The sequence below is a fragment of the Coregonus lavaretus genome (assembly GCF_964263955.1).
Source record: "Coregonus lavaretus genome assembly, chromosome: 28".
Taxonomy (NCBI): Eukaryota; Metazoa; Chordata; class Actinopteri; order Salmoniformes; family Salmonidae; genus Coregonus; species Coregonus lavaretus.
In genome coordinates, this window is record NC_140015.1 from 30,165,846 (window position 1) to 30,409,718 (window position 243,873).

The following is a 243,873-nucleotide window of genomic DNA, read 5'->3' on the forward strand; positions in this document are numbered from 1 at the left end:
TGGTCCGAATATAAGACGACCCTGATTATAAGACGACCCCCCGTTTTTCAACACAAACATTTAGAAAAACAGATTTGCAGACTAGATTTGCCGAACAAAGAACTTCATTTTATTTTAAAATAACAATATTAAAAACACAGTGAATTAAACACAAAGGCAAACTATGTACAGTATGATTCAAAATTAATATCAAGCAATAATAAAGCAACATTTTTAAATAACAGAGAAAATACAGGCCACACATTTAACTAAACTTAACAAAAATTCGCCAAACTTCTCCTCCGATGTCTCTCTATCCCTCACACACGTCCTCTGCCCCGCTGTGTTCGCTCTCGCTGTCATCGCTCCCCAGCTGCTCCGCTTCCACCGGCTCCTCCCAAAGCACGTCGTCCTCGCTGCCGTCCAATGCATTTGAGATGCAACATTTTTTAAAGCCATCGATGATGCTCTGTGAGGGAATAGCATCCCATGCATGCAGGATCCATTCACACAGTAGACGGACTGACGGCTTCTGTATTTTCCCGGTCGGTGTGAGTGCGTGGTTGCCAGACAGGAGCCACTCTGTGTATTTTTTTCGCAGGTTATCCTTGAAAGGCTTGTTCACAACTACGTCCAACACCTGTAGCTGGCTTGTCATTCCCCCTGGTATGATCACAAGATCCCCGTTCATTGCTCGCACCTGACTTTTCACGGGCTCAGTCAGATGTCCGCGGAACGCATCCAGAACGAGCATGTTCCTCCTCTTCCTCAGTCCCCCGTAGCGTGCGCCCCACACAACCTTTAGCCAGTCCACTACAAGCCCCGACTCCATCCAGCCCTTCTCCTGGGCGCGCACAATAATGCCAGCTGGCATTGGGTCCTTTGGCACAGTCTTACGCTTAAGAATGACATACGGGGGGAGTTTGCTGCCACCAGCGAGACATGTCAACATGACAGTGACGCGGCTCTTCTCGTTGCCCGTTGATTTCACCAACACAGACGTTTCTCCCTTTCTATTGACAGTCACCGATGTTGGCATGTCGAAATAAACGGGTGTCTGATCAGCATTGCCGATCTGATCCAGCGGGTAGGAGTGCTTCTTCCTCAGGTTGATAACAAAGCGCTGAAACGAAAGCAGCTTCTCTCCGAAGTCTGACGGCAGGCGTTGGGCCAAACTCGTTCTCCGTCTAAGTGACAGTCCATTACGCCGCATCATCCTACGACACCAGCCGAGGCTGGCTTTAAATCCAGTGATGTTGAGCTCTCTGGCGATTTCCAGGGCCTTAACCTGGATGACAGCTCTGGTAATGGGCATTCCCTCACTTCTTTTTTCCCTGACATATTCAAAAACCCTCCGGTCAACCTCAATGAAACGACCACTTTGAGGACCACGGAAGGATTTTCGCTGACTGTTAGCATCTTTTAGACGTTGTTTTTCTGCTCGCCATCTTCTTACATTACACTCAGTGACCCCGAATGTCTTGGCAGCTTGGCAGTTGTTAGATGACTCTGCCTTATTGACAACCATTATTTTGAAATTGGCATCATAGCTCCTCCGCTGTTGTTTATTGACCTGGCCCACTTTTGAGCCACTTGTCTCTAAATGGTCAGCCTGTCTTTCCATCTTTAAACACCGGTAACGGGCTGGTTGTTAAGGACGCCTCTTCCCTCCGTCCGGAACGAATTTTTGGCGCCATCTGTGCCCGCGAATGTGTATTGACATTTAAAGGGAGCGCCGAAGAAGAGAAACTGCGCTCTGAATACTAGACCCTGAATATAAGACGACCCGACTTTTTTGGACCTATTTCGAGGGGAAAAAAGGCCGTCTTATATTCGGACCAATACGGTATTATTATTATTATATTATTAATAAAATTTTCAGTCACCTCCTTGTCTTAAGGACAAATGGATAAACAGGTTAATATTAAGCCCTGCATGTTTTTTTTCAAAAGTCTCATGGAATGTAGGCCTACATTGAACACCACACATTGGCTGCTGCTGTAGGCTGAATGATAGAACAGCTATTTCAAAGTTTAAATGTTATGGATGGATTTTCTCCATTGTTTTTGATGGTAGGTCACTCTGGTAGGCCTACATTATGATCAAATAGTCACAGTAGCCTACTTGGCCACTGTTAAAACTGTAACTTAAAGCGGGTACAGCCTCAGTGTTCACAGTAAATGTGAGCTGGAAGTTGCACAGATTTTTCCCAACATTAAAGTTTGCGTACAGCAGACCTGAAATTTGCTCACCACCTTAGAAAATTAGAGGTTACATTGGTTAGGCCTATGTCACACTGAGGGACTAGCTATGTAGTCAGTCAGATAATTGTTTGAGGGGGAATGAATACTGAGAGGGGTGAAGGGGTTGATTGCCAAGAAAGCTGTGTTTACTGAGGAAGTCTTTAGGTGAGCTGTCAACAAAACGCCAAACGTGAAAAGAGAAATGTGGCATTTTCTGTGGCATTGAGGCATTCTTATAAACTAACTAGATAATTTGGTCGGATGATTGTAAACGGAGAGTCATTGTCGATAAGGCTGAATTCAGAGCCATTTCTATAGCCAGCTAGCAACATTATAAATAACGTTCGGCTATGGCTGAATCCATTAGCTTAACGTTACATGGCATGCCATCATTTAGAAAAAGTCTACTAGAATAGACTACTCGGCTATATAACCTAGCTGTTCATCATACTGTATAATGACATGTTGTTGCTGCGGTCTCGCCAACGTTAGCTAGCTACAGTAGTACATTCCTGGCAGTCAGTACACCCACCCATATAATCCAGACTCAGTCTAGGACACAAAAGGTCTGAACTGTGCAGATCATATGCTGGCTGCTAAAATCTAATTTACTCTGTAGAGGCAAATATATTTTCTGAGTAGTGTACTGGTAACGTCCTGACACATTCTGAGGTGCACAACCAAAACATCTAGCTACAGTTGCTAACTCATCCACACATCATTGCATCAGCCGAGATTGGTAGGATTGAAGCTAGGCTAACGTTAGCTAACTAGCTGCTGATAGTTGTTGTTGTGGGGGTGGGGCTATGTAGCTAGCTCATTTTTGACGACAAAATGTCACATTTATTAGCTGGCTAGTTAATTTATGACATTAGTGAGATTAGCTTGTCCGTTTATGGACGGAATGAAATTAGTTACCTGAAGCGCATGTTCGGAGCAGCCACTTGCACTTCCCTGCGCGTGGATATTCTGTAACTTGTACATGCAGGTTGGCAAATTAATCTTTACGTCAACCCCAAAGACGGGCTTTACCTGGTACATGGGCATATTGTCGGGTGGTTAGTGCCCTCCAAAATAAAAATTACAACCAATAATCCAGCAACAGCTGACTTCTGAAGACGTTATGTTGTCAGACCGCCGCAGCTACGTGCAGCCTGGGACCAAAAGGAAGGATGCCCGACTCGGTGTCCTTACGTCACATCCGGTGATTTGCTCACAGAGGAGTAGCTGCCACCGAAATCTTTGATTTGGTCAGGTCCATCCAGACCAGGTACGATTTTGTGTGTATAAAGCTAAATTTCTCCATATGCAGCTAATGACTAGTCCTGGTCTAATACACTGTAGCTACTGCAGTTATTGCTTAATATCAGCAGCAGCGGCGACGCGTTATTCAGGGCAGGTGGGGCAGAGCAAGTAAAAGTGAATGTCACCCAGTAAAATACTACTTGAGTAAAAGTCTAAAAGTATTTGGTTTTAAAAAATACTTAAGTATCAAAAGTAAATGTAAGTGCAAAGATATACTTAAGTATAAATCATTTCAAATTGCTTATATTAAGCAAACCAGATGGCACAGTTTTATTTATTTTTTATTTATGGATAGCCAAGGGCACACTCCAACACTCAAAACAACTGGAAACTCGGAACTGGGAAATCTCAGACTTCAGTTAGTTCAAGACAACTGGGAACTCGGATAAAACTAGCTCCGACTGGGAAAATATGGAAAATAATTTTGAACTCGGAATTCCATATAGAGATTTTGGGCCTCTTTCTAGAGCCCAGAAGAAGGACCGCCGTGCCACCTTCTGTTCAAGTGAGCACAGCACAACAAGGTGAGTCCAAAAATGTATTGTATGCTGCTACATAAATGATGAAATATGCCAGGGAGATATGTATACTGTAGTCAAGAAAGTAATACTAAGTGTATGTTGTGTAGTAAACTGTTAGTAGCCCATGTGCCTCACACTAATAATTTGGTCCCTTTCACCCTCATAACTTAGCCTACTGTTCTGACTTGGTGGTGCACATGTAGCCTATAGCAGTGGCGGCTCCTGAAAAAATTCTCAGGAGGGGCAATTTTTCTGATGATTTAGGTGACCTACACACATTTTAAAAAAGATATGTCCAGCAACAACATGAAGACAGGGGCAGCATATAAGTCAATACCAGAAGCATTTATTGACTGATCTGGGGAGATGGATTCCAGTTTCTGTGACAGATTATAAATAAACTCTGATGCCTTTGTTATATTAGCTTTTGGTTGAATGTACTGTCGTAGTAAATATATAATGTTATAGCTTGGTCTGACTAAAATCTTGTGCATGACCCATTTTGTGTTGGGCGTTTGTTTCTGTTCCTATCCTATAACAATGGACAAAAGAGTCCTATCTTGTCAGCCTTGTCAGCAGGTGGCCAAGGAGTGGTGATCCTAGCTGACCTAAGACAGGACACTTTTACTTTACTCGCGTGCACGAACGAGTCCGTGCACGCGATTCCAGATATCTTTACCTCTGAATAAACTGCCTTTATTATACCATATCCACCCTGTCCAAAGTCTCTACTTGGTCTCAGTTCTCCAGTAAACTTGTGATTATCAACAGTACACAACGGTAACAAACAATTGGGGGAACTCACGGGGCAGATAGTAACCACTTAAAAGGAAGCGATTCCCAAACCTTCCATAACAAAGCCATCACCTACAGAGAGATGAACTTGGAGAAGAGTCCCCTAAGTAAGCTTGTCCTGGGCCTCTGTTCACAAACACAAACAGACCCCACACAGCCCCAGGACAACAACAACAACAACAACAACACAATTAGACCCAACCAAATCATGAGAAAACAAAAAGAGAATTACTTGACACATTGGAAAGAACAAACAAAAAAACAGAGCAAACTAGAATGCTATTTGGCCCTAAACAGAGAGTACACAGTGGCAGAATACCTGACCACTGTGACTGACCCAAACTTAAGGAAAGCTTTGACTATGTACAGACTCAGTGACCATAGCCTTGCTATTGAGAAAGGCCGCCGTAGGCAGACCTGGCTCTCAAGAGAAGACAGGCTATGTGCACACTGCCCACAAAATGAGGTGGAAACTGAGCTGCACTTCCTAACCTCCTGCCAAATGTATGACCATATTAGAGACACATATTTCCCTCAGATTACAGCGATCCACAAAGAATTCGAAAACAAACCCAATTTTGATAAACTCCCTTATCTACTGGGTGAAAAACCACAGTGTGCCATCACAGCTGCAAGATTTGTGACCTGTTGCCACAAGAAAAGGGCAACCAGTGAAGAACAAACACCATTGTAAATACAACCCATATTTATGTTTATTTATTTTCCCATTTGTACTTTAACTATTTGCACATTGTAACAACACTGTATATATACATAATATGACATTTGAAATGTCTTTATTCTTTTGAAACTTCTGAGTGTAATGTTTACTGTTAATATTTATTGTTTATTTCACTTTTGTTTACTATCTACTTCCCTTGCTTTGGCAATGTTAACACACGTTTCCCATGCCAATAAAGCCCTTAAATTGAATTGAATTGATAGTAAGGTCGCAATGACACAGAAAGCAGTTCAATGTCGGGGTACAGAGTCGCTCTCTTACCAGGATCGCGGTCCGCTCTGACCAGGGTGAAGGTGGCCGGCTCCACTTCTCTGTCCGGGACTCTGTCATCCAGCCAAGTCTCCCAGCTGTATTGGGATTACAGCTGCCTGCAGCGTTTTCATTATTTAGTCCGTTCGTAGCGGGTATGTACACGATCAACAAGATCAGTCCAAAACCGAAAGATCAGTTCAAAGCAGAATGTTTGCAGAATGTTTGTAAACTAAGTCTACAAATTAAAAACATAAAATAACGCCACACTGCAGGTCACAACAGAGACGCTGCTAGCCGCCATTGTCTTAGTTACGTTCATGGTTACGTCACGTATGACGAAAGCGCGTAAGTGCATGCCCACAGACACCCATAGAGAATGTATTGAAAGCTTTGAAATTTGAAAAAAATAGATTTTACATGACAGGCTATGAGAGACTTCTGGGCGATTTTCAACTTGACTGAAATCGCCCCAAAAACGGGCGGGGCCATTTGAAGCACGACTTTAGCCTGATTTGATATTTAGTGGCTGGCAGATCAGACGTGAACACTGATAACTACTGTTGCCGTGATATAATTGATTAGAAAAAAATTCCCTTCCTTTTCCCGTTTGGCAGTGCGTCGCCCATATCGCCCTATTGAACACACCGCCCATGGCCTATAGCCTGTTTTAGAGAAATGTTATCATCAAATATTGTAAGAGCTTTCATTGTCCGCTTATATCCCCCTTTATTTATCCTACGGTTCTAACTTGGTGTACAGGGAGAATACTGTAAGAACGGCCCATGTTCTGAATTCTGACGCTGTACATTTCAAAAGTGCTGAACAAATAGTTATATTGACTACATCCATCCTAGCTCGCTCATTAGCGCCCTCACTTTCCTGTGTTCCCTTGCTCTGTTTTCTCTGCTAGTTCTCGATGCCAAACAGTACTAATCAGTGTCCGATCACGAGACATATGTACAGGTACTTGAGAAGTGTTCTCCCTGTTTCATTGTTGTTTTCAGTCATAGTTAGTATTTCGAATGTTTGCTGTCAGCCTGTTTTTGGAGACCAATTTGCTCCTCCTTAATTTTTTCGTGACAAGTCCATTCTTTTGTATCCTGGTTTTGGGACCACCAGTAAAGATCCTTGTTTCACCATCTCTGCCTACTGCCTACTGTCTATCCTGCACCGCGCCTGGGTCACACCTCACCCCAACCCTTACACAAGCACACCAAGACAGTCGTGAAGAGGGCACGATAAAACCTCTTCCCCCTAAGGAGACTGAAAAGATTTGGCATGGGTCATCAGATCCTCAAAAGGTTCTACAGCTGCACAATCGAGAGCATCCTGACTGGTTGCATCACTGTCTGGTATGGTAACTGCTCGGCCTCCGACCGCAAGGCACTACAGAGGGTAGTGCGTACAGCCCAGTACATCACTGGGGCCAAGCTTCCTGCCATCCTGGACCGCTATACGAGGCGGTGTCAGAGGAAGGCCCTAAAGATTGTCAAAGACTCCAGCCACCCTAGTCATAGACTGTTCTCTCTGCTACTGCACGGCAAGCAGTACCGGAGCGCCAAGTCTAGGTCCAAGAGGCTTCTAAACAGCTTCTATCCCCCCCCCCCCCCTCACTCAACTAACCGGTGCCCCCGCACATTGACTCGGTTCTTTTTTACTTTTATTTTGTATTATTTTATATTGTATATTTGTTTGTGAATTTTTTTTTTGGGGGGGGGTATTCTTTCTTAAAGCTGCATTGTTGGTTAAGGGCTTGTAAGTAAGCATTTCACTGGAAGGTCTGCTCCTGTTGTATTCGGCGCATGTGACAAATACAATTTGATTTGATTTGAATCCTGAAATACTGTTCTGCTGCACTCCATCATACATCCACTAGAGGGCCTCCTACTACCATGATGACGTCTGGAGAAGCTGGGAAAGGGAAAGATGTCAGCACACCACATAGAGATAGATAGAGGACTCATCTTTATATCTGTGCTATTATAGCGTCTGTGACAGCATGGGCAGTTCGATTGAGGCTACAACCCATTGCAATCCCTGCCCAGTTGACTACTTTGACTACTTTAAAATGGCGGAAGCATGGTGGAAGCACTCAATGGCAATGTCCATGCTGAAACGGGTTATATCCATGATGAGTCATCAATCTCTATGACACAGCAGCACATCTCTGATAGACTCATAGACCTCTCATCATTAGAGCCCACTAGCCAAGTCCCCCTGACTAGGTGACCGGACCAGGAAAAACTCTAGGCCCTAGCTAAATATATGTTTCTGGTCATGTGGAATTCAGCAGAGCCTGGAATCATCCAACCCATTTGTTATTTCTTTGGGTATAATTTGTATCTCGCAGTAGGCTAAACATAGAGGTAGAAAGATAAGAGGTGTGTGTGTGTGCGTGTGTGTGTATTTGAGACCTGAAACCAAAGGACAGCGTCACCTGTCTTCAATGACAAGATAGTCTGCATTTATAATTGCTGAGACCACAGGGCCAAATCCTATGTTGCAGTAACGTTAACCTTATAGGTGCAGACAGGACAGGTGTATAGTGTGAGTTTCTAAGTGTAAAGGGTGAATGTGTGTCTGTCTCTCTTCCTTTTTCCAGTTTGTTTTCCTGTATACTGTATTGGCTCATTCCAGCTGTCTACCATAGTAATAATGACATAGGCATTTAGCAGTTGTTTTATCCAATGTGACTTACAGAACTGTTGACATTGACAGAGTCATACAGCATTCCCAAACACACACACGGACGCACGCACGCACACACACACACACACACACACACACACACACACACACACACACACACACACACAGGGACTTGTATGAGTTTATGTGTATGTGCGCGTTCACGGTAAAGGTTGAATGTGTGACTGTCTCTTTCACTGTTTCTAGTCTGTGTGTGTGCATATACAGCAGGGGTGTCAAACTCATTTTAGCTCAGGGGCCACATGGAGGAAAATCTATTCCCAAGTGGGCCGGACCGGAAAAATCATGGTATATATAACTTAAAAACAACAACTTCAGATTGTTTTCTTTGTTTTAATACGATCAACATACAACATAAAGCTGGAGTCTGAGGACAGTGTGTCCAAAATAGTACAAGCACAACATCACTATTAATCATAAAACACGTCAAGTTTATTTGAAAATTCTAAAGAAAAAGAACACACAAACACACAATGCCTCAGTGATTAACAGAACTGTTTCACAGATCACAGAACTATATCAGGGTGTCATTTCTCAGGCAGAAATGTAGATAAAAATAATGAAATCCTGTTCCCCAAACAAGTGCAAGAACCACAGAGTCAAGAATAGGTTAAATATACAAATAAAATAAAATCAATTAAAAACAATAGCACATCAACATAAAAACATATAAACATAAAGCTGGAGCCTGAGGACAGTGTCCAAAAGCACAACATCACTATTAATCATAAAACACCTCAAGTTATTTGAAAGTTCTGAGGACAAAGAACACACAAACACACAATGTCTCAGTGATTCACAGAAGTATATCACAGAACTATATCAGGGTGTAATTTCTCAGGCAGAAATGTAGATAAAAATAATGAAATCCTGTTCCCCAAACAAGTGCAAGAACCACAGAGTCAAGAATAGGTTAAATATACAAATAAAATAAAAACAATAGCACATCAACATAAAAACATATAAACATAAAGCTGAAAGCATTGCTCAAACTCCCGTAACAGTCCTGTTATTTTATTTTTGAACCGCTTCATGTCTGCCACATGTTGGGTCGCGCACACATTTTTCAGACAGGGGAAGTGAGCTGCATCACCACCGGCAAGTTGCGTATCCCACAATGACAGCTTCAACTTGAAAGAACTTATGCTGTCATAATACTACGTGACAACTTTGTTGCGCCCTTGCAGCTGTTTGTTCAAGTTATTCAGGTGCTCTGTAACATCCACCATAAATGCAAGGTCCTGCATCCATTCTGCGGAATGAAATTCTAACACTGGTTTGCCCTTTTCTTCCATGAACTGTTCAATTTCTTCTCGTAAATCAAAGAAACGCCTCAGCACAGCACCTCGGCTTAACCATCTTACCTCAGTGTGGTATGGCAGGCCATAGATGTGGTCTTTCTCTCTGAGAAGGCTGTCAAACTGACGGTGATTCAGGCTTCTGGATCGGATGAAATTAACAGTTTGGATGACCACCTTCATGACGTTATCCATCTTTAATGACTTGCAACACAAAGCCTCCTGGTGCAAAATACAGTGAAAAGTCAAAAAATCACGTCCTCCATTTGCAGATTGCACTTTCTCTCTGAACTTTGTCACAACGCCTGCTTTTTTCCCGATCATTGAGGGCGCACCATCTGTAGCCAGGCTGACAGCGCGGGACCAGTCCACTCCGACCCTGTCCAGCGCGCCGACAAGTGCGGTAAAAATATCAGCTGCTGTCGTTGTATCTGTCATCGGCACCAACTCCACGAACTCCTCGGTGACGGTCAATGTGTCATCAACTCCGCGGATGAAAATGGCCAGTTGTGCAACATCTGTAATGTCCGTGCTTTCATCAATTGCAACCGAAAACGCAATAAATGACTTTACTTTTTGCTTCACCTGGCTGTCCAAATCCACTGAAAGATCGGAAATCCTGTCTGCAACTGTGTTTCTTGTCAGGCTGATATTTGCAAAAGCCTGCCGCTTTTCAGGGCACACAATCTCCGCTGCCTTCATCATGCATGTTTTTACAAATTCACCCTCACTAAATGGTTTTGAAGCCACGGCGATTTCATTAGCAATGAGGTAGCTAGCTTTCACTGCAGCGTCACTGATGTCTCGGCTGTGAGTAAACACAGACTGCTGTTTCTTCAGACCCGCCAACAGTTCATTCACCTTCTCTCATCTCCGCTGTCCTTGAAAGTTGTCATATTTGTCGGCATGAAGACTCACATAGTGGCGACGAAGGTTATATTCTTTCAGCATAAATAGGATGACCATTTTTCTTGGAACATTCTGCACTCTGCGTCCACTTTTCTCTTTTTTGACAGAGACATATTGGGGCAATGAGGGTGCCAAAACACATAATGTTAAAAGTAGAAGCCGTAATAAATATTGCGGGCAAAACAAAGTAGCTCATTGGCTGCACGTGCTTGACCTACTTGCTCTGCCCCGGTATAAACAGTTTGCTTGCTTAACACAATTGCTATTGCGCCATCCAGTAGACGCAATTGGAACAGCAGTTTATTTTATTGAAAAATTGCAGCGCATTTTTATACTTTATAAAATTATAATATATATATATATATATATATTTTTTTTTTTATCATCTCGCGGGCCGGATTAAACCCGTTTGCGGGCCGGACGTTTGACACCCCTGATATACAGCATGTCACATTTATTCACTATATGTGGCCCATGTGGGAATCAAACCCTGGTGTTGCCAGCACCATGCTCTACCCACTGAGCCATTGGAACTACATGTTTATGGCTATGGGATGGTTTCTAGTGGCAGAACCAAATAGAAAAAAACTGAGTGGTTATATTTGAATAGCTATGTAAATGTCAACGTACCAGAGTCTGGTCTTGTGGTAGTGCTGCTGCCGGACCACACATACCCGCTGGCGACGGTGTTACGAATCCTACCTTGGCCCTTACTCTGTCTCCCTCTGTTCAATTAGCCTTTTCTTACTTCCACAAAGCATTCCAGGATGTACAGTGATTCGGAAAGTATTCAGACCCCTTAACTTTATCCACATTTTGTTAAGTTACAGCCTTATTCTAAAATTGATTAAATACTTTTTTTCCCTCATCAATCTACACACAATACCCCATAATGACAAAGTGAAAACAGGTTTTTAGAAATGTTTGCTAATTTATAAAAATAAAAATAAAAAAAGTATTCAGACCCTTTGCTTTGAGACTCGAAATTGAGCTCAGGTGCATCCTGTTTCTATTGATCATCCTTGAGAGGTTTCTAAATTTTGATTGGAGTCCACCTGTCATAAATTGAATTGACTGGACATGATTTGGAAAGGCACACACCTGTCTATATATTATGTCTCACAGTTGACAGTGCATGTCAGAGCAAAGACCAAGCCATGAGGTCGAAGGAATTGTCCGTAGAGCTCCAAGACAGGATTGTGTCAAGACACAGATCTGGGGAAAGGTACTGAAAAATGTCTGCAGAATTGAAGGTCCCCAAGAACACAGTGGCCTCCATCATTCTTAAATGGAAGAAGTTTGGAACCACCAAGACTCTTCCTAGAGCCGGCCGCCTGGCCAAACTGAGCAATCGGGGAAGGGCCTTGGTCAGGGAGGTTTCCAAGAACCCAATGGTCACTCTGACAGAGCTCCAGAGTTCCTCTGTGAAGATGGGAGAATCTTCCAGAAGGACAACCATCTCTGCAGCACTCCACCAATCAGGCCTTTATGGTAGGGTGGCCAGACGGAAGCCACTCCTCAGTAAAAGGCACATGACAGCCTGCTTGGAGTTTGCCAAAAGGCACCTAAAGGACTCTCAGATCATGAAAAACCAGATTCTCTGGTTTGATGAAACCAACTATTTGGCCTGAATGCCGAGCATCACGTCTGGAGGACACCTGGCACCATCCCTACGGTGAAGCATGGTGGTGGCAGCATCATGCTGTGGGGATGTTTTTCAGCGGCAGGGACTGGGAGACTAGTCAGGATTGAAGGAAAGATGAACGGAGTAAAGTACAGCAAGATCCTTGATGAAAACCTGCTCCAGAGCGCTCAGGACCTCAGACTGGGGGCGAAGGTTGACCTTACAACAGGACAATGACCCTAAGCACAAAGCCAGGACAACGCAGGAGTGGCTTCGGGACAAGTCTCTGAATTTCCTTGAATGGTCCAGCCAGAGCCCGGACTTGAACCCAATCGAACATCTTTGGAGAGACCTGAAAATAGCTGTGCAGCGACGCTCCCCATCCAACCTGACAGAGCTTAAGAGGATCTGCAGAGAAGAATGGGAGAAACTTCCCAAATACAGGTGTGCCAAGCTTGTAGCGTCATATCCAAGAAGAATCTAGGCCAGGGGTGTCAAACGTCCGGCCCGCGGGCCGGATCAGGCCCGCAAACGGGTTTAATCCGGCCCGCGAGTTGATAAAAAAAAAATTAAAACAAATGTATTATAATTTTGTAAAGTATAAAAATGCGCTGCAATTTTTCAATAAAATAAACTGCTGTTCCAATTGCGTCCACTGGATGGCGCAATAGCAATTGTGTTAAGCAAGCAAACTGTTTATACCGGGGCAGAGCAAGTAGGTCAAGCACGTGCAGCCAATGAGCTACTTTGTTTTGCCCGCAATATTTATTACGGCTTCTACTTTTAACATTATGTGTTTTGGCACCCTCATTGCCCCAATATGTCTCTGTCAAAAAAGAGAAAAGTGGACGCAGAGTGCAGAATGTTCCAAGAAAAATGGTCATCCTATTTATGCTGAAAGAATATAACCTTCGTCGCCACTATGTGAGTCTTCATGCCGACAAATATGACAACTTTCAAGGACAGCGGAGATGAGAGAAGGTGAATGAACTGTTGGCGGGTCTGAAGAAACAGCAGTCTGTGTTTACTCACAGCCGAGACATCAGTGACGCTGCAGTGAAAGCTAGCTACCTCATTGCTAATGAAATCGCAGTGGCTTCAAAACCATTTAGTGAGGGTGAATTTGTAATAACATGCATGATGAAGGCAGCGGAGATTGTGTGCCCTGAAAAGCGGCAGGCTTTTGCAAATATCAGCCTGACAAGAAACACAGTTGCAGACAGGATTTCCGATCTTTCATTGGATTTGGACAGCCAGTTGAAGCAAAAAGTAAAGTCATTTATTGCGTTTTCGGTTGCAATTGATGAAAGCACGGACATTACAGATGTTGCACAACTGGCCATTTTCATCCGCGGAGTTGATGACACATTGACCGTCACCGAGGAGTTCGTGGAGTTGGTGCCGATGACAGATACAACGACAGCAGCTGATATTTTTACCGCACTTGTCGGCGCGCTGGACAGGGTCGGAGTGGACTGGTCCCGCGCTGTCAGCCTGGCTACAGATGGTGCGCCCTCAATGATCGGGAAAAAACCAGGCGTTGTGACAAAGTTCAGAGAGAAAGTGCAATCTGCAAATGGAGGACGTGATTTTTTGACTTTTCACTGTATTTTGCACCAGGAGGCTTTGTGTTGCAAGTCATTAAAGATGGATAACGTCATGAAGGTGGTCATCCAAACTGTTAATTTCATCCGATCCAGAAGCCTGAATCACCGTCAGTTTGACAGCCTTCTCAGAGAGAAAGACCACATCTATGGCCTGCCATACCACACTGAGGTAAGATGGTTAAGCCGAGGTGCTGTGCTGAGGCGTTTCTTTGATTTACGAGAAGAAATTGAACAGTTCATGGAAGAAAAGGGCAAACCAGTGTTAGAATTTCATTCCGCAGAATGGATGCAGGACCTTGCATTTATGGTGGATGTTACAGAGCACCTGAATAACTTGAACAAACAGCTGCAAGGGCGCAACAAAGTTGTCACGCAGTATTATGACAGCATAAGTTCTTTCAAGTTGAAGCTGTCATTGTGGGATACGCAACTTGCCGGTGGTGATGCAGCTCACTTCCCCTGTCTGAAAAATGTGTGCGCGACCCAACATGTGGCAGACATGAAGCGGTTCAAAAATAAAATAACAGGACTGTTACGGGAGTTTGAGCAATGCTTTCAGCTTTATGTTTATATGTTTTTATGTTGATGTGCTATTGTTTTTAATTGATTTTTATTTTATTTGTATATTTAACCTATTCTTGACTCTGTGGTTCTTGCACTTGTTTGGGGAACAGGATTTCATTATTTTTATCTACATTTCTGCCTGAGAAATGACACCCTGATATAGTTCTGTGATATACTTCTGTGAATCACTGAGACATTGTGTGTTTGTGTGTTCTTTGTCCTCAGAACTTTCAAATAACTTGAGGTGTTTTATGATTAATAGTGATGTTGTGCTTTTGGACACTGTCCTCAGGCTCCAGCTTTATGTTTATATGTTTTTATGTTGATGTGCTATTGTTTTTAATTGATTTTATTTTATTTGTATATTTAACCTATTCTTGACTCTGTGGTTCTTGCACTTGTTTGGGGAACAGGATTTCATTATTTTTATCTACATTTCTGCCTGAGAAATGACACCCTGATATAGTTCTGTGATCTGTGAAACAGTTCTGTTAATCACTGAGGCATTGTGTGTTTGTGTGTTCTTTTTCTTTAGAATTTTCAAATAAACTTGACGTGTTTTATGATTAATAGTGATGTTGTGCTTGTACTATTTTGGACACACTGTCCTCAGACTCCAGCTTTATGTTGTATGTTGATCGTATTAAAACAAAGAAAACAATCTGAAGTTGTTGTTTTTAAGTTATATATACCATGATTTTTCCGGTCCGGCCCACTTGGGAATAGATTTTCCTCCATGTGGCCCCTGAGCTAAAATGAGTTTGACACCCCTGATCTAGGCTGTAATCACTGCCAAAGGTGATTCAACAAAGTACTGAGTAAAGGATCTGAATACTTAAGTAAATGTGATATTTCAGTCTTTTATTTTTAATAAATTAGCAAACATTTCTAAAAACCTGTTTTTGCTTTGTCATTACAGGGTATTGTGTGTAGATTGGGAGAAACAGTGTAGTGAAAAAGGCGCAACAGAGCCTCTTCAACCTCAGGAGGCTGAAGAAATTTGGCTTGGCACCTAAAACCCTCACAAACTTTTACAGATGCCCAATTGAGAGCATCCTGTCGGGCTGTATCACCGCCTGGTACGGCAACTGCACCGCCGCAACCACAGGGCTCTCCAAAGGGTGTTGCGGTCTGCCGAACGCATTACCGGGGGCAAACTACCCATCCTCCAAGACACCTACGGCACCCGATGTCATAGGAAGGCCAAAAAGATAATCAAGGACATCAACCACCCGAGCCACTGCCTGTTCACCCCGCTATCATCCAGAAGGCGAGGTCAGTACAGGTGCATCAAAGCTGGGACCGAGAGAATGAAAAACAGCTTCTATCTCAAGGCCATCAGACTGTTAAATAGCCATCACTAGCCCATTAGAGGCTGCTGCAGCCTATTGAAATCACTGGCCACTTTAAGAAATGGAACACTAGTCACTTTAATAATGTTTACATATCTTGCACTACTCATCTCATATGTATATACTGCATTCTATTCTATAATATTATATTGTATCTTAGTCCATGCCGCTCTGTCATTGCTTGTCCATATATGTATATATTCTTAAATTCCATTCCTTACTAGATGTGTGTGTATTGGGTATATGCTGTGAAATTGTTAGATATTACTTGTTAGATATGACTGCACTGTCGGAGCTAGAAGCACAAGCATTTCGCTACACCCGCAATAACATCTGCTAAAAACGTGTATGTGACAAATAAAATTTGATTTGATTTGAGATTGATGAGAAAAACCCTGATTTAATCAAAACATTTATTTTTTCACCTTTATTTAACCAGGTAAGCCAGTTGAGAACAAGTTCTCATTTACAACTGCGACCTGGCCAAGATAAAACAAAGCAGTGCGATAAAAACAACAACACAGAGTTACATATGGAGTAAAACAAAACATAAAGTCAAAAATACCACAGAAAATATATATACAGTGTGTGCAAATGTAGCAAGTTATGGAGGTAAGGCAATAAATAGACTATAGTGTAAAAAATAATTACAATTAGTATTAACACTGGAATGATAGATGTGCAAAAGATGATGTGCAAATAGAGATACTGGGGTGCAAATGAGCAAAATAAATAACAATATTTATTTATTTATTTTATTTTATAGAATAAGGCTGTAACGTAACAAAATTTGGAAAAAATCAATACTTTCCGAATGCACTGTATGCAACAACCATGCCCCTTCAAACAATACAGAATTAAGGGCAGAGACAACCCTTGGTTCTCAGGTGAACTAGCTGAAATCATAAGGAAACAGAATGCTGTGTGGGCTAAAGCAAGAAGGTCTGATACGGCTGATGATTGGATGGCTTTTGTCCAACCTGTTTTGAAAGGTGGTGATTCCACTCTATTGACCCATATCTAAATTGTCTGTTTTGGCAAAAGTATTGGAGTTCCTAGTCAATAAGCAGCTTAAGGCCTACCTTCAGGAAAACAATATTTTGAGTGGTATGCAATCAGGTTTCAGGTCAAGCCACAGCACTGTTACAACAACATTTAAGGTTTTGGATGATATTCACTGTGCTCTGGATAAGAAGTTGCATTGTGTATCTGTGTTCATAGATTTGTCAAAGGCATTTGACACTGTGGAATATACTGTATTGGTGCAGAGACTGAAATGTATTGGGATTACTGGTCATGCTCTAGAGTGGTTTGTGAACTACCTGTCAAATAGAACCCAGTTTGATAAGGCAGATGGTTGTAAGTCTGACATCATAGAGCTGCACTCAAGTGTTCCTCAAATATCAATTTTAGGTCCCCTGTTGTTTATTATCTAGATCAACAACATTGGGAGACATATTGAGACAGCTGATGTAAAAATGTAGTGCGGATGACACTGATTTCTATTGAAAAAGCTCAAACAGCTTTTAACATCATTCCTCTAAAACAAAATACATGGTATTTTCCAATACTAAACACTCTGAAAACCATGCCATTACTACCTTGGAAGGAAATTCCATAGAGCAAGTCAAGACGTACAGATATCTGGGAGTTTGGATGGGTGAGAAGCTGAGCTTCACTAATCATGTTGAGAACCTGGTAAAGAAGCTCAAATTGAGAATAGGTTTTTATTACCGGCATAAGGCTTCATTTCTTTGGAGGCCAGAAAAGAGCTGGTACGGTGTACATTCCTGTCTGTCTTGGACTACAGTGATGTCATTTATATGCAGACCTCAAGCACTACCCTGAAGGCGCTTGATTCTGTGTATCATGCAACTCTTAGGTTTATTACCAACCAAAAGCATCTGACACATCACTGTGATCTCCATAGTGCTGCTGGCTGGTCTTTGTTGACTCTACGTAGGCTTAAACATTGGTATACTATGATCTGTAAGGCCATTTTGGGAAAACTGCCACTTTATCTCTGTTCTTCTTTGATAAGGTCAGAAAATAAATACCAGTTACGGTCTCACTCCTACTTACTTTTAGCGGTTCCTAAAATCAGAACGGATCATGGCAAAAAGTGTTTTTTATCTATGATGCTTGTATGTTTCTGTAATTGAAAACTTTTTTATGGTGTGTTTATGTCTGTACGTTGTTACAGTATGTCTGATATTTGTCTCAAACATTGTTTGCCCATGCTGCTGTCTTGGTTGAAATCCATCTCACTTTCTACTGTCACTTGAACAAATCAAATATTTAAAAATACATACAAAAACAAAAAACAAAGTACTGTCCCGATTATTTAAATAATGAACTGTATGTACTGTAAGTTGCTTAAATAAAGTATTTCAATAACAGGAGATAATTTGATTAAATTATTTGGAAACACAATCATTCCCCCACTCCAGGAATGACCTGAAAGCAAGCAGTAGAGACAAGAGAGCTGGCACAGCATTAGACCCCACAGCACCTCCTCTAACATGTTACACCTGTTTTGGTTCACCTTCCACCTTCCTCCCCTCACTCCCCTGTCAAGGGACCTCTCTGTCTTAGTGGACTGAGTCCTGTTACACCGTACATCATGACATCATCACTCCACATATCATACCATACGATATACATGGAAATTCATTTTGTGAAGCCAGCATACAAATACACAATACAATACACTATAATACATTCAATATGGAAAACACTGGAAAGATGAATTAATGTACAACATCATTATTCCGTCTCTGCAGTCTACTGCCCGACCATGTATTGGTCTACATCTGTCCTATGTCCCACTGTTCAGCAGCCTGATGGCCATCGGAATGAAACTTGCCTTGCTCCTATTCAAGATTGTGTGTAGGGTCCTCTATGATGCGTTTGGCCTTGTCCCTTACCCGTCTATCATAGAGGCCCTGAAGCCATCGGCAATGCAGCCCACAGAGCTTGGACCCCAGGTTTACAGTTCTCCTGAGGATGCCCTTGTTGGCTGCTGACAGCCCAGTGAACCAGGCCAGGACACAGAAAGTCAGCACACTCTCTATATGACAGCTGTAGTAGTTGGAGAGTATCCGGGTGTTGACATTCAGTTCTCAGTCTGTGCAGGCATTGTTGAACATTTTTATAGATTTTTATTGAGTGTTGGCATTAACACTTCTTCCTCAAAGCAAAGAACAAGAGAGAGATTTAATTAAAATGCGCAATTGAGTTTGGTGTTCCCACAGCTTGTTAGGCTTGAATAATTGACGTGGCTGCTGAGTTCCTGGAGGAGAGGGAGAGAAAGAGAGCGAGAGAGAGACTGAGACCAGGGAGCCCATGTGCTTAGGTAATGGTGGGATCTAGTTATACTGGGGCTAGAACCTGAGACTAGCAGTTTGAAACCTGACAGGGCGCTGTAAATCATGTAGGAACAAGGGCGGAGAGGGAAACAGAGCCCAGGAGGCGGCCAGTAGAACTAGAGGCTAATGTGTCAGTTAGCTATCTGCTACTCACACTTACCGGCACTGGCTCCTCGCTGCCTAGCCAGCACAGCAGGTACTAACACTACTGTATCATCCTCTTACTGGGTCACACAGACTTGAAAATATAACTTGAAAAACTTGAAAAAAAAATAGACAGAATAGAGTGGACAACGGATACATCTTTGCTTGAGATTTACTAGGCTAGAGCTAGTTGCGTTGTCAGTGGGACCAGGGGTTGAATTGTGTAAAAACGAGTTCGAAATTGACTTTCACAGTCTCATAGCGAGGTAGAAGTTTAGTCATGATGACGAAACTCTCATCTGAAAATCATCTTGTAGAGTATGGTACCCATATTAAGGCAGCCTCAGTCTCAGCAGGTTGTCCTACTATAGACACCATAATGCCTAGAGCTACATTTTGAGGGAATTTGCACCACTTATAATCAATTGAATCACTTAATTGTAATAGAGCATTTAAGTCCCAGTCCTTCATCAAACATATAGTAAAAGGAAATGGTTTAATCAGACATATACTGTTGTTGATCATCAATGTTGGACAACTGCTGTAATTTTGCTTTCTGCAACCTCTTACAGGTTGACACATACAGTGGGGGAAAAAAGTATTTAGTCAGCCACCAATTGTGCAAGTTCTTCCACTTAAAAAGATGAGAGAGGCCTGTAATTTTCATCATAGGTACACGTCAACTATGACTGACAAATTGAGAAAAATAAATCCAGAAAATCACATTGTAGGATTTTTAATGAATTGATTTGCAAATTATGGTGGAAAATAAGTATTTGGTCAATAACAAAAGTTTCTCAATACTTTGTTATATACCCTTTGTTGGCAATGACACAGGTCAAACGTTTTCTGTAAGTCTTCACAAGGTTTTCACACACTGTTGCTGGTATTTTGGCCCATTCCTCCATGCAGATCTCCTCTAGAGCAGTGATGTTTTGGGGCTGTCGCTGGGCAACACGGACTTTCAACTCCCTCCAAAGATTTTCTATGGGGTTGAGATCTGGAGACTGGCTAGGCCACTCCGGGACCTTGAAATGCTTCTTACGAAGCCACTCCTTCGTTGCCCGGGTGGTGTGTTTGGGATCATTGTCATGCTGAAAGACCCAGCCACGTTTCATCTTCAATGCCCTTGCTGATGGAAGGAGGTTTTCACTCAAAATCTCACGATACATGGCCCCATTCATTCTTTCCTTTACACGGATCAGTCGTCCTGGTCCCTTTGCAGAAAAACAGCCCCAACGCATGATGTTTCCACCCCCATGCTTAACAGTAGGTATGGTGTTCTTTGGATGCAACTCAGCATTCTTTGTCCTCCAAACACAACGATTTGAGTTTTTACCAAAAAGTTATATTTTGGTTTCATCTGACCATATGACATTCTCCCAATCCTCTTCTGGATCATCCAAATGCACTCTAGCAAACTTCAGACGGGCCTGGACATGTACTGGCTTAAGCAGGGGGACACGTCTGGCACTGCAGGATTTGAGTCCCTGGCGGCGTAGTGTGTTACTGATGGTAGGCTTTGTTACTTTGGTCCCAGCTCTCTGCAGGTCATTCACTAGGTCCCCCGTGTGGTTCTGGGATTTTTGCTCACCGTTCTTGTGATCATTTTGACCCCACGGGGTGAGATCTTGCGTGGAGCCCCAGATCGAGGGAGATTATCAGTGGTCTTGTATGTCTTCCATTTCCTAATAATTGCTCCCACAGTTGATTTCTTCAAACCAAGCTGCTTACCTATTGCAGATTCAATCTTCCCAGCCTGGTGCAGGTCTACAATTTTGTTTCTGGTGTCATTTGACAGCTCTTTGGTCTTGGCCATAGTGTAGTATGGAGTGTGACTGTTTGAGGTTGTGGACAGGTGTCTTTTATACTGATAACAAGTTCAAACAGGTGCCATTAATAGAGGTAACAAGTGGAGGACATAGGAGCCTCTTAAAGAAGAAGTTACAGGTCTGTGAGAGCCAGAAATCTTGCTTGTTTGTAGGTGACCAAATACTTATTTTCCACCATAATTTGCAAATAAATTCATTAAAAATCCTACAATGTGATTTTCAGGAAAAACATTTCTCAATTTGTCTGTCATAGTTGACGTGTACCTATGATGAAAATTACAGGCCTCTCTCATCTTTTTAAGTGGGAGAACTTGCACAATTGGTGGCTGACTAAATACTTTTTTTCCCCCACTGTACAAGTGAGTAAGTCTATGATGTCCTTGAAGGGTCAGAGGGACTAAATGACTGTCACGTTGCTGTGGATTGGTGTGGTGTAGAATCAGGCGCAGGAAGCAGAGGATAAGTCCAACAAGACTTTACTAGAGCACACAAAAATAATCCAAACAGCCCGGAGGCAACAGGACGCACACAGGCGTAAATAAGCGAGCGCACACACAGGTGCGAAAATACTCTCCTAAACACAAGGAGGAAGCTATGTAAATAGCGTACCGACACGGGTAGCGCAACAACACGACACGAACAATTACACACAACACTAAACTAACAACAAGGAAACTAAATAGGGTGCTAAATGAGACATAACACAAAACAGGTGTGACTAACAGACAAAACCAATCAAACAAGAAACATAGAGCGGTGGCAGCTAGTACTCCGGAGACGACGACCGGCGAAACCCGTCCGAACAAGGAGGAGGAGGCGCCTCGGCCGAAACCGTGACAGTACCCCCCCCCTTGACGCGCGGCCCCAGCCGCGCGCCGCCTCCGGCCTCGGGGACGACCAGGAGGACGCGGAGCAGGGCGCGTAGGATGACCACGATGGAATTCGGTCATCAGGGACGGATCCAGAATGTCCCTCCTCGGCACCCAGCACCGCTCCTCCGGACCGTACCCCTCCCACTCCACGAGATATTGGAGACCCCCCATCCGGCGTCTCGAATCCAGGATGGTCCGAACAGTGTACGCCGGAGCCCCCTCGATGTCCAACGGGGGCGGAGGAGTCTCCTCAATCTCAAAGTCCTGGAGTGGACCAGCTACCACCGGCCTGAGGAGAGACACATGGAACGAGGGATTAATATTATTGTAATCAATAGGTAGTTCTAACCTGTAACACACCTCGTTCAATCTCCTCAGGACTTTAAAAGGCCCCACAAACCACCGACCCAGCTTCCGGCAGGGCAGGCGGAGGGGCAGGTTTCTGGTTGAGAGCCAGACTCGATCTCTAGGTGCGTACACTGGCCCCTCACTGCGGTGTAGGTCGGCGCTCGTCTTCTGTCGACGTATGGCACGCTGCAGATGGACGTGTGCAGCGTTCCACGTCTCCTCCGAGCGCCGCACCCACTCATCCACAGCGGGGGCCTCGATCTGGCTCTCATGCCACGGTGCCAGAACCGGCTGGTACCCTAACACACACTGGAAAGGGGTTAGTCTCGTGGAGGAGTGGCGGAGAGAGTTCTGTGCCATCTCGGCCCAGGGCACATATCTCGCCCACTCCTCCGGCCGGCCCTGACAATATGACCTCAGAAACCTACCCACATCCTGGTTGACTCGTTCGACCTGCCCATTACTCTCCGGGTGGTAACCCGAGGTAAGGCTCACCGAGACTCCCAAACGTTCCATAAATGCTCTCCAGACTCTGGAGGTAAACTGGGGGCCTCGATCGGACACTATATCCTCGGGCACCCCGTAATGCCGGAAGACGTGAGTAAATAGAGCCTCAGCGGTCTGTAGGGCAGTAGGAAGACCCGGCATGGGAAGGAGACGACAGGCCTTCGAGAACCGATCCACAACAACCAGGATGGTGGTATTCCCCTGTGAGGAGGGAAGATCGGTAACAAAATCCACCGAGAGGTGAGACCAGGGTCGTTGTGGAACGGGCAGGGGCTGTAATTTACCCCTGGGCAAGTGTCTGGGCGCCTTACACTGGGCACACACTGAGCAGGAGGAGACATAAACCCTCACATCCCTGGCTAACGTTGGCCACCAGTACTTCGTACTAAGGCAGTGCACTGTCCGGCCAATACCTGAATGTCCAGAGGAGGGGGACGTGTGAGCCCAATAAATCAGCCGATCCCGGACCTCGAGCGGGACGTACGCCCGACCCACCGGACACTGTGGAGGACTAGGGTCGGTGCGTAATGCCCGCTCGATCTCCGCATCGACCTCCCACACCACCGGTGCCACCAGACAAGACTCCGGTAGTATGGGAATGGACTCCACGCACCTCTCCTCCGTGTCATACCGACGGGACAGAGCATCTGCCTTCCCGTTCTGGGACCCAGGGATGTAAGTGATCTTGAACACAAACCGGGCGAGAAACATAGTCCATCGAGCCTGGCGAGGATTCAGTCTCCTAGCTGCCCGAATGTACTCCAGGTTACGATGGTCGGTCAGAATGAGGAAAGGGTGCTGAGCCCCCTCAAGCCAATGCCTCCACACCTTTAGGGCCTGTACTACGGCTAACAGCTCCCTGTCCCCTACGTCATAATTCCGCTCCACCGGACTGAGCTTCTTAGAATAAAAAGCACAGGGGCGGAGCTTAGGTGGTGTACCGGATCGTTGAGAAAGAACCGCCCCGATACCGGCCTCAGACGCGTCCACCTCAACTTGGAAGGGTAAAGTGGGATCCGGGTGCGCCAACACCGGAGCCGAGGTAAACAGGTCCTTCAGTCTCCCAAAGGCCCTGTCCGCCTCAGCCGACCACTGCAAGCGCACCGGACCCCCCTTCAGAAGAGACGTTATGGGAGCTGCCACCTGTCCAAAACCCCGGATAAACCTCCGGTAGTAATTCGCAAAACCCAAGAACCGCTGCACCTCTTTAACCGTAGTTGGGGTTTGCCAATTACGCACGGCGGACACTCGGTCCACCTCCATCCTCACCCCTGACGCAGACAACTGGTAACCCAAAAAGGAAACTGACTCCTGAAAGAACAGACATTTCTCAGCTTTGACATACAGGTCATGCTCCAACAGTCTCCTCAATACCCTGCGCACCAGGGCTACATGCTCGGCCCGAGTAGAACTGTACACAAGAATATCATCTATGTACACCACTACTCCCTGCGCCTGCATGTCCCGGAAAATTTCATCTACAAACGATTGGAAGACTGATGGAGCATTCATTAACCCATATGGCATGACGAGATACTCGTAATGGCCGGAGGTAGTACTAAATGCTGTCTTCCACTCATCGCCCTCCCTAATGCGCACCAAGTTATATGCGCTCCTGAGGTCCAATTTTGTGAAGAACCGTGCCCCGTGTAATGACTCCGTCATGGTCCCAATCAGCGGGAGTGGATAACTATATTTCACAGTCACCTGATTGAGACCGCGGTAATCAATACACGGACGCAAACCTCCATCCTTTTTCTTCACAAAAAAGAAGCTAGAGGACGCGGGAGAAGTGGAGGGCCGTATGTATCCCTGTCTCAGAGACTCGGCAATATAAGTTTCCATTGCCCTTTTCTCCTCCTGTGACAAAGGATACACATGGCTCCGCGGAAGCGCGGCTCCTGTCTGGAGGTCTATCGCACAATCCCCCTGTCTATGAGGTGGCAACCGTGCCGCTCTGGTCTTACTAAACACGAGCGCCAAATCCTCATACTCAGGAGGAATGTGCAGTGCTGGCATCTGGTTCGGACTCTCCACCGAGGTCGCTCTACGGAAACACCCAGACATAACCCCTCACACTGAGCAGACCACCCTTTAAGAGCCTTCTCTCGCCACGAAATAGTAGGATCATGGGTAATCAACCAGGGAAGCCCCAGTACCACCGGATACGCAGGAGAGTCGATCAGATAGAGTTGAATCGTCTCCTCGTGACCCCCCTGTGTCATCATCCTAAGTGGCGCTGTGACCTCCCCAATCAACCCAGATCCTAACGGACGACTATCTAAGGCATGTACAGGAAAGGGCTTTTCGACTGGAAGGAGGGGAATCCCTAACTTAACACAGAATCTCCGATCTACAAAATTCCCAGCTGCGCCTGAATCGACTAGCGCCTTATGCTGGGAACGAGGTGCAACCTGTGGGAAACAAACAGGTAATGTAATGTGTACGACAGAAAGCTCTGGGTAAGTAGGGCGCCTACTCACCTGGGAGGACTCCCCACTGTATGACCTGCCATCTCCCTCACCAGGGGACCCTCCCCAGCACCTAGCCGCAGTGTGCCCTCCGCAGCCACACTTGGTGCAGGAGACTGCCCCCCTCGGGCTCCTACCTCTTCTCCCTCTAGCGCCAGCACCTCCAAGCTCCATCGGACTCTGCTCGGAGGCAATGGAGGGTGGAATGGGAGGCCCCCACCTGGGACGTCCGCGGGTCGCAAGCAGGGTGTCCAGTCGAATGGCCATGTCCACCAGCTGGTCAAATGTTAGTGTAGTGTCCCTGCATGCTAACTCCCTGCGGACGTCCTCCCGAAGGCTACATCTAAAGTGGTCTATGAGGGCCCTCTCATTCCACCCAGCATCAGCCGCTAGAGTCCGGAACTCCAGCGCAAACTCTTGAGCGCTCCTCATCCCCTGTCGGAGGTGGAATAGACGCTCCCCCGCCGCCTTCCCCTCTGGTGGATGGTCGAAGACAGCACGGTAGCGGCGGGAGAACTCCGCATAGGTGACTGTGGCGGCGTCTATTCCCCTCCATTCGGCGTTGGCCCACTCCAACGCCTTGCCGGTGAGACAGGAGATGAGGGCGGAAACGCTCTCGTATCCCGAGGGCGCCGGGTGTATGGTGGCAAGGTAGAGCTCCACTTGTAATAGGAACCCCTGACACCCGGCAGCGGTGCCGTCGTACGCCCTCGGGAGCGAGAGCCGAATCCCACTGGGTTCCGGTCGATGGACGGGCTTGCTGTCCGGTGATGATGGTGCGATAGGTGGGGCTGTGGGAACCCCGCTGGTTTCCCATCGACGGAGGGTGTCCATGACGCCCTCCAAGGCGTGCCCGATCTGGTTGATTCGGTGCTCTTGACCAAGGAGACGCTCCTCCATGATGTCGACGGGTGCTCCTGCTGATTCCATGTGTAGGTGTGTAATTCTGTCACGTTGCTGTGGATTGGTGTGGTGTAGAATCAGGCGCAGGAAGCAGAGGATAAGTCCAACAAGACTTTACTAGAGCACACAAAAATAATCCAAACAGCCCGGAGGCAACAGGACGCACACAGGCGTAAATAAGCGAGCGCACACACAGGTGCGAAAATACTCTCCTAAACACAAGGAGGAAGCTATGAAAATAGCGTACCGACACGGGTAGCGCAACAACACGACACAAACAATTACACACAACACTAAACTAACAACAAGGAAACTAAATAGGGTGCTAAATGAGACATAACACAAAACAGGTGTGACTAACAGACAAAACCAATCAAACAAGAAACATAGAGCGGTGGCAGCTAGTACTCCGGAGACGACGACCGGCGAAACCCGCCCGAACAAGGAGGAGGAGCCGCCTCCGCCGGAACCGTGACAATGACGAAACACACCGTGCCAACGAACAGTTAAATGCAGTGGGTGGTCGTGCTATTGCCTGTAACCAGAACATCGGCCATCATTTTCTGTTCATTTACCAACGACTCTACGTGTTGAGTGGCACCCAGCAGGTGGACACTCATTTCTTTTAACCATTCGTGTGTTTTGTCCTTTACAGAGAGTCATCCAGCCACCTGTAATCAGACCCTCAAACTTAACTGACACTCAAATTGTTACCTATACACTCATAATGATTAGGTGCACGTTAGGACACGTCTGCCAACACCTCTTGTAGTTATACCCAGACAGCACGGGCCTCCTAAAATGGCCTCCATTAACTAACGACTAACCAGTCAAATAGTGGACTGTCTCTTATTATCTGATGCATTTGGAAAAGTTCACAAAGTGCCAGTCTTACTGTGCACAGCAATACCATTAAGTAATTGTCAGGGTGGGCCTTTACAGCACCTTTCAGATTGAGGTGTAGTCTCGTCTATAGTACAACCATGCATTATCACTAATGCAATTTGGCCTTGGTCTACTTACTGTAGTCTAGCCTCCTATTACAACCAATCACCTGTTCTCACTATTCTTGATGACTGATCAAGATTTCTAACACTGGCGAGTGGAGGCTGGTGGAGGGAGAAATTGGGAGGATGTGCTCCCTAATTTTCCCCTCCATCAGCCTCCACTGGAGTAGGAATGGTACCACACTTTTGTATTTTATTTATTAAAGGTGCAATATGCAGAAATCGATCCGCCATGTCCTGGTAGCTAAAATTCTAATAGTTTGCCTAACTAAGTTTATGTGACAAAACAAGCAGTCATCATGTAGAGAATCATTGTACCATCTAAACCACTGTGAAATATATTTTCCATAAGAAAAAATATTGTTTTTTGAGCTGTTTGAAGCCGGTGTACAAAACCAAAAGTAAAAGACACAAAAATGAAACTTAAGAACGGAAAGCATAGAAATAGAACAGATCTACCACTTCTTAGACTTGCTTTCAATGAGAAAGACAGATCTATAACTAACATTTCTATATGAAATTGGTCAGGTCGCCCAAAAAGTTACATATTGCAGCTTTAAACATTTATTTAACCAGGAAGTCCCATTGAGGTCAGAGGGCAGCAGGTAGCCTAGCGGTTATAGCGTTGGGCCAGTAACCGAAAGGTTGCTAATTCGAATCCCCGAGCTGACAAGGTGAAAAATCTGTTGATCTGCCCTTGAGGAAGGCACTTAACCCTAATTGCTTCAGGATCGCTGATGCCGTGAACCCACTCTCCAAGGGTGTCTCAGGGGGAGTTGGGATATGCACAAAAAAAACATTTACATTTCACATCTCACACTCGTACAGATTACCCACTTGTACATGCAGTAAAGCAGGACAAATATAAGGACCCCCTATTTGACCGTTGAGGTCACAAGCGAGACCAGGCCAAAATGGGTAGCTCAATAAAAAACACATAGAACATTCAACAGTAAATGCATACATAGCATAAATATCCACATTTCGCAACCCCTTTCAACTGAACCAAAGGCACTGACTTATGCTATGTCATCAAACTATTGAGCAAGCTGACTAAACCATAGAAATCCATCTAAATGGAATCCATATAGACAATTCCCTCAACCCAGACACCGTACATCTATCAATATGGATGATCCATGATGTGTGTCATTCAATGAAAAAGAGGGTGCTATTTCTCACTGTCTGACGAATGTCTTAACAAAGCAGGACTAAAGCCTTGTGATAAAAAAGAGGCAGTGCTGTCGTCAGTTGCATTATACATGGGATCCTACACGGAGCTCACTGAGCCCATTGAGTCATTCTAACACGCGGCTGAAACTTTTATGGCATTCATCCCTGTATAGACAAGTATCAGGTGACTTCCACAGACTAGATTGGTTCCCAATAGAGACAAAGAGGAACAGCAAGGGAACAAGAGAGAACAAAGAAAATTGATGTTTTTCTAAATGTTGCACGCACTGACCGAGTAACCAGCGACTAGGGAATTTGCACAGTGCAGGGGGACTCTAACGTCCACCTTCATCCGTGGGTACTGCCTGTTTCGTTCCCACCGGCCACCGCATCAATTTGTTATTGGCGGTGGAGGATGGGGTGCACATTAAAGTTTCAGATACTCTTAATCAGTAAGGTGAGGTATGACCTTTTTGTTAACAATGAAGCGAATGCATAAATTATTGAACCATTGCCTGTGAGGCAAGCAAGGACTGTATAGGTTGTGTCAGAGTCAGACCAAGCCTCTTCAGACCTACGTACAGGCCTAATGCATGGTGTCAAGTCCAGGGCCTGTGTGTGCTCGGTAGACCAATTTATCCCATCTCGTAAATGTATTTTGGTCAACATTAGCCTACACTTACAAGCATCATTGGAGGACCCAGTCAAATCTCCCTGGAGGCCAGGCTTGAGTTTCAACCTACTAACCCTAGACAGGGAATCGGGCCCATAGATCGTAGGGGTCAGGACAAATAAATGTTATTTTGTTGTGTTGGGTTTTCAGATTCAGAACTTTCAGGTAGAAATTATATAGTTTGATTTTCTGCCTCTAACCCTACAATATAGATATAGATCTCATCACAATATTAAATGATCGATTTTCGTTAAAGTTCCCCTTTAACTTGAAGCACATAGAAATCTGTAACTTCAAATCAGTAACTTAAACCAATTAAAACGTGGCTGTTTTCAAAAGATTCAGTCTCTGCGAATTGATAGCATCTTTCAGCCTATAAAGACACATCAAACTCAAGACTTCATTCCCCTTTATTAACCATATTACTTGGATCTTCACAGAAATCCCCTCAGTGCTTCTATATGATCCAAGGGCCTTCAAAAGGGGGGCCGTCGCCAGTTGCCCATCCCTGGCGTAGATTTAGCCTAAATTACATTATCTAAGAAACAAACAAGAATCTAGTTGCTGTTTTAATACTGTGCAACTGAACACATAGAGGATATGCTGCAACTACATGTGTAGATTACCCTTTTTTGTAATTTGTCTCCGCAATATATTGTAGGAAATACCCCGTGTAAACTGAATACACTAAAGTCCAAATAACATTTAATGCCATGCTTTTGAATCTAAAGTCAAACAAACATCGTTCAGTGAGCCACATCCATTCACCTTTGTATCAGCAAAGGATCTTGTTTGCTGACTGACATTTCCCCCACATTTGCACTGTCTGTGTCTACGTATCCCTGGGCATTATCTCACCATCACAGTTGCCTCTCTCTCTCGCTCTCTCTCCCGCTGCCCTTGAGCCATGATAATCGGCAGAGGATGGGGTGCACATTAAAGTTTCAGACAGACTTAATCAGTAAGGTGAGCCTGACACTCTTTTCTTGGTATGAAATTTTGGTGACAATGAAGCGAAGGCATCAATTATTGAACCGTTGCCTGTGAGGCAAGCAAGGACTGTATAGGCTGCGTCAGAGACGGACCAAGCCTCTTCAGTCCTAGGTCCAGGCCTACTGCATGGTGTCAAGTCCCCGGGACTATGTGTGTCCTCCCAGTAGACCCACTTATCTCATCTTCTAAATGTCTTTTGGGCAACAACATTAACCTACATTTCCCAGCATCATTGGAGGAGCCAGTCACATCTCCCTGGAGGGCATGCTCGAGTTTCAACCTACTAACCCTAGACAGGGGGCTTGTTCGACATTGCGTCCGACAGTGCAGTTGACTGCCGACTGACTGATCCACAACTACCCTTGCATCATAAATAACTGCTCATTATTATTTGTAGATCAGTCAGTCACCATTTACCCACAATGCATCATGGATTTGATGCTCTCGAACATGGCCACTGTCTTTTGGTGAACATTAACCTACATTTCCCAGCATCATTGGAGGACCCAGTCAAATCTCCCTGGAGGGCAGGCTCCAGTTTTAACCTACTAACCCTAGACAGGGAATCAGTCCCATAATTCGTAGGTGTCAGGACAGACAAAAATGCTATTTGGTTGTGTTGAGTTTTCAGATTCAGAACTTTCAGGTAGAAATTATATAATTTGATATTGTGCCTCTAACCCTACAATAATATAGATCTCATCACAATATCAAATTATCAATTTACGTTAAAGTTCACCTTTAACACATAGAAATCAGTAACTTCAAATCAATAACTTGAACCAATTCAACTTTTCAGCTGTGAAAGCGGCATGTGCAGCAAACACAATTCAAACTGGCCGTTTTCAAAATGATAGCATGTTTCACAGCCTATAAAGACACATCAAACTCAAGGCTTCATACCCCTTTGTTAACCATATCAATCAATCAATCAATTTTATTTTATATAGCCCTTCTTACATCAGCTAATATCTCGAAGTGCTGTACAGAAACCCAGCCTAAAACCCCAAACAGCTAGTAATGCAGGTGTAGAAGCACGGTGGCTAGGAAAAACTCCCTAGAAAGGCAAAACCTAGGAAGAAACCTAGAGAGGAACCAGGCTATGAGGGGTGGCCAGTCCTCTTCTGGCTGTGCCGGGTGGAGATTATAACAGAACCATGCCAAGATGTTCAAAAATGTTCATAAGTGACAAGCATGGTCAAATAATAATCAGGAATAAATCTCAGTTGGCTTTTCATAGCCGATCATTAGAGATCTTCACAGAAATCTAACCATATTGCTTAGATCTTCACAGAAATCTCCTCAGTGATGCTATAAGTGACTGATACCTATTGGCCTTTTGGGGAGTTGTATTGAATACTTAAAGGGATACTTCAGGATTTTGGCAATGAGGCCCTTTGTCTACTTCCACAGAGTCAGATTAACTTGTGGATACCATTTTTATGTCTCTGCGTGCAGTTTGAAGGAAGTTGCTAGCAGATACTCATAGACTTCCAGTCATTGCACTTGCACTAGTTAGCATTGGCTCGCGAAACTACCTCTAACATCCTTCATACTTGACACAAAGACATACAAATGGTATCCACGAGTTCATCTGACTCTGGGGAAGTATATAAAGGGCCTCATTGCCAAAATCTCGAAGTATCCCTTTAAATCTGTCCTTACAGTGTGTGCACACACACAAAACCCCTCTTTAGCCTGTTATAATCACAGATTACTGACCAAAATGTGTACCTGGAATAAAAACATGAATGAATCGTAGCTCAGTGTTTTACAGAGAGTAACAACAACATTGTTGGCCTCGGCCAGGGTGAGAGTCTATAGTCTTCTGTAGTGTAGGACAGAGGGCTATGTACTTTTATTGAAGATATTTAAGAATGAATAGCCTAGATTTAGCCAAAATGACATTATCTGAGACAAACAATAATCGAATTGCTGCGTTAATACAATTGAAGATGTGTAGGACATGCTGCAAATACATGTGTGGATTACCCTTTTTGTCATTTGTCTCCGCAATATATTGTAGGAAAATATATTTCATGTCATGCTTTTGAATGTAAAGTCAAACAAATATTATTCAATGAGCCACATCGATCCACCTTTGTATCAGCAAAGGATCTTGTTTGCTGACTGACATTTTCCCCACATTTGCACTGTCTGTGTCTACGTAGCCCTGAGCATTATTTCATCATCACAGTTGCCTCTCTCTCTCCCGCTGCCCTTGAGCCATGATAATCTGCTTGATCTTGTTCCCCTGTCCCCACGCAGCAGGCAGAGCAGTCCTGGGTCATGTTCATTGGGCGTGCAATGAAAAACATTTTTGCAACGGAAAACTAAACTAAGCATTTCCCATTGGACAGGTTCAGTCTGTTTCAGTCTGTTTTCTTGTGTTTGGTGCTTAATGACCATGACCCTGTTGTGTTCCATTTCCTTTCTGTTTATCAGTCATGGCTGCTGACCCCACAGGGGTCATCGCTCGGTTTTGTTGTGTTCCCCGCCCGGCAGCTTGTGTTACCCACTGGCTTCCCCAACCTTGTCCCCCTCCCCCTGACCCGCACTTCCCCGAACACTTACTCTATAGGGTCACAGATTGAAAGGCAAGTCACAGAAGATGACTCTATTGCTGTGTGTCTCTGTCTTTCTCTCTTTCTTTCACATTGCACGCATGTATGCACACACACACACCATTATTTTCTTCTCTGTGTGTGTCTCTCTCTCCTGTGGTCCTGGAGAGCAGATACCGGGGAGATTCCCTCTGATAAGGTAGTGTGATCCTTTGAACTAAATAGCCTAGCCCACTGTCCTGCTGCTAGTGATGTACTGTATGTTTGGCCTGATTGACATGTATCTGATTTATATACTGTAGTTGTAGTAGTGACTTCCTGGTCAAATCTAGCGTACAACTACAAATATCTGGCTTGGTCCCATTGCTGCACTCTAATTACAGTACAGTGTAGTGGCATGCCGGTAATTTCATTAGAGATTAAATACTGTTTGGGAGGGCAGCAGCTGGCGAATGAGTAGCCAGGTGTGATGTAGGGTGTGGTGTTATGGTGCTCCTGTGTCCTTAGAAGCCCATCTAAACAGACTGTTGGGAACAGGTCAGGAATGGGATGGGCAGAGAACACAGAGACAGACTGTTGGGAACAGGTCAGGAATGGGATGGGCAGAGAACACAGAGACCGACTGTTGGGAACTGGTCAGGAATGGGATGGGCAGAGACAGACTGTTGGGAACAGGTCAGGAATGGGATGGGCAGAGAACACGTGTGTGTTTTAACATGGTGTGTTAGTCCTCTCTTTTCCTGATGGTGCATTATTCTTTTACTGTACAAATTATTATTATTTTTATATATTTTTTCATGCCATTCTACAGTGTACCTGAACATTATCAGTTGTTTTAATATTACTGTATTTGAGATAAGAACCAGAAATTAGCCATTATTACCACATGCTTTTGTATATATCAGGCAAATTACAGGACTGAAAAAGCATTAACCATGTCTTCTTGATGTTTTGTGTCTGTGAATTTGTTATATGCACAGTCACAGGGTCTAACAGATACTCCCCATATAAAGCAGGTCCCCAGCAGGTAATGGGGGCGTGGTTGAAATGCCAAGGCAAATTGCCAGCAGGAATTAAGTCTGATGAAGCATGGTGCCCACGCCAGTGTCTATTGTAGCCTACATATAGTATAGCAGAGTGTGTCTGGCGCTGGGTCTCTAATGGTCTGGTACACTGGTTGTCTCAATACAAGGGTGTGAACTATGTTCTGCCAACGGCTGCTCTCTATAATGGCTAGGTTCTTGCCTCAATGTTTAGGTTTCTGAGCAAAAACATGCCATTTAATGGCGAGGCTCTAATATTTTGGGTGTCTGCTTTACTGTAATACAGGGTGTTGTTTCTTGGTGGTTACTAGTTCTAATCCAATGAGCATCTTAAATGCAGAGATTAAGTTAAATGCATGCAGGTGCACAGAGCAGTGACATGTTCTCACAAGTAATAATTTATCTTTGAGTGTCAACACTGCTTGTAGGTGCAAACCTAATCAAAGAGCGTCTCACGCCTACTGTATCTGTCAAGCAAATGATACACAATAACATACAAATGAACTGTCTCACACCTTGTCAATACAATTGTGGGCCAAATCCTAACAATCAACACCAATCATGTATTGAGTTCAGGGGGAGATTGATGTGAATCCTGTGCACATGTCTCAAGGATTCGGTCCTGTGTCCTTCTCTGGCCAGAGAAGCACCAAGGTTCAGACAGCTTTATTACAAAGGTGTCACACGATCCTGCCATGGTGACACTCGGGTGTCTATCAAGGTCACCTCCTCAGGTTTCCCTCCTAATCACACACACTGTCCCACTTCTCCTCACATCCGATACCACCTTGTCTGTCAATCAACCCACTGCTGATAGTTGCTGAATTAGATAAGGTGAAGTGAAGCCTAAATGAGATGTTTTAGACAGGTAAGGACGCTACTCAGATTGCTTACCGAGAGGAATGATTTGCTGTGTGCAAGATTCAAATCAGTATGTGAATTTAAATGTCAAAATGTTCCCACTGAGGTTTTCACTTGGGAACACCCTTCCTATCAATTCCCCCCAATTCTAGCGCCAGTCTGTTTGTGCTATCATACCAACTCCCTGTCACCTGCTGTGATGCCAAAACGTTTGGCTTGACAATGACATAAATGGAGTAGGCTACAACACAAACAGATCTGGGACCAGGCTACCACAATTCCACCTCTGATTATACTGTCATTGGCTATTGTTACACTTTCTCACTGAGACCCAATTCAATCTGATCTTTCAAGAGAGTCATTTAGGCAGGAATTATGTTTTGTATAGATGTAATGAAATGCTTTGAGACTGTGATCTTAAATACAATTATTAATAATTATGATATTTTATTTAAGTTCACAGTCTCAAGGCATTTTATTACATCTGTACAAAACAAGAGACACTGAGACTGAAACAACACCTGCTGAGACTGTCCTAATATGGACACTGTACTGTACAATACTGTGCACACTATCCAATAGTGTTTTGACATTGTATAGCAACATTGTGTGGCATTATTTCAGGACAATTCATATTTGAGTAAAAAGTCAATAACCAAGGAGGAGATTTTAGAATGTATTTTATTCTTTTATTTTCTCAGTAATTTAGTAAGTGATACATTTTGGGGGATAATATAATGACCTGTCTAAACGTATGCAAAAAGCAAAAATAAAAATCGGGTGAGAGTTGTAGATAGTCTGAACCAGAGGCTTGCAAAAAATAATCAATGTTTCTAAATACATGGACAGATGGAAAACTAAAGTGTTAAATCCTAGCGCTGGAGTGGGGCGAGGAGAAAGAGGTATGGAGGGTGTTATCCGGGTATTCAGGATAGGACCATGGCCTGGAACTCTGTGGGGAGAAAGTTAAGACAGGAAGATAAATAATTAGCTATTCATGAAGAAAATATGTTATTTGGGACATAGTGACATCTCAACCAACTCAATTAATGAATCTGGGACATAGTGACATCTCAACCAACTCAATTAATGAATCTGGGACATAGTGACATCTCAACCAACTCAATTAATGAATTTGGGACATAGTGACATCTCAACTAACTCAATGAATGAATTTGGGACATAGTGACTTCTCAACCAACTCAAGGAATCATTGCAAGGAGACACATTTGAGAAAATTTTACCAAGATACTACACTGTATACTGTAATTGAGAGTGCAATTGACAGAGGAGGTTCAATGTAGAACTGTAAAAACTATTTATATTACCCATTGGCAATTACCATTCTGTAACCTGCTTACTATCATATTGCAATCGTTGCCAGATTCACAACCAGATTCAGACCTGTACAATCTCAACTGATTTGGTATCGAATGAGATCATTCCTTCAAATTGCCATCGACATAATCAAACAACACTCTCATCCACCTCTTCATCGCCGTCATCATCAACGACGACAACAACAACAACATCATTGTGATTATCATCATGATAATCGTTATTATCTTCTTCATCATCATCATCATCACCAAACTAGTGTAAGATACACACCATCTGCTCCAATCATGCCGTCGCTGTCGTCATCAGCAGCAGACATGAAGGCCTTGGTCTCTTTTTCAGTCAGGACACGGGCCCCGGGGTTGAACCTCTGGAGGAAGAACCTGAGACGCACACACACACACCATGAGACCCCTAATATACCATGTTTACTTTGACTGGGCTATTCTACACAGTTGCCATGACAATACACCGCTCTGCAGCAGAACCCTTCAGATATTGAGGAGGTAGTATTGTCTGGGTTACAAAGCAAACCGATCGGACATTAATGATGAATAGATGAATGGATATTGTTTTAGCCATATATCTCAGACAAACTATGGCGGTCACCCTTTTAAAAGAGGATTTTAACCTCAAGGATCTGTCCTAAAAGAAATTTTAAAAAGTTTCATGAAAAAAAAAGTGTAGGAGTTGTAGAGGACATGCTTACTGAAAGCAGGCCTAATATGCCATCATTATGACAATTGACTATCTCTTGATGGGGGTGCACTAGTAAAGATGTGCAAGTTTACAAAGCCTATCTTCAAGAAGTAGCCTATTTCGAGCAAAGTTAGGTTGACGTTTATTGGGATGAGTGTTGTCCTTGAGGCCGAACTGAGCGATTTCCACTAGATGGGCCAGCTGCAAAGTCAAAATTGTCTAGATTGTAAAAATGCATGAAAACAAATATTTGCTTTTTGGTCTTGATTTAAGGTTAGGGTTAGGCATTAGGGTTAGCAGTGTGGTAGGGTAAAGGTTGGGGTTAGGTTTAAAATCAGATTTGATGACTTTGTGGCTGTGCCAGCTAGTGACCACTGCAGAGCTGTCTCCAGAACAAGATTGATGATCAAAAATGATAACCTTTGCAAAATTACAGGTAGCCTAACACGTTTAGGGCCTACAGAGGATGATATAGGCCTATGCTGCTTCAAGAAGAATATATGGGCTATTTTCTTTAGGCCTAAATATTGTAGTAGAAAGAACACAAAGATTGTAGTTCATCACTAACTAAAAGTCCAACAATTGTAGCCGACTCACTTCAGTTCCTCCTCCTCAATGAAGCCACTGGCGTCGTTGTCCAGGATCCCGAAGACTTTCTTCACGTCCGCGGGACTCTTCTTGGTCAGACCACACTGCTGGAAGAACTTCTTACAGTTGAAGGAGTCCGGTGCTGATGGGGTAAGGATGACATGAGAAAATTAACAGGCGTGTTCGGCCTTAGCTCTGGTATAGGTCGTTAACGAGGAAGTGGGGGTAGGAAGTGGAGATAGGCTTAGTGGAAGAATGCAAACTAACGCAGACCCTAACCCTAACCCTTTTAGCCACCTAGCTAGAATTCATAACATATCATAAGTTTTGCGAATTCGTAACGTATTGTACATTTTGCAAGTTCGTAGCATATTGTAGGTTTTGCAAATTTGTAACATATAATACGAATTGTAATTCATAACATATCATACTAAAAGGAGGGTCTCAGATTTACGTACAGAATAATACGAAATGCTCTGAGACCAGGTTGCGGCTGATTCAAATAACCAACTCATCTGTTTAGTCTAGTTTAGTTCACTCATAGGCACATCACATTTTCATTCATTCAAAAACTCAGTCTAAATGAAGACAATTGTTTGCATTATAATTCCTCCTGATACATTTAGGGACAAAAAAGCTGACTGAGACACCTGCCATCTGTTCTGTCCTAAATGCTTTTGTGGGGTTTGGTGTGTGAGTCTACTGTAGCCTAAATGTTGTTTTCTCTAAAATAGGCCTCATTTTATACCACCTAAGTAGGCCTATACTTCTGTTTTTTGTTTGACATCAACAATGGACGACCTTATTTTATTTTATTTAGTATAGTGAATCTGCCCATTGCCTAGGCTACCACTAATGTGGTGAAGGAATCTAATGAAGAAAGCAATAATGATATTAGTGGAAGATGATACCTTGGCAGTCCTTCATAGCTGCGTCGATGGCATCAGCCGAAAGGACAGATGAGAGCGACATTTTAATCCTGTTGAAGAAACAACAGTGGTGAATTATTAACACAATTAGTCAGGTCGGCTAAACAGCAATGCATGCTGCTTCTTCTTTGAAGACACAAGACGTTGGTTTGGCTGGTGCAGAATATTATAATTATTTGGATAGCATATCTTAAGTACAGTTTCACATGCCTATAAAACATAGCCAATAACTGACACGCATATAGCCTAAGGTCTATTGATTCAGCTCATGCACATAACAGTTGTGTTGACATAATTTCTCAGTAATTCCCCTGAGCCTGTTGCTTGATCTGATTCGTTGACAAAAGCTAGGTAGGCCTACTCCAAATACCACTACTGGCAAATGATTTTTAGTCTGCCCTGAATACGTTCAGGACACTGTCTCTGTCACCCTGCGCGTACCAAAGCGTCCCAAGGCGCACAGATAATGCACAGATGCATGGGAACTCTCTTCAGTGTCTGAAGTTAAATATCCCAGTCAAATTGACCCAAGGCTAACAAATGGTTATACGCCAGTTTATCAACTACCATTTAAATAAGTATTTGCTCAAACGGATAGCAAAGAATGAATTAGATACTTCCTAAAAAGAAAATATGGCACAACTTTGTCTAATACGCTGCTAAACATCGTTTGTCTAAACATTAAAGCCAAGTAAACTACTCATTATAAACACAAACGAAGTGAATAAGAAAAAAAGAACAATTTCTATCACTCAAAGTGGCAGAGAATGACTCCCCTGAGTCCAGTTCAGAGCGCAAAGTCAACTTACCGCGTTGAGGTTCTTGCCCGGTCGTTGATCCAAAAGAGAGGAGTAAGGAAGGCTATGTGGTGACTGGTGTCCGTCAGAGACGATTTATATAGGTCTGATTGCGGTGACAATAGGGAATGCTTGAATTACCTGTCTGAGTATCAAATTTTAACTGCCCGTCCCTGATCAAATTTCTTCCCTAACTAATTCACCTTTACCCTTTTATAACGCCCATGGGCAGGACCATAGACTGACTACTTTGGACATCAGTAACGCCCTTGTAAATGGCAAATTAAGTCATCAGTGCATTATTCTATATCCCCTCCTCCCACCCACACCTAATCCAGTCCTCCTCCCCCTCTCCCTCCCTTCTCGAATTATAATACAGTACTATGGTACAAAAATGTGCAGTCTCTCTAGCCCTGTTTATACCTGGTGCTAACATGCGCCCGTTGTCCTGATCTTGTCCACATTCCGATTATGCCCAAATTTCTACACAGGAAGATTAAAAGACAGGCAGGCATTGTGTCTGGATATCAATCAAGTATAAACAGATCTGCATGGTCAAATCATTTAAATCAGCATTGTACTGGCCTCTAAAATCATTGACAGGTAGCACCATTGACTTATTGCATCAGTAAATAAATCCATATTATTTAGAATATCTGTCAAATAATTTGCATACAGGGAGGTACCAGCTAATCTGTTCACAATGCGGACACAGTGGAGGGTAAGCTGGGTAAGGGAGAAGGGATAAGAGACATATTTTAATACAATGTGTAGATGTGACAAACCTTGATCAGATAGTTATTGGATCATATTGATCATATCACGAAACTCACATGTTAGCGCAAGGTATAAACAAGGCTAATCTCTGTCTGTCTGTCTGTCTGTCTCTGTCTCTCTCTTGCTTACCCCCCCCCCCCCCCCCCCCCCTACAAGCAGTCCCAGAGCTGGTATTTGTGTCACACATACAGTATATTGTCCTCAGTGAAAAAGGTCATTCAGTGAGAAAGAAAGCTGCATTCAGGGAGAAGTCAAGCTCCAATAAACCACATTCAATTATAAAGTGTATAACTGGATATGTGGATATTGGATGTTGAACAATTTGTGGGGAGATAAAGTGCGGCCATTGTGTGGTGTAGTAGCCCACAGCCCCCTGAGAACGAACGCTCTGGTCCAAATCTCCTGCAAATCTGTCAAAAAATGTGCCCTCATTTGGATTTAAACAGCCCACATTTTTCAAACCCTGCTACTCTGTTGGACCCACCAGATGGGGTTAGATTATCCTCTGCAAATCTAATACTACTAAACTCCACAGATACACACACAACAGGGGTTGCCTATCACGGAATGTCATCATGACGATATATTTAACCTTCTCTCGCACTACAGACCAGACGGGGGTAAATATTGAGCTATCATTTTGTCCAGTGTGCTGATTAAAGGACACAAGGTTACCCTGTTTTTCAATGTCCCACTTGATTGTGCATGATGATGTAATGTCAATTAGGGTCCATACACACATGCACACACGCATAAACACACATACACACACATTTGCCTATGGCGTCTGTGTTGGAATAGAGTTTGGGAAATGGGGGGAGAGAGAGAGCGAGAGAGAGATTGCATCTTGTCTATTGAGGTCACTCAGGCCATCCCTCAGATATAAATGGCCACACTAGATATGGCCGCAGGGGCGACCCTGGGCGTTAGCAGATCTAACAGAGTGATCCATTTAGAACAATGCTTATCTTTGCAATTCCTCACAGTGTTATTGAAGCAGTGAAATGTAATACTGTATTTGGGCAGTATGTAAAATGTGACCATTGGCAGAATTCCTATACCTTCAGAGGACAACCCTAAAACAATGTCGCTGTATGTAGAAGTGAATGGAGAGGTCTGCGGCGAGTTCATTAACCATATCCCTTGGAGTATACCCTGCTTCTGGACTGTGGAGAACAGCTATTATTCATAATTGGACAAGGGGAAAGTTGAAGGTGTGCAATGTGCATGTGTGCTCACTTCTCACTGTAAAGGTGTGCATGTGTTCGTATTGGGGTGACAGTGCACTGCACAGGATGTCATCAATAATACAGATAGCATCTGATTTGTGTCCTTTTAAATATAAAATCGACATAAATTATATTATTTATCCAATTATTATTAAAAAAAAGATGTATCTAATTATTTATCAAATTCAAATCCTGTTATGATTCTCATCATTAAAGTTTTGAAACAAAGTCTGACATTTAGCCTTGACAATTCTCTCGGCAAGTTTAATAACAAGTGGCACCACTCAACAAGAAATGGACACCCTTTGAGGTAGGGATTTCGCTGAATATCCCCTATAGCCGGGGGCAGACAACAATCATAGACCAGCTTGCAAGCTGTTCAATTCAATGAGAAACCGCGGCGCGCGCGGGGGGGGGATTTATAGACTACAGTACTTGGCACCTGCCCAACACAGCTGCAGCAGCGGAAGCAGGCAGCGGTCGAGCGCGTCAGCTGGCGACCGCGCGAGCCCTCCCAGACCGCAGGCGTTATAGTGTGTCGTGCAAAGTAGATGGGTAAAGGTCGCTCAAGGACAGGTCAAGTGAACCTTATTTAAACGTACCTTGCATATGTAGGCTGAAATTCCAAGTAAAATGAACCTTTAGACTGATATTACAGTGTTCTAGCCCCACGGTTATTACATTTATTGTACTTTTATGCATAAATTAATTGCATGACTGCTGAAATGATCGAGTGGGCACGTGCGCTTAAAAGAACAGTAGGCTAGATCACTAATCCTTTAGGACATATTAGGCTTGTATTTTCACTGCTTAATATTGTTGTTTTATTCTGGTGCATATTTTGGTGGGAGAGTTGGTGTGGATAGTGTGTAGGCTATACGCTGCGTTTCCACTAACTCTCCAAACATGTACGCATGAGGAGAAAACATTTCCCTTGGGACCACTTTATGGTTATTTTTATATAAATGTAGTTCATTAATGCAAGGTTTGTAATTAAAATAATTAAAACTACTCCTGCAGCTCGCTCAGTCACAGCCTGACCTTTTAAATCACATTTTGTGACTGGGCGCACGAACGAGCAATAGTGCGACTAGCGTCTCCATGTCCAATGTCCGAAACCTCTTTCTAGGATTTGGGGCTCCAGCGGCAGATGCATGAGTGGAAACTCAATAGGCTCTCCCTGTCCCTGGTCCTATGTGAAAGAGAGACTGAGGAGGACATCGGATCGAGCGGTGCCCCTTACCAACATGCGGTGATGTTGTGCGCCATTCTGATACCTCGTCGCCTATACGGTTACTGGGCGGTAATTTATTCATTTGCTAATTTTCTTTACAAGCGTACATGGGCAGGATAGTCGTCATTTGTCCTGGCTCATCCGGTGTCGAACAGAAACGGATTAGAGATGCTCCGTTACCGTTGCCACGGAAGAAACGGGTGTGTTTTGCTTGTTCGGTTAAATCAAATTGAAAAATGTGTAGACATAACATATGCAGTTCTAGATAATAGGCTAACTGCATAAGTTATCTGACTTCAGTGTATTATGATTACATTACATTATGAACATGGTCCTGAAACATCTGATCGCAGGGGGTTCCGATTGCCGCTGTCCCGTGGTGCTAAATCATATTCGAATGTTATTAGCGCTGTTTTCTGTTTGTTTGCATCGACTTTTTCCTCTTGACAGTGTAGCTATAGCGCCAAATGCCCTACCAAAAGGCAATGACTAAACCAGACAGCTCTGCCTGACATGGTTATAGTTGCCTAAATCAATGGCTGTTAGTGTTCCAGTTTTGTGGGCGTATGGTTTCAAAAGCTGCACGAGATGTTGTTTCATGGTTCGTCCTCCGTTTTAACGTGACTCTTCAAACACACATCAGGGGCCATTGTTATATGATAGGCCTACTGATGGTTTGTCGTGACTGATGGTTTCTACGGTTGTGGCTAGATGGAGTACAGCTCCATCTAGTTGTAGCGTCGGGGATAAATGTTTTGACAACTAGCAGTTTAGCCAAGCCAAACCCTAACCCTTTAATTACGTTAATTATCCTGACCTGCTGCGTTAATTCTGTTAACCTGCTGCGTTAGTTCTAACCTGCTACGTGAAGTCACTTCTTTCCGTAGTTGGGTTAGGTTTAGCTAAAATGTTACAGTTGTCAATTAACCATCAGTCCCGACAAACCATCAGTATCACTGTACCTGTTCAGGAGAGTGTAATTAACGTTAACGTTCAGAAAGCAATGTAACCTATCGAGGGAATCGTATCATATCTATTCATTATATTTCTATTTGTAACGTTCAGAGCGTTTAACTTCCCTGAATACACCCCAATACGCACCGCTGTCTCTATTTAGGGGAAACGCTGCCTTGGGAAGACTACTCACTGTCTTTGGGTTTGCCACCATCTAGTGGACTCATAACGCCGACGCATAGACTATACTCCCATGTGGGGCTCCTTAGTAATGTCGTTAGGCCCACTGGACACCGGACATCAAATCATAGAGACGCATTTGATGAGATCAGCAGGAACACTTGTTGACAATCAATCAATCAACTGCTGATGTAAAAAGGGCTTTATACATACATTTGATTGACTAAAAACATTATAAAACATATTGAAGCATGTGTTTTGTCCATATATGTATGCAGTCTCTTAAGGCACTGGTTCCCAACCTTTTTCATTATAAAACATATTGAAGCATGTGTTTTGTCCATATATGTATGCAGACTCTTAAGGCACTGGTTCCCAACCTTTTTCGTTTAATGTACCACCAACTGAATTTTGCTCTGCCCGGAGTACCCCTGGAGTACCCCCACATGTGTATTTTACCAGTAGGCCTATGGTCTTATGAGTATTCTCAAGTACCCCCTGTGGATAGGCCAAGGACCCCCAGGGGTCCTAGTACCCCTGGTTGGGAACCACTGCTCTAAGGTACTGTATAAAACATAATTGGAATCACTTGAACCCTCAATCCTTGTCTCTACTCTGGGATAGGATGTAAATTATGGATGTATCTATTGTTTAAGTAGAACATTTCTGTTACCTATTTTCATATGAGGGCGGCAAAACTAAGTTGGTGCCATGCTGGTATTTCTCTCTCTCTCTCTCTCTCTCTCTCTCTCTCTCTCTCTCTCTGTCTCTCTCTCTCTCTCCTTCGGTTTGTGTGTGCCTGTGCACCCTCGTGCGTAAAGTGTGCGTTCATTTGTACTTGCACAATGATTGTTCTGTTTTTTTATGAGCAAAACATGACAAATAGACTATGTGTCATGAATTATTATGTATAATTTATAGCAAATAAAATGGCAGTCGTTTACTCAATTACAGTTAATATAAACCGGTTCCTTTTATGGATGTGAAGTTAAATTAATGGCATCTGAACTCAGATAAACACATTTGATTAATTAAATAGGAAATAATACAAAGACCTTTTATTCCAAAAGAATATTGATTCTTTTTTATCTATCGTCCTTTCCTGAAAAGTGCATCATAGATTTTACAGTAAGCAAAATTCATATAAGACATGAATACATCCGCGCTACATTCACAATCATAATTTTGGACAGTGTGCCGCACAGGAGGAAACTTCTTGCAAGAAAATGTATAAAAATTATTTATATTCAGATGAAAAGGGGAGGTCTTGGCCAATATTGTTCCTTCAGGTGAGTTCTTGGTCAGTTGCTCTTTATTGCTTAACCAATACAGCGAACTCTGCAAAAGAAAAGAAAAAACATTAACCCTTTCCAGTGTCTTATAACATTAGTTTACTTTCCTAGCTTAGGCCTTAAAATAGATTGAAACCAGGTCCTAAACATCGTTATTAATATGCAAGTAACATTGATTAACGCATTGATTAACCCATGTATGCTATGTTTCGTACCATCAATTCCAATCATGCCATCACCATCCGCATCACCAGCCTTGAGGAAAGCCTTTGTCTCGGCGTCGGTAAGTACCCTGGCTTTGGGGCAAAAGTTCTGAAGGAACAGCCTGGAGACACAGACACCAATATTGGTTTAGTTTCATTTGAATGTATGCTGGCCAATGCACTAATGCACACTTACATTTAGAATGCATGCGCACCGATACAGTGACAGTCTCCTGCATTGATTTAATCTATTGTCTGTTATTTGTCCTGTAATGGTGCATGGCTCTTACTTCAGCTCCTCCACCTCAATAAAGCCACTTGCATCCTGGTCAATGATCTTGAAAGCCTTCTTGACGTCGTCGGCGGACTTCGCAGCAAAGCCAATCGTATGGAAGAAGGTCTTGAAGTTGAAGGATTCGGCGGCTGTAACGCAAATATAAAGGATATATGCCTACTGTATAACCTGCAAGTAAACACATAATGCAACTACAGACTAGAGAGGTAATCGTGTGTTCATATAGCTAATTTGACGTTTATCATACCACATAGTTGGGTTAAAAAGGCTTTTTAGGTGGGGGAAAAGTAAACAAACTAGGCTCTACCTTTGCAAGCTTCCAATGCGGTTTTGATGTCAGCCTCCTTGCACAGATGGGCACAGGCCATTTTGAGCTGAATGTTGAAAAAGGGGAGAAATTGTTACTTGAATTCAACTTTGATTTAGCGTGTCAACGTTCAGTATTGAGCACTGCATTGACTCTACGTCATGTTTTGAGAGGTTATTACCAGGTAAGTACTAAGTTATTATTCTATTGTGCAATACCAGGGCACAAACATAATGCTAAAAAAGATGAACAAATCACCAAACACTCCGACTTTCTACCAGCCAAAATGTCAGCACGACTCAACCCATCTTATTACATTTATAATAGATTATCCACTGCATTACGCAGGATGTCAAACAAATATTTAAAATCGACCAGCCACTGTTTACTAGCATTTGGCTGGTGGTCTTTTGATAATAGCGGAGCCCCCTGTGCCATCCATGTGATTATAATGCAATTGGACAGATCAAATCGAATGTGTCAAGCTGCCCTCAAATGTTTCTGTCTCAACCAATGGGTGTAATTTGGGAATTCATATCAAATCCAATTGAAACGTTTTTAGTGGTTCCCAAAAGGAAAGACCCGATAGGCCATGGTTAAGGCAGCCCACGGCACATGTGGGTTTTTGATAAGGATGTTGATGTTGCATTCCAAACGTTCCATCTGAGAAACTGAATTGCAATTGTCGAAATCCATCTGGCTCCGGTGTGCGTCCAAATAAAGCCAAAAAGTACAGAATCAAAATCTCAGTCTTTGGGTGTTTTGAATGACACAACGGCTTGCTGTCCCACGTTTAAGGTAAATTGTACAGTGCGCATAGGATAAAATGTACAGCAAAAGCCTGGATGTTGTTGCAACCTTTCTGGATCCTGGGTTACTGTACGTCCTTAGCACCGCACGGAAACTCACCTCTGATGTCTTTGGTGAACGGTTGATAGAGAAGACTTCAGGCGACTGCAGCGAGTGGTGTTCCCATCGATACTGCTGACCTTATATACTTTCAGTCAACCGATATTCGAGGCATAATGTAACCGACACCGGTCGGGGAGGGGGGGGGGGTCTAATTGTCCACTGGCAAGAGACCCGATCTATTTAAAGTTTCATAAATGAAGATGCTTAAAAGGTGCGTTTGAAAAAAGTCCATAATATCCCCCATTGCTAAGAATATATTCTGTTGAGTGATAGGGATGGAATCGACGGTTGCTAAAAAGATATTGAGAGGTTCATGTAGCCTATGGATATCAACGCGGTCATTGACGAGATTTATAAGGAGGATTGTAGTTTTCATGTAATATGCACACATATGCTGGACTTGAGAGGTCTGTTTAAAACTATTTTGTGTTACTCTGAATATATTTGTTAGAGTTTCCAGTCATCCGTTGCATTAAGGTGAAGTATTGGATGTGCGTAAACCGTGTGTAAATATAATGGTTTTCTAAATGATTTAGAGAAGGTATGATGCTTTTATGATTAAATATTTTGATATAATAAGATGAGGCTACACTAAACTTGTAATATTTTACATGAAAGTAATTTACTTGCAACATGCTTATGATTGCCTAGATTTTATCATGCAATGTCTCGTGAAAGCAAATTTGATCCTAATAATCTTCCACATCCGTTGGTGTATACCGGACTAATTGTGCATAGCCAAAAAGTGTCTGCGGCTTCTGTAAATCTATACAGTTAATGTGATCATGGGGATTAGCCTACAGTAAACTGTACTATACTTCATATCTAGCCTATACTGCACGCTCAAGTCCTTTGTATTTGTATATTTTTGTTGCCCTTTATATCGCTCAGAGTACTTGGGAAATAAACGAAGTTATGACGTCGAAGTACTGATAATTGCTTTCACATGGTTTGGCTATTGGGTAGAAAACAATGCACCATTCCACCATAATGTTTAACTGTTCGTTAAGCAATTTTACAGCAAACGTTGTTTTTTTTCACTTGTGGTCAAATACATGCTAAAGTTTATAGCGAACATAGTATTTTTTTCCTGCAGGTGGCATCACTGTCCTATCTCTGACGGGGGGTGGGGGGCGGGGGTATACTATCACAACATATTTTTCTGTTTGGAAAATTAATTGATTGCGGCATGCTTATGTCGCAAAAGTGTTGCGTGTTGTATTACGGATACATTGCTTAGTTGGGTAGTTACTATGTCGCACCAATGGGGTCAGTGATACACTGATTCGCTGAACACAGTCTGTGTACATGTTTTGACTGTTAAATTAGAAGATGTGGAATTATCTCAGATAAGCTATAATAGGATAATTGTTAGTTAGCTATTGTAAATTATTTAGTGTAAGTAACTTTTAAGTATATGTAAAATAAAGAGCCTACAAATACATTGCAAGATGTGCCACAAGTTTTCACAAATGATACAGATAAACACAATCTTACATGACTGAAAATACCACAATCTCCTTAAGTATTTATAAAGGAACCATACACACTCTGGTTGCACTGTATTTAACATGTATTTAAAATGTCCTGCTGACTCAACATAATGTCACAAGGCTATTCTTGGCCATTCTGCTGCAGTGTCAGTTTGCTCCAGCACTTTGTCTCGTTGACCAAAGAGGAAGTGCCATCCAGAGAGTGAGAATCCATGAGGGGGCAGCAGGCGGGCAGACCTGCAAGGCTCTATTAGAGTAATGTGAAATATATCCTCTTCAAATCCCTTAGGAAGTATCCCAGTGATGCCCAAGGACTTCCCCCACACTACAAGCATGCCAGGACCTGGCCCAAATCCTACAGGACTCCCATCTGGGCATTATTAAAACAGGTGCACGCTCTCTCTCTCTCTCTCTCTCTCTCTCTCTCTCTCTCTCTCTGTCTCTCTCTGTCTCTCTCTGTCTCTCTCTCTCAATCTCTCTCTCTCTCTCTCTCTCTCTCTCTCTCTCTCTCTCTCTCTCTCTCTCTCTCTCTCTCTCTCTCTCTCTCTCTCTCTCTCTCTCTCTCTCTCTCTCTCTCTCTCTCTCTCTCTCTCTCTCTCTCTCTCTCTCTCCTCATAACCCCTCACACTAGCAATGACCTCATAGATAAACACACAGGATACATTTGAACTCTCCTAAAATTTTCCCCTATAGCCTGAGTCCCAGATCTGTCTTGGTGTGATAGTGACATAGGAGTTTGCAAGACAGCACATGCAGTATACATCTGGAACTCAGGCTTATTTCTCCCCACATTGGTTTCCAAAGCATCGAGAGGCTAAGCTGGAAAGACAACATTTACACCAAAATAGTTATTATTACTGGGTTTTCACTATTCCTCGGAAGTGCAGATACGATTGTACAATTTGCACAAGCCATTTTCAGATCATTATAACATATCCAAATAACATTAACAATACACTATAAGGACATTGTGCTCCGTGTTGAGAAATATAGTCCGCAGGCAGTTGATAAATAAGTTAGTGAGTCTTGATAGGAGTTCTGGTTCTGTGAAAAACGGTGGATCTTGGTCAATGGACAATTATGCCTTTATAAGGGCAAGAAACTCTGCGAAAAGTAGTACTGTGAAAAATATGCCCAACCAAGAACATTGACCTTATTGTTCATGTTTGAATAATATGATTTAGTCAACAAATCAAAAAATCAATGTACACCTTCTGCAGTAGTATGAAAATAAAATAAAACCTCTTGCTCTTATACACACAAGGCAGTCAATGTAGCAAATCTCCTCTAGTGTCAGTTTTCCTTGTGGTCAGGAAAAACTCTGGGTCCCAGCTATATGTCCAATTTATTTGTTACCAGTACACCGACATATCATCCCTGCAATGTCCCTCAAACATGATGAGCTGGGTTAAGGTTATCTTACCGTCAACTCCAATATTGCCATCACCTTCCTCGTCCCCGGCTACCAGGAAAACCTTGGTCTCTTTGTCTGTGAGTACTCTGGCGCTGGCAGAGAAGTTCTGCAGGAACAGCCTGAGAGAGAGAGAGGATGAAGGGAGAGATGTTGGATTAGTGTAGCTTTTAAAACTTAGACTAATCAGACCATTATTACTGTTCCAGCTGGCTGATAGCCATTGTTACTTAGTGTAATGCATTGCACAGAGAATTTTCAACCAACCTTTACTTGGCGATACTTCCTCAATTCCAGACTTGGAATAATAATAATATGCCATTTAGCAGACACTTTTATCCAAAGCGACTTACAGTCATGCGTGCATACAATTTTGTGTATGGGTGGTCCCGGGGATCGAACCCACTACCTTGGCGTTACAAGCGCCATGCTCTACCAGCTGAGCTACAGAAGACAACACATGTCTTCTAAACTTCCATGTCTAGTTGCAGGTGGTTCGTTTGAATTAAGAAAATGCTCCATTATTAAATTAAATAAATGTTTTGCTCCATAAAGTAGTCCAACAAGACGCCATCTTGTCTATTTGAAATCTTCTCTCAGGTGCCGCATGTCGTGAGTGCGACTCAGAAATCAAGCATTGTGTTGAATGACACTCCCCTGTCTTGATCAAGGAGAAGATTTGAAATAGACAAGATGGCGGCGCACACATTGTTGGATTACTTCATGGGAGAATTGTATTTATTTATTTTTATTTAAGAACGGATCCAAATTTCTGGGACGCGTACAGAGCCATCCCCTGGCCCCACTTCGGCCAATCAGACCACGTCTCCCTGTTTCTACTCCCTGCATACAAAAACCTACTGAAGAGGGACCCACCAACAGACAGAATAGTGAAACAAAAGATGGACGGAGCTGACTCAATACTCCAGGACTGTTTTGAAAACAGCTGCAGGACCAGACGGCATCCCCGGCCACATCCTCAGAGCATGCGCTGACCAACTGGCAGGCGTCTTCACAGACATCTTCAACATGTCCCTGTCTCAGGCTGTAGTCACCACATGCTTCAAGTCAACCACCATCGTTCCAGTGCCCCAAAAAACTTAAGGTGACATGCCTAAATGACTACCATCCTGTTGCACTCACCCCATCATGATGAAGTGTATCGAGAGGTTGGTCATGGCCCACATAAAGGCCAGCATGCCCGGCACACTGGACCCTGTCCAATTTGCCCACTGATCCAATAGATCCATGGAAGATGACATTGCTATCCATACGGCCCTATCACACCTGGACAAAAGGAACACCTACAGTATGTGAGAATGCTGTTCATTGACTACAGTTCAGCATTCAACACCATTGTTCCCTCCAAGCTCAGGGCCCTGGGTCTGGAAACCATCCTCTGCAACTGGATCCTGGAAGGTCTGGTATGGAAACTGCCCCGCTCTCGACTGCAATGCCCTCCAGCGGGTGGTGAAGACGGCCCAGTACATCACAGGTACCGTGCTCCCACCCATACAGGACATCTACTCCAAGCGATACCTGAGGAAGGCCCGCAACATCATCAAGGACCCCTCACACTCCAGCCATAGACTATTAACTCCGTTACTGTCTGGCAGACAGTATCAGAGCATCGAGTCTCGATCCACCAGGCTCAGAGACAGTTTCTACCCACAAGCCATCAGACCTCTGAACTCTTGAACTCTGACTTTATACACCTTACCACATATGCACTCACTCACACACACCTACACATAGACCCAAACACACACACACGCACACACACGCACACACACACACACACTCCCACTCACACGCTCACACACACATCCACGCTACAAACACACTCCACGACTGCTGCTACTGGACTCCTATTTATTATACTGAACAATGTCTGCTATTATTGCACATTCTATTGCACACTTCCACGGCACATGTTGTAAATATCTGTCTTAATTCATTGAGTGCCTTGTTGTATTATATTCTGATTTATAAACTGGGTGGTTTGAGCCCTGAATTCTGATTGGCTGAAAGCCGTAGTATATCAGAGTGTATACCACGGTATGACAAAACAGTCATTTTTACTGCTCTAATTACGTTGGTAACCAGTTTATAATAGCAATAATTCACCTCTGGGGTTTGTGGTATATTTCCAATATACCACAGCTAAGTGCTGTATCCAGGCACTCCACATTGCATCGTGCATAAGAACAGCCCTTAGCCATGGTATATAGGGCCATATACCACACCCCCTTGGGCCTTATTGCTTAATTAAATTATTACTAAATTACTATTCTATTTTTACAGCATAGAGTTTTGTAAATATTTCTATGACTGTTTCTTCAGCCATCTACTTTCTTCTATGTTTGCTGCACTGTCGAGAGGTGAACCTGCAAGTAAGCATTTCATTGCACTGTGTACTCCATATGATGATGAATAAACAAACAAACTTGAACTTGGCTATAGCGCCTCAAATGTGTACCGCATATACAAATGTGTTATTGGACAATGATAAAGTGCCTTACTTGAACTCCTCCTCAATGAAGCCGCTGTTGTCCTGGTCGATTATGAAAAATGCCTTCTTGATCTCGTCGGCGGACTTGGCGGCCAGGCCAACCTTGGAAGCGAAGCTCTTGATATCGAATGAATCGGCCGCTATTTGATGGACAGTGTCTGTCAATGCATGGTGCCACTTGTGACTGTCATCAACATTGACGGCATTGATGGCATTTCATTGACATTTACTTGAGTTTCAAGTGAGAGTTTACTGATCACACGGACATCCTCATCAAGCTTGTAGCATAAGTGATATGGGACTCTGTTTCTTATAGGGGTTTCTCAGAATGGCAGTAGCCTAACTTTGACTGCGTTTCCAATATGAGCTAATTATTCACAATAATATTGGCCACAGATTAATTGATTGTCCTTCCTTCTGTATCTTATTGAGTACTATTTCCATATCTGCCTATGCTGGTGATATATTGAAGATATGCAAATGTACATATTTTCTGGCTCTATTATGCACTGTAGAATGTAGTATACTATACAACGAGTACTTTGTGAAACACACAAGTAAAACACAATCTGACGTAGTAGGTCTGAAGTGGAGAAAAATTGGACCTGCTGATTTCCGTTGACAAACTGGTATAGTCTTCTTCCCTGAGTAAGCAGCCAGAGCTGCGGTCACATCAGCCGCAGCGAGAAGTGCACCGACGGCCACTGTTTCTTTCTGAAAAAAGGAATAGATAGAATATCAAATACAGTGATTTGCAAATTTATGGAGAGATCTTGTATTCGCTGTCAAATTATAATGTTCTTACATTTAGGTGTTAACACTGTTAACACTATAGGGATCACATTTATGTTATTTTCAAGAGTGAATAACCCACGAGGTTACAATAAGGTTAAAATTAAGATGAATAGAAAGACAAGATACTGAATTTTAACGTTTTAAATTAGTTTTTATTATATTTTATTTGCCACTGGGGAGAAGAAACAGGTGCCAACTCTGTAAATCGATCCGAACGTGTGCGTTATGCGCACAACTCCAACTTGGCGCAAACCATGCAGTGCTAGTTACCCTCACTTCACAGTCAATTCGGCCACAGATTTGGTTTGACTAAACACCAATTTCTCAATCTTTTCAGCGTGTAGAAGCACTTATAATGTAAACGTATAAAAAAAAATTCATCATCACTTTGCCAAATTAGTGACGTGGGAAATAACGTGTTTAAAGATACATTGTAGCCCTTTACACTCATACCTATATTGGTTGAAAATGGCAGATTTGGTCACTGATAAACGCCTAAATTGGAAAGCAGTGGCTGTACAACATGCTATACATGACGTCAAAGCTCTGGCTCTGCGCTTCACAGCACTGTATGTTATTTATATTTTTTTACTGAGAGCTGTTCTGAACTTGAGCACCTCATGCGACAAGAAGTTGCCGCCTGGCCCCATCCCTCCTGCTAATTGGGCAACTTTTTCAAAGATGTTGTTATCTAAGTGAGGAAGATGCTGTAATTAAGAAGACTCTATGTATTTTTGAAAGATGAGATGTTGAGGATTATAATAAATACCTATTTGATGTCATACAAGCAAGCCAAACACCCATGAGTCCAAATGTGCACTTCACATTTCCATATCATAAAACCCATGTCATATACAGTGTCAACGTTTATGATTACTATGTTTGATGATGAGATGCCGTCTTACTCTGGGTTGTTCTGAACAGAATCAGCCTATGTTTGTCTTTTGTGAAGAAAATTAGCTGCGGCAAACGCACCTGAATGCACTCATGACTCCTTTCTATGCGCACCAAAATGATGATCTGTTTCCCTGAATTGCCTTGTGAAAGCCTAACTCTGAAAGACCGTATTTTATAACTTAGTCATGTCGGTAACAGAACAGGCTTTTAAATTATGCCCACCTGACCCAGATTGCGATGTATAATGGACCGTTTTTGGATTCCATAAACAACAACAGTAATTGTGTGATGGCAGTGATGCAGGGTTGTGTTCCTAACAAAATAACTATAAGTGTACTTGTTCTAGGAGAGCTCAAAAAAGCACCTTATAGTTGAAGATTCTTCTTTGAGTCATAAAAGTTAATTGAAATGACTTAGGAACTGTGCACACTTTGGAGAGGTGTGTGGCCGCTAAGAGACACTAGTTAGTCCTCTCACTCAAACCCTTGTCATTTATTTGTCTTATTTTGTACCTACCCCGCATTTTCCAGGAATTGTCGTGTCATGTTACTGAATGTATCCAGAGTATTTTCAGATTTCGTTATCAACAAATGCGGCGAGAAGTACATTAAATGTAAAATGCACATAAAATCAACAATGTAATGTTTGGATTCAGTCTTGTGTTAGGTGAACCGTTGTGTCCTCACCTTTGGTCTAATAATTTTCCCATAATTTCCAAACTGTTCCCTTTCAATTGCTACCATTGTTATGCATATGTTTTTCATATTTCTTCTGTAAGAAACATTTCAATTTAGCCCAGAAACATTTCAATTTATCCCTATCCATATCAGCCAATTTCCACGACTGTAAAGAGTTGAATACACAATTTAAAACAATTATAGGCCTACTGTTTATGTGGTAAATATAGGCTACTGTTTTCGTTTTTTGTTTGTAATACGAGTGTATGATAGGATTCAGTAAATGTATATTCATTGCATCTGTAACAGAATCACCCTGTCTTTCACGCCAATCAGAGGCAACTAGACAATAACCCCCATCTCAGGAAACCCAACCTTTCGAGGCATTGCTTTTGGTGATGCTCTCTTTTGCATAACTTTTGGCATTTGGCAAAATTAAAATATGAGTTATTCCATTACTCTTTATTTGTTTCTATTTGAAAGGAGGTGCTTTACAAGCCCATTAGTAAAAAATAAAAATAAAAATAAACTCTCCATGCAAGCTGTACGTCTACTTTTATTTTGTCTTCTAATTATCATCATCGTATTGTTTTGCAAATAAAGACAATAAAATAAAGAAGAGAACAAATCAGTGACTGTATTCTAATTTCTCTTTTCTAATTGTTATCCACATTCACAACTGCTGTCCATAAAAAAAAAGATAATTCATGATCAAGTTTGCCTCTGCTGAAAATTGTCCCTAAAATGTTTTACATCCATTTTCACTGAGAGGTCCGGTGCTCCATGTAAGATTTTGGTTCCATATTCACTATTCTGATGTATTCCAATTCAATGCCCCCACCTGAGATCCCTTTGCACATTGAAGTTCCTCTGGAGAAGAGTGAAAAACTGTATATAACTCGAGTTGGCTGACCCTAAACCCTTTCCTTCTGTTTTATTTACCCGTGACCCGGTGACCCACACCATTTATAGGTGTTTGAGTCCCAGTTACTATCTCAGCAAAGGTTTTGCAAAAAAATTGCAGAAGTAATCGTGTGCTATTTTTAAGGTAACAAATGAGGATGCTCAGGGGCCCTGAGTCAGGGCCATGTGTGTGAGGGCCTAAAGACGTGACAAGGTCATAAGCGCCTTGAAACCAAAGTAGGCTAGGGAGTGACTTTATTTACCAACTATTCAAGCATCTGGGCAGATAAAAGAAAATCAGTTGTTTGGGATATCAATTCTCAGTCTCAGGCCAACCCTATTGATACCAATGTACAAATATTTTAAGCACATAGGTCACTGACCTCATAAAGTTACAAAATATTAGGTTTCTGTTTCCAGGGTAGAATGTCAATATCATTATAGCCTATATATGTAAGATATGTTGCTAAGGGTAGACCCAAAGCTATAAATGGTGGAAAGGAATACTTCATCTCTTCATGACTTCATGCTTTTTCGTGATTGATCTGATTGATTTATTAATTGACACAAACACAGCTATGCATATTACACACTAAATCTTTGATATACTGTAATACGTATTCTGACCCTTCTGCGACTCCCCTGCATAGAGGACCCCTAACAATTCCATGCGAGTTAACTGTCCACAGGTTCAGTCAAATTCAGTCAAATTAAGCCTCTTATCACCCAGTCATTCTTCTTTATAGACAATGAGTTTAAATAACGGCGGCAACCTTTACGTCCATGTGTGTGAACTAGGCCTGGCTACATAGGTTGAATGCTATGCTCCTACACCAGCTATATAGCCCACTCCAATATGGGGGCTTGCGCTGCACTGCTTTGCGCAATGTTCGCACAACAGGAGCAGTTTATTAGCTCTCAAACAACTTCACCATGACATTGTGTTTACACCTGGATGGAATGGTAGAAAGAACGCCTTCCTTTCTCAATGCGACACTGCACTAATGGGAATAGCATGTCACCTGTGTGGTGTTGGATATAGAGTGTCGGCCAGTCAGTCGGTTGGGAGACGGAGACGGATAGAGAGGGTATGAATGGAATTCGAAGTCAGTGTCCTCTGTCACCTTTTACCGCCTGGGAATGAAAAGCCTTAGATCAATACAACTATTTACGAAACTGGGATGCCATGCAGAGCCATCCCACAGGACACAGACATCAGTTAAACGTCTAGTTTTTATTTATATTTGGTTGAGTTGTCAACTAACGTGAATTGAACGTGAAATCAACAGCAAATGTCACCATGTCATTGGATTTAGGTTAACAGTAGAATGAAAAAAATACGAAATTCCGTTACCTTGATGACTTTTATCAAATCCAATCAGTTTTCCAAGTGACTCAATATCATCACATTGCATTTTATTTTGTTGAAATTATGTGGACACAACGTTGATTCAACCAGTTTTTGCCTAGTGAGATGTGGCTGCAGGGTCAGGGATAGGCCTATAGCGACGCAGTGGCTTACGCTTTTAATCTACGCATACGTTTCAGGCATGTTTAGCCTATAGGTCAGGGATCATCAATTATATAGATTCTTCCGCCTGGCCGATTTTTTCTTGAATGGATGGTCAGGGGTCCTGAGCATAATTACAAATAATTTGTAGACTGCAAATTGACCGCAATAAGCCCAAACATATATAATATTTGACTAAAACATAATAATTTAAAACCTTGCTTACATTTGTATACGATCACATTTATCTCTCGATTATGTGTGGGAATACTTTGGAACAGATTTCGGCCCGTGGGACGCCAGTTGGGGAACACTGCTATAGGCTATAGCCTACCCAAATTACTTTATGTAGGCTATAAGTGTAGCCTATATAGCCTACCCAAACATTACGCATAATTGTATGCATATATCAAAATGAATGCTCTCGGCTTTTTTGTTTAAAATAAATAATGAAATGTTATATTTTATTCACATGATTCTTCATGGGCAAAGGCAATCCCACCACACATGTTAACCAATCTATCAAAATAGTCATTTTTAGGTCTGAAAATTATTAATTTGAATTCACTCCAGAAGAAGGCGGTGTTAGCCCTGATATGGACATGCACATTTTTCAGAAATATTTTGTTTTGCCCACATCTAACCATATTTAATCTGTCTGGCCTCATTTCAGACTGGCGTGTCGCTGTCAGTACAGTATAAGTAAATTAAGATGGATTTAATTGATGCTTACAATAGGCTATTCATCTCACTGTCTTGATGAATGATCGCTCTCGTCGTCAGCTACTCAAGAGGTTACCGTCACTCTGTGATGTACTGCAGTTGGCACCCTCCGGGCTCCGGGTCTTGTCCATTGCGTGCTGAACTGTAGGCACGCAGCCTCTCGTTTGCCTGTTACTGCATCGGAAATGCAGCCTGTACAAGCCGTGGGCACTTTGCTTATATCATCACATTTAGAGCTGCGTTGTCTCTTGTAGGCCCATGCAGAGCACACAACTAAAATGCACTGGGGAAATCAGGCTAATAGCTTACGCTTTGAACAAACCGACTGTGTCTTGCGATTTGGTACACCAGAAGTAAGTTCATTTCCAATGGAACGCTGCGTTTGCCTTGCAGCATTGCGTTACAGAGGTAGTTGCAGTGCGTTCTGTGTGGTGCATACGTTGAATTTATCGAACGTATGCGTCAAACTGTACGCGTTAACGGGTTGACAGCAATGGTAGCAGAAGGTGAATGTTGAACTTTTGTTGCACACATATCTAGATGATGCTGCATACTATTTTGCGCAATGAGACAGTTGGTGTGTTCAAAGCGTTAGACCCAAAACACGCACTGAAACGCCAACATAACCTGTGGGACTGTAGTAAGACAAACGGACATCATATCTACGTTTTAGATCCTTTATTAAACCATACCAGTTACCCAATGGATAGACAGACACTCACTTATACATCTAATATCCACGTTTATCTGGATGTCCGGCTACGAACTTATGTGCCAAGATGCACCATCAACCCGGGAGAGTGGCAGCAGGCATATACATAGAGTCGCTGAGGTGGGCATTTCCCTCCAGACATGCTGAAGTTGGGCGTTTTGGATTCCAGACGTTGTAAAAAGTACCAAGAGAAAGCAAAAAAAGAGACAGCCCTTATGAGGAGTGAAAGCTTCATTTCAGCAAAGCGCAGAACTCTGCAAGAGAAGAGAGAAACAGAGCAATGAGAAAGAGATATAGTGATCACCTGATGTGTGACCTCACAGCCAAGTCACAGTGAATATTACATAAGTTGAAAAAGCTTGCATTTATTTACTGTTTCTTCCACTTTGCCTTTGCAGCATTCCTTCCTTCCCTTCCCTTCCTCCCTTCCTCCCTTCCTCCCTTCCTTCCTTCCTTCCTTCCTTCCTTCAGATTCAATATCCCCTATCATCTGGAATAATATAAAATATAATGATATAAAACTGATGAAGATGAAACTATGATCAAGATGATATTTAGGCCTAGATGATGTCAGCATTGGACAGTCCCTCTCTTGCTCTCCTGTCAGGTGTGTGTAGTGCTGATGTGAGTGTACTGTAACCTGTACCTTCCATCCCTATCTTGCCATCTCCGTCTCTGTCTCCTGCCGCCAGGAGAGTTCTGGTCTCAGCATCAGTCAGGTCCCTGGCCCCCGAGGAGAAATTCTGCAGGAATAGTCTGGGCATAGACAAACAAAGAGAGGAGAGATGAGTGAAGAACTACATGTACATCTCATGTGTCAATGCTGCTTTATTGTATTGATATGTAATGTATAGTTTGTTTCAGCTTGAATACATCAGGCTCTTTCTATGTGCATGACAAACACACACACACACACACACACACACACACACACACACACACACACACACACACACACACACACACAAATACACTGAACAAAAATATAAACGCAACATGCAACAATTTCAGTTATTATAAGGAAATCAGTCAACTGAAATTAATTCATTAAGCCTTAATCTATGGATTTCACATGACTGGGAATACAGATATGCATCTGTTGGTCAAAGATACCTTAAAAATAAAGGTAGGGGTGTGGATCAGAAAACCCCTCCCGAGTGGTACAGCGGTCTAAGGCACTGCATCTCAGTGCTTGAAGCGTCACTACAAACCCCCTGGTTCGATTCCAGGCTGTATCACAACCGGCCGTGATTGGGAGTCCCATAGGGCGGCGCACAATTGGCCCAGCGTCGTCCGGGTTTGGCCGGTGTAGGCCTTCATTGTAAATAAGAATTAGTTCTTGCTAGTTAAATAAAGGTTAAATAAAAATATAATAAAATCTGGTATGACCACCATTTGCCTCATGCAGCACGACACATCTCCTTCACATAGAGGTGATCAGGCTGTTGATTGTGGCCTGTGGAATGTTGTCCCACTCCTCTTCAATGGCTGTGCGAAGTTGCTGGATATTGGCAAGAACTGGAACACGCTGTCATACACGTTGATCCAGAGCATCCCAAACATGCTCAATGGGTGACATATCTGGTGAGTATGTAGGCTATTGAAGAACTGGGACATTTTCAGCTTCCAGGAATTGTGTACAGATCCTTGCAACATGGGGCCATGCATTATCATGCTGAAACATGAGGTGATGGCGGTGGATGAATGGCATGACAATGGGCATCAGGATCTCGTCACGGTATCTCTGTGCATTCAAATTGCCATTGATAAAATGCAATTGTGTTCATTGTCCATAGCTTATGCCTGCCCATACCATAACCCCACCGCCACCATGGGGCATTAAATTCTCTGGCAACAGCTCTGGTGGACATTCCTGCAGTCAGCATGCCAATTGCACGCTCCCTCAAAATTTGAGACATCTGTGGTATTGTGTTGTGTGACAAAACTGCACATTTTAGAGTGGCCTTTTATTGTCCCCAGCACGAGGTGCACCTGTCTAATGATACTGCTGTTTAATCAGCTTCTTGATATGCCACACCTGTCAGATGGATGGATTATCTTGGCAACGAAGAAATGCTCACTAACAGGGATGTAAACATATTTGTGCACAAATTTGATCTAAATAAGCTTTTTGTGCGTATGGAACATTTCTGGGACCATTAGTGTACATACTATGGGGCAACCCCTTCACGTGCACCTCCCTCCCTCCCTCCCTCCCTCCACACACAGCCACCCTCCCCAACTCATATCATACTTCAGCTCCTCCTCCTCTATGTATCCACTCTGGTCTTGGTCCAGGACTCTGAACACCCGTTGGCCCTCTGCCTCTGGCTTGCCGGTCAGTCTCACTTGTGCAAAGAACAACTTGAAGTTGAATGTGCCTGGAGCTAATGGAGAGATGGGGGAAGCGATCAAGAGAAATGCGGAGAGATGTCGAGAGGAAGTGAGAGAGTGTGAGGAAAGAGAGATCCGACAGCATGACAAGGAGAGAGAATGGAGAGGGGGATGAATAGAGAGATGTAACATTCTCTCATGTGCTCAAATTACTTTCATTTGACTACTGCTGACATTCACAATCACAAACACAGACCCTCTAGCATTTTAATGCCACTGAACCCTGACAATAATACGCTAGTTAAGGACATTATACAATCTAAACACACAGATTCACAGAACACCTCAGGGAACCCATTGTAATGTGAGCGTGTGACTATATGCTACAGATCAAATGTTTAAATCAATACATTTTTATTCACAGTTTATGCAATTACAGAGAGTCAGTTAGGTCATTATGAAAACCAAATGACTTATAAAGAACAGAGAAAGAGAATGATGAATCAAGTCTGTTTTGAATAATATATTATATACCACAAACAGTTCTGCTGATGATATACTGAAAAGTGAGTATACAAGCATTTACATGTGGGTGTATTCTGGAAGGTGTGCTTTTGTCTGCCATCTGAAGCAGATGTAATGTGTAGCTAAATAATTAAATGCTGGTGGGCTGCGAATGAAGCCTGCATGACTGCCATGATTTAGTCTTCTCTTCAATGCTCAGCATAAACACTCTGGTATCTGGGTGGTAACTGCTCTGCTTCTCCCCAGCCCCCTGGCTGCCTGGTTACCTGGATCCACCCTCCAACCTTCCCCCAATATAGGACCACCCTTGGGAGAGTAGCCTATTGGGCGTGTGTGTGCGCGCAATTGTGTGTTCATATGTGTGTGTTCACATATGTGTGTTCACATGTGTTTGTGTGTGTGTGTGTGTGTGTGTGTGTGTGTTTGACTCACCTTGACAAGCCTTGACGGCAGCCCTGATGTCCTCCTCTTGCAGCAACCCTGTAAACGCCATGGTTCTCTGTGCCTGAGGGATACGTGCTCTCAAGAGGGAAACACATCACAATAAATGAAAGTGGCACAGTGTGTTTTGCTGGCACAAACAGTCAGGGTGTGTTTTTTAAAAGCATCAGACAAATCCCTCATCAGCCTATTCACCTTTAGCTTCAAGGTACTATCTAGCTACTGTTTCTATGGAATTTATTCAATGACAATTGCTTGACTTTTCAAGCTGTGGCTCTATGAATAAAACAATAAATACATTTTGCTAAACATTTACAAATTTGTCCAAAGTCTTGACAATGCAACTTTAAGGACAATTTTTTGTCTCCAAGCGAGACCTTGAGAGGTCTGCTTCTTCACATGTCCTATTTTTTGTTGCATTATACCAAACTACATTTGATCACCTTAATACTTTGTCAAAAACCCTGAGATGCACAAAAACACAAATTAATACACAGAAAGATACATCAATCTCTACAGAACTGCATAAAAAACTATCAATGCATGGTATATCTCTAAAGCCTGGCTGGTACTAACCGTTATCTGGGTGAGGTGGTGTCCGCTCTGTGAGCCAGTGATGTGCAGCTCTCTGCCTCTCTTGATTTTTGCCTATTACCCAACACCACTCTCCTCCTACAGCTTTGTGTTCCAGAGAGAAAACATGATGTCTCTCTGTCCTCAAACCCTGGGAGATAACATCGCAACGGAACTCCCCCTCCCCCCTCATTAGTTAATCAGAGCAGAACATTTGTCACAACTATTGTCAGCTAACTTGCAGGGGGTAGAGCTTACAACCCAGCCTGTTAATTGGCTTGATAGGAATAAACAATGCCAAACTATCCCATATTCCATTATTGCATAATTTTCCATGTAGAAATATTAAGGGTTGACAATGATGCACAATGATGAGCAAAGATGGCAGGATATATTCGGCTCTTTGGGGAGATAAAAGTCCCAGTCAGAATTTCAAATTTTCTACAGATGTGAATGGACAGAACCTGGGTGACTGCAGAGTACAGTCCTCTGCAGAGTCAACATCTACTCTATGTTATGCATTTTGTGTGGATTATAAATTACCACAAATGGTACATCTGAGAGAGCGTAAAGTAACAGACATGACATGGAATGAAAACACAGCAATACTATTAGGCTCTTCAAATACGTACTTAATGTGTACAGTCCATAAACCAACCTGTACACTGAATACTGTCAACACAGCATGTGTCATTAATAACTGATTTAAACTCACACCACACCCTCTTACTATAGGCTATATAAGCAGAGTTTCTAAGGTACAGTCAAAAGTAATCAATGTTATCCCTTTGCTTGGGTAAGAAGGATGTGTCCAACTCCTTACCTGGCTCCCCCTGCCATATTTGACATAGATGCAAAACAAATTGATGTGAAAACATAATGGAGGCCTATAGGTCTACTTAGCTATATCGTGGCCTATGTGCCATCTTATCTCATGTGAATTGGTTTCAGTTAAAATTGTTGGTATTGGGACTATTTACATTGACCCCCTTTATGATTTATTGATTTATCGTTTTAAAAAAATTGCACTGGCTCTATGCACACTCACTTGACTCTACCCATGCACTCACACATACTACACTGACACTCCAACACACATACTACATAAACTCACACACAAAAAAACACACACACGCATAATGATGACATACACTCACACATAGGACACGCTGTTACGCTGTTTATTATATATCCTGATTGCCTTGTCACTTTTATCACTACATACTGTATTACCTAAATTACCTAAATTACCTCGTACCCCTGCACATTGACTCAGTACTGGTATTCCTTGTATATAGCCTCGTTATTGTTTTTATTGTGTTACTATCTACTTTTTTATTTAGCATATATTTTTCTTACTTTTAAAATCTGCATTGTTAGGTACAGGCTCGTAAGTAAGCATTTCACTGTAAAGTCCACACCTGTTGTATTCGGCGCATGTGAGCAATAACATTTGATTTGATAGGCATACCTTTCCAAGACCTTTGAACCCCCACCCCTAAGAAATAACAATTCTAGGGGGAACACTGGACGTATAGCCTACAAGTCCATTAAATCAGACAGGTTGAGTAGTTCATCTTTCACAAAGCACTGGAACATTGCTTGCATACCTCAAATGTCAAATTACAGGTCTAAAAACACATCTAGCTTTACGTTTGACACAAAGCAATGGATGTGGATAGGGAATACGAAGAAGGATAGTGATTGGTCGTATCTGTTCGTTAATACAGATTAATGGGTTGTGATTCGCTATTGTATATGTAAATCTATCGTGTCAATATACACGCCCCCATGCTATGACGTTGTAGGAACATGGCGCCTCGGAGAAGAGGTGGTGCCTGACAGTTTGGACTATTGATAAAATATTACGTTTGAATAAATGTAGAGCATTGCCGTTGAAGCGTATTTATCTAAACATGATTGTTCAAGAAAGGTAATAGACCTTTTCTATTTTTCATGGATAATGAAACGGCATTGTTTGAGGCATTGATAGCTCACGTTAGCTTGTCGTTGCTATCGACGCTAGCTAGACCTGAGAGCATTTTTATTTAGCCTGTAGATATAGCTATATATTTAACTTATTATCAATGAATTAAAATTTGTGTTTGGTTTATTAGTATTTAGTTGTAATTTTGGACGACGATTCTCATTAGCTAGTTAGCTAGCTAAGCTAAAAAGGATGGGGAACCGTCATGGATTTGTGTTGTTGCTGGCGACTGGAATTCTTCTGTCGGCATTATTTCTGGCCGAAGGTGCTCCGCTTCCGTATTCTGACACAACAGGTAAGATTACTTTAAATATCTCTTGTTTACCATGTCACTGAATGAACTGTTACCACCAGTTATTTCCAATTAGTTTCAGGCCAATGCCATTATGCTAGCAAGTTAGTTAGCAAGAGGAATAGCGTAACAACGAGCTAGCTAACTAGTAAGCCATTTCAGCTAGTTGGCTAGCCCGGCTATATCAGGCTACAACAGGCTCAACAAGCCAGGGCCAGCAAGAAAGGCAGCTATTTACATAACTAGCTAGTTAGCTTGCCAATGCTAACTAACATACAACATAGCCCAACAGCTGAGGGAAGAGCCACACGAAGGGGGTATTTTGTTGCTTGTTATAGATTTGAGACGCATTGAACTAACGTTAGTATGTCAATGCAATGTAGATGGGCTATTTAATCTGACTTGGTAGATTTGAAGAGTAGTACACTCAGCACTGACCATACACCTGGCCAGTCCATTTACAACAACAGTTAGTTTTATCCAGTGCAGTTGTGCGTTGTAGTAGTATCAGTTCTTAACGCTATTTGCCTTAAACAGTTCACTCCTTGCTTTGATAATTTGACAAAAGTAACACTTGTTCTGATGAAGTGATTCACGTAATGTCAATGTGTGTTGACAACCATAACATCTGAAGTTTTCCTGGAACACCATTTAAAGTTGTTATGTCTGATGAACCAAACTAGCCTAATCAAAGAAATACAGTGCATTCGGAAAGTATTCAGACCCCTTGACTTTTTCCATATTTTGTTACATTACAGCCTTATTCTAAAATGGATTAAATAAATGTTTTCCCCATCAATCTACACACAATACCCCATAATGACAAAGCGAAAACAGGTTTTTAGAAATTGTTGCACATTTATTACAAATAAAAAACAAATACCTTATTTACATAAGTATTCAGAGACTTTGCTATGAGACTCGAAATTGAACTCGGATGCATCCGGTTTCCATCCTTGAGATGTTTCTACAACTTGATTGGAGTCATGACCTCAGACTGGGGCGAAGGTTCACCTTCCAACAGGACAACGACCCTAAGCACACAGCCAAGACAATGCAGGAGTGGCTTCGGGACAAGTCTCTGAATGTCCTTGAGTGGCCCAGCCAGAGCCCGGACTTGAACCCGATCAAACATCTCTGGAGAGACCTGAAAAAAGCTGTGCAGCAATGCTCCCCATCCAACCTGACAGAGCTTGAGAACATCTGCAGCGAAGAATGGGAGAAACTCCCCAAATACAGGCGTGCCAAGCTTGTAGCATCATACCCAAGAAGACTCAATGCCAAAGGTGTTTCAACAAAGTACTGAGTATGTAAATGTGATATTTCTGTTTTTTTATTTTTAATACATTTGCAAAAAATTCTAAAAACCTGTTTTTGCTTTGTCATTATGGGGTACTGTGTAGATTGTTTAGGGAAAAATACAATTTAATCAATTTTAGAATAAGGCTGTAACGTAACAAAATGTGGAAAAAGTCAAGGGGTCTGAATACTTTCCGAATGCACTGTAAGGCTGGGGTCATTGTTTTGGGACATATTGACTGATGAACATCAGTGTCATTACCAGTGTTTGACTTGGGCAGGAGCTCACCGGAGCTGAGTACCAGCACCTCAAATGTTCTACTGCTTGAGCTCCTATTCCTCTTATAGAATATTAGCTCAAAAGTATGGTGGAGCTCTTGCACTTAAATGTAAACCCTCTACCCCCAGTGGACCCTGGGTCGTGTTCATTAGGGCACATGGTTGAAAAACGTACTTAGTTATTTCAGTCCAAGTCAAGCACTGGTCATTACCATCTGATACAGGCCTTTATCATTCACACACATACACTCCCAATAGCCTACACCCCAAACACAGGTTTCAGTAGGTGAGGCTTTGATAGGAATCACTATGTTCTCTATCTATCCACGTTTTCATTGACTAGGCCTAACTGAAAATAGAGTTTAATATTGATAGAGGTTTTGTTGTTTTGTTTAAAGCAGGGTATACGTTTAACCGATCACCAGGCAAGACTGTGTTGACCTAAGGCTTGGGAGTTCACCTGGCCTTTAGCCACCCAATATAGTAGTGTCTATTGTCATGGGTGAGCTCTGTGACAGGTGATTATTTGGCACAGGGAGTCTTTAATTGCTTTTATTGAGTAGGTTACATTGGCCATTGACGTGCCTCTTCTGCACAGTTTTCTGTAGGGATTTGCTTAGTAGCATGTTTTAACTGAACCCACAACTTCTGCTCTGTCGTGCAAGCGCCATTTAGACTGGATGCTTTGATTGGTTTGACTGTCCTTGACAATGGAAGAAAGCAATACTTTGAATAAATAGTAGGGCTGCACGATTAATGGAATTCAGATCACAATTGTGAAATTGACATGTTCAATATCCATATTGCAAGAGGATGTGATTTTTCTCCTTTCTTTGACACGCCATTATTACACCAACTAGACTACGATACCTCCTCCAATGAGATGCGCTAGACTCATTCACTCTTTACATGCACAGAGGATGCTGACCAATCACAAGCAGGCTTTCTCACTCTCTGCATGGCATGCATATTGGCCAATCACAAGTGTCCCCGCTTAGAGCACACAGTTAGATGCTGGTGAGGAGAGAAAGGGCTTTACCAAAGACGGTACAGTATGAGGTTTAGAAACTCTGTGACTTTATCTCAGCATGTGTGTCGGAAACATGAGTGCTGCTAGTGCTAACGAGAATGTCGATTTGGTGCCAAAGAAGGGCGCATCTTCAGTGGTATGGCAGTATTTCGGCTACAGGCAAACCGATGTCAACCAAATGCAAGTGTTGTGCAAAAAGTGCCTCAGAGTTGTGGCGACAACAAAGGCAACACGACACATTTATTAAATCATTTGAAGAATAGCCAACCCCTACTTTACGACGATTGCATGGTAACAAAAAGCGGCCGACAGCAGCAAAGCCCCTCAGTCACAACCAACCACCTACAGTGGTGTGAAAAAGTGTTTGCCCCCTTCCTGATTTCTTATTTGTTTGCATGTTTTTCACACTTAAATGTTTCAGATCAAACAAATTTAAATATTAGTCAAAGATAACACAAGTAAACACAAAATGCAGTTTTGAAATGAAGGTTGTTATTATTAAGGGAAAATAAATTCCAAACCCACATGGCCCTGTGTGAAAAAATTATTGCCCCCTACAACCTAATAACTGGTTGGGCCACCTTAGCAGCAGCAACAACTGCAATCAAGCGTTTGCGATAACTTGCAATGAGTCTTTTACAGCGCTGTGGAGGAATTTTGGCCCACTCATCTTTGCAGAATTGTTGTAATTCAGCCACATTGGAGGGTTTTCGAGCATGAACTGCCTTTTTAAGGTCATGCCACAGCATCTCAATAGGATTCAGGTCAGAACTTTCACTAGGCCATTCCAAAGTCTTCATTTTGTTTTTCTTCAGCCATTCAGAGGTGGACTTGCTGGTGTGTTTTGGATCATTGTCCTGCTGCAGAACTCAAGTTCGCTTCAGCTTGAGGTCACGAACAGATGGCTGGACATTCTCCTTCAGGATGTTTTGGTAGACAGCCGAATTCATGGTTCCATTTATCACAGCAAGTCTTACAGGTCCTTGAGCAGCAGAACAGGCCCAGACCATCACACTACCACCACCATATTTTACTGTTGGTATGATGTTCTTTTTCTGAAATGCGGTGTTACTTTTACGCCAGATGTAATGGGACACACACCTTCCAAAAAGTTCAACTTTTGTCTCGTCAGTCTACAGAGTATTTTCCCAAAGGTCTTGGGGATCATCAAGATGTTTTCTGGCAAAAATGAGACAAGCCTTAATGTTCTTTTTGCTCTGGAGTGGTTTTCATCTTGGAACTCTGCCATGCAGGCCATTTTTTGCCCAGTCTCTTTCTTATGGTAGAGTCATGAACACTGACCTTAACTGAGGTAAGTGAGGCCTGCAGCTCTTTGGATGTTGTTGTGGGGTCTTTTGTGACCTCTTGGATGAATTGTCGCTGCGCTCTTGGGGTAATTTTGGTCGGCCGTCCACTCCTGGGAAGGTTCACCACTGTTCCATGTTTTCGCCATTTGTGGATAATGGCTCTCACTGTGGTTCGCTGGAGTCCCAAAGCTTTAGAAATGGCTTTATAACCTTTTCCAGACTGATGGATCTCAATTACTTTCTTTCTCATTTGTTCATGCAGAGATCCAAAGAAATTCAGGATGTCTAGCTTTTGAGGATCTTTTGGTCTACTTCACTTTGTCAGGCAGGTCCTATTTAAGTGATTCTTTTATTGAGAACAGGTGTGGCAGTAATCAGGCCTGGGTGTGGCTAGAGGAATTGAACTCAGGTGTGACAAACCACAGTTGAGTTGTGTTATAACAGTGGGGGGGGGAAACACTTTTTCACACAGGGCCATGTAGGTTTGGATTTTGTTTTCCCTTAATAATAACAACCATTTCAAAACTGCATTTTGTGTTTACTTGTGTTATCTTTGACTAATATTTTAAATTTGTTTGATCTGAAACGTTTAAGTGTGACAAACATGCAAACAAATAACAAATCAGGAAGGGGGCAAACACTTTTTCACACCACTGTATGTTAAAAAGGCATTGATTGCTGATGTGTTTTCAAATGTAATGCCCTACGAAAAAACAACCACCGCAGACACACACAATTCAGAAGCTATCACCTATCACATAGCCAAAGACATGCTTCCTATTTACACAGTAAGCAAAGACGGCTTCAAGAAGAGTATAAACAAGCTGGACAGGAGATACAAAATTCCCACTCGCACATATTTCTCCCAAGTTGCCATCCCAACACTCTAACAAAATTAAGGGAGAAGTTGGAACATGTCGAGTTGAATGACTGTACCGGACTCCAATGATTTGGACACAGGCTGCACCTTGCAATCGGTAGGCTACGTGTTACATGTTTTTAAGGCACTTTGACTTATAATTTAAATTAGAATAATGATTCAACCTACTTATACATAATTACACAATCATACGCTTCCTATTCCATCTGTAGCATATGGCTGCCTGAATAAATCATCAACTTAGGTTGTTTAAGAACTCATAATGGTGAAATAGGAACTCATAATGTTATTCTTTAATAAATAAGTGCTGCGCTTATAGCGCACTACTTTGTTAATATGTACAGTACCAGTCAAACGGTTCATTCAATGGTTTTTCTTTATTTTTACTATTTTCTACATTGTAGAATAATAGTGAAGACATCAAAACTATTAAATAAAACATATGGAATCATGTTGTAACCAAAAAAGTGTTAAACAAATCAAAATATATTTTAGTTTCTTCAAATAGCCACCCGTTGCCTTGATGACAGCTTTGCACACTCTTGGCATTCTCTCAACCAGCTTCATGAGGAATGCTTTTCCAACAGTCTTGAAGGAGTTCCCACATATGCTGAGCACTTGTTGGCTGCTTTTCCTTCACTCTGCGGTCCAACTCATCCCAAACCATCTCAATTGGGTTGAGGTCGGGTGATTGAGGAGGCCAGGTCATCTGACGCAGCACTCCATCACTCTCCTTCTTGGTCAAATAGCCCTTACACAGCCTGGAGGTGTGTTTTGTGTCATTGTCCTGTTGAAAAACAAATGATAGTCCCACTAAGCGCAAACCAGATGGGATGGCGTATCGCTGCAAAATGCTGTGGGAGTCATGCTGGTTAAGTATGCCTTGAATTCTAAATAAATCACAGACAGTGTCACCAGCAAAGCACCCCCACACCATCACACCTCCTCCTCCATGCTTCATGGTGGAAACCACACATGCGGAGATCATCCGTTCACCTACTCTGCGTCTCATAAAGACACAGCGGTTGGAACCAAAAAGCCCTAATTTGGACTCCTCAGACCAAAGGACAGATTTTCACCGGTCTAATGTCCATTGCTCGTGTTTCTTGGCCCAAGCAAGTCTCTTCTTATTATTGGTGTCCTTTAGTAGTGGTTTATTTGCAGCAATTCGACCATGAAGGCCTGATTTCATGCAGTCTCCTCTGAACAGTTGATGTTGAGATGTGTCTGTTACTTGAACTCTGAAGCATTTATTTGGGGTGCAGTTAACTGTGAACTTCTCCTCTGCAGTAGAGGTAACTCTGGGTCTTCCTTTCCTGTGGCGGTCCTCATGAGAGCCAGTTTCATCATAGCGCTTGATGTTTTTTGCGACTGCACTTAAATAAACTTTTAAAGTTGTTGAAATTTTCCGTATTGACTGACCTTCATGTCTTAAAGTAATAATGGACTGTCATTTCTCTTTGCTTATTTGAGCTGTTCTTGCCATAATATGGACATGGTCTTTTACCAAATAGGGCTATCTTCTGTATACCACCCCTACCTTGTCATAAGACAACTGATTGTCTCAAACGCATTAAGAAGGAAAGAAATTCCACAAATTAACTTTTAAGAAGGCACACCTATTAATTGAAATGTGTTCCAGGTGACTACCTCATGAAGCTGGTTGAGAGAATGCCAAGAGTGTGCAAAGCTGTCATCAAGGCAAAGGGTGGCTACTTTGAAGAATCTCAAATATAATATATCTTCTGATTTGTTTAACACTTTTTTGGTTACTACATGATTCCATATGTGTTATTTCATAGTTCTGATGACTTCACTATTATTCTACAATGTAAAAAAGAGTACAAATAAAGAAAACACCTTGAGTGAGTAGGTATGTCAACTTTTGACTGGTACTGTAGGTGTAATGATCCTATATGATGTTGGTTTTGTATTCATTTAGCACCATATGTATTCATATGATCTCATTTAAGAGGTGATGTTCTCTACCCTGACACTTATTTTAACCATGCATGATGGAATTACCAAGTTTTCACCCAAGTGTTTGAAAAGTGCGATTCATAATTGCAATATCTGGCCAAAAAAATCACAATTAGATATCTTGTCTGAAGCGTGCAGCCCTAATAAATATGCTAAACTATTGACATTTGAACAACCATTAGGCCTAACAATGTAGTAACAAATCATTGTAATTATTGATCACTGTTCTGATGGCATATTGGTAATGTCCATTGTTGCGTTTGGTTGTAAAGAATTCACACAATTCACTTGGTGATGTAAGAATTCAACAGTGGAGTGATTGTGGTGTTGTACTTGTAGGCTATGTAGCAGCACAATATACATTAGCACTGCTTGTGCATTTATGACATAACCAAGTTAGAGTGGTATGGACGTGGTTAACAGCCATACAAAGGACAGTGGAAGAATGGCCTCACTGTTTTAGACCTTTCCTAGAGCACTGGACTAACTGCCAATGACTGGGCTATGAGTAGCCATATGGGAAAAGGTGAATGGTGTGTGCATTGCATTCTAGTGATGGCTATGTAGGCTAATATGTAACCTCACACATTCCATTCTTATCAGCACAGGTGAATCATTTACCTTGAGGTTGATGTTTTATTACAGTTCACACACACAACGTACAGTAAGATGTGGAGCAATATTGGCCGCAGCATTGGTTTTACTGATGATGGAGACAAGGAAACTGCTATGGTTTGCACAAAACAATTTAAGCAGCAGGGATCTTGATCCAGGAGGAGATTGAATGTCTCTGCTCTAACCAAGAATCTTGACATCTAGACACTTAACTTGCCAATTAGCAAACCAAATGCATAGCTGGAGCCCTGAGCTAGAGGTCAGAAATGGTCTCCCTGTAGGCCTAGTACTGTAGCCGTGCTGGCCATGGCCTTCCACCCCACTGAGCACAGATTCACTGCCCATAGATAACCTGGGGTGCTAGGGGGATGCTACATCTGCCTTTACCATTATCCTCTACTCCCCAATGTCTCTGGAGCTACGCCTGAGGCTTTAATCAGGCTTTGCTCAACTGCTAATAATAATAATAATAATAATAAGCCATTTAGCAGACGCTTTTATCCAAAGCGACTTACAGTCATACAATGTCACAGCCGTTTAAAATCGAGATATGCTTAAATTTCACTTCAGTTTACAACCAATTACATGGGGTGACCAGAGTAGGTTACATTTAAGAGCTACTGTTATGGTCCCTGCACAACACTGAACAGCTTAACAAAGCTACACGTTTAAAGTGGTGTATTAATTTGTTATAGGTTGACACAATAACAATATTTTCAGCTTGGCTGGCAGGTTGGTATGTGCTGTAGCCAACCATGTGATTGCAATCGTTGTCATGCCATAGCCTACATGTTACATTCATGTTTCTTTGGCATGATGCCATTGCCAATTAAATGTGCCAGAGCAGACTACCACACAAACACACAGCAAATGTTTTATTTAATGGGAATTGGCGAGGGCTGGGCATGTTTTGCACCAGTGAAATTGTACATAGTGATGCCCCACCTGCACTGAGTCATGCTTCCTTGTATCTAGTTGGGAGAGGATCACCCCACCAATCTCTCTGTGCAACACACCGGTCTCTCATTTATGGCCAATAGGACACAGGGCTGGGCGATATGGCCAAAATATCATATCACAATATATTTCAATTTTATGATTGTATTTGATGGTATTTTATTGTTTTTGAATAAGAAAAGTTCTAAATTTGCTTTATAGGTAGTGTGACCCTAGGGTGGCAACACATACATACCAGAGTGATTTCAATGGGACTTTCTCCATTCTTTCTGCTTTTCCTGCACTAATTTGCGATCATTTCCACACTGTCACGTAGGGCTGCATGATATAGGCAACACATCTAGGCCAAATTTGTAACCAAATATTGCAGTTGCGATTTTACTTAAGATTTAGATCAAAACATTTGGGTGAACTGTTGGAAATCTGATTATTCTAATTCTATAGTTAGAATATAATAGTGGGCACTTTGAATAAAGCATTGTTTGACATGACAATAAATGAAAAAGCCAGGAAGGAGTTATTGTGACAGGGTAGGAACCAAAGTGTTGGTCTGTTTCCTAAGGGACCCTATAACCTTTGGCTACATGTAGCTAACATATTCATGCATCGCCTATTCCTCTTTGAGTTAGGCCTACACCATCACTGATATCATGCTGTATTAGCTAACTATGTTTGCTCTGACTCAGTACATTTATTAGCTAGCTAGCAGCTAACTAACGATTAGCATTAGCGGCCACAACTTGCTAAGAAAAGACAAACTAGCTGTTTGCAGACAAAAACACAAACTAATAGTGTAATTGTATAACACTTGTGGATTTATATTAAGAAGCAAAGTGGAAACAGTATTGTTGTCATCAACATCTTGTTGCATGTTCTGCATTCACCATGCAAGTGGTCTCATGGTGGAGCAACAAGAACTGCGCTCCTTGATTGACGGGGCGGGGCTAGGTCTGTGTAGAGAGAGAGAGATGGGGAGCGGAGAGAGACGACTCAAGTAGCGGAGTGAACTATAAAAATGGACGTTACACACGGCAGAGTAGTGTATCACATTTAACAAACCAAACATTGTAACACTGTTATAGAATGTAAAGTAAAACCCCAAACCGGTCCGTGCAGCAATACCGGTATATAGTAAAATACGGTAGACCGCCCAGCCCTAATAGGACGTAAGTCGCTCTGGATAAGAGCGTCTGCTAAATGACTAAAATGTAAATGTATGGCAACAGGTGTCAAAGTCTTGGTCTCACTAGTCTTTTGTAATTATTTATTTAGGCATAGCCTATCCATATTGTCTATGCAGTACAAATAGGACGCATAAGGGCAAATTAGATAGAGATTGAGTCTAAAACATGAATGTGCATAATGTATGGTCCTATTTACAGTCTTGATGTTATAATGGAGGTTATTATAAGCATGTGGTGCCCTCCTTCCAAACAAACGATCATACTTGTACCATGATGATATCAGCACAGGGGAGCAGGGGAGCTGTCATCAAGGGAGATTTCATTTGTTGTGAAGCAAATCTGGTCTAAATGGGAAAAGGCCTAGGTTAACATCATGCATGCTCTGGTGGTCACACTAACCTGAGTAAGTGGTTTGATGCTTTGGCCTGTCGTGCAGTACGTCACATGACGATAGTTGGGTTGGGCAACTGCCCCGTAGACCCTTTGCGATGTAGGCCTAAAGCAGACATAACCATCCTCCTCTTTAGTGCAGGATCCCAAATCATGTTGCGTTATCAGCTGTAGGGACTGAGTGCGTGGGAGAGATATACCCCCTGTGAAAATGGGTCAGCTCCTCTGCGTGATCAAAGATCACTGAAATATGCAGGGAACCAAAATAAGATCTGGCAGCTCCCTGCGTACGGGACTACGGGCCCTGCTGAGAACCAGTTTAATTTGGTGGTGCTGCCAAGTCATAATATAAACCCATGCCTCTAAGGTTAACGGAGGGAGAGTTGATCCCTATGCTGCTGCCAGTGTAGTGCTGCCCGGGCTCGCTCTCTGCTCCGCAGTCCTCACACGCGTACAGCAGGCCAGGGAGACATGCGCTGCCTGGAACCCCCTAAAGCGTGCGTGTTTGGTGGGTGGTTGCACTGACTGCACCCTGGCTGTAGTTCGCGGGTGAAACCGTGACACACCACACCAAACATGCTCGGCATAAGATTTTGCGATTGTGGATTAGACATGGGGAAATACATTTTATGGGTTAATAGTAAACAAGCCGTACTTGGACTTCCAATAACGTAATCACACTTTGAACCTTGAGTCAAGGTGTAGGCCCCTGACTGATTTGGATAGCCTGTAAACCAGGAAGGAGAAAATAGTTAGTGAAAAAGTCCTTGACACATTAAACAACAAATGTTTTTGTTCTGTTTTATCATTAACCAAAGTGGTGTTTTAAAGGGGAAAATACTGTGCATTCAGAAAGTATTCAGACCCCTTGACTTTTTCCACATTTTGTTACGTTACAGCCTTATTCTAAAATGGATTCAATTGTTTTCCCCCTCATCAATCTACACACAATACCCCACAATAACAAAGCAAAAACAGGTTTTTAGAAATGTTTGCAAATGTATAAACAACTAACCTGAAATATGACATTTACATAAGTATTCAGACCCTTTACTCAGTACTTGTTTGAAGCACCTTTGGCAGCGATTACGGACTCAATTCTTCTTGTGTATGACGCTACAAGCTTCGCACACCTGTATTTGGGGATTTCTCCCATTCTTCGCTGCAGATCCTCTCAAGCTCTGTCAGGTTGGATGGGGAGCGTCGCTGCACAGCTATTTGAAGGTCTCTCAAAAGATGTTTGATCGGGTTCATGTACGGGCTCTGGCTGGGCCACTCAAGGACATTCAGAGACTTGTCCTGAAGCCACTCCTGCGTTGTGTTGGCTGTGTGCTTAGTGTCGTTGTCCTGTTGGATGGTGAACCTTGCCCCAGTCTGAGGTCCTGAGTGCTCTGGAGCAGGTTTTCATCAAGGATCTCTCTGTACTTTGCTCTGTTAATCTTTCCCTCGATCCTGACTCCCAGTCCCTGCCGCTGAAAAACATCCCCGCAGCATGATGCTGCCACCACCATGCTTCACCGTAGGGCTGGTACCAGGTTTCTTCCAGACGTGACGCTTGGCATTCAGGCCTAGGAGTTCAATCTTGTTTCTCATGGTCTGAGAGTCCAATAGGTGCCTTTTGGCAAACTCCAAGTGGGCTGTCATGTGCCTTCTGTCTGGCCACTCTACCATAAAGGCCTAATTTGGTGGAGTGCTGCAGAGATGGTTGTCCTTCTGGAAGGTTCTCCCATCTCTACAGAGGAACTCTGGAGCTCTGTCAGAGTGACCATCAGGTTCTTGGTCACCTCCCTGACCAAGGCCCTTCTCCCCCGATTGCTCAGTTTGACCGGGCAGCCAGCTCTAGGAAGAGTCTTGGTGGTTCCAAACTTCTTCCATTTAAGAATGATGGAGGCCACTGTGTTCTTGGGGACCTTCAATGCTGCATAATGTTTTGGTACCCTTCCCCAGATCTGTGCCTCGACACAATCCTGTCTCGGAGCTCTATGGACAATTCCTTTGACCTCATGTCTTGGTTTTTGCTCTGACATGCACTGTCAACTGTGGGACCTTTATATAGACAGGTGTGTGCCTTTCCAAATCATGTCCAATCAATTGAATTTACCACAGGTGGACTTCAATCAAGTTGCAGAAACATCTCAAAGATGATCAATGGAAAACAGGATGCACCTGAGCTCAATTTCGAGTCTCATAGCAAAGGGTCTGAATACTTATGTAAATAAGGTATTTCTGTTTTTTTATTTGTAATACATTTTCTAAAATTTCTAAACCTGTTTTTGCTTCGTCATTATGGGGTATCGTGTTTTGATTGAGGAATTGGTTTTATTGATTCCATTTTAGAATAAGGCTGTAATGTAACAAAATGTGGAAAAAGTGAAGGGGTCTGAATACTTTCCGAATGCACATACTTTTCAACTGCTAGTCAGCACCTCTTGTGAAACGGCAACATTTAGTCAAGCCTAGAAAACGGACTATGGTTACTGTCAGAGAAACTTGACATTCTTGAGTGAGGAAAACATCAGGCAGGCAGCCAAATGCTGGTGTTTTCAAAGTCAAAGGCCTAAGACTCAAATTAAATAGCAACAAACACTCTAAAAGCTAGATCAACCAACAAAGCTGAACTTTCTCTAGTAACTCTGATTTGCGCAAGCAAAGTATAGCCTGGTCCCAGATCTGTTTGTGCTATCATATCAAAACCTTCACTCATTGTCATTCCACTGGAGTTCACATTATTGCGCAAACAGATCTGGGACCAGCTAAGAAAAGGTCAGAATCGCCTTTTACAGATTCCCCAGGACAAACCACTCTTCTACAGCACCCCTCTTCTCCAGGCCTGGCATCTAGACTACACCTGTTCACCTCACCTCACTAGCCTACAGACTGTATTTGTCAGGTGGGGAAAACACTTGTGTTGTTGACCTATACTCAGGATGTATGTAGCGCTAGAGCAACATCACTAGGGCCACTGTTTGGATGGCAGGCCCCTGAATCTTTTATTCACCCCTCATAAATGTTTCACTGCACACTCGTGGCTGTCTTTCTCTCTGTGGATTATATAATACACTAAGACATATTAAATTGTTTAGTGCAGTGTGGAAAATCACTGTCACTGACCGACAGTGGTGTTCTTCTGTAAGCTATTTTGTATGTAGCTACGACTCAACTCCGGTGGGACCGCTGGGGTTGGGACCGGAGTGTAGCCTCTTGTTTCTGTGACCTATAAAGTTGAGGAGAGATTAGATAAGAAGGGGCTGTGATAGTTGATAGGCCTGTGTGCAGTCGTGCACTGCTAGAGCTACTAGCTTCCTGTGCCTGGCTCATGCCATGCTAGATCTGAGAGGAAATTATCAATAGACACTGCCCAGGAGGTCTATGACTAGGTGGTGTCAGTGGTCTGTGGCTCACTCGATGTCCTTGTCACTTGCAAGGAAAGGAAACAAGGAAAGGAAGCCACTCAAGACAGCATGTGTAGACGGATTGGTACCTGACCCCTGCCGCTGCCTCTTTCATTCACCAACACAGTGGTTCTCCACCTGGGGTGCCGGCACAACACAACAAGCTGAATCCGAAGCTTAAACCAATCTATTGTCGATGGCTTTGTAACTGAGATGCCTTTGCCTTTCATGTCCTTTCATTTGCAAAGGAAAGTTTGGTAAACAAGATTGCACATGTACTAGAAGTGAAGTTATGTCATTTATATTAGCAAAGTATACTAAACAAAAATATAAACACAACATGCAACAATGTAAAATATTTTACTGAGTTACAGTTCATATAAGGAAATCAGTCAATTGAAATAAATTCATTAGGCCCTAATCTATGGATTTCACATGACTGGGAATACAGATATGCATATGTTGGTCAAAGATACCTTAAAAAAGAAAGTAGGGTTGTGGATCAGAAAACCAGTCAGTATCTGGTGTGACCACCATTTGCCTCATGCAGCGCAACATCTCCTTCGCATAGAGTTGATTAGGCTGTTGATTGTGGCCTTTGGAATGTTGTCCCACTCCTCTTCAATGGCTGTGAAGTTGCTGGATATTGGCCGGAACTGGAACACGGTTCTTTGCTCTTATTTCAGCTCATTAAACATGGGACCAACTCTTTTACATGTCGCATTTATATTTTTGTTGATTATAAACGCTCCAAAACGCCAAATAAGCTTACGCAGTCGCTTCAGAGCGGAAGGACACAGTAAACAAACAACATTGGTTGATTTGCGTAGAACTCACGCCCCAGTGTTTGCATGTTTCTGTTTTGCCTGTGGTTTAGGCAACTTGCATTGATACAAGGTGCCCTTAACACATGCCTGTAGGCCTACTGGGCAATTACACGGTAACTGAATTATGCTTTGACTCAGATTTTTCACTTTAAAATGTATCTCAAACAAAAACCATTTGATTTCAAAGTTTAACAAACCATACATCTCTATGCACAAGGACTACTTTGAACAATTGACACAGAAAATTTCACAAAAATACTGCAAGAACTGTGCAGATGCAAAGTTTGGTAACAGAATTACGTTAAATGTCCATCAGTTTTTTTTTATCCGACCACGTTTTCCAAAAACTCTGTTAAATATCTGCTCCGAATTAAGATTCAAAGATGTCTGCAGAAAGAATGGGGTATCAGCTATATAATAATAATAATAATAATAATAATAATAATAATAATAATAATAATAATAATATGCCATTTAGCAGACGCTTTTATCCAAAGCGACTTACAGCTATGACATCACACCTTGAGTTTGAAAATGTGTATATTGGTTATTGAAGAAGTAGATTTCCATCTGGTAGGAATTACATCATGGGTCCCTGATCTGTATTATACAGAAATGCATAAATATGGATATATCATTCTCTTCATGGTTGATGTCTCTTCTGTCTCCCGAGTGGCGCAGTGGTCTAAGGCACTGCATCGCAGTGCTAGCTGTGCCATTAGAGATCCTGGTTCGAATCCAGGCTCTGTCGTAGCCCATGGGGCGGCGCACAATTGGCCCAGCGTCGTCCAGGGTAGGGGAGGGAATGGCCGGCAGGGAGGAAGCTCAGTTGGTAGAGCATGGCGTTTGCAACGCCAGGGTTGTGGGTTCAATTCCCACGGGGGGCCAGTATGAAAAAAAAAGAATGTATGCACTCACTAACTGTAAGTCGCTCTGGATAAGAGCGTCTGCTAAATGACTTAAATGTAAATGTATCCTGAATAGGTACACAAAGGTAGAAATATGTATTTGGGTATTATTCTTCACACTGGCTATTATTGTAATGAGCTCCTCCCCCAAACAAGACCACATTTGGTTGGTCCACACCAGACCAAATCTGAAACAATCATAGACATCTGTTTCATAAGTTTGGACAGCACAGTACAGCACAGTAGAGCTCAGTAGATTTCAGTACAGTAAAGTAGATATGTATAGTACAATACAGTACATTATACTGTACTCTATTCCTAGTGTGCTTTACTGTACAGTACTGTACTGTTCTCAACTGTACTGTTCTCTACTGTGCTGTCCAAAATGTTGAAACATCGACATCTATGATTGCTTCAGATTTGGTCCGGCCAGGGTGGACTGACCAAATTTCAACTACTTTTCAAAGTCCATGGACGGTCGGTGCTCAGTGGGTGAGGATGCTTGTTACAGGAAATGGAAACGGCGTAGGTGGTAGATGTCAGTAAGAGCCGGGAGAGGTGACATTAACTGGGGAGAGAGACGAGGGAGTGTGAGAGGTGGGGTTGTACAGACTGTTTTCAGTCTTGCTTTAAACACCAGACGACAGAAAGAGGGAAACAATGTACTTATGAGCTGAACATAACAGTATGCCAGTGTAAGGGAGGACAGTAGCAGGTGACCCAACTGTGGTTTGTGACTACTATGATTTCCCTTTGTAGCCAATTGAATTGCAGTAATTCCATTACTGATATTTTGGTAATTCCATTACCGATTTGGTACCAGAATTAGGAATTATTAAACAAACTTGATATCAGTAAAACACTAATTGATAGGTCTACTTTTACTTGTTATTTCTGTGAACTTTCATTATCCTCCCTCCTCAAGAGAGAGAGATTAAAAAATATCAGAACGATATGTGGGCTTTTGTAACAAAGGCACAAGGCAATTCTTTTAAACTTACAGAAGGAAACTAATTTGTCCAAAACTAAATATGTCTTAATATTATTTGGCAGGGGTCTTTAATTCACCATTTATTGTGTTTTGATGTATTTCTAATACCTTTTTAAGACTTTTTCTGGTAGATTTAGTCTAAGACTCATTTTCTATTTGTTCGACCAGAAATCAAAGCCTTTGCTAATTCCTAATTCTCCAATGAACTTCACATTTTGGTGCTCATGGGTCCTAACATGGAAATGCTCTTCTACTACACTCTCTGCCAACATAAGCCGTTCAGTAGATGTGGGTTAGGCCTACCTTGGAAATCACTTATTGGCTAGTCTTATTTAATTGGAATTCTTCTGAAAAGGCTACTGTTTGTGCAGATAGATGGAGGTGGTATATATTGGTTTCCACAGAGACTGGCTGCTGCTAGTGCGAGTAGCCTATAGCTAAGCCTACTGTACCATCAGTTGCAGCACGGTGAAGCGAACCCAAAATTATGGCTGACACATTGAATCATATCTAATGCTCCCCAGGACGCTGCACTGATGAGGCTGACTGGCCTGATTGAGTGCTCTGTGTACGGCAGCACCAGTTGTTTGACCACAGTGATGCTACTAGGGTTTCTGTTGGCGCGCTCTCCCACGCTATTTCCTCTAAGGCTTATTAAAGCTCTAGGGCTCACTTCATTTAAAAGAGTAGTGTGTAGTTAAACACAGAACCAAGACAATCCTAGCTAAACTGAGTGCATAGGCTATCCATGGTCCAACGTGTTCCCTTCCTCATCTATACAGAACACAAATATAAACGCAACATGCAACAATTTCTAACATTTTACTGAGTTAGTTCAAATAAGTAAATCAGTCAATTGAAATAAATTAAAGAGGCCCTAATCAATGAATTTCACATGCACATTTTTAAAGTGGCCTTTTATTGTCCCCAGCACAACGTGCACATGTGTAATGATCATGCTGTTTAATCAGCTTCTTGATATGCCACACCAGTCAGGTGGATGGATTATCTTGGCAAAGGAGAAATCCTCACTATCAGGAATGTAAACAAATTTGTGCACCAAATTTGAGAGAAGTAAGCTTATTGTGCATATGGACAATTTCTGGGATTTGTTTTATTTCAGCTCATGAAACATGGGACCAACACTTTACATGCTGCGTTTTAGATTTTTGTTCAGTGTAATTTCCTTCATCTACTGATGTAAAATGATTTGACAGGTGAAGGGGAAAGAACCCAACAGTAGGCATCCTTCATATTGCTTTCACCTGTCCTGTCTATAGACACCTATATCATCATGGCAGATGACAGGTAGGCGATGAGGAGATGATGAAGCCACTTCAGGCTATTTATATACAGTGAGAAAGGAGGATCTGACACAGGGCTGGGGCAGCAGTCAGTCAGACAGAGGGTAGCCTATGTTCCACACAGAATCATCAGATTACTGGTATAGGATCATTAGCTTATATCCTGTATCATGCTGGTGTGGTACTGGTTACTGAGATTGTAAACACTTATCCATGTTATATGATCATCTACACAGACCTGCACTGAATTTGGGTATTTTTATTTTTATTTTTTATTTCACCTTTATTTAACCAGGTAAACCAGTTGAGAACAAGTTCAGGCCTAGATGATGTGCAGCAGAGTGGTTTGTTGTGTAAACATGTGTTTTGGGAGGAGGAGGATGGTGGTGATGGGGTCAGTCAGTACATCCACTGTTGATAGGGCTGTGGTGAGGGGGTGGAGAGAGGATCCTGTCAGCACACTTGACATCTGAACTGCTGGCCCAGCATCTTCTGTTCTATGTGGACCCTGTCAGCCAGTTGATGTACTAATGGGAGGGGAGGGGGGTTTGAGATGACAATGAAATGATAAAAAATAAATTGACCTCATGCCTCAGCTTGTTCTTGCCTCTGAGTTGTTGTAGAACGTGACACCGGAAACAGGATATGATCATCATAAGGAAACACCTAGGCCTATATGAATACTAGTCATGACAATTGAATGTACATTTAGCTTTATTTGTGGAAATGTCTATTACTGGCGAGGAACATTAGCCAATTAAATAGAGGCACATCTGTTCTTGCAGCTCTGCATAACACCCTTTCACTGTCCCAGTGTCATGTAGCATACTTGTTCTTGATACAGCTTGACATTTGAGCTCTTCAGCAGAACGCTGTATGGTGGAACTAATATTCTTTGTCCTCCTGTCTGTTTTCAGGGGAGACTGCAGGGGGCCAGGCGTCTGTCTCTCTACACCTCTCTGTGGTTGTGTCGCTGACTGCCCTGGTGGCCTTGGTGGCCCTGCTGGTGAACTGTGTGACCTGCTGTAAGGAGCAGGAGGTCAATTTCAAGGTGAGAGACTCGCAGGCACCTGACAACAACAACACGTATTAGGCTTAAGTCACTGTCGGGACATTCTGTGCGTATCTAATTTGCTCCAAAGGGAAGCTAAATAAAGTAATGGTATCATTTGGTGACATACATTACACAGACCTGTCTTGCAGTACTCTGTAGGTCGTTGAATGACCCATGATTTTAGAACCCTTGCTTTGAGATATTGGCTATGATTAATGTAATGAGTTAAAGGGATAGTTCACCCAAATTAAAAAATGACATTGGTTTCCTAAGCAGTCTATGGACAAAGTATGACAGCAATCAATGCTTTGGTTTAGTTTCCCTGGCACTGTTTCCAAATGCTAACGTTTTAGCATTTGTGGCACAAATCCAAATCCCATTCAAGTCATGGGACCGATATTAGTGTTTTTCTTGCGTCATGTCCAAATAATCCGAAAGTATCTAAAATTGATTTTGAAGTCACTTGATGATTTCAACATGATGTGCAAAAAATGCTAATATGATAATTCTGTTTTGGTCAAGTTCAAGGACCCGGATGTATTGTTGCCATATTAACTTCCCATTAAACATGTTAACTTGACTCATCTCTCTCTGCCTCACCCATATGTAACACACATACAAGTATAAGGTACGCTGGTGTCTGAAGTGGGATCCCTGTGTATGGTGAACACCGTTGTACCATTGTTTTTCCAGGAGTTTGAGGACAATTTTGAGGATGAGATTGACTTCACCCCTCCAGCTGAAGACACCCCCTCTATGCAGTCCCCTGCTGAGGTGTACACCCTGGCAGTGCCCCCCGTGGCCCTGCCCGGACCCCCCCACCTGGAGACACCCCCCCGCATCTCAGGTCAGGGTCAGGGGTCAGACGCCCACCTACTTTCCTTAGATGCATAGTCCTGCCAGCACACTACACATAGGGCCTAGATTTTTATCCTGACCCTTTGCCTTAACTTGGCACAAAATAGACTGAAACAGTGAGCGATAACCTGGAAACGCACAGAAGAAATGCACATCTTTCATTTCCTGTTGCGAAACAGTTTCAAATGTTTTCTGTTGCGTGCCTGAATTAATGTGACCCAGCTCTGTTACTGTATCAGTCAGGTGGAGTTTACCGTCATCATACCCTTTGGACTTGCTCCTCTCTGCTTTTTGCAGGTTGATGTTGATTGGGATGAGTCTTGTCCTGGAGGCAGAGTTAAGCAGTTTCCTCTACTGTAGATGGACCAGCCGCAAAGTCAAAATTGGCTATATCTTGAAATCATGAACACAAAAATGTGCTTATTTATCTTAATTTAAGGTTAGGCATAAGGTTAGCAGTGTGGTTAAGGTTAGGTTTAATCACATTTCATGACTTTGTAGCTGTGCCAGCTAGTGACCACTCTGCAGAGCTGCCTCCAGTACATGAGTCATCCCAGTAAATGCCAACCTGCCTGCTTTTTATACTTTATTTGGGGCACTGTCATGCGCTGCCTAGGGACAACAACACATCTGATGATCTAGCAGCCTATAGCCCTGGGTTTACTACTCTCTACTCACATGACCAAGACCTCTGGTTCTACTGTAGCATTATATCAGCCCTGCTGCCAGTCAGTGACTTTATAGTCTGGAAACATTGTCACAGGCTCCTTTTGAAGTAGACATAAAAACGAAACATTTATGGCCTCCAGACGTTCAGTATTTGTCATTCTCTTAGTTGGAGTGTTTTCTCTGCTTCCCGTATGCAGTGTGATAGCTGTTGAGCTGTTCCAGTCAGTCATTGCATAACAGGGCTGTGCTATATTCTCAGTAGCTCCCCCTTGGGGTGTGGACAGGTGCTAGTCTCCAAACGCTCCCGGATGCTGTTGTATCAGGCACAAACAATGTTGTGAGAGCAAATAATTCGCTTTTGGTTCATTGAATAGGGGCGTGGCTTATGTCTTTGTGCTTTTTATGGATTTCTGACTTAATTTGATGGCTAGATGTGATCACTCATTTAAAGGAGTGCCAGGCTGATTATCATAGGGGCCCTTTGAAAAAGAAAACGTTCAGCCCACTAAGATCAAGATTCACAACTGATGCCCTGTGTAGCACAGTTGGTAGAGCATGGCGCTTGCAACGCCAGGGTTGTGGGTTCGTTTCCCACGGGGGGCCAGTATGAAAATGTATGCATTCACTAACTGTAAGTCGCTCTGGATAAGAGCGTCTGCTAAATTACTAAAATGTAAAAAAAAATATGCAAAAACATGACTGCATTATCGCACAAAGGCTGTTTCTGTCTGGGGAGTAGGTAGAATCCTTGTAATTTGATCATGTACTGTTGTAAAGGATTTACTCAAATGGTTAGCCAGATTATTTTAGTCTACATGTGCTCTAAGAGTACCCCCACTGATTCATATAAAAACAGGATAGGGCCAATTCTGTCTGAGGCGCATATAGGCCTAGAGTTTATATTCCACTTCCTGGTCCGTAATACGTTCAGTGCTCTAAATTAATATGTTTCATTGGCAGCAGTGGTGCTCTCAATTTAAAAAAAGTTAGGAGCACCACATTACATTTAGGAGCACCAGAAAATATGATTTTTTTTATTGATTGAGAGACAGCATATATTGGGCCTATTATGAATTCTAGCATCTTTTGAAGCACATGTTGTGCACTAGAAACTCATATGTAACACTGTAAAGACATTAGTTTATTATAAAATATAAAATGTTGATGAATACCTGTCATTGAAATTACAAAGTCATTTGTGGAATATTAGGTTTTTCTACATTGTGAAAAGCACAATTTTCCTATTGAGATGCATTACATTGAAAATTGTACACTGTCTCTTTAAAAATGTTCCGTTTATGATGATGACATGCAAGAGGATCTGTCATTCATTCATTGGTATGAAGAAGCTATCCTCTTTCCTTTCTTTCTGTGCCCCAAAGTGTTCGGATATACTGGTAGTTACCAGGTTGTTAGCTAGCTAGCCAATGAGGTGACATGACTGAACAAAGTATAAACAAATGGTTAGCGAGTAGTTTTACAATGGTTTGAATGTAAAATGTGGTCCCCGCTAAAGGAAGATAAAAATGTTTCCCCGGTAATATGGGTCAGATCGTTTGACCTGAAGCTGTTTTTTGCTGTAGTAATGGTGCAACCATTACGCTATCAAATCTGATTTTTTTTCTCTCTAGGGCACTCGGAAACAACGTTACAGCGAAGCCTTATCATTAGGCTACAACAATTATCTGGGAGATCTTTTCCTAGTCGCACAGTGCTGCCAAAATAACATATTTGGTTGCACAAAAAGTATTTTGTCGCATATGCAACCAAATTGGTTGTACTTTATAGCTCTGAATACATTTGATGTTAAGTCCCCTACACAAGGTTTGTTGATCTGATTGTGTGGGCAATCAATTGGCTAACTTGGCTTAGTGAAGCCACATCTGCGGGCTGTTTTCCTCATGTACTGTAAGACATTTCTAAGTAGATTCAGTGGTGTGTGACATAAATACTGACCCTTGGATATTTCCTTCTGTACTAGTTCCAAATGGGCCCTGTGTAAGGTCGAAGGTTAGCCACGGTTTACATGCTCAGGCTACATATGGGAAGGAACTAGATTAACATCTTTATCTATGAAGCTTTTGGTTAAACACTCCTGTACCATTTTCCTGGGACTCCATAATGTCTAACCCTACCATTGTTTTGCCATGAGTAAATACAGCTATAACATCATGCCCTGAGCATCTGATCTGAATATAATCCTGGTACTGTGTTTGGATAACTGACAACAGAACTGCTCCAGTATTCTGTATTGATTGAACTCATGCCCCGGCTGCATCTCTTCAGAGAGGAAAAACCATACACATCACAGATTAACATTGTTTTCATGCAACAGGTCTCATTGTGTCTCCATGGTTTGGTCTGGGACCAGAATGCTGTGTACTACGACATCCCTGCAGATCACACACACTAACTCTGGGTTATTTTGTTGTTGGCCACCGCAGAGGGATCCACTGGCTCTCAGGTGGTCCGTCACAGTCTCAGCTACATCCAGGAGATTGGAAACGGCTGGTTTGGCAAGGTAAGAGATTTCCTCCTGACCAGGATCACAAAATTCTGCTACCTTTCCCAATATTCCAACCCTACTCCAGATGATTTAGTCAGTTGTCTCCAGTAGCCTGTACAGTGTGTTTGAGAGGGAGCGAGTGACAATGTGTTGTTAATGTGTTCCTGAATTTGTCTATTTATTTTCCCTAAGTTTGATGAATTTCACCGGTGTTGAATTTGGGTGTACGTAATAACAAAAGCAGACAGCTGCTCACTTAGTCACGCATGAACCTCATCCTTAATGTTTTAACATGCTAAATATGACCAGAGTAGCCCCTCGACCTCTGGTCCTACACCACCTGGCAGTGTTCTATGTTGTGATTCCTCTGCTGTCTCTCCATGGCTCCCCTGGCCTTGACCCATCCCCCCTCCACCCCCTAGCTACATCCCCGCTATCCTGCCCTTGTTTTCAGGAAGAGCTGCCTTCCTGCCCTGCCTTTCTGCCGACTTCCAGTGTTTTGGCTCGACCCATAACTGACATCTCCCATGCTTCCTGTGTGTTTCCTTCCCCGCACTCTAACCTGTGTGTGTGTGTGTGTGTGTGTGTGTGTGTGTGTGTGTTCAGGTCCTCCTCAGTGAGATCTACACAGACCCTGGTGGGGCCAGGGTGGTGGTCAAGGAGCTGAAGGCTAACGCAACTGCCACGGAGCAGAATGACTTCCTGCAGCACGGAGACCCTTACAGGTGAGCTACTGGCATGTCTGCTGGGAGAGGCCAAAAAGGAGGGGCATTTTGGCCATTTTTCTTTGTCATGGCAATTTCAGGGTCATTTTCTGATTTTCAGGACAATTTGCCAAAGGCCCAGTTCTAACAATAGGCTAAACGGAACACACAAGATTCATTTAGAAAATGCATTATAGCCAGAATCTAAATAACAGAAGAACAGATCTGTCAGTATTTGAATAAAGTAACTAAGTTACTAATTGACAGCTACGCCTCAGTTCTTCTAGTGGAGCAGCACCCTCTACCTTCTACCTAGGACACTGCAGGGTGTTCTTTAATAACAGAATGGGACTGGAAGAGATGCCAGCTGTAGTCCTCCAGTAGTAACATCAGTGATAAAGCCTACAGTATATTTTCTTAACCAGAGTTTCTTCTCTTCATAGAGTTCTGGTGCACCCTAACATCCTGCAGTGTCTGGGCCAGTGTGTGGAGGCGATCCCCTTCCTGCTGGTCTTTGAGTACTGCGAGCTGGTGAGTGTCCTCATTTACTGTGCAACCCAAAGTTTACTATCATTTATGATCGTATGGGTCAATATACAGTACCTATTATAGTTTATCCGTGAAGCCTTTTAAAAGTCAAAACATATTTTTGATGGATCCCACAGCTACCACCAAATGATATGTCAACATGCCAGGCATTTTTCATAACTCATGATCAGAGTGTTAATGCATTGTGAAAGGGGATGATTAGATCATCCCTGTCTCTTTGTCGGTCTGACTGTGGTAAGCTCAGCTTGTGGGAAGCTTAGACTCCAGTTCCAACGCCATCCAATAAGTAGACATAATTTAGCCTCCCTATCACCTGGCATTACAAGCTCCCCAGTTTAGCCGTGCATCTTAAATTAGCTGGCCGTCTTGGGTTATTGGGGAGCCGCTCTCCGTCAATGCAGTCCATCATGGCCTGATTTATCCAGTGTCTATTCTGGGCCCTTCTTGCCCCTGTGCCTGCCCAGGGCCAGAGAGCCGCATAGCAGCAGGCTTCATCAGGGACCTGTCTCAGCTCACATTCCCTCCTTCAACCAGCAAAGCAACAGGCTCCGTTTACCCCCCATCAGCCCACTGAGCCCGGTCCTAGTCCCACATCTTGCTGTGTTTGTGCATTTTCTCTCCACACCGGCAATATGTTGGTCCTAATAGTGCTTTTTTGTCAACTCGTGCTGTGTGTGTGTGTGTGTGCGCGCATGCGCGTGTCAGAGAGAAAGTTCAGTGTTAGTAGAATATAACATTACCCTGTTGATTAGTTCCTGCCTGTCTTTAAGGATTAGCTGGGAGTTTCAGCGGTATTTATTTGGATGTGTTTCCATCCCCCCTCTTGGGGTTAGTGTTTCGGCTGAGTCTGTTTTTGGATGATAGGCTGGAAGTCAGGCATGTGGATGGTATGTTCTGATTCAGTTCGGCCAGAGCTCATTTTTCAGTGCATCTGAAATGCTCTTACCCGCAGTGGCATCAACCCGCGGTTTAGTGTGTGTACTTGTGTGTAAGAGGGGCATGGGAGGGTGCGTGCGTGTGTCATGTGCATGCTTGTGTGTGTGTTTGATATAGTGTACTTGTGTGTGTGTCTTGAATGTGTTTACTGTTGGGTTTCATGTTTGTTTGCATAGATGGTGTTTTACTGTATGTGTGGGTCAGACTGTGTGTGTGTGTGTCAGACTGTGTGTGTTTGTCAGAGTGTGTGTGTATGTGTGTGTTTGTCAGTGTGTGTGTGTCAGACTGTGTGTGCACTGTGTAGGCTACATCTTGTGTGTTTGTATGTCTTTGTGTGTTCACAAGTGGGAGCCCTCAAGTCACCCAAACCCAGATCTAGCCTCTATAAATCAGACCCTAACCCAGATCTAGCCTCTATAAATCAGTGCCAAACCCAGATCTAGCCTCTCTAAATCAGACCCTAACCCAGATCTAGCCTCTCTAAATCAGACCCAAACCCAGATCTAGCCTCTATAAATCAGAGCCAAACCCAGATCTAGCCTTTATATATCAGACCCTAACCCAGATCTAGCCTCTCTAAATCAGAGCCAAACCAAGATCTAGCCTTTATATATCAGACCCTAACCCAGATCTAGCCTCTCTAAATCAGACCCAAACCCATATCTAGCCTCTATAAATCAGAGCCAAACCCAGATCTAGCCTTTATATATCAGACCCTAACCCAGATCTAGCCTCTCTAAATCAGAGCCAAACCCAGATCTAGCCTTTATATATCAGACCCTAACCCAGATCTAGCCTCTCTAAATCAGACCCTAACCCAGATCTAGCCTCTCTCTAAATCAGACCCAAACCCAGATATAGCCTCTATAAATCTGACTAACCCAGATCTAGCCTCTATAAATCAGAGCCAAACCCAGATCTAGCCTTTATATATCAGACCCTAACCCAGATCTAGCCTCTCTATATCAGACCCTAACCCAGATCTAGCCTCTATAAATAAGACCCAAACCCAGATCTAGCCTCTATAAATCAGAGCCAACCCCAGATCTAGTCTGATAACCCAGATCTAGCCTCTCTAAATCAGACCCAAACCCAGATATAGCCTCTATAAATCTGACTAACCCAGATCTAGCCTCTATAAATCAGAGCCAAACCCAGATCTAGCCTTTATATATTAGACCCTAACCCAGATCTAGCCTCTCTATATCAGACCCTAACCCAGATCTAGCCTCTCTAAATCAGACCCAAACCCAGATCCAGCCTCTATAAATCAGAGCCAAACCCAGATCTAGCCTTTATATATCAGACCCTAACCCAGATCTAGCCTCTCTAAATCAGACCCAAACCCAGATATAGCCTCTCTAAATCTGACTAACCCAGATCTAGCCTCTATAAATCAGAGCCAAACCCAGATCTAGCCTCTATAAATCAGAGCCAAACCCAGATCTAGCCTTTATATATCAGACCCTAACCCAGATCTAGCCTCTCTAAATCAGACCCTAACCCAGATCTAGCCTCTCTAAATCAGACCCAAATCCAGATATAGCCTCTATAAATCTGACTAACCCAGATCTAGCCTCTATAAATCAGAGCCAAACCCAGATCTAGCCTCTATAAATCAGAGCCAAACCCAGATCTAGCCATTATATAACAGGTTGAGAGCTTCAAGTTCCTTGGTGTCCACATCACCAACGAACTATCAAGGTCCAAACACACCAAGACAGTCGTGAAGAGGGCACGACAAAGCCTATTCCCCCTCAGGAGACTGAAAAGATTTGGCATGGGTCCTCAGATCCTCAAAAAATTATACAGCTGCACCATCGAGAGCATCCTGACTGGTTGCATCACCGCCTGGTATGGCAACTGCTTGGCCTCCGACCGCAAGGCACTACAGAGGGTAGTGCGTACGGCCCAGTACATCACTGGGGCCAAGCTTCCTGCCATCCAGGACCTCTATACCAGGCGGTGTCAGAGGAAGGCCCTCAAAATTGTCAAAGACTCCAGCCACCCTAGTCATAGACTGTTCTCCCTGCTACCGCACGGCAAGCGGTACCGGAGTGCCAAGTCTAGGTCCAAAAGACTTCTCAACAGCTTCTACCCCCAAGCCATAAGACTCCTGAACAGCTAATCATGGCTACCCGGACTATTTGCACTGCCCCCCCACCCCATCCTTTTTACGCTGCTGCTACTCTGTTAATTATTTATCCATAGTCACTTTAACTCTACCCACATGTACATATTACTTCAACTATCTCAACTAGCCGGTGCCCCCGTACATTGACTCTGCACCGGTACCCCCCTGTATATATAGCCTCCCTACTGTTATTTTATTTTACTTCTGCTCTTTTTTTCTCAACACTTTTTTTGTTGTTTTATTTTTACTTTTTTTGTTAAAAATAAATGCACTGTTGGTTAAGGGCTGTAAGTAAGCATTTCACTGTAATGTTTGCACCTGTTGTATTCGGCGCATGTGACCAATACAATTTGATTTGATTTGATTATATATCAGACCCTAACCCAGATCTAGCCTCTCTAAATCAGACCCTAACCCAGATCTAGCCTCTCTAAATCAGACCCAAACCCAGATATAGCCTCTAAATCTGACTAACCCAGATCTAGCCTCTCTAAATCAGACCCTAACCCAGATATAGCCTCTATAAATCTGACCCTAACCCAGATCTAACCTCTATAAAGGGAGTAGGGATGCCCCCCCCCCCACATACCTCTGACAGAGCTCTCTCTCTGTCTCCAATTCAATTCAATTTGCTTTATTGGCATGACGTAACAATGTACATATTGCCAAAGCTTATTTTGGATATTTACAATATTAACATAATTCTGATAATAATAATCAATATTGTCAACGGGACAACAGTAACAACAATAACCAAGGGTCAAAATAACCATTGAACAATAACAGTGGGGAGAACAAGTATTTGATACACTGCCAATTTTGCAGGTTTTCCTACTTACAAATGCAAATTAATTACTTAAATCATACAATGTGATTTTCTGGATTTTTGTTTTAGATTCCGTCTCTCACAGTTGAAGTGTACCTATGATAAATATTACAGACCTCTACATGCTTTGTAAGTAGGAAAACCTGCAAAATCGGCAGTGTATCAAATACTTGTTCTCCCCACTGTATGTGCAGGTTGGTTGGTCTGTCAGACACTGTCCCTTATCTTATGGCAGGCAGCAATGTAGTGTGCTGCCAACCTACAGCTCTCTGCATCCTCCCCCAACAGGATGGGTAACCTATTCTTATCAGAGAGGTCTTTTGAAACCTTGAAAAACGGTTTCAAATTTGGGAAACTCTCTAATTGTTTTATATTTTTGACATTTTATCAGGAAATGCAGCTCTGTCTCAGGTTCTGCTGTGGTGTAGTGGTTGCACAGCCTTTCCTCTACAGGGAGCCATGTTTTCCTGTGTCTACCCTTCTCAATGGAAAGGCTATGCTCACTGAGCCTGTACTTTGTCAAGGTTTTTCTAAGGTTTTGATCAGTAACCATGGTCAAATAGTTAGCCACTGTGTACTGTCGATTTAGGGCCAGATAGCACTGATTTTACTTTGGGATTGTGCTTGTGTTTCCCAATAAGCAATGTAGTTTTGTTTTGACTGTGTTGTAATTTGGTTTATTCTGATTGATTGGATGTTCTGGTCCTGAGGCTTCAGTGTGTTAGTAGAACAGGTTTGTGAACTCAGCCCCAGGACCAGCTGGATAAGGGGACTCTTTTCTTTGCTCAGCTCTTGGCATTGCAGGGCTTGGTAATGATTTGAGAGGGGGTCACTGTATTTCAGATGTTTCCAAAACTTAATTGCTATTTTTTGAATTTGTATTATTAGTGGATATTGGCCTAATTCTGCCCTGCATGCATTGTTTGTAGTTTTCCTCTGGACATGTAGGAGAATCTTACAGAACTCTGCATGCAGGGTTTCAATGGGGTGTTTGTCCCATTTGGTGAAATCTTGTTTTGCAAGTGGACCCCACACCTCGCTGCCATAAAGTGCAATTGGTTCATTGACACATTCAATTAGTTTTAGCCAAATTTTAATAGGTATTTCAATTTGAATTTGTTTTTTTAATGGCGTAGAATGCCCTGCGCGCTTTCTCTCTGTTCATTCACTGCATCATTAAGGTGTCCAGTTGAGCTTATTTTTAAACCTAAGTAATTGTGGTGTGTGCTGTACTCTAGATATTTATTTATATATACTTTTTATATATATTCTCGGTCTCTCTGTGTGTCTGCCTGTCTGCATGGTTCTCTGGTACTGTGCCTTGTGACCGACTGGCCGCTACTATAGCAGATGCCTCTAACTGGTTGTAGAGGACGGAGATGGGGTTGGGCTAATGACTTAATGTTATTGTGGTTGTTAAACAACTTCAGGCTGGAGAGGAGGGTGTGAGTGGATGTTGTAACGGAGTGGGTCATCTTGGCCGGAGGTGTTAACTTGATGAGGTAGCTCAGCTCGGATGTCTCTGCAACAGTTGTTGCATCTGGTCTATGGAGGTGCTTTGAGGAACCCTACAGACATTTTATTTTGTGTCATTCACCCTCTGGAACGGTATGGGTGGGGTGTTTTGCACCTTTTTTATGGTCAAATTATTTTATGTGACATTGTATTTGTATGGAAAAGTAAAGTATATATATTTTTTTTAACTCAAAAAGCTTAGCGTCAAAATTATGTACACCCCTGTTTTCAATACATTTCAATACCTCACCAGTCTAGCATAACGGCACTGAGCCGTTTTCAAAAATGTTTTATGAGTTGGAGAAGACATTGGCAGGGATCTTAGACCATTCCTCCCTACAGAGTTCTTCCATATCCTTGATATCCTTTCTCGAACCACAGGTTTTAAATGGGTTTAAAGTCCAGAGACTGAGATGGCCATTACAAAATGTTGATTTTGTAGCCAATTAACCATTTCTTTGTGGATTTGAATGTGTGCTTGGGGTTATTGTGTTGCTGGATCCATTTGCGGCCAAGTTTCAGCCTCCTGACCGAGGCAACCAGATTTTGGGCTAAAATATCCTGCTACTGGTCAAATTCATGATGCCGTTGACCTTAACAAGGGCCCCAGTGGAAGCAAAATAGCCCCATAACATCAAAGATCCACCACTATATTTTACAGTAGGTATGGGGTTATTTTTTCTCATACATTCTGGTACATGGCCAAAGAGCTCTATTGTCAAGTCATCTGACCATAGCACCAGTTCCAATCCAAGTGCCGATGCCGTTTAGCAAACTCCAGGCGTTTACATTTGTTGGATGACATGAAAATAGAGCTCTTTGGCCACACACACTAGTGGTGGGTTTGACGTCGAAATGAGAATGTATGAGCAGAAAAGAACCCCATACCTACTGTCAGTGTTTCCTCTGGGAAGTTGTAGCAGTGGGGGAAAAGGTTGCAGAGGGGGTCTATATTTTTATATAGAAGGACTGAGAAGCTCAGTTCTGGTGACTTTTTAAAAGGACATTCTATTCCAAAATGAATGAAAAAAAAATGTATGCTCACACCATCTAATATATAATTTCCGTCTCCAGAAATGAGCCCAATAACATACTGGTAAAATTATTTTAACATATTGGACCTATGCATGGTCCATATTTTTTAGGTATGCTATTAGCAATAAGCATCATCACGTGTAGCCCAACTGAAAGCAGCATAGTGGCTATAAATAAATAGGCTGAAGCTTGGGGTTGCTTATCTGCATTTACCCTTTTGAGCTAATCATTAGCTAGATCCCAAATGTGCACTTTTAATTAGTTAGTAACATATTGATGAATTTGAAAAAAACATGCATAAGCACAGTGAATATTATGTAGGCCTGCCTGCCTACCTGTTAGGGTAACTTGGGATCATACGCCACATGGGGTAAAACGCCCCTTGCCTGCACTTCTCACAGAAACCACTTCATATCACCATTTCCCCCCCAACGCTATCCCTGGTTGCCACTACTCTTACTCAACAAAAAATGTAATCTGTCTCATCACAATTTAAGTCACTCCAAAAATATATATATTGCGGTAGGAAGTGTTTTACCCCAAGTTACCCGACAATTGACCCATGTTACATTCTGCCCCACACTCCCCGATGCACTCACAATGAATTGTGGAGCACTAATGTGCTCAACCATGCCGCTGCTAACAACTCTGGGTTTAAAATGGTGCAGTTCACGCATATTTTGGACATGAGAAAGAAATAAAGTATGAATGGAAAGCTGGGATCCCCCTCTTTTTAACAAATGCTATTAACTGCTGTTTCCCCCCCGATTGCATTATGAATTGTTATGCATTGACTGCTTGTCCCTTCCTATGGCACTCGCAACTTGAATGCACCTTGAGAGGAATATTTATCTTGCATAGAACACACAAAAACAAGCCGACTAGGTAAATAGATAAAATATTCTACTATGGGGTTGTCTGGTTTTTCTAGTCATTACTCATTTTGTTTGCAGAGAAAAAGTAAATGTGGACTGTTATAGCATCTTCAAAGTGCGCCTCGGCAGAAAGATGCTACAGTGGGGAAAAAAAGTATTTAGTCAGCCACCAATTGTGCAAGTTCTCCCACTTAAAAAGATGAGAGGCCTGTAATTTTCATCATAGGTACACGTCAACTATGACAGACAAATTGAGAAATGTTTTTCCTGAAAATCACATTGTAGGATTTTTAATGAATTTATTTGCAAATTATGGTGCAAAATAAGTATTTGGTCACCTACAAACAAGCAAGATTTCTGGCTCTCACAGACCTGTAACTTCTTCTTTAAGAGGCTCCTCTGTCCTCCACTCGTTACCTGTATTAATGGCACCTGTTTGAACTTGTTATCAGTATAAAAGACACCTGTCCACAACCTCAAACAGTCACACTCCAAACTCCACTATGGCCAAGACCAAAGAGCTGTCAAAGGACACCAGAAACAAAATTGTAGACCTGCACCAGGCTGGGAAGACTGAATCTGCAATAGGTAAGCAGCTTGGTTTGAAGAAATCAACTGTGGGAGCAATTATTAGGAAATGGAAGACATACAAGACCACTGATAATCTCCCTCGATCTGGGGCTCCATGCAAGATCTCACCCCGTGGGGTCAAAATGATCACAAGAACGGTGAGCAAAAATCCCAGAACCACATGAGGGGACCTAGTGAATGACCTGCAGAGAGCTGGGACCAAAGTAACAAAGCCTACCATCAGTAACACACTACGCCGCCAGGGACTCAAATCCTGCAGTGCCAGACGTGTCCCCCTGCTTAAGCCAGTACATGTCCAGGCCCATCTGAAGTTTGCTAGAGTGCATTTGGATGATCCAGAAGAGGATTGGGAGAATGTCATATGGTCAGATGAAACCAAAATAGAACTTTTTGGTAAAAACTGAACTCGTCGGGTTTGGAGGACAAAGAATGCTGAGTTGCATCCAAAGAACACCATACCTACTGTGAAGCATGGGGGTGGAAACATCATGCTTTGGGGCTGTTTTTCTGCAAAGGGACCAGGACGACTGATCCGTGTAAAGGAAAGAATGAATGGGGCCATGTATCGTGAGATTTTGAGTGAAAACCTCCTTCCATCAGCAAGGGCATTGAAGATGAAACGTGGCTGGGTCTTTCAGCATGACAATGATCCCAAACACACCGCCCGGGCAACGAAGGAGTGGCTTCGTAAGAAGCATTTCAAGGTCCTGGAGTGGCCTAGCCAGTCTCCAGATCTCAACCCCATAGAAAATCTTTGGAGGGAGTTGAAAGTCCGTGTTGCCCAGCGACAGCCCCAAAACATCACTGCTCTAGAGGAGATCTGCATGGAGGAATGGGCCAAAATACCAGCAACAGTGTGTGAAAACCTTGTGAAGACTTACAGAAAACGTTTGACCTGTGTCATTGCCAACAAAGGGTATATAACAAAGTATTGAGAAACTTTTGTTATTGACCAAATACTTATTTTCCACCATAATTTGCAAATCAATTCATTAAAAATCCTACAATGTGATTTTCTGGATTTTTTTTCTCATTTTGTCTGTCATAGTTGACGTGTACCTATGATGAAAATTACAGGCCTCTCTCATCTTTTTAAGTGGGAGAACTTGCACAATTGGTGGCTGACTAAATACTTTTTTCCCCCACTGTATATCTTTTGGTCGTAGCGGCAATGATTTTGCTGTGGCGCTGTGCCAAAGCTAAATAACACTGCCTACTATCAATTATGATGGTGGATCTTAATGTTATGGGGCAATTTTGCTTCCACTGGTCCTGGGGGCCCTTGTTAAGGTCAATGCTCAATGGCATCATGAACTTTACCCAGTACCAGGATATTTTTGCCAAAAACCTGGTTGCCTCTGCCAGGAGGCTGAAACTTGGCCGCGAGTGGTCTTCCAGCAAGACAATAATCCCAAGTACAGCCTTCGGAGGAATTGTCTAAGATCACTACCAATGTGTTGTCCAACTCATAAAACATTTTAGAAAAAGGCTCAGTGCCGTTATCCTCGCAAGGTGAGGTATTGAAAACAGGGGTTTCAATTTTATTAGTATAAAATAATTTCCCAATTTTTTGGAGCATACAATAGAGTTTATAGAATTGATTTTATACAGTCATTTTTGCTCATCTTGATCAAGGGTGTCAATCATTTCAGACCTCACTGTATCTCATGCAATGGATGCTTTAAACAAGCACTTAACTTCCTCATTCAATTCTAAATGACTGACAAGCTCTCACAATTCTGTGAAAGACATTTGCACGGAAGGTATTCATTAATTTACAATACGATATCATAGTAAAGCCCATAGGGACTTTTATTAGCCCTCATCAATCGGCACGGTTAATGCCCAACACCTCTGTACATGTAACAGTAAACTGCCCTGGATCAGCTGTAACCCTGACTGACTCCTGACTCATTGCATTTCGGACACCCAAATATCACTACGTCGTGGTGCGCAACTGGAGCAGGGTCCCACAGATTGCCAGTTGCTGTGTGAGTGAGTGAGTCTCTCCTGCAGGGGCCTCCCTTAGGGTCTTCAGTATAGTCCAGCCACCTGCCCTAGCTGGACTGGGGGTTTAGGAGCAGTGGTTGTAAGACTCGGGGCCTCTAGTGGACATTGAACAGACCAAAGGGCCTGTCACGCCAAATAATGTCCCCCGGCCAAATAGTGTCCCCCTCTGCGTCACAATGGGATTCGATCAACTATTAGCGTCCGTTGCAATACAACGGTGTGATGACCTAATGATTAGAATTTTGGAGATCATTACAGCCTAAATTACGTTATTTTCATCATCGCTATGCAAACAAGGCTGATTTCCACCACAATTTCGCTGTTTAAACTAGTTTTGTTTAGCTAATAAAATGAAAACATTACTTCAAACTACTTTTGAGTACCTTGTTAACGTTACAACATTAAATCCAGACATTAAATGTCTTAAACGTTACTACGTTTGGGAGGTCCTGCCTGTCACTTGTTCTCAACAGGCAGCCAGTCTCGGAAGGGGGACTAGAAGAGGGAGACTGCAAAGTCCAGGCACTGCTGCTCTCATTGTTCTGAGTGTTTGCAGTGCTAGTGTTTTTTAGTTAATCTGTGAATCTCACATGAATCCCAGTATGATAGAGCAAGAAACATTTCTTAGCAGATAATGACAACATGATAATAACAGTAGCTATAGATGATGTAATGAAAAGTTGGAGGGGGGTTGGTAATGGAGGACATCAGGTGGATCCACGTCTGGGTGTTGGGCAGAACCCCTAGGTCCTGGAGAACAGGAGAAGAGTTAAAGGGAACATGGTAGGAGACAGAGACGTAAACAAGCAAACACACAGGTTACACTTTACTGTGAGAAAATTTGATGGATTAGGGCAGTGTTATAAATGGGAGATATCTATTTTTCAATACTTTTGGAAGGTATAGCCTACCTCAAGCTGGTCCCCCTCCAACTCAGAGCACAGAGAATCAGACCGATCCAAACTCACTGGTTCTGGTGGATGGGATACCCTCTGGGGGGCTCGGACAGTCGATGGTCCTAAAGTCATTTGGAGAGGTAAATTGAATAGGTACATTTTTATAAACTCAGCATAACTACCATTTCTTGCTTTCTCAAATGTCAACCAAAGCTTAACATACTTTACCTATTGGGCTTCACAGAAGTGTAGGGCGTCAGTGCTTTCAGTGGTCGACCGTAAAACTGGAGAATATTGTTGGCTTCCACCGAGGTAACCCTAGGAAGACAAAGAGAAAAATATCAGTGTTAGGCAATCTAAAACTAGCTTCAGGTTATTTTGTGTGCAAATGGTTATTATCTGAGATTTCTTTATATTCACCTTAACAGATGGTTCCCCAGCTCCGGTAGCTCTCCTTCTGTTTCTCCTGCGCCTTGTCCATGTTCAGTCTAGGGCTGCACCATATATCGTTTCAGCATCGACATTGCGATGTATGCATCCGCAATAATCACATCGCAGAACGTGCGATTTAGTAAGGTAAACATATATATCAGTCAACAATATCTATTTTTTAATGTTAAACTAGCATTATATCTGTCTGATATAACGTAATTTACTCAGATTTATGGGTTATTGGATACACAGTTTATTATTATTATTATTTTAAACACGGAGTTCGTTGTTGCACGTGGTTGACATGCAGGCTCTGCTTGCGCGTGACGAAATGATGAGCGAGGAACAGGCAAAAAAGACCGAAATTGAGAATTTGGTTGCAAAAAGAAATGCATCGTCAATTATATGGAAATATTTCGGCTACAGACAGGATGATGTTGACCAAAAACAGGTACAGTGAGGGGGAAAAAGTATTTGATCCCCTGCTGATTTTGTACGTTTGCCCACTGACAAAGACATTTTAATGGTAGGTTTATTTGAACAGTGAGAGACAGAATAACAACAACAACATCCAGAAAAACGCATGTCAAAAATTGTATCAATTGATTTGCATTTTAATGAGGGATATAAGTATTTGACCCCTCTGCAAAACATGACTTAGTACTTGGTGGCAAAACCCTTGTTGGCAATCACAGAGGTCAGACGTTTCTTGTAGTTGTCCACCAGGTTTGCACACATCTCAGGAGGGATTTTGTCCCAATCCTCTTTGCAGATCTTCTCCAAGTCATTAAGGTTTCGAGGCTGACGTTTGGCAACTCGAACCTTCAGCTCCCTCCACAGATTTTCTATGGGATTAAGGTCTGGAGACTGGCTAGGCCACTCCAGGACCTTAATGTGCTTCTTCTTGAGCCACTCCTTTGTTGCCTTGGCCGTGTGTTTTGGGTCATTGTCATGCTGGAATACCCATCCACAACCCATTTTCAATGCCTTGGCTGAGGGAAGGAGGTTCTCACCCAAGATTTGATGGTACATGGTCCCGTCCATCGTCCCTTTGATGCGGTGAAGTTGTCCTGTCCCCTTAGCAGAAAAACACCCCCAAAGCATAATGTTTCCACCTCCATGTTTGACGGTGGCGATGGTGTTCTTGGGGTCATAGGCAGCATTCCTCCTCCTCCAAACACGTTGAGTTGATGCCAAAGAGCTCGATTTTGGTCTCATCTGGTTCGACAACTTCCACCACATCAGACTACAGTATTTGCAATAATTGTATATACAATTGCATTGTTTACCTCCGTCAACAGCTGTGGCTCCCGTCCGTACTCAGTGGAGGCCTGGATGCTGCTGTTGTGTGCATAGAGAATTACCTTCAGGATGTTCTCCCACCCTTCCTGGTACTCATCAAGGGACTTGCCCATGGCAGTCATGAGGGTCTGGTTGGTCCTTTCACCAAACCTAGAGGAGGGGTAGGAAAGCGATATCTATTGACAATGTAAGATATTGAAATATGTCTGATTTATGTACGATGGAAAAACAAAAACAATTTGTAAAAAATAAAACTAACCATTGGTGACAGAATATAACCTATAACAACCGTACCTTGTTCCAGCGTTTATGACCTCGGTCACTCAAGATGACCTCAGAAGAACCGTGGGTGTTGAAGATGTCCATCATCACCTTGGAGTTGGCCTCGCCAGTCTCGTCCTTGATGGGTATCATACAAAACGAAAATCAATTTTTTGTTCCAAGCACCCATTTTAATGGGTTACAGAAGGGAATTTAGAGTTAAGCACGTACTCTTCCTTTACTGAACTTAATGGGTTTTGCCTCCACCCACTTGGTAAAGTGATCGGTCGCTGTCAGACACCAGCTGTTGCCATTCCTGGATTTCGTGAAGGGTCCGATGAGGTTCACCCCTAACATTTAAAGTATTAGAGAGAAGTTTACTTTATTGTTACCCATATCTGTGTCATACAGTATGCAGACTTTCATATTTGTAAGGATACTGACACACACACACATTCTATAATATTGAACTCTGCTGTGGTCAAATAAAGCAACCATTACAAAACAACTTATTAGGGCAGAATTTGAATTGGGACACTTACCGATCATGTGCCATGGTGAAACAACTTTGATGGGCTTCAACTCCGCTGCCACAGTCTTCGCCCTCTCAAACTTCTGGCTGGCAAGACAGGGTACTGACCTTTTTAAGCAAAAAGTGACTAATTGAAACATTGTGTGCTCTCTGATATGACATTCATTGAAATCATAATAATTTCTGATATAATAGAATGTGATTGATAAACAAAAGGTTATTTCACTTGCCCAGCTGTCCACCTCCTTGACAATTCCCCTTCAGAAGAAGCGTAGGTTGATTTTGGCAATCATGCGCTTCACTCCAAAATGGCCAGCATGCATCTCGGTCAGCACGGCCTCTTTCTCCTCCTTAGTAAAAATCACCCTCATGTGTGGCTGGCCATCCTTGCCCCGTAGGTAGCAAAGACACCTCGACTAGCAAAGACCCCTCGTTAAGGGCATTTGGATTTACACCTATCCATTTGATTGATCAGGTTTAACTTATAGCTAGATACCTCAATATGACAGACATATAACTATATCAGTGGAGGCTGCTGAGGGGAGGACGGCTCAGAAAATGTCTGGAATGGAGTCAATTTAATGGTATCAACCACATAGAAACCACATGTTTGATACCATTCCATTTACTCCATTCCAGACATTATTATGAGCCATCCTCCCCTCAGCAGCCTCCACTGAACTATATGTATAGCTAGCAACATGTAGATGACCAACTAGCTAGATGGAAAATGGTTGTTGAAAAATTATTGTACATAGCTAAATCCATCCAGTTATCTAATAGAAGTTAACTGCTTAATGTGTCCCTAAATTGTGAATTTCTCTGAATGTTGCGCCTCTTGTCGATCAGTGGTGCCTTCATAGTACTTCGCCTGGTTGGAAAGATAAAATAACATCTCCTCGAGGGATGCCATTAAAGTGCAAGCTACATAGAAACAGAAAGCGACAATAACAGTTACAGTAGTTAGCTAGCTAACGTTAGCTAAATAAAACTGTAGCTGGCTAGCTGACTAGGCAGGCTGAGGTATATAAGTAAAGTTACAGTAGCTAGCAACGTCAATCTAAAAACAGCTTAAATGATTTATTCCTATTTAACAATATTTTCCTATATAAAGACAAATATATGGTAAAGAAAGAGTGTTCTCTTTTCGATCCTCTGAAGCAGCAGGTAGTCAGCAGGTTATCACCATAAAAAACACAGTCCTTGGAGAGCAATTCTGAGGTAATAATTTTGCGCGGACTGAGCGAGCGCTTACGAGGTGAAATCGAACTTGAACTGCCCACGTCCTCTTTCCTTTGCTACGAGGTAAAATAGAGCCAAGCAACCAGCATAGCAACGGACACTTTGGTTCATTACGTAATCCAATCAGAATGTTGCAAGTTCTAGCAACAGCCCTAGCAACAGAAGCTAGAACTCATCAAATCCCATTGTGACGCGGGGGAGTGGGGGGACACTATTTGGCCGGGGGACACTATTTGGCATGACAGGCCCCAGAGAGTAACATGCTTTATGATGAAGATGTGTCATTGTATGCAAGGACTCACTATCAGACATTGACCATGATCAGGGCCTAGAGTTTTTCCGGAACACATGAACTGACCAGGAAACACTTTTTACCCGTACCATGATAACTCACAACCTTTTTTCCTAATTAGTTCGCCGTGGTGTAATTCATATTTGTTTAATTGTTCTCATTAGGTTCAATTGACTACAATTACTTGTCTTGTTAGTAATTCCACTCTGTGCTAATAACTCAATCACCCATTAAGTCGTTAACTAAATGTAATGTGATATAATGAGGACACACTGTTCCATTTGATTCTTTACATTGAGAATGGGAGTGCGGAGAAGACACAGGCTGTCTGTTTCCACCCATCAGGACAGGACAATGGGGGGGACATTTGTCAGGAAGGCAGAACAAGACTCCCACAGTAACACAGACAGTCTTTCCATTACAGGACAATATTGGTTGGTTTTCACATTGACAGTGGTCAAAGCACCTCCGGTTAGAGTTTCCTTCTCAGTAAACCGTGTGTACCTTTTCAGTAGATGACAGTCAGCACGGTTGTTGGCGTTGTTGTTTTCGCATCATCAACAGCATCTCCTTTTTAAAAAATGTTTCTTTATTACTGTCTCTCATGACAGACGAAACATACAAATGTTACTTCTAGTGTGCATGTGAGAAGATCAATTACACTTTATTGATGTCCAAGGTATCTCGACCGGAGCCAAATGCTGATTTAATTTTTCACTCAGTCAAGCCCTTACTCTTTTAATAAGTGGTCAAGCAAACTATTTTAAGGTGATTGTACCAGACACTAGAACAAAATTGGGACAGTGGGACTCTTGTTGAGTAGATCCTACTGTACATGTGCTGAACATGTCACTCGTCACTGATCAGAACATATCACTTACCATAGGTTTAATATAGGTCTTCTTCTATGAGCCATAGGTTTAATATAGATCTTCTATGAGCCATAGGTTTAATATAGATCTTCTATGAGCCATAGGTTCAATATAGCTCTTCTATGAATCGTCTTTCTCAGAGAAGGTGGTTGTTTATAGCTGGTGTTGGAGAAAAGCAGCTTGACCGTGTCAGTTAGAAACAAGAGTTATGGTGGTTCCGTCAGCAGACTGGTCTAAGCTGCTTGTAGTCAGTAAGGGGACAGAGAGCTCTTAGTAAACACGGCAGCTCCATTACCCTGAGTCATGTGGATTGACACTTTTACCGAAAGCTGGCCATATATTATATGACCCCGCGGAGTGGCTGTGTTTTCACTACCACATTCCACAGGAATCCTCTTAGCTCCTTGTGACACAGGAGTCACCTTCTCCAGAGCTCCCCCACTGTGGTGAACCTGATCCCCCAGGGCCCCATACCTACCTGGGCCTGCAGTCCTTCTCACTGACTGGCTGTGTATAGAAGGACCTGTTGGAATAGATCCTATCCTTGTCAAGGACCCAGTTGACCTGACTGGCTTTGTATAAGGGACCTATCAGAATGGATCCTGGCGAAGGACTGCCTGGGGGCTAGAGGGATATCATGTGGTGTTCTGCAGGGCTCCATATTGGGGCCTCTACTGTTCCTCATATTTGTAGGATAAATGACATGTTAGTAGCAGAGAGATTACCAGAGGGTGTGTGTGTGATTCTAAAGTCCTTTGACATGATACATTATAATTCCCCCCATCAGTAAAATTCCATCCCGGAATCGTGGCGCAGTGTCAAAATAAGGGTGTGGTGTTGTTTATTGTGGTCTTTGCTCAGAATGTTCTTTCCGTGATTAGTTTTTCACAATACTTTTTTATTTTAATGGTAAAAGTCTTACCCATTTGTTGTGACGGTTTTGCCCTTAAAAGAAGGCTGCACTTTGTTGTTGAGATGTAGATGAGAATGCAAGCCTTTCACTGGCAGTTCTCAGAGCTTTGTAAGCTGTATGCAGGGTGTGAACCACAGCCCCAGTTGACACAATAGTGCGAGGCAAGCCCCTATTACCTCAGGACGAGCCTTGTCAGTGAATCCATCGACTCAGACTCATTAGCCTGGATATTATCTCAATGTTACCGATCTAAACTGACAGATCATGCCACCTCTGTCTATGGACCTCAGCCTAACCCACATAGTGACTGTCTGTACCACTACAATCAGAGGGCTCTGGTGGGTTGGTGGTTGGTTACATTCTGGCATCAGCCTCAGCTGCCCTCCCCAACATCTCAGAGGGGTGGCAATAAAATGTGCCCCCCGACCTATTTCTCCAGACTCTGGGACTCGTTGTTCTCACACACCCCAGGCCTGCCTCGTTCACCTCCTCTCCCAAACAGAGCTTTTGACCGTGGGCACAGAAACGTGACCTGGCCATCCAGCAAGAGTTGATCCATCCCACTGGACTGATTTGAATTTTAAAATAGCCGTGACACACCATATAGACCTAGGTTTATTAAACAGCTGGGCCCTTGTTTGGTTCCACTCCCCCATCAGCAGTAAAAACCTGCTGGGCTGGACAGAGCTATGGCGTGGGAGGGAGTCTACTGCCACCGTGTGGATGACAGCTTACAATGCGCCTTCAGATAGTCACTCACAAATCCATATTACAGGAGCTTCAAGATGTGTTTTTTCTGTGTGACATTTGATATTAAAATAAAGACTAAGTGAATGCTGTTTTTGGCATTGAAACTAATACACAGATGTTATCCTGTGCGTGTGTCTCCATTTCAGGGGGACCTCCGGAGCTACCTGTCTCAACAGGATTGGATGTTCCGAAATGCTGAGCTGCTGCAGCTGCAGAAGATGGCCTGTGAAATCGCTGCTGGCGTCACCCACCTCCACAAACACAACTTCCTGCACAGGTAGCACTTCTGCTCCGTCTCCGTTTACACCAGTCAGTCAGTCACAACTAAACATTGCTTTAGCTAAGGGCACAGACTTCAGATGTCAACCGACAAAGTCACATTTCAAGGAATTAAGACTTCATCAAACATTTAAATAGTATTGTCTGTTTTTAGATCTTCCAACTTAAAAATGTTGCGTTACGAAAGTATCAGACACAAGTGATATTAATGTGTCACAATTACAAGTCTGTCTCTATCAAATCAATTATGTGGTTTTGGCATCCCTCATGGCACCTTGCTCTTATGGATACATCCTGTTTCAGTAAATGAAGCTGAAGATGTTTGTAGATGTTTGTTTATGTTTTTACTCCTACTCCCAAGCCAACACGGGGCCAATCAAAAACAGGGCCACCGGGCCTCCCCAAAAAGGAGAGTGTGTCAAGGGCCCGTTTCTTTTCACTTTTTACCCGGCGAGGTGAGCAGGGCTATGGAGGAGAGGGGGGAGGGGGGGTTGTAGGGTAACATGCGTCGCTCAGCTCATCCATGTTTTGCATGCTCAGAATAAACCCAGAGGGCTCCAATTACCCAGCTCCCATGCATTGCCACAGTGTCAACTATCAGCCTGTCAGAAGGATATGATGATTCTGCTGTTTGTGTGTAAATGGATAGCCTCATGTTGGCCATTTATTATCCCGTGTTACAACTCAAAAGGAGCCCTAGTACGAGATTCCACCGTTAACAGGGTCGTAATGATAGTCGTAAAAAAATATAGTGCACCGCTTTTCTTTTTGTTGGGTTGCAAAATTGATTTACTACCAAGGCGTCCTCGCTGGATGCCCTGCCCACAAAGTACCCGATATGGGGGGCTGTGGCTAGCGCTGTGCCGCAAAGCCTTCTGGGACAGGGGCAGTGGCATGAACTGGAACTGTAGCCAAGACTCAGGGTCTGTGGTTTCTGAGCCCAGCTCGTTATTGTGATGGGGCGGCCACAGCGATAAGACAGCAAGCTGGCAGGGCGGTCCAGGAGAATCACTCTAACTGACATTACGTAACAACACTGGGGAGAAATAGCATATGGGGCAGTGGAGGAGAGGGAAGTGTGTACTCCAGTTTTCAACCAGTGTGACAACCGTAGCATTGAAAAGTATTTTCTATTTTTTTTGGCTTCCAGAACATATTTTAATTTGGTCATTTTACTGAATCTGATAGTTCCACTTGACCTGAAAATAATGTTTAGAATCAGTTGATCTCACTATTTTTGTTGTTGTAAGGTCTTTGTTTTTAAACTCGCTAGGTTGCTGAGCTATTCTGATTTTCTGTAGAAGAGGTTAAGAATCTGCTGACGTGTCTGCACCAAACAGCCTTCAAGCCATGGCGGTGTCGACCGCCCACGCCATTTGCCTTGTAGGGATAGGACGTTGAATCTGATTCTCTCTCCCTGACCCGCCAGCAGTACCGTAATGCACTGTGTTCGCCAACAGCAGGGAACAGCCAGGACAGAAGAGGTTTAAAATATCTCTCCATTTATCTTGCCGAGGTTTCAGTGGGCCTGACAGGAGCTCCTGGGGTGTGCGAGCACAGACCACTAGTGTCAGCAATGTCCACAGATAGACGGGGTAAAGAGACGCGCTCTTGGAACGGGTTGGTGGTGAAATGTTGCCAGGGCCAAAGGGAAACCAGAGCCTCTCCCTCCATGAGGGTGCCAGTCTGAATGAGCTACCATCTGTCCACTCGGAGGGCCCAGTCCACCTTTATCGCCCTCCCCTGGCCACCCCGCCTCACTGCCACTCTGTGCCCGCCTGTGAGTGTTCTTCCCTGGGAACAATATCCTGGTGCTGTATGAGTGAGTCGGGAAAAGCTCCAGCATCAGTGATTTTGTTACTAGGGGCGGAACAGAAGCGACTGGAGGAGGTTTCACCTAGTGATACAAGCTATAAGTCCAAATGTGTTTAGGTCTAAAGCCACTCAAGAGTCCAGTCTTTGTCTGTCCTGACCTGGATCTGTGGTGGTTGGGGGTTGGTTGGATTTAGAGGCAGGTTGAAGGGGTCTTTAATCACCTGAGACATGGCATGGCTGGGCAACACGTCAAACAAACGAGGTGGGAAGCGAGGCAGTCACAAGTGTAGAGACACTTAGATGAACAAATAATTAGTTCTCTATCACCCTGAGGTTGGAAAACAGAATTTAAACAGATATTTGATCCTATTAGGGTGAGGAAAATGTAATTATAAAAAAAAAGGTCACTGGGATATTAATTATGTCATCCTGTCGTAGGCCTGTACAGTATATTTAAGGCATGCAAATACACTCAGTGGTCAGTTTATTAGGTACACCACCCCGTTCACGAAAACAGTGGGCGTGGCTGGCTATATAAAGCAGTCAGACCGGCATCAAGGCATTCAGTTACTGTTCGATTGAACGTTAGAATGGGCGAAACTAGGGACTAAGTGACTTTGAGCATGGTATGATCATCGGTGCCAGGAGCGCAGTTTTCAAGAATTCAGAAACGGCCGGCCTCCTGGGATTTTCACGCACGGCAGTGTCTAGGGTTTACCAAGAAAGGTGCGACAAAAAAAAACTATCCTGTCAGCGGCAGTCCTGTGGGCAAAAACAGCTCGTTGATGAGAGGGGTCGAAGGAGAATGGCTAGAGTCGTGCAAGCTAACAGGTGGGCCACAAACAGGCAAATAACAGCTCAGTAAAACAGTGGTGTGGAGAACGGCATCTTGGAACGCACAACTCGGCTATTGCAGCAGATGACCACACCGGGTTCCACTGCTATCAGCTAAACAAAAGAAGAAGCGGCTCCAGTGGGCACGCGATCACCAACACTGGACAATGAGGAGTGGAAAAACATTGCCTGGTCTGACGAATCCTGGTTCCGTTTGCATCATGCTGATGGCAGAGTCAGGATTTGGCGTAAGCAGCATGAGTCCATGGCCCCATCCTGCCTGGTGTCAACGGTACAGGCTGGTGGCGATGGTGTGGGGAATGTTTTCCTGGCACACGTTAGGTCCCTTAATACCAATTGAGCAACGTTTGAACGCCACAGCGTATCTGAACATAGTTGCTGACCAGGTGCATCCCTTCATGGCTACAGGGGGTCCGTCCCGGCATTAGATGGGTGTACCTAATACACTGAGCGTTAATTCCACCGTTTCAATTAGTTATTTCCATTGCATGACCACATGCCAATCTAAACGTCTCCTGCAGCAGCACTGAGTTCCATCTTCTCATATGTGTGATGACCAAGAGACGGTTCAGAGTGTTGTTTTATATTCAGAGACTACAGTTGTGTGTACTGCAGTGTTTGTCTTGTCCCACACCGCTAACTTGTGTTCAAACTAGGGTTGGGCCTATATATGATTACATTATTTACATCGAATATTGTGATATTTGACATTGATGATATATTGTGATGCGCATACTCTATTTGAACTTTACAAATCAAAACTGTGCAATTTTATCAGTTTGGCTGTGTCAATATGTTGGAAAGGAAGTCTAAATGAATTAAGTCTTATTTCTTTGCCACACAAAGATGATTTAATGAGAATGCGACTATAATATTGTAAATAAGCACAAATTGCATAGTCTGGAGTGATGTAGTCATTAACGGCGCAAAACGATTATATCGGATATCGTGATATTTGGAGTAGCATATCGTAGAAGAGGTCTCCTCAAGTATCGCCCAACCCTAGTTCAGACCCAACAAATGAGAGCTTTTTGTTGGATGTATGGCTGGTAGACTCAACTGGACATGTGGGTTGGCACCAGGACAACTGGACCAACCGCCTATTATTTGCAGCCCTGTGATCCATTCACCGTTCTATGACCACACCAGACCGTATTGAACACATATTAAACTCAACCGTTTTATGACCACACCAGACCATATTGAACACACAATGAACTCTGTGTAAATCCTCATGGTGTGAAACAACTGCAGTCTCATGTTGTTTTTGAATCTCTTCTTTAATGGGTTTCCTTCTCCTCCTCTTTTCTCACAGTGACTTAGCCCTGAGGAACTGCTTTCTGACCACAGACCTGACCGTCAAAGTGGGAGACTATGGCATCGGCCCCTACAGATACAAGGTACCAGGACACTTTCCAACTGGTTCTCCTTCAAATGGAATAAGGGGGATTTGGTTTAGTTTTACTTTCAGGTGACAAAAGGAAGTGGCATCTGTATGTGTGCTGTTACAATAGTTTAGGTTCATTAACCTATAACCCTTTCCACACTACTGAGCTGAGCCCAGCTGAACAGAGGTTATGCATCCACCAAAGTTTCAAAGGATGATGTGAAAGAAAATATCAAAGCCAGTACATTATAGTATAGGCTTAGTCCGTATAGTCAACACAATAGTGTGAAAAGTGTTTTTTTAAGCCTTTACAAAGCAGCAGAGTCCGTAAAGAGAGGGTAAGTGCTTTCCAGTAGGGGGTTTATATACAGCTCTTAGTCTGTGACCCCCGTCTGGCAGAACTCTGGGAAGCCTTTATACCAAAGTGTAATTCCCTACTGCATTTGGTCCTGGCCTGACTGTGGAGTCACTAAGGCAAGCTCCGCCCGCTGCATTCCTCAAATAATGTTGAGCTCTCTATTTAGCACGGTCAACAAGTGTGGCCAGAGGTGTTTTGGGTGTATTTATGAGCTTGATTAAGTACTTACTAGGAAGTCGGACAACAACTCTAAGTACAGTAATGTGGGTTAGAACTGAAGGAAAGGTTACCAAACATATCCAAAAGCTTCTTAGAAGCCTTGGCAAAACACATCAGTGAATTGAATGGATAAAAGAAGGTGAATGAGAGCCTACTGGTTGTTTGTGGAAGTGGCATTCTGAGATGGACATCCTATTAAATTACACATGTATTTGTTCTGCATGTAATTACATGGATGCTCCATGCTTGACTCTGTCCCTCTCATGATGTCACAGGAGGATTACATCATCACGGAGGACGACGAGTCGGCGCCCCTGCGCTGGATGGCCCCGGAGCTGGTGGGCGAGCGCCATGGGGGCGTGATCACCCTGGACCAGACCAAGTCTGGCAATGTGTGGTAGGTACCTCCACCTAGTCACTGTGCAATTCGCAGGCGGCAGATGGCACCTTAATTGGGGAGGACGGGCTCATAGTAATGGCTGGAACAGAATAAAATGGAATGGTATCAAACACATGGTTTCCATGTCCATGTGTTTGATACCATTCCATTCACTCCATTCCAGCCATTATTATGAGCCGTCCTCCACTCAGCAGCCTCCTGTGCTGTGCATCTATACAGGGTGTTGTGCTACAGTATGTTACAGTAGTTGCACTTTTTTCTCTCACTGTGTTGAATAAAATATACACTGCTCAAAAAAATAAAGGGAACACTTAAACAACACAATGTAACTCCAAGTCAATCACACTTCTGTGAAATCAAACTGTCCACTTAGGAAGCAACACTGATTGACAATCAATTTTACATGCTGTTGTGCAAATGGAATAGACAACAGGTGGAAATTATAGGCAATTAGCAAGACATCCCCAATAAAGGACTGGTTTTGCAGGTGGTGACCACAGACCACTTCTCAGTTCCTATGCTTCCTGGCTGATGTTTTGGTCACTTTTGAATGCTGGCGGTGCTTTCAGTCTAGTGGTAGCATGAGACAGAGTCTACAACCCACACAAGTGGCTCAGGTAGTGCAGCTCATCCAGGATGGCACATCAATGCGAGCTGTGGCAAGAAGGTTTGCTGTGTCTGTCAGCGTAGTGTCCAGAGCATGGAGGCGCTACCAGGAGACAGGCCAGTACATCAGGAGACGTGGAGGAGGCCGTAGGAGGGCAACAACCCAGCAGCAGGACTGCTACCTCCGCCTTTGTGCAAGGAGGAGCAGGAGGAGCACTGCCAGAGCCCTTCAAAATGACCTCCAGCAGGCCACAAATGTGCATGTGTCTGCTCAAACGGTCAGAAACAGACTCCATGAGGGTGGTATGCGGGCCCGACATCCACAGGTGGGGGTTGTGCTTACAGCCCAACACCGTGCAGGACGTTTGGCATTTGCCAGAGAACACCAAGATTGGCAAATTCGCCACTGGCGCCCTGTGCTCTTCACAGATGAAAGCAGGTTCACACTGAGCACGTGACAGATGTGACAGAGTCTGGAGACACAGTGGAGAACGTTCTGCTGCCTGCAACATCCTCCAACGTGACCGGTTTGGCGGTGGGTCAGTCATGGTGTGGGGTGGCATTTCTTTGGGGGGCCGCACATCCCTCCATGTGCTCGCAAGAGGTAGCCTGACTGCCATTAGGTACCGAGATGAGATCCTCAGACCCCTTGTGAGACCATATGCTGGTGCGGTTGGCCCTGGGTTCCTCCTAATGCAAGACAATGCTAGACCTCATGTGGCTGGAGTGTGTCAGCAGTTCCTGCAAGAGAAAGGCATTGATGCTATGGACTGGCCCGCCCGTTCCCCAGACCTGAATCCAATTGAGCACATCTGGGACATCATGTCTCGCTCCATCCACCAACGCCACGTTGCACCACAGACTGTCCAGGAGTTGGCGGATGCTTTAGTCAAGGTCTGGGAGGAGATCCCTCAGGAGACCATCCGCCACCTCATCAGGAGCAGACGTTGTAGGGAGGTCATACAGGCACGTGGAGGCCACACACACTACAGAGCCTCATTTTGACTTGTTTTAAGGACATTACATCAAAGTTGGATCAGTCTGTAGTGTGGTTTTCCACTTTAATTTTGAGGGTGACTCCAAATCCAGACCTCCATGGGTTGATAAATTTGATTTCCATTGATAATTTTTGTGTGATTTTGTTGTCAGCACATTCAACTATGTAAAGAAAAAAGTATTTAATAAGATTATTTCATTCATTCAGATCTAGGATGTGTTATTTTAGTGTTCCCTTTATTTTTTTGAGCAGTGTACTAATTAACACAGTGAGTCAACCTGTGTCCTGTTGCTGGCCAGTAGGCCAGGGTCTCCTTTGAAGATGATAGACGATCTCTGAGGCTGTAAATCTTAGCAGCCGCTCAGTCTAGCTGACTTCTAAAGGGAAGAAGACGCTGACCCTGCACTCCAACTCACTCCCACCAGGCAGCACAGCAACACTATAACCTATCCCTCCTAGTCCCTTCTAGCCCCTCCCCTATGACCTCATGGCTCCGTGCCAGTCCGTGTCACGGCTGTAAATCACAACGTTGCATAAGGAGGCTCTTGTTGCGGTACCACATTTACCCCTAAATAAGGATATGTTTAGTTGTCAGAATATGGGTCATTCCACCAATTGAGTGCATTTTGGGTAGTGTAGTGTAAGTGTTCCTATTAAGGCCACCAACGTCTAAGTTACTACATTTCTAACATATACTGCCCTAGTCTCTGTAGGAAAAGTGGAGATAGAATGAAAGATGAATCTCTCATGTGACGTTTTATGATTTAAAACGTATGTGAAAGGTCCGGACTGGGCTTAATGGCTACCGAATGTACCCGTTAAGCCCATGGGTGTTCTAAATAAGCCCACCTCTTAAATACAAAGGGACAGCTGGTGGACCAAAACACGGAATCACCTGGATGAATGAAGGACAACAATATGACAATGCCCCCACCCAAAAGTGCATGAGTAGTCGCCCAATAGCAATCTTCTTGTCCCTCATTTGTTGGCCTTTTTGTCCACCTGATATCCCTCAACCCTGATCCTATTGTTCTCTCTCTGTGTCAATGACTTCCTGTCCACTCCAAATGTCTTGGAGAGTACAGTGGTTTCTAATTGTTTCTAATCTTGGTAAAGGCACCATGGCTAGATGCATAACTGTAATTTGTGTATTTTAATCAACTTAAATCTGAACAAAAACCATATTTATGTTAATTGAATATTAGGAATGTCAGCACACTATCCCTATGTGTTTCAATGCAAACCGGGCTTAATAGGAGCTTACTGGGCTTAATTGGAACCACAGTGATTTAAGGTGAAAAACAGAATAGCAACATCAACTCCTAAAATATTTGGGAACTAATGGTTCGGGGTAAAAATATACACTAGAATACAATATTATGCAAAGTTAATATTGATCATATTGAACAATATGTATTTATTGCCATTGTGTAGAGGGAGTGCTGAGAGAAATGTCACATTTACAAAAATTGCATCTATGAATAACAATGCAATTTTTATTTGACAGGAAAATAAGACAACATTCATTTATCCATGTGGTAAGTCGCTCTGGATAAGAGCGTCTGCTAAATGACTAAAATGTAAAATTTAAATTTAAAAATGGAAGCTGTAAATGCCTGGTCTATTATAGAGGTTAAACATAAACAATACTATAGTAACTGACAAATAAAGTAGCAGGGTGGACCGTGTAATCTTGAATCGGCCATAAATCCCCATGTGACAGGGGGAATGGAAGCTTGTGTGCAACAGGGAGTGGGAATTGAATGCAAGCTTCACAAAAACATTGAAATTGTTAAAAAATGTCTAGCCTATCTATGGGTAACAGGGTTGACGTTATGTTCGACCTGCTTAGTTTTCCACCACAAAACACCAGATAATGGCTAAAAAGAGTAGCACCAGCTCACCTGCTTTTACACTATGATTTGACTATAAGATGTTGAATGTCTGTTTTGAAAAATTATTTTGAAAGGAATACTTTCATCATATTAAAACGAGAGTTCAGTTCACATAACAGGGTTGACCTTAAAATGAATGACAAATGTAAATGAATCACTAATCACGTGAAATAAATATGAATCCTCAGAAAGCAACAAAGTAACTAGGGCTTTAAAATGATGGTGAAAACTTGGGGACATTTTTGGGTTAAGTGGGTTAAAATCTTCCTAGAAGTTGGAAAAACATGAGATGGGACATGCAGGTTTTTTGGCACTTTAGCAAGTCTATTCATATAAAAAAAAGATGTATTGAATGTTCCATGTGGTCTGTATTAAAGGGTACTTCATTTAATATAACATGCTATTAAAAATCAATATTGGTGCACAATTTCTACTTAAAATTTCAAATAGACGCAAAAGGAACTCTATTCGTGGTTTGACCCATATACACGTAGGCCTATATACTGAGTATATTAAACATTAAGAACACCTGCTCTTTCCATGACAGACTGACCAGGTGAATCCAGGTGAAAGCTATGATCTCTTATTGATGTCACTTGTTAAATCCACTTCAATCAGTGTAGATGAAGGAGGAGACAGGTTAAAGAAGGATTTTAAGTCTTGAGACATGGATTGTGAATTATGTGTGCCATTGAGGGTGAATGGGCAAGACAAAATATTTAAGTGCCTTTGAACAGGGTATGGTACAGTGAGGGGAAAAAATAATTTGATCCCCTGCTGATTTTGTACGTTTGCCCACTGACAAAAAAATGATCAGTCTATAATTTTAATGGTAGGTTTATTTGAACAGTGAGAGACAGAATAACAACCAAAAAATCCAGAAGAACGCATGTCAAAAATGTTATAAATTCATTTGCATTTTAATAAGGGAAATAAGTATTTGACCCCCTCTCAATCAGAAAGATTTCTGGCTCCCAGGTGTCTTTTATACAGGTAACGAGCTGAGATTAGGAGCACACTCTTAAAGGGAGTGCTCCTAATCTCAGTTTGTTACCTGTAAAAAAGACACCTGTCCAGAGAAGCAATCAATCAATCAGATTCCAAACTCTCCACCATGGCCAAGACCAAAGAGCTCTCCAAGGATGTCAGGGACAAGATTATAGACCTACACAAGGCTGGAATGGGCTACAAGACCATCGCCAAGCAGCTTGGTGAGAAGGTGACAACAGTTGGTGCGATTATTCGCAAATGGAAGAAACACAAAATCACTGTCAATCTCCCTTGGCCTGGGGCTCCATGCAAGATCTCACCTCGTGGAGTTGCAATGATCATGAGAACGGTGAGGAATCAGCCCAGAACAACACGGGAGGATCTTGTCAATGATCTCAAGGCAGCTGTGGTCAGATGAGACCAAAATCGAGCTCTTTGGCATCAACTCAACTCGCCATGTTTGGAGGAGGAGGAATGCTGCCTATGACCCCAAGAACACCATCCCCACCGTCAAACTTGGAGATGGAAACATTATGCTTTGGGGGTGTTTTTCTGCTAAGGGGACAGGACAACTTCACCGCATCAAAGGGACGATGGACGGGGCCATGTACTGTCAAATCTTGGGTGAGAACCTCCTTCCCTCAGCCAAGGCATTGAAAATGGGTCGTGGATGGGTATTCCAGCATGACAATGACCCAAAACACACGGCCAAGGCAACAAAGGAGTGGCTCAAGAAGAAGCACATTAAGTTCCTGGAGTGGCCTAGCCAGTCTCCAGACCTTAATCCCATAGAAAATCTGTGGAGGGAGCTGAAGGTTTGAGTTGCCAAACGTCAGCCTCGAAACCTTAATGACTTGGAGAAGATCTGCAAAGAGGAGTAGGACAAAATCCCTCCTGAGATGTGTGCAAACCTGGTGGCCAACTACAAGAAACGTCTGACCTCTGATTGCCAACAAGGGTTTTGCCACCAAGTACTAAGTCATGTTTTGCAGAGGGGTCAAATACTTATTTCCCTCATTAAAATGCAAATAAATGTATAACGTTTTTCTGGATTTTTTTTGTTGTTATTCTGTCTCTCGCTGTTCAAATAAACCTACCATTAAAATTATAGACTGATCATGTCTTTGTCAGTGGGCAAACGTACAAAATCAGCAGGGGATCAAATACTTTTTTCCCTCACTGTAGTAGGTGCCAGGTGCACCGGTTTGTTTCAAGAACTGCAACGCTGCTGGGTTTTTCACGCTCAACCGTTTCCCCTGTGTATCAAGAATGGTCTACCACCCAAAGAACATGAAGCAAACTTGACACAACTGTTTGTTACCTGTAAAAAAGACACCTGTCCAGAGAAGCAATCAATCAATCAGATTCCAAACTCTCCACCATGGCCAAGACCAAAGAGCTCTCCAAGGATGTCAGGGACAAGATTATAGACCTACACAAGGCTGGAATGGGCTACAAGACCATCGCCAAGCAGCTTGGTGAGAAGGTGACAACAGTTGGTGCGATTATTCGCAAATGGAAGAAACACAAAATTACTGTCAATCTCCCTTGGCCTGGGGCTCCATGCAAGATCTCACCTCGTGGAGTTGCAATGATCATGAGAACGGTGAGGAATCAGCCCAGAACAACACGGGAGGATCTTGTCAATGATCTCAAGGCAGCTGTGGTCAGATGAGACCAAAATCGAGCTCTTTGGCATCAACTCAACTCGCCATGTTTGGAGGAGGAGGAATGCTGCCTATGACCCCAAGAACACCATCCCCACCGTCAAACTTGGAGATGGAAACATTATGCTTTGGGGGTGTTTTTCTGCTAAGGGGACAGGACAACTTCACCGCATCAAAGGGACGATGGACGGGGCCATGTACTGTCAAATCTTGGGTGAGAACCTCCTTCCCTCAGCCAAGGCATTGAAAATGGGTCGTGGATGGGTATTCCAGCATGACAATGACCCAAAACACACGGCCAAGGCAACAAAGGAGTGGCTCAAGAAGAAGCACATTAAGTTCCTGGAGTGGCCTAGCCAGTCTCCAGACCTTAATCCCATAGAAAATCTGTGGAGGGAGCTGAAGGTTTGAGTTGCCAAACGTCAGCCTCGAAACCTTAATGACTTGGAGAAGATCTGCAAAGAGGAGTAGGACAAAATCCCTCCTGAGATGTGTGCAAACCTGGTGGCCAACTACAAGAAACGTCTGACCTCTGATTGCCAACAAGGGTTTTGCCACCAAGTACTAAGTCATGTTTTGCAGAGGGGTCAAATACTTATTTCCCTCATTAAAATGCAAATAAATGTATAACGTTTTTCTGGATTTTTTTTGTTGTTATTCTGTCTCTCGCTGTTCAAATAAACCTACCATTAAAATTATAGACTGATCATGTCTTTGTCAGTGGGCAAACGTACAAAATCAGCAGGGGATCAAATACTTTTTTCCCTCACTGTAGTAGGTGCCAGGTGCACCGGTTTGTTTCAAGAACTGCAACGCTGCTGGGTTTTTCACGCTCAACCGTTTCCCCTGTGTATCAAGAATGGTCTACCACCCAAAGAACATGAAGCAAACTTGACACAACTGTGGGAAGTATTGGAGTCAACATGGGCCAGCATCACTGTGGAACTCAGTGTAATCTTTCGTTTCAAGGAATATTTATGTTTTGGGACCTGTTTTGATACTTTTATTAAGAACATTATTCATTGCGATGTGAATATGGTTATTATTATGCTGCAATATGAAAATAGTTTTCCTCCATCTCATTGAGCATTTAATCACAGACCAATGTTTCCATCATACATGCAGGGTACAGTAGGTTGTGAGTTCTAATTAGTCATAATAAGTGTTTCTGTGATCCCTGCGTTTGCAGGGCCCTGGGGGTGACTCTGTGGGAGCTGTTTGAGAATGCAGCCCAGCCCTACCCACACCTGTCTGACCGCGAGGTCCTGAACCACGTCATCAGAGAACAGCAGATCAAACTGTTTAAACCACAGCTGGAGCTGCCCTACTCCGACAGATGGTCAGTCCCTCTCTTTCCAACCATACTACACATGATACCAACTGGATCTAGTTGGAGTACATTTTATTTATGGGATGTCTCCTGAATTGTTAAAATACTTGTATACATTATCATAAAGATAGGTGGATCAAGAATTGCATACCTGACATTGAAACGATATGTTCTCTTATGAAGTGAAATTGTATTTAAAAATCCTCTGCTCATGCCATAAAGGGTAATACCTCAACTCTCTCCCCTGTGCAGGTATGAGGTGTTACAGTTCTGCTGGCTGGCTCCAGACAAGCGGGCCACGGCCGAGGAGGTCCACCGGCTGCTCACCTACCTGCGTATGCAGGGCCAGAAGGATGTGGAGGACGACTTCCAGCAGCGCTGGGACTCCCTCAAGCCCAACCCTGTCACGCGCCAGACCACCGTCAGCCACTCCTCCTACCCCATTCTGGAGCAGTTTGCAGACGACGCACTGCGGGCCGAGGTGGACGAGATGCTCACCGTCACTGAGACCAGCCGCGGCCTGAGCTTTGAGTATGTGTGGGAAGCGGCCAAGCACGACCATTACGACAGCAGCAGCGGCCACGGCCGCTCGGCCATGGACACCAAGCTCAACTACCACAGCATGTTCTTCCCAGTACCCAGTGAGGACATTCAGGCCCACTTCCCAGACCCCGTAGCCCCCAGGACGGGGGGCACCGACAGCAGGAACACCCATTCGGCAATCCCTGGGATCCTTCCCGTGTTTGACGCTCACAAACCAGCCAATGGGAACGAGTACTACATCCAGTTGGAGGAGCAGGGGGAAAGCACCGTGGAGGCAAAGGAGAACAGGGGTCCAGAGGTAAACACAGTGTCTGACAGGCAGCAATTTATCACCCTCCAAGATGTCCGCTTGGACGAGTCCAGCACCGACGCAGACTTCTTCCACCGCAGCATAGACTCCAAGGACTCGTACCTCCAGGACAGCCACATCTGGTCTTCCAGTGAGCATGACAGCCCCTACCACACCAACATCTTCAGCGAGGGAGACTCCAGACAGGACTCCCATTCCTGGAACAGGGGCTTCATGGAGCTTCCAGAGCTCAACGGAAATGGTCTCCAAAGAGGGGAGTCTGTAGAGGGGCAGGCCCAGGGAACAGAAAAGAGCTTTGGGAATTCTTTTTTAGGGGAGCGCCAATCAGAGGTCATCCTCCAGGACTCTTTAGAGGAGCGGGAGGAGGAGGAGGAGGGGGAGGGAACCCCGGATGTGATGAGGCTTCTGAACACTGAGAAACTAGCGGACAACTTCATGTTCCTCAAAGAGAAGAGCCTGATGAAGGAGGGCTCTGGTTTATCAGGGAAAAGTAGTGGGAGTCTACAACCGGACTTCCTCAAACCTGGTCTGACCCATGTTCCAGAGCACAGCTTCAGAATGAACTCTTGGGATGATGATGATGATGAGACCATAGATGGCTTAAATGTAGCAGAGATCCCCATAAAACCTGTAGAGAGCAACATGTCCCCAGCAGAAGAGGAACTTTTTGACTTTATGAGTCCCAGTTTTGTGGATTTCCTGCAACCGCTAGCAGACCCTAAAACACTGGTGCCTTCAAATACACTGGTAACAGAGGACATCTGTAGCAACCAGCTGCCAGTTAGAAATAGCTCTTCCAGCGAAGACTTTGGTCTGCTGCAGCAGTCCTCTGATATGGGGATGGACACTGCTTTTGACTCTACCTCTGAGAGGGCCGAGGTCCCTGTCATTAGTCCAGCAAATATCCGCCAGTCTCTCACACACCTCTCTGAAAGTGCCACTACAGACCCCCTGTGCATGGATGCCAAAAACCCCAGCCTTGAAGACCGCCTCGGAGCCCCAGAGGATGACTGTGTTGAATCCATAGGAATCAAAGAGCCGACAGACGACCTGCTAAGCCATGGCTCTCCCCCAGCCTATGTCAGTGAGATTGCTGTTGACAATGGCCTGACCAGCGAAGGCCTGACCAGTGATGATCTGCTGAGCGACCTGGTTGAAGATGATACAGAGGCAGAAATGGACACCGTCCTCTCTGAGCATGAACATGACGACGACGGAACTTTTGAGGTGGAAGAAGCGTCTCACGATAGGTCCTCTCTGCTGGTCTCCGGTCCTTCCATGGACCAGATCAGCCAGGACAGCCTACTGGAGGACAGCATCTCCACCACTCTGCCCACTGTGGAGAACTCAGCCGAGACGCCAGACTCTCTGGACTCCCTGGACATCAGCCACAGGCTGGAGGGGTCGGTCGAAGAACTAAACACCCCGGCAGCACCTCACAAGCTCCAGCCCCCGTACAAAACAGCCGACAGCGGCTACGAGACGGAGAACCTGGAGTCTCCAGAGTGGAACTCTCAGCCCATCATCAAAGACCACTTCTCAGAGGAAAACGGTCTGAGTTTGGCCGAAGAAGAAGAAGAAGAAGAGGAGGAGGAGCCAGCAGCTGCTACCACGCTAGTTCCCCCTGAAATCATTGTCTCGGAGGTGGAGAGTGTGATGGATGCTCAGGATGGTGAGGACCAACAGGCAGAGCCCATCGCACCTGGCGAGGAACCTTTCATGGGAGGCAACTATAGAGACTCTGCTTACTTCTCCGACAACGATTCCGAGCCTGAGAAGAAGTCTGAAGAAGCCAACTCGCCAACTGGGGACGTCAGTGGCAGTGTTTCTGGAGGTCCATTTGTTCTTCCTGAAGTCACAGAGGAGGAACATGTAGGGTCTTCTGCTGGGTCACAGTCTGCCATTGCTCGAGAAGCTCTGGTTGATGTTGGAGTGGAGAAGACCAAGCCTCAGCCCTTGGAAGGGACCAGTCTCCCTATGCTGGTCCTCACCACAGAGGAGGACTGGGAGAAGACTTCACCTGTGTCCATCGACGGCAGTGTGGACGAGACCAGGACACTGGAGTTATTCCCCGACTTCAGGACTTCTAGTCACTCCGTGTCCAACGGAACATCCACAGAGGACCTGGAAAAGCCTCCATTGCCTGCTGTTGCTACCTCAGCAAAACCCTTTCCTGAGAACATACCAGTCCACGCTAAGCTAACCAGGACCTACGCCAGCGAGATCACCCCCAAGCTCAAGGAGCCCGACATGGAGGGGAGGTACCTGGGCAGGCGGGACGGCTCCGATGGGGACGGGCAGGAGGACGGAGGGGAGGCGGACGAAGAGGACGATAACAGCGACGACTCGGATGATGACATGCGGGCGTACCGGTTGCACAGCTCCAGCGAGGACAGCGAGGACGACACGGTGCACCCGGTGCCTGTTATAGTCTCGGACGACAGTAGAGCACGGAACCTCAAGAGCCTGCTGAAGCCCACATCGCTGAATGTCACCCCCAGCGCCAAACCCTCCATGCAATCAGGAGGCAGCGATGCAGACAGTGCCAGTAGAGCTGTGTCGTTCTTCGACGATGTCACGGTTTTCCTTTTCGACCAGGTACAGTACCCACTTGTCACCTTTTGCATGCACACAGACAGACATTGTTTCACTTGTATTGAACAATTATATCAAAACAACTCAAAATACAAATTGGACAACGATTATGGCTATGCATTAGAAATGGTTTGAATGTCATGTGATATTGCGTTTTTTTTTTTTGTAACATTCACAGGTTCTAGTCTAAATATTGTCATTAGACTGAACTTTAACATTTGCACTTATTGGTCTCCTCATCTGTAGGAGACCCCCACCAAGGAGCTGGGAGACCATTCGTCAGGTTCCAACAGCCAGGTGTCCGAGTTCAGCAGCCCTGTGCCCTCGGCCAGCTACCTGAATAGGTTCACCAACTCTACAGAGAGCTCCACAGATGAAGAAGGTAACTCATCACGATACGGCCAACATCAATCAGCATTATCAAGGCAGAACCTAAAGGGCTCCATAAATCCTACCTGACTAAATGTTCTTAATCCAAATGAATACAGCATGGTAGCTGTCCACAAATATGCAGATGTTTATAGTTTGACCATGTACCAAAGATACACCATGGAAGTTCATTTGCTAATTGTTTACATACATTTTGGTAATTTAGGGGGGCCCCTTTTGGCTAAAGAGCACCTCCAGTGGCAAAAACGTTCCGTATACCCTCTAATTGTACCAAATCAAGGTATTAAACGGGTGTCTCTCTCCTCAGGCGGTGGGTTTGAGTGGGATGACGACTTCTCGTCCCCAGAGCCCTCTGCGTTCCTCTCCAAGGCAGCTACGGACCTGGCCGTGTCTAAGACCATGTCCCCTTCGTCTACGGCCTCGCACTACTTCTCCCCTCCCCCTCCCGGGGGCCGCGCCCCGGAGCCCAGCTGGAGTAGCTCTAACTCCAACTACTCCCGCTTCTCCATCTCCCCGGCCAGCATCGCCAGCTTCTCCCTCACACACCTCACTGACTCGGACACCGAACAAGGAGGCAAGTGGGAGTGCACCAACACACCTACACACAACACACTCAAATAAACTACAGAAAACAGACAGGCGTGCGCATGTGCTTGATGTCCCCCATACATAGTAATTGAATAGGATCTCTATGATCTACCCTCTAACTCTGTATTTGTGTATTTCTGCCCCCCATCAGGAAGCAGTGAAGAAGGAGAGAAAGACTAAGGTGCACGTGGAAGGGACAGTTTCCCCCCACTTCTCTGAGGGGAATGGACCCAGAGCCTCGCACGACGTCAGGTGAATGAAGGAGAGCTCCACATACAGACTAAAGACAGACGGACGGATGACACAGTGTTATGAAGGCTGTGGATGCTTCTCTTCTCAGGCAGAACTGCTCCCCCCCAAGAGGTGTCCATGAAGAGAACTAGAAACAGACTGAGCCGACAGCCAACAACCCCCTCAACAAAATCCCCTTCCTTCCACTGAAAGCCTCTTAGCAAATATGACAGACGAACAGTCGAGGCCCAGTCAGGTCTCTGAGCCATGTTCTCTCCTTCTGCTTTTTCCCTCTTACCCCCTCCATCAGTGTGTGGTGTCCCCATCAGTGCAATTCAGCAGGAAGAACAGACAACAAAATGGACCTAACTTTTTCTGTTTGCTTTAAGACTTGTTGAGCGCATTCCAAGTGTTTGGTTAATGTCCTCATTTCCTGAGGGGATTCTGTTTCACCCAAAAAATACACTTTTATTTTGAAGACCTAAATCATTGATTGAACCACAAACTACAATTGAACCACAGCCCCACTGGCTGCTGGGGCATCTTGTGTCTGCAATCAAATAGGAATAATAAGCTCTTTGCATCAGGCTGACTAAAACACCAAGGCCCTTGGGTGCAACACTGCTCAGTAACATTGTTCAGTAGCTCCTTTGCTACATTGTGCGATTATTACAGGAGTTGCCTTTTGGAAACTATTTATTTATTGCCAGGTCTACTCATGAAGTGTGTATGCTTCAACAGGAGATGATCAAGAGTGGGAGAGGTATATTAGGAATTTAAGGAACCAAGTTTTGGTGATTGACTCATTCACCGTCCACACATCCCATCTGTATAATTGGTGTCACTTTCTCAGTCATCTGTTCTAGTGAGAACCATAGAATAAGAATGTGTTCTACGGTGAGAATGGCTTAGTGTTATGGAACAGGAGAGGTCTGACAAAGCCTTACAGTTCAGATTCATATGAAGGAAGTTCACTTCAATTCAGTTGAACACCATCAGTAGAAGTTTGGATAAGGTAACATTGTCACAAGCCATGGTTTGAATTAACAGTATGTGACTTCAAGGTTTGTCCAGTTTCTTCACCAATCAATGGGTCTTATCACAGTGCCTATTTCATATTGATTACACTGTATACACAAATATCCTCTCCCCTTTCACTGGAGGAATCACATGATTAAGGAGTCAATACATTTTGTCCTGACACACAAGCCTAGTGACTCTGTGAGTTTGCATCAGGAGACATAGGAGTGAAACATCGTAATGTAATACGAATTGTCGAGGTGTTTTGTGAAACAAATGTGCAATGAGTATCTTTTGATGAGATGAGGTTTTGGGGTATGAGTTTAATAGGAGGAGCCAGTTGGGATGTGGCAGCGTCCCAAACGGCACCATAAAGGGAATAGGGTGCTATTTGGGACGCAGATCATTTCTCTGGTACTGTGCAGGATCTTACAGTAACTCAACCCCTAGTTGTCATTGGACTGACTACCAAGACAGACATGCCTGTTCTTTGTTTTGTTTGGTTTACTATGTCAAACCAATTCTACACTCATACTGAGTTTTATTTTCTGCACGAGTTATTCTCCTTAACTACTGCATGTGACACAGCCGAGGTAAAGATTACCTTAAGGATTGTGGACATTGCCATAGCAACCCGGCTGTTATGCGCCACTCAACGGACTGTCTCCAGTATGATTTGTTTTGGTGTGCAGCAGGGTTGGGGTCTGTATCACCACCATCAATGATGTATAGAAACATAATATTATGATTCAGCTGGAGCAGCAAGGCCAGCTTTTCATGGTCTTTCTGTTCCTGTAGTTCAAACAGTTCTTCCAGACTCAATGGGTTCAACACAGATAATTATATATAGCTCTTGGTTTAGTGACTTGTCAAGGTTTCCCGTCATTGGTGACGTCATTTGAACATGTCTTCAGATACGTAGTGGATAGAAACTCTCTCCTCACCTGCAGTATTCCAGACAAGGTTAACCTCTTTACTACCAGCAGCCTGTGCGTTCTTTCAGTTACACTTTAAATTTATTTTATTTAAGGAAATCCTGATGTTTTATTCTACAGTATATACATTTGCTTAATCTTGCACATTTTAGAAGGCTAACTTAATGTTGAACTGTACTGATGTATATAAATGTTTAATTTTGTCTGTACATGGGGAATGATGTAATCAAGTCCTAGGTTTGAGGTTTCATTTTGTAATTTAAAGCAGCGTTTAAAAAGAGCAACATATCACGGTAAAAAACAAAATGACGAACGGTTTAATTAAAGGTGCTACACAAGATTAGTTGAACTTTTGCATTTTAATTTCAGAAAATGTCCATATCTGCAGTAACAGTTGAATGATAGTTTCACAGTATTACCTACCCCGCTAGTGTTGTGATTGGCTGTGATATCCTACTATTGATTTCTCCCGCCAGAGCGGCATCGGTTGTCAAAATGGGAAAGCTGTTCTGATTGTGGCTGTACCATCTAGTGGAAATCGCTAATTTCCTGGTTGCTAACATTTTATTCGGTTCGAAAACAAGCACTGAATAGTGTAGAGAATCATTGTACCATCTAAATTGCTGTGAAATATATTTTCATTAACCAAAACTAGTTTTTACAGCTGTTTAAAGCTGGTGGACCAAAATCAAAAGTTGGTTTTGGTCCACCAGTTTCAAAAACAGCTGTAAAATATTTTTTGAAAATATTTCAGAGATTTAGATGGTACAATGATTCTCTACACTATTCAGTGCTTGTTCTCACATACTCTGAAATTGAGCGAAGTGTAGAATTTTAGCAACCAGGAAATTACAGCCACAAAGTCAGAACCAATCAATAGGAGAATATGACAACACTGGCAGGTAAGTAATACTATTCCACTATTAGCACCAGATATTATGGACATTTCCTGAAATTACAATGTAAAAATGCCAAAAAATCCTATTGTGTAGCACCTTTAAAGACAAACAGATAGGAAAATCCATTCTGTCCTTTAAACTTGTAAATTTTACAAATTGTAATATTTTTACTTCATATTGATGATGATCATGCTTAGTGTATTTGAATGAAATGTTTATAATTACACTGTTTAATATGGAAATAAATGCAAATTTCCTTCAATAGCTTGTCTGATTGTGCTCAACACCTAGTAGCCCATGTGTTACTTACTCAACCAGCCAACCTATTTTGGTATAACAAAATGTTAAGTGGTGTAACTAAGTTCTTTACATAACATGCATTATTAAAAGTTAACACCAACTCCATCTCACACCTGTACAAACATGAATTTCACTACACTAAAGTGATCCTTTAACTCCCAAGTGATAACACATTGAAACTCAAGGCCCATACAAAGAGAACACCCAAGGTTGCAGAGCTGTTTTGAAATTTATTTCACAGTTGTCTGTCCTTGTAAGAGAACATCCATAACATTCAAACCTGCTGTATTCACAGCTTCAACAGTCAAGGCCACAGCAAACTCAGACAGGAATTCAAACAAAAACAGCAGTGCGCAGACATTACGCAGCACTTTAAGGTAGTTTACACTTGAGCTGACATCACCGCAAATGTGATCACCAAACATCCAGGAAATTGCCTTTAAAGTGAAGTGTAGTGATGTAGGTACAGTGCTGTTTGTTTGAATACCGGTCTCCGTATCTGCATGGAATACTGAAGTAACAAACACTGAAAACGAATCCACCAGGGATAAGTCAAAACTAGAGCCTGGAGTTTCTGCTGATCATGTGACCTGAACAGGAAGCACTCCTATTCATAACATTCTGGATGTTAACAATCCCTAACACAGCAAATAGATGCTATTCATTCTGTATTATTTACTACCCTTGATGTTTTTACCATCTTAGGAAAGAACTGGTGGTAAATTGACAGTGATGTTCTTAAAATAATCCTTGTTGTCATGGAAGCTCAGAGCTATTGCTAGAATTGATATTTTTTGTTCTGAAGAAAAAAAAGCTACTTCAACCACTACATTCCAAACATCATGCAGGCCAAAACATAAATAAACCAAGATGACAGCCAAAAAGCTATAAAATAAATAATTCCAAAGCACACAGACCTTGATGAAAAAGTACTGTTTGTCAACTAGGCAAATGAGAAAGCAAAAACAACGTCAACAAAACAAAATCATACAAAGCAAGACTATACTGTGAGGTCCAAGGGAGTGGAGTAGGCAGTCAGTGTGTTGGTTGGTACAGAACCCTGGTATGGGACACAGGCATGCCGAGGACTCGGTTCCATTTCTCACCCTAGCAACTTCTCCTAGCACCTGCCACTAATGTTCACAGACCTTAATGGACTGGATGAACTGACAGAAGCTCTAATACGTCTACTGCTTTCAGACATATGAACACTGAAGGGATGGTCTCGGTCAAAGGTGGCCAACTTGCATTGGTAGCACATGTTTCAGCCTAGCACTAACTGATTTAAATATCCAACTAAATCATGGTCTTTCCATTTAGACCAACGTTACCATGTTTGTGCTGGGTTGGAGCAAAAATTTGCAACCAGGGTTGGAAATGGAACCAGGCACACACAGGGCTGTGAGTAGAGATGGAGGAACGGGGCGGGTTAGTAGGGGCCCTACAGACCCACAGCGTTCCCGTTCTCCTGTGACAAAGGTATCCTGGCAGGGAGTGGGCTATGGGGGGTGGTGTCAGTAAGGGCCGGCCTGGCAGGGAGTGGGCTATGGGGGGTGGTGTCAGTAAGGGCCGGCCTGGCAGGGAGTGGGCTATGGGGGGTGGTGTCAGTAAGGGCCGGCCTGGCAGGGAGTGGGCTATGGGGGGTGGTGTCAGTAAGGGCCGGCCTGGCAGGGAGTGGGCTATGGGGGGTGGTGTCAGTAAGGGCCGGCCTGGCAGGGAGTGGGCTATGGGGGGTGGTGTCAGTAAGGGCCGGCCTGGCAGGGAGTGGGCTACGGGGGGTGGTGCCAGTAAGGGCCGGGGTGGCAGGGTGGGGGGCACGCAGAACCTCTGTGGAGTTCCCTCTCACACTGATGTGTTCCCATCCTCCCTGAAAGACAGAGATCCTTACATTAACATGACATCTCTTCCATAACCATCTTCACAACAACAGAGGTATTTCAGATACTGTACAATGTCTGCATCCCAAATGGCACCTTATTCCCTTTGTAGTGCACCATTTGTGACCAGGGCCCATAGGCCTCTGGTCAAAAGTAGGGATTTGAATAGGGTGACATTTTGGACACGGCCAATGTCTTTGGAGCGGACATCAACACCCAGTTGGTAATGACTCACCCCGATGCCGTAGTCCCAGGATTGGCCCTTGGGCTGCATGGGTCCCACCCCCAGCCTGTGACAGACAGCTCCATGGACAGACAGCTCACTGGGGCAGCCTGGGACCCAGTCTGCTATCACCCACACCTGGACAAAACAACACCACATGACCAGGTGTTGGAAGTAGAAAACAAGTCACTAATAACTTACTCACCACTGTAAAATGAGCTTGAAAAAAAACAGCACTTTTTAAATATAAGAATGATTTCACTTTATGGGAGCGTTGTACTAACCTGGTCTAGAGGTCCTACTGAGACTTTAGTCACGTTGTTGGAGATGAGCTCCCAGGCTGAGCCCTGGGGGTAGCTGGGAGTCAGGCCCTGTCTGTACCACAGGTTACCTACACACACAGCAGGGGAGAACAGCAGTCAGGAGAGACTTTCCTAACTATTCCATTAGTTAGGAAACATTGATCTTGCTTGTCGATTCATCCATCTAGGGACTACGTCTGAAAGTGCAGATGGAAATGAGTGTTTTCCTTACCCCGGCACATTTACATTGATGTGGACAAATGTTGATTAATGTGCACTGTCCCTGTCAATTAAATACATTCCTTCATTGACTTATCAGAGAGCTCTCCTGCAAAGCAAGCATCGAAAGAGCTGACCCACAGGTTGTGGATAGTAGTGGGTACTCACTGTTTTCGTCCACAGCGTAGACAGAGGTTCTCCCTACAGACAGCTGTCTGAGGCTCTGTCTGGGCGGGGAGGGGATGTGGTACCAACACTCTCCTGCAGGATGATGACAAAGAACAAAAAAAACAAGTTGACTAACTACAATTAGGTTCAGTATGGGCCAGGAAATACACAGATTAAGCCTAGTCCTGGACTAAAACGTGCTTTCAATTGAAAATCTCCAATGAGTTATTTTTAGTTCAGTACTAGTCTTACAGTGATCTGTGTCTAGGAAACGGGCCATTATGTTCTTTCAAAAAGAAATGTATTAGTAGTTGTGTATTTCAGTCATAGAGCACTGTAGGCCATCCATATATATCCAGCATCTCAGAAGGACCCAGATGTTTGTTTGGTTCCTCCCCAGGGTTTGGGTCTCACCTGCAGGGTTGCTGGCGGACACTGAGCCCCTGTAGAACACGGCTCTGTCCCTGGCGATGGCCCACACCTGGTGACCACCCCCGATGGAGATGGACTTGAAGGGCTGGTCAGTACCCACGTGGAGCCACGAGGAACCCTGAGGTGGTATAGTCAGAGGTGGCATGAACAATCAACAGCACAGCACCATAGAATGTAATACAACATATTACATACTTACGGTATTAGCTATGTATATATATATTTTTTTTTTAATGTATTACGGTCAGAATTATTAATTTTTTCATTGTCATACACTACATGGCTAAAAGTATGTGGACATCCCTTTAAATTAGTGGATTCAGCTATTTCTGCCACACCTGTTGCAACAGGTGTATAAAATCACACAGCCATCCAATCTCCATAGACAAACAGACAGTAGAATGGCACGTACTGAAGAGCTCAGTGACTTTCAACGTGGCACCGTCATAGGATGCCACCTTTCCAACAAGTCAGTTCGTCAAATTTCTGCCCTGCTAGAGCTGCCCCGGTCAACTGTAAATGCTGTTATTGTGAAGTGGAAACATCTATGAGCAACAATGGCTCAGCCGTGAAGTGGTAGGCCACACAAGCTCACAGAACGGGACCCCCGAGTGCTGAAGCGCGTACAAATCGTCTGTTGCAATACCCTCTACCGAGTTCCAAACTGCCTCTGGAAGCAACCTCAGCACAAGAACAGTTCACCTGGAGCTTCATGAAATGGGTTTCCATGGCCGAGCAACCACACACAAGCCTAAGATCACCATGCGCAATGCCAAGCGTCGGCTGGAATGGTATAAAGCTCGCAGCCATTGGACTCTGGAGCAGTGGAAACACGTTCTCTGGAGTGATAAATCCCGCTTTACCATCTGGCAGTCTGATGGACGAATCTGGGTTTGGCGGATGCCAGGAGAACCTGCCCAAATGCATAGTGCCAACTGTAAAGTTTGGTGGAGGAGAAATAATGGTCTGGGCTGTTTTTCATGGTTCGGGCTAGGCCCCTTAGTTCCAGTGAAGGGAAATCTTAACGCTACAGCATACAATTATGTGCTTCCAACTTTGTGGCAACAGTTTGGGGAAGGCCCTTTCCTGTTTCAGCATGACAATGCCCCCATGCACAAAGCGAGTTCCATACAGAAATGGTTTGTCGAGATTGGTGTGGAAGAACGTGACTGGCCTGTACAGAGCCCTGACCTCAATCCCATTGAACACCTTTGGGATGAATTGGAACGCCGACTGCGAGCCAGGCCTAACCACCCAAAATCAGTGCCGACCTCACTAATGCTCTTGTGGCTGAATGGAAGCAAGTCCCCACAGCAATGTTTCAACATCTAGTGGAAAGCCTTCCCAGAAGAGTGGAGGCTGTTATAGCAGCAAAGGGGGACCAACTCCATATTAATGCCAATGTGTACGTCCTAGACTCGTAACATATTCACTTGGGAATGGAAGAAAGCTGGATACTGAGGTTTGGTCAGAATTGATTGTAAAAAAAGTCTGACGAAAAGGGGGTGCTGAACTCTGTTATATAGAAGAATAACATTGGAGTGAGCATGTTGTTTGATCATAGTTTAATCAAAGAGGATGTTATTCTGTGATGGTAGTAATGAGTGTCTTTGGTTAAAGTCCCAGGTTGTAGGGTTTGGGGGTGTTCCTCACCGCAGGGTTTTGGGGGGTGACCCCCAGGCGACACAGGACGTCCCCCTTGTCACTGAGGCCCCAGACTGGGACCTGCTCCATACTGCTCTGAGCCAGGCATGGCAACACTGTGATGTCACTCAGGGGGATGGGCGGGACTTCCTGCCACGGGGCAGTCAGGGTGATTTTACACTTCCTGTGTGGAAACGAGAAACATTATCATCATACTCTTCCTACTGAACTGTTTGAGTGTGAGTGAGTGAAAGAGACTATACCTGAACCAGCGCCTACGTCTGACAAAGTCCTTCAGGCTCTTGTTGCCATGAAACGTCCTACATGACAGAGACACAGAACACAGTCAATCAACACAAGACTTCTTCTAAGATAAGTGTAAGCCATGATATAGGGTTGATAAAACATGAATGGACATTTGTATTTCTTACACAGGGAAGTCTGCTGCATACTGCCATCCTTCTTTGTCTGTCCCTCCTGAGAAAGCGAAGTCGACTGCCCACTCTGTCACCTGGCATAACAGAGGCATGTTCCATGTTGAGGGGGAGGGGGAGTACAAGTACAACATTAACAACTCAAGATACAGTTAGAAAAAAATTGAACATTGGACTAAGAGGTTTTAGGGTGTAGGAGGTTTAGGGACTAGGTCTACCTACCCAGCTCCACTGAGGCGAGGGTGGGTGGGTGGTGGACTTGGTGCACTCTGTAAAGCCGTTGTCATCACTCCACGGGAACCGGTCTGTGGGGAGAAGCCTGGAAGGGTGGCAAAGTGGATATTACACACACTGACCTATAGGGGAGCTGTCGGAAGTGTCTAGAACATATTATTGCAATGCACACACGCACAGTCGCGTGAGAGAGATGTAGTACTTGTCTGTGTATCCGGTCATGGGGTTCCATCGCTGGTTCTCATAGATGTACACAGTCCTTACATCTGTCTGTGTGTGCAGGCTACCCGTGTCTCCTACAAACAGAGAAAAGTCACAACTCTGCTATAATAAGTCTGATGGTGTAGCAGGGCCATGCAAAGTCTATGGTTGCATCCCAAATGGAACCCTCTTCCCTTTATAGTGCACTACTTTTGACCAAAGCCCTGGTCAAAAGTATTGCACTATATTAGGGAATTGCTCAGGCAATCACCCACCCAGTTAGCCAAGCAGTAAGTTATTAATAAGTAATAAGGCCATTCACTTTTCTAGTTCTCTAGCTGGAAGGTTCACTAATACAGTACTTTGAATTGTTACTTTATACTTGGCTACAACACTTTGTAATTTGGGTGAACTATTCCTTTAACCATATTGACTGTATAAGCAGGTTGAGGGCTAGGTTGAAAATGACAAAAGGTCAAAACAAGAGGATTCTAATATCCCATAACTCTTTGCAACAATGGGACCAGCTATGCTAGTTAGCAACGGCACTGGTCCCATGAATCTGTTTATTTTCTAAAAGCTTCCACATGGAATCAAAACTTGTCGTAACCTCCTTTACCTTCAACCTAGGTTGAAGTTAAAGAAGCTTAAAGTGTAAAGATTAAAGAAGCTTACAGGGTGGACTAGTAAAGGCACGGTGTAAGGCAGGTGTGAACAACTTGAGTCCTCAAGAACCGCAGTCACAGTGCTTGCTGGTTTTCATCTTTAATTAAGGTCAATCAATGACTTAATCAGCTACATGGAAGAAATGATTGAAAACCATCACAGGTGTGTTCATTAGGGCAAAATGTTTTTTTTGCAATGGAAAATGAAAATGAGTGTTTCTTATTGGACAAGTCCAGGTAGTCCATTTTTGTCTGTTTTGTGCCTAATGAACACAACCCAGGACTGTGGTGGCCTGGAAGACTGAGTTGTGGGGTCATTTATTACCCTGAGGGGGCTCTTCACCAGCAGCGCTGCCCGAGCCAGAGTAGACCCAGGCGGTGCCGTCACACCCGATCCCCCACACCACACTCAGACTGTTAGACTCTACACAGCGCAGGTGGCCCGGGACCTGCAGCCAAAACCTGCACCAGGACCAGACAGTACAGCTAGCGGTTAGCGGATCTAGTGGTTAGCGCCCAGACAGCGTTAGCATCACAGGAGGCTGGCGAGGGGAGGACGGTTTATAATAATGTCTGGAATGTAGTGGTGTTAAACACATGGAAACCATGTGCTTGATAACATTCCACTTATTCCGTTCCAGCCATTAGTATGATGCCGTCATCCTCAATTAAGGTGCCACCAACCACCTGTGGTTAGCATCCAGCAAAAGAAGCAGAGAGGCACTAGCACCAATTGCCAACAGTAAGACAGACGTTAGCACTATGCTTAAGATTACCAGAGATAAGACGATCATTGTTTTAGCAGGTTAGTAGTAGCTAATAGATTGAAGTCAGCTGAGTTATGTTAGCCAAACAACAGTGGACATCCCAAGTGTTAGCATGTTAGCTATATGAGTGCAAGAACAGAGAAAAGAACAAGGGTACATGGTTGGTTGGCTTCAAGGCAGTGAAGGAACATGCTACAGTGTGTAATAACAGTGCGTGATATGTTGGTAAAGCTCAATGTGTGATATGTTGGTAAAGGTAAAGCTCAATGTGTGGTATGTTGGTAAAGCTCAATGTGTGGTATGTTGGTAAAGGTAAAGCTCAATGTGTGGTATGTTGGTAAAGCTAAAGCTCAATGTATGATATGTTGGTAAAGGTAAAGCTCAATGTATGACATGTTGGTAAAGGTAAAGCTCAATGTGTGGTATGTTGGTAAGGGTAAAGCTCAATGTATGATATGTTGGTAAAGGTAAAGCTCCATGTGTGGTATGTTGGTAAAGGTAAAGCTCAATGTGTGATATGTTGGTAAAGGTAAAGCTCAATGTGTGGTATGTTGGTAAAGCTCAATGTGTGGTATGTTGGTAAAGGTAAAGCTCAATGTATGGTATGTTGGTAAAGCTAAAGGTCAATGTATGGTATGCTGGCAAAGCTCAATGTGTGGTATGTTGGTAAAGCTCAATGTGTGGTATGTTGGCAAAGCTCAATGTGTGGTATGTTGGTAAAGGTAAAGCTCAATGTATGGTATGTTGGTAAAGGTAAAGCTCAATGTGTGGTATGCTGGTAAAGCTAAAGCTCAATGTATGGTATGTTGGTAAAGCTCAATGTGTGGTATGTTGGTAAAGCTCAATGTGTGGTATGTTGGTAAAGGTAAAGCTCAATGTGTGGTATGTTGGTAAAGCTAAAGCTCAATGTATGGTATGCTGGTAAAGCTCAATGTGTGGTATGTTGATGAAGCTCAATGTGTGGTATGTTGGTAAAGCTAAAGCTCAATGTATGGTATGTTGGTAAAGCTCAATGTGTGGTATGTTGGTAAAGCTAAAGCTCAATGTATGGTATGCTGGTAAAGCTCAATGTGTGGTATGTTGGTAAAGCTCAATGTGTGGTATGTTGGTAAAAGGTCAAGCTCAATGTGTGGTATGTTGGTAAAGCTCAATGTGTGGTATGTTGGTAAAGCTCAATGTGTGGTATGTTGGTAATGGTAAAGCTCAATATGTGATATGTTGGTAAAGGTAAAGCTCAATGTGTGATACAGTGGGGAAAAAAAAGTACTTAGTCAGCCACCAATTGTGCAAGTTCTCCCACTTAAAAAGATGAGAGGCCTGTAATTTTCATCATAGGTACACGTCAACTATGACAGACAAATTGAGATTTTTTTTCTCCAGAAAATCACATTGTAGGATTTTTTATGAATTTATTTGCAAATTATGGTGGAAAATAAGTATTTGGTCACCTACAAACAAGCAAGATTTCTGGCTCTCACAGACCTGTAACTTCTTCTTTAAGAGGCTCCTCTGTCCTCCACTCGTTACCTGTATTAATGGCACCTGTTTGAACTTGTTATCAGTATAAAAGACACCTGTCCACAACCTCAAACAGTCACACTCCAAACTCCACTATGGCCAAGACCAAAGAGCTGTCAAAGGACACCAGAAACAAAATTGTAGACCTGCACCAGGCTGGGAAGACTGAATCTGCAATAGGTAAGCAGCTTGGTTTGAAGAAATCAACTGTGGGAGCAATTATTAGGAAATGGAAGACATACAAGACCACTGATAATCTCCCTCGATCTGGGGCTCCACGCAAGATCTCACCCCGTGGGGTCAAAATGATCACAAGAACGGTGAGCAAAAATCCCAGAACCACACGGGGGGACCTAGTGAATGACCTGCAGAGAGCTGGGACAAAAGTAACAAAGCCTACCATCAGTAACACACTACGCCACCAGGGACTCAAATCCTGCAGTGCCAGACGTGTCCCCCTGCTTAAGCCAGTACATGTCCAGGCCCGTCTGAAGTTTGCTAGAGTGCATTTGGATGATCCAGAAGAGGATTGGGAGAATGTCATATGGTCAGATGAAACCAAAATAGAACTTTTTGGTAAAAACTCAACTCGTCGTGTTTGGAGGATAAAGAATGCTGAGATGCATCCAAAGAACACCATACCTACTGTGAAGCATGGGGGTGGAAACATCATGCTTTGGGGCTGTTTTTCTGCAAAGGGACCAGGACGACTGATCCGTGTAAAGGAAAGAATGAATGGGGCCATGTATCGTGAGATTTTGAGTGAAAACCTCCTTCCATCAGCAAGGGCATTGAAGATGAAACGTGGCTGGGTCTTTCAGCATGACAATGATCCCAAACACACCGCCCGGGCAACGAAGGAGTGGCTTCGTAAGAAGCATTTCAAGGTCCTGGAGTGGCCTAGCCAGTCTCCAGATCTCAACCCCATAGAAAATCTTTGGAGGGAGTTGAAAGTCCGTGTTGCCCAGCGACAGCCCCAAAACATCACTGCTCTAGAGGAGATCTGCATGGAGGAATGGGCCAAAATAACAGCAACAGTGTGTGAAAACCTTGTGAAGACTTACAGAAAACGTTTGACCTGTGTCATTGCCAACAAAGGGTATATAACAAAGTATTGAGAAATGGTGACTTATTTTCCACCATAATTAGCAAATAAATTCATAAAAAATCCTACAATGTGATTTTCTGGATTTTTTTTCTCATTTTGTCTGTCATAGTTGACGTGTACCTATGATGAAAATTACAGGCCTCTCTCATCTTTTTAAGTGGGAGAACTTGCACAATTGGTGGCTGACTAAATACTTTTTTCCCCCACTGTATGTTGGTAAAGGTAAAGCTCAATGTGTGGTATGTTGGTAAAGCTCAATGTATGATATGTTGGTAAAGCTCAATGTGTGGTATGTTGGTAAACGTAAAGCTCAATGTGTGGTATGTTGGTAAAGCTCAATGTGTGTTATGTTGGTAAAAGGTCAAGCTCAATATGTGGTATGTTGGTAATGCTCAATGTGTGGTATGTTGGTAAAAGGTCAAGCTCAATGTGTGGTATGTTGGTAAAGGTAAAGCTCACATCATGTCACAGGGCAAGGTGTGTGCCGGGGCCTCCAGAAAGGGAGAGGGCTCATGTACCATCACGTCCCCCTTGGAGGTGACTGACCACAGGGCTTGTCGGGAGGGGGTTCCGCTGATCCCTCTGGCCTCACAGCAGCACCCAGCCAACAGGGACAGCTGCATAGGAAACACAGACACCCCTTCAGCGATATGGCCAATGGTACAGTCCGGATGGATAACAGTAATAATACTGGACTACATTTACTCAGTGGTTTTAGGTATGAAGGCTTTACACAGCAATTGGACAACATTGAAACATATAAACTTTCTAGAGAGTATCTGGTATCCTCTCTTATGATAAGTACTGTGGCAGCGCCCCACATGGCACCCTATTCCCTATGTACAGTTGAAGTCGGAAGTTTACATACACCTTAGCCAAATACATTTAAACTCAGTTTGTCACAATTCCTGACATTTAATCCTAGTATAAATTCCCTGTCTTAGTTCAGTTAGGATCACCACCTTATTTTAAGAATGTGAAATGTCAGAATAATAGTAGAGAATGATTTATTTCAGCTTTTATTTTTAATCACATTCCCAGTGGGTCAGAAGTTTACATACACTCAATTAGTATTTGGTAGCATTGCCTTTAAATTGTTTAACTTGGGTCAAACGTTTCGGGTGGCCTTCCACAAGCTTCCCACAATAAGTTGGGTGAATTTTGGCCCATTCCTCCTGACAGAGCTGGTGTAACCGAGTCAGGTTTGTAGGCCTCCTTGCTCGCACACGCTTTTTCAGTTCTGCCCACAAATGTTCTATAGGATTGAGGTCAGGGCTTTGTGATGGCCACTCCAATACCTTGACTTTGTTGTCCTTAAGCCATTTTGCCACAACTTTGGAAGTATGCTTGGGGTCATTGTCCATTTGGAAGACCCATTTGCGACCAAGCATTAACTTCCTGACTGATGTCTTGAGATGTTGCTTCAATATATCCACATCATTTTCCTTCCCCATGATGCCATCTATTTTGTGAAGTGCACCAGTCCCTCCTGCAGCAAAGCACCCCCACAGCATGATGCTGCCACCCCCGTGCTTCACGGTTGGGATGGTGGGGCGGCGCGCACAATTGGCCCAGCGTCGTCCAGGGTAGGGGAGGGATTTGGCCGGCAGGGGATGTAGCTCAGTTGGTAGAGCATGGCGTTTGCAACGCCAGGGTTGTGGGTTCGATAAAATAATGTATGCACTAACTGTAAGTCGCTCTGGATAAGAGCGTCTGCTAAATGACTAAAATGTAAATGTAAATGTGTTCTTCGGTTTGCAAGCACCCCTTTTTCCTCCAAAACATAACGATGGTCATTATGGCCAAACAGTTCTATTTTTGTTTAATCAGACCACAGGATATTTCTCCAAAAGAAACGATCTTTGTCCCCATGTTCAGTTGCAAACTGTAGTCTGGCTTTTCTATGGCGGTTTTGGAGCAGTGGCTTCTTCCTTGCTGAGCGGCCTTTCAGGTTATGTCGATATAGGACTCGTGTCTGTGGATATAGACACTTTTGTACCTGTTTCCTCCAGCATCTTCACAAGGTCCTTTGCTGTTGTTCTGGGATTTATTTACACTTTTCGCACCAAAGTACGTTCATCTCTAGGAGACAGAACGCGTCTCCTTCCTGAGCGGTATGACGGCTGCGTGGTCCCATGGTGTTTATACTTGCGTACTATTGTTTGTACAGATGAACGTGGTACCTTCAGGCATTTGGAAATTGCTCCCAAGGATAGACCAGACTTGTGGAGGTCTACAATTATTTTTTTGAGGTCTTGGCTGGTTTCTTTTGATTTTCCCATGATGTCAAGCAAAGAGGCACTGAGTTTGAAGGTAGGCCTTGAAATACACCCACAGGTACACCTCCAACTGACTCAAATGATAACAATTAGTCTATCAGAAGCTTCTAAAGCCATGACATCATTTTCTGGAATTTTCCAAGCTGTTTAAAGTCATAGTCAACTTAGTGTATGTAAACTTCTAACCCACTGGAACTGTGATACAGTGAATTATAAGTGAAATAATCTGTCTGGAAACAATTGTTGGAAAGATTACTTGTGTCATGCACAAAGTAGTTTGTTAACAAGAAATGTGTGGAGTGGTTGAAAAATGAGTTTTAATGACTCCAACCTAAGTGTATGTAAACTTCCGACTTCAACTGTAGTGCAATACTTCTGACCAGGGCACATAGGGTGCCATTTGGGACAAATCCCTAAACTCTTATCTCTGGCAAGGCTACTTTAATTGGGAAGTTAACTTGAGGGCTGTTGTAAACTGTGCTGAATTTGGATTTTTTAAACGTAGGTCCCCCCAAAAAATGGGCATTAGAATATCTATCCATTCTCTATTGAAAACATTAGATATGCTGTTTCTATCTGAATGGAGGCCAACCCAGACCTACCCAGTCAGCCATGTCCTTCTCGGTCTGTGCAGCCAGGACCAGCGGCCATCTTTGTTTCGTACTATCTGACGTGTACACCGCAAAGGCATGATGGGAGTTTTCCCTGAGCACAGGAACCAGCACCGTCACGTCACTTATAAACACATGGAGGTACTGAGAAAGATAGAGAAACAGAGGGTGAGAGGGAGATGTGACAACCAATCTAGAAATGTAGATGATTGAACAATTCAAAGCAGTACAGTAGCATAGCGGTACATTATGAGTAGTAGGTGTTTATTCATTCGATTCTGTACGTGAGAAAGACATTGGCCCGTTCAAATTCCTGATTGGACAGGTAAATGAAAGGGCTCCACAACACGGCTTTCACCTCTCCAGTCATTTCTAATCAGTGATTACTTCAAGGAAGAAAGGAAGGAAGGAAGGAAGGATGGAAGTTTAAGGAATTTGAGTGTGATTGAGTCTCCCTCACCTTCTTCTCATCATACTGGGTGAAGTAGATGAAGAAGATGGCATCCCTCTTGCCGTTGCCGTTGGTGGATTGCTCCAGGGCCACGCCCACATCCACCCAGCGATAGGGCTTCCAGTCCCTCCACCAGCGCATGCTGCCCTTCCTCACCCACACAGACTGACCCGTACACAGTGTCTATTAGACAACTCTCCATTTAAAATCACGATCCCTACTTCTAGCACCCCCTCAGCAAAATCATGATTCATAAAAATAATCAGTGACGTTAAACTATTAAGAGTCTGTCACAAGACTAAACCTGAGAAAGTGAAACTAGCTTGTATTGTGTGTGTTAATCTTACCGCGCTCCTCTCCACTGGCTCCTTGCTGGTGGAGGTGTTCTCTGCCTTCCTAGCCGTGGAGGCTTCTGGTTCAACAGGGGCGATGGACAGGGCAGTGGAGCATGGGTCTGGTGCACACACAGTTAGATAACAGACAGCATATACAAATTATAAAAGAGTTTGATAGAGATATCAGGACAATGATTTTTCCCTAACCGTGTGACCCCACCAGGAAAAACTCCAGGTACTAGAAATAGCCTGTTTAATTAGTTCAGTAAAGTTAAAGCTCAGACACACCGGTAGCATTGTTAAACGTTTGCCTCTGAACAGTGTCGGCAGTCAAACTCTTTTAGTGTTCACACAGCAGACCTTGGAAGTCGCCAGCCACTCAGCCTTGTTAAAATACTCCTAACCAGGGGGTGGCAGTAGCATTGTTTGGCAATGCATATCTGTGTGTATTGTTTATGGTCTACATTCCAAGCCATCTGCCCTAATGTTGCTATTTTGTAGAACGCCCTCGATGATACTAGCCAGATGGCCACAGCTAGATAAGGCCACAGCTAGATAACTACCTAGCAAGATGATGAAGAAACAAGCTCCTACAAAACATTGCCGGTTTTAGACATTTATCACGCTGAATAGCCACCACTAGTCAGCTAGCGGCTCATCCATGGATGTACAGAGAAAATGCCTTATTTTTTAATTTTTTTGTTGTTGGCTCCCCCACGTGGGGGTTCGTGCTCTCTGATTGGCTCAAAGCCAAGTTGTTGGCCACTGACGAGCATTGCGATTCTACAGGTAGAATTGGTAGGTTCGTCACTACCATGTCAGCATGCAGCAGGTACAGCTTTTGTTCTAGCAAGAGAAGGAACGGCCTCCCACTGTGATAAGTACCTATCAGCAGTGAGACTCGTGCACTACATGCCTTAGGTAGTAGTCTGAAAATGGTGAGGCTGGTGAGTGTTCCTCCGTACCTGCAGGGCTGAGCCAGCTCATCTGAGCTGTATGGTCCACATCGCAGCCTCCGCCAGAGATCCAGGCCCATACTGGCCCGTCCTCCTCCCCCAAACCCAGAGAGGGCTCCAGACCCAGGGGGTAGGTGGCCACCGAGGTGGAGGGTCCCACATCCCCTGCCCTGCCTAGAGAAGATGCCTCTCCCTGGGGGCTCTGAGCTGCCTCCAGGTCCACATTGCACATGGGGGCTGGGGTGACCTCGCCGTCCTTCCCCTGGGGTGGCTTTTTGGGTGTGGGTGTGGGGGTTCTCAGGGGCTCGCGGTCAGCCACCAGGCTGGAGATAAAGCTTTCGCTGGTGGGGATGAAGGGTTTGGGGGTGTCCCGTGGCCCTGGGGTGGCGGTGAGGAGGGGCTCTGTGTCCCCTGAGTCCTCGCAGGTCAGAACAGAGCCCTGGGAAGCCTTGGTCACCTGTCCCCCGAACTCATAGCCAGCACTGGACAACCGAGACAAAGCAGAGGAAAAACTACATAAGGACACTCATATTATGTGTATAAATATGCCACTTAAAGACACACATACAGTATGTTTGTGACAGCCAAAGAGTTCAGTAAATCAGTTGGTAACATGACAGACAACTATCAAAATAAAACTGCATCTCTATCTTCTATACAGTAATTGTTAAGCCTAAATGTAGTCCTAGGAACATATACACCAGCGTTCCCCAACTGGCGGCCTGCGGGTGGTTTTATTTGGCTCCCCAAGTTCTGAGAATAAATATTATTATTATTTAATTTTTTGTTTGACAGAGACAAAATACCAGGAAATCAACTCCAAGGGATTTTAATTGAAGAAATCGGTTCCTAAGTATTCCCTCGCATAATAGAGAGAAACGTGATCATATAGAAATGTAAGCAAGGTTTGAAATTATTATGCTTTAGTCAAACATTATATCGGTTTGAGCTTCTTGCGGTCAATTTGCCGTCTACAAATGATTTGTAATTATGTTCCAGCCCCCCGACCATCCGCTCAAAAAAATTATTAAATATTAAAAATATAAAAATTCAGTTGATGATCCCTGATATACACACTGAATGTTGGTTGGATGAGAATCTGACCACTTACTAAACATATCACATAGACACCTAATCACCACCCAAACATTCTGGTCCACCCAATATGGACCATCTAGCTGGTCTAACCACCACCATTGTATATTGCATTGAAATGCATGTCTGTTTATGAAATTGAAGGAGTGTCCAGGTATTTACAATACGATATGCCCATTTACATGGAAATACATTTTGTGATGTCACCATACAAAATACATGCAATCAATACACTATACAACTATCTAATACAATGCAAAAACACTGGAAATTGAGTATTCTCTCTGTGTACTCCACATGTAACTGACCTGGGTTGGACCATCTCTTTGCTATGACCCCATTTGGCAGAAACAGGTATCCAGCCCCTCCCACTGGGCTCCGATGGGGTGACACCCTTCCTGAAGTACAGCCCACGGTCCTCTCCAACTCCCCACACCTTAATTAATGAAGCATTTATGAACATTTATAATGGCTTATTCATAAACATAAAGTGTTATCCTAAACATCACACCCCCCACTGTGGCTGGACTATATATAAATTCTTAATTTTTTTTATTTTTGTTGGCACAAAACTACCTCCATACTTCCATTCATTTGTATGGGTTACCTTTAGACGAGACCCGTGACACCATCGTGTTCGTGAGAGTCTCCCATTTCTATAGAGTGGTGATATTAGTTTATAGGCCAAACCGTTCGGATGCTACAGACATTTTCTTGAGAAGACAGATTTACAGGATGTCTCCTGGTCTGACAAACAGCGCTGTAGCTCTGCCACTTTCCACCACAAATGCGGAAGGGCGACAGGATGCGGTGGATTGAGACACAGCACATGCAAATATCTCTTGCTTAAACTGACAGATTTTGATGGGGATTTTTAAAAATTGTTTTACTTCGATTGACGCAACGATGCGTCAATACACTCTAGGGGTCTGAACGTCAGGTTGGACATATGCCAGAGAACAGATAAACACGATACAGTAAAAATACAATATGGCTACAGTGACAATACGGCTACAGTAAAAATATAATACGGCACCAGTAAAAATACAATATGATAGAGTCAAAATACAATATGGATACAGTAAAAACCAATATAGACTGACCCGAATGGCTGCTGTCAAGTGCTACTTTAAAAGGCCATTTAACCCTAGTGTCATCTAATACAAGTGGCATCCATAACTCTGGGACATGACTGAAATATGGGCTATGATGTATTGCCCTACTCAAATTAGCGAGTGTCCCATATGGCACTCAGAATATAGGCCAAGGATATATAAGGCTGGGCTGGGGCCGCTGCTGACAGTGACTAGTGGTTAGTGTAGCGGAGAGACAGGCTCCTGTTTCAGAGAGAGGGGGGAGGAGAGAGACAGGAGAGGAGGGGGGAGGAGAGAGACAGGAGAGGAAGGGGGAGGAGAGAGACAGGAGAGGAAGGGGGAGGAGAGAGACAGGAGAGGAGGGGGGAGGAGAGAGACAGGAGAGGAGGGGAGGGGAGACAGGAGAGAGACAGGAGAGAGACAGGATGGGAGGGGAGACAGGAGAGAGACAGGAGAGGAGGGGAGGGGAGACAGGGGAGGAAGAAGAGGAGGGGGAGGAGAGGGGAGGCAAGAGAGAGACAGGAGAGGAGGGAGTAGGAGAAGGGAGAAGGGAGACAGGAGAGGAGGGAGTAGGAGAAGGGAGACATAAGAGGAGAGGGTAGGCTTGGGCGGTATACCGTATATACCGGGGTATTTGCAGTCAAATGGTGCAATACGTTAGGAGCTAAAGAAGATTGCGTTTTTCATTTCACATAATGTCACAGAATTTTTCATTATGAAGCTTACTGGTAGTTCCCAGTCATGTGTTGTTTGTTTACAAGCACAACTTCCAGAGACCGGAGCCTTGTGAGTTATTCACTATTGTGCAGCACGAACCAGGTGATCTAGTTACAGTATGTATGGAATTTACAACTAAATGTTTGCCAGCTAGATATCTTATAACTATTAAGTTAACCGTCTAAAATGTGCTAAATCAGTGGTCACCAACCTTTTCTGAGTTAAGGTCACTGAGTCAAAATGCAAGCAGAGATGTACTGCTCAGATTTTATTTTTAAAACATGACTTAAAAACATAAGCCTATGCAACATTAACCAATTATAAACAGTTCTGTAGCAATGAGGTTTGTGCAGTAGGCTATAGGCTCAATACATTATCACTGCTTATGCTTGACTTGTCCTGCCAATGTTGTTCTTCTCAGACCATTTTGAAATTATCTTTTTTTACTGGCCTGCATCTGACGGTCAGTCTGAGAGGATGGAGCAGCGGTGAGGCTGCCTCTCACCCGACTCACGGTGCCGCCGCTCTCCCTCCCTCTGCTGAGAAAAGGGGACACAGTCTTCCAGCTGATGGCGAAACTTAAGTCGCATTGCATTATTTCTGCCTCATGCACCAATTTGTTGTTACTCTTATGACCAGAGAAAGTGAAATATTAATTGATATTAAAAAAACACAGGCCGCTAATAATAACAACGCAAGCTTATCGGAACACTTTGCTATACTCATTCATTGCAGTTGCAGTGCTGGTTGTAGCGTGAGTGGAAGTAGGGAGAATGCTCAACACTTTTATAAGCCATAAAATGAGCAAAGTGTTGACAGTGCTGAGTAACAACTTAAACATGAACTTACTCATGAAAACAGCAGCTCTTTGCTGTATTCGTTGAGTCTCTCTCTAGTCATCGTTTTAAACGTTTTTGAAATCTCACTGTAGCAACTTTGCTGTGCGTTCGAGGCTTCTTTTTACAGTCTATGGCGCGAAGAAAACTGTGCAGACACAGTGATCTGAGATATCTGATTGGCCAGCGGTGGGCCAATAAGTGCACTTGATTTGCCCTCTGGGCCTGCCGGGTAGGCAGAGTTCTACCTTCAGACACATGAAATGGTTCAAAATGGGAACACTTTGCCTTCCCGGAGCTAGGGTTGCTGAATGAAGTGCACCTTCCGCCAACAGCGTGAAACGAATAAAAAAAATAGGAACACAAGGCTTTATCGTTGGCTTTTTTACAGAAATGTTTGGTGATCGACTAGGAATGCCTTGGAGATCGACCAGTCGATCGCGATCTACTGGTTGGTGACCACTGTGCTAAATGCTCTGCTGTTGTACATTTGGTTTTCTAATTTAGTAGTTAGCTATCTAGCTAAGTGGTTAGCTTCTTCCAAAATCAAGCTTAGCTTGGTAACAGCAGAGAATCCCCTCCTGGATCAAGAGCCTTGCTGTCTAATATTTGTTATGTGCGTACAACAAACTGTGAGTAGCATTTTTTTGTTACTTGTATAACTTTGAGCTGGGATGTCTGTCCTGCAAATACTTTAGGTCAGAGACTATACAATTTTTTGCAATGCGCTCGTTAGCATTCTCTATGGGATTTTACATGTACTTATTAGCATTGCTAACCTTTGGATTACAAAGGTTCACTGGGGTTTGTGAATAGCGACCCGATATGACACAAGGTCAGTATGAAGGTATGACAATCTGGATACCACCCAAGCCTAGGAGAGGGGAGACAAGAGAGAGACAGGAGGAGGAGAGGGGAGGCTGGAAATGAGAGGAGAGGGGAGACAGGAGAGGAGCGGGTGGAGACAGGAGAGGAGGGGGTAGGAGAGGAGGGGGTAGGAGGAGAGGAGAGAGAAGGGAGACAGGAGGAGAGAGAGGAGGGCAGAGGGGAGAGTTGGCAGTACTAGCAACTCCTCTCTTAGACTCAGCAGAGGGAAACAGAGCCAGCAGCCCCTTCAACCTCCACCCTGACTTCAACTCCAGCCCAGCCCCAGCCCTGTACAGAAATACACCACCAGGGAAATGTGAATCGGTCAAGACTGGGAATGCCAGAACCTGGGCTAGGGAAGAGGGGGGGGGGGGGAGGAGGTGAAGGGGCAGACTGGGGGTTGAATGGTATGTGTGCAGGATCTAATTAAGCTTAAATCGTCAAACAGACATGAGAGAATGGCCATGTAATCAGAACTTGGTTGTCACAGAGGATGAGAGCCACCCGCCAAACACACACATCTCTTCTAAGGTTCTAACCAGCACTCTCCATTAAGAGAGGAGAACCATCAAGTCTTAGAAAATATGACAACGACAAGATACTGATCATTACAAATCTACCTATGTAAATATATCCGGGAAAAAAAGTGTCCTGATGTGTGTTGTCAAATGATGTATATAAACCCTGGATTGCAGATCCTATGTATTGGCCATTGAGAGGATTTGAAGCCACCGGTCGGCCATATTGGCACTCCCCAGTAGGAGCAGTGCTTCATAGGAATGAATGGAATTCTACAGTTCAATTAAAGGTTTCAAGGACAAAATTACAAGTATTTAAAGTATTTTTTGTAAGTAACATTAGTAATCTCAAAAAATGTTACTTTAAGGGGAAATGTTTTTATATATTTTTAGCTTGCATAATATATATTTTTTAAAGTATGCATTAAGGTGTCTTTAATAGAATAAGGTGGCAAAAACAAATGTAAACATTAATAAATGCATTTCTATACCTTCCAAAATATATGTTTACAATGGTGGGGGAGTGTCAAAATGGAGGCAAGGTGGCTTCAACACAGCACCCCATATCAGTCATCTAGTGTATATACAGTTGAAGTCAGAAGTTTACATACACTTAGGTTGGAGTCATTAAAACTCATTTTTCAACCACTCCACAAATTTCTTGTTAACAAACTATAGTTTTGGCAAGTCGGTTAGGACATCTACTTTGTGCATGACACAAATAATTTTTCCAGCAATTGTTTCCAGACAGATTATTTCACTTATAATTCACTGTATCACAATTCCAGTGGGTTAGAAATTTACATACACTAAGTTGACTGTGCCTTTAAACAGCTTGGAAAATTCCAGAAAATTATGTCATGGCTTTAGAAGCTTCTGATAGACTAATTGTCATCATTTGAGTCAGTTGGAGGTGTACCTGTGGATGTATTTCAAGGCCTACCTACATCCCAAAAAATTGTAGACCTCCACAAGTCTGGTTCATCCTTGGGAGCAATTTCCAAATGCCTGAAGGTACCACGTTCACCTGTACAAACAATAGTACAATAGTATAAACACCATGGGACCCCGCAGCCGTCATACCGCTCAGGAAGGAGACATGTTCTGTCTCCTAGAGATGAACGTACTTTGGTGCGAAAAGTGCAAATCAATCCCAGAACAACAGCAAAGGACCTTGTGAAGATCCTGGAGGAAACAGGTACAAAAGTATCTAAATCCACAGTAAAACAAGTCCTATATCGACATAACCTGAAAGGCCACTCAGCAAGGAAGAAGCCACTGCTGCAAAACCGCCTTAGAAAAGCCAGACTACAGTTTGCAACTGCACATGGGGACAAAGATCATACTTTTTGGAGAAATGTCCTCTGGTCTGATGAAACAAAAATAGAACTGTATGACTATCGTTATGTTTGGAGGAAAAAGGGGGGTGCTTGCAAGCCGAAGAACACCATCCCAACCGTGAAGCATGGGGGTGGCAGCATCATGCTGTGGGGGTGCTTTGCTGCAGGAGGGACTGGTGCACTTCACAAAATAGATGGCATCATGAGGAAGGAAAATGATGTGGATATATTGAAGCAACATCTCAAGACATCAGTCAGGAAGTTAAAGCTTGGTCGCAAATGGGTCTTCCAAATGGACAATGACCCCAAGCATACTTCCAAAGTTGTGGCAAAATGGCTTAAGGACAACAAAGTCAAGGTATTGGAGTGGCCATCACAAAGCCCTGACCTCAATCCTATAGAAAATGTGTGGGCAGAACTGAAAAAGCGTGTGCGAGCAAGGAGGCCTACAGACCTGACTCAGTTACACCAGCTCTGTCAGGAGGAATGGGCCAACATTCACCCAACTTATTGTGGGAAGCTTGTGGAAGGCTACCGGAAACGTTTGACCCAAGTTAAACAATTTAAAGGCAATGCTACCAAATACTAATTGAGTGTATGTAAACTTCTGACCCACTGGGAATGTGATGAAAGAAATAAAAGCTGAAATAAATCATTCTCTACTATTATTCTGACATTTCATATTCTTAAAATAAAGTGGTGATCCTAACTGACCTAAGACAGGGCATTTTTACTAGGATTAAATGTCAGGAATTGTGAAAAACTGAGTTTAAATGTATTTGGCTAAGGTGTACAGTCGTGGTCAAAAGTTTTGAGAATGACACAAATACTAATTTTCAAAGTCTGCTGCCTCAGTTTTGATGATGGAAATTTGCATATACTCCAGAATGTCATGAAGAGTGATCAGACGAATTTCAATTAATTGCAAAATCCTTCTTTGCCATGAAAATGAACTTAATCCCAAAAAAACATTTCCACTGCATTTCAGCCCTGCCACAAAAGGACTAGCTGACATCATGTCAGTGATTATCTCGTTAACACAGGTGAGAGTGTTGACAAGGACAAGGCTGGAGATCACTCTGTCATGCTGATTGAGTTAGAATAACAGACTGGAAGCTTTAAACGGAGGGTGGTGATTGAAATCATTGTTCTTCCTCTGTTAACCATGGTTACCTGCAAGGAAACATGTGCCGTCATCATTGCTTTGCACAAAAAGGGCTTCACAGGCAATGATATTGCTGCTAGTAAGATTGCACCTAAATCAACCATTTATCGGATCATCAAGAACTTCAAGGAGAGCGGTTCAATTGTTGTGAAGAAGGCGTCAGGGCCTCCAAGAAAGTCCAGCAAGCGCCAGGACCGTCTCCTAAAGTTGATTCAGCTGCGGGATCGGGGCACCACCAGTACAGAGCTTGCTCAGGAATGGCAGCAGGCAGGTGTGAGTGCATCTGCACGCACAGTGAGGCAAAGACTTTTGGAGGATGACCTGGTGTCAAGAAGGGCCGGAAAGAAGCCACTTCTCTCCAGGAAAAACATCAGGGACAGACTGATATTCTGCAAAGGGTACAGGGATTGGACTGCTGAGGACTGGGGTAAAGTCATTTTCTCTGATGAATCCCCTTTCCGATTGTTTGGGGCATCCGGAAAACACCTTGTCCGGAGAAGACAAGGTGAGCGCTACCATCAGTCCTGTGTCATGCCAACAGTAAAGCATCCTGAGACCATTCATGTGTGGGGTTGCTTCTCAGCCAAGGGCGTGGGATCACTCACAATTTTGCCTAAGAACACAGCCATGAATAAAGAATTGTACCAACACATCCTCCAAGAGCAACTTCTCCCAACCATCCAAGAACAGTTTGGTGACGACCAATGCCTTTTCCACCATGATGGTGCACCTTGCCATAAGGCAAAAGTGATAACTAAGTGGCTCGGGAATAAAACATCGACATTTTGGGTCCATGGCCAGGAAACTCCCCAGACCTTAATCCCATTGAGAACTTGTGGTCGATCCTCAAGAGGCGGGTGGACAAACAAAAACCCACAAATTCTGACAAACTCCAAGCATTGATTATGCAAGAATGGGCTGCCATCAGTCAGGATGTGGCCCAGAAGTTAATTGACAGCATGCCAGGGCAGATTGCAGAGGTCATGAAAAAGAAGGGTCACCACTGCAAATATTGACTATTTGCATAAACTTAATGTAATTGTCAATAAAAGCCTTTGACACTTATGGAATGCTTGTAATTATACCATAGTAACATTTGACAAAAATATCTCATAACACTGAAGCAGCAAACTTTGTGAAGACCAATACTTGTGTCATTCTCAAAACTTTTGACCACGACTGTATGTAAACTTCCGACTTCCACTGTAAATCCTTGGTGTTGTCTCACCTGGTCATTGAGTCCCACATCCACCATCATCATCTCCCCTCCGATGCTGATCCATCCTGAGCCACAGGGGTTATGGGAGTTCACCCCCCGCCGAAACCACACCTGGACACACACACACACTCACTATAGATCTGCTCTGTAGGGTAGGCTACTGTACTGCTCTACAGACTACAACTAGGGTCCAGAGTCCTTCCTGGTCAGGAGACAAGTTCAGGAAGGGGTGGATGTAGTCTCACTTTGTAGTCCTTAGTGATGGCCCACACCACGCTGACCCCCACACCAACATGGATGGCTCCGCCCTCCTTTACTGGGGGAGAATCCACCACCACCCAGGAAGAACCTGATAGGGTAGTAGAAAAACTATTTGTACGGTAATTGTTTGTGTAAAATCAATACAAAGACGTAACAAAAAGAAAGTTGACCTAACAAGGTCCTCTGTAACTAAGTCAAAAGCTTGTGAAGCATGGTTTGCCAATCTCTGTAGTACTACCAATGTTTTTAGAATAAACCTGCCGTATAGGACAAAATAATTAACCTAGCTTCACATCTAACTCTGGTACCACATACAAGTCGTTGTCTACATGATCCCTTACACATTACCAAATATATCATCAGTATACTATCAGATGGTTGTGTGAACCAAATATCACCCCATACCTGTAGGACTGTCCAGGCAGATGCCTGTGCGGACCAGTAGCTGTCCGTCCCAGAGTACAGCCCAGAGCAAGTCCCCTGGTCCGGCAGAGATCTGGGCCACCTCCCGGGGGGCCTCCACCTCCTCCCAGCACTGGCCCTCTGGGACTTGCGGCAGGATGCCACTCCTGAACCACACCTGAGGAGAGAGAGGAGGCAACACCACCATGGTCCGTCTCGCAACTGTTCTTGATTATCACACTATTGTGTGTGTGTGTCCACATCACCACTCAAGACTTGCGTTAACTCACAACTCTTAAGGGTTGCAAGAGTTAGAAGACATTCTGGTTGAAATGAAAATTAAGTTCAGTTAATGTGTGTGCAGACTTTCATTATAATTTGATGTGATCTTCACATCAGTCAATTAAAAAGATGACTGAAACATAACATTTAGTGAAGGTAGGAATGCAAAGCATTCACATATAGGCACCTCACATGACAAACTTTGAAAACCGCTGCCTTGAGAGTTTCACATTCACTGAAGTAAGTGACGTTGACCTCAGTCCATTATATTTATAGTGGTGTAAATGGAAGATATATTCACATATTATCCCTATAGAGGATGGTATGCTGAGAGATTCCTGGAATAGCAGATCAAGACTGGATGTAAAGAGGAAGAACAGTCTAAGACCCCTACGCAATAACAATGATGGAGTAATGCTGCTCTCTAGTGGCCAAATGTTTGAACTGCACAATGATCTAGTGTGCTGTATTCATATTATTGTTTTTTATTACCCCTTTTTCGTGATATCCAATTGGTAGTTACAGTCTTGTCGCTGCAACTCCCGAAGGTCGAGTGCCATGCATCCCCCGAAACAAGACCCTACCAAGCCGCACAGCTTCTTGACACACTGCTCGCTTAACCCGGAAGCCAGCCGCACCAATGACAAGGACATCCCGTTCGGCCAAACCCTCCCCTAACCCGGACGACGCTGAGCCAATTGTGTGCCGCCTCATGGGTCTCCCGGTCGCGGCCTGGGATCGAACCTGGGTCTGTATTGACGCCTCAAGCACTGTGATGCAGAGCCTTAGACCGCTGCGCCACCCGGGAGGCCTCTAGTGTGCTGTATTTTACACCGCACCAAGTTGCCAACACTTTGAGGCTCTATGTTATTATGGGTTTAGGTTGTCATTGTCATCATTAAGATATGCAGGCCTGGAGTGTGCGAGTTTGTACAAAACATGAAGGTGAACAACATTACATTTGAAAGGTATTGTCATTGTGTGTGAAGAATCTGTTTGTATGCAGGTGAATTAAGACACAAGAAACATCATAGCAGAAGAACCTGTGGTGGATCCGCCATACTGACCTGTCCTTGTTGGGACACACCCCACAGGAAGTGATATCGCCCGGGTTGGTCGCTCATCTCCCAACCTCCACAGCTGATGTCACTGAGGGGGAGAGGGGGCCGCTTGGGGTGGTCCAAGGGGATCTGAGGAGGAGGTACAGTCAGGAGAGGAGCTGTTAAAACGAGGATATATTCACTGGAGGTATTGTAATACCTACAGGGGTGCATGTAGCCTTCAGTGGGGATCTCCTAGCCTGGTCCTAGATCTGTTTGTGCAGTCAGACAAATTATATGGTAATTGTCACACGTGAGTTGGCAAGATAAATAGACCAGGCTCGGAAAAAGATCTCACACAGAAACGAATGAGGTGGGGAGTCATGGTAGACGACATATGCTCACAATTACGTCAAGAGGACCAAATCAAGTCATGTGTGGGCCTACATACTGTACCTTGGTCCAAGAGCCTCTGGCTTTGTATCTCCTGTCTCTAATCCATCGCCTACGACAAACACACGAGTTCCACTTCTTCTCTCTGGAGAAGTTAGCAGGAAAGTCCACTGCATACTCCCAGCCCTAAATACACAGATGCACGCACACACATACAAACACACACAATTAAGCTGACAAGTGAAAGAGTTCAGAGGTCAGCAGTTGGCTCGTCTTGATCAACAGCAGTTTGTTTGATGTCTCCAAGGCTTTATAGTGCACTACTTTTGAGCAGGACCTATAGGGCTCTGGTCAAAAGTAGTGCACTAGGGAATAGGGTACCATTTGAGATGCACTCCATAGATTTATTGAGCACCTCAAAGCCTGCTACACCAGACTTCTGTGCAATAGTTGGTGTTCCAACTTCCAGTCTCTCACCCCGGTCTCAGTAGGGTCTCCTCCAGCGCAGACCTGGTCCACGTACCAATCCCCCTCCCACTCCCAGCTGTCTGAGGGCAAATGGAAGCTGTGCAGTGGCTGGGCGGTCACCCCTGTGAGGTCACTCCAGGCCCAGCGGTCGGTGGGCAGCAGCACGTCAGTGAAGCCATCCACTGGGTTCCACCTCTGAAACCACACAAACAGTGTTGTAAGGTACAATTGAACACACAGACACTAAGCATGCATGTGCATATGCAGGCACGCACGAACAGACATTTTTAAATAAATCAATGTTGGCAGAGGTGAGATGGCATGATCACAATACCTGGTTCTCATAGGTTTCCTCCCGATAGCGAATGGGCACCTCCCCAGGGTCGATATTGAGGTAAACATGGTGGTCGCAGCCAATTCCCCAGCTGCACCTCTGTCCAGCGGTAATGCGCTTTAGCTCCAGGAGGGTGTCCTCGTCACGCTCCCAGCGCCCTCTGGTGGTGGATAGGCTGTACACCTTCCCGTACACGTCCACTGCCCATAGGAGCGAGCTGGACATGATGGGGCCTGATGTTAAAACACAGGCAGTTTATAATCCACTCACCACACTGACCCAGCCTTACCGTATACAACATTGCTCTGTGCTGAGCGTTGTCTATTCTCTAGCAGATTGTTTTAGTAAAAGCTTAGCCACAGATAGAACAATGAGCCTGAAGCATCAGGTTGGCGTTTCCACTCAACACCAAATGTGGGCTGTGGGAGAGGGATTTTGACCAACATTCTGCTAATTTTCTCATTGATGAAACATTTGATCTCAATACAGTTCTCTGTTCCCAAAACTAGAATTTGTTAAGAACAGAGTGGGCTAAATTTTGCAGAGTTATTGCACACCTGCACTTCACAGAATAGGCTTTCCCTAACGGAAAGATGCAAATACAAGCTACAACACGCCAGTAGGATCTCGCTAGCTCGTGCTTGGCTCCGCTCACCTCCTTGCTTGTTCTGCCCACTATGATTAATTTGCTCATTGGAAATGACAGTCTGTCATCTATCTTGGGTTGGTTATAAAAAATGTTTGGCTTAGCTGCCAGTAGATTTGTTTTTTTACACACTGTCAGTTTTTTTTTTTCCCCTGTAGCCTACCTACTAGCCCAATAATGTACTCTTAAGGAGTGTAGGCGAGCCTACCGTTAATCCTTAACGTCCAAGGAGCTTGTTCTTTTCATAGGTAACGTTAGACTGGCTCTGGCACCTAAAACAGCCAAATGTGAATGGATTCTCAATTGTGATACGGTTCTAGAAACATAAAGCCATTTACTATCATATCAAAATAGTTTTACTAATGCAAAATATACACTTACTGTACACTGTTTTAACCGGCTTTATCACAGTTGTAGCCTACAGTATTGATCAGTTATAACACGTTTCTCGAGGCCTTCTTCCGTTAGGCCTACACACAGGTGTTTGGAGCACGCTAATTAGCACAGGTGGTCGCCTCCGTCTTCCGTAAACACGCGCTGTAACATGGAGATATGGCCGTGTGGGAACACTAACCCTATAAATATTGGAATGGGGAAATTGTATGTGCCATCGGTCCCAATGATATCCCTGCCAACGGTGTCGGCAGGCTGCTTAAACATTTTTGGTACCTATTTTAGAGTAGCCTGGCTATGTGGGTTTCAGGACATTTATCTAATTGATATAGCCTATGCACCGAGGAATAACGTTGTAAGGACCGGCTTGCACCTGAATAACGAAAACCGATCAACGGTTGTCAAGGAACACTGATAAGACGCGTCATGTTATCAGACACCCAGGTGCGTTAAAACCGGACACCTGCCATGCATGTTGATGCGCCCCAGCATGGAAAGAAATTCAATATCAATAGGACAATTGAAATAGGAACATTTAGGCCAACTGACTGTGGTTTGAGTTGATGACAAACAGCAAAACATGACCAAACTTCAATGTATCTAGTCCTGTCCTGCAAAGTGTCACTGACTTGATAGACTCCACTTGCGTCCTGTCCCCGAATACGTCATCCAATATTCCGTTATAACAGCGACATAGAGAGGTTCAAATTCCATACTTACTCTCTATCCCCCTTCTTGTAGGTTTAGGAGCATTTAGTTGGCCAAATCATCCATCCGATTATTCTATTCTATCCGCTTTTTATTCCCATGCTGAAGGTATAATGTCTCATTCCAAATACACAACAGGAAATGGAGGAACTGTTACTCGGATTGGCTGACATTTTGCAGGTGTCCAGAATCTCGTCCTCTGATTGGACAAACTGCGTGGGCTCGTATATTTTTCCGACGGCTGCAGCTGTTTGACGGAGAAGTGGAGAGACGCGCACATATAGCTTACTACCGGTATCTTAATTATTAATTCCGCACCAGTTAGATCTAAATAATTAAACAGTAGGTAGGTTTTAGTTGACTCAATAATTATTTATCATAATCACGATATTTGCATGCCTTCGAATAGACCATGGGCCAATATTTGTTATTGTCAGTGAGCTACTACAGTGACATTATAGTTATTTTGTTTTAGGCAACACTCTTTATAAAATTGGGAGGCTATATATTAATAGGAAATGTGACAACACAAGAAAAGGGCAGTGGAACTGGCGTCGAGGTCCAGACTTGAGTTTGAAGGCTATATAGCCTTGATATAGGCCTAGTGTTGTCATTCTGCATGCAATTAATTCAATAGGGCATGCCTATTATTTCTAAATATCATAACCATTATGTATGCCTAGCGTTACATTTGGTCATACAGCATGTCATAATTGTTGTGCAGAAGTAGGTTTAGGTGAGATAAACCAAGACTGTTGTGTGGGTCTAGTTTAATACAACGTTTGAATGATAGCCTAGTATGCATGCATTTTCAAATACAATTAGGGAGAGGTTCTTGCTACAACACAGCACTGGAAGTGTTTTAATTGATGGACTGCCACTTTAAGAAGCGCTGGGCGCGTTTGAGTGGTAAGGCTAAAGCAACCGACTGTAGACGAAAGTCGAGGAGTGAAGTCGGGGGAGGTGCATCTGCGAAAGACGGACACTAATGTGGTTTTCCAACAGCAAGTCTCAGATCAACATGGCAGTGTTGCCATTGTTTAAAAAATGTTTTCTTTATCATGTTGAAATAAACATGTATCTAACCCCCATAGCACACACTCACACACTGAAATCATAATAAAATATATTATGTGTGTAGTGAGAGAGAGAGACTCAAATATAATAATAATAATAATAATAATAATAATAATAATAATAATAATATGCCATTTAGCAGACGCTTTTATCCAAAGCGACTTACAGTCATAAATATCACATTTATTTCCCATGGGGGGCCAGTATGAAAAATGTATGCAATCACTAACTGTAAGTCGCTCTGGATAAGAGCGTCTGCTAAATAACTAAAATGTAAACGTAAACGTATACTGTGAAACTTCAATTAAACACAGCCTCAAATAGCCACCTGTCCCTTTTGATAGCCAGCAGGGCAACTACACACATTAGAGCAAATAAACGCCAGGTCTAAATGAATTGTTTACTAGTTTACCATTAATTGTTTACGAGTTTTAATGTTTGATTTGTTACATTAAATAAATCAGTAATGACTCAAAAAAATTATGGCAATCATCTGTTTTTATCACAAGTAAGAAACTGTTAGCCATTCGCTGCTAACAGCTGACAATTGCTAGCTAACTGGCCAGCACAAAAACAGTCAACAACTTCGGAAATATAGACCCCCAGAAATCGGCCGATTGCCCGATTTCGGCAGTTCTTACTAGTGGCGAAAGTACGAACTGCCGAAAATGCACAGTCAAAGAGGATAATAATGATTATGTTAAGGACATTTTTTTTTTTTAGAGAGGCATTCTAAGACAAAAGAAACGTGACACTGTGTAAATGATAACACATTAGTGCAGGTGCTTCTACACCTGCATTACTAGCTGTTTGGGGTTTTAGGCTGGGTTTCTGTACAGCACTTCGAGATATTAGCTGATGTAAGAAGGGCTATATAAAATAAAATTGATTGATTGATTGATTGATTAAAATGCTGGAAGTGAACGCTGGAATTAAAATATGAACTATGCATATGAGCAAAAGCAGTGTGCCTGGCTCAAATAAGCTCCTGTTGTGTTCACTAATTTAAGCAAATACATACCAGGGCTATTAATTGAAGTTTTATGGTATATCCACTGTACACACACATTGTTATATTGGTTCCTGTTTCAGTCATGTCTTTGGTCACGTTTGCATGGGTCAAAAAAGAAAAACACCCAAATGATTGGTTGACAATAGAGCCTCCCACAATGCAGCCAATGGCTGCAGGATTAAGTTGGTGAAGAACAACTGCAGAAACTTGCATTCAAAACTTCATAGGCACAAGTCAGACAATTTGTATCCCGAGAATGCAACAGACTTTGGTCACCGACTTGACAAATGTGACCCTCTCGAACACGACCGCTTTCTCCGCACATAGGCGTTCCATAGCGCGTCACATGATTTGAGTCTTGTGACAATCCAGACAGAAAGGGAAAACGAATTCTGAGTTTACAACTGTTCCTTGGGCGCTAGTGATTGGAGAGGTTCTTTTGACAAGAAAGCACATAATGAGGTGATAAGATGGCGATATTTTAGACGTTTCCCTGATTTTTTAAAAGCATCCTCCCTTTCGACTGAACAGTCTGCTAGTGTTTCGGGTGGTGCAGTCGGTGACAAAGTTGGCACATGGAGAGAGGCGATAACTTTAATTTTTGCGCGTCGTGTTTTCTTAGTTTTTTTGTACACTTCCGTGCCTGCGAAAGTCGTATGACTCGAGGCAACACCGTCTAAGTAAATCCAATTTGTGTGGGAAGAAGAGGGCCAGCCAAGTCAAAGAAAGAGGAAGATAACTTGAGTACGCAACAGATATGGACAGCAAACCTCTTCTCCAAGACCGTCCTCCCGCTTATGCTAACGTCGTCCCGGGGGCGTATGAATATGGCCAGCAGCACAATTATGGAGCTATCCCCGCCCCAACCCCTGTACCCCCGGGCTTTCAACAGCCGCCGCCGTATCAGTACCCCACTGGCCCAGGCAAGTAGATCACATTGTAGGGTTGTTACCTAACGTCCAAACCTAGCTCCTGAAGTATGACGTCGTTACGCGCCGATGTGCAAATGCTGGAACCGCTGTAACGTAACTTTTATTTTAGGTTGTATGAATTTGCTGACATTTATAGAGTAGCCTACACACTGTAGACTGTAATAATAAAAATAATAATAATAATTTGGGTGGATGCTTATATTTGTCCTATTTCACACATGTACAAGTGTGTGTTAGAGTAGTCTGTGCTCTAGGGTACTGGGTTCGTTGTTTTGTTATTTTACTAGTGACAAATACTGTACCTCTCTTGACTGACTGAAACTTGACTGAAACGGAAACTGACACTCATGACTGCCCCTTGTAGTTCAGACCTAGCCTAATTCAACCTCTAACTCCTCTCCTTTCCCCTTGTGCTACCACAGGGTTCCAAGAAGGCCCCAGTGCTCAGATGGGCCCAGCCATAGCCCAGCAGCCCTACCCAGGCACATACACCATCATCCAGCCCTCCGTGGTGGTGGTGGGGGGCTGCCCGGCCTGCAGGTGAGACACCAGCCCCAAACAACACACACATAGTGGGGAGGCATACTGTACGTTGGAAAGGGGCACAGAATTCAACAGAACAACAGTATTGTATATTTATGGAGGGGGGACTGTCTGGATTTCTGGCAGCATTCAATTCAGTCTGTTTTTAAAAATTGTTTTGTTATATTTTAGTAAAGTAACCTTGGACTGCTCAGTTGGTTAACATCACGTTGCACACAATATGTTGTCATCAGGCCGTTTTCACAAATGTTGACGTTGGGGTGATGCAGGAGATGACGAATGAGGTTGGAAAGTGGTGAAATGTTCAATTAATTTGCTGTTAGCACAGAGCTGAACTCTCTGAAAGTCACAGGGTGTCACAGGCAGAGTAATGATATAACAAGGGTGTAACTAAGGTGATTTAGAAAGAATAAACAAAAGAAAGAAGAGCCGTGTTTGAAACCTTGAGATGAACCACAGTTGGAGGGGGAACCAGATTTGGGAGAAGGTGTAGGGGTCTGCCAAACCAAGACGAGCCAGTAGGCTAATCTGCCATCAAGGAAAGCCTTTTCAGTGTCAATCAGCGGTGTTCCTGTGGTGGGCACATGGTTTCCATGTGTCAAATGACGGTTGTCTTCTGCTCTATCTTTGTCTAAAGTGTGTTCCACAGCATAGCTACATGTGAGCGTCACAACAACAGTATTACACACACTGCACTGTGGCCAGGCAGGCAGGCCTAGTACACGCTAAAGCTGCTGATGTAGGGTAGAGCTTCATTTGGAGAGTTACCGCAGTGGTTTCAATTTGTTTGACTCAACATCCTTTCAGTGTCAGCTGCTAAGAACACAGACACGTGACAGGAGAGAGGAAGTTGATTGACTGTACACGATGTATGATGCTCTTGAAGGTCAAATGTTATCATGTGTCAGGGTCGTTTGCCCTTATAAACTTTAAAATGTTTTGCAACGGAAAAGGAGGGTTTCTTATTGGACAAGTCTAGGTAGTCCCTTCCTATTGGTCTGTTTTCTTCCGTTTGGTGCTTAATGAACATGACCCAGCAGCTGTAATGTCTGTCTTGTGTTGATTTTGTAAAAATAATTTTTGTTGTTGTCAAATTTGTCTTTTCAAAATGAACATAATACAAGTCTAATTGCTGATAGAATAAACTAATGACATGTTTCCAATATGAGAATTTACCCCAGTGTTTGGTGTAAATACAGACTTTTGTTTCCACTTCTGAGGCCTGGTCCAAATGAAAGTTAAATAATAGAGCCTGATTTCTAGGAGCGTTAGATTGAGAGTAGAGAGAGACAGCTTGTTTTAGTTTCAGTCACCATTGTTTGCATTGCCAGGTTCAATAAAGGGTTCCAGTCTAGTTTGTGGCCTTGGCACGCTCTGACACTCCGCTGATAAGCACACCCATGACATGTAAATGGCACACAGCAGGGCAGGGGCAGGTTGGCAACACACACACACACACACAGCAGGCAAAACATTAAAGTCCACATTACATTTGCGCTCCACCTGTTGTTGCGCACATATTTTTGCTGTCCACCATTTCCCTTAGAAACGATTCTGACTAGAGGAAGTACAGCTACGACCGGAAGTGACTTTTTTTCGTAGCAGGTTAGTTGAATTTACTCAGCAAGTTAGGATAATTAACGTGGCATGTTTGATTCTATACAATGTAGATTTCCTCTAAGGGGAGTTGACAGATGCATTGGACATGATGCTAGTCAGCCAACATGTGGAGTCATAAGACCAGGCAGCAGTTCCTGATTGCTGTTAACCCCTGCAGCTCTGTTCCTACTAGCAGCCACGCTGGAGTCAGGGGAACCCAGAGTTAACTCTCTCTCCATGTGATTCTCCAGGTCACACTGTGAGACCACAATGTGCCTTTAGGCTACATACCAGTGTCATGATTATGTTCACGGCTCATACATCTAATAGCACTGCATCTCCAACACTGGACTGTCTGTCTGTGTTACTCTCTGCTCCCTGCATTACCACGGAAACCTAGAAAGCCCAGAGTCACAATGACTGCAAGAAAGTGTAGGCTACTTGTTACTGTTTTCCCATTAGTTCTCTCTCTCTCTTTATTAGTTATATTGCCCCGTAGCAACTTGACACACAACAACAGAATGGTTCAATCTCTACACCAATAGGTGTTCGCTTTCCTGCTCTTGGGTTTTGGGAGGTGGGTACATTGATAAGACCTCTCTGTCTTAAAAATGGTTTCAGGGGTGTATGGGAATTTAGTTGCTAATTGATGAGTTCAAGTGTTTTTGCTTGAATGTTGGCTATGTGTTACGTATATGTAATATGATAATTTAAATAACTTCTTATCTCACAAAACCACACAAATCCTTACTTATAGGCAAACATATGTTTTTGCTCAGGTGGCCCCTTTTTGCTCGAGAGCATCACCAGAGGCAAAAATTCCATCTAGCCTCTTTAATGTGTACCTTTATTTTTTTTCAGAGTGGGCGTGCTGGAGGATGACTTCACCTGTTTGGGAATCATGTGTGCCATCTTCTTCTTCCCCCTGGGGATCCTCTTCTGCCTGGCGCTGCGCCAGAGGAGATGTCCCAACTGTGGCGCCACCTTCGGGTAGAAGGACCAAACTGTAGCTAGCTCATCCTCTCACAGCCAAGCTGGATCTTTTAAACTTTGTTGTTTATAATTATTACACACTGATGATGCCATGTCTTTTCTTACAACGATTAAGGATTAAGTAGTCGCCACAATGAACTTATAGCCAGCCATTAATTATGATAATATGATAGAGGTGCATGTGAAAATCTAAATGTGTACATGCTAGGATAGATGATTTAGGAGTATTATCTAGTGAAGAGGCCTGGTCTTTGTCTATCTACTGCTGGTGCCTTTATTACGCTATAGAGCAGAAAACACACCAGGGGCCATATTCCACAAAGCCTATCAGAAAAGGTCCTAGGATCCTGTCTAAGACAAAAACAACTCCCAGCTCAGAGTAGATTTTAGGATGACAATACACTGCTCAGACAAACTCTGAGACAGGAGTAAAATCAACTCATAAAAGTTTCTCAGTTGGTAATCACGACAGTTTGAGGTACCGCAAAAGAAGGATAGTGATGACATCATTGACATTGTTGCAAATGATGAGGAATAAGCAATCACGACGAGGCACTGACAGCTGTATAGCACGCTTCAGAAAACTACGGTGAATGTGACTGTACATCAGATGTTGCAATGGTAAAACGTTTGATATAATTTGCCTGACACAATCACTTTAAATGTTTCCTAATATGTTGGTAATAATTATTGTGTAATATTTTTGGGACCATTTCTGATATTTTGAATAATGTGATAGGCATATTGAATCACAGTGTTTCACAGCTGTTAAAAGCTGAATGTTGATAGATATTAACGTTATTTCAGCACACTCCTGTTCAAAAACTCAAAATAGCTTTGGCACACTAGGCATCAAGTCACTTGCCGATAATGTTGCATAAAGTGTTTCAAAAAGGTCTATAATTTTTACCAAACAGAATCAAAGTTAACAGGCTGTAGATGCTTTCAATTGCCCAACCCATAGGCATGCCCAATTTAGGCATCTTGTTTAACAGCGTGATATTGTGCTCCAAAGGGCTAACTTCAAATGACATGATGTAGGTTAATGAAATAATTGAAAGAAAAATGTGTGATTTGTTTATTAGCCTAGTGGTTATAAGTATTTAGGCATAGGCTATCATGTGAATTAAGCCTTGTGAAATCATTGTCAAAAGCGCAAGATACAAGGTCTAGATTATTTATGGGGCGATCATATAGAACTATCAAACTCCAAAGCTATTGCCTGTCAATGGCCACTGCCTTTTTCTATTACCAAGACACCTGTTGGTAACTCTTAACTGGTTAGGACAGCTCATGAGGTCTCCTAAATATTTGTTGACTAGGTGGGGGACTATTATGACTAGAGGCTTCATGCATAGCTTTTATGTTGACCCATAAGAGTAGGAGTAAAATGTCTCTATTCTCAGCACTTACCACCAAATGTTTTACTCTGAGACGCTTTGTGGATACGGCCCAGGGTAGGAGTACTGATCTAGGATCACGTCCTCCCTGTCGACATAAACCTTGTGCATTATGATTTAAAAGCCAAACTGATCCTAGATTGGCATTCCTACACTGAGGATCTTTGTGAATACAGGCCCAGAATGGGATTGTGATCATAATGTGGCTCAAGACGTGGATCAATAACGAATGATTTACTTGATAGAATTCCTTTGTTTTGTCATGTTCAATCGAACGGAGGCACAAGTAGATTTTGTGCTCAATGTTAAATTCCAATTGCGCCACAACTGGGTATTGTTCAGTTCTGCCACTCCTGAAGCGACTTTTGTTTCATTTAGTCACATTTTAGGATTAATTATGTATAAAATAGACTCGTTGCGTTGGGAAATGTATCGTCACTGTACCGGTATAGGACTATAAGGAAACGACCGATCGAGCGAACGCCACTTTAAGCAACCCTTTTGAACCTCTTTGTTTTGAAGCCTTTGTAAATGCTGCCCACACTCAGTCTGGGCCTGTGTCGCAGAGAATAGCTTCTCCCAGCTTGACTCTGGCAGGGGGAGGGTTTTAAATGTAACGCTGAGACATCAGCTGTCCCTAAGCGAGACATTGAACATTTGTCTGAAAATTCTGGGGCCATGTCATATTTGCACTGCATTGACCATTGATTTTTATTGGGTATGATTCAGATAGATTGCTTTTATATAGGTCTGCAGACCTCAGAGTTTCTTATTGGACAAGACCAGGTAGTTCCTCCCTGTTTCAGTCCATTTTCTACCATTTGCTGCCTAATGAACAGGGATCTCTGTTCCAATATCCTTTAATGTCACACTATAGCATACCACTTAGAACGTACATTTTTATTGGGCATGCATTCTAAGTAGCATGGATATTCGGACAGGTTGAAGCGCCCTACACAGGCTCTGCAGGAGTTCACCCAGGTCAAGTCAGGCACCACGTCTTTGACCTTTGACCTACAACCAAGCAGACTCAGCCGAGGGAGGGAGGGAAAGCAAAGCATGCAGCGAGTTTTTGCATAATACGAGCAGGTTGACGTGTAATCTCTGGATAATGTGTAGCTATCTTAGTATTCTTCTCAGTGACAACTCAGCCCCCTGCGATCCTCCCTGCAATGGACAATCAACCAAGAATGTCTATCCCATCCGTAGGGTATTGTTACTGTCTATGTCCAATTGGTCCATGTCATGTAATAAAATTGTATTATATATTGGGGGGGGGCGTGTATTTTAAATTGATTTGCTTTGAAACACTACGCACGCTGTCATGATGGAGGTCCTTATTTTTTTATAAAAGAGAGTTATTGTAAATAAAGAAACATGAGTGCGGTACATGTGTTGACTGATATATTTTAACTCTTTATTCCTGGCCAATATTCATAAAGTGTCTCAAAGTAGGAGTGCTGATCTAGGATCAGGTCCCTCTTTCCATTTCATTGTATTAATTATGGTCTAAAAAGCTAAACGGATTTTAGATCAGTGCCCAATCACTTTGTAGAAGATAGTCTAGGACAGGGCTCTCCAACCCTGTTCCTGGAGAGCTACCCTCCTGTAGGTTTTCACTTTGACCCCAGTTGTAACTAACCTGGTTCAGCTTATCAGCCAGTTAATTATTAGAATCAGAGCCGACATCCACAGAGTTGATCATGAATGTGATCTCTGCGAACTTCAGGGAAATTGCCTTTAAAAGGTGTATTGTCAACAGTGTGCCTTGGATTGAAACCCAGCCTTTATAGTCATGAAGTAACAATGTTATAAATGTTATGACCAATCATATATAATTCACCAATAACAATTTATCACGACAAAGAAGTAACGAGAAGACAAGCAGTGAAATATAATATAGTAATATATATATATATATATATACAATAAAATATACTGAACAAAAATATAAAACGCAACATGCAACAATTTAAAAGATTTTACTGCGTTACAGTTCATATAAGGAAATCAGTCAACTGAAATTAGTTCATTAAGTCCTAATCTATGGATTTCACATGACTGGGAATACAGATATGCATCTGTTGGTCAAAGATACCTTTGAAAAAAAGTAGGGGCGTGGATCAGAAAACCAGTCAGTATCTGGTGTGACCAGCATTTGCCTCATGCAGCACGACATCTCCTTCGCATAGAGTTGATCAGGCTGTTGATTGTGGCCTGTGGAATGTTGTCCCACTCTTCTTCAATGGCTGTACGAAGTTGCTGGATATTGGCGGAAACTGGAACACGCTGTTGTACACGTCGATCCAGAGCATCCCAAACAGGCTTAATTGGTGACATGTCTGGTGAGTATGCAGGCCATTGAAGAACTGGGACATTTTCAGCTTCTAGGAATTGTGTACAGATCCTTGCGACATGGGGCTGTGCATTATCAGGCTCAAACATGAGGTGATGGCGGCAGATGAATGGCACAACAATGGGCTTCAGGATCTCATCACAGTATCTCTGTGCATTAAAATTGCCATTGATAAAATGTAATTGTGTTCATTGTCCGTAGTTTATGCCTGCCCCTACCATAACCCCACCGCCACCATGGGGCACTCTGTTCACAATTTTGACATCAGCAAACCACTTGCCTACACGATGCCATACATGTGGTCTGCGGTGAGGCCGGTTGGACGTACTACCAAATTCTCTTAAGAAATTAACATTCATTTATCTGGCAACAGCTCTGGTGGACATTCCTGCAGTCAGCATGCCAATTGCACGCTCCCTCAAAACTTGAGACATCTGTGGCATTGTGTTGTGTGACAAAACTGCACATTTTAGAGTGGCCTTTTATTGTCCCCAGCACAAGATGCACTTGTGTAATGATCATGCTGTTAAATCAACTTCTTAATAAGCCACACCTGTCAGGTGGATGGATTATTTTGGTAAAAGAGAAATGCCTACTAACAGGGATGTAAATAAATTTGTGCACAACATTTGAGAGAAATAAGCTTTTTATGTGTATGGGACATTTCTGGGATCTTTTATTTCAGCTCATGAAACATGGGACCAACACTTTACATGCTGCGTTTCAATTTTTGTTTAGTGTATATATATATATTTTCATACAGCAACGTTCCCAAACTCAGGGAGTAGGCAGGGCAGACCAAAGAAAAATAATACAATTAGCCACTAGGTTGAAAATGCCTTCCATGAAGCATGAAGATTAAAAGCAAAATGGCTGCACGGTCTTTGAGAAGTTACAAGGGCACGTAATGGAAAACGTTTTAAAACAATTGAACGTTTCTTATCAAACAATAAGAAACATTCCATCAAAGGTTTCAGTCTGCTTTGTTCCGTTTGGTGCCTAATGAACACGACCCGGGCTAACTGAATAACAGACAGGTGAGAGATGTTTCACAGAATGATTACTGTTGGTATACAGAGTTAAGGTAAACAGGTCTCACATCTTCCACTATTAACAGCAGCACTGTATGAACACTTAACTGTAAAACCGATCAGCAAGATGACAATGACACACTCAACCAATCAAATTCGTGTTACACTTCTTGGAAGGAGTTGAGGGGAAAAAACTGTGTGCGCTTCCCTTGAATGAGTATAGTTATATTCGACAGTCGCCAGCTGTTGGTCATTAGTAATGATAGCAACAATGCAATTTTACATGTCATATTCGAGATACATCAACACAATAACAAGAGCAACACTACCATAAGGACCTCTGTGAATTGTGATGCATAGGTCCCGTACAGCATACATTCATTCATCTACTGCCCTATGGCAACAAAAGATCATTGACGAGTGATTGAACAAGCAAAAATAAAAAAATACCTTAAATACATTCTGATATTTCAACGGCCCAATCTCAGGCTTTCCTCAACTCCTTTTCTCCCACGCCCAGCGAGAACGCATGTAGTATGTCGCACTCATCATCACCAACAAAAATAGGTCTAGAAAATCTACATATGTGCATCTGTTTACATAAATAAATCCTCCCACCTTCTCAGGGAGAGCGTTTGCAGCAGTAGGGCAACTGTGTTTAAGACAATGTCATTTCAAATGGCATCTGTAGTAGTGAAATTACTGGATCTTCTGCACAGCAGCCCACAGTGTCAAGTTGTCCTGTCCACTAGTGTCCGGCCCTGGGTCCATCCGCCTGGAGGAGGAGGGGGGGACAGCGTGGGGTGATGCCCAGCTGGAGGTGCCGCTCCTGGGTAGAGGTGGACAGGAGGGTGGGTCTGGAGGTTTAGATGACTGGGCCTGAGCGGTCGTTGGTGACTGTGGGACGCAGCTTGACTGCGGTGAACGGGTTCCCTCCCCTAGGGAGACAGAGACTGGTTAATACTGGTGTGATTACTTGATTTTATGACACTTGGGCCCTATTTGAACAAACCTAACACAATGGTAAATCTTAGCACTGGCAGTAGCATTATAGCTTTGGGGTATGTCAAAAATATTTTTGCTATTTTCACAACCGGAATTATGGGCACAGTAGCTGGGTAAATCAGAACGTGCTCCATGGCTAAATATGTGTTGCTTCAAGTTGTGTATTTATGGTCTTTTATGTATTGCATTGTCATCAAATCCAATTGGAATGTTAGTCTGTTATAGCCTAGTTCGTTAAATAGCCTGCCCCATATTTGCTAAATATGTTGAACATGTTTTGCAGGCCACATTGTTGTAGTTGCAGTGCTTCAATATGGAAAAACATTGTTAAACATAGGCTATAGCATTCACACTGATATAGGGGCTAGGCCTACTGTAGATTGCAGTCTGGACATGGACATACCAAACGTAGACAATAAGCAAGATTACATTCACTAGGCTATTGATAAGGCCTAAAAAGACAGTGTATAGTTTTAATCAAATTCTAATAAAAATGAAACAACTTGTTATAATAGATGTAAAGTCCCCTGTTTTCGGGACCTGAGTGGTTCTGGTACCGGTTCCAACTGACATCTTCGCTTATAAATCGATATGTCGACACCATAGATCGAAATGGCTTGCATTGAGTGGTAGCCCTGATTCTCATCTGCCTGTGTGAAGCAGGATGTGTGACACCACTTGAAGCTGGGATGTCCCTCCTACCATTTCATTCGTTCTTCCGACTGTCGATCAACTCCTGGCTGAACCCTACATCACAGCCACTAACAATGCATATGCCTGGAATCCTTACATTGTAAGGCAGCAGGAGAAGTGGTTTCATCGCTGTAGCACATTCAGAAATCGATTTATAGCCAGTAATCTAAAATAATTAATCGATTTTAAACAAAACACACTTTCTGTTTGTCATAGATGGACAAGATTAATATGAGATGAAAGGCGAGTTCCTAACAAGTAGCCAAGTTAGAGCTCTGTGAGACATTCACATCAGTGGGGGCAGACGTTTTGATCAAGAGAGACCTTTCGAAAATATGCAAATTTGATCTAACACTAAATATAGAAATATGTATTTTACAGTTAAGGAAATCTTATAGTTAGTCGTTTTATAAATTGATGATACTATATTTAGAAAACATATGAGTAATTTCAAGCCTTATTCATATAGTTTTGTTGAATAGGAAATACATCATATAAAATATTTCATATTTTCATCATATTTGTACTGTGTACTTGAGCTTGTGTCCTCAGAAATGTCAAAGCACTCTCAGTAGGCCATTTAAAACCTGGTTATTCATAGTCTACTTTTGGCTAATTGCCAGGATAAAAAGACGCACCTATGTGATGCAGGTATACTAGCCTTGATTAAGGGGAGAGTAGGCTATGCTTGGTTTTTAATCAAATTAAAGAAATTGGGGGAAAATAATAGTTTTTTTTACGCTTCTAAATACGAAATTCACCGGCACAAAAGGCACATCTCTCCTTCCATGGGCATTGTGTGTCATGGCTGGATAGGCTGCGCTTCCACTCTCAAAATTCATGGCATTATCATCTGCGTTACTGTTAAGACCTGCTTTTTGTGAGTCTTAAAACTTCCCATTAGCGCTGCATGAAATTGTCACTTTTGCGCATGTTTTTAAGGACACAACTAAAAAATTGTCACCCCTCCCACTTCAGTGCAAGAAAGCTTATGTTAGACAGGTAAATTGCCGAACTTGGCGTTAGGGCTGGAAAATGCCCGTGCACCAGATTTTAAATGACGAAATTGCAAACTAACGTGCATTTGACACTTGCTCCTCCTTAGCGCCAGCCCAAAATAGAACCCTTGCGCTCTGTATGTGGACGACACTGTGGGTAGAGTATATGATTTAGAGTATATGAAAGAAAGAAAGATCGTGTGTCCACACATGTTATTGTGAGTTTAAGATAGATGTGTTAATATTATCTTCATAATCCATATGAGGTGATGCATGACTTACCCGAGAAAAGGAGGCGTCTTTCCAAACCCATTCAGTTGGGTTCCCTGTAAACAAACCCAAGAGACATCATCAGACCAGATGTACTGTAAATCACAAGACCCATTCACTCTCCATGATGGAATCCAACCCAACAATGGTTCATTTACATGCAAAAATATAATTTCCATACCAAATGTACATTTCTGGGAGGTGTATGTTTGCATCTGTTGCCCGTGGAGACCACACCACAGAGCCCTTGGAGACCACACCACAGACTGCCCCTCATCAGACAGGTTTGGTAGGGTTGACTGGTGAGTGTTGTGACTGTGACAGAGATGACCTGGGTTCAAATGCTATTTCAAATACTTTGAGTTATTGCTTGAGTCTGCCTGGAGTGACAAATGGACGTGGTTTGCAACTAGACTTTTGAGACTTTTCTGTTGGTTACATTGCAACAGGTACTCTCAATAAATATTATTTGAACCCAGGTCTGGTGAGAGGAGAATGCTTCGTCACCTCAGAACACTGACACTGGAATATGGGTCTTCTGGAAGGGACGGTACGGTGCATTCCAGAATGAAAAACCCATATAAACATCTCACTCATTATGCCAGTGAAAAGCCAAATCAGGGTTGAATAAAGAGAAAACAATGCATTCTTGTATAATTCTGAAACCTAAAGGACAATGTCGGAGTTTAATTCAATAAGAGAAATGCTGCGAAATGGAGATTTGAAAATAAATAGAAGGGAGGGCCAGAACAGTAGTCTAATGTTTGGGAAATATTTGGTGAAGTGGTAAAAGTGTGGGATGATTGTGAGGTGCTATACACATTCGACAGTCACAAGACAGGGACTTCAAAATTGCACATCAAGGGAACTGTACTGTTCAAGATGGGTTAAATGGAATAGTAGCCTAACTGAAATCTGGACACTGACTGTAGGTCTATAACCTCTCACATAGTCTTAATATTAATTCCAGTAGAATTAAGCATTTCTTGCAGTAAAATTATTCCCCAAATGTACATTTTGACTGGGGAACAGGAGGGGAGAAATATAATTGATTTCTTTCAGCATCTTGAGAGAATGAATGCGTGGTTAGGGACCATGTGTAAAGGTGCTATCTTTATCAGCATCATAAAAGCTGATAGTATTTCAACCACATAAAATATCCACTCAAGCTGAACTGAAATCGTATTAAAAAAAAACATGTTGGGTCTTTTTAACAGCTTTTAATTTCCTTAAAACTGTAGTTATTGCATTTTCTCCCCAGTCCCTAAATGCCTTTGCTTTGCGAGAGAAGCAGAGATGAAAGAGGAAAGAGTAAACATTCATTCTATCGATTTATGACATCATTCTGTTGAGCAAGGGTTTATTTAGTCTTCTAGGGCAACATATAATGACAGAAGAGAAGCTACATGTATCTAATTATAGACAAGTTGACTAACAAGTAGCATACCAAAATGTCGGAAATTATAAGCAGAAACATAGGCCTATTTAAAAAGGCCCGTCAAAAAATGGTTCCACGCATTTTCTATATTTGCGGGTTCGGGTTGGGTGTGGGCCTCAGATTTTAACTTTATCACATATATTCGGGCGGTTGCGGATGGGTTACTAGCAATTGCAGGTGGGTGCTGGTGAACAAACTGCTGACCCATGCATCACTAGTACTGTCTCTCACAGCTGTAGTGTTGGGATGCCACCACTAGAGGACAGCATTGGCCCTAGAGAGGGGTAGGACAGGCAAGCAGACAGACTGACAGACGCAGCCAGACAGACAGAATGACAGACAGGCAGACAGACATTGACCACAGTGACTGATGTCATAACACCCTCTTGACATCCTGGACAGATGTGTAGTTTTAATCCTAGACCTAATCAGACTGAGTGCAGGGTGTCAGCGCACGCACGCACGCACGCACGCACGCACGCACGCACGCACGCACGCACGCACGCACGCACGCACGCACGCACGCACGCACGCACGCACGCACGCACGCACGCACGCACGCACGCACGCACGCACGCACGCACGCACGCACGCACGCACACACACACACACACACACACACACACACACACACACACACACACACACACACACACACACACACACACACACACACACACACACACACACGCACACACACACACACATGCACACACACAGGTCATTTCTCTCTTGACACTTTCTTATACATTCCTCTAGTACCTCTGCTCTTGCTACGTCAGTCTCGTTTCTCTTTCTGTGTCTATCGATTTTTCTGTATTCATCTGCCTCACTTCCTACACAAAGGGCAGAACCAGCGAGGGAGCATTTTTCTCATGGTGACAGAGCATTCCTATGTAACACCCCCCCCCCCCCCCACCCCTCCCTCCCTCTTTCCCGCCCTCCCCTTCTTCAAATTCCCTCCCCTCATTCCCTCTCTCCAGCCAAATCTGCTGAATGGGGAAAATACTTATCTCTATCCTTATGGCACTGGTCATACTAACACAATAAAGACCTGGGTCCTGGAGTTTGTAACAGCAGAGTTGTGGGTTTGATTCCTGCATGAGCCACATATAGTGAATATGTGTTAAGCGTCTGTTAAATGACCACATTATCAGTATTAAACATGATGAACAGACCTAGTAGTGTCCCAAAGGGGATGAAGAGAAGTGAGTGAGTGAGTAATCCCAGTAATGAAGTAACTATAATCCCATTCACAGGGACAGAGCTATACATGGCTGGTAGTCTAGAATGAATGACTCACACCTACACACAGTCCAGTCACGACACACACACACCTACATACACAGAGGAACTCCACTTGTCGTGCTCTCACCTACACACAGAGAAACGGGAAGTGTTGTTCAAACTCACCTACACAGCTAGTTATTATTTTCATTGTACGGAAAAACATTCACAGCATGCTATTCACACACACACACACACACACACACACACACACACACACACACACACACACTGTGTTTACCTACACACACCCCACCCCCTGTGTTCACCTACCCACACCCCACCCTGTGTTCACCTACCCACACCCCACCCTGTGTTCACCTACCCGAGCCCTGGTCAAATGTAGTGCACTATATAGGGAATAGGGTGCCGTTTGGGAGCATCCCAGAGCAGTGTCCACCACCTCAACCCCCGCTCTATCTCTGCGTGTTGTTTGATGAATAGGAACAGAGCAGGTTGGTGTAGCCCAGCACTGTTAAATACAATGTGTTTTGTTGGTAAAACATGCTACTATCGATGTTCTGGAACTCATTGACTGTCTGTCTGACTGACTGACTCATACAGCATGAATGGAGGATAAGTTCCTACTAGAATCAGAATCACGCACTGGGAGAGAGATGGGGGGCCGGGGCTGAGAGAAAGAGGGAGAGGTAGGGCATGGAGTGGGGGAGAGAGAAACAATGAAAGATAGAGACAGAACGAGACAGAGAGAAAGTTGAGAAAAGAAGAGGGAGCGAGATTGAAAGAGCGAGGGAAGTCAGACAGGGAAAGAGAGAGGGGAGAGGCAGAGAGAGACAGAAAGAGAAAGAGAAGGAGGGGTGTCAGGTTCCAAGTGTCAGGTTCACCCCGAGTGGAATTCCATCGGAAGGCTATGCCTGAGCCGTGCCACCCGCTGTATGTACACTGAGTGTACAAAACATTATGAACACCACCTTCCATGACATAGACTGACCAGGTGAAAGATATGATCCGTTATTGATGTCACTTGTTAAATCCACTTCAATCAGTGTAGATGAAGGGGAGGAGACAGGTTAAAGAATGATTTTTAAGACTTGAGACAATTGAGACATGGATTGTGTATGTGCCATTCAGAGGGTGACTGGGCAAGACAAAATATTTAAGTGCCTTTGAACGGGGTATGGTAGTAGGTGCCAGACTACCATTGGAGTCAACATGGGCCAGCATCCCTGTGGAACGCTTTTGACACCTTGTAGAGTCCATGCCCCGACGAATTGAGGCTGTTCTGAGGGCAAAATGGGGTGCAACTCAATATTAAGAAGCTGTTCCTAATGTTTTGTACACTCAGTGTACACTGACAGCCAGGCGTGATAGTGGCCACACACACACGGCCGGAGTCGGGACCCAGCAGAGTGTAGCCTAATGAATATTTCACCGTAGAGAAAGAAAAGAGAAGTTGAGAAGTGTATTGTCTTTCCCAGGCTTCTCCATTCAACCTCTCACACAGGAGGACCAAACGTCACAAATCACAACCCCAACCTGCCCTCTCTGGGTCACCACTGACCTGTCCAGCGACCAGGGCATTAGCAGCTTATGTTTCCTCCTGTTGCTATTTGTAGTGTGTATGTGATGAACGGGATGTCCAGCCTGTACTGTAGCTACAGCTAATTACACTAAAGTAGTCTCTTGTGACAGACGTCATCGAGTAGTGGGAGATGTGATTCTGGGTGCTGACATTACACTAAAAGGAGAGCCAGGGTAGCGAGGGTTAGATCACGTCACATTAAAGAGGAACTGACGGCCCCAGGACTAACTGAACACAATGCAGGGCTTCTCTATGTCTTTTAGGGGGTTTAAGGAGTCTGGCTTCAATATCTGTTTCTGCTTTAGTGAAATGGGCTGGAGGGATCCTACATAGCTTTACAGTAACTGTGACTTTAGACTACTTTCCCTGCTTGCTTGGTTCTCTGTAGCTGTGAATTTGGCATAGGGAAAACAGGAGTTGTTCGACCAGAGTTATTTCACTAGGCTATACCTTCTAATCTCGTCCTCATCTAATTTCACATCAATACACATATGTAAATGTTTTAGCATGCACAAGTTTAAACAGGAGACTGAGTCTCTCTGTTTGTATGCCTTCACCCAAACCAACGCCAGCAGGTGTTTAGGGGCCTGGCTACTTACCATTAATTTCCATACAGCCAGGATCGGAAAGCACAAACAACCTCAGATTGGCCTTTGCACTTTGAAAACCCACAACTTTGACTGATGGCTTTGCATACATGCAAAAGCAAGAGTTGATTGAGAGTATTGCTAGAGTGTAGGTTGAGCGTTAGACACGCATGGCGTGACCCACACAAGGAGTCAGACATGAGGAGAGGGCCAGGTAGGAAGACATCCTTCTGCCACCATGGCAGGTATTTACTCCACATCATTACAGATGATAATAGGCCATTATAAAGGGATACTACTTGTCAGGCTCATTTACATTTTAGTCATTTAGCAGACGCTCTTATCCAGAGCGACTTACAGTTAGTGCATTCATCTTAAGATAGCTAGGCTCATGATGAGTCTTACAATGCATTGTAACTACTTTACACAGGTATCACCAACACTTGTCTGTCATTCAAAACTACTGTATTTCGGCTTTGAAAACCTCCAGGCTCAGCCCTGTCCCTACTCCACTGCAGTTCAGCAGCCCCTTAGTGGGGCAGAGGCTCCCAGATGCTAGGGTGTCTGACAGCCGGGAAATACTGTATTACTATACTGTATTACTATACTGTATTACTATACTACTATACTGTATTACTATACTATATTACTATACTGTATTACTATACTATATTACTATACTATACTGTATTACTATACTATATTACTATACTGTATTCCTATACTATACTGTATTACTATACTATATTCCTATACTATACTGTATTACTATACTATATTACTATACTATACTGTATTACTATACTATATTCCTATACTATACTGTATTACTATACTATATTACTATACTATACTGTATTACTATACTATACTGTTTTACTATACTGTATTACTATACTGTACTGGCTCCAGGGGAAATCCTCTTTTTAGGTGTGTCTTATCCACAATCCAGTGATGTAATATAGTTGATATCTATGGTCTTATACAATGCTATGATCTGCTATACTGTACCATACAGTAACATCTTATCCTATCTTATCCTATCCAATGCAGTTTTCAAAGATACGAGGAGGTATCAAATACTGTATAGACAACCTTTAGGGAATTGGGATGTGCTAATGGTTTAATGTGGCTTGTAATCAGTAAGGGATGTTATTAAGTGCTTATTAAGTATTGTTAAGGTGTTATATAGGTGTTATTAAAATAAACTACATATTCTTATGCGCTGACAGGCAGCACATGTAAACATCAGCCAACTCTCTTTTTTTTTCTTTTGCAAGCATCTCTTGTTTACACAACTGACAATGGAGAAGGACTGAAACTATCCGAAACCTCAGATAAGGTCAGGTAGCTAGTGACTGTCTAGTACTAAGTATCAGCTCTGACAGGCTCTGACTGACCGTGTGTACAGAAGAGCCGGAGGAGGCGGAGAGGGAGGGTGAGTGCTGCTTGCTGCCCGGGAGGACACTCCTCTTGGGGAAGTCGCTGTAGTCAGGAGGGGGGAGGACCATGGAGGAATCGTCTGTCTCTGTGTCCTGGTGGAGCAGGTTCACCACGCTCTTACTGCGCATGGGAGGAGCCCCCACACTGTGGAGAGAGGGGAGAAAGGGAGAGAGGGGGAGAGGGGGAGAGGGGGGAGAAAGGGAGAGAGGGGGATAGGGGAAGGCAGGAGGGGGGATAGAGAGAGGGAAGGAAAGAGAGAAGGAAGGAGAGGAGGGAGGGAGAAGGAAGGAAGAGGGAGGAAGGGAGTTCTGATCAGCAAAGGTCATCAGACTAGGAGAGTAGAGAACACACTATGGGACAACAAGTATGGATCAAACCTGTGTGTGTGTGTGTGTGTGTGTGTGTGTATGTGTGTGTTTGTGCCTGAGTGGTCCCCTTACCTGTTGTTATTCACTATTGGCTCTGAATATGCCCGACAATAGGATGATGGAAACCATCCCCTCCTGGAACACAGACAGAGAGAGAGAGAAAGAGAGAGAGAGACAGAGAGAGAGAGAGAGAAAGAGAGAGAGAGACAGAGAGAGAGAGACAGAGAGAGAGAGAGAAAGAGAGAGAGAGAGAGAGAAAGAGAGAGACAGAGAGAGAGAGAAAGAGAGAGAGAGACAGAGAGAGAGACAGAGAGAGAGACGGAGAGAGATGCAGGTGATTACACTTGCATACTACTCCCATCTCCCCAGCTTTTTTCTACAGGCCCCTGAATACACAATCCCCCACAATCCCCTGGAACCTGCTTCTCTACACAACACTCCATCATGCAGTAGCTGAATAGAATCCTGTTTCTCAGGATTCTGTATCTTCAACCTCTCTATAGCTGTCTAACAGGTGGTGAGATAGACGTGAGGCCATTATGGTAGAATAAAGTGGATAATCAGCATTATAGGCCTCTTAATTCCAGCGTTTCTGCACCTCTCTGTGGGACATGTAACATTTACATTTTACATTTACGTCATTTAGCAGACGCTCTTATCCAGAGCGACTTACAAATTGGTGCATTCACCTTATAGCCAGTGGGATAACCACTTTACAAAGTTTTTTTTGGGGGGGGGGTGGGGGGGTAGAAGGATTACTTTATCCTATCCCAGGTATTCCTTAAAGAGGTGGGGTTTCAAATGTATCCGGAAGGTGGTGAGTGACTCCGCTGTCCTGGCGTCGTGAGGGAGCTTGTTCCACCATTGGGGTGCCAGAGCAGCGAACAGTTTTGACTGGGCTGAGCGGGAACTGTGCTTCTGCAGAGGTAGGGGAGCCAGCAGGCCAGAGGTGGATGAACGCAATGCCCTCGTTTGGGTGTAGGGACTGATCAGAGCCTGAAGGTACAGAGGTGCCGTTCCCCTCACAGCTCCGTAGGCAAGCACCATGGTCTTGTAGCAGATGCGAGCTTCAACTGGAAGCCAGTGGAGTGTGCGGAGGAGCGGGGTGACGTGAGAGAACTTGGGAAGGTTGAACACCAGACCGGCTGCGGCATTCTGGAGTTGTAGGGGTTTAATGGCAATTTAAGCAATCAAGGCACTGATGCATGGAATAGAAAACAGCCAATTTCCTGTTGCTCTCTCCACCGGGCGCCATTATCATATTTCAGTGCATCTGGTTTCATTTGACCATTTTGAATGGAACATGTTCTTGAGGGAAATATGGTTTTATCTTTAATAACACATTTCTCCCCTGTTGAATATTGATTTTCTTCCTTTGCAGTGTGGCTCATATGAATCACATGTCATATCATAATATTTTTGAAAATTATTCAATTAATGAATTGAGTTATCATGTTGTGGCATTGTGTGAAATGTATTTATTGAGCTGTAGCGTTCTCACGAAGGTTCGCTGAATCACTGTAGGTGTCATAGCTCATAGGAGACTTTTCCAGGGGGGAAAAAAACTCAAGTTAAGTTTTAAACATGACTGGATAGCCACTAACTCTATGTAACATGAATGGCTCAACTCTGACTCTACAATCTAACAGAGACATTCAGAGAATTGCCTGACCGAACAAAACAGGGTCATCACAGTTGATGAGAGACTTAACAAAATGGTACTCTACAAGTCATTTCAGTGTAAGTTCATTGATGTAGTGTAAACTAGTGCAATACGGTGACAGTTGAGAGGGTGCTACCATGACTAATACTTCAACAGTATGATGTTCCAGATAAAGTAACTCAAAAACATGGGTCTAACACAAGCAATTTACTCAGTTTTCACCCAAAGCAAACATATTAGAAATATTGTAACAATATGTGTTCAAGAAATTCCTCTCACTATCACCACTTCAGTGGAGGGAATTTGAGTCGTTTGGACAAATCATTGACTCAAATCCCTGTGAGAAATGTTAATATTTGTCCATTTGTTCATTGGGCTTGAGAATGGGCGGCTGGGTGCGGCCAGTGTTTAACTAGAATACATAAAGGCTGGGTGTGGCCAGTGTTTAACTAGAATACATAAAGGCTGGGTGTGGCCAGTGTTTAACTAGAATACATAAAGGCTGGGTGTGGCCAGTGTTTAACTAGAATACATAAAGGCTGGGTGCGCCCAGTGTTTAACTAGAATACATAAAGGCTGGGTGTGGCCAGTGTTTAACTAGAATACATAAAGGCTGGGTGTGGCCAGTGGTTAACTAGAATACATAAAGGCTGGGTGTGGCCAGTGTTTAACTAGAATACATAAAGGCTGGGTGTGGCCAGTGTTTAACTAGAATACATAAAGGCTGGGTGTGGCCAGTGTTTAACTAGAATACATAAAGGCTGGGTGTGGCCAGTGTTTAACTAGAATACATAAAGGCTGGGTGTGGCCAGTGTTTAACTAGAATGCATAAAGGCTGGGTGCGGCCAGTGTTTAACTAGAATACATAAAGGCTGACATACTGTATCAACTTCCAGCTTCCCTTTAAACCCTTTTAAAAGCACCGCAGTGAATCCTGCTGTAGGGTTTAGGTAGTGATCACATTTCACTAGCCTGATCCCAGATATTTTTGTGCGATCTTGCCAGCTCATGTGGTCATTGATGACCGTAGAAGTTGCCAAGAAAGCCCAAACAGATCTGGAACCAGGCTAACATTTCACAGTCACATTTCTCTCATTCTCTCAGTCTGCTGTCTCAAAGGGTATCAAATAATCAGAGATGACAGACTTTTGTCAAATAGCCTTGTGAACACAATGAATATATAATTAATGATGCATGTTTTCACAGGATATTAATTAAATGTATTTAATTCCTGTCCATGACACTCTTCATCACACTATGGTTGTGGTGGACGGATCCATGTGGATGTTATCAGTGTGTGTTGCTAGGTGACTGACCTAGATCCATCACTCTGGCTGAGGTGTGAGAGACATCACACTGCAGGGACCTACCGCCACAAGAAAACTACACTGTATCAATGGCACATATCTAGACAACATCCCAAAAGCCACCCTATTCCCAAAAGCCACCCTATTTAGTGCACTGCTTTTGACCTATATAAGAGTCCATCATCTCTAGAATCTGTATAGAACATGTACAGGATCATGTCAGGAATACAATACCTTTTTAAAGTTCATTTTGAGCAACTTCACTACGACTTGATTCAGCGAAAACATCAAAGAGGTTCATTTGGCTGTGAATCTCTCCCGCTCTCCTTTCTCTTCCTCTCCCCCCACTCCTTCCCCTCTCTCCTCCTCTCCTTCTGTCTCTGTCTGTGTTTCTCTGCCTCCAGCAGTGCGCTGATTGTATTCCCCAGTGAGTGCCGGCTCCCAGGCAGCACTTAGCGATCCCAGAGCACGGCGCCCAGCCAGCCCCATCTGGGGTGGTCCAGTTAAGGAGAGCTCAATCAAATCAACATCTAATCAACCAGCGGGTTACTGTAGGACCGGAACTACCACATGTACACAGCAGCTGGCGGTGTGTGTGTGTATAAATGCATGTGTGTGTGTGTATGCGTCACCGTATGTAAGTGTGTGTGTCTCTCTCTCTAACTTACTGCCTGGTCTTCTCCAGTTCTCCGTAGAGCCATCCGTCCCTCTCATCAGGTATGAGCAGGGTGATGATGTCTCCCTCGTCAAAGCTGAGCAGCGTAGCGTTGGTCCCAGAGGTGTGGGGGAAGATGGTGCGGACCCTGGGTCTCTTCACAATGTTGTTGAGTCCTGTGGCCACAGACACTGACCTGGGACCTAGACCGCCACTCTCCTCCCCTCCATTGTCCCTGTAGTCTGGAGAGAGAGGGAGAGAGAAGGGTTAATATACAGACACAGGTCCATTCATGCACGCACATACAAACACACACACCTGCGACCAGCAGGGAGGACATGCGAACACACACAAGCATACAAACACGCACGCACGCACGCACGCACGCACGCACGCACGCACGCACGCACGCACGCACGCACGCACGCACGCACGCACGCACGCACGCACGCACGCACGCACGCACGCACGCACGCACGCACGCACGCACGCACGCACGCACGCACGCACGCACGCACGCACGCACGCACGCACGCACGCACGCACGCACGCACGCACGCACGCACGCACGCACGCACGCACGCACGCACGCACGCACGCACACACACACACACACACACACACACACACACACACACACACACACACACACACACACACACACACACACACACACACACACACACTACCTGTGACTCTCTCAGTCTCTCTGGTGACTGAGTTTGTTGTGGGTGTGTCCTGCGTGAACATACTGGCCAATGGGCTGGTCTGAGCCTTCAGCACCGGGGCAGGGGGTGGAACTGTGTCCTGGAATATGGAGTTGCTCTGACCATAGAAAGTGGAACACAGGAAGGGGATAGTATGAGTGCTAGAATGTACAGTAGTTAGTAGTTAACCTGCCATTGGTAGTGGTACATTAGTAGTTAACCTGCCATTGGTAGTGGTACATTAGTCATTAACCTGCCATTGGTAGTGGTACATTAGTAGTTAACCTGCCATTGGTAGTGGTACATTAGTAGTTAACCTGCCATTGGTAGTGGTACATTAGTAGTTAATCTGCCATTGGTAGTGGTACATTAGTAGTTAATCTGCCATTGGTAGTGGTACATTAGTAATTAACCTGCCATTGGTAGTGGTACATTAGTAGTTAACCTGCCATTGGTAGTGGTACATTAGTAGTTAACCTGCCATTGGTAGTGGTACATTAGTAGTTAACCTGCCATTGGTAGTGGTACATTAGTAGTTAACCTGCCATTGGTAGTGGTACATTAGTAGTTAACCTGCCATTGGTAGTGGTACACATTAGTAGTTAACCTGCCATTGGTAGTGGTACATTAGTAATTAACCTGCCATTGGTAGTGGTACATTAGTAGTAGAGGTATTACAGGTTTTTACCTTTTCATTATTATGATGAAATCAGTGACGCCATAGTGTCATCACAAGGTATCTGTGCTGTGTTCTCTCGCTCTCTCACATTGAATCAGAATTAGATATTGTAATTGATAATAGTTTTCTAATGGTTTATGAATGAGTGACTGTGCCGTCTCACCCTACTGTGTCTCTGGGAGATGGGGGAGGCCTGGGGGGTGATGGACACTGTGGTGCGGAGACCCTCGATCATAGACATCACGCTCTCCGGCACGTTGGTGGCATCGCTACACTTGTCCTGCCAGGTGGGCAGCTTCCCGTACAGCATGTCTCTGGCCTGGGGTCAGAGAAGGAACAGCAGAAGTCATAGTAGTTACTGTAGATGCTCTGAATGGGAGCCTTGGGTTTGTGATTTGGTACATGCTAGATGTTTGTATAATAAAAGTGGTACACAGATGGTGGTTATGGTACATACACTACATGACCAAAAGTATGTGGACACCTGCTCGTCGAACATCTCATTCCAAAATCATGGGCATTAATATGGAGTTGGTCCCCCTTTGAGCTATAACAGCCTCCACTCTTCTGGGAAGGCTTTCCACTAGATGTTGGAACATTGCTGTGGGGACTTGCTTCCATTCAGCCACAAGAGCATTGGTGAGGTCGGGCACTAATGTATGGCGATTAGTCGTGGCTTGCAGTCAGCGTTCCAATTCATCCCAAAGGTGTTCGATGGGGTTGAGGTCAGGGCTCTGTGCAGGCCAGTCAAGTTCTTCCACACCGATCTCGACAAACCATTTCTGTATGGACCTCGCTTTGTGCACGGGGGCATTGTCATGCTGAAACAGGAAAAGGCCTTCCCCAAACTGTTGCCACAAAGTTGGAAGCACAGAATCATGTAGAATGTTACTGTATGCTGTAGCGTTTAGATTTCCCTTCACTGGAACTAAGGGGCCTAGCCCGAACCATGAAAAACAGCCCTCCTCCACCAAACTTTACAGTTGGCACTATGCATTCGGGCAGGTAGTGTTCTCCTGGCATTCGCCAAACCCAGATTCGTCTGTCGGACTGCCAGATGTTGAAGCATGATTCATCACTCCAGAGAACGCGTTTCCACTGCTCCAGAGTCCAATGACGGCGAGCTTTACACCACTCCAGCGACACTTGGCATTGCGCATTGGTGATCTGAGGCGTGTGTGCGGCTGCTCGGCCATGGAAACCCATTTCATGAAGCTCCCGACGAACAGTTCTTGTGCTGACGTTGCTTCCAGAGGCAGTTTGGAACTCGGTAGAGAGTGTTGCAACTCGGTAGAGAGTGTACGCGCTTCAGCACTCGGCAGTCCCGTTCTGTGAGCTTGTGTGGCCTACCACTTCGCGGCTGAGCTGTTGTTGCTCCTAGACGTTTCCACTTCACAATAACAGCACTTACAGTTGACCGGGGCAGCTCTAGCAGGGCAGAAATATGATGAACTGACTTATTGGAAAGGTGGCATCCTATGACGGTGCCACATTGAAAGTCACTGAGCTTTACAGTAAGGCCATTCTACTGCCAATGATTTCTATGGAGATTGCATGGCTGTGCGATTTTATACACCTGTCAGCAACAGGTGTGTGGCTGAAATAGACGAATCTACTAATTTGAAGGGGTGTCCACATACTTTTGTATATATAGTGTACATGGAAATAGTCAGTGAGATCTGGTTCCAATTCCACCCCTAGCCTCTAGCCCATATCCCCTTAAACCCCCCATCTTCTTTGATGTTCACAGATTTTAATGGATTGGAATTGGAAACATGTTCAGGTTCTACTGACTGAGAACATAGCTGGGTAAGGGACCAGGGGAGGGGGAGGGGGCTAGGGTCTGGAAATTGAACCAGGCATATAAGGTACTGTAGCATAGGTCCTATACCTTGTCATGGAAGGCAGCAATCTGATAGGAGAAGGTGCAGTGTTTGTCCACCAGGAAGCAGAAGCGTCTCTTCTCCTCCAGCAGAGCCTCCTTGCAGCCATCGGCGATGAACTTCTGCATGTCCATCTGCCCTGACCTCAGCGTCTCCAGGCACTGCACAACACAACAGACCAATGACGTGCACAACAGACCAATGACATGCTGTTATCTCACTGCATCTACCAATCACACATGGTCATTCACCAATCACTCACTGTATTGACCAATCACACAGTCTTATCTCACCACATAGACACAGCTCAGCCAATCAGAGCTGCCTAGCACCGTGGGTATCAGGAAGTGAAAGGGCATTGTGACGAGGAGCAGAGAGATAGGCTGGCTGGATGTTCTAATCTCTGTGTGGCAGGCAGAGACATAGAGATACAGAGAGGTATTGTAGGGATAGAGTACAGGGGAATGAAATAATAGATGAGGGTTAAGGAGGTCACAGCAGCAGACATGGCTGACAGAGAAGAATAGATGAGGGTTAAGGAGGTCACAGCAGCAGACATGGCTGACAGAGAAGAATAGATGAGGGTTAAGGAGGTCACAGCAGCAGACATGGCTGACAGAGAAGAATAGATGAGGGTTAAGGAGGTCACAGCAGCAGACATGGCTGACAGAGAAGAATAGATGAGGGTTAAGGAGGTCACAGCAGCAGGAGAAGCAGCAGCAACATATACTGTGTGTCTACGAGTCTTATCTGAAAGCACATTCAAACTTGGCATAGGAGCTGGACAAGGTCAGTCGAAACGTTGAGTTTGTGTGAGTTTGTTTTGTGTCTTTTGCTGCGTTTATGTAGGGAGCCCTGAAAAATATCTGATGTGAAATGATCTGATCTGATTTGTCAAAAGACAAATAAGTGGAAAAAATATCAGAATTGGGCTGCCTGTGTAAACGCAGCCTAGGAGTATTATCTGAAAGCACATTTAAAAACTTGGCACAGGAGCTGAACAAGGTCAGTCGAAACGTTTAGTTTGTATCGCTGAACATTGAATTAAAAATACCTTGTGGGAGCGAACAAAGAGTGTGCGGACAATGACACAACCTTCTTTTGTGTGTCCTATCTTCCATCACAGACATGGGCCACTCAGAGGTCAGGGTCTCTGATCTGGGCCACTCAGAGGTCAGGGTCTCTGATCTATGGTGGTGTGAATGGCTCTTCTAACTTTGTCATCTATGGCTAAGTTTATCCCTCTACTCCTTTTCACTGTGTTTCTGTGGCTGGCAACTGTCAATATTTACAATCAATAAAGGTCTATTGATTTGAATAGAAATGGAACTGAATGGGAGACCAATGAGCAAACAGCACAGTGAGTTGTGATGTAAATATTGATCCTTGCTATCCGGGATCGTTGGGACGTCCCTACCCTATTGAAGTTGAAATGTAAAATGGTAAGGGTTAAGGTTAAGGTTAGGGTTTAGCGTAGGGACGTCCCAACGATTGCGGATAGCACTAACCTGTAAATACTTGGTACAACAATGACAACAAAGACTTGTCAACAGACGTGTAAAATGGATGCCACTATGTGTTGAATGATCAAAGTAGTTTATCTACTGTAAACTATAATAGCTGTCTGTAACGTGTGTGGACTGAAACATATGACATTGTTGTAGATAAAGAGGAAAGATTATAATTTGATTTATTATTGAAATTAGTATTGAGATTATGTGTGTGCAGTTCATTAGAACCAAGACATATGCATGCTATAGGGTCCTTGATCCATATCTCTTTATGGACCTTGATATTTATCTTGATTACATTTCACATGATCATACAATGTTCCTGCAGTTCAAATCAATCTAGGTACATGAATCTGTAAGGAGAACACTGAAAGAAATTGCATTAATTAATTGAAGATTTCCATCAGTGAATGCTTGACTCAGTTGATGACATGTGACATAGCAGCCAGTGTGCAGTATGGGTCTTGGGAACTCATTCACCCAGAAACACCTGGCATAACAACAGACCTGCACAAACCACAGGTGGCCAGAGATATTAGAGAGGTGGGCCAGAACAGTTTCAACCTGTTTTTGCTTTGTCATCATGGGGTATTGTGTGTAGATTGATAAGGGGAAAAAAGTATTTAATCCATTTTAGAATAAGGTTGTAATGTAACAAAATGTGGAAAAGTCAAGGGGTCTGAATACTTTCCGAATGCACTGTATGAGTATCCTAGAGCCAACCCTGTGCAAAGTCAACCTGTTTCAATATGCTGTTTACCTACTTACGTACCACACACACAGTTAAAGGTGGGGGACAGACTAGGGCTGCACGAGTGCACTTGAGATCCCTATCTCGTCATCACAACACTGCAAAATCACCTTGGCAGCCGTACAGCACAGTATGTTACCCATAACAACAACACCATGTGACAACACACAATTCAATGTAATCTACCCTCCACACACTCCTTCACCAGCTTCCTGTCCCTATTGGAGCTCTTGAGTCATAGAGGAAATGGGAAATGTCTTCCTATGCTAGTTTGTTGTGATCTACATCCAGGTACAGGACTGTATAATGAATTCAGGGTTTCATTCAGGTCAAAAGTAGTTTACTATAACTGGAATAGGGGGTCAATCTGGATTTGTGTGTATTGTTGTGTATTGTTAGGTATTACTGCACTGTTGGAGCTAGAAACATAAGTATTTTGCTGCACCTGCGATAACATCTTCACAATATGTGTACGCGACCAATACAATTTGATTTGGTTAAAGTAGTGCACTATTTAGGGACTAAGGTGTCATTCTGGTCAAAACTTGTGCACTGTATAGGGAATAGACTGTTATTCTGGCCAAAAGTAGTGCACTATATAGGAAATAGGGTTTCATATGAGATTCACCTCATGGGTGGAGTATCAGACAAGGCAAGTGTATGCCCATAAAAGTACACTCAGTCACACACATGAGCACACTAACAGTGACATGCATTCAGGATCTCTGTAAAACAAACACACAAAAAAAGACAATTTTGCTTCACAATTTCCCAGAGCCCACCTCCTAGACTACCTCCTAGACTACCTCCTAGACTACCTACAAGTGAAGAGGCCCACCATTGTTTGGGTCACCTGTGACAACACTGGCCTTTCCCATAACATCACCTCCCCCTTATCATGGGAGCCATAAGTCACCTCCCCCTTATCATGGGAGCCATAACATCACCTCCCCCTTATCATGGGAGCCATAACATCACCTCCCCCTTATCATGGGAGCCATAACGTCACCTCCTCCTTATCACGGGAGTCATAACATCACCTCCTCCTCCTTATCATGGGAGCCATAACATCACCTTCCCCTTATCATGGGAGCCATAACATCACCTCCTCCTCCTTATCATGGGAGCCATAACATCACCTCCTCCTCCTTATCATGGGAGCAATAACATCACATCCTCCTTATCACGGAAGCCATAACATCACCTCCTCCGCCTTATAATGGGAGCCATAACAGCACCTCCTCCTTATCACGGGAGCCATAACGTCACCTCCTCCTTATCACAGGAGCCATTATGTCACCTCCTCCTTATCACAGGAGCCATAACGTCACCTCCTCCTGCTTATCATGGGAGCCATAACGTCACCTCCTCCTTATCATGGGAGCCATAACGTCACCTCCTCCTCCTTATCATGGGAGCCATAACATCACCTCCTCCTTATTATGGGAGCCAGTGAGACTGAGGTCATCCCTGACTGCAGCAGTGTTTAATCTGTGTGTGTGTGTGTATGTGGAGCTATACTGCAATCATTGTCCCTCCATGTACTGAGATGAAGCCATTGATAAGGTATCATGCCCAGGGATCTGAAACTCGACCTGGATAATTCAAATGTTCCTGTGTGTGTGTGTGTGTGTGTGTGTGTGTGTGTGTGTGTGTGTGTGTGTTTGTGTGTGTGTGTGTGTGTGTGTGTGTGTGTGTGTGTGTATATGTGCGAGCAAAACAGGGGTGTGAAATGTAATAAATGCAACCATCCTGGTTGACAATACATCTGTCAAGGCTAAATAATGCCTGTTGCTATGGACACATATCTTTAGCTCTGTGGAACAGAGAACGACTCTCAGATCACTAGGGAGTCTGACTCAGAACACTGATCCCTCAGAAGCCTGAACAGACAGAAAAACAGGGAGATAGGCCACATGGAGAGAGAGAGAGAGAGAGAGAGAGAGAGAGAGAGAGAGAGAAAAGAGAGAGGAATGAGAGAGAGAGAGAGAGAGAGAGAGAGAGAGAGACAGAGACAGAGACAGAGACAGAGAGAGAGAGACAGAAAAAAAGAGGGATGCTGCACAATACTGGAGGAGGTTGATCTGATAAATAGATCATTAGGTGAACTCTCCATATTCTCCTAGTTGGGATTTAGCATGTCTTCAGTGGCATCTTGAAGTGGACTTCAGTCCTTGATAGAGATTAATATTGTTATTCAAGATACAAGAGCATAGCTGTGTCATTACAGCGGTACTATATATATATATATTTTACCTTTATTTAACTAGGCAAGTCAGTTAAGAACAAATTCTTATTTACAATGACGGCCTACACTGGCCAAACCCGGACGACGCTGGGCCAATTGTGTGCCACCCTATGGGACTCCCAATCACGGCCGGTTGTGATACAGCCTGGAATCGAACCAGGGGGTCTGTAGTGACGCCTCAAGCACTGAGATGCAGTGCCTTAGACCGCTGCGCCACTCGGTACTATCTATTGAGAAGACTGACATGGCTATGGGCTCTGTCTATGGGCTCGGTCTATGGGCTCGGTCTATGGGCTCTGGTTAAAAGTAGTGCACTAGATAAGGAATAGGGTGCCTTTCGGGACGTAACCATCAACACTGATGTGATGACTATTAAATATGAAGCTGCAGTACATTCTATCTAGCGACAGAAAACAATTCAATATGAAAATTAACTATAGGCCTAAATACTGACTTAATACAGTGATTGAGCCCATTGTCCTCTCTGTCTCATTCTCCTCCTGTTTTCTCTGTGGCTTCCTGTAACCCTACCTCCATCTGTGACTGTAACACAGCTCTGCTCTGTGTGTGTTGTGTGTTGTGTGCGTGTGTGTTTGTTGCATGTTGTGGTTGTGTGTGTGTGTGCGTGTAGGTCTCTGAGCCTGGGTGCAGTCTGTTGACAGTCTTGTGAACCGACCAGGGATCTGACAACAGTTGTCCTGTTATATTAGAGCTGGCCCAGGACCAGATTCTGGGGTTCTACTCTCATGGTCACTGTTGCATAGACCTACTGTAGCCTGGTCCCAGATCAGTATGTACTTTAGCTAAGACAACTCATCTGAATATTGTTATCATGCCGTTCATGTATCTGTACTACATATGCATCAGACAATGTGTTTCAACCATCTGTCCGATGAGTTGGTTAAAGCATATACCTGAGACCAGGGCCCATATTCACATAGTAGGAGTCTCAGTAGGAAACTAGGGTCTAGTTTTGGTATTTTAAATCATAATGAATCTGATTATATATGGACAGGGGGGACCTGGTCCTAGATCAGCACTCCTACTTTGAGTGCTTTGTGAATACAGGAAAAGGCTAGTTTCTTCTTACAGCTGCTGTGCCCCAGCTGGGGTAGAGCGTGTGGAGCGCCCCAGAGTCTGGTGAGAGACTAGGACCAGGCTAGCGTGTGGAGCGCCCCAGAGTCTGGTGAGAGACTAGGACCAGGCTAGCGTGTGGAGCGCCCCAGAGTCTGGTGAGAGACTAGGACCAGGCTAGCGTGTGGAGCGCCCCAGAGTCTGGTGAGAGAGACAAGGACCAGGCTAACGTGTGGAGCGCCCCAGAGTCTGGTGAGAGAGACTAGGACCAGGCTAGCGTGTGGAGCGCCCCAGAGTCTGGTGAGAGACTAGGACCAGGCTAGCGTGTGGAGCGCCCCAGAGTCTGGTGAGAGAGACTAGGACCAGGCTAGCATGTGGAGCGCCCCAGAGTCTGGTGAGAGAGACTAGGACCAGGCTAGCGTGTGGAGCGCCCCAGAGTCTGGTGAGAGAGACTAGGACCAGGCTAGCGTGTGGAGCGCCCCAGAGTCTGGTGAGAGACTAGGACCAGGCTAGCGTGTGGAGCGCCCCAGAGTCTGGTGAGAGAGACTAGGACCAGGCTAGCGTGTGGAGCGCCCCAGAGTCTGGTGAGAGACTAGGACCAGGCTAGCGTGTGGAGCGCCCCAGAGTCTGGTGAGAGAGACTAGGACCAGGCTAGCGTGTGGAGCGCCCCAGAGTCTGGTGAGAGACTAGGACCAGGCTAGCGTGTGGAGCGCCCCAGAGTCTGGTGAGAGAGACTAGGACCAGGCTAGCGTGTGGAGCGCCCCAGAGTCTGGTGAGAGACTAGGACCAGGCTAGCGTGTGGAGCGCCGCAGAGTCTGGTGAGAGACTAGGACCAGGCTAGCGTGTGGAGCGCCCCAGAGTCTGGTGAGAGACTAGGACCAGGCTAGCGTGTGGAGCGCCCCAGAGTCTGGTGAGAGAGACTAGGACCAGGCTAGCGTGTGGAGCGCCCCAGAGTCTGGTGAGAGACTAGGACCAGGCTAGCGTGTGGAGCGCCCCAGAGTCTGGTGAGAGACTAGGACCAGGCTAGCGTGTGGAGCGCCCCAGAGTCTGGTGAGAGAGACTAGGACCAGGCTAACGTGTGGAGCGCCCCAGAGTCTGGTGAGAGAGACTAGGACCAGGCTAACGTGTGGAGCGCCCCAGAGTCTGGTGAGAGAGACTAGGACCAGGCTAACGTGTGGAGCGCCCCAGAGTCTGGTGAGAGACTAGGACCAGGCTAGCGTGTGGAGCGCCCCAGAGTCTGGTGAGAGAGACTAGGACCAGGCTAGCGTGTGGAGCGCCCCAGAGTCTGGTGAGAGACTAGGACCAGGCTAGCGTGTGGAGCGCCCCAGAGTCTGGTGAGAGACTAGGACCAGGCTAGCGTGTGGAGCGCCCCAGAGTCTGGTGAGAGAGACTAGGACCAGGCTAACGTGTGGAGCGCCCCAGAGTCTGGTGAGAGAGACTAGGACCAGGCTAACGTGTGGAGCGCCCCAGAGTCTGGTGAGAGAGACTAGGACCAGGCTAGCAGACCTTGATTCTGCTGAACTACAGTATAGTGCCATGTCATCTCTCTCAATGTTGGTCTTGTAATATACAATATATGATTCATGTTAAGTTTGTATTAATAATTTATAGTCTAAGAAGTTGGATGTGGGTGGGGGGGGGGGGGTATCACAAAATATATCACAAAAATATATTTGATAAAATATTCATTTTGGCCTTTACTACTAAAGCCCATAGAAACACATTGAATAACACATTCATAAATGGCAAAAAGTACAGTCAAAAAATAAATAATAAAAAACAAGGTTTTGAAGTGTCTGCAGTAAAAAATAAATATGTACTTTATTTTTTATTTTTTTACACATATTCAATCCCTTTTTTGGGGTAGGCACAAAACTATCTTCATACTTCCATTAGTTTTTTAAAATCCGGTACCGGTTACCTTCAGATGATTTTTGGGATGTGTCATCATGGTCTGACAAACACCGCTCTAGCTCTGCCACCTTTCATCGTAGATGTGGAAGTGCGACACTGGCGGAAGCGGTGGATTGAGATGCATCCAATGCAAGATATCTCTAGCTTAAAATGACGGATTTTGATGGGGATGTTTTTGTTATGTAGCATAGATTGAAGCACCAGTGCGTCAATCGACTCTAGGGGTTACACAGTACTTTCACTTTACCTCAGAATGTATACTAATGACTGTTCATAACTCCTCTCAATTTGGGGCTCTCATCCATATTGGCAGCAGACAGTCACAGAGTTGTGACTAAAGCAGTAGCGGTGCGTGGGTAAAATCACTGGGGAATCCAAGCCAGAAAAAAACAAGCCACCTATTCACAACCAATGTGTGATAATTGTTGTTTGCTCTAACTGTTAGTCATATGCCTTGACATTATAACCACTTAGCAATAATCCCTTACACCTTGTGAAATAATCACCAAACCTTAGATCAACACAATAAAAACGAGCAACATCTGTCCGGTGAAGTCCACAAAGCATATCGCATGTAACAAACAGTTAAATGACCTACAGCATGGTCAAGAAAGTAAATGTTTCCAACATTTTCGGACTACTGAACAACTATTGATTTAGAACCATGGAGAGTTACTGCAAGTTGAAAAGAAAACAGGAGATGCCTCCACTATTCCAGAACCATTTAAACTTCAACATCATCAAATCACATCTGCTTAGTCTAATACAGTGACAACTAAAAGATACCAAAAACTATTTAGTCCAATCAACGTAAGCTAAATATGATGTGGCTGTCCATGGTTCTGATTTGTGTGTGTGTGTGTGTGTGTGTGCGCATTTGTGCAAGTAGAAAAAACATGTTGACAAACCTTACTTGTTGTCACGCTCGTTCATGAACGGGTCAGACCAAGGCGCAGCGTGATATGCATACATGTTTATTAGAACCGAATAAACAACTACAAAACAACAAACGAAACGTGAAGTCCAAGGTACACAAACAACATACCTAACACGGAACAAGATCCCACAACCCACTAGTGCCAATTGGCTGCCTAAGTATGGTTCCCAATCAGAGACAACGAGCGACAGCTGCCTCTGATTGGGAACCACACCGGCCAACATAGAAATACACATACTAGAATATCAACATAGATATACACCAACATACCCCCCCCCCCCCCCCCCCAAAGGTGCGGACTCTGACCGCGCAACATAAACATAACAGGGTAGGGGCCAGGTGGGCATTCCGCCTCGGAGGACCCCAGTGGAGCGGATTGCTCTGGCTCCGGAGTGGAGCAGCTAACCGGAGCTGGATCAGGCACCGGTGGAGCGGACTGCTCTGGCTCCGGGGTGGAGCAGCTGACCGGTGCCAGACCAGGCACGGGCCATGCCGGACTGGACACACGCACCACTGGTCTGGTGCGAGGAGCAGGCACGGGCCGGACCGGACTAGGAACACGCACCACTGGCTTGATGCGAGGAGCAGGAACGGGCCGGGCCGGACGGGCGACACGCACCACTGGCTTGGTGCGAGGAGCAGGAACAGGCCGGGCCGGGCTGGCGACACGCACCACTGGCTTGGTGCGAGGGGATGGAACAAGCGTTGAGCCGGCACACACCGTCCTGGCTGGATGCCCATCTTCGCACGGCACGTGCGTGGTGCAAGCACAGGACGTACAGGACTGTGCCGGCGCACTGGCGACACAGTACGTAGCTCCGCATAACATGGAGCTTGCCCAGTCATACGCCTTCTCGCGTGAGTACGGGGAGTTGGCTCTGCTCTAACCCTAGGCTCCGCCAACCACCCTCCGGGCCGGACTGGCGACGCGCACCACTGGCTTGGTGCGAGGGGCAGGAACAGGCTGGGCCGGACTGGCGACGCGCACCACTGGCTTGGTGCGAGGGGCAGGAACAGGCCGGGCCGGACTGGCGACGTGCACCACTGGCTTGGTGCGAGGGGCAGGAACAGGCCGGGCCGTACTGGCAACGCGCACCACTGGCTTGGTGCGAGGGGCAGGAACAGGCCGGGCCGGACTGGCGACACGCACCACTGGTTTGGTGCGAGGAGCAGGAACGGGCCAGACCGGACTGCGAAGGCGGAATGGAGGTCTGGAGCGGAGAGCTGGCACAATCCGTCCTGGCTGGCTGCCCACTTTCGCACTACACGTGCGGGCGCTGGCACAGGACGCACTGGGCTGTGCACGCGCACTGGCGATACAGCTCGTAGAACTGGCGCAGGATATGCGGGACCGAGGAGGCGTACTGGAGACCAGGAGCGTTGAGCCGGCACACCCCGTCCTGGCTGGATGCCCATCTTCGCACGGCACGTGCGTGGTGCAAGCACAGGACGTACAGGACTGTGCCGGCGCACTGGCGACACAGTACGTAGCTCCACATAATATGGAGCTTGCCCAGTCATACGCCTTCTCGCGTGAGTACGGGGAGTTGGCTCTGCTCTAACCCTAGGCTCCGCCAACCACCCTCTTAGCCCCCCACATTTTTTTATTGGGGCTGTCTCTCGGGCTTCTTCCTCGACCGGCTTCCTCTGTGCTGCCGTTGCTCCTCTCCTGCCTGGGCATCTACCTTTGCCCATGGCCCTTTCCCCGCAAATATCTCCTCCCATGACCACCATTTGCCCACCTGTGACATGGCAATTCGCTCTTCCTGGGCACGCTGCTTGGTCCTCGTTTGGTGGGATCTTCTGTCACGTTCGTTCATGAACGGGTCAGACCAAGGCGCAGCGTGATATGCATACATGTTTATTAGAACCGAATAAACAACTACAAAGCAACAAACGAAACGTGAAGTCCAAGGTACACAAACAACATACCTAACACGGAACAAGATCCCACAACCCACTAGTGCCAATAGGCTGCCTAAGTATGGTCCCCAATCAGAGACAACGAGCGACAGCTGCCTCTAATTGGGAACCACACCGGCCAACATAGAAATACACATACTAGAATATCAACATAGATATACACCAACATAGAACATACACACCCTGACTCAACATATACGAGTCCCCTGAGTCAGGGCGTGACACTTGTAGAGAAACGCCAATGCCATCCTCCACTCTTTCAGGTTGACGAAACGGTCTATGACTCTGTCATACAGTACACCAGGGTTCTTCAATTCCGGTCCCGGAGGGCCGAAACACTTCTGTTTTTTATTTCTACCTGGTAGTTAATTGCACTCACCTGGTGTCCCAGGTCTGAATTCGCCCCTGATTAGAAGGAGAGGATGAAAAACAGAGGTGTTTCGGCCCTCCAGGACCGGAATTGAAGAACCCTACAGTACACGCTTTTATTTTTTGTTGTCCTAGGCTACCTGGCTAAAATGCTTGTTCGCTAGCCTAACTTCCTTTCAAATAAAATAAAATCAACTTTTATTTGCCGCGTGCGCCGAATACAACAGGTGTAGACTTACTTACAAGCCCTTAACAAAACAATACAGTGAAATGTTTCCTTACAAGCCCTTAACCAACAATGCAGTTTTAAGAAAAATAAGTGTTAAGTAAAAAATAGATAAGTAAAACATTTAGGTAATATGTACATGTGGGTAGAGTTAAAGTGACTATGCATAGACAACGTCATGGACAACGTTAGCTAGTTTACATTAGCCTTCTACATCTAGCTAGCTGCATGTTGAACTTCCATCATCTCAGTCCAGGGGCAAAATGTATTTTATGGTTGGATCAGAATCGCCGTTATAAGATGCAATAATTCAAGTTGTTTTTATTGATGACGTATTTCTCTGTGATAGGAGTGAAGCCAAATCCAAACTGGCTTCCCGTTACACTTTTTCTGGGTGCGCCAGGACCATTCACAGTTGAGCTCACTCAGTTTAGCTCAACGCTGATTGGCTAAATTTTATACTTTTTTATCAAGGGAGGCCAAATGCTCACTGGCTTACATTCAATGCTATGGGCGGCAACAATGTCATACTCTTTTTGACCAGACAGCATCAGGTAGATGGGCTACACATACAGAGACAGAGGGGCGCTGTTTCGCTCTCCGGTGAGATACATTCAGCCTCTTCCGAATTGAAGGAAAATTATGAAAACACAGAGAGAGAAAATATACATTATTTGATGTTTCTTTCTTTTTTTCTTAGTACATTTTTTAAACTTGGCATCCATGAATACACACCACTGGACTAAAGAGGTTTTTCTTTCTTTGTCTCAGTCTCAAGCGGCTTGTGTGTGTGTGTGTGTGTGTGTGCGTGTGTGTGTGTGTGTGTGTGTGTGTGTGTGTGTGTATGACAGTGTGTGTGTAGGAGGCACCAACTGGATCTTCCAGTATAACAGCATGCGTGTGTGTTGGTGGGGGAGGGAGGAGGCACAGTACAGAGAGGTGGATTAATGGAACTATCCAGAACACCTAACAACACATAACACACACAGCGTGCTCATGCATGAGGGCATTGCCTGGAGACTTCACACACTGTCCCTGGATAATGTTACATTGGGTATGATCAACACTGTCTCATATGTCGAAGGTGTGTGTGTGTCTGTCTGTCTGTGAGAGAGAGAGAGAGAGAGAGAGAGAGAGAGAGAGAGAGAGAGAGAGAGAGAGAGAGAGAGAGAGAGAGAGAGAGAGAGAGAGAGAGAGAGAGTGTGTGTGTGTGTGTGTGTGTGTGTATACAGGTATGTGTGTGTATAAGGGCAGCAGGTAGCCTAGTTGTTAAGAGCATTGGGCCAGTAACTGAAAAGTTACTAAAATGTGTGGGTCAGTCCTCACCTCACTCTCCTTGTTTTCGTACTTGTTGGTGTTCTTGCCCTGGCTCTTCCTCCTGAGTTTCTTCAAGTCAGACTGAGACCTCTCCAGAGAGTCCTGCTTCATCTTGTGCTCCGTCTGGTACCTCTTAAAGGTGGCCTGGATGGGTGGGAGGAAGAGGGGAGGTGGGGGGGACACCCGTGAACACCTGGAACCATCTCTAGACAGTACAGGTAGCATTGATTTTAAAAAGTGCATTTTCCTCTGGAAAAAAACCTTTTCAGTAATATAATTGAATATAATGTCACTAAGTATTAAATGCTTCGTTTTCGGTTTCATTGATAATTAGCTTTAAATGCTACGTTTGATTATAGGCATTAGTGGAAAGGGTGGACACAGGGATTAAACCCCGGTCTCTGGTGGGGAGAGATGTACATGTGCCATATGCTGTGAGCGTTACCGCTCAACCACAGCTCTGAACGGCATAAGACATTGTTGCATGTTTACCCTATTCCCTTTATAGTGAACTTCCTACTTATGGGCCTGGTCAAAATAGTCCACTATAAAGGGAATAGGGTGCCATTTGGGATGCAGCCAGTGTGTTCACTGTGATGTAGGTAGACAGGACTACAGTTCCAGGGATGAGACATGGGGGGCAGTTCTCAGTGATATTCCTGTGAGCAGGAGGGAAGGCCACATAAGCATGCACACACACACACAGTACAGTACTTACTGTCATGTATTTTACATCCATGTCTGTCTTCCTCTCCAATTCAGCTATTATCTCCCTGTGAAACGTCTTAAACTGCAGGTGAGGGGAAAGGGGGATGAGAGGGGGAGAGATGGGGAGGGGAGAAAGGGGGGGAGAAATACACACTGATAAGAGAAGGAACTGTTATGATGGAGGAGAGTCGATGGAAAACAGTAAAAAGAATGTTGGAGGGATTTGAGAGCCATCCTTGAGTTGTGTAAGCAAAGGTGTGTGTGTGTGTGTGTATGGGTGTGTACCTGTGTGCAAGAAAGAGAAGGAGATTCAAGGCTATATGAGTGAGTCATAGCAGAAACGTAATGCGGGGATGCCCTCCCTGCCCTCTCTCCCTCCCTCCCTCTATCCCCCGCTCTAATAAGTATGAGGGGGAGCGCAGGCATCTCTTACATCACCGTGGCCTTGTGGTGGCGAACCGACGCCCACTGGTGCCACTCGGGCAACGAAACCCCCACGTCCTCTCACAAAGAATTAGAGACTGTCCCTGCAACCCACGTCTCCTCAGTCCTCCCAAACAACAACCCTGTTAGCTGCTGGTTCAGATCTCTAGGTGCTTTAGTGCAGGGTTTCCCAACTGGCGGCCCGTGGGCCATATTTGGCCCACAGGTGGTTTTATTTGGCCTGCCAAGTTTATTTTGTGCATTTTTATTGTTGGACATAAAAAACTGTAAAAACACCAGGAAATCTGTGATTTTAATTTGGGAAATCTGTATTCCCACGCATAATAGAGAGACACGTGATCGTATACAACTGTAAGCAAGGTTTACAATGATTATGTTTTAGTCAAATATTATATCTGTTTGGGCTTCTTGCGGTCAATTTGCAGTCTATAAATTATTTGTAATTATGTTCCGGCCCACCTATCATCCGCTCTAGAAATAAAATGGGTCCGCGGCTGAATCTAGTTGATGATCCCTGCATTAGTGGAACTCCTCTGCCTTTCATAGACACACCATGCATGACAATGTTTCCTCCAATCTCCAACTCTTCAATGGAATGAGTTCATATTGTGACTCACACATACAGTTAGCAGAGTCACACATACAGTTAGCAGAGGCCTTGACTAAACTAGAGCTGCTCTCCGATACAGAGGGGAGCTATGGAAGAGAACAACAGTGACTTCTGGGGATAGAACCAGGCAGATATATTTACTAAAAACGGGAAAAGCCCCTCAGATCATGGCAATTTGACTGCATCCTCTCTCATGGGTACACTCAATATCGCTGACCCATCATGGAACATTGACTTGAATGGGGAGCCCCGTTCTAGTAATGACATTTTTATGGATGTAACTATAGGGAGAAGTAGCTTTGTTGTCTCATGAACTGTGGTGCCAGTGTAGGTAACAGAGAAGGGAGCAGGGTTTGAATTACAGGGGTGCCACTGCCAAGGGGTGCTGCTGGCACTACCACATGGGTGCTGGCTGGGCAGACTAGACCCTCCCCCTAATGGTTAGGGTTAAGATTTGGGGAATCTGATCCTCGATCTGTGATAAGAGCAGGAAAAATACAAACAGTGACACAATGTTCTGCCTCTACCCCTGGTTAACCATTCACCATGGCTGCCATGGGCTCCCTTCACAGTTAGGCATGTTTAATATCAGTTGGCATGACAACAGTAATGTCAACACACCCCAGAGGTTCTTGTTCCTCCAACAGGAGCTCGTGTCTAGCACATATTCATGACCTGATGACAGCACAGTCAAGTCAAACACAAGATAATATACGCACATGTACACATGGATTTTGTGTTATACATATGTGGTAGTAGAGGCCTGAGGGCACACACTTAATATGTTGTGAAATCTGTTATGAATGTATTGTAATGTTTTCAAAATGTATAACTGCCTTCATTTTGCTGGACCCCAGGAAGAGTGGGGATCCATAATAAATACAAATACTAAAGTCAACATGCTTCCAACTTCTCCCTTCTCAGATGAGAAGGTTCCTCAACATGTATACGTACAGGGTTAGGTAGATTACTTTCTAAATGTAATCCGTTACAGTTACTAGTTACCAGTCCATTAACGTACATTTTGAAATACACAAACTCAGTAATCTGATTACAGTTACTTGTGGATGACTTTCTCCTTAAGAGGCATTGGAAGAAGACAAAAAGGATCCATCAAACACATTTGGAGTGTCATCATAGTGGTCTCTGACTTGTGATCAGACTCGCTGAGGGGAAACAAACGTAAACTTGCTCCTGCTGAACTGAATGTCATTGAGAAAACAGAAAGGTGCCATAATGTATTTTTTTTACAAACATCCTTTCTGAATTTAAAAGGCAATACAAGAAGTAATCATCTAGTTTTTCAAAAGTATCTGTAATATTTCACAACGTAGCAACGTCCACTTCCGCTCAACTTCCTACCCGATACATAGCTTCCTCTCCCGATCGCGTCCTGTCAGCATGATTGTAGCCATACTAGCCTCGAAGTCGCTCGTTTTATCATTACCTCAGTATATTAATATAATCATATTTCTATAGTGTTTTTTTATCATTCTTGTTGAAAATTGTGTTTATCCGTTCAGTTAGTAATTCAATTAGTGTTTTGTGTTTTTTTTGTCTCTTTAGCTAGCAAACGATAGCTACCTGTATCTAGCTAACGTTAGTGCTAACGTTGTGTACCTCCTCAGCGAAATACTCCTCGTTGAGTTTTCACTCATTTCCCAGTGATACTGAGCTAAGAGCAAAATGGGTCATCAATATTCGCAGGGAAAACTTCACTGTCACAAGTCACTTCAAGGTGTGTGGTAGACACTTTTTACCACATGATTTCATTGAACCTTCTAGTGGGCTTCGACGTCTGAAGAAGGGAGCAGTACCTAGGCTATTCCAGTGGAATAACTACCATGTCCAAGCAAGAGCAAGTGTTTGGGAAAGAAGGGAGAGACCAAGGACTGGATGTGTAGAGGACAACCATGTTGAAGATGGAGAGGATGAAAAGATGGATAGCTACCATGACCACGACTACTGTGCAGTGCCTGGGCCCACTGCAGTTGACCAGGTTTTGATTGAGAGGGAAGAGATGCAGAGAGAGATTGAGGACCTACGAAACAAAGTAGAGGAGTTGACTATGAGAAGTCGTTTTGGGCTGCAGTGATTTGTGGGATCAGATGCACAGATCCAGTCCTTCACAAGGTGGGTAAACCTAGCCCTGCTTAGTATTGTTACACTGTTTGCTTTCTGGAACCATTTTCCCTTGCTACCAGCATTTCTGTCTTAGATTTATGATACTAAATGTATTGTTAGACTTGTGAGTAAATAACTCCTATCAATGCTTCTTCCCATGTAGATTTGCCTCATATGACCATCTGATGGCATTATGGTCTCTCATCGAACCGTCAACTGCCAATATTGTCCATGTCACATGAGCAAGGAGAGCCAAGCTGAGGAATGAGGAGGTGACACTTCCATGTACCTACTCAGTAAGTTCTCCCGTTTCTGATTAACTGTATTGTCTTACCAATGTTACTATTCACTTTAGCTAAAAGCTATAGCCTTCTGTAAATATCTGTTACTTTTGTGTCAGAATTGTATGCTGGCTCCATCAGCGACAAAGAGCTATGCAAACAATCAGGACTGTTTGGCTTGCTTACTGAAGACATGGCTGTGATGGCAGTCAAGGGGTTCCTGATTGATGACTGTGTGCCAGGCAAGGTCTACCGTCCACCCTTTCTGTCTAAACAGAGCCAAATGCCAGCAGCACAGGTCCATCAAACGCAACAGATTGCCCATCTTACCGAGTCCACATTGAGAGATTAATTGGCAGAATTAAACTGAACAAGCTGTTTCAGTCAGAGATCCCCATGTCACTGATGGGAAGCATCAACTGCATCTGGGCTGTGGCTTGCCTTCTCACAAACTACCAGTGTGGGCCTCTTGTGAAGGCATGGGCCAAGGAGCAATGAGTTACTACTGCAATGCATCTTTCCTTTTTTTGCTGTGACCATCCACATTGTCTAACACCCTGTAGTCCAGTTATTGATAATAAACACCACTGCTTGTACTCCAAACACAAAATGTTGTAAAGAGTTTTTATTTACAGTGACAAGAGAACAGAAAAAAAGGTTTATTAATTAATTAATTGCACAGATAGATTTGTTGGTTTGTTTCTCTTTCATTAATTGAAAGATAAAGGAGCCTGTCCGTAGTTATTTAGTGTTTCCTGCCTAAGAACTTTTGCATGTACACATATAAGTAGTACCAGTCACCCTTCTCTCTAATTAGAGAGAACACCACTGGGTCTCTATGTATTCTCTCGACCAGAATGTCCTCATGCGCACAGACAACAAAGTCACACCACTCCAACCCAGTGATGTAGAGCTGACCTTGAACTTGCCAGTAGTAGGTATGCTGCCTCTTCAGGGAAGGTACACCGTTATGCATGTGAACGTACTTGCAAGCCACAAAACCCTTTACGTTTGGGTTCTTAATCTCAACTAGGCCAAAAGGTGGATGCTCGAGAGGGTCGTAGACCAGGCCATCAGGAGAAGAGGCAAGCCAAGGGATGTTAGGATGTATGATGAGGCCACAGGGTGAGAAGTTGACATTCTGCATCTTGCAGTAGTCACTGGCTGCTTCCATCTCCAACTCCAGTCCCCTCTTCATATCAGCTGTTGGTGCTGTGCCTTTGAGGATCCTTTCAGCTAGATTGCCTGCGGATGTCAGCCCTCTCACATGGCAAGCCTCTCGGAACCGTGACGAGGTCAGTCTTGGTTTCCGGAGCACCTGCCAGTCGGAGACAGCACTCTGTTCTCTAGTAGCTTCCTCTATTTTATGGGCTGTTGCGAAGCTCACCTGAAGAGACTCTATGTGAAGCTGGTCTTCTTCACTGAGCACAAATGTGCAGCCTTGAAAGTTGCTCTCCAGTCTGTAGCCATCCAGGGGCAGTGAAGGGAATGGTGGTGTCTCCTTATGGTGAACTATGTGTCACGTTGTGATTGAAGGCTGCTGGTAAGACAGGAGGCTCCCCACCTGTACCTTTCCGAAGTGGGAGTCGACTAAAAGCTTTTCAGCAGACATCCCCATGCTGCAGATCAATGGCTTGGATAGAGGGTGAAAGTTATTTTATGCCTCTTCTATCTGGAGAACTGAGAGGTCAGGGAGCGGCCCAAGAAGGGCGCTGTAGAGTGTACTTCTGCAAAGCAAAGCGGCCGCTGTGGTTAGCCAATCTAAACAATGTACTTGAAACCACCTGAAATTGTATATAGTCAAAGTGTAATAGGACATGACCAGCTACTACCTACTATACTGGCTATTAGGGAATACTCACCTCATCCCTCCTTCTGCCATGCTCTTTTTGGTGGGCTTGGTGATGGTCATTTTGCCTATGGGCCCAGGTTTCAGACTCTGTAAAAAGACAGTACAAGGGCACTATTCTAAATCTAATCATGAGACGATTTAAGTTTTCATTAAATCATTTCTCATTATAACCATATGATGTTGATATATGGTATAGCTATTAAAACATACCATAGTCCTTGGCTTATGCCACTGCTGCTCGGCCTCTGTGCAGCTGTGCACAGGTGGGAGGACTGGTGTTCCCATCTGGGAATAGTGTGCAGACTGGAATAGTAATGCAACTGTGTGGTTGCATAATGCAGTGCCAGCAACACATGAACAGTGATGTTGTGCCATTGTTACTGGCTCAGAGGGCTTCAGTACAACCTACGTGGGGATATAAAAAGAAAATGATTAGACTATAAAATCACTCAACATGTGTCACGACCAGCAAACAGAAGTGACTGGCGCAACATGCAACAGCCACTAAATTCATTACAGCAATACGGGTTTAAACTTTTCTATTAAGGGTATATGCCCTTGTTTAAATTTAATCTAATGCGTCCAACATAACACAGCTTACAGAAACAGCAAGGAAGACTGAACAGTTACTACACTAAGAACAGTTTCATAGACATGGGTTAAGCCTAGTCCTAGACTAAGCAATGCCTCTTAATGCAGATCTCCATTGACAGGAACTTCTTAGTCTAAGACTAGGCTTCATCTCTGACTGTGTAACCGGCATGTAGTGTCTCACAAACAGCTGACTTTTCACCCTACACTCAAACTGTGTGGTTTCAAATTTTTCCTCATGGACCTGTAGCAGCAAGCCCTTATGCTGACCTCTCCTGTCACTTTGTCCCTGTTCGAAACTGTTTTGAATAAAAAGAATGAGCAATCATAATGTTAGCTAGCTACTGTTAAAGTCATAAACTATGTTACAGCTTTGAGTAAACATCCTTGTCTGGTCTGATAGGCAACTTGGCTACACTTACCTTCATAGTTGAAAAGGTAACTGGAGACATAAAGTTTGAATCCTTTTTCCAACTTGGAGGTCGGTGCTTTGCTACTTGTCTTGGCCAGACGACGTACATCTGTCACTGTTATCTTTGGCAGCTCTTGCAAGCACCTTGTGTAAAACAGTGCCATGGTTGGTAAGGGAGGGGGGCGTTGACTAATTGCTAGCCATCTTACTAGTTAGCGCGTTAATAGCTAGCTAGCTAAGAGACAAAAAAAGACAGAACACAATAAATAGAAACATGATAGAAATATGATTATATTAATATACTGATTACCTCTGTATATTAATGATAAAACGAGCGACTTTGAGGCTAGTATGGCTACAATCAGTCTGACAGGTCGCAATCGGGAGATGAAGCTATGTATCGGGTAGGAAGTTGAGCGGAAGTGGGCGTTGCTACGTTGTGCAAAAGACTATCTGACTACAGTATTTTTGCTGGCAATGTAACTGATTACAGTTACAGTTTTGTAATCAGATTACAAGTAACTGATTACATCTAATCAGTTACTCCTTACCCCTGTATACGTATGATGATAAACATTGTTTATAGTTTGTAGAATACGTTTTTGTATGCCAACCATAATGCTGTTGAAAGTAAGTGATCGGGATAGAGCGCCTACAGACCTTGACAAGTGGAGTTCCCAGAGGCCCCCTCACAGGGCATGTTCAGACCTGCTCCCGTTCTATAAACAGGCTGTACACAAGAACCAGACAGGTGCAACTTTTCCTCTAGCTTGTTTTTGTTTACTGCTCATTATCTTAGCTTTTTTGTCCCTTGGTGTTACATAGAGAGAAACACCATCCTGTGATTATTAATGGAGAGAGTTGAAGAAGGGGAAAGAGAAAGAGAGAAACTAAACGGTGCATTGTGTTAAGCAGCAGAGAGAAAAAGAGAGGGAGAGGGAAATAAAAAGAGAGAGGGAGAGAGAGAGAGAGATAGGATACACTGGGCGAATTAAACAACAGATGACGCAAACACTCATGTACACACACACACACACACACACACATTGCAGAACCCACACACACACACAATCACAAATACACACAAACTCAAGCAAGCTCACACACACACACACACACACACACAGTACTCACATTCTCCTCTAGCTCAAGGTGAACTTTCCTGTGGACCTCAGATATCTCCATCAGCACCACGCCTGTGGAGAGAGAGAGACAGGCACTGATTGGCTGCTTGGCTCATGGGGGGGAAACAAGATTAGGGCTTCGGTCAGATTCTCTACCCTTCTGCTGAAGTGTGCATTAGCGGACATATTATCTACCCTTCTCCTGAAGTGTGCACTATTAGATTTCAAAGGAATGGACTGTTGGAAGGAATATGGTGGAAACTTGCTTGCACCAATCCAATGCTTTTAAATGCATGTGGGGGAGTGTACACTTCTTCGTGAAGGGGAATATGTCAGAACCCCAAAAAAAGGGAGTCAGTAAAATGCACACAGTCTCCAATGGTTGCTTTCTTTCATAAAGAGAAAAGACATACAGTACACATCCCACTGACTTCAAGTGCTGAATTGACAAAAAGGTGAAGGAAAGGAAACAATGCTGACAACTCTGACAGAACAGTGATTTATTTGTGAGATACTGTAACACACATTGTTCATGTTCAGTAGGGCACACTGAAGCAATGTGTTGCGAAAGAAAATGGAAATCTGTGTCGATATTGGACAAGCTCAGTTCGTATCTCCTGCGGTTCTGTCACACCCTGGCTCTGGGACTCATTATGTTGAGCCAGGGTGTGTTCATTCTATGTGTTTATTTCTATGTTGGTAGTTCTGTTGTGTCTATTTCTAGGTTGTTGTATTTCTTTGTTTGAGTGACTCCCAATCAGAGGTAACGAGTGTCAGCTGTTGGCTCGTTGTCTCTGATTGGGAGCCATATTTAAACTGTCTGTGTTCACCTTGTGTTTGTGGGTTTTTGTTCCTTATGCGGTCAGTGTAACCGTGGACTTCACGAGTCGTGTTTTGTTTATATTTAGGAACTTTAATATAATAAAGTCATGTTCATTTCACACGCTGCGCCTTGGTCTACTCTCCTTTACGACGATCGTGACAGAAAAACCCACCATACCAGGACCAAGCAGCGTGTCCAGGAACAGGCAACCTGGACGTGGGAGCAGCGTCGGAGGGTCGAGAGGCAACCCCAAGAAATTTTTAGGGGGGGGCACACGGCATGGACGACGGAGGCAAAGATGGGGCGAATCCAGGAGGCCACCAGGCCAGGGGTACACCGCCCTGTACGTCCTGTGCGGATGCCTCACACAGAGTGGGTGAGGGTAGGCATTCAGCCAGGACGGGTGGTGGCCGCTGTTCACTCCAGGCCTCCTATCCGTCTCCACAGCCCGGTCCGGCCTGTTCCTGCCACCCGCACCAAGTCTACGGTGCGCGTCGCCAGCCCGACCCGGCCTGTTCCTGCCACTCGCACCAAACCTACGGTGCGCGTCGCCAGCCCGGTCCGGCCTGTTCCTGCCACCCGCACCAAGTCTACGGTGCGCGTCGCCAGCCCGACCCGGCCTGTTCCTGCCACTCGCACCAAACCTACGGTGCGCGTCGCCAGCCCGGTCCGGCCTGTTCCTGCCACCCGCACCAAGTCTACGGTGCGCGTCGCCAGCCCGACCCGGCCTGTTCCTGCCACTCGCACCAAACCTACGGTGCGCGTCGCCAGCCCGACCCGGCCTGTTCCTGCCACTCGCACCAAACCTACGGTGCGCGTCGCCAGCCCGGTCCGGCCTGTTCCTGTTCCACGCACAGAACCTACGGTGTGCGTCGCCAGCCCGACCCGGCCTGTTCCTGCCACTCGCACCAAACCTACGGTGCGCGTCGCCAGCCCGGTCCGGCCTGTTCCTGCCACTCGCACTAAGCCAGGGGTGCGAGAAGTCAGCCTGGTAAGGCCCGTTCCTCCTCCACGCACAAAGCCAGGGGTGCGAGTCGTCAGCCTGGTAAGGCCCGTTCCTCCTCCACGCACCAAGCCTACGGGGTGCGTCGTCAGCCCTGTCCGGCTCGTTCCTGCTCTCCGCACCAAGTCTGTGGTGCGCGTCGCCAGCCCATTCCGGTCCATTCCTGTTCCACGCACCAAGCCAGGGGCGCGTGTCGTCAGTCCGGCTCCGGCCAGCGGGGCTAGACAGGACCAGGGGTACTTTGGGGGGTGTATCGGAGGGTGGTGGTCAAGGCCGGAGCCAGAACCGCCGCCGAGGAGGTATGCCCGCCCAGCCCTCCCCTGTTTTGTTTAGTTGAGGCGCGGTCGCAGTCCGCGCCTTTAGGGGGGGGTACTGTCACACCCTGGCTCTGGGACTCATTATGTTGAGCCAGGGTGTGTTCATTCTATGTGTTTATTTCTATGTTGGTAGTTCTGTTGTGTCTATTTCTAGGTTGTTGTATTTCTTTGTTTGAGTGACTCCCAATCAGAGGTAACGAGTGTCAGCTGTTGGCTCGTTGTCTCTGATTGGGAGCCATATTTAAACTGTCTGTGTTCACCTTGTGTTTGTGGGTTTTTGTTCCTTATGCGGTCAGTGTAACCGTGGACTTCACGAGTCGTGTTTTGTTTATATTTAGGAACTTTAATATAATAAAGTCATGTTCATTTCACACGCTGCGCCTTGGTCTACTCTCCTTTACGACGATCGTGACAGGTTCAGTCGATTTCGAAATGTTTTCTCCCTACTGAATACGACCCAGGATGGCTTTAATTCAGTTGTAAACTAAAATTAACCCTATAAATATTCACTAGCGTTGAGGAAACTGTGTGTTTTTACCAGCTGCAGTTAGATAATCAAAAACAGCTCTAACTGCAGGGAACCAAAAACAATATCACTCTCTGCATGTTCCTCAACAGCCAATCAAAAATGGATTCAAACATAATAATACCATAAAGCAACTGGAAATCATAACACTCAATTCATATAATAAGGATCCACCCACATGGCACTTCTGACTGATTATCATAATACGTGTTGCTAATAAATGGATGAAAGGATATCGTTTTACTGATGCCTCTGTCATAACACGTTAAATCAAATGAAGCATCTTACGCAAATAAACCTATATTAAACTGAATATAATTAAAGCATATAATCAGCAGGAAGTAAGGGATTCCTTATTCAATCCCACCCCTGTGTAATGTATCTCCTGAAACCATCATGTCTATATCTGAGTAGCTACTAACCCATGGAGGACTGTGGGTGAGCCCTGTTACTAGACCACCTCCTGGACTAGGCCTACACAGTATGATGCAAACCTGGGTCGTGTTCATTACTGTTAAAACGTATAAAATGAGTATTTCTTATTGGACAAGTCCAAGTATCTCCTTGTTTCAGTCTTAACTTCCATTTGGTTGCTAATGAGCAGGAGCTAAGCGGGTCAGCCCTGTGATTAGGCCACCTCCTACACTGTATTTCAGACTACACACTAGCCTGGCTATATGATGTTAACCTGATGAAAGTCTTTGACTGTCTGTCTGGACAGAGATTTTCCATTCCATGTCACCCCAGGCTATTGGCTGTCTCTCCCTCTTCTGTGGCACAGAGCTAGCAGAGAGACTGCGTCAGAAAGCTCTGATCAAACAACACAAGAGATTAGTTTAATAATACAATACAATAGACAGAATGTTCCGTACTGGGACACAATGGCAGGGGAGAGGAGCGAGGGCAGAGGTCGAGTGGTTCAGTGCATTAAATACAGTAGTGATACACTATACAGGAAGAGAGCTTTAGTGTGGGACTGAATAAATGACGAATTAACTATACACTACTCATCCAGTATTTCCATATTATTCAAGAGTGTTTGTTTACAGCAGACAGTGATGGCTCTGCTCTGAGAGAAATACCCAGAGAGGAAGGTGCTGTTGTGTCAGTATGTGACTGATCCTTGATCAAACAAACCCAACCCAGGCGTTTCTGGATGGTTTCACATGAAGCAAGCCGTCTTCAAGAGAGCGAGAGTTACTCCCCTTCTCAAAAAACCAACACTCGACCCCACTGATGTCAACAACTACAGACCAGTATCCCTTCTTTCTTTTCTTTCCAAAACTATTGAGCGTGCCGTCTTTAGCCAACTCTCTTGCTATCTCTCTCAGAATGACCTTCTTGATCCAAACCAATCAGGTTTCAGGACTGGTCATTCAACTGAGACTGCTCTTCTCTGTGTCACAGAGACTCTCCGCACTGCTAAAGCTAACTCTCTCTCCTCTGCTCTTGTCCTTCTAGATCTGTCTGCTGCCTTTGATACTGTGAACCATCAGATCCTCCTCTCCACCCTCTCCGAAATGGGCATCTCCGGCGCGGCTCACTCCTGGATTGCGTCCTACCTGACCGGTCGCTCCTACCAAGTGGCGTGGCGGGAAGCTGTCTCCGCACCACGTGCTCTCACCACTGGTGTCCCCCAGGGATCGGTTTTGGGCCCTCTCCTTTTCTCCCTATACACCAAGTCACTTGGCTCTGTCATATCCTCACATGGCCTTTCCTATCATTGCTACGCTGACGATACACAACTAATCTTCTCCTTTCCCCCTTCTGATCACCAGGTGGCGAATCGCATCTCTGCATGTCTGGCAGACATATCAGTATGGATGACGGATCACCACCTCAAGCTGAACCCTGGCAAGACGGAGCTGCTCTTCCTCCCCGGGAAGGACTGCCCGTTCCATGATCTCGCCATCACGGTAGACAACTCCGCTGTGTCCTCCTCCCAGAGTGCGAAGAGCCTAGGCGTGACCCTGGACAACACCCTGTCGTTCTCCGCCAACATCAAGGCGGTGACCCGCTCCTGCAGGTTCATGCTCTACAACATTCGGAGAGTGCGACCCTGCCTTACACAGGAAGCGGCGCAGGTCCTGGTCCAGGCACTTGTCATCTCCCGTCTGGACTACTGCAACTCGCTGTTGGCTGGGCTCCCTGCCTGTGCCATTAAACCCCTACAACTCATCCAGAATGCCGCAGCCCGTCTGGTGTTCAACCTTCCCAAGTTCTCTCACGTCACCCCCCTCCTCCGCACACTCCACTGGCTTCCAATTGAAGCTCGCATCCGCTACAAGACCATGGTGCTTGCCTTTGGAGCAGTGAGGGGAACGGCACCCCTGTACCTTCAGGCTCTGATCAGTCCCTACACCCAAACGAGGACATTGCGTTCATCCACCTCTGGCCTGCTGGCTCCCCTTCCTCTGCGGAAGCACAGCTCCCCCTCAGCCCAGTCAAAACTGTTCGCTGCTCTGGCACCCCAATGGTGGAACAAGCTCCCTCACGACGCCAGGACAGCGGAGTCACTCACCACCTTCCGGAGACATTTGAAACCCCACCTCTTTAAGGAATACCTGGGATAGGCTAAAGTAATCCTTGTAAAGTGGTTATCCCACTGGCTATAGGGTGAACGCACCAATTTGTGAGTCGCTCTGGCTAAGAGCGTCTGCTAAATGACGTTAATGTGCCCTTGAGCAAGGCACTTAACCCTAATTGCTCCTGTAAGTCGCTCTGGTTAAGAGCGTCTGCTAAATGACTAAAATGTAAATGTATGTAAAATGTTCACTTAATGTTGAACATTGCATAATGAAGGCTAGTATTGTTCAATGATTATATTGTGATTAGTCATAATCATAAGACTACACATGAACAGTAAAATGTATTTCATTTCAACAACATTACACGTTCCAAGATAATACATGTGACTAAAGGTCTCAATATACCAACAATTAGTACACAGACTTTTACATTTCATGAATGTTATATTCACATGTTATGAATACATAAGCTGCTGTGATATGGTGGAACATGAAAATAAATACTGTGCCATATGAGCCAGGCCCAGCTCCACTCGTTATTAACCCTTGGATTACCATACCTAAACACTGCCCTGCCCTAAGACACTTCCACACCCTGTCCCAGTGTGTGTGTGTGTCCTAAGCCACTCCACTCTACCTCTCCCAGTCTCCAGCCCCACCCTGCCCTGTGGGCTGTGGCTGGCATACTCACCACAGTTCAAACAACATTGCTGACTAAAGGGCACCAGAACATCCTGGTAAATGTGCCCTTTGTCAGGACAGGGAGGGAGAGAGAGAGGGAGGGAGAGGGGTAGATAGGGGGAGGGGGGGGGGGGGGGGGGACATAAAGTGGGGTGGCACTAGGAGAAAAAGGAAGGAGAGAGAGAGAGAGAGGCCTGTGCAGGGAGAGAGAGAAAGATCTGTGAAAGAAGCCCTGTGCATGGCACCATGTTCAGACCCCTGACCTACCATTCAATATATCCCATTGTTAGTGTCACTTAAATCCAATTATCTCTCACCACAAAATAATTCACCAGCTAAAAAAGTAGCAAAGTATCCATTGACAACACAGCTCCTTCATCTAAGCTAAACTGCTGCTATAATACTTTGAAAATGTAGCTTGCAATGTCCTACTGACTACCACATGTTGACTTTTTGTATAACTAAGTTTCAAGAAGGCAAACATTTTAATGCTGAGCCTAAAACTAAGTGGAGGCTGGAGAGCATATATTTTACAGTAACAACAATCCAACTAATCATTTGTTTATATGCAGTGTGTTATGGACAGAATGTTGCCAAGCAACAAGTGTAGCACATGGGGATGTTTGAAACGTACTTCTCAGCCTTAAGTGTCCCGCTTGCGTCCCCTCATTAGCTAGCTTCTGAGGTGGCGCGATCAGGCTAAGACGCTCTCAAGGGAGGACGGTCATGTGTGCTAGCAAGGCAGATGTCCCGAGTTCGCACCATGTATGAGCCGAATCGGAAGGAAGTGGTACTCAGTAAGCAAGCAGCGTGATGTCCTTTACACAAGCATGGTCAATTGAGTGCAGTGTGAAGCACAACCCTGTCCAGATGGACAATAGCCTAGTATAAATACTGCCAGTATTATCCATTGGTTTTACCCAACCAAACCCAACCAAACTACAATAACCAATCCTAGATATGGTCCACCCACAGACAGGTTAATTTGCCAAAGACGATATTGATCCTGACTGATTCATGAGTATGGTCTGTCTGTGGTAGACGTGGTGGTAGACGTGGTGGTGGGGCTTGGTGCTATGAGCTCAGTAATCCCTATTCAATGAGCCATGAGGAAAATCATGAATGGTACTAGGGATGTGACAAATGGAAAAAATGTCTTAACATTGATCAGTTTTCCACATGAATTCACAATGCAGCTGCGCTGCTGCCAGCAACGGTTTGGGTCTCAAGGTGCGTCCCTTTCAGATGGTTAAGCATTGCACATGTTCTACCATTAATGTACCTCAATTCCACCTCGCAAAGTTGGCATTTCCTTCTCATTTAACTTCACAAAATATTGCCATAGGGGACTTCACCGCTGTCGCTTGCCTTTCTCTGCTATTTTTCCAATTGTTAACGACAATGACCTAGTGGTGGAGAATCGACTCCAAAATAATTGATTCCTCGACTCCTTGCACGTCGACTTCTTTGAATAAATGTGGCTTATACAGGTATATTTTATACTGACATTTCTGACCACTTTCCACTTTTCCACTTCTCTTTGGCAGCTGGAAATGAACAGATGGGAATGATTAGTAGCATTAAATGTAGAATATTTAACAAAAGTAATTGTGAGCTCTTTAAGATGTTGATTGATGATATTTCATGGGAAAATGTTGATAATCAGGCCCATGTGGAGTCTGCTTACCAGACTTTTCTCACATCTTTCAATTCTGTATTTCACCACTGCTTTCCCTTAGTTAAACAACATAAGAGAGCAGCAGAAAGGTTCTGGAAACCTTGGTTTACAACCGGTCTCAAAAAATCCTCAGTTAAAAAAAACAAGTTGTATAAAAAGATTCTCACAAATACCTCTCCCCTGAATTCTGCAAATTACAAAAAGTATAAGAACAAATGTACTCACCTACTTCGGATATCCCAATTTTTGTATTTTACTAACAAATATCAAGAATCCTTAAATAATATAAAGTAAACTTGGAAAATCCTCAATCAACTGTTGAATAACAAAAAGGCATCTACAACCATCCCATCTCAATTTATTGTTGGAAATAAGACCTATAGTGATAATGATGTTGTTTCATGTGAATTTAATAACTTTTTTTGTGAATGTGGGTTCCTCTCTGTCAAAGAAAATTGAGAAAACTGATGGAAATCCCTTGGATTACATTAAGGGACATTTCCCTTCTCTGTTTCAGTTTGATCCTCCTGATGTAATGGAGGTGATGGAGGTAATTCGTAACTTAAAGATATCAGCAGAAGGTCATGATGAGATTGGTGCCTCTTTGGTGAAATCAGTGTCTTCCTCGATTACTGAGCCTCTAACGTATATCTTCACCAAAACTAGTATTGTTCCTAAAGATTTGAAAATTGCCAAAGTTATTCCCCTCTATAAATCTGGGGATCCAAGATCTTTTACAAATTATCGCCCAATATCTGTACTACCATGTTTTTCTAAAATCCTAGATGAATTGGTGTGTAAGAGAATGTTGAAACATTTAAATCAACACAGTATCCTATATGAGCACCAATATGGTTTTCATGAAAACTACTCCACAGATATGGCTCTTTTGCAACTTGTGGATAAAATCTTTATAGCCCATGATTATACAGTGCATTCGGAAAGTATTCAGACCCCTTGACTTTTTCCACATATTGTTATGTTACAGCCTTATTCTAAAATAGATTAAATCGTTTTTTCCCCTCATCAATCTACACACAATATCCCATAATGAAAAAGCAAAAACAGGTTTAAAAAACGTAAATATCGCATTTACATAAGTATTCAGACCCTTTACTCAGTACTTTGTTGAAGCACCTTTGGCAGCGATTACAGCCTTAAGTCTTCTTGTGTATGACCCTACAAGCTTGGCACACCTGTATTTGGGGAGTTTCTCCAATTCTTCTCTGCAGATCCTCTTAAGTCCTCTCAGGTTGGATGGGGAGTGTCGCTGCACAGCTATTTTCAGGTCTCTCCAGAGATGTTCGATCGGGTTCAAGTCTGGGCTCTGGCTGGGCCACTCAAGGACATTCAGAGACTTGTCCAGAAGCCACTCCTGCGTTGTCTTGGTTGTGTGCTAAGGGTCGTTGTCCTGTTGGAAGGTGAACCTTCGCCCCAGTCTGAGGTCCTGAGCACTCTGGAGCAGGTTTTCATCAAGGATCTCTCTGTACTTTGCTCCGTTCATCTTTCCCTCAATCCTGGCTCGTCTACCAGTCCCTGCCGCTGAAAAACATCCCTGCAGCATGATGCTGCCACCATGCTTCACCATAGGGATGGTGCCAGGTTTCCTCCAGACGTCATGCTTGGCATTCAGGCCAAAGAGTTCAATCTTGGTTTCATCAAACCAGATAATCTTGTTTCTCATGGTCTGAGAGTCCTTTAGGTGCCTTTTGGCAAACTCCAAGCGGGCTGTCATGTGCCTTTTACTGAGGAGTGGCTTCCGTCTGGCCACTCTACCATAAAGGCCTGATTGGTGGAGTGCTGCAGAGATGGTTGTCCTTCTGGAAGGTTCTCCCATCTCCACAGAGGAACTCTGGAGCTCTGTCAGAGTGACCATCGGGTTCTTGGTCACCTCCCTGAGCAAGGCCCTTCTCCCCTGATTGCTCCGTTTGGCCGGGCGGCCAGCTCTAGAAAGAGTCTTTGTGGTTCGAAACTTCTTCCATTTAAGAATGATGGAGGCCACTGTGTTCTTGGGGACCGTCAATGCTGCAGAAAAAAATTGCCAGAATCTCAATATTGGTGGGACTAAAATGGAACAAGTCTAATCCACTAGATTCCTCTGAGTTCTAATTTATGGAAAGTTATCCAGGAAAGATCATATTCAATTTGTCTGTAGCAAAGTGATGAAATCTGTTGGTATCATCCGAAAGACTAGTGGTACCAATTTGTTTTTTGTCAAAGACTCCAGTCACCCAAGTAATAGACTGTTCTCTCTGCTACCGCACAGCAAGCGGTACCGGAGCGCCAAGTCTAGGTCCAAAAGGCTCCTTAACAGCTTCTACCCCCAAGCCATAAGACCGCTGAACAATTAAATAAAATAACCACCCAGACTATTTGCATTGACCCCCTCCCCCTTTGTTTGTACACTGCTTCTACTCGCTGTTTATTATCTATGCATAGTCACTTTACCCCTACTTATAGTCCCCTGTAGCTCAGTTGGTAGAGCATGGCGCTTGCAACTCCAGGGTTGTGGGTTCGTTTCCCACGGGGGGCCAGTATGAAAAATGTATGCACTCACTAACTGTAAGTCGCTCTGGATAAGAGTGTCTGCTAAATGACTAAAATGTAAATGTTAATGTACAAATTACCTCGACTAACCTGTACCCCCGCACATTGACTCGGTACCGGTATCCCCTGTATATAGCCTCACTATTGTTCTTTTATTGTGTTACTTTTATTTATTTATTTTTTACTTTAGTTTATTTAGTATATATTTTCTTAACTCTATTTTCTTAAAATTGCATTGTTGGTTAAAATTGCATTATTGATTAAGGGCTTGTAAGTAAGCATTTCACAGTAAGGTCTACACCTGTTGTATTCGGCGCATGTGACAAATAACATTTTATTTTATTTGGTTTGGTTCATCTGACTTGCTTCCAACTCTATACTATAGCTTCATTTACTCATATCTAATTTACTGTAACATTGACTGGGCCAGTACATATGCCTCCTACCTACACAAAATACTCATCATACAAAATACATTTGCAAAGCTGTCATCAAGGCAAAGTGTGGCAATATATTTTGATTTCTTCACTACAATGTAGAAAATAGTAAAAATAAAGAAAAACCCTTGAATGAGTAGGTGTTCTAAAACTTTTGACCGGTAGTGTGTATATATATATATATATATATATACACACACAATATAGACAAAGACATGATCAGTCTATAATTTTAATGGTAGGTTTATTTGAACAGTGAGAGACAGAATAACAACAAAAAAATCCAGAAAAACGCATGTCAAAAATGTTATAAATTGATTTGTATTTTAATGAGGGAAATAAGTATTTGACCCCCTCTCAATCAGAAAGATTTCTGGCTCCCAGGTGTCTTTTATACAGGTAACGAGCTGAGATTAGGAGCACACTCTTAAAGGGAGTGCTCCTAATCTCAGCTTGTTACCTGTATAAAAGACACCTGTCCACAGAAGCAATCAATCAATCAGATTCCAAACTCTCCACCATGGCCAAGACCAAAGAGCTCTCCAAGGGTGTCAGGGACAAGATTGTAGACCTAAACAAGGCTGGAATGGGCTACAAGACCATCGCCAAGCAGCTTGGTGAGAAGGTTACAACAGTTGGTGCGATTATTCGCAAATGGAAGAAACACAAAAGACTGTCAATCTCCCTCGGCCTGGGGCTCCATGTAAGATCTCACCTCGTGGAGTTGCAATGATCATGAGAACGGTGAGGAATCAGCCCAGAACTACATGGGAGGATCTTGTCAATGATCTCAAGGCAACTGGGACCATAGTCACCAAGAAAACAATTGGTAACACACTACGCCGTGAAGGACTGAAATCCTGCAGCGCCCGCAAGGTCCCCCTGCCACATATACAGTGGGGGAAAAAAAGTATTTAGTCAGCCACCAATTGTGCAAGTTCTCCCACTTAAAAAGATGAGAGGCCTGTAATTTTCATCATAGGTACACGTTAATTATGACAGACAAATTGAGAGAAAAGAAATCCAGAAAATCACATTGTAGGATTTTTAATGAATTTATTTGCAAATTATGGTGGAAAATAAGTATTTGGTCACCTACAATCAAGCAAGATTTCTGGCTCTCACAGACCGGTAACTTCTTCTTTAAGAGGCTCCTCTGTCCTCCACTCGTTACCTGTATTAATGGCACCTGTTTGAACTTGTTATCAGTATAAAAGACACCTGTCCACAACCTCAAACAGTCACACTCCAAACTCCACTATGGCCAAGACCAAAGAGCTGTCAAAGGACACCAGAAACAAAATTGTAGACCTGCACCAGGCTGGGAAGACTGAATCTGCAATAGGTAAGCAGCTTGGTTTGAAGAAATCAACTGTGGGAGCAATTATTAGGAAATGGAAGACATACAAGACCACTGATAATCTCCCTCGATCTGGGGCTCCACGCAAGATCTCACCCCGTGGGGTCAAAATGATCACAAGAACGGTGAGCAAAAATCCCAGAACCACACGGGGGTACCTAGTGAATGACCTGCAGAGAGCTGGGACCAAAGTAACAAAGCCTACCATCAGTAACACACTACACCGCCAGGGACTCAAATCCTGCAGTGCCAGACGTGTCCCCCTGCTTAAGCCAGTACATGTCCAGGCCCGTCTGAAGTTTGCTAGAGTGCATTTGGATGATCCAGAAGAGGATTGGGAGAATGTCATATGGCCAGATGAAACCAAAATATAACTTTTTGGTAAAAACTCAACTCGTCGTGTTTGGAGGACAAAGAATGCTGAGTTGCATCCAAAGAACACCATACCTACTGTGAAGCATGGGGGTGGAAACATCATGCTTTGGGGCTGTTTTTCTGCAAAGGGACCAGGACGACTGATCCGTGTAAAGGAAAGAATGAATGGGGCCATGTATTGTGAGATTTTGAGTGAAAACCTCCTTCCATCAGCAAGGGCATTGAAGATGAAACTTGGCTGGGTCTTTCAGCATGACAATGATCCCAAACACACCGCCCGGGCAACGAAAGTGGCTCAAGAAGAAGCACATTAAGGTCCTGGAGTGGCCTAGCCAGTCTCCAGACCTTAATCCCATAGAAAATCTTTGGAGGGAGCTGAAGGTTCGAGTTGCCAAACGTCAGCCTGGAAACCTTAATGACTTGGAGAAGATCTGCAAAGAGGAGTGGGAAAAATTCCCTCCTGAGATGTGTGCAAACCTGGTGGCCAACTACAAGAAACGTTTGACCTCTATGATTGCCAACAAGGGTTTTGCCACCAAGTACTAAGTAATGTTATGCAGAGGGGTCAAATACTTATTTCCCTCATTAAAATGCAAATCAATTAATAACATTTTTGACATGCATTGTTCTGGATTTTGTTGTTGTTATTCTGTCTCTCACTGTTCAAATAAACCTACCATTAAAATTATAGACTGATCATGTCTTTGTCAGCGGGCAAACGTACAAAATCAGCAGGGGATCAAATACTCTTTTCCCTCACTGTATATATATACACACAATATATATTTTATATTGTATATTTAAAAAAAAAAAATATATATATATATATATATATATATATATATATATACACACATCTTTTTAAAATATATTTTCATTTATTATTTTCCCCTAACCCAACCACCCCTCCCCTAATTGGAGTAAACTAATGGACAACAACACTTAGGCTTCTACTTCCCGCTTATACATACTATATACATTTTACGGACACAATTTATTTTACAATAGTTATCTTTTGTTTGTTTTTAAGGAATTCCATCAAGAAATAGGCTAGGATATTCTACATGCAACAGACCGAAGACTGAACACACTCACATCATTAGCGAAGAGAAAGAGCAGGGGTGTAATCATTAGTGCAAACAGTTTGCAACTAAAACAAGAGTTTCTATTGGACAAATTCAGGTAGGTCCCTCCCAGTTTCGTTCCATTTGCTTCCGATCAGAATCGTTTTGCAACAGAATCAGTGTAATGAATACGGCACAGGCGAGCAAGCATTAGGGAGAGAGAGGAGGGGGCAGGCAGAAAGATCCGGGGGGCGCATATGTCTTTGTAATCTGAATGCCTCGCAAATTCACCAAAGTAGCCTAAAGTTAACCTTTTCCTCTCTGGTTGTACTTAAATTACAAAACTTTCCAGAGGCCTTTATTGCCTATCGTCTAGTTAGGCTATAACACAGAAAATAATGTGTTTTGTGATAACAGCACCGTGATTTTAATTTTGTGAGTGAAAAGAAACTTCACTTTTCAGTTAGGGATTTTTCATAACATTAAGGAACCTCTAAATGGTCCCCTATTCCATATGTAGTGTACTTTCTTGGGAATAGGGCCTTATGGGAAATAGGTTAATTTGAGATGCAGCCATAAACATAATGAATATAGTGAGAGTTGGTCAGTGAGAGTTGTTCAGTGAGAGTGTATTGAGAGAGGCCAGTGCTGGGACTATTCCAGGATAAGGAAACTATTCCATGATAAGGAGATTGGATCAGTAATGGCTGCAGGAAACAACAAATGCAAATTAGACAGATGACTGTACAGCAATATGACTGCAGTGCTCAGTGATACTCATTACAGGTTTAGATGGGGAGACTTGAAACAGTCACTGGCTTTCTAAAATAAAGCAACATGAATGTATCGTTTCTTTAAGACAGACTGCTGTCCAGGCAAGTTGAATACCAATAACAATAGGTTACATTTTTGAGGTTATGGTCTTCGTCCCAAAACTTAACTTAGACAATTATATACACTGAGTGTACAAAACATTAAGGACACCTAGTCTTTCCATGACATAGACAGACCAGGTAAATCCAGGTGAAAGCTATGATCCCTTATTGATGTCACTTGTTAAAGCCACTTCAAATCAGTGTAGATGAAGGGGAGGAGATAGGTTAAAGAAGGATTTTCAAGCCTTGAGACATGGATTGTGTATGTGTGCCATTCAGAGGGTGAATGGTGCCTTTGAACGGGGTATGGTAGTAGGTGCCAGGCGCAACAGTTTGTGTCAAGAACTGCAATGCTGCTGGGTTTTTCACTCTAAACACTTTCCCGTGTGTATCACGAATGGTCCACCACCCAAAGGATATCCAGCCAACTTGACGCAACTGCGGGAAGCATTGGAGTCAACAAGGGCCAGCATTCCTGTGGAACGCTTTCGACACCTTGTAGAGTCCATGCCACGATGAATTGAGGCTGTTCTGAGGGCAAAAGGGGGTGCAAGGTGTTCCTACTGTTTTGTACACTCAGTGTATATTTAAGCAATAAGGCCCGAGGGGGTGTGGTATATGGCCAGTATATACCACAGCTAAGGGCTATTCTTAAGCACAATGCAACGCGGAGTGCCTGGATACAGACCTTAGCCATGGTATATTGGCCATATACCACAAACCCCCGAGGTGCCTTATTGCTATTAAAAACTGGTTACCAACATAATTAGAGCAGTAAAAATAAATGGTTTTGTCATACCCGTGGTATACAGTCTGATATACCACGGCTGTCAGCCAATCAGCATTCAGGGCTCGAACCACCCAGTTTATAATCTGCAGTATACAATGTACAAATAATCATAATAATTTAAATATGATAACATCTGGAGTGTACCCACAAACACACTCACTCCAAGTTGTTTGGGGAAAGAGCATCTCTATGCCTCCAATGTTTTTGACTGCGGGCGAAATAATCCTAGCATCAACAGCAGGTGCCACCTGACACACTGCAAAGCATGGGTTATCTAAAATGGGTTGGAAGCCATTCAAAATAATGGCGCAGAGGGCAGTGTGTGTGTGACGGGACAGTGGAAACGTTCTCCCAACATTGTCCCAGCGAGACAACATCCTACTTCACAACACTGGAGTGGACAAAGGCACCATCCAGATGGGTCTTCAGATAACCTGTCCATCCATGGTGACAGGACAGAATAGGAACGTTGTCCCAATGTTGTCCCAACAAAACTCACTTTTTCACAGCGAGACTGAAAACTTGCCTCACAGCACTGGTTGAGAAGGAGCTTCCTGGCAGACACACGAGAGATGACACTGTGCACTGCTGTACTTCTGTTTACTTCTCAGATTTCAAACCAACCATCCAGACAGTTGGGTTACATCTCAGAGACAGTGAGAAGAGAGTTGGGTTACATCTCAGAGATAGTGAGAAGAGAGTTGGGTTACATCTCAGAGACAGTGAGACAGTGAGCAGAGAGTTGGGTTACATCTCTGAGACAGTGAGATAGTGAACAGAGAGTTGGGTTACATCTCTGAGACAGTGAGACAGTGAACAGAGAGTTGGGTTAAATCTCTGAGACAGTGAGACAGTGAGCAGAGAGTTGGGTTACATCTCAGAGACAGTGAGCAGAGAGTTGGGTTACATCTCAGAGACAGTGAGCAGAGAGTTGGGTTACATCTCAGAGACAGTGAGACAGACAGTGAGCAGAGAGTTGGGTTACATCTCAGAGACAGTGAAACAGTGAACAGAGAGTTGGGTTAAATATCTGAGACAGTGAGACAGTGAGCAGAGAGTTGGGTTACATCTCAGAGACAGTGAGCAGAGAGTTGGGTTACATCTCAGAGACAGTGAGACAGACAGTGAGCAGAGAGTTGGGTTACATCTCTGAGACAGTGAGACAGTGAGCAGAGAGATGGGTCACATCTCAGAGACAGTGAAACAGTGAACAGAGAGTTGGGTTACATCTCAGAGACAGTGAGAAGAGAGTTGGGTTACATCTCAGAGACAGTGAGACAGTGAGCAGAGAGTTGGGTTACATCTCAGAGACAGTGAAACAGTGAACAGAGAGTTGGGTTACATCTCTGAGACAGTGAGACAGTGAACAGCGAGTTGGGTTAAATCTCTGAGACAGTGAGACAGTGAGCAGAGAGTTGGGTTACATCTCAGAGACAGTGAGACAGTGAACAGAGAGTTGGGTTAAATCTCTGAGACAGTGAGACAGTGAACAGAGAGTTGGGTTACATCTCTGGGACAGTGAGCAGAGAGTTGGGTTACATCTCAGAGACAGTGAGCAGTGAGTTGGGTTACATCTCAGAGACAGTGAGACAGTGAACAGAGAGTTGGGTTACATCTCTGAGACAGTGAGATAGTGAGCAGAGAGTTGGGTTACATCTCAGAGACAGTGAAACAGTGAGCAGAGAGTTGGGTTACATCTCTGAGACAGTGAGACAGTGAGCAGAGAGTTGGTTTACATCTCAGAGACAGTGAAACAGTGAACAGAGAGTTGGGTTACATCTCTGAGACAGTGAGACAGTGAGCAGAGAGTTGGGTTACATCTCAGATACAGTGAAACAGTGAACAGAGAGTTGGGTTACAACTCTGAGACAGTGAGCAGAGAGTTGGGTTACATCTCAGAGACAGTGAGCAGTGAGTTGGGTTACATCTCAGAGACAGTGAGACAGTGAACAGAGAGTTGGGTTACATCTCTGAGACAGTGAGACAGTGAGCAGAGAGTTGGGTTACATCTCTGAGACAGTGAGACAGTGAACAGAGAGTTGGGTTAAATCTCTGAGACAGTGAGACAGTGAGCAGAGAGTTGGGTTACATCTCAGAGACAGTGAAACAGTGAACAGAGAGTTGGGTTACATCTCTGAGACAGTGAGACAGTGAACAGAGAGTTGGGTTAAATCTCTGAGACAGTGAGACAGTGAGCAGAGAGTTGGGTTACATCTCAGAGACAGTGAGCAGAGAGTTGGGTTACATCTCAGAGACAGTGAGCAGAGAGTTGGGTTACATCTCAGAGACAGTGAGACAGACAGTGAACAGAGAGTTGGGTTACATCTCAGAGACAGTGAGACAGTGATCAGAGAGTTGGGTTACATCTCAGAGACAGTGAGACAGTGAACAGAGAGATGGGTTACATCTCAGAGACAGTGAAACAGTGAACAGAGAGTTGGGTTACATCTCTGAGACAGTGAGCAGAGAGATGGGTTACATCTCAGAGACAGTGAAACAGTGAACAGAGTTGGGTTACATCTCTGAGACAGTGAGACAGTGAGCAGAGAGATGGGTTACATCTCAGAGACAGTGAAACAGTGAACAGAGAGTTGGGTTACATCTCTGAGACAGTGAGACAGTGAGCAGAGAGTTGGGTTAAATCTCTGAGACAGTGAGACAGTGAGCAGAGAGTTGAGTTACATCTCAGAGACAGTGAGCAGAGAGTTGGGTTACATCTCAGAGACAGTGAGACAGACAGTGAGCAGAGAGTTGGGTTACATCTCTGAGACAGTGAGACAGTGAGCAGAGAGATGGGTTACATCTCAGAGACAGTGAAACAGTGAACAGAGAGTTGGGTTACATCTCAGAGACAGTGAAACAGTGAACAGAGAGTTGGGTTAAATCTCTGAGACAGTGAGACAGTGAGCAGAGAGTTGGGTTACATCTCAGAGACAGTGAGACAGTGAGCAGAGAGTTGGGTTACATCTCAGAGACATTGAAACAGTGAACAGAGAGTTGGGTTACATCTCTGAGACAGTGAGACAGTGAGCAGAGAGTTGGGTTACATCTCAGAGACAGTGAAACAGTGACAGAGAGTTGGGTTACATCTCTGAGACAGTGAGACAGTGAGCAGAGAGTTGGGTTACATCTCAGAGACAGTGAAACAGTGAGCAGAGAGTTGGGTTACATCTCTGAGACAGTGAGCAGAGAGTTGGGTTACATCTCAGAGACAGTGATTAGAGAGTTGGGTTACATCTCAGAGACAGTGAGACAGACAGTGAGCAGAGAGTTGGGTTACATCTCAGAGACAGTGAGACAGACAGTGAGCAGAGAGTTGGGTTACATCTCAGAGGCAGTGAGACAGACAGTGAGCAGAGAGTTGGGTTACATCTCAGAGACAGTGAGACAGACAGTGAGCAGAGAGTTTGGTTACATCTCAGAGACAGTGAGACAGACAGTGAGCAGAGAGTTGGGTTACATCTCAGAGAGTGAGACAGACAGTGAGCAGAGAGTTGGGTTACATCTCAGAGACAGTGAGCAGAGAGTTGGGTTACATCTCAGAGACAGTGAGCAGAGAGTTGGGTTACATCTCAGAGACAGTGAGACAGACAGTGAGCAGAGAGTTGGGTTACATCTCAGAGACAGTGAGACAGACAGTGAGCAGAGAGTTGGGTTACATCTCAGAGACAGTGAGACAGACAGTGAGCAGGGTTTAGTGATAATAAGAACAGTAAGGACTACTGTGTCTTTTTCAAACTTCCATCTTCTCTATCTTCATTAGGTCAACTTTGACAGTGACTGCTCGCAATGTCAACCAGAAAAGGTCACAAGTCTGGGTGTTTAGCTTCCTGGATGAAAGAATGAAAGGACCGTCCTTCACGATGACATTTGAACCCTGGAGGTGGAGGGAGGAAGCAGGAGAGGGAGGGAGGGAAGGTGTGTGTCAATCCTCCATTAACTCTCAGGAGTCTCTGGTTTCTGTGCTGATCAGCTCAGGTTTCTCTGTGGCAGCTCAGTAGACTCCAGATATTCCATAGGTTACAGAGGCACGGAGGGAGGCCTGACTGACGCAGAGACTGCTGCAACTCAGGGTTCATCAGGCTCTGGTAGGAAGGCTCTCGCAACATGCACCCTTATCATTGGCCGACCGTTAGGCCATTTGTCCTTACAGCTTTTCCATGAATTTCCACTTTAACGTTCCAAGATAAAGGCTGAGGAAATAGGACTTTGTGGTTATGGGCCTACACTCATAACTTTTTATTATCGACATACAGGACCTCGAAAGGAGCAGTTACTGCCATATTGCATAGTAATTTCCCAATATGACAGCACTCAGGTCAATTCAAGTCAATGCAGGAACATAAGATGTGAAAGATAATTTCCACTTGAAGTTAGAGTACATGCCCAGTTCAATTCCTAAATCAACGTACTGTAATTCAAATAGAGAGGACCCCAACTTTGGATCATACTGTACATTAAATCAGAGGTCTTTGTATTGATCGCATTGGTCCTGACAAGCCAGTTGGCGAAGAGTAAAGCCAGAGTAAAGCCAGTGTTCTCAGAGGCAGCTGCATGTGGTGGTCACTGGTCATGCATAACAGAGTGGTCTGCTATACAGTGCATTCGGAAAGTATTCAGACCCTTTGACTTTTTCCACATTTTGTTACGTTAAGGCCTTATTCTAAAATGGATTAAAGTAAAAATGTTCCTCATCAATGTACACAAAAAAAATAACATAATGACCAAGCAAACAGGTTTTTAGACATTTTTGCAAATGTATTCAAAATAAAAAACAGAAATACTTTATTTACATAAGTATTCAGACCCTTTGCTATGAGACTCGAAATTGAGCTCAGGTGCATCCTGTTTCCATTGATCATCCTTGAGATGTTTCTACAACTTGATTGGAGTCCACCTGTGACAGCAGAAGCCCTAACAGCATAGCTTTACCAGACAGCAGAACCCTTAACAGCATAGCTTTACCAGAGACAGCAGAACCCTTAACAGCATAGCTTTACCAGAGACAGCAGAACCCTTAACAGCATAGCTTTACCAGAGACAGCAGAAGCCCTAACATCATAGCTTTACCAGACAGCAGAACCCCTAAAAGCATTTTCTTCCTTATTTATTTTATTTTTCATGGTGATTTATCAGGGGGTGCTGCAGCACCCTCAACACCCCTACATCCCACGGCTATGGTTTTACACCAGCAGCAACCAGCTGAGGAGCTGCAGCAGAAATCCCACTCAAAATACACCTTAAATATACTACACCTCCAACTGTGATTAAATCCCATGGAGGAAAACTACATTGATATGACTTGCTCTGCCTAGTGATCACACCAATACACTTTAGCACAGCAAGGATCCACCTCTGTCCCCTGAATCTGGAGGCTTATTTTCAGCCCAGTGTGTGTGTGTGTCTGAGTGGTACTGTGTCTGGGCTCCCCTGCAGCTCTGGGGCAAGCTGCTGATTAAATCCTGCTGCTCTGGGGCAAGCTGCTGATTAAATCCTGCTGCTCTGGGGCAAGCTGCTGATTAAATCCTGCTGCTCTGGGGCAAGCTGCTGATTAAATCCTGCTGCTCTGGGGCAAGCTACTGATTAAATCCTGCTGCTCTGGGGCAAGCTGCTGATTAAATCCTGCTGCTCTGGGGCAAGCTGCTGATTAAATCCTGCTGCTCTGGGGCAAGCTGCTGATTAAATCCTGCTGCTCTGGGGCAAGCTACTGATTAAATCCTGCTGCTCTGGGGCAAGCTGCTGATTAAATCCTGCTGCTCTGGGGCAAGCTGATGATTAAATCCTGCTGCTCTGGGGCAAGCTGCTGATTAAATCCTGCTGCACAGTAAGACTGAGCTATACTTATATTATCAGGACCTTAATGTCCTAACAATTCACCCCAATGTATATTTAAGGTGTATGGGTGCCACTCTACTGGAGCTATTGTGTGGCTGGTGACCACGTTGAAGTACAACTCATGGACATCCACTACAGTCCAGCCAAAGCTCCACAGCTGGGTTTGAGAGAGGCATTGGGATGGGAGGGACTATTGGCACCATCCCCCTCACCAACAAGGGGATAGGTGATGAATCTACAAAGATCAATAAGAGATCCAAAAGAGGTCTACCAAGGGTCTCAGTTGAGTTAAATCAGAGACATTCAGACATGGACTGTAACATGGCCAGGGAGGTAAGACTTACCCAACTCCCTGGAGACAGGAGAGACGGCAGCATTCTCCCCGATCTTAGAGACCGCATCAAAGTACACCTTTCCAGCCAGGCTCATCGCTGTAAAAAAAATAAGTATTTCTTTACAAAATGTGGAAATGCAGAGTGTAAAATAACTACTACACGAGCACCCTGAATTTAAAAATCAGACCTACTGTTTATAACACATATAATACAGCTTTAAACGATGACCACCAACATCTATGACTAATGCATGAGATAACTGAAGCTAAATGTTGGTCAGAGACATGTTCTGGTAACCAAGTAACCTGCCATGGTAATAAAATACAGTACAATGTAGTACAGTTCAGTAATAAGACGGCTGCTCACCTGCCACTGATTTCTCATAGCTCTTCCCCAGGTTGACCAGGTTCCTGAGCCCAGGGTTGAACTGTTCCATTACATTCTGGGAAGAGAAGATGGGTAGTTGGGTTAAATGGGGTCACCATCACATCAACATGAGATATTCTCAGCCTCTCAGGCTTTTCTCACTTTCTCTCTTTAGTGTGTGTTAGTGAGAGACGAAGGCAGTGAGTGAGTGATGTATTGATGTATTGAGTGTTTGATTAGGCTAAACGAGTGAGAAAAATGTGAGTGAGTGACTGAGTGAGTGACTGAGTGACAGAGTGACTGACGTATTGAGTGAGTGATGAAAAACGAACGAGAGGAAAAGGAGTCAGTGAGTGAGTATGTACACCATGCATACGGCTACAGAGAGTGGTACTCAGCCCAACGCACAATTGGGTGCACAATGCCTGCCCTACAGGTCACCTACAACACCAGGTGTCACAGGAAGGCCAAGAAGATCCTCAGGGACCTCAGCCACCTAAACCTCGGACTGTTCTCCCCGCTTCCATCACTCAGACGCAGGCAGTATAAGAGCATCATGGCTAAAACTGACAGACTGGCTAATAGCTTCTACCCCCAGACCATCAGGCTGCTGAATAGCCACCACTAGTCAGCTACCTGCCCCCCCCCTCCCCCTTACAGTATGTGTTCCCTTACAGTTGTATATATGTGTATATTATAATTTGTATTATTGTCCCATTCACTTCTGTTGACCTGCACTGTTGGAACTCAGAGCTTAAGAATTTCCCTGTACCCTGTAATTACATCTGTGAACCTGTGCATGTGACTAATAAACTCTAAACTAAACAAATACAGTTAGCACTACAACCTCTGACCAAAGCAGCCAATGAGTAACCAAAGATTGACAAAGGACTGTGACCTACACTCTGTCTTTCAGCTGCATTCCAATTGCAACACTGCCATTCCTCTGACTGAGACAGAGACAGAAATGAAACAGAACATGGGAGTAGATGGAAATACAAAATCTGAGAGAGAGAGAGAGAGATGCCAGATCTATCAATTACATATATCTTCCTTGACCGCATGTTATTACAGTATGTATGTTTAGAGGTAATTTCCAATGTCAAGAGGCTTTTTTGATTGACAGCTCCAATGGATTTAAATAAATCAGGAATCCAAGGTCTCTCTCAGAGGTCTCTGTCATATTTTCATTTTCCCAGGAGCCTCCATTCAATACAATGACAATGGATTTGACTGGTATGGATCCTTGAGGACCATTAATGTCAGCTCCGTTATCATCCTATATAATTGATTCTCTGTGGGATCATGATCATTGTCTCAGGGGTCTTACATTTACATTTTACATTTTTAGTCATTTAGCAGACGCTCTTATCCAGAGCGACTTACAGGAGCAATTAGGGTTAAGTGCCTTGCTCAAGGGCACACTGACAGATTTTTCACCTAGTCGGCTCAGGGATTAGAACCAGCGACCTTTCGGTTACTGGCACTACGCTCTTAACCACTAAGCTACCTGCAGTCTTCCTTCCTGTACATACTTCTTATTTATTAATGACGTGCCCTGTTATATCATGTTTACCGTTCAAACTATTTTTACTGTTTGGAAAGATAAGGGTGAGTTACACACAAGAATGTTATCCGGGAAATGATATATAAAACCATAGTAGCATATCCGTACAGTATTGTCTATGAACAAAGCAGGAGGAGAATACAGTGCAGTGCAATGTAGTATGTTCTGGCTATACATAAGTGACACAGTAAACAGTAGACTACACAATGAATAGTAGACGGTATGCAATTCACTGGTGAGTCAACTGGTTTGGCAGTAAACTTCTTATTTTAGAGAGCACGGCAAATATGTATGTTATGATACCTAATACATAGGCAGTTAATAGATAGGCCTGTTATAATTAATCCATTACTATGCTCAAGCAGGTCTCTATTATTCATAAGGGGGTAAAAAAAACCTGCATAATGATGGTTTGCTCCCAGGTAATATTTTAAATAGGACAATTTCAACCCTCATGGGTCCTCTTTTGCATGTACTCACATCATATTAGGAATAAAACCCATGTTAATAAGCATGAGAAGCAGTCAGGAGCAGCTCAGTTGACTTGCCTACCATTGACACCTAACAGGTGATGTTGGAGTAGGAGAGGGAGGCTGTCTAATCTTACCATAGTCAAACCCTGCAGCTAAATAATTAAACCTGTGGACAGTTTTCCCTCTGTTTCATCATCACCTCAAGGAGAGAGAGGAGCTAAAGGGGGGCTGTTCTGTTCCTGTTCTGACTGTCTGAGGGGACCAAAGTCTAGCTCAGTCTAACTGCTCTCTCAGGTGGAGTTAAATGCCAGTGAGAGGCACATCAAGGCATCCACTTGTTCCTCCTTTCTTTCATATCGCAGAGAGAGAGAGAGAGAGAGAGAGAGAGAGAGAGAGAGAGAGAGAGAGAGAGAGAGAGCACACACCCTTTCACTCAACAACCTGTCGGTATGTGTGCACTGTGAGTGTTACACAGTAATAGCTAATAATCCTTAAGAGTCTTCATTATTTTTCCTGTGAAGCGCATTGCGTTGCATTCATGTCTGAAATGTGCTATATGAATAAAGATTGATTTCATATTAGGACCCCTTTAGGTATCAACATTAAAAAGTATATATACAGTGGGGAAAAAAAGTATTTAGTCAGCCACCAATTGTGCAAGTTCTCCCACTTAAAAAGATGAGAGAGGCCTGTAATTTTAATCATAGGTACACGTCAACTATGACAGACAAAATGAGATTTTTTTCCCCAGAAAATCACATTGTATAATTTTTAATGAATTTATTTGCAAATTATGGTGGAAAATAAGTATTTGGTCAATAACAAAAGTGTCTCAATACTTTGTTATATACCCTTTGTTGGCAATGACACAGGTCAAACGTTTTCTGTAAGTCTTCACAAGGTTTTCACACACTGTTGCTGGTATTTTGGCCCATTCCTCCATGCAGATCTCCTCTAGAGCAGTGATGTTTTGGGGCTGTCGCTGGGCCACACGGACTTTCAACTCCCTCCAAAGATGTTCTATGGGGTTGAGATCTGGAGACTGGCTAGGCCATTCCAGGACCTTGAAATGCTTCTTACGAAGCCACTCCTTCGTTGCCCGGGCGGTGTGTTTGGGATCATTGTCATGCTGAAAGACCCAGCCACGTTTCATCTTCAATGCCCTTGCTGATGGAAGGAGGTTTTCACTCAAAATCTCACGATACATGGCCCCATTCATTCTTCCCTTTACACGGATCAGTCGTCCTGGTCCCTTTGCAGAAAAACAGCCCCAAAGCATGATGTTTCCACCCCCATGCTTCACAGTAGGTATGGTGTTCTTTGGATGCAACTCAGCATTCTTTGTCCTCCAAACACGATGAGTTGAGTTTTTACCAAAAAGTTATATTTTCGTTTCATCTGACCATATGACATTCTCCCAATCCTCTTCTGGATCATCCAAATGCACTCTAGCAAACTTCAGACGGGCCTGGACATGTACTGGCTTAAGCAGGGGGACACGTCTGGCACTGCAGGATTTGAGTCCCTGGCAGCGTAGTGTGTTACTGATGGTAGGCTTTGTTACTTTGGTCCCAGCTCTCTGCAGGTCAATCACTAGGTCCCCCCGTGTGGTTCTGGGATTTTTGCTCACCGTTCTTGTGTTCATTTTGACCCCACGGGGTGAGATCTTGCGTGGAGCCCCAGATCGAGGGAGATTATCAGTGGTCTTGTATGTCTTCCATTTCCTAATAATTGCTCCCACAGTTGATTTCTTCAAACCAAGCTGCTTACCTATTGCAGATTCAGTCTTCCCAGCCTGGTGCAGGTCTACAATTTTGTTTCTGGTGTCCTTTGACAGCTCTTTGGTCTTGGCCATAGTGGAGTTTGGAGTGTGACTGTTTGAGGTTGTGGACAGGTGTCTTTTATACTGATAACAAGTTCAAACAGGTGCCATTAATACAGGTAACGAGTGGAGGACAGAGGAGCCTCTTAAAGAAGAAGTTACAGGTCTGTGAGAGCCAGAAATCTTGCTTGTTTGTAGGTGACCAAATACTTATTTTCCACCATAATTTGCAAATAAATTCATTAAAAATCCTACAATGTGATTTTCTGGATTTTTTTTCCTCAATTTGTCTGTCATAGTTGACGTGTACCTATGATGAAAATTACAGGCCACTCTCATCTTTTTAAGTGGGAGAACTTGCACAATTGGTGGCTGACTAAATACTTTTTTTCCCCACTGTATTTGATGAAACATTGAATTTGGCCTTACTGCTATAAGCCCATAGAAATGCATTGAATAGCAGATTCATACATGGAAAAATACATCAAAGGGAAGTATGTTTTAAAGTGTCTGTCCTATATCTGAGAGGTATAAGAAAGATCAGGAAATCATTTTTATTATATTTTGACCCATATTTAACAACTTTTTTGGGGGTACAATTGTTTTTTAGTTTTTTTTTTTACTGGTACCAGTCTACCTTCAGACGAGTCTTGTGAGCATGATAGAGCAAAACGTTCAGACGCTAGAGACAGTGCCTTCGGAAAGTATTCAGACCCCTTGACTTTTTCGACATTTTGTTACGTTACAGACTTATTCTAAGATGGATTAAATAAATAAAAATCCCCATAATGACAAAGTGAAAACAGGTTGAGAAATTCTTGTAAATGTATTAAAAATTAAAAACTGAAATACCTTATTTACATAAGTATTCAGACCCTTTGCTATGAGACTCGAAAATTGAGCTCAGGTGCATCCTGTTTCCACTGATGATCCTTGAGATGTTTCTACAACTTGATTGGAGTCCACTTGTGGTAAATTCAATCGATTGGACAAGATTTGGAAAGGCACACACCTGTCTATATAAGGTCCCACAGTTGGCAGTGCATGTCAGAGCAAAAACCAAGCCAAATCATTATGTTTTTCCAAAGGCTTTGACAAGTGTCAAATTGATCCATTGATGTGGATACTGTAACACTTAGTGTAATTGTATGTTGTTCTATCTGATATAACACTGTAAGTAGCATTTGTGGTATTCAAATGTAGAAAAAGGGACCCGAGACCAGAGAGACTGAGAGAAACTGTTTTTCCCCCCGAAAAGACAGAGCCTTCCCAGCAATAGATTTCATACCACCTACTCATCTGTCAAAATGAGAGGTCATTAACTGACACAGTTGGTGCGTGGTCAATGGACATTAGGGAAGTAATGATGGGATAAAAACTGATTAAATGTGGTGGAGTGAACAATGAGGGGGAGTTTTCTGCTTTCTAGTCTGTCTATTCTCTCTAACCACCCAGACTAAGACCCAGCCTGACGGCAAGTGTAGCCGATGAAATCATGACAATACATCAAAGCTGGGCTACACTATGAAGAAGGGTATAGTTAGGACAACCCTTGTTCATTGTCACAGTGAACTTAACTGTATAGGTTACAGACTTAAGTAGACAGTAGGCTACTTGAAAGCCTGCTCAATTATGCTAGGCATGAGTGGTGTAGGCTAACTGAAGCCTCTCACAACAGAAGTATTATGTTTTGTGCCTCTACATCAGGGATGGGCAACTGGCGGCCCACGGTTCAATTCTCAAAATGTGGTTGTGCATCAGCAGATCTCTTGTTCTGTCAGTCACTGACAGTCACTCGATTAGCCCATGTCCGCTAAAAATGTTTAGATTAGTAAATTAATCTAAACGGCAAGCTATCTAAACTTGTAGTAGGATAAGCATGGTCGATTTACCGACCGGGGGCCCCATTGATCATCAGATATACAGTGCCTTCGGAAAGTATTCAGACCCCTTGACTTTTTCCACATTTTGTTAAGTTACAGCCTTATTCTAAAATGGATTAAATGAATACAAATCCTCAGCAATCTACACACAATACCCCATAATGACGAAGCGAAAACAGGTTTTTAGAAATTGTTGCAAATTTATAAAAGATAAAAAACTGAAATACCTTATTTGCATAAGTATTCAGACCCTTTGCTATGAGACCTGAAATTGAGCTCAGGTGCATCCTGTTTCCATTGATCATCCTTGAGATGTTTCTACATCTTGATTGGAGTCCACCTGTAGTAAATTAAATTGATTGTACATTATTTGGAAAGGCACACACCTGTCTATATAAAGGTCCAACAGTTCACAGTGCATGTCAGAGCAAAAACCAAGCCATGAGGTCGAAGGAATTGTCCGTAGATTGTGTCGAGATCTGGGGAAGGGTACCAAAACATTTCTGCAGCATTGAAGGTCCCCAAGAACACAGTTGCCTCCATCATTCAAAAAATGGAAGAAGTTTGGAACCACCAAGACTCTTCCTACAGCTGGCCGCCCGGCCAAACTGAGCAATCGGGGGAGAAGGGCCTTTGTCAGGGAGGTGACCAAGAACCGGATGGTCACTCTGACAGAGATCTAGAGTTCCTCTGAGGAGATGGGAGAACCTTCCAGAAGCACAAAGTACAGTGAGATCCTTGCTGAAAATCTGCTCCAGAACACTCAGGTCCTCAGACTGGGGTGAAGGTTCACCCTCTAACAGGACAACTACCCTAAGCAGACAGCCAAGACAACGCAGGAGTGGCTTCTGGACAGGTCACTGAATGTCCTTGAGTGACCAAGCCAAAGCCCGGACTTGAACCTGATCAAACATCTCTGGAGAGACCTGAAAATAGCTGTGCAGCGACGCTCCCCATCCAACCTGACAGCTTGAGAGGATCTGCAGAGAAGAATGTGAGAAACTCCCCAAATACATGTGTGCCAAGCTTGTAGCGTCATACTCAAGAAGACTTAAGGCTGTAACTACTGCCAAAGGTGCTTCAACAAAGTAATGAGTAAAGGGTCTGAATACTTATGTAAATGTAATATTTCAAAAAAACTGTTTTTGCTTTGTCATTATGGGGTATTGTGTGTAGATTGATGATGAAAAAAAACGATTTAATCAATTTTAGAATAAGGCTGTAACATAACAAAATGTGGAAAAACTCAAGGGGTCTGAATACTTTCCGAAGGCACTGTAATTAAAAACTGCAAACATTTGTTTCCTCCCAATGGCAAAATGTGTACAATTGCAGGAAATGAACTGTATCTTCGCTAGGGCCGCTCTGACTGCAGACCCACGAGCCACTGCAACCCCTCATGATGAGTTCCGATTTTTTGTGGCCGCCACCCCCTTCAAAGTTGCCCATCCCTCCTCTACATAACGTTCTTAGTAACCTATGGCATGTGTGTCTACTGTCATGCATAGCATAGTACAGTAGTACACTACATGACCAAAAAGTATGTGGACACCTGCTCGTCGAACATCTCATTCCAAAATCATGGGCATTAATATGGAGTTGGTCCGCCCCTTTGCTGCTATAACAGCTTCCACTCTTCTGGGAAGGCTTTCCGCTAGATGTTGGAACATTAATGCGGGGACTCGCTTCCATTCAGCCACAAGAGAATTAGTGAGGTCGGGCACTGATGTTGGGCAATTAGGCCTGGCTCGCAGTCGGCGTTCCAATTCATCCCAAAGGTGTTCGATGGGGTTGAGGTCAGGGCTCTGTGCAGGCCAGTCAAGTTCTCGACAAACTACCTCTGTATGGACCTCGCATTGTGCACAGGGCCATTGTCATGCTGAAACAGGAAAAGGCCTTCCCCAATCTGTTGCCACAAAGTTGGAAGCACAGAATCGTCTAGAATGTCATTGTATGCTGTAGCGTTAAGATTTCCCTTTACTGGAACTAAGGGGCCTAGCCCGAACCATGAAAAACAGCCTCAGACCATTATTCCTCCTCCACCAAACTTTACAGTTGACACTATGCATTGGGGCAGGTAGCGTTCTCCTGGCATCCGCCAAACCCAGATTCATCTGTCGGACTGCCAGATGGTGAAGCGTGATTCATCACTCCAGAGAACACGTTTCCACTGCTCCAGAGTCCAATGGCGGCTAACTTTACACCACTCCAGCTGATGCTTGGCATTGCGCATGGTGAGCTTAGGCTTGTGTGCGGCTGCTCGGCCATGGAAACCCATTTCATGAAGCTCACAACAAACAGTTATTGTGCAGATGTTGCTTCCAGAGGCAGTTTGGAACTCGGTAGTGAATGTTGCAACCGAGGACAGAGGATTTTTATACGCTACGCGCTTCAGCACTCGGCGGTCCAGTTCTGTGAGCTTGTGTGGCCTACCACTTCGCGGCTGAGCAAGAAGTTTCCACTTCACAATAACAGCACTTACAGTTGACTGGGGAAGCTCTAGCAGTGCAAAAATGTTACGAACTTGTTGGAAAGGTGGCATCCTATGACAGCGCCACGTTGAAAGTCACTGAGCTCTTCAGTAAAGCCATTCTACTGCCAATGTTTGTCTATGGAGATTACATGGCTGTGTGCTCGATTTTATACAACTGTCGGCAACGGGTGTGGCTGAAATAGCCGAATCCACTAATTTGAAGGGGTGTCCACATACTTTTGCATACACTTCCAGTCAAAAGTTTGGACACACCTACTCATTCAAGGGATTTTCTTCATTTTTACTATTTTCTACATTGTAGAATAATAGTGAAGACATCAAAACTATTAAATAACACATATGGAATCATGTAGTAACCAAAAAAGTGTTAAACAAATCAAAATATATTTTAGATTTTAGATTCGTTAAAGTAACCACTTTTTGCCTTGATGACAGCTTTGCACAATCTTGGCATTCTCTCAACCAGCTTCACCTGGAATCCTTTTCCAACCGTCTTGAAGGAGTTCCCACATATGATGAGCACTTGTTGGCTGCTTTTCCTTCACTCTGCGGTCCAACTCATCCCAAACCATCTCAATTGGGTTGAGGTTGGGTGATTGTGGAGGCCAGGTCATCTGATGCAGCACTCCATCACTCTCCTTCTTGGTCAAATAGCCCTTACACAGCATGGAGGTGTGTTGGGTCATTGTCCTGTTGAAAAACAAATGATAGTCCCACTAAGTGCAAACCAGATGGGATGGCGTATTGCTCCAGAATTCTGTGGTAGCAATGCTGGTTAAGTGTGCCTTGAATTATAAATAAATTACTGACAGCAAAGCACGCCCACACCATCACACTTCCTCCTCCATGCTTCACGGTGTGAACCACATGCATAGATCATCTGTTTACCTACTCTGCGTCTCACAAAGACACAGTGGTTGGAACCAAAAATCTAAAATTTGGACTCATCAGACCAAAGGACAGATTTCCACCGGTCTAATGTCCATTGCTCGTGTTTCTTGGCCCAAGCAAGTCTCTTCTTATTGGTGTCCTTTAGTAGTGGTTTCTTTGCAGCAATTCGACCATGAAGGCTTGATTCACCCAGTCTCCTCTGAACAGTTGATGTTGAGATGTGTCTGTTACTTGAACTCTGTGAAGCATTTATTTGGGCAGCAATATGAGGTGCAGTTAACTCGAATGAACTTTTCCTCTGCAGCAGAGGTAACTCTGGGTCTTCCTTTCCTGTGGCGGTCCTCATGAGACCCAGTTTCATCATAGCGCTTGATGGTTTTTACGACTTCACTTGAAGAAACTTTCAAAGTTCTTGAAATGTTCCATATTGACTGACCTTCATGTCTTAAAGTAATGATGGACTGTCGTTTCTATTTGCTTATTTGAGCTGTTCTTGCCATAATATGGACTTGGTCTTTTACCAAATAGGGCTATATTCTGTATACCACCCCTACCTTGTCACAACACAACTGATTGGCTCAAATGCATTAAGGAAAGAAATTCCACAAATTAACTTTTAACAAGGCACACCTGTTAATTGAAATGCATTCCAGGTGACTACCTCATGAAGCTGGTTGAGAGAATGCCAAGAGTGTGCAAAGCTGTCATCAAGGCACGGGGTGGCTCCTTCGAAGAATCTCAATTATAAAATATATTTGGGTTTGTTTAACACTTTTTTCGTTACTACATGATTCCATCTGTGTTATTTAATAGTTTTGATGTCTTCACTATTATTCTACAATGTAGAAAATAGTAAAAATAAAGAAAAACCCTTGAATGAGTAGGTGTGTCCAAACCTTTGACTTGTACTGTATATAGTGTATGTCTAGTCCCTATGACTATAGGTCTACAGTATTTGGGTGTGACACAAGTAGTGAGCAACCTGTTATCACAGGTTTCGGAATTCAGCCAACTTCTGACAACTGAGGAAGTTATTACCCTACGTAGTAAAACAACATTGCAGGTGTTTATATGGGAGGTGTTTTCACGGGGAAAGCCCGACCATTTATTGTACCTCATAAAGGTTAATTCACAGTTAATTATGGCATATTGATTCAAGCAACACAAGATCTCGTATGAATCGCCGAGCTCGAGGGCGCATCTGTTAGAATACACACGGTAATTTACCTTGTATGTACTTTCGGTGAGCTTGTTCACTTCTTCAGGGTCCCTCGACATGGTTATATCCCTTTAGGCGCCGTTTAAAACAATACAAATGTCCGAATAGACTCCCCAGACAGAATAAATAAAAGTGACACTATCGACTCATCGAATTCCTCATAACCAGCGCATAGCCTGCCGAGAAAGATCCTATTTACCTCGCTTTCCCTACTACAGTAGTCGTTAATGAAAAAGTGAGAGACAATTTCTTCCGGAGGCAAAAGTGAAGCGCAACCGTGCGTTCTCAAAGGACTGTCTGGGTAAAAGCTGAGCTGTCAAACTTCTGCTTCGATTAACAGTGAGTCAGTTGGTAGGAAAGGTAGGCGGGCAGGGTATTATTGTTCGACGTCATTCATTAGAGCGCTATGAAAGGTGACAGTCTACAGTGGACACTGGCAGGTAGAAGGGCGCTCCCTGGAGGCGACCAATGGCCAACCACGTGGGCAGAAAATGTATAATCTATGGAATAATTATAATCCATATCCTATTTATCAATACAAAGATTAATAACTGAAAAACACTGGACACCATTTATTTAGGCTAACCTTCCGTTTCTTTCCAACTCATAGGTAGACATAGGCCTAGCCTAATTCCCTGCCCGCAGTCTCGTTAAATTGAGAAACAAAGCTTTATCAGGCTCAAACCTGTTGCTGCAACCTGACATAATATAGTGATGGGTCGTTCGCGAACGAACGGTTCTTTTTGAACTGATATTTTTGCTGAACGCCGGGAGCCGAATCGCATCGGGTGAAAGAATCGTTCATTTGTCTCCCTGATTTGCATATTGCTACTATTTTTTGTTTTTGTTTTTCAGGCCATCTAATAATTTGGCCCGGTACAAATGTATTTGAACACGCATTTCACGATCTGACATAATGGTAGCCTACCTTCTGGGCTGTACATTGGAGATGAGCATTTTCTTTTCATGGTTCTAGGTCAATTTATAAGCATTTTCAACGAAGAGCCGTTTGGGAGCCAAATGTTCCGGCTCTTTTACTTGAATGGAGCCAAAAGTATAGATAAAGTTCCAAAAAGTGTATCCTTGACGTGGTCATATTTAATTTACAAGTGAAGAGAAGATTCATATCACTAAGAACTACAACAAGCCACATAAATCACAATAAAAATAACACAAGTGTTATAGCAATGTTACAGCAGTGCCTATGTCGAACTCTGATTCAGGACATCCTCGTGATTAGCCTACAATCAACAAGGGAGGTAAGCAATTCAACCGGAGGGAAGTCGCCTTCGACAGCGCAGTAATGGTCTGTCTGACATGCAGTGGAGATTACCGATCACTGCACCTGTACACAGCCCATCTGAAATTAGCCTACCCAACTACCTCATCCCCATATTGTTATTTATTTTGCTCATTTGCACCCCAGTATCTCTATTTGCACATAATCTCTTACACATCTATCATTCCAGTGTTAATACTAATTGTAATTATTTTGCACTATGGCCTATTTATTGCCTTACCTCCATAACTTGCTACATTTGCACACACTGTATATATATTTTCTGTTGTATTTTTGACTTTATGTTTTGTTTTACCCCATATGTAACTCTGTGTTGTTGTTTTTATCGCACTGCTTTGCTTTATCTTGGCCAGGTCGCAGTTGTAAATGAGAACTTGTTCTCAACTGGCTTACCTGGTTAAATAAAGGTTAAATATATATATTTTTTAATCGCTCGATGAATAAAGTCAGAAGAGTACTAGGGCAGGGCCAAGGACATCTAATCCATTATATGTTGTCCCTATCTGTCCAACAGGTATCTGCTGTCCCTGGCTGGGATATTACCACAACAACATACAGTTCCATCACTATCCACCAGATGTCAGTCGCTGCCACGTTTTTACAGTTCAATTCAGTGCCTGATGATGGTAGGAGAGGGTGTGCGGGAACATCTACAAGCCTAATACAAAGTAATCTAATTTTAGAACATAGTCTGAACACTCAACCTTTACATGGAACGATCTAAAGGTCATTTCTGGCCTTCCCTTGTTGGATGTTGCTTGCCTAGAAAGGTATTATCTTTCCCCTATGCTGGATTTGCTATGACTATTACATGCATTGCATCACTTTTGGGCATGTGATTTGACAACACTAACAAATCTATTTGGTTCACTTACCCTCAAATCAAGGAGAGGAAGAGAAATGCCATGCATATAGATTTTAAAATAAAATTTACAGAACCTTTGCCTGTAAATGTCAGTTGAAGTCGAAGCCTGGAGTTTGTGCCCAGGGAGAGACCCAGAGCAGATAGGATAGAATGTGATATGAGTCCAGGGCCTTTGATTCTATTTGGACTATTGTATTCCCACACCGCCATTTTCCTTTCAGATGACAATGACATGCTTTATTATTTCCTGAATCGATATTAAAGTTGGAATCCATTGCGGTCAAACTGCCATGTCCATTTGCGGTATTACAACAACAAAGACGTTACTTCAAACAACAAACACTGTTCTTTCCCCCGCAGACATCAGTGCACGCTCGATAGAACAGCTGAGTATGTACTAGCCCTACAATTATTATTTTTTACCACGACGCTGGATGCTCGTCTCCTCTGTTTGAAAACAATAACAAATTCACCTTTCGCGGATCTCACACACACTCTGTTGGAATGGGAAAGACATATCTCTATTTGTGTAATTAATGGAAAGTCCTTGAGGCGCTAATACCTCAAGGTTTTGTCAATGTGGTTTGGAATGCACCTCTGGACTGAGTAAATCAGTTAACATGACATCATGAAAACCTTCACATTTTTTTTATGTCTTTGAAAGTAAATGGCCTATGCATAGATATTATTAATAGCGGGTTGCCTCAGTGCAGATGTAACAGCTTTATGATCAAAATGATTATACTGCAGTACTGCACATGCAGTTTGGCTGATATAGGAAAATAATAATAATAATACACTACCGTTCAAAAGTTTTAGAACACCTACACATTCAAGGGTTTTGCTTTATTGTAGAATAATAGTGAAGACATCAAAACGATGAAATAACACATATGGAATCATATAGTAACCAAAAAAAGTGTTAAACAAATCAAAATATATTTTATATTTGAGATTCTTCAAATAGCCACCTTTGCCTTGACGACAGCTTTGCACACTCTTGGCATTCTCTCAACCAGCTTCACCTGGAATGCTTTTCCAACAGTCTTGAAGAAGTTCACACATATGCTGAGCACTTGTTGGCTGCTTTTCCTTCACTCTGTGGTCCGACTCATCCCAAACCATCTCAATGTGGTTGAGGTCTGGGGATTGTGGAGGCCAGGTCATCTGATGCAGCACTCCATCACTCGCCTTCTTGGTAAAATAGCCGTTACACAGCCTAGAGGTGTGTTGGGTCATTGTCCTGTTGAAAAACAAATGATAGTCCCACTAAGCGCAAACCAGATGGGATGGCGTATCGCTGCAGGATGCTGTGGTAGCCATGCTGGGTAAGTGTGCCTTGAATTCTAAATAAATCACAGACTGTGTCACCAGCAAATTTTTCAACTTCTATAAACCAAAAGCTTATTTTGTCCTTTCCTAACACTCCAACACAACAATTCCAGTCACTGCATTCACCATGAATTAACAAAAACTGTATTGTCATACCAGAAGTGATGTATTTTTCTGTGAAAACCATTTGTAACTCCACAATACTGTTTTGTGAGTTTAGGAACAATAGTGTTCCACAGTTTTGTCCAAGCAAGCTGGTGATCTCCATACCCTCATTGTCCTCTCCCTCTCTCATTGTTTACATCTTGCTGTCTAACTCAAGGACGAGTTTCCATCAGTGCTGAGTGAATAGACACTGACAGTGGTGCTGATAGTGCAAAAGCAGTTAGCTTTCAGAAGAGCGCCTAACTATTGTTAATCCAGCAAGGCCGCCTAGCTCCTATTGAGACTTGCTTTTCTTGCCTTTCTTCACAGAAATGTTTAATAAAGCAGCAGTGAGTGAAATGACACCTAGGATGAAACTTTGCGTATTGTTTATGTGACAACTAGGATCCAGTCAGTACCGAAATTAGCCAGTCCTGAAATACTTGTGTATTTTACGCAATGCACCTACCCATACACCTCTCCTAATCCCAGTCCTAGTTGGTTATAGTGTGTGCAGGTGTTTGTTCCAGCGTAGCACTAAGACATCTGATTCCACTAAAGGTGATCCAGATGGAGGCCATTATAAGTTGATCATTTTGATCAGCTATGTTGGGTTGAAGCAGTATCCTGCACTCACAGCAGCCCTCTGAGTATGGAGACCTCTGTCTTAGACTGTGTAACAGTGTGTCCAACACGTACAGTAGTACAATATGATTATTTTTTGTGACCTTTTGGTCCAAGTTCTTCACATGTTCTTTGTAACCTTTTGGTCCATTTGTAAACTGTCTCAAAATGATCTAAATGGAGTAATTTGCAAAACTGAGTGTTCTAATATGCAAGTCTTGCAACCCGTTCCCAACCCAGTCCAATTTGAGGAACACCAAGCATCAGGACACATCGTGCTGTACCTCCAGCAATTAAAACAGTGAGATCTAGTTAGTATGAGATGAACTGAGCTGCAAGCAGAACACAGGCAGCAAGCAGCAACCCATTATGCTTGGATCTATTTCTGCTGTCAACAAAGTAATTATTAGACCACTGGCAAAATACAGATTTTTGTTGAAAAGGGAATACATTAAGGCACTGTATCCATGCTCTGAGAACACTCAGTGCGGCAGCCATCTTCTCAAAATTGCATAGCCCACTCGATTAGAGTGCACTTGTAGACACGAGAATCTGTGATTCTGAGGTTCATCAACCAGTCATGGAAAGGTACAGAAGTACAGCCACCACTTAATTAGAGGAGAAGAATTTCAAGGCACAGCATTAAAGTAAATAGAATATAGAATAGCCTTTTGTGTCTCTGTTTCAAGGTGTATACTTACCTCTCTAGGATGCTCAAGGTGCTGTTGTTTTAGTTGAAAAATGTCTCAAACTTAATATGTGTCACGCCCTGGCTCTGGGACTCTGTTATGTTGAGCCAGGGTGTGTTGTTTCTTTGTGTTTTGTGTGCTAGGGGGATAGTCTAGTTTTGTATTTCTATGTTGGCCAGGGTGGCTCCCAATCAGAGACGGCTGTAGCTCGTTATCTCTGATTGGGAGCCATACTTAGGTAGCCGTTTGGCATTCATTTCGTGTGGTTTCTTGTTCCGTGTTGGTTTGTGTATGTAACCAAGGACGTCACGTTATCGTTTTGTTCGTGTGATCATTATTTAAATAAATATGTTCGCATTCCACGCTGCGCCTTGGTCCTCCTCCTTCGACGATCGTGACCATATGTATTTTTTTTAAACGAAAACTTTTTTCCCTCCTTCAAACTTGTGTGCCTTACATATCCTCGAGGAGAAGGTGACCCTGAAAGCTATTTTGTATTTTTCTGTGTTATAAAGCAGTGGCTGTTTTCATTCTATGGTTTTCTAGATGCAATACCCTGTTCAAATAGTAACCTTGAATACTCCCCCATAATAAAAGCGTATTGAAAGAGTTCTGTATCATATCACATCTGAAATGAATGTATGTGTATGGAGCAGTTAGCACCAAACAAATCCCCATTTCATTTATTGAGCATTGATTTATCCATGCCAGACTGTTTCAAAGCTAGCCAGGATGCCAGACTATTTCTGCATTCATCAACGCTACATCCATTCCATCATTTCCATGCCCACCCAAACACACTGGCCCTCTCCCACATAGACCACTTCAAAGCTAAAATGTTGTAACACATTGAGTAATCTGAGATTCATTCCTATCGATGAACAATATTTTCTCACAGAAAAATGACACGTGTAGGATGACTGGTATTGACATTCAGAAGCTAATATATCTTGCACCAATGCACACAGCCAACCTGCCAGTGGGGGCATACAGCCCCAGCCTCTGTGATTGCTTTGATAATATTGCAGTGAGAGCCTTGCAGTGTGAACATTTCATAACATGAGTGAACTAACACTGAGGGAAAGTCCACTGGGATCCACTGGAGGATGAGTCTGGGGCTCTCCCCCAGCTATATATTATTTTCAAATGCATTTAGTAAACAAGGTAGAGCCAGATGTAGCGCTCGTTTAGTTAGATTCATTTGGGGGTATGGAATGCCTCAACCCTTCTCCTTCTTTCCTTCCTTCCTCCCATCCCTCCGTTCTTTGAGGTAACCACTGATCTAACACAGCCCAATAGCAGACATAGAGTCATTCAACACTGGTCACTTTAATAATGTTTACATACTGCTTTACCCACTTTATACTGTATGTTTATACTGTATTCTAGTCATGGGTCATCCTATATACAGTAACTACTCATTATATATATATATATATATATATACAAAAGTATGTGGACACCCCTTCAAATTAGTGGATTCGGCTATTTCAGCCACACCCATTGCTGATAGGTGTATAAAATCAAACACACAGCCATGCAATCTCCATAGACAAACATTGGCAGTAGAATGGCCTTACTGAAGAGCTAAGTGACTTTCAACATGGCACAGTCATAGGATGCCACCTTTCCAACAAGTCGATTCGTAAAATGTCTGCCCTGCTAGAGCTGCCCCGGTCAACTGTAAGTGCTGTTATTGTGTAGTGGAAATGTCTAGGAGCAACAACGGCTCAGCTGCGAAGTGGAAGGCCACACGAGCTCACAGAATGGGACCGCAGAGTGCTGAAGTGTGTAAAAATTGTCTGTACTCTGTTGCACCACTCACTACCGAGTACCAAACTGCCTCTGGAAGCAACATCAGCACAATAACTGTTCGTCGGGAGCTTCATGAAATAGGTTTCCATGGCTGAGCAGCTGCACACAAGCCTAAGATTACCATGCACAATGCCAAGCATTGGCTGGAGTGGTGTAAAGCTCACCACCATTGGACTCTGGAGCAGTGGAAACGCGTTCTCTGGAGTGATGAATCACACTTAACCATCTGGCAGTCCGACGGATTAATCAGGGTTTAGCAGATGCCAGGAGAACGCTGCCTGCCCCATTGCATAGTGTCAACTGTAAAGTTTGGTGGAGGAGGAATAATGGTCTGAGGCTGTTTTTCATGGTTCGGGCTAGGCCCCTTAGTTCCAGTGAAGGGAAATCTTAACGCTACAGCATACAGTACAATGACATTCTAGACAATTCTGTGCTTCCAACTTTGTGGCAACAGTTTGGGGAAGGCCCTTTCCTGTTTCAGCATGACAATGCCCCCGTGCACAAAGCGAGTTCCATACAGAAATGGTTTGTCGAGATCGGTGTGGAAGAACTTTACTGGCCTGCACAGAGCCCTGACCTCAACCCCATCGAACACCTTTGGGACTGTGAGCCAGGCCTAATCGCCCAACATCAGTGCCCGACCTCACTAATGCTCTTGTGGCTGAATGGAAGAAAGTCCCCACAGCAATGTTCCAACATCTAGTGGAAAGCCTACCCAGAAGAGTGGAGGCTGTTATAGCAGCAAAGGGGGGACCAACTTCATATTAATACCCATGATTTTGGAATGAGATGTTCGACGAGCAGGTGTCCACATACTTTTGGTCATGTAGTGTATATTCCAGACACTGACTGCTCGTTCTGATATTTCTTATATTCATTATTTTTACTTTTTGTATTGTGTGCGTATTTTTTTGTATTGCTAGGTAGCTCAGTGGGTAAGAGCGTTGTGCCAGTAACCGAAAGGTCGCTGGTTCTAATCCCCGAGCTGACTAGGTGAAAAATCTGTCTGTGCCCTTAAGCAAGGCACTTAACCCTAATTGCTCCTGTAAGTCGCTCTGGATAAGAGTGTCTGCTAAATGACTAAAATATAATGTAAATTACTACACTGTTGCAGCTAGACACACAAGCATTTTACTTCACCTTGGATAACATCTGCAAATCTGAGTACGTGACCAATAAACTTTGATTTGACAGCAAGGGTTCCATAACAGCATGTTACACCAACCCAGTCATGTTAGATCAGCGATTATTCCAAGCAAGTAATTGAAAATGACCCTAGAGATCAGTCTCCACAAGGAATTGCCTTAAAGGAGAAGTTTACTTTATGAAGTGCAGACACTTTTTTTTTTAGCAATTTCACTTGTTTTTGAGAAACTTACCCAAACCAGTGATACACACGTAAAATGTATGCAGGCATGACTGTAAGTTGCTTTGGATAAAATCGTCTGCTAAATGGCATATATTATATTATTATTACTTCTTCATGCTCATTCTACAGTGTCAGGGCTTAGAGAAAAACATGAACGAAAGCTCCAAAAACACACAAATATGTCCTTTCAGAAACGGCAACACTCTCAGTATAGTGATGCAGGTCTTTAGATGTTGTACATATGCAATTGTGTCATTATTAACGTTTTCAGCAACGTTATATTCCATTTTGTGCGACTCGAGAGGTTTCCCCTATCCATCTGTGATATTTCTCTGCATAGCCTCCGCGAGCCAATGCTAACTAGCGTTAGCGCAATGACTGGAAGTATATGGTATCTGCTATGGGGATGTAGATAAAGGGCCACATTCCCAATGTATCCCTTTTAGCACTTTGGGACTTCTTGGGAATGCAGGTTTAAACCAGCAGTGTTCAGATTCTAGAGTCAACTAGAGTCAAGCACAGATACAGCACATTTCCATTGTACAAAAAGGTGCTACCTAAAACCTAAAAGGGTTCTTCGGCTGTCCCCATAGGAGAACCCTTTGAAGAACGCTTTTTGGTTCCAGGTAGAACCCTTTTGAGTTCCATGTAGAACCCTTTCCACAGAGGATTCTACATGGAAACCAAAAGAGTTCTACCCGGAACCAAAAATGGTTCTACCTGAAGAACCCTTTTGGAACCCTTTCTTCTAATAGTGTACTTACACTGACTTCATTGCCATTGAACGCCTGCCTTGTCATAGCCTATAATCTATGTGCATGTGAAAACACAGAGGTGAATCCGTTTAGATGGCTCGTCTGCTCCACAGAGATATGATAATTACAACACTTTACATGGAAATCCTCCTGGAATTTGGTCTTTTTGATTGTGTCAACCAACTCTACAGTCACAGACAGCTAGCTGCATCGAACGGATCCTCAGTAGTGTTTTCAGACTTGAGAGGGAGCGCTGTCTGTCTGACTACAAAGAGATCATTGATCATTGAGGAGTCCTGAGACCGTATTCATGAAGTGTCAATAATGCTGTTCTAGGATCCGTTTTGCCTTTTAGATCATAATGAATATGATTAAATGAACAGTGGGGACCTGATCCTAGATCAGCATATGACACGCTTTATGAATGTGAAAGGGTTTTTACACTATTAATCACTTCCCTTTCTGCCATTCATGCAGACGGCAACCGCTTACTAATTATGAGAGCTTGTTTTTCCTCATAGGCTCAGGCTAATTGCTGTGGTCCAATACCCATGGAGATAGCTAACTACTGTATGTTCAAAGCAGACGTGTGACAGACAAGGGACACTTGTTGTGTTTCAAGTCTTACCTCCCTCTCGTTTGATCACAAATGTTGTTTTGACGGCAGGAGCTGAACACATGACAAAACTCTCCATGTGAACAATGCACGTTCTTCATTTGACTGTCTGACAGCGTGTGTGGGTGTGCGTGTGTGTGCACACATCTCTCTCTGTGTGGGTGACTGAAAGATAATTTCAATAGAACACTGTTCTTTAATGTTTAATGTTTTTGATGTGTGTATGACATATTCTGCTTTTACTGGGGTGAGCTGAGGACCTCACTTACACACAGATGAGATAGATAAGAGATGAGGTAGTTCACGGCGATGCAAGGAGCCCCTACAGAGATATACTCCCACTGCCGCTCCCTCTTTCATAGAGATATTATGTCAAGAGCAGCCTGTGTGATCCTCATTGTGGAAGTGCGTAGATAGTCGTCAGAGGAGCCATCACAGATAGTGAATGGGGAATCAGGGAGAGTACACACTGTGGGGTTTGTTAAGAGGAAGATACAGTAGAGG

General features: G+C 43.8%; 9 protein-coding genes and 1 long non-coding RNA gene across 13 annotated transcripts in view; 2 read left to right on the plus strand and 8 right to left on the minus strand.

Moving 5' to 3' along the window:
- The window catches only part of LOC311103742 (aminoacyl tRNA synthase complex-interacting multifunctional protein 2-like), a 7,268-nt gene extending 3,856 nt beyond the window's left edge, over positions 1-3,412 (minus strand). The window contains exon 1 of one of the 2 annotated variants that reach the window (XM_084145382.1): positions 3,141-3,412. In XM_084145382.1, coding sequence (XP_084001508.1) covers positions 3,141-3,269 — 129 coding nt within the window. In that variant the 5' untranslated portion in view covers positions 3,270-3,412. The remainder of the gene's footprint in view (positions 1-3,140) is intronic. The other variant, XM_084145383.1, reaches the window with a different exon arrangement.
- Positions 3,413-35,360: 31,948 nt separating this feature from the next.
- Positions 35,361-39,212, minus strand: LOC311103353 (parvalbumin, thymic CPV3-like). The gene is made up of 5 exons (XM_084144910.1): positions 39,023-39,212; positions 38,196-38,263; positions 37,294-37,426; positions 36,271-36,380; positions 35,361-35,611 (listed from the first exon to the last, which is right to left on the minus strand). Exons 2-5 carry the CDS (start codon positions 38,254-38,256, stop codon positions 35,586-35,588), a joined length of 330 nt encoding a protein of 109 aa, XP_084001036.1. The 5' UTR covers positions 38,257-38,263; positions 39,023-39,212; the 3' UTR covers positions 35,361-35,585.
- Positions 39,213-44,470: 5,258 nt separating this feature from the next.
- Positions 44,471-46,437, minus strand: LOC311103378 (parvalbumin beta 1). Its single transcript, XM_084144940.1, has 5 exons — positions 46,391-46,437; positions 45,482-45,548; positions 45,170-45,302; positions 44,892-45,001; positions 44,471-44,722 (listed from the first exon to the last, which is right to left on the minus strand). The coding sequence occupies exons 2-5, from the start codon at positions 45,540-45,542 to the stop codon at positions 44,697-44,699; spliced, it is 330 nt and encodes a 109-aa protein (XP_084001066.1). The 5' UTR covers positions 45,543-45,548; positions 46,391-46,437; the 3' UTR covers positions 44,471-44,696.
- Positions 46,438-49,238: 2,801 nt separating this feature from the next.
- Positions 49,239-57,445, minus strand: LOC311103818 (parvalbumin beta 2-like; the record flags this gene model as incomplete). Its single annotated transcript, XM_084145459.1, has 3 exons — positions 49,239-49,419; positions 51,820-51,967; positions 57,391-57,445. The coding sequence occupies 3 exons, from the start codon at positions 57,443-57,445 to the stop codon at positions 49,239-49,241; spliced, it is 384 nt and encodes a 127-aa protein (XP_084001585.1).
- A 551-nt stretch (positions 57,446-57,996) lies between these two features.
- Positions 57,997-62,003, minus strand: LOC311103379 (parvalbumin beta-like). Of its 2 annotated transcripts, none has more exons than XM_084144942.1 (5): positions 61,903-62,003; positions 61,318-61,390; positions 60,281-60,413; positions 58,673-58,782; positions 57,997-58,280 (listed from the first exon to the last, which is right to left on the minus strand). In XM_084144942.1, exons 2-5 carry the CDS (start codon positions 61,376-61,378, stop codon positions 58,258-58,260), a joined length of 327 nt encoding a protein of 108 aa, XP_084001068.1. In that variant the 5' UTR covers positions 61,379-61,390; positions 61,903-62,003; the 3' UTR covers positions 57,997-58,257. The 2 variants fall into 2 exon arrangements, with proteins under 2 accessions (XP_084001068.1, XP_084001067.1); XM_084144941.1 differs by having other exon boundaries at positions 61,318-61,406.
- Positions 62,004-63,690: 1,687 nt separating this feature from the next.
- On the plus strand, positions 63,691-122,947 carry LOC311103946 (serine/threonine-protein kinase LMTK2-like). Its single transcript, XM_084145582.1, has 14 exons — positions 63,691-64,181; positions 82,439-82,572; positions 83,269-83,422; positions 86,547-86,623; positions 87,215-87,333; positions 87,756-87,843; positions 105,422-105,552; positions 109,540-109,624; positions 110,464-110,585; positions 117,933-118,082; positions 118,326-121,524; positions 121,768-121,903; positions 122,219-122,485; positions 122,651-122,947. Exons 1-14 carry the CDS (start codon positions 64,079-64,081, stop codon positions 122,677-122,679), a joined length of 4,794 nt encoding a protein of 1,597 aa, XP_084001708.1. The 5' UTR covers positions 63,691-64,078; the 3' UTR covers positions 122,680-122,947.
- A 3,061-nt stretch (positions 122,948-126,008) lies between these two features.
- On the minus strand, positions 126,009-154,200 carry LOC311103947 (tectonin beta-propeller repeat-containing protein 1-like). Its single transcript, XM_084145583.1, has 25 exons — positions 154,099-154,200; positions 152,340-152,572; positions 152,015-152,200; positions 151,601-151,723; positions 151,172-151,294; positions 149,826-150,000; positions 149,405-149,508; positions 149,169-149,270; positions 141,712-141,839; positions 140,318-140,790; positions 139,365-139,471; positions 139,027-139,182; positions 138,558-138,710; positions 136,136-136,293; positions 132,609-132,745; positions 131,620-131,713; positions 131,406-131,502; positions 131,181-131,260; positions 131,013-131,069; positions 130,759-130,933; positions 129,088-129,223; positions 128,674-128,766; positions 128,269-128,375; positions 127,997-128,122; positions 126,009-127,751 (listed from the first exon to the last, which is right to left on the minus strand). Exons 2-25 carry the CDS (start codon positions 152,562-152,564, stop codon positions 127,326-127,328), a joined length of 3,741 nt encoding a protein of 1,246 aa, XP_084001709.1. The 5' UTR covers positions 152,565-152,572; positions 154,099-154,200; the 3' UTR covers positions 126,009-127,325.
- A 2,324-nt stretch (positions 154,201-156,524) lies between these two features.
- LOC311103749 (membrane protein BRI3-like) lies at positions 156,525-163,029 on the plus strand. The gene is made up of 3 exons (XM_084145391.1): positions 156,525-157,098; positions 157,530-157,647; positions 160,111-163,029. The coding sequence occupies exons 1-3, from the start codon at positions 156,933-156,935 to the stop codon at positions 160,241-160,243; spliced, it is 417 nt and encodes a 138-aa protein (XP_084001517.1). The 5' UTR covers positions 156,525-156,932; the 3' UTR covers positions 160,244-163,029.
- Positions 162,913-234,189, minus strand: LOC311103744 (BAR/IMD domain-containing adapter protein 2-like 1). Of its 2 annotated transcripts, XM_084145385.1 has the most exons (15): positions 233,869-234,189; positions 229,484-229,596; positions 223,512-223,587; positions 223,155-223,241; positions 201,982-202,043; positions 194,544-194,615; positions 193,835-193,969; positions 181,564-181,716; positions 179,836-179,991; positions 178,976-179,111; positions 178,300-178,528; positions 174,734-174,796; positions 174,251-174,437; positions 168,008-168,051; positions 162,913-165,967 (listed from the first exon to the last, which is right to left on the minus strand). In XM_084145385.1, exons 2-15 carry the CDS (start codon positions 229,559-229,561, stop codon positions 165,895-165,897), a joined length of 1,551 nt encoding a protein of 516 aa, XP_084001511.1. In that variant the 5' UTR covers positions 229,562-229,596; positions 233,869-234,189; the 3' UTR covers positions 162,913-165,894. The 2 variants fall into 2 exon arrangements, with proteins under 2 accessions (XP_084001511.1, XP_084001512.1); XM_084145386.1 differs by lacking the exon at positions 229,484-229,596.
- On the minus strand, positions 197,158-201,968 carry LOC311103750. The gene is made up of 4 exons (XR_014610118.1): positions 200,858-201,968; positions 200,055-200,249; positions 199,855-199,931; positions 197,158-199,719 (listed from the first exon to the last, which is right to left on the minus strand). It is a non-coding gene; the product is annotated as an uncharacterized lncRNA (long non-coding RNA).
- Positions 234,190-243,873: the final 9,684 nt, after the last annotated feature.

Coding starts and splice junctions, on each gene's coding strand:
- LOC311103379 (XM_084144942.1), bottom strand. CDS start 61,378: ATGGCGTTTACAGGGTTGCTGCAAGAGGAGGACATCAGGGCTGCCGTC. Junction 60,414..61,317: donor TGCCGTCAAGGCTTGTCAAG/GTGAGTCAAACA, acceptor TCTCTCCATTAG/CTCCAGGCACATTCAACTTC. Junction 58,281..58,672: donor TGGCAAGATAGGGATGGAAG/GTACAGGTTACA, acceptor CTTCTCTTGCAG/AGTTCTGCGCTTTGCTGAAA.
- LOC311103947 (XM_084145583.1), bottom strand. CDS start 152,564: ATGTCCAGCTCGCTCCTATGGGCAGTGGACGTGTACGGGAAGGTGTAC. Junction 131,714..132,608: donor TGGTGAAGAGCCCCCTCAGG/GTAATAAATGAC, acceptor CTCTGTTTGTAG/GAGACACGGGTAGCCTGCAC. Junction 128,767..129,087: donor GTCCGCCAGCAACCCTGCAG/GTGAGACCCAAA, acceptor ATCATCCTGCAG/GAGAGTGTTGGTACCACATC.
- LOC311103378 (XM_084144940.1), bottom strand. CDS start 45,542: ATGGCCTGTGCCCATCTGTGCAAGGAGGCTGACATCAAAACCGCATTG. Junction 45,002..45,169: donor ATTGAGGTGGAGGAGCTGAA/GTAAGAGCCATG, acceptor CTGTGTCTCCAG/GCTGTTCCTTCAGAACTTTT. Junction 44,723..44,891: donor TGGCATGATTGGAATTGATG/GTACGAAACATA, acceptor TTTCTTTTGCAG/AGTTCGCTGTATTGGTTAAG.
- LOC311103946 (XM_084145582.1), top strand. CDS start 64,079: ATGGGGAACCGTCATGGATTTGTGTTGTTGCTGGCGACTGGAATTCTT. Junction 87,334..87,755: donor CAGCACGGAGACCCTTACAG/GTGAGCTACTGG, acceptor TTCTCTTCATAG/AGTTCTGGTGCACCCTAACA. Junction 87,844..105,421: donor TCTTTGAGTACTGCGAGCTG/GTGAGTGTCCTC, acceptor TCTCCATTTCAG/GGGGACCTCCGGAGCTACCT.
- LOC311103744 (XM_084145385.1), bottom strand. CDS start 229,561: ATGATCAATGGAAACAGGATGCACCTGAGCTCAATTTCAGGTCTCATA. Junction 194,616..201,981: donor ACCTTGAGCTAGAGGAGAAT/GTGAGTACTGTG, acceptor CCTCACCTGCAG/TTTAAGACGTTTCACAGGGA. Junction 174,797..178,299: donor GAACTGGAGAAGACCAGGCA/GTAAGTTAGAGA, acceptor TCTGTGTTCCAG/GAGGGGATGGTTTCCATCAT.
- LOC311103353 (XM_084144910.1), bottom strand. CDS start 38,256: ATGTCGCTCTCATCTGTCCTTTCGGCTGATGCCATCGACGCAGCTATG. Junction 36,381..37,293: donor ATTGAGGAGGAGGAACTGAA/GTGAGTCGGCTA, acceptor TGTGCGTCTCAG/GTTCTTCCTCCAGAGGTTCA. Junction 35,612..36,270: donor CGGCATGATTGGAGCAGATG/GTGTGTATCTTA, acceptor TTCTCCCCACAG/AGTTCCAGGCCATGGTCCTA.
- LOC311103749 (XM_084145391.1), top strand. CDS start 156,933: ATGGACAGCAAACCTCTTCTCCAAGACCGTCCTCCCGCTTATGCTAAC. Junction 157,099..157,529: donor TCAGTACCCCACTGGCCCAG/GCAAGTAGATCA, acceptor GTGCTACCACAG/GGTTCCAAGAAGGCCCCAGT. Junction 157,648..160,110: donor GGGGGCTGCCCGGCCTGCAG/GTGAGACACCAG, acceptor ATTTTTTTTCAG/AGTGGGCGTGCTGGAGGATG.